Raw genomic sequence first — 243,793 nt, forward strand, 5'->3', positions numbered from 1 at the left:
AGGTTTATTCCTAGGTATTTTATTTTTTTTGATGCAATTGTGAATGGAGTTGTTTTCCTGATTTCTCTTTCTGTTGGTTCATTGTTGGTATATAGGAAAGCCACAGATTTCTGTGTGTTGATTTTGTATCCTGCAACTTTGCTGTATTCCGATATCAGTTCTAGTAGTTCTGGGGTGGAGTCTTTAGGGTTTTTTATGTACAGTATCATGTCATCTGCAAATAGTGACAGTTTGACTTCTTCTTTGCCAATCTGGATTCCTTGTATTTTTTTGTTTTGTCTGATTGCCGTGGCTAGGACCTCTAGTACAATGTTAAATAACAGTGGGGAGAGTGGGCATCCCTGTCTAGTTCCCGATCTCAGCAGAAATGCTTTCAGCTTCTCGCTATTCAATATAATGTTGGCTGTGGGTTTTTCATAGATGGCCTTTATTATGTTGAGGTACTTGCCCTCTATTCCCATTTTGCTGAGAGTTTTTATCATGAATGGATGTTGAACTTTGTCAAATGCTTTTTCAGCATCTATGGAGATGATCATGTGGTTTTTGTCTTTCTTTTTGTTGATGTGGTGGATGATATTGATGGACTTTCGAATGTTGTGCCATCCTTGCATCCCTGGGATGAATCCCACTTGGTCATGGTGTACGATGGTTTTGATGTATTTTTGAATTCGGTTTGCTAAAATTTTGTTGAGTATTTTTGCGTCTACGTTCATCAGGGATATTGGTCTGTAGTTTTCTTTTTTGGTGGTGTCTTTGCCTGGTTTTGGTATTAGGGTGATGTTAGCTTCATAGAATGAGTTTGGGAGTATCCCCTCCTCCTCTATTTTTTGGAAAACTCTAAGGAGAATGGGTATTATGTCTTCCCTGTATGTCTGATAAAATTCCGAGGTAAATCCATCTGGCCCGGGGGTTTTGTTCTTTGGTAGTTTTTTGATTACCGCTTCAATTTCGTTGCTGGTAATTGGTCTGTTTAGATTTTCTGTTTCTTTTTGGGTCAGTCTTGGAAGGTTGTATTTTTCTAGGAAGTTGTCCATTTCTCCTAGGTTTCCCAGCTTGTTAGCATATAGGTTTTCATAGTAGTCTCTAATAATTCTTTGTATTTCTGCAGGATCTGTTGTGATTTTTCCTTTCTCATTTCTGATACTGTTGATTTGTGTTGACTCTCTTTTCCTCTTAATAAGTCTGGCTAGAGGCTAATCTATTTTGTTTATTTTCTCGAAGAACCAGCTCTTGGTTTCATTGATTTTTGCTATTGTTTTATTCTTCTCAATTTTATTTATTTCTTCTCTGATCTTTATTATGTCCCTCCTTCTGCTGACCTTAGGCCTCATTTGTTCTTCTTTTTCCAATTTTGATAGTTGTGACATTAGACCGTTCATTTGGGATTGCTCTTCCTTTTTTAAATATGCTTGGAGTGCTATATACTTTCCTCTTAAGACTGCTTTTGCTGCGTCCCACAGAAGTTGGAGCTTAGTGTTGTTGTTGTCATTTGTTTCCATATATTGCTGGATCTCCATTTTGATTTGGTCATTGATCCATTGATTATTTAGGAGCGTGTTGTTTAGCCTCCATGTGTTTGTGAGCCTTTTTGCTTTCTTTGAACAGTTTATTTCTAGTTTAATGCCTTTGTGGTCTGAAAAGTTGGTTGGTAGGATTTCAATCTTTTGGAATTTACTGAGGCTCTTTTTGTGTCCTAGTATGTGGTCTATTCTGGAGAATGTTCCATGTGCACTTGAGAAGAACGTGTATCCTGTTGCTTTTGGATGTAGAGTTCTGTAGATGTCTATTAGGTCCATCTCTTCTAGTGTGTTGTTCAGTGCCTCTGTGTCCTTACTTATTTTCTGTCTGGTGGATCTGTCCTTTGGAGTGAGTGGTGTGTTGAAGTCTCCTAGAATGAATGCATTGCATTCTATTTCCTCCTTTAGTTCTGTTAATATTTGTTTCAGGTATGTTGGTGCTCCTGTATTGGGTGCATATATGTTTATAATGGTTATATCCTCTTGATGGACTGAGCCCTTTATCATTATGTAATGTCCTTCTTTGTCTTTTGTTACTTTCTTTATTTTGAAGTCTGTTTTGTCTGATACCAGAATTGCAACACCTGCTTTCTTCTCTCTGTTGTTTGCTTGAAATATCTTTTTCCATCCCTTGACTTTAAGTCTGTGCGCGTCTTTGGGTTTGAGGTGAGTCTCTTGTAAGCAGCATATGGATGGATCTTGCTTTTTTATCCATTCTATTACTCTGTGTCTTTTGATTGGTGCATTCAGTCCATTTACATTTAGGGTGATTATTGAAAGGTATGAATTTATTGCCATTGCAGGCTTTAAGTTTGTGGTTACCAAAGGTTTAGGGTTAGCTTCTTTACTGTCTTACTGTCTAACTTAACTCGCTTGTTGAGCTATTATAAACACAATCTGATGATTCTTTATTTCTCTCCCTTCTTATTCCTCCTCCTCCCTTCTTCATATGTTGGGTGTTTTGTTGTGTGCTCTTTTTAGGAGTGCTCCCATCTAGAGCAGTCCCTGTAGGATGCCCTGTAGAGGTGGTTTGTGGGAGGCAAATTCCCTCAACTTTTGCTTGTCTGGGAATTGTTCAATCCCTCCTTCATATTTAAATGATATTCGTGCTGGATACAGTAGTCTTGGTTCGAGGCCCTTCTGTTTCATTGCATTAAGTATATCATGCCATTCTCTTCTGGCCTGTAGGGTTTCTGTTGAGAAGTCTGATGATAGCCTGATGGGTTTTCCTTTGTAGGTAACCTTTTTTTTTTCTCTGGCTGCTTGTAATACTTTGTCCTTGTCTTTGATCTTTGCCATTTTAATTATTATGTGTCTTGGTGTTGCCCTCCTTGGATCCCTTGTCATGGGAGTTCTGTGTACCTCTGTGGTCTGAGAGGCCATTTCTTCCCCTAGTTTGGGGAAATTTTCAGCAATTATTTCTTCAAAGACATTTTCTATCCCCTTTTCTCTCTCTACTTCTTCTGGAATGCCTATGATTCTTATATTATTCCTTTTAGATTGATCACTCAGCTCTCTTAAAATTCTTTCATTCCTGGAGATCCTTTTATCTCTCTCTGCATCAGCTTCTCTGCGTTCCTGTTCTCTGTTTTCTAGTCCATTAATGGTCTCTTGCATCTCGTCCATTCTGTTTTGAAGTCCTTCCAGAGCTTGTTTTATTTCTGAATTCTCCTTCCTTAGTTCTTGCATATTTCTCTGCAAGTCCATCAGCATGGTTATGACTTTTGTTTTGAATTCTTTTTCAGGTAGACTGGCTAAATCTATCTCCCCAGATTCCTTCTCAGGGGAAGATGTAGCAGATGCTGAAGCTGTCTGGGTTAGTCTTGTCTGGATCATATTTTTTTGCCTTTTCATGTTGACAGGTGCTATTGACTGTCAGCTGGGAGGGCCAAAATTTTCACTTGCTACTGGCCTTTCTTTACTGGGGCAACTGCGACCCCTAGTGGCTTGTGTTGGGTAATTGCGTGTAGACTGGGTCTTTGTGTCTTGCCTGGCCGGGAGGGAGAAATTTCCCTTTCTGTGGGCGGAATTTGTCTCAGGCTGCTTCTCTGCTTTCGCAGCGCCCGGTGGGGTAATGGATGGGGGGGCTGCTTGACTGTTTGCCTCCGTGAGGGGTCTCAGAGCTGTTGCCCAGGTGGTTAGTGCACCCGGTTTTCCCTGTAATTTCCAGCTGCTGTACTGTGACCTGGGTTGTTTCCGTCAAGCTGTTAAGTCCCTGTCCCTTTAAGACTTTCAAAAAGCCCCCGCTTTTCTTTGTCACAGGGGCATCAGCTTCGGCACCCGCTCAGAGGTCTTACTCCCTGTTCCCCCAGTATCCAGGGCCCCCTGGGCATGTACTGTGTCTGCGCTCTGGCCCGGATGGCTGGGGCTGGGTGTTCGGCAGTCCTGGGCTCCGTCTCCCTCCCGCTCTGCCTATTCTTCTCCCGCCGGGAGCTGGGGGGAGGGGCGCTCGGGTCCCGCAGTCCGGGGCTTGTATCTCACCCCTTTCACCAGTCGCTGGGTTCTCGCTGGTGTAGCTGCAGTCTGGCCACTGTCCTGCGTCTTCTGGTCTCTCTTTTAGGGCTAGTTGTGTTTGTTGTATTTTCAAAAGTATATATGTTTTTGGGAGGAGATTCCCACTGTCCTACTCACGCCGCCATGTTGGCTCCGCCTCCAAAAGCTCCACCCTTGTGTTTATACTTGTCTAATCTCACCATAAGGTTTTAGTGCCGCATTCCATTCTAAAGCACAGACTGGCCCACCAGGCGGCAGGAGCCCTCAGTGTGCACTTCGGGAGTTACACTCGGGAACCTGGCGCCTCTGCTCACCCATCAAACCCAGCAGTCACAATTCCTTTCTTTCAGTGAGCTGGTTGTAGTTGGTTGAGCACTTACAATGATTTCATAAAGGCCAGGGGAGAAGTCATTCATTCCCCTCATTTTACAGATGAGAAAACTATTTCACTTAACACGCAAAGAACATTTGCAAAAAGATGCACTGCTGATTAGTGGCAGGGCTCAGATGAGTATCTGTGTCTCCTGAGCACCAGGGGCTCTCTTGACTACATTGCACCTGTGCACAGAGCATCTGAGGCCAGTCTAGTGAGTATGGGAGTGATTTACAAATGGCTGGGAATCTCTGACTACATTCCAAAAACAAATGGGACTGGTTCTTGGGTTGTCCAAGGAAACCTTCTCATTCTGGCCAAAGTACAACATAGCTATGTTCACTAGTCGATCACCACACTCCGCCTCCCCAAGGGCCCAGTTATCTACATCCCTTTGCCTACTACACACCAGAGAGCTGGTTCTTGGCCCTCCAGTCAAAGCTGCTTAAAGAAATTAGCATTTGACCCCAAAGAAGGGAAAAGAAGAGAACAAATATTTGAGCTTCAAAACATTGGAGATTGAACCTAAGGAAAGGTGATATACCATAATTGTTTAGGACATGAGCTTTGGGACAAATGTTGGATTTGACTCCTGGCTCTTGTACCTGCCTAGCTCTGTGACCCTGGGCTAGTTACTAACCTCTCTGAGCCTTCACTTCTACATCTGTAAAAAAGAAATACTACTATTATGTCAGAAGGTTGTTGAGAGGATTCGACGATATAAAATATATCAGACACTTGTCTTAGGCTGAGTTCCCCAGAAATAGAGCCTGAGATGGTCTTCTGAGATGGGGAGAGCTCTCCAGAGGAGGAGGGAAGCAGAATAGGACGAGGGCAGAAAGAAAACCAAGGATGTGGTCTCAACCCAAGACTGCCATCAAGCCTGGTCCACAGTGAGCTCTAGTCCCAAATTAGTCCCAAATGGAGACAAGGGGCCCACCCTGGGTCAGTCAGTCTGTGGCTGCTTGGCAGAGGAAGGTGAGATGGCTCCCCTTCAGCCAGGAAGGTGGGTGCTATTCAGCCAAGGGGCGGCTGTGAGCTGTGAGCAGTCAGCACCTACAGCAGGTGGTAGGTAGGTGTGCAGACAGCGGAGGGATTCTTGGCAAAGCACCAGAGCATCCATTACAAAACAGAGCTTGGCAAATGTAAGTATTCATTTGATGACAGTTATCACAGTTTTTTTAAATTGTCCTCACATTTTTCAAGCTCAGCCAGTTTCTTGTCCCATAGCAAAAGCCATTACACATCTTAGGTATCCATTTTTGGCCCCATGACCTGAAGCAGTAGAGACTGGGTCTGAAGTGATAACATAATGACAGGAAGAAAATTTCCCTCCTCTGATGTGGACACCAAATGCCCTGAATTGTCCAACATCAGAAACCTCCAAAAACTCTAAACAGGATGTTTTGACATATATAGTTCAGGCTTCAGACAACTGCTTCCCAGTGGAAATAGGAACTGTGTAAAAATTTTTTAAAAGGCAAGGTTTAGGAAGTCGAAATGACACGACACATCAACTTGAAAAGCTTAACATGTAAAGCTTGGTATGCAGAGAGATTATGTGGAAATGATGGTTTTTCAAAGCAAATTTTCCTCACCCTTCTGGGGCTTCAGGAAACTGGGGTGTTCTCCCAGATTCCCTAGGAAAAGAGCCTTGTGTCATCTGCCCCTATCCTATCTGGGGCGGAGACTTCAGCAAACAAATAGCTGCAAACGCAGGGCCAGCCATAGGCAGGCAAGAAGAGAAGACCTAAGCTTGTGCCCTACACTGTCTCATGTCCACCTAGCACCATCTCTACGCTGGTGACTCCTGTGTTAAAACCCTGCTTTGGACTCCTCACTGGGATTTCTGCAACAGCCTCCCCTCAGGTCTCCCTGCACCTGCCCCTGATCCCTTGAGTCTTCCCAACACAACGGCCGCAGGGATGCTTTAAACTCTAAGTTGATCATGTCACTCCTCTGCCCAAAGTCCTTCAGTGGCTCCCCATCTCATTCAGAGTAAAAACTAAACTCCTCACCATGTCCCCCAGCATCACATTGTCCCCTCATTTCCTCTCTAATCCTGTCATCTACTGCTCTCTGCCTTGCACCTGCCACTCCAAATACAGTGGGCTCCGTGCTCTTCCTTGACCATGCCAGGCATGGTCTAGCTTCTGAGCTTCTGTCCTTGCCATTCCCTGTGCCAGGAATACTGTTTCTCAGAGACTAGTGTGGCTAGTTCTCTTGGTCTTCCCCCTATGCCACCTTCATGAGGCATTCCTGCCCACCCTACAGTGTGCCCCCCACCCCACTTCCAATCCTTTTCTGCTGTTACTTATTCTATAGGACTTGTCATCACCTCAAATACTTTCTAATTTACTATTTACTTTGTTTTCTGCCTTCCCTATTACATTGCAAGCTCCATGAAGACCTGGACCTCCACCTACTATGTTCACTGCTGTGTCCCCAGCACCCACAACAGTGCCTAGAGAACAGTCAACACTCAATAAATATTTCCTAAATAAATGAATGAACTCAAACATTTCTTGGTAAACTGATTCCTGTTTAACATAAGTAAATTCATTTTTAAAAGAAATGTGTATCTAGACTACAAAGGAACACACATCAACAGTCATATAGAGAAATTATCCAGAAAAAGAAATACAATGAAAATAATAATGCTATTATATCTAGCTGGTTATTATTAACAGCTCAAGTCTCTAAGCCTGAAGTTTAATCTCTCTTTTCTAAGAAAGATCAGCAAGTGTTTAAAGACATACCAGCACCAAACTGAGACTGTTTTTTTAACTAATCAAAAGAGTCAATAAAGAATTGAAAGATAAATAGCTTTCTAACTCTTTGATTCTATGTTAACTTGTCTTAGGTCTGTGTATCATCTCCTCTACCACCCATAAATATTGAGCAGCCCACACTTCTGGAAGCAATGAAATAGATATTAATGACCTCCGGTTTTCTGAGCATCAATTCCTCCCACAATTTCCCACATCTCTACACAGGACAACTCAATTTTCTCAGCTGCTCAGGTCAAAAACAACATCATCGTCTCCCTTATTCTTTTACACAGTACATATCCAATCTGTCAGCAAATTCCATCCCACCACCTTCAGAATATACTCAGAATCCGTCTGCCTATTACTATGGGCAATACCCCTTTTCTAAGTTGATTGGTGGGGAGGCACTGAGTGGTTGCACATGGATTCTGCCCTGAAGAAATCCACAGTGTGGTTGGGAGATACAGCATGAGTGCAATTGACACGCACCTAATAGAGAATGGAAAACTGTAAACTGCACAAGGGAAGCATGGATCATGTGCTATGGAACCTGTGACTCATTAGATTAATGGTCAGCAAATAGTCATTTACACACATACATGCACATTCCACATGAGAAGAATATGTTTCCTTGCACACTGATATGAGGGGCTTAGACGTGTGACTTGCTTTGTCCAATAAAACATGAGTGGAACTAAGTTTATGAATTCAGAGTCAAGGCCTTCAGAAATGCTGTATACCTCTGCTCTCCTTCTGGAAGCATCCAACTTCTTTCTAGAGAGGAGCATGTCTCAGCTATCCACTGCCCTTCCAGCCTTGTACAGGAGGAGCAGAACTGCTCCCACTAACCAGCAGATACCTGGGGAAGAAACAAATGGTTGTTTTTATATGCTGCTGAGTTTGAGGGTTGTTTGTTAAGTGGCATTACTGTGGTGAGTGCTGACTGAGATAGAAACTGACAGGAAGAAGAGGTGACTTTGATGGAAATCAATCAGGGATATTTCCTAACTGGGGAAGACACTGCAGGTACATTTCACACCACACATACCGTGTGCCCAGCAATCTTATCAGGTTGCAAACTAATAGGGTCTGAGGAGAAAATATCCCAGAAAAGGCTATGCCAGGGATGTGAACATGCCTCTCAAAACTGCTTATGACCTCACAGCCCTTAGAGGATAAGGGGCCAGAAAGAAGGAAGAGGAGAAGATGGATGAGGCTTTTATTTCCTAAGAACCTGGTTGGTGGTGTTTGCTCTTGGGTGATTTATTAATTTGTGGGTTTTTAGGAAAACTCCCCTTTCCTCCTCTGCCTGCCCTTTACACATGAGTGTGGCCTCCTAGTTCTCATGCTCCCCATTCTTTCTGGGCGACCAGCTGCTGCCCTGGTCAGAGCATGTGTGACCCTTTTGGAGATGACAGGAGTCTGTCCTGACTTGGGTTCCCACAGGTAGGGCCTGAGGCAAGGACTCAAGTGCAGGGAGCTTCAGAGGTTTATCTGAGAAGCAGGAGTGAGGGGAGGGTGGAGAGGAAGGCCTGGTGAATGTGCACTGGAGAGCAGGCGACTGTCACAGGCAACAGGACCCAGTCCCACTGAGGGTCCTCTGAGGGACCCTGCAGAATGTCCCTTGGAACTGTCCCCCCAGAGAATGGGTAGGCTGAGAGCTACCCACCACCTCTGCTGCCCCTTGGGTTGCGGGTCTCCGCAGCGATATTCACCCCACCTCTCCCGGTTGCACCTACCCCAAGCTGAGGGGCCTCCCACTGAAGCTGCAAAGAGATACAGCAGCACAGGCTTGGTGCAGGACCCAGGCATGGCACGTGTCCACCCCGAGTGCCGAAATCACATGTGCCAGGGGATGCTCTCAGGGTGTCATGTGTGTCTGCTACAAGCCGGACCAGGGTGGGACAGGGAGGGGTGTTTTCAGTGGAGGCCTTTTCCTGAGTGACACATGCCCCCCTGGTTCAACATGTCCCAAGCTATGTCATCATCCCCTCCCTCGCACCCTGCTCTTTCCCCCAAATTCCTCAGCTCAGTGGATGACTGGCTCACCATCGACCCCAGCTGTGAGATGTCAGAGGTATCATCCATTTCTCCCTCTCCCTCACCAATCAGATCAAAATAGAGATTTGGGGTCAGAACCAGGCTTTTCCGTGGCCACCCTCAGCCTGGTTCACCCCGTGCTGGAATGGCACCTGGTGCATGGTTTGTGCTCAGTAAGCATGAAGTCTAAGTCTGAACCAACCCCCTGGACTGGGACGAAGGCTGCAGAGACTGGAAGGAAACCATTCTGGGCAGAGCATCCAAGTCTTTGTGAAAAAGTCTTTGGAATCATTTATGTGAAATACATCCCTTGTTGTTTCCTTTTTTTTTTCCATCTGTGCAATTTTGCATTTCAAGGGACTGGCAGGAGAGTGTCCAAACTTCAGCAATCCTAACTCCCTGCCCTGCCCTGATCCCTGCCCACCTCCTCCCAGAGCTGCCGGCTCCTGGCCTCTCCACCCGCTTCTCAAGGACGCTCACCATCAGTCCTGGGCCCAAGGGAACGTTTCTCTTGCTGCTGCAGCCGGAATTTCCTCCCTGAGAGGAGAACATAAAGATTAACTAGGTGAGGAAATTTTTCCCTTGGCTCTGAAGCTCGGGACATTTGTCTGATCCAGCACATATTCTCCAGGAGACAGGCTAAATTAAAATACTAATGGACTGCTGTATTTAAAATATATTTACCAATGACTAACAGCTCAGTAGTTGAGATATGTTTCAATAATTTCTTATTATAACATGGGGAAACCTCAATAAATATTCTCAGGGTAATTAGCGGGTGTTTATTTAACACTCAGATATGTTTTCCTGCGCACCCAGAAGGGTGTCGCTGTGCCAGCCGGGCCCCTCTTGCATCCAGAGAGGGACCCAGCCCAGTGCTGGCACCAGCCTTGACTTCTCAGCAGGGCGGAGGGCCCAGCCCTTGGGAAACAGTCCTCCTACAGATGTTTTTTTCAGCCACAGTACTGTTGAGTAGGTTTGAGGTGATTCATGGCTAGCATTTAAAAAGAGTACACATTAAAGTTTTGACTGGCTGCTTCCCTGACATTTCTTTAAATCTGACAACACCAAGCTTTCCCCGAGAGCCACCCTGAGTGGGACGCCCTCGTGGAACGGCCTAGAACGGAGCCCAGGAGCCAGCAGAGGGAAGGCCATCTCCAGGATGGGAGAATTACCCAATTCACCCAGCCGTATCCCTGGGACCCAAGTCTCCAATATCCCTGAAAAATCAGGCCTCAGAAGATTTCTTTTTTTAAAAGAATTTGATGAATGGGACTGTAGAGATTTTTCAAGTGAACCTTGCTCAAAGAATGCCTTTGTATTTGTAGAGACCCTGGACTCAGAAGTTAACTCAAGGGGCAAAACACCAAAGGAGCTCGGCTTCCCTTTGACTGCCCTGGTCTCAGGGAGGGGACAGAGCTTTGGGCCATCTGCAAGCAAGAAGGGCTGTCAAAGAAGAAGTTGAGACCCGAGCAGAGAAAGAAGGGGGCCCTGTGAAGAGCAGCGGGTCCCGGCCCAGCTAGTCACATGAGAGGAGGTTCGGCTCTAGAAGGAGGCATGCTCTAGCCGGCTGGGGGCTCCGACCTCACGAATGAGAAGCTGGGCCTTTCTTTTCTGGAGATGCTCAGGAGTCTTTGAAGGTGTCACAACATCCTCTTGTCCTGATGAAGACAAGATCCCTCCAGACCTTGCCTCCCAAAGGAAGTGAACCCCAAGCTCTACCAGACCCATCCCATGTCTCCCATCTCCTCCAGCCCCCATTTTCAGGGCCCAGGAGGGGTCAGGAGGGGCCAGAAACCCGAGGCCGCTAAGGCCTGGCCTGGCCTGTGGCAGCCACTGTTTTTTGCCCTCTGTGTCTGATGTATGGAAAGGGCAGAGCCTCCAAAGCCAGACAGGGTCAGGGATCCCAGCTCGGGGACTTCCTGGCTAAGTGACACATCAATTTCCCCATCTTTAAAGACGATGTTTCTAGCCCACAGGTTGTCACAAGGACCACACAAGGAAATAAATATTTGCAATCAGCAAATGCATATGTAAACCACCTTGACATCAGAGGTTCTCAATAAATACCAGCTCCCAGCTCCATCCCTCTCCATGGGCATTCTCCCTGGAGTCTGTCTCTGCATCTGTTCCCATTTCCATGCCTCTCTGCTGCCCCTCTCTGCCCTGAGCCGCCTTCTGCTTGTCTCTGGATCATTCTTTCATTTCCATGTCACCTCCTTGTCTTCTCAGCTTGCCAGATAATTTTCTTTCTCTCTAGTTTTGTCTTGACCCCTAGAAAAGGGTCTCTTCATCTGTCTGTCTTCCTCTCTCTCCCTGTATCTCTGTCTCTCAGTCTCTCTCCCTCTCTGTCTTTGTCTCCGTCTGTCTCTCCCTAGCTCCTAGCTCTCCAAAATCCTTCCAACTCTGTCCTCCTCTCTGTGGGACTCCCCCACCCCGCCCCGCCCCGGGTGCCCTTCCTCAGTCCCATCTCCATGTCTGCACGCCTTTGAATATCGCGGTCTCACTGGATCTCTGCCCTACCCCCACCCATGCTCTATCCTTCCTCCCTCATCCCTCAAAATCCCACTTCTGGGTGGAGTGGGAGGAGCCCAGCAGGATGAGAAGCCCGAGCAGAAGGCAGTGTTTTATTTCTCTGCAGAAGGGCTGTAAATTCCTCCGCTGCTCTCTGTAGGACGAGACCTGCCTTATTGGGTCTTAGCAGCTAGGGATGAGGAATTACAGGACAAGAGGGCACAGACCTGAGCACACAGGGGCCCTGAGCCAGGGCTGGGCTGGAGGAAAGGGGCTGCAGGCTGAGAGGCCCCTCCAGCTCTGTTCACATCAAAACCACGTGTCTCCTTCCCAGCAACTTCTGCTCAGCCTAGGCCAGCCACCAGTAAACAGTGTCCGTGGTGCCTGTGGGACACTGAGGCATACATAGGTCAAATCATGAACCTCCCGCAAAAGGACCCCAGCTGTCAATTTCAATTACAACTATTGTCTGGATTTCCGCCCACATTTCTCAGTCTCCGATGGTCTCAAGCATATTCATTAGCAAGGCAACGTGCAAATCGAAGCTCACTTCTATTGTCTGTCTCTGACCCTTGATAGTTGATGGATTTCTCTTCTAGGCCTCTCATTCGGTTCTTTTTTCCCCACTGCTCCACCCCACCGCAAAACAGCTGACAACCTCTTCTCACCATTTCTTGGGCCTCCTTCTCCAGTTAGAGGCAAGAGTGATGTTGGGCGGGTGTGCTGGGACCAGGATTTGCCCAAGGGCAGCAGTTAAATCACAGCACTGCCTCTCTCCCAGCTCAGTAGGAGGACAGTGGCCCCCAGGGAAATGAGATCAACTGGCGAGGCCAGCCATCCACTCAGAGAAATGGAGCAACACTACAAGCAAAGAGGTAGGTCACTGGTCAGCCACAAGTCAGATGTGGCCAACCAACATGCTCTTCCAGGCTGCACAGCATTTTTTAAATCTTAATCTTTTCAATTAGCCAACTTCTTAAAAATTGGAAAATTCCATATTAAAATATACCTTTTAGGATTCTGCTTCAGTGTAGTCAGCCAAAAATAGGGAGTCTCAAACTCTAAAAAAGAGAAAACTCCAAATAATCTACAAAATTATAATTTTGCTTGAACCCATCAGAGAGTGAAGGTTGCCTGGCATCCGAGCGGCTTGAAATCTGAGGGAAGAGAGGCCACACTCCAAGGAGAATCGGGGCAGGAAGTCAGAACAAGAGACCTGGCTCGAGGGGTAGCCCCCATCCCAGCGAGAGAGAAAGATTCAGCTCAGTGTAAAGAACCGCCAGGGCCACATGTGGGCTCCTGGCCCTCAGAACTCCCCGGGGGCCCCGATCCGGGAGAGCTTTCCCCACAAATACGCAGGAAGGACAGCAGCCAAGGTGGAAACCAGAGAATGCGGTCACACCCTGGGCAGCACAGGCCTGGGGAGGGCACCCACTGCTCCACAAGGAAGGCTAGCAGCCCACCCCCACACCCCCACACCACCAGCAGTTCAGCCCTCTTCTCGCTTGGAGCAAAATCACAAAGGCAGAGGGAGAGGGACAGCGAACGCTGCTGCCCACTGGGCTCAGGTGAGGAACCGCTGTCCTCTGCTGGGAGGGCAGCAAATAGGCCCCCCACCTCAGAGGGACCGGCAGGAAGCACTACGCTGCCAGCCACTCAGGCCACAGCAAGACCTCTGGAGGCACAAGCCCTCTCCAGACCCGGCGCCTAATCCCACCCCATACCACACCCCTGTCACAGCATCTCTCAAACCCTCAAAGTTCCACTTTTCCTGTGCTAATCACAGAAATACTTGTGAACTGCTCTAAATAATAAATACTGCTAAAATATCAAGGAGTTAACACAACCAAATGTCTGTTTCTCCCTCCTATCACAGTCTGATGTGGGCAAAGTAACTTGTTCAAAGTGAAACAGCCAGTAAGTGGCCGAGCTGGGACCAACCCAAACAGCCTGGCCCAGAGCTCCTGCCTGTAATTGCCAAACTGGGATCAAGTACTAGGGAGGTCTGGTTTGGAGTGGGCAACCAGCTCTGCCAACCACACACGACAGGGACACCCAGTGGTCTCTCAAATGGATGTGTATCAGGAGCCCGGGGCATCCCTACCCCAGGGCAAGGAAATGTCCTGTTTGCCCTCAAGCTTTCCAGCCACGGACACAAGTAACAATTTACCAAAGACTTGAGAAATAACAACATTTGGACAAGGGTTTTGATCAGAGGAACATGCCAAAGACCATGTGCAAAAGTCTCAGCTGTGAGTATATTAAAAACTGTCTCAGCCCAGGAGATCAGGGCCCTGGGGGGTGCTGTCAGGGGGCTACATTACCCCCTCCGGGAAGGTCCTGTCTCTCTATTCTCTCCTTCAGTGGACAATTACTTTTTAGTGGCTAAGCCAATAGACTTGTTAGCCAAGCGCACAGTAAGTGCTCAGTAAACTTGGGGGGGAAAAGTAGTAAATAAATGAATAAAGGAACAAATGGCTCGTATATAGAATCCATAATCTACCTTTTCTCCTCTGTACACTGGCTCTGGAGCTAGGCTGCATGTGTCTCCAGTGCCAGATAAAGCCTTGTTGGCCCCAACAATCTGTTTCTAGAACACCTTTACTCCATTGGCACACATAGGTGGTCTGTTAAGAGTTCTAATGAATTCATCAAATCGGATTGACATGAGTGACAGGCCAGCAGCTCTGACAATCAAAGAACAGACAATGACAGGGCAGAAGAACATTTTCAGTTGGTTTGCATAGGACTGCAAATTCAGGAACCGAATGCTTGAGTGTGAATCCAAAATAAGAGCAAGCTACACTCCATTTTTCCATTTCCTCTGTGGCAAGTATTGAGTCAATATTAAATGTGAGTTAAATGTTTGGAATGGGACCTGGCACAGAAAAAGTTCTGCAGAAGTGTTTTTCTCCTACCATTATTGAGTGACTGTTTTACACCAGGCACATCACCTAGGGTTATTTCTCAGAAACCAATCCATTTCCTGAATCCCAACGTTCAGGAAGCCTTATCAAAGATCTGACATCAGAAAGCCTCAAGGAGAACAACCATTTCTTTCTGTTTGGCAGTGAGACACTATTTGCACACCCAGTGCCATAAAATGCTTCAGCTTCTGCCACATGCCCTGCTTTGAGAAGCCAAGGAGAGCCATCAGAGAGCACAGAAATAGGCGGTGATGTACCAGCCCCCAAGTGCCAACTCCTAGGTAGTCTGAACAAACATCTTAGTCTTACTGGCCTAGGAATCCGCTTCCTGTCTTCATTCCAACAGGCAAAAACGTCCAGTTCTGAGCCCTTCTGCAGCAGCCCTTAAATAGCAGACAGACTTCAAGGGTGTTCCAGGACCTCCAAGAAAACGGCCTTAACAATATCAAGTACTGAGATTGATGCCTTTTAGGAGCCCCTGGGGAGAGTGTTCTGGGGTCCCCAGGAGCTCAGTGCCTCTTTCCATCCACCAAGGCAGTCTCCTCCCCCACCACATGCATCCTCCATTAACCCAGAGCCCTGAATGAGTTAACCAGCTGCAGTTCCTGCAAAACTCAGAGCTACAGAGGCCATTCATCGGCTGCATGGGGCGGAGAATCTGAGAGAAGCAAATGTCAGGCAAGATCAATAAAGCTCTGGATGCACTGGACAAATGAGGTTTGAGCCTTAGAGTACATGCTTAGCCAAAGCACCAGAGACCACAGTGAATAACAGGTGATGAATGCCAGAGTCAGCAAATATGGCAGCCCCCGGCAAGAAGGCAGGGAAGCCAGGCCAAGAGGGAGCAGCTGGAAGGGCGCAAAGGACCTTGGACTGGGAGAAACAAAGCCTGGTTTCCAGTCTGAGGCCACCACTAATCCTCCGTACAGGGAGCTGTGCTTCTGACAGCATAAATAAAGAGTTCAGGGTCTGGACCCAAAGTTCTAGGTTCAAATCCCCACTGTATCTCTTACCCGCAATATAACATTGGGAAAATTACTTAATCTCTCTGATTTTAAATTCCTTTGTCTGAAAAGTGGGGTTAATAATAGTGATCATTTCATGCAATTGTTTATAAGGTTAAATAAATCAGCACTGGAAAGCTTTTGTAAGTGTTAGATGCATAGCAAGTACTCAATAAGCATTAGCCAATGTTACTAAAAACAAAAAGAAAGTATTGAAGACTCCCCAAGAGAGATGGCCAGCACTGTGGAAGACCATCCCTGTGCATTTTACTTCTGTGGATATAGAATGGCTCCAACTTGCAGACTATTTCCTTCCTCCAGTACTCAACAAAGAAATAGTCATGTTACCAAAGTTCGGTGAAAAACTGGCTTTGTACTCATTGAGGAAAAGCACACTGTACACAGAGTAAAAGGCACTGTACTTCATAAGCAATTCAATTTTCTCCTTACATGCTGCTTTGGAACCTCATCTCCACATGGAAAGCAACTGTCCAGGTTCTCCTCCCCTGCCAGCTCTGGTATGTCAACTACCTGGAACACGAGGTGAAGGGCGATTTAAGGTGAGCAGCTCTGAGATCAACTCAGTGACTCAGTGAGGAGGAGCTCTGAGATCAACTAGCAGGGTCTGCCACGGGCCATGGAAGAACAGGTGCTAGGCTATGCCACCCCTGGTCAAGTTAACCTTCAAGGAGCTTCCTTTTCCCAAAACGTAGGAGCTTGTGAAACTCAAGAGTGGGATAAAGGAGAAGCAGAGAAACAGCAAACTAAGGGCCCATTTTAAGTAGCAAAGCCCGTCAGATAGAGCCATCTCCATGCCCTGTATCTGGTGCATCCTCCCACAGCCAGATCATCTAAGCATAGAGAAAGGAGGTGAGGGGTTCTGTCACTAACATGCTGTGTGATTCTGAGCAAGTTCCTTCCTCCCTGAGCCTCAGTTTCCCCATCTATAAAATGAGGTGGGTAGAACTTAAAATTTAGGGAAAGGGCCAGATATTTATACTATTATGTATGCTTAATGTTACTTCCAACAAAACAGGAAAATGGGGCCAGATTGGGGCAACACTTCCCTGAAATAGGAGCCACATGTGTACAGGGGGGACATGAGGAAAGGGAACATCACCATCAGCCCCATGGCTGTATTTGGCATAGATGGGTTCAGGCTCTAGATTTGAATGTCCAGTTACCTATTTGAATTTCTTGGATTTCTCAGAGGCATCTGCAATATGTCCAAAATGAAGTTCATATTCACAAAATCTCTGCCAAAATTACTCCTACCACATATTAGCAAAGGTACGCATCTTACACCAAGATGTTCAGTCCAAAACCTTCAAGCCCTCACAGCCCAAAAGCAAACCCTCTCGGGCCTGCGTCCAAGCATACCCTGAAGCCTTCCACTTTGCTCCCTCTCTGCTACCACCTCCCTGAGTCAAGCCTTTGTCATCTCTCCTAACTGGTCTCCTGGCTTCTCTCTTACTTCTCTTCCTACTATCAGTTTTCCTCACAGCATCTGGAATGATCTTACCCAGATCAGGCCATCCCCATTTAAAATCCTCCAGGGAATTCAATTATACTCAGAATAAAATTTAAATCTCTTACTGTGGACCACCGTATATGAGCTGGTCCCCACCCACCCTTCTGCCCTCACCTTGTTCCCTGTCCCCAGGAATTCTCCAAGCTCCAGCACCACTGATCTTTGCTGTCTGAACAGCTGTGACAGACTACTATATGGGCGGCTCCCCACGAACCACACCTCCCAGTATCCAGGCCCTTTGGTGTGGTATCCCCTCCTTACCCTGATGCTGAGCTTGGCCATGCAACTTGTTTTGGCCAGTGGGACAATGGGATTTTGGCAAATCTAAAGTTTAATGACTGCACGCAGGGCTTGAGCTCATGGAACATTTCCTCTTGGAAACTGTTCACCATGTCAGTAAGAAGCCAGTGCAGACCACCGGAGGAAAAGATGACACGAGTAAGAGACGAGATGCCAACAGCCAGCCTCCACCTCCAACATGTGAGCAAAGCCCTCTTGGACGGTCCAGCCCTGCCCAGGTTCCCAGGTGAATGTAACTTTGTGAGCAGCCTCAGACAGCACCACATGGAGTGAAAGAGTAGCCCAACCGAGTCCTGCCCGAAACAATGACCCATAGAAACATGAGGAATAATAAAGTATTTTTGTTTTTAACCACTCGGTTTAACTGAAGCACAGTCTGAGCAAGACCACGTCTGTGGGCCTCTGCATTTGCAGTTCCTTGTGCCCAGAATACTATGCCCACAAGTCTCTCCTGCCTTATTCCTCATTCCATTGGTCCTAGCTGAAATGTCACCTCCTCAGAGAGGCGTTCCCTGATCACACGATTTAAAGGAGCTCCACATACAAGGCTTCATTGCACCCTGTGTTCATGTCTTCAAAATACTGATTGCTCTCTAAAAGTCTTGTTCATTGCCTACCTTCTGACCTCCAAACTCAGATGGTGGGTCTATGAAAGCAGGAATATTTGGGCCTTGTCCATTACAATCAACAAATGTTTGTTGAACAAATAAATGTGACAGGTCCCAGAGCACCCATGTAGGGTCAGATAATGTATTCTTGCTGATCCCAAGAAGTAACAAAATTCCCCTTTTTCAGGCTAAAATCAGGGTATAGTCCAGGACTGCTCAGATAAGCTCACCTGGACTTGGGGTCCAGCGAGAGCATCTTGCTTCAATGGGCTGATGCACTATTAGCTGGCTGGCTTCACAGAGAAGGAGTCAGGACCTCACCAGCAGCTAGGGACAGGTAGGAACAGACAGCTCCAGCCTAGAAATCTGTCTTGAGTCCCACTCTTTTTGGGCAACAGAATTCTGCAGTGGTAGAGGGCTGAAAGCCCTCCAAACTCACTGATACTTTAGCCCTGACACCTTTTTTTTCATCTTCACCTGAAGAACTTCTACCTATAACTTCATGACCCAGCACATGGCTGCCTCCTCTGGGGTAGAGCCAAAGCTTCCATGAGGTCCAAAGTGGTTCCCAAGTGTGGTCCCCAGACCAGCAACAGGGATGGCCCAGGGATGACAGAAATGCAAATTCTCAGGCCCCACCCCAGACCTACATCAGAAACCCTGGGGGTGCAGCCCAGAGATCTGTATTTGATCAAGCTTCCAGGAGATTTTCAGACAGGCTGAAGTTTGAGAATTGTTGCTGTAAAAGAAGCACATTGGAAATGGACCCTGGCCTGGGTTCAATTATTATCAGCTGTGAGACTTCAGGCACACGGCTTAACCTCCTGAGCCCCACTTCCTTCATCTGTATACGAGGATCACATCCACATCCTGGTAACTCCTCCATGACTTCTCTGTCTATAATATAAAGTCCCTCAGAGCGTCAGGTACCACATTCCAAAAATGATTGCAATTTTATATTTCTGTATATGATTATTTATTTAACCTCTGCCTCCCCCACTGGATTGCAGAGTTTGAATCTTTGCTCACCGGCAGCCTCCTCTGCATCTGGCTGAGTTCCTAGCAGGTGCTTAATGAGTACTTGTTTAATTAATCAATTAATTAATATGCAGATTCTATACTCACTGCATTAATCTACTTTCAGTTCCACCAAAGTCCTGGAACGCACTCCTTCCTACCATGACCTTTTCCTCACTAATACCCACTCAAGCCCCTCTAAGAAGCTTCACAGAACAGCATTTAAAAATGTGGACTCTTGATCCAGACTTCTTATCCAGTTCTGCCACTTACTAGTTCCATGCCCTTGGCCACATGTATGACTTCACTATGCCTTAGTTTCTCCATCAGTAAAATGGGGTTGATAATACCAATAGCAGTGCCTTCCCTATAAGGCTGTGGTTCAGAGAATTCCATGAATAAATACAGGTATAGCACTGGTCCTCACACTTGGCCACATGTTGGAAACATTGGGAAGTTTTTTATGAAGACCAATGTCTGAATCCCATGCCCAGAGATCCTGATTTAGTTGGTCTGGGGCCACGTCCAGCCACTGGGATTTTTTAACTCTCTCCAGGTGATAGTAATGTGCAGCAAAGCTTGAGACCCACTAATATGGATTGCCTGACACAGTACCTGGCACTTGGAAAGCATGAGGTGAACATCAGCTACTTGTATATTCCAGGCAACAACATGCATTTCCTTTCCTGCAGGAGGTCTTGTCTGAGAGCCAGAACCAAGCTGGGCACGTCTCCTGTGCTTCCTCCATAACCACATCATCACACTGGACAGGGATTTTCTGGCCTCAATCTTAGTCAATTTTTGTCAATCTTGTCTGTCTTCCACACTAGACCATGAGCTGTGTCCCAACACATACAACCAGGCTGGGCATAGAATAATTCTTAGTAAGTTTGGCTGAACAAATCCCCTGACTCCCTTGCTTATCTCAGCCAGTCCGGTCTCGGTCTACACTGTCGGCACGCCTAACATCCCCAGCCCTTCCAGTGAACTCTGACCCCAGTACTTGCTGCCTGCCCAGCACTGCCATGTGGCTGCTCAGTGGTATCTCAAAATGAGCATGTCCCAAACCAAACTCTGTGTTTCCTTCTCCAACCCTGACTTCCCCTCTCAGTCTTCCCATCCCAATTAACTGGCACCTCCACTTGATCAGTTTCTCAAACCAAAAATCTTGGAGTTATCCAGAACTCTCATTCTCACATACCCTACATCCGATCCATGAGCAAATCACATCCGTCTGCCTACAAGCGGTACCTGGATCCAACCGCCCCACCTCCACCCTAAGCTGCGGCCCTAGCCAATGTTCTCTCTCACCCAAAAGGGCCACATTCCTGTCTCCACTCTCTCCTCCAACAGTCCATGACAGTGTGGCAGCCAGAACAACCGTGCTACACAGCACAAATAAGACCTGGTAATCCCTCTGCTCAAAATTCTCCAGTGTCTTTGTCTTGCCTGAGAGTTTCAACCCCAGGCTAGTTCACCGTGGATTCAGTGAGACCAAGGAATAACAATGGAACGTTCTTGGGGTGAAACGGTTTATACCTGGCTTTATCCTCTTGGCAATAGGTCGAGCACTAGAATCATGTCTGCTCCCAACAGTTTGCAGGTCTGTAACCCGCCTCCATCTCTGCTTCCACCCTGAGCACTGGGCAGAGCTCTTTATATAGTGACTTAGTCAATAATAGCTTACAGTTGTGGAAGCAGTAGCCTAGCAGCAGGCCAGTCACATCATCAAGTAGTTTAGGGTCAGGTGAATATCCTGGCCATAGGAACTTCTATTTTCCCACAGGCTCCCAATCTCACTCAATTAAAAACTGAAGTTGCACCCAAGGCTAGCATCCCCGCATAATGAGCCGCCACCACCTCTCTGACCTCCTCTCCCACCTTCCCATTCACTCACTCTGAAATGGCCACACTGGCTCTCCTGCTGCCATTCAAATACCCAGAACTACTCATGGGTAGAACTACTTGGGGCCTTTGCACATGCTGCTCCCTCTGCCTGTAACCCTCTTTCTCAAATACCTGCTTGGCTCCTTCCCTCATTCCCTTTCTGCCTTTGCTCGAAAGTTACAAGGAGGGCTTTGCTAACCATCCTGTCCAAAGCTTCCAACCCTAATCCTTGCTTTCCCCTGCTCTGCTGTACTTTGTTTTGTGGCACTTATCACTGTCTGGAAAAACATCTGTTCTTTATTATCTGCTTCCCTATGTGCCCCCACACAAAAAAAGTAATCTCTATGAGAATAAGAACATTGTTGAATGGATCCACTGCTGTGCTCCTAGTGCTTGACACAATGGCTGGCACATAGTAGGTGCTCAATAAACATTGAATGTGATGTCATCTTCTTGTGAGCCTGGTCAGCCTACATCAATTGGATGGAAGTACACCCAGCTAGAGGGAGAATCACTTAGGCATAGCCAACACCTTAGAAATAGCACTTTGGTGCTAACTTCCCACCTCACTGAGCTGTGTTTAGCTTCTAGAAGAAAAAACATTTCTCAGAAGATAAATAGTATCTCTATGGAAGGCAGAAAGGCCTGGCATTTTGTGGCTTTTTCAAAATATTTTCAATAGCAATTTGAAGGCTGTTTGCTCATCTGACATTTATCTTCATTTGGCATGGGAAATGGCTGAAAGACATAGAGGGGAGGCATCACTTATAAATGTTGGGTGGTGCCACAAGAAACCTCTTACACAAATCTATCACAAAGAGCAGCCATGGCTGCTGGGCTCTGTGAAATCTGCCCCCATCTGCTTTGATTTATTCAGCCAGGGTGCCCCCTGATAGCTTGATTCATTTGAAGAATAATTATTCACTGTGTTATAAATACTGCTCCTTTGTCCCTGGGAAGTCAGTGTCAGGGAGGTTAGACTAGTGACAAGTGATAAAGTATGTCTGATCGTTTTTCACACCCTGCGAGGGGTGGCCAGCTGGAGTCAGGTCACTGGGACCTGGGATGCGAGTAGGGGTCACCAATGCCTGTGTGTGTATTACTGATGGTGGTGCTGCTCCTGGGTCCGGCATCTCCGAGGTGCAGACTGCTTTTCCAGTGTACACCTCTCTGAAGTGACATCTTCAAGGGCTGTGCCCAAGTCAGCACTTGGAGCATAAGCCCATCTGGGTGCAGCAGCTCACTGTCACAGGGGTTATGCCCAATGTTTTCTGTCCTTCCAGATTCACTCCACCTTCTCTGTGGCCCGGAGGCTAACTTCTGGAGTTTGCATCACTTAATCCCCTTGAACTCTAGCTTCAGGTTGAGTTTGGGTTGTAAGAGGTGCCAACCAAGGATCACAGAGCAAGAGAGAGAGGTCAGAGTATTTATTCTCCTTGTTGGGCCATGGGTTGGAGTGGCTGCCCTTCTTCTAATGCAAACCACAGGTCCTATGGCGTGGGCCCCTCCCTTGCCTACAGCCCCCTCTGGATTCTGGTAACCCTCCTCTACCCCTCCCTTTCAGGTCTAGGGGTGGTAATAGCTCCCCATTATTGCTACTCCTGGAGAACATCACCATCTCTTGCTGGGTGCCCCTAACCTTGCCGAGGCTCCTGTCCACAGTCCCAGCAATACACTGCCCTCACACATCCCTTGCAGTGTCCCATGTTATTCTTGCCAGAACTCTGAATAATATTGGGCTGTGCCTTTAACACCTGTGAATTCTTGGCACAAGAATACAGGATGATCAAACTTGGAATAAGACATTCTTCCAACAAATCTTTCCTGAGCCGTTCCACATAGCCGGACTGCTGGGACCTAACCATAAATAAAGCAAACCACAGAGAGCTCCTTGTCTGAGAGGGAGACAGTTGAGGAACCAAAAACCAGGGGATGCATGGGAAGACAACTCTGGGAGTAGGAAAAAGTTCCTCGGGAACTTGTCTGCTGGGTGAAAGCTGAAGGACAAACTGGAGTTGGCTGGGGAAATGAAAAAAAGGAAAAGTTCTTGGTGGAGGGAAGGCACAGGTGACCCTAGTTGGTGACAGCATATGGTCTGTCTGGAAATCTGAAAGTCAGTTGAGCTGCAGGGTGAGATTGCAAATAGCCTTTCCAGACCCCTGGATTCAAGTGATGGTCACTGTATCTGAACTAGTTTAAACTGAAAGGGGAAAATTTTGGGTTTGTGCAACTGGAAAGTTCAGCACAGTACTGTCTTCAGGCATAGCTGAATCCAGGGCTTCAGATGAAACTGTTCCCTCTCTCAGCCCCATCTCTATCCTTTGGACTCCTTCTTTATGCCTGGTGTTGATTTATTCTGGATTTATTATCTCCTACTATGTAGAGTTTCCATCATTTGGAAGAGAGAGTGCTAATACATCCCCTCAACTCCAAGACTCACAAGGCAAGGCGCCACCTCCACCTCCTCCTGCTACAAACATGAAAATTTCCAAAGAAGGGCTATAATTGGTCAATCTTAGGTCAGATGCTGATTCTTGAGCCAATCCCTATAACCAGATTAGAGAGGGATTAAAATTGGCTGAGCCAGGTCAAGTGACTGCCCCTGTGGGGATGGGGGCAGGACATTCAGAGTGGCAGCCCATTAGAGTCACATCAAAATCGATGTCCCTCAAAGGACAGTTCTGCAGGAATAAAAACCACAGGTGTACTTTATAGCCGGATATGAATTTAGAGGGTTCAGAGGAAATGCTCAGGAGTCCTGCTCCTTGGGGCCTGGCTGACAGGTGTCAACTGGCACTCCCCTCCCACCACGCTCACACATGCCCCGCATAGCCCTCCTCCTGGGTTGGTGGCCATGCTCTTTGTGCACATTCCAACTGTTCTTTAGCTTCATGGACTAACCTCTGCCGGCTTCCAGCTTCTAATGCTGCCGTGCCCTTGCCTGGGTTCCCATCCTGGCTCTATCTGCTTGAAACAGGGACCTGACCTTGGAACCTGGATTAAAACACTACCTCCTCTCCACTGTGAAGGTGTCATCAAGGTCTGAGGTCAGGAGAAACAGGAGGTCAGCTCTGCCTAAAGCTGCCTGTGGTGGCAGGGCCTCAGGCGTGAGTACGGATCAAGGAGCCAAGGCCTGGAAGGACAGTAAAGACAGGCAGAAGGGGAGATAAGCTCCAAGCAGCCATCACCCGACATGACAAGTCCTAGGCACTGTGGGAGTCTTGGAGTTGTGGTTCACATTCTGGCCCCAATGCTTACTTGCACTGTGACCTTGAATATGTCACTTAACCTCTCTCTGATCCTGCTCCCCATAAATATAAATCCCACAGAAATGTTGGGATGGTTAAATGAGATGACAAATGTTGAGCTCCTGGCACAATGACAGGCTCACAATAAGTCAAGTGACTGCTGCAAATACCGTGGTGTCAGTCAAGGCAAAGCTAGATGCTATAACAGAGACGCCACAAACGCTCAGAGAAGTAGCACAGGAGTTTCTCTCTCTCTCTCTCACGGGCCACCCAGTGTGGTGCTCCTGGTCAGGCACGCTTCCACAGGGTCATGCTGGGACCCGGGCTCCTTTGGGTCTTCCCTCCTCTAGAATGCCTCCATACTATGGGAGACACGGAAAGACTGGAGATAGCACATACTGTGATCCTGAAGTGACATGCCTCACTTCTGCTCACATTCCACTGGCCAGGACTCACCCATGGACCCCTTAGATGCACAGGAGGAGGGAAAATTGAGCCTGTGGCCTCTTTTCAGCAATAATCCTGCACTGCGCAGGGAAGGGAACTTAATTCTTTGGTCAGATATCTACCTCTGCATAACTGTTGCTGCTTTCCCTTTTTTCTCTCCTTCCCCAGTAATATTGATTCAGCTCCAGAAAAGGGCTAAGGCCAGGGGCTGGGGAGAGTTCAAAGCCTTAGGTGGGACTGACAAGGAGATGGTAGCTGACCCAGATGGTCCATTCTCCCACCACAGAGACACTGACGAGGAACAGAAAGGATGGCGCCGAGGGTAAGGCCTCCACCGACCCCTGCTGATGAGCTCAGCAAGCCCCCACCAGGACCCCACGCAGATGCTGTGTTTATGGGGCTTCCGCGGCCAGGCCTCCTGAGCTGTAGAACAATTAAGATAAGCAGTTCCCAGTTATTGTTAAATACTGTCTTTAAAAATGAAACCAAGTGGACACTCTGACATGGAAGAAATTGGGGAGACAGTTCTATGTACTCAAAGCTCACTTAACCGTCTACTGCTTCTTGCAGTGGGTCAGAGTGATTCCCGGTGAGTGGGTGCCCTTCCCTCCCAGTCAGCAGTGTCCCCCGGGGGACTGGGGGTCAGGCGGCTCCGATTTCAGGACCCAGCTCCACCACTTAAGAGCTGCCTGGCCTTAGGTGAGTCATTTCACCCCTCTAGGGGCCTGTTTCTCACCTGGCCATTGAGAAACTACTTCTCAAGGCCGTTGGAAAGAGTAAGACTTAGTCCAGTGCCTCACATATGGTAGGAGAATGATGAGTGGTATCTCTTCTTGTTTATCATACTTAAAGCCACTGAGCCCCAGGTTTACATCCTAAGGCCATCTCACTGCTGAGTTGGATGGCACTCTGGTTAGGAACAGGGACTCTAGCATCCAACCAACCCGGGTGATAGCCCAGCTCTGACAGTAAACAGCTGTGCAACCTTAGGCAAGTGCTTCAGACTCTCTGAGCTTTAGTCTCCTCATCGGTGGAATGGCAATGACAATAGGACCAAGGGTCCACAGCTTGCTGGGAGAATGATGTGCAGAAAGCACCTGGCACTGAGCCTGTTAACACTAGTCATTGCTGCCTCTGCTGGTGGTGTTTAGAGGAGTACTGAGGCTCTAACACCCAGTCCCCCTCCTACCACATCAGTGGAATTCTGATCCTTGTTCCTTCACTGAAACTGTTGGTTAGCAGGCTGCGAAGGTGGGGTTGGAAGGAGATACTTATTCAAACCACTGATTTTCAACCCTGATGGCACACTGGTATCACCCAGAGAGCTTTTTAAATACCCGGGCTGCAGCCCCAGCCAGTAAAATCAGAACCTCTGGAAGTGGGACCCAAACCTCTGAGTCTGAATCCATGAGGTGCTCCAGTGCACAGCTGGAAATTGCTCAGAAAGCACTGTTTCAGGCCGGCTTATTTGCATATATGGCTCATCAAACCCTCCAATTAATTTTGGAGATAGATGTGAATTTCCCCCATTTATTCTAGGAGGAAATTAAGACACAAGGCAGCGAGGGATATAAGTAGTAGGGTTAGTTACCATCATCCCCATCCTGGAAACAAGGAAACTGATGCCCTGAACAGTCCCAGCACACCACGAGGTGGTGCCACATCATGGCATCTGTGCACGAGTCACACGGTGGCCACCATCCAGGTGGCTAGTGGCTTCACACTGTTGGCAGTGGCTTCAGTGAAGGAACATGGCATCCCAAAAGCTCCCCGGGGCTTCTCATGTGCAGCCCTGGGAGGACAACAAAGAGAGAGGGTTTTAGATCTGCCTTTGCATGGGAACCTAAGCCAGGCTCTTCTGCCTCTGCACCTTGGTTTTGAAATTCAGCAAGTAAAAGAGTAGTGCAAAGTGGAATTACAGAATTACAGAAAAAAAACAATGGGGAAACTGGTGAAATCTAAACAAAATCTGTAGTTTAGTTCATGGTGCTGTCCCAATGTTAATGTCTTAGTTTTGATAAATGCACCATGCTTAGGCAAGACAGTAACCTCAGAAGAAGTGGGATGAAGCTCTCTGCACTATTTTTGCAACTCTCCTGTATAAGTTTAATAAACACTTAAGTGGACACCCTGGCATTCCAGGCCTATCCCTTTGTAGGACATCCCCAGAAATCACGCTAACCTGGATTTCAAGTCTTTCCAGACACAAAGCTCTCCCACCGCTGTGACACACCCAGGAGAGACAGAAGGAGTCTCACACCCAGACCCACACGGCTCTGCTTCAGGTTGGGAGCAGTCCATCACGTCGTGTGAGGAAGGCACTGGGGAAGCCCAAAGACCCTGCTTTTCTGGGATTTATCTGGAGCATCCAGCATTCCCCACCTGTGGACTGTCCAGCAGCTGCTCTGAAATGGCATTCTGGAAGACAAGCTGGGGACCACAGCTAGGGAAGGGGGTGGCCCTTCTTTATGGGCTGTTGTGTCCCCACCACCACCACCACCAAAAAATTTATTTGCTGAAGTCCCAATTTCCAGCACCTTAGAATGTGACTGGATTTGGGGATAGGCCCTTTAAAGAGAGAGGTAATTAAAATAAAATGAGGCCATATGGGTGGACCCTAATCCAAGAGACAGTATTTGGAGATAAGGCCTTCAAACAGGTAATGCAGTTAAACTGAGGCTGTTAGGGTGGCCCCTAATCCAATCCAATCTGACTGGCATCCTTCTAAGGGGAGAATAGGGCACAGGGAGAGACATCACAGATGTGCACAACAGAGAAGAGCTGGATGAAGGCACAACCAGAGGGCAGCTGTCTGCAAGCCAAGGAGAGAGGCCTCAGGAGAAACCAAACCTGCACCTTGATTATGGATTCCAGCTCCAGGACTGTGAAAGAATAAATCTCTGTTGTTTAAGCCACTGTCTGTGGTACCATGTTCTGGCAGTCCAGGCAGATGAATAGCACTCCCTGGAAATACTTCTGCCTGTGGAAGGAGGAGAAAAAGAAGAGAAAGAGAGGAGGAAGAGGAAGGAGGGAAGAAGCAGAGCAGGACATGAGGGCAATGAAATAGAAGGTTCCAGAAGAAAAGGGAGATGAGAATTGAGTCTGTGTCCACACAAGACTAGCTGTACAGGGAGTTACTGTACAGGAGTATTGACAACCTTCCCTAAGAGTTGGCAAACAGCTGCCCCAACTCGCCAGAGTGGCCCCCAGCCAGGCTGTCCCGGCCTGAGACCTCCCAGGTCCCTCCAGCCCAAGGGGCTCCAGACCCTGCCCCAGCCTTCCAGCTGTCATTGTCCTGATAGGGCAGGGATGTCTGTTTCACTTATGTTGGTGCTCTCACCTGGTCTGAGCCTCAGCCCTGACCCCTGATTCCCTGTGCAGCCTGAGGTGGCCTTACTTCCTGCTCCCCCGTGTCCTCGTCTGTAGAATCCTGGAGTGCTGAGTGTTTAGAGATCTTACAAAGGGGCAGGCCTCCATACAGGGTCCCAGGGGTCCCACCCCTTGGGCCTTCTGTCAGCATTAATGCTGTGGTGGTTGGTCACAGTTGAGGTTACCAGGGAGCTGTTGCAGATGGTGACAGCCAGGCTGTGCCTCCTGGCTGCTGAGGTACTAATGCTTACACCAGTATAGCCAGGAGGAGCTGGGGGAAGGGAGTGGTCCCTTGGCTTGCTGAAGCAGCCCTGCAGCATGCCTGGACCCCCAAGGGCATATCCACTGACCCCACCCACTGCCCACAAAGTCTAGGGACCTCAGCTCCAGCGAGGCTCACCACAAGGGCCTGATGATCTCATGGGGACTAGCCCTGAGTCACAGAGATGAATCTGGGGGTCTGAGGTCAAGTCAGAATTAGAAATGCCAGCCAGAAAACCAGAGACAGTATCCAAGGTTGGAGAGGCCGATGGAGAGAATGCAAACATAGAATGTTGGGTAGAGGGCAACTGGAGCTCCCCAGCTCCTCGGGATACGCATCCAGGCCAGCCCTTCCTCATGACCACAACACACCTACTAGGTGCCGTGCCAGTTGTTCTGTATTTACACATAACAAACCCATCTCAGCTGGTTCTTGCCAGAGCTGTAAATGGAAGCCCATTTTACAGATGCAGAAAATTGGAGACATAGGGTAAAGAGTAACTTTTCCAAGGCCAAATGGAATAAATGATGCAATCCAAGTAAAGTAGTAAAATTCAATAAATGTTTAGCTACCATCTAAAACAAAAACAATAAAGGCCACTTGGAGGAGCCAGGCTGGAAACCCATGCCTCTCTGACTCCTAAACCCAAGCTGCCCCATAAAATCCTAACATCTTCCCTAGCTAGTCTGATTCAGGGTGTGGGTGGCCTGGCGAGTAGCTGGGCAGGGCCCGGCAAGGTAGAGCTGATGTCCCTGACGTCTGTCCTGGCAACTTGAGGCTGAATGTCCACTTTTCCAAGCTCCTGAGACCAGGTGGTAGGGAGTGAGGGGAAGGGGCAGGGGAGAAAGAGCAGGTGACCCCATGTGGAGTGTTGGCCCCTGGTGACAAGTGGGGTAACAAATGCAATGACATTGTGACAATGTCGACAGTAATTGCTTCTGCCACACTGTGTTCTGGGCCTCGACGTGACGAACAGGGCTGCAGATGGCATGACAAGTTGGGAAATTAAGATCGAAAGGCCGGGTGGAGGGGGCAACAGTGTGGTGAGGGATTATTGTCCCCCTTGGGAGTAGTGAGAGAAGTCACGCCCACGTGCCGGGAACCCAGAGAGGCCCCATCGGCTTCCTGCCCCTCCTCCTCCTCATCTCGCTGGTACCACATAAACCTTGGGGGTCTGAGCCCCTGCCATTCTTTGAGGCTCTCGACACATTAAAAAATGAAGGAATGCCCAAAAAATCTCACAGGAGCCATGGCACAGCTCTGGTGAGCATATTCACATTCTAACACCTTCAGGAAAAAAAGGCAAAGGAATATAATTACACTTTTCATAAGATAATTATGGAAGGTCTAAAATATTATAAATTCTGTGTTCCCTATGGGCAGTGAGGTCCAGTATGGAGCATAAATTTAAAGTTTGAAAATAAATGACTTCTTTCAAACCCACTGGTGGATCTCTCTATATAATGGTGTATAAATCTTACTTGGATGTGATGTCAGAAACTTACATTGTATTTCTTTAACAAGAATGTGTGTATGTACATATGTGTGTGTCTATCCACATACATATCAGCATTTATTATACACACCACACTCTGGTTAGAGGTCTGTGCACTCAGCATCTTTCGGTAGAGCACCCAATAGAGCTTGTAAACAGTGATGCATTTAAATCTCATAACAATCTTATGACTAGGTATGGTCATCATCCCCATTTCCAGATGAGGAAGCCAAGGGAGAAAGGGACTAAATGACTCACCCGAGGTCACACAGCCACTGATTGGCAGAGCTGGGATTTGAACTCAGAGCATCTGGTGATACAGTGTGAGTGTGTAACTGCCATGATGGGTGCATCTTTAAGTCTTCTGGGAAGATAAGGTCTGGGCCACACGGACCTCCTCATCTCCCCATTCCACCAATAATAAGACATAGGCCCTGCAGGCCCTTATGTCACAAATAACACATAACTCCTGCCAAGAATGGCTGCATCATTTTGGCATCTCCATCCTGAAATAGCCCCTTGCCTCCCAGGTTGAGCACTGTCTAACCCCCAGCCCTTGGGGGAGCACATCTCTAGCTGCTCCCAGGGGAGCTCATTGTCAGGCTGCCCCACCCTCCTAAGAGCTCCTGGCTATTGGTGAGTCAAGCTGGACCTTCCTGTTCACCCAGGGATGGGCCCTTTGACATTAACACTGATAAGAACTAATTAGAGCTATGACAGCCCCCAGCTTAGGGCCCATCCAGAGGGTCACCCCTGGCTTCCACTGCATCCTTCAAATACTTAGCTCAAATATCCTCCCAGAGGGCACTTTCTATCCTGGTCACGATCATCATATAACCCTATTTTATTTTCTTTATAACACTTATTGGAAATCTAAAATTCCCCAATCTATTTAATTAGCTGTTTGTATATTCATTGTCTGTCTCTGTCCATCAGAATTTAAGCCCCACCCCCTGTCCCCCAAAAAGCCACATCCCCTAGAACCTAGAGGCTGGTACATAGTAGGTACTCAATAAATATTTCTTGAATGAATGAATGCTGAGTTTCCAGCATCAGTGATATTTCTGGCAAAAAGGAGGGATGGTTGTTCTATAAATTCATTGTCCAAAAAAGTCATGTTTCCAACAAGTTTTAAGTTACTACATTGCTACAGTGATTAAGACTGTGGTGAAAAGATCTTAGAGAAATCCACATGGAAACAAGAGTGGGTCTGTTTAACACAGGACTGAACTACAAGTGGTCAGACCATGAGAAAGAAGTCAAACAGAATAAACCATGCAGTTTGCTTCCTTCCCACCAAATTATAGCCTAGGCCCTGGTCTCCTGGCCTCCCCACACACGTCGCCTCAGGCTGGCCCAGGCTAGACTTCTGCGCACATACCCGGCTGCTGGAGGTCACCAAAGAGCAGAGGGAAGGCATGAGCTGCATTTATGCTGGCTTGGAAGGAGGTGGGGGAAGGGCCTTCTCTCCCCTGGACACCTACGGTGTGCCAGGCTCTGGTTTTGAGGTCTGTGCCTTTGATATCTTGGGTATTCATCTCCATAACAATTATAGTCCCCACTGAACCCACGATTCATCCACTGCACACAGCAAATGAGGTGGGGACTCAGGGCCCCCTGGTGTCCCCAAACGTCACCACACTGACACTGTAGGAACAGAGGGTAGACACCCTTCCTGCTACAGGACTGTGTTCATTTCTATCCCCACTGTAATACTGTAATGCTTACCACAAACATCACGGCTTAAAATGACATAATTTTGATAGTTTATAGTTCTGGAGGTCAGAAGTTCTAAAATGAAGGTGCCTGCATTTCCATAGAAGGTTCTGGGAGAGAATCAGTTTCATGCCTTTTTTAGCTTCCATAGGCTGCCTACCTCCCTTGGTCCCCTGGCTCGTGGTCTCTGCCTTCACCTTCAAGGGCAGCAATGTAACTTTGAATCTCAGTCTCTCTCTCTGCTTTTGTTGTCACACCTCCTTCTCTAAATCTGACTCTCCTGTGTCCCTCTTACAAGTCCCTGTGATTATGTCAGGCCCACCAGATGATCTCCCATTTTGAGATCCTTAACTCAATCTCATCCACAAAGTCCTTTTTGCCCATAAGGTAACATATTCACAGGTGCCCAGGAAAGGATGTGCACATCTTTGGAGGGCCATTTTCCTTTCTCCAAAACGACTTTGAACATCTATTGTTAGGCTGCAGGTATCAGGGGAAGGGGTGAGCATGACGGACAAGCTCAGGCCTCACCAAACGAGTTGAAGAGACCAACAGGTTCCAGTTTGACAACATTGCAGAGCCTGATTGGATAACCCTCCCAACTAGAGCCCTTCCCCAAAGCTAAAGGATTAGTGGTAACTTACTTTCCCGTACCTGGCTAAAGGCCAATGAGGGACCCCCACGTACCCTAGACAAGCCAATCCTCGTGCCAATGTACACCTTTGCTCTCCCTCCCCCTGCCTTCTTTAAAAACTTGCTGCCTGCCCTGCTGGGTGTGACTTCCCTGGCCTGTGTTTCAGACCACGGAACATCACCCGGGGGTGGCATTCAATTAAACTACCTGGCCCTTTGTTGCCTCTCTTCGCCTGCTTACTTCGGTCAAAATTTACTGGAATTTATCTTACATCTATCACCCTGATCCCCGTCACAGAGGGGAGGCAAGACATGGGGGTAAATATTGGTCCCACAATATCAGAAAAATTATTAATGCCAAAGTGGGTCAGCTGAAGTATTAACATGGGAGCTAGGGAGGAACCCAAATAACAACAGTGGCCCTTACACAGTGCATGCAGCGTGCAAGGTGCTGTTCTAAGCTCTCTCCATACTGAACTGTCAAAACAACTCTGCCAGGTAGGTACTGTTATTATCCCACTTTACAGATGAGGAAACTGAGGCACAAAGCAACCAAGGAGCTCAGCCAACCGAGCTGTAATGGTGGGGTTGGGATTGGAACCCAGGCCCAGAGTCTTAACCACTCTGCTTTGGAGCCAGACCCGCACACAAGTATCAACCCTCACCTAGATAAAACATTTATTTTTATGAAGCCTTTCTTGACATAACTCAGCTTCCATTTATTCAGAGGTCACCACGTGCTGGGCTGTGGGGCCTTGCTAAATCCTCTGTGTGTTGTGCTGTTCCACTTATCTTCCCCACAGTCCTGATGCTGCAACTCCCTTGCTTTGGTGTAATGAGATAACAGAGGAGGACCAGAGGGCCAAAATAAGCCATAAAGATAAAATTGAACCCTGGGAATAAAACTGAATCCAGGCTGTTATGACCACAGCCCCCTGCAACTGGGTGGGTTGCCAAGCATTGAGACAGCCCCCACCCCCCACCCCCATCTGGCCGGTCTGCCAAGTCATCCACCTCCCTCCACAGAGCCCACTTTGCCCTTCAGCAGTGGTCCGGGGGCGGAGAAGACAGCGTCAATAATTGACATCCACGAGATAAAGCGCATTGGTAAATGCTGCTGGCAGAAGCTCATCAACTGTGCAAGGGGGTTTTATGTTTCCCAGCTTGGATGAAGGCAGTTCCTGCCTTGCCTGGGGCCAGCATAAAGATGTGACCTGCAAAGGTCACATTTCTCTCCAGAGAGAGCCCCCTACCCAGCTGATGCAGCCAGGAGTGCCACAGTGACATGTAAGCCTCGTTCCCCCACTTCCCCTTCCTACGCAAGACCTACTCATCTCCTGTCAGTTTCCCATTCTGGGTCCTACCTTCCTGCTGATAGGCTTTAGCTTCTGGGACAGAGCCCCATAGCTTTGTAGCTCTGTATTTGGGGATCCCTGCAGGGGCTAGCACTAAAACCCCTGGCCTTTCAGAATGAGGGTCCTAACCCAGGCCTACCTGTATTCATTCATGCAACAGAAATGCACTGGGCACCTGCTTGGTGCTAGACCCTGCTCTAGGCACTGGTGAGGAATGGTAATCAAGACAAAGACCTTCTCTTAGAGAACATTCCAGAGACAAGATACACAGCACAAAGATCTGCATGCCATTTTCAAGATGAGGACATTTAGGGGCAGAGATGGGCATCCCTGTCCAAGGTCACACAGTTTATGAATCAGAGTTCAAAACCAAGTTAGCCCTGTGTGTCTTTTTCCAACCATCTTTTTCTTTTAAAGGTCACTGACTTGAAACCTGTGTAATGGATGAGAGTCAAGTTTGGAAATCAGAAAATGCCTTTTAAATAAATCTCAGGAAGCAATTCTATGTGAAGGGAAAATCTGAACTAAGCCCAAGTCCCAGCACATAGTAGGTACTCAAAAAAATGTCTCTGGAAGGTAGGTGTAAGTGAGGAGGGAGGGAAGGGTAGTGGGAGGGAGGACGGAGGCTTCATTTCAGAGGCGATCATGTTTCCCACTGAAAGAGACAGTGAAGCTGACAGTTTTATTGTCCAATTGTTTCATATGGATTTTGAATAAAAAATAAATTGGCTTCTTTTAAAGAGGACAATCCTGAAAGCCTGAGAGACTGGTGGGTAATCATGCGTGACGCCCCCGCTCTCTTCCTCACTGTGGGAACTCAGCAGCAGGGACTTAGACCCCCAGGGGTGGGAATGACCTTCTGCTCACAGGACAATCAGGGTACTGCTGCGGATCGGTGGTCAGCAATGGCAGCGGCGTCCCAGGAGCCTCTGCAGCCCCAGCGGCAGTGGGGAGGCTTGCTTGGCCCAGACTCAGCCCCACCACTGCCTACTTTCCTTTCATTCCCCAGCCCCACGCAGCACCAGATCCTATCCCGGGGATCCAAGCCTGCCCCCATTCCCCGTCCACGTGCGGAGATCTGACCAACCTTCCAATCTGCGCCTTGAACACAAGCTCCCCATTGCCCCATGAGCTGGTGGTCAGCATACACTGAAAGGGTATCTCGCCGCGACCCTCCTTACCCCAGAACGACTCAGGAGACACGGGCCCATGCAAAAGATTTTATTATCCGAAAGAGAAAGTGGCTGCCCCCAGAGAGAGGGAGCAGCAGCTCGCGGGTGAGGAAGCGCGATTTTAAGAAGTAGGGGTAGGGTGTGTTCTGCGTTGGTGATTGGGTCTTAAGGGGTGGGCGACCATCTGGTCGGTGGTGATCATAGTGCGCCAGAATTTGCCTTCATACACTAACCCATTGTCACCCTGTCCCCAGCAGTCACCTTAGGCCCTCCGGCCTCCCCCGCCCAGCCATGGGTGAACTTCTTCCCCGAAGCTCTTCTTTGCCTTTCTCCTTGTAACTCCAGGGAGGGGAAATCCCAGGGCAAAAGGCCTTTGAAACTGAAATCAGTCAAAGAGAGAAATAAAGTTTAAAACCCGTTTTTTGCTTACAAGGAGTCATCCCATGTCTCTCTCTCTCCCCTGCTGCAGCAGAAGGGAGGGAAACCTGCCCCCAACCTCTCAGATCCAGATAAGCCATCAGTGGCCCAAGTAATTACGCATGGATATGGAGATGGCAACTTCTCTCCACCCCTTGGAAACACCTGTTGATATGGAGATGCCCTAAAGCCAGGTGAGCTATTCTGGAAATACTGCAATTCTACCCACACTCTTCCACTGCAGACTCCTGCTGGTTCCTCTGACTTGACGATGTTCGATGTTCCACCTCAGCATTCTCTGAATCATGACCTGGACTCACCCCTTGTGGCATTTCCTGACCACTTGGGAAATCATTTCTCCCAGACATGCCCTGAGACCACAGGTCTATGGGACCCGCCCCCGAAGAAGGATTGCCTGCCCTCCCTCTCTCCGTGCCCCCTCCCCAGATAACAGAAAAGGCAAATATTGGTCTCTACTCCAGGGTTCTGGCACTGAGCTCCTAGAACACTTGGAATTTTCAGTGATAAAGGTGATAAGGTGTCCTTTGTTATGTTAATCAGGTGGCTTTTGGCCGCCACTGAGGATGGGGACTGGTTGCCAGGGACCCAACCCTGTGATTGGAGGGTTGGAACTTCAGTCCCACCCCATGCCAATAATTTAATCAATTTTGTCTGTATAATGAAGCCCCCAGGAAAACCCAAAGGACAGGTTTGGGGTTCGCCAACACATGAAGACGTTGGGAGGGTGGTTTGCTCAGAGAGGGCCCAGGAGCTCCAAGCCCCTTCCCACACACCTTGCCCAATGCTTCCATCTAGCTGTTTCCAAGTTATAAGCTTTTATAACAAACTGGTGGTCTAGTAAGTAAAATGTTAACCAAACCTGAGGAGGGGGTCCTGGGAAGCTTTGATTTATAGTCAGTTGGTCAGAAGTACAGGAGACAATTACTTGGGCTTATGACTGGTGTCTGAAATTGGAAGTGTGAGAAACACACTCACTGGTCCCGACTCAATAAGTGGACCGGAGACAAAGAGAACAGTGGAGCAAGGCTTTAATGATGGTCTTGCAAGATCCAGTGTCTGGTGAGCAGACACCCCTGAGGCAGTTGGCACAAGTAGTTTATTCCCTAGCACTCAAGTCCCTCCCCTAGTTCCTCACTGGCTGAATACTATAGGGCTTACATCTCCCCACCCCCAATGTCGCCAAAGCAAGTTTTATCTGTATTAGGCTTTCCCTTACATTTGTCTCAATTTTATTGGTAGGTTTAAAACTTCTTTTCCCAAACAGGTACAGCCCAGTCCTTATCAATTACCCCCCAACCCCCACTCTCAACCTGAGCAGCTTCCTGGCATATTTCTCACCACGTGGCCCTTTGTTAATGCTTTGTTAAAACGTTTAAACCTCCTGGTGGGAATAAATCACATTTAGGTTTTATGCTTTTTCTAACAGAAGAGTTGGAGAGGGGAGAGTTAAAGGACTGAATTGTTAACCTGGGAACTCTATCTGGTGCTATCTCTCGATAGACCATGTCAATTGAATTGTAAGACACCCAGCTGGTGCCCCCAGAATTGCTTGTTAGAGATATGGGGAACCCCCCCCACCCCACATTGAAATTAGGTGCTCAGAACCTATTTAGCCCCTGGTGACCAGAATTAGTTCTGGACGGGGCACCAGAAGCAGCCCTGCAGAGCGAACTCCAAGTCATTACTTTGACCTTTTCCATTTGCCACTTGAAAGATCTTCACCCAGTTACAGAAATGTTTTCTGATAGGCTTATTAGAGTAATGCTAGCTGATGTAATGAATAAACCCCAAAACTTCAGTGGCTCACTACAACAGAACTTAATTTCTTCCACATTTAACAGCCTGGTGTGGGTGTTCCCGGCCATTGGTGACATGGCACTCAGGGGGTCAGCAACCCTGACTCCTTCCACCTTGTGGCTCCACCCATTTTGTGGCTCTACCATAACCTAGGTCCTCAGAGTCTTCCACAGCCCACTAGACATGAGAAAGGTAAAAGACAGAGCTCAGCCTCCTTCTTATAGGTGCCAACCCCAAGGTGACCTTTATCAGGAACACATTCCATTGATGAATCTAGTCACATGGCCATACCTGGGCACAAGGGAGACTGGGAAATGAAGAGGCTGCTTCCCAGTGACAATTCCCCACTATGCAAATGCAAAAGGGACACACAGTTCTGAAAACTAACAGGCTATCTTATCATTTTATCATTAGTCACTAACCACAGGTAAATTGCTTTTTAAACTGATTTATGCTGTGCAGTCTCCATGTATTAACATCTACCTTTCAGTTCCGGTTATGATCACTATGTTAACCAACTGTGTGTGGCCTGCAGCAAACCAGAGCATTGCCAAGTTCCAACTGGTTGACTCCCTGGGGTTCTGAGTGGTTGGATCCGGAGGCATATCCACAGAAAAGAATTCTTGCAGTGAAGCTGGGTCACCAGGGCCTTATATTTTACATGGCACACAGAGGCTTCATTTGACAGACATGAATTTCTAAAGTATCCCTCTCAAATTGAGATTAAAACCCCCCAAACCCAGTCTCCTCCTTAGAAAGTGTAGTAAAAAGCAGCACTTTGAGTGTATAATCTATAGGGACTACACTCTGGGGCAGACGCAAGAGCATGTCCACATGCAGTGATCACACAGTGCCATGTCTCACAGGCATCTGAAATGTGTAAGGCAGTGGAAATTGAGGCATGTTCTGGCCAAGCTTTGGGTGGTCACCTGGCAGAGCAGCAGGAGGACACAGGTTAAGAAGTCAGGTTCTGAGTTCCCAGATCTCCCTCTTACTCAGTCCAGGACCTTAAGCGCCTTACTTAACCTTGCTAAGCTTCAGGTTCTTCATCTGAAAAATTAGAATAATAATATTACCTACCTCCTGAGAGTGTTATGATTATCCAATACCTTTAAAGGACTTAGCACAGTGCCTGGCACATAGCAAGCATTCAGTAAATATTTGCTGTTATTATTATTAAGGGTTCACCTTATGAAAAAGTCATGTCTACTGATTTATATTGGCCAGCTTCAGAACATGTTGCTTCAGAGCCTGTTAAAGGATGCAGCCTTGGAGATCACTGGGAAACTCACTTTGAGGTCTTGGAATATGAAAGGCCAAGGAGCAGAGGGGGCTGGCTGCATTATTCTGAGGAGTCCAAATACCTAGCTATAGGGAGTGGGAATTCTGAGTGCAATGAGGTCAGAAGCAGCCTTTGTGTAAGGACAGGGCAGGGACAATACCTTTCAGGACCCCAAATTAAACACTGAGCCAATAGGTCAAATAGGAGAGGAACTATGAGTTACATATGCACCTCAGGCATAACTTATGTAGCTTCTTCTGACCACACACACAAGTGTGCAGATGCACAGACACATACACACTGTGAGCACTATTATTGCAGTTCAAATTCTGGGAATTTTTGCACTGGAAATCACTGAATTGGTGTACAAATATTTATGAACAGGGAGAGTTACAGTGATAGAAAACTAGAGACAACCTAGATATCCAAAATGTAATGTGCTCAAGGTCAAAGACTGAGTAAGAGGTAGAGCTGGGAACTCAGAACTTGGCTTCTTAACCCCTGTGTCCTCTGGCTGCTGTGCCAGGTGACCCTCCAAAGTTCAGGCCAGAACAAAGACCTCAATCTCCACTGGCTTACACATTTCAGGGATGCTTGTGAGACATGGCACTGGATCCATTAATAATGGGAAGCCCATAGCATTATGTCACCATTAAAAATGACGATGTAGATTTCTAGTTAATGATATCGAAGAACATTCCTGACTCAGCATTCAGTGGAAAATCAAACTGAAATAAGCTTCTCAAATAAGAAAGCACATATATAGGCATATACCATGTATCAACAGCTATACCAAGGACTTCATGTATATTAACTGAATTTAATCCTCACACTAACCCCATGACTCAGAAGCCACACACAATAATGCCATGAAAGTGAAAAGCAGAGTGTGGATCCCTGATGGCAGTTTTCAGCTATGTACTAGGCCAGTAATGCCTATACTTTCTTCTTATTTACAAACAAATCATTAACAAACAAATAAACCTGAATTTCTTTCAGCCAGTGTTACTGAAGTTTTCTGTTCTTTGCAGCCCTATACAATCCTAATTCATACAGTTTGTAAATGGCAAGGATGAGGTCTAACCATCCCTGCAAATGTGGCAGCGAAGAGCCAAACATGTGGAAGGAGATGTAGGAAATGAAGACTTTTCTCTGGGCTGTATTGGTCCAGTGCATTCTCCCACTGTCCCCAAATCTCTGTTCTCCTCCTTGGCTAGCACAAACACTTGTCATTGCCATCTCTTGTTCTAATTGTGCCAGCTAGCCGACCCCCAGGACGGGACCCAGGAGTCTGGGGAAGCCAGGACACTCCACAGAGTCATTCCTCCCTGAGCACATGGCTCAGTCAGGTTCATTGCCAGAAAGGCACTTTGCATCTCCTCTGCTCATTGCAATTCAGTCACGTCAAAGCAGCCCACAGGATCTGAATGCAATTTTCTCATTGAATTATGCTGAATCCTTCAGGGAAGGAGGTGAAATTATTTAAAACCTATAAAAACTAAAGCAACATTCTGGCTCTATATTTTAACTTTCTGATCATTATTTAGAGTTAACCTTTTCTGCCGCTAAATCACAAACCCATTTTGCTGTATATCAGCCACCATGGGCCATAAGGCATAGGGGAAAAATACCCAGGCAGAGAGGAGGCCTAGGGATTGCTCCTTGGGCTCAGGCAGATAATAGAAATCAAGGTGGCATTTTGCTCTGAGAAGTCAAAAGTATCAGGAGGTGATTCATTGGTACAGCAGAAAAATGAATCGTAGATGCATTGTTATAAATATTAGAGCAATAGATTAGGGGTGAGGTGTGTTTCCATGGAATAATGCATGGACTGGATGAGAACTGACGGGTCAAGCAGATGAGGGATTGAATCCTGTGCCTGGAATCTCAGGAAATTATTTACTCCCTCTGAGTCTCTATACCCCCATATATAAAATGAAAAATAATAATAATAACTCACTCAATTAGGAGGCAAATGTTATTACATGTTGTCATTTTTTAAGTGAAGAAAATGAGGCACAGAGAAGTCCAGTGACTTGCCTCTGCAGTCAGAAATGGCAAAGCTAAGGTCTGATTTCAGGTCAGTAGCTTCACACAGGTTTGCACTGCTTAGTCAACAAGACAATGAATATGAATTGTTAAGTCAGTGCTTGGCATATAGTAGGCATTCAATAAATGCTGGATAAAAAATTTGTATGAATACTCAAATACATATAGTTTGTATGCAAATAAGTTGTATCAAAAATCTCATCAATACTACCAGCCTAATTCCTGTTTATCATTTTTCCAGAACAGCCTACACTAAAACCCAGTCAGAAAACTTTTAGACAGTAACTATGCTACTGCAGCCAGACACTACCAAAAAAAGAAACCTGTGACGCACCCCACCCCCAGCCACACCAACAAATACCACGTGGAGAGCCTATTATCTGCAGCCCTGTGAAGTCATAACAAGCTACCTGCAGCCCCACACTGGGGTGACAGCAGACAAGTGAGCAGAGGCTACTTAGTCTCTGAAATATTACCGTGAAAGTCAACACACTCTTCAAGCATAACACTTGTGCCTAAATGAAAACTGCTGCAATATAAGGAAGGTACCTCTGCCTGAAAAAAGAAATCTGTTACCGAACAGCAGATAGTAAGAGAGTAAAAGAACTCAGGGATCCTGACCAGGGGCTTTGGCAGGATAAACAAATAAAAGGCAGACTGCTTTGTCATTTCAGAAAATAAAAACAAAGGGAATAGGTAAGGAAGGGAAAGCAGATAAAGCTGGAGGTGTTTAGAGAAAGGTTTTCATGAAAGCCATAGTCCAGTTCTAGAGAGAACACGTGTGCAGTTATTGGAGGCTGTTACCATGGGCTCAATTAGGGCCCACACCCTAAATAGTGGGCACCAAGGAGGCAGGATCTCAGCTGCCATGTCCCCAGTGCCTTGCAAGGTGCCTGGAAACATGAAGAGTACTCAATAAATATGTGTGTATTGAGGAACCAGACGCGACCAGGACAGAAGCCTGTGGACATAACACATCTTGTCATCAGCGTTAAGCAAATGTCAGCTACCACAAGGCAAGGGCTTTCATGTTTGTGATCTCGTTTAATCATCACAACTCTGTTGTGAAGGACCAGAGAGGTATGTTCACTTGCCAGAGGTCACACAGCAAGCAGGAAGCAGGTGCAGGATAGGAAAGCAGATCTTCCTCATTTGAACTCTTCATTCATTCACTCGTTCATTCATTCATTCTTCTAGTAGTCACTTAGCCAGGCTTTGTGTTGGGCTCGGAGAACAAAATACTGAACAAAGAGTATTTCTCTGTGATCTGAAATGAGGGAGGTGTTTGAAGAATTGGAAATATGTAGAGTGACAGAGAATTTCACAGACAGACTTGATGGGATTTGGAGATAGATTGCATATGTAGGGGGATATGTATGTGGTAAAAATGGAGAGGGGGAAATTTGAGTTGGCATTATTAGTTTTATTAGCAAATATATGCTTACTCTGTTTCAGGTGTTGTTCTGGGTTAATTCATTTCCTCAGTTTATCTGCTCACAGTAAGTTACAAGGCACATACCATTGTTATGACAATATACAGATGAGAAAACTATGGTGGATGAGGCTGAATAACTGTCCATGGTCACAGAGCTTCTAAGGGCTGCCACTGCAGAGCCTGCCTACTTAGCTGCTGTGCCACATGGCCACGGATGAAGCTACACCTGGAGAACTTTTGCTTTGCCAAGTCTGGATTCCCACCTACCCAACACAGGTTGAGAACAAAGAGAAAGGAAGGCAGGCTGACAGGAACTGCCATTTCTTGTTTTCTCTGCTCCTGAAAAATGCCTGAGAAGTCCCAGGGCCCAGGAGATCTGCAGTTGACCTTGATGTGGCCAGGATTACAGATAGCCACAGGGGAGATCGGAGCCCAAAATCTGATCTGCTTATGGTGATGGCTGGTTCTGGTCGGGGCAAGGAAGATCCTTGGGATTAACACACTTAAGTCCTTGGGGAAGCTCCAAGGAGCTAACCTACTTTCCTGAGACTAAAATTGTGGTCAAAAGTTGCAGACAGAAGCCATCACTTTTATTTATTTCCAGCACTGCTTTCTCCAACCAACACCACTCATACCAACACTCACTCAAAGTATGGTCCCCAGATCTTATTAGAAACGCAGAACCTCAGGCCCCACCCCACACCTACTCAAGCAGAATTTGCATTTTCAACAAGGTTGTGCATCAGAGGTTGAGAAGTACTGGCCTAGGCCACAATTTAGACCTCAGGACCCACCCAGGGGTTTGACACCATTCAAAGAGAGATCCCGTCTTATTATCCATTAACCTCATTACACTTGAATATTCAAACTATTTCTCCAATACACCATTCAAATTACTTGGCTGAATTGCAAACAAAGTATTTTACAATAATCAAGGCCACTAGTGGCCTCTCTACACTCTACCTTGTAGTAGTTCAGCAGTTCTCTATTTCCTATTGGGAGCACCAAAGGACTCCCTATATTTTCCAGGAAAAGACTTCAGAACAAGGGAGTGTCTTTCACTACTTTGAAACAAAGCACCAATGAATGCTGAACAATGAACACTGGATTTTTTTTTAACTGAAGTATAGTTGACTTAATATTATGATAGTTTCAGGCATACAATATAGTGATTCAACATTTATATACATTTACAAAATGCTCGCCACAGTTAAGTGTAGTTGCCCTCTGTCACCATACCAACTTATTAAAGAATAATTGACTATATACCCTACGTTGTGCTTTTCATCCCATGACTTGTTTATTCTATAACTGGACATTTGTACCCCTTGATCCCCTTTACCTGTTTCACCACTGGAAATTTCAACAGAGAGTCACTAATGATCTTTGGAAGAGAAACAGGATGGTGGAGGCAAGAGAAAGAGAAGCCAGAGTGGAAACAAAAAGGAGAGAATGGAGAGACCTCTCCAGAAGTGTAAGTGACAGCAAAGGTGTCGGGAGGAGGGGAGATGGAGAAGTTTGAGGTCTTTTGTTACTGCTGTTTAAGTCTTTGTGGGAGGTTTTCAAGATCGAGAGAGCGGAGCATGTCTGAGAGGCGACTGAATAACCCCTGTGGAGACCTGTGTGGCTCTATCCAGAAACACTGTAAGTGCACGTGCCCAGCAGCTAAGCAATTCTTCTTCTGGGAATTTATGCCACAGATGTACTTACACTTGTGAGAAATGATGTGTGTGCCCCAGGGGCCTCTGAATTTGTAAAAGATTGGACAACCCAAATGTCCCGCAGTAGGGGACTGGTCACATCAACCAAGGTAAACCCACCCAATGCCATGCCATATAGCCATAAAATGGTAAAGAAGATCTTTGAGTGTTGATGTAAAATGATGTCCAAGATACCCAGGGGAGAAGAAAAGAAAGGTACCCAATAGTGTGTAATGTGACCACATACATATGAAATTGCTTGTATGCATAAGATTTCCTGGAGCCACACACACACAGGAACCAGCAACTTTGCAGTTGCCTGGAGAGAAACTGGGTTGCAATGACAGCGTAAGAGAGAGGCTCACAGTTTTGAATCTTCTGATTATATCACTGTTTCAGTCAACTATTGCTGTAAAGCCAAAGACCACAAAATCCCCAGCCAGACTTAGCCGAGCTTGCTGCAGGCTACAAGTTGGATCTGGGTGGGCAGCAGGGTCTGCCCCACGTGCTTCTGTCTCCTTGGCTCCCTGGGGTATGGCGATAGCCAAAGAGCAAAAGGAACAGGTAGAACATGCAGATACTCTGGAGACCTGTACTCAGAGCTGGCATGCTGTCACTTCTGCCAAAGAAAGTCCCAAAGTCAAAGGGCAGAGGCACACCGTTCATCCCCAGGAGGAGCATCTATGGCATCTGGAAAAGGGCATGGATGTAGGAAGATGTGAAGAATCGGGGCAATTATTCAACCCAGCAGAGGTAATCCAGGAATATGCTATCTGCCTAAAACCACATTATTTAAATGTAAACAAATAACACGTAGGCAAATGGTGCACATACATACATACTCTGATAACTAATGAAGAGGAACCAATAGAGAGGTGGGAGAGACTGTGAACAGCCAAGAAGAGATCAGCCAGAGGCAGCGTCCTGTGGAGGCAGGTGGGGATACATCCAGAGCCCCATTAGCAGGCATGGGACAGGTCAAAGGACACCTGTTCTATCACGAGAGGGAGAAAGGATGAAAGAGTGGGTACAGGTAACTCATTCTCCACACAGTAGCCAGAGTGCCCTTGTAACAAGTATGATATAGATCATTGACTTCCCTGCTCAAAACCTCCCAGTGGCTTCCCACTGCCCTTAGAGAAAACCCAAAGTCCCTACTACAGCCCACTGATAAATAAATAAAGAAGTACAAATGAATGAAAGGAGGTAGGTAGTTGATACTCATTATTAATTAAATAATAAAATTATTTGGCATAAAAGGGTAGAGAAGGTAATTTATATTCTCTACGAACTAAGAGATAAAGATCATTTGCTAAGAATGAGGGAGGAAATAGTGGGGTCGGAGTTAAGGGGGGCGGTGAGACCTGTTAGGGGAAATGGGAGAGTAAAGGGCTGATTAAGGGTTTCTACAGGAAACACTGAGGATGCAAATGAGGAAACACTGGGAGGCCGTGAAGTTGCAGCAGCACCATTCCAGGAGCTCCGCTGGGATCCCTTTCTGCCTGCCTGTATGATGGCAAATAGGAGGGAAAGCTGGAGGCCCATGCCTGGGGTTCCCAGGAGGCCACGTGGACAACTAATAGCTGTAACGGCTCCCGTTACCCCTGCCTCCCTTTGGCAGTGACATCCCACCTAACTCTGGGGTTGGCCATTGAGCTCGCTTTGGCCAACAGATTGCAGCAAACTTGACACAAGCTGAGGCTGTTAAAATGCTTGTACATTTCTAGTTCCTCTTGCTTCTCTGCTTCTGCCATGAGAACACGCCCAGGCATCCCAAACACTAAAGCCATCCTAGACCAGCCAGCCCCGAGCTGATCCACCAGCTCACTGCAGATGCACGAGCAGCCAAGCCACCCAGCTGACCCACGGATTCATGAGAAATCATAAAGGCTTGTTTCATGTCACCAACTGTGGGCTGGCTTGTGCAGCACTGTAATGACCATAGATAATGGTTTATTATACAACATAAGGACAAGGACATGAAGTAACAGAGGCTATTGGCAAGTGAGTGGACGGCTATAAGTAGTTTTCTTTCTACCACATCACTCACAAGTCAGCCCCAAGTGTTCTCAGCTGGTGGAAACGTGAATATTCACTTTAGTTCTGGGAGCTTTCCCCAAGTTTTATCCACAAGCCCCCAGGTGTTTGGCTGGCAGGAGAGCAAATAGTGAAGCCTGGAGAATGTGACACTTGGGGAGAGTTGGAACACCATCTCTTCTAAGTCAGGCAGGGACCCCAGGAGGTGGACGTTTTATCCTCATTGCACAGAAGAGGAAACGGAGGCTCATACGAATGTAGTGCTTGCCTGGAGTTGCACAGCTAGTGTGGGAGGGCAGGCATTGGTCTGCCCAGGTCAGCCTCACGGCAAAGCCCCAGCTGCTCCCACCACACAGGTTCCTGAGAGCGAGGGTCCGTGCAGCAGGCTGCCCCAACCTTGTCCCCTCTCCATGCCACTGCCTGGGGCCCAGTGCCATTCCTCCTTGCCCTAATTGGCCTGCTTAGTGTTCAACCTGCTGGACCATCCTCTTTGTTTAAAATCTCTTCAGTAGATGGAAGGAAACTTGGCAGTTAGCTCTGCACACAGCTTTAAGTACACATATTGGCCAATCTTTACAGATTTAATTGTCTATAAAATTACTCTGTGTGCAATTCCCATATGGATCTTAGTGCCTCGCAAGCTTCCTAGCAGTGCTCTCTCTCAGGCTGGGGCACAGCTCCTGACTGCGTGCCATCAGCCCTGCAGTCTGCTGGGTTCAACACAAAATGAGGCTACTTGCCAGGTGTGTGACATTGAGTGGGTGACTAACCTCATTCTCCTCATCCGTAAATGGGAATAATCATAGTAACTTGTCGCAAGGTTGGGAAAATTAAATTCAAACAATGCAAGTAAAACTGTTAGGACTGTGCCTGGCACATGCGTAGTGTGGTAGCTAATATTTTGACATCTTAACCCATGTTTTTCCCTTCAATTTCCTGGAACCCTTTGTTTCCCCTCCCAAACTCTCAGCACTGCTATTTAGTCATGCTCTTATCCACCGAAGAGACAGGGGATGCAGAGGAAGCCATGAGCTGCAAGGAAGAATGCTTTAAAGCTTCAAAACACTGCGCCCTGAAGAGTTCAAGGCAAAAAGTTCACACATAAGGAATAGACTGGTGACAGAACAGAAGACAGAGCCTGTGTATGAGGCTAGGAACCACAGCCAGCAGGCAACAGAAAACCCGACTCAGACGAGCTGAACCGGGAATAGGACCTCATTGGTTCATGTGATTGATAGGGCCAGAGGGAGAGCAACTCTGGAGGGGTTTGACCCAGGAGCTCAACAGTGTCACCCCAGGGAGTCCACCTGCCCTCCCTGCCTACAACAGAGGCTGCTCCAAACCAAGGCTGGATTCATTCATGGACACAGGATGGTGGCGGGATGCTCCCCGGGGCTTCCTCTTAGAAGCAGGAGGCGGGCATGTGTCTTCAGGTACCTCCTCCCAGAAACCTCCAGCTAACATCATCTCTCCTCTCACTGGCCCAGAATGAGTCCCATGCTCCTCTCGGGACCAGTCACTGGAGGAAGGGTTGAGCAAATTGGGAAAATCCCACCAGAGCTCTTGCTGGGGGCAGCAGGTCTCTCCCCTCCAATCGCTGAGGGGCTACTGGCAGTAAAAGGGAGCTGCTTAATATTCCAGGCAAAATGCTCATACCACAGTTGGGCTGGAAAGAGAATAAGTGAGGAGCTTACTAAAAATTATATAGTCTTATGAAATTACCCCTTCTCTGAGCAATTTTTGTGGGATACACTTTATTTATTCAATAATTATTTATTGATAAGCTCTTGTGGGGCTTGCATGATCAAGGCAGCTGTCAGGATCTCTCTTAGAACATGGCACCCAGAAGGCAACACAGCTCTCAAGGAGATCTGCCAGCACAGAGCATCAGGAGGTGGTCACCCCCATGCTGCTGATGATAGTAACTAACATGTACTGAGGAGTTACGGTCTGCCAAGCATTTCATGAATTAACACTTTTAATCCTCATAAGGTGGCTCTGAAACTAAGTCCTGTTATCATCCCATATTACAGATGATGAAACAGAGGCACAGAGATTACAAGTGACTTGCCCAAGATCACACAGTTCACCAGTGGAAGACTGCCTTTGAATCCAGGCAGGCTTTCTCAAGCTTCTGTGCTCTACTGCTTCCCCTTCTGTGGTGCCATGGAAGTTCACAGGAGACTTTTGATAGGAGTGGTCATTCACTAGGCAAACAAGTATTGACTGTGGTATGCCAGACAATCTATGAGACATTTAAAATTCATTAATTCATTTCTTCAACAAGTATTTTTGAATGCCTGCTCTGTACCAAACATTGTATTTGGTGCCAGAGGACACAGTGATGAATAGTCCTGACATAGCCCCCACTTTCATGAAGTGCACAATCTGCATTTCCTTGCTAGTTGTGCTGAGCACACAGACAGCTAAAAGCTCAGGGCTGTCATATACAGTTGTATGGTGTGCACACTGCACAATGGCACCTAACAGATGGGGAGAGTGAGGGCTGAACCCCAGCTCCCACTCCCATCATCAGATCCTGTGTTCTTGCAGTTAGCTGAATCTGTCCAAGACATCTTTTCTATAGCAGAGTTGCATTTGATACACCAAGCCATGTGCTAGCAGTCTGCACCCACCCAGCAGGTGTACTTGCTCTAATTGACACCAAGTCACCATATAGAATAATCGTGACCCTGTAAAAGCTGCTCTCACTCCCACTCCTATCTTACAGTCAAGGTTTCAGCTGTTGGTTGCTTGGTTTCCAGAAGAGCTGCTACTAAACTATGCCTCTTGGTTCTATTGTCTGTCAAGTCAAGTGTTTCTGACTTGAGCCCAGGACTTACGCCTGCTGCATTTCTTCTCCAAAGAGCTGGTCCTCTTGCAGAGTGCTGGTTGTCGAGCTCTTCTTCATGACGGTTTGCATCCTAAGATATAAATCACTCAGCCAGGAGCCTCAGGGGGAACCAGGGCACCGATTCTACGGAGGTAAGAAACTCCTCCCCAGGGACTAGAGTCAAGCATCCTTCAACCAAGGGAATCCCAGTTTTGTCTGCCTCCACCCCAATCCTAAGTAGAGTTGAAGTGCAGAGACCCGGTGTTGACACTGGATGCAAGCATCACCCAGGGACCCGTGCAGACTCGGTCACCACCCCCTACAGCATGTCCCCTCAGTCCCCTTGAAAATTCACCAGCTGCCAATGTACTTTCATCCCAACAAGCCAGCTCCCACACTTCTTTGCTCCAGGACTGCCTGCAGGCTGCTAGGACCCACTTCGCCTGTGCTCAGGAAGAGCCTGAGGTGGCCTGGGGATCTAAATCCCCACCCCTTGGAATCTCTTAACTGATCTGATGATGGTTGCAGGGAAATAAATACTCTATTGCCTGTCCCCAGGCCTGGTCCAGTGAGGAGCTGTCACCTGCACTGTCTCCAGGATTCCCCTGTGGAACTGAGCCCAAGGTTCACTCCATGGCCCCTTGCCTGAAGTCACTCTTGCCTGGCTCTCTTCCCTGCCATCTCACTTCTTTACTTCCCTAGCGACTTTCCCTAGGACTGCTTCCCAGTAAAAATCTCTATACATAAAACTTTGTCTAAGGGCCTCATTCAGGGAGATTGAAGCTAGAATGGGAACTAAAGTAAATGGGCCAGTCCATGCATGCTGTGTATCCTCCTGCCCCTGCCCCTTCGAAGTCTCCTCCATAATTTCAGAAGACATATGCCACATGCCATGTGAGGCCAGCCTGAGCCATTTAACGCAATCCACTGGCTCCCTATGGAATGGATAATTCACATTTTTTTCACAGACCTCCCTGAAAAATTATTTGCAAAGTCCTCTCTCTCTCTTTCCCATTCTCCCTCTCTCTGGTTAAACTTGGGTGATGGTGTTCAAGAACTCCCCAAGATGGTTCTCTAACTGACAGCTTTATGGGGCAATAGCTGCTGATGTTATATGTGTCCTCAGATAGGCAGGTCTTTTTTTACTGTGTGTGTCCCCATAAAAATGATTGGTTTTAAGTTGTTATTCTAATATTGCTGTGATTGTAACATTGGAGCTGACAGTCTCCAAAGGAGATGAGTATCGGAGCCTGATGAATAGAAACAGGGAGCTTCCATCCAGCTGCATGGCAGACAGACGAGGCTGGTGGGCCACTGTCTGCTAGCAGGTAGGGGCTCAGAGCCCATTGTTTTTATGTTATTATAAAGATAGTGATTAATAAGTGATAGCGTTATAAATAATCAAAACTGCCTCCCTGATCGGATAAAACCAGAAGCAGCTCATTGTGCCCTGAGAAGAGGTGGGGTGATACAGATAGAAAAACACAGATACACATGGGAGATACAGAGGGGTGTAAGCTCGGGGAGGGGATGGAATGGAGCAATAGGCTCAAATGACAGGGACACAGACTCATGTGACAGACAGGCAGCAGTAGGAATAAGAAGACAGAGACAGAGAGACCCAGAGCCAAAGCTTAAGGCCAACACCCAGAGACAGAGAGAGTCACAGACACACACCGATCCAGAGACACAGGCAGACATTGAAACAAAGAGCAGATTAGACCGTCGGAAAGACAGAGGGAGAGGAGGTGCGAGCAGCACAGGAGAGTGACCAGCAGGGGCAGACACACTGAGGACAGTACACAGGCCAGAGCCAACATCAGGGGCAAAGAGAGAACACAGTGGGGAGACGAGCAGAGAGGCAGAAGTGGGCGGAACACCCCAGAGGAGCAGGAGGAAGAGAGGAAAGAGAATGAGGCCAAATCAGCTTGCAGGCAGGGGAAGTCTGCAGACGGAGTGGGGAAGTCTGGGGGTTCCAAGCGGGGACTTGGGAGCTGGATGGCCGGGTCCTGCCACTTGCCAGGAGCTGAGTGACCTCGGGCATGTTGCTTGGCCTTTCTGTGCCTCAGTTTCCCTATCTACAACACACCCAGCCGCTCATCTGTGGCTCCTAGCACCTTGGCATGCCTCTGGGAATGAGAAGCCCCTGTGATGGCTCTCAGTGTCCCCCACCACCTGGTGTCCATGCCCTCACACGACACCCTGAGTGTAGGCCAGGCCTAACGACCAGTTTCTGACAAATGGGATATGGCAAACATGATGGCATGTCATTTCTCAGATTAGGCTACGTGTTTGCTAGCTCTGTTTCCATCGCTGGAGCTTGGCCAAGGAGAGAAAGTTGTCATGCTGCCGTGGGCTGTCCTAAGGAGAGGTCCAAGTGGCAAAGAACTGAGGCCTCCAGCCAACAGCCCCCAGAGTGAGCTCACAAGAGGATCCTTGAGGTGTAGCCAGAGAACCCAGCTCAGCTGCAGCCTGATTCCTGACCCACAAACCACAATAGCATGTGTTGTTTTAAGCCTCCGTGTTTGGGGCAATCTGTCATGCAGCTCTCAATCCCTGAAGCCGACCCTGGTGCCTGGAAGTGGGTTACTGCTGCAACAACTGCATGGAAATGTGGGAGAGGCTCTGGAAGCACACGAAGGGGTGTGCTGGTGTGGGAGAATGCCTAAATTGCCTTGCACAGACTGCTGCTGAAGTCTGGTCTGTGAGGATGCTGGCACAGGGGTTCCAAAGGAGATGCGCATGTTTTGAGAAGGGGGATTCTTGTTATGTGGTGACAAAGTTCGGCAACATTCTCACCTCCTGGAACACGGAAAGTAACACATGCGCTACCAACTGGGCAGTGGGCAAGTGCTACAAGGTATCTCCTGGCTTCCTCTTGCTGCTCCTAGGAAAATGGCAGAGGCCCTTCCAGTGCCCTCTTTGTGTTTCCCAGCACAAGGGACCTATGGTTATTTTAGTGTCCAATTGCTGTTAACAATGTACCACAAACTAAGTGACTTAAATCAATGCAAAGGCATTTTCTTCAGTTCTGGAGGTCAGAGCCTGACTGGGCTAATATCAAGGTATCAGCCAGCCTGCATTCTCTGAGAGGCCCTGAGGCAGAATCCAGGGCCCAGCCTTTTTCAGCTGTTACAGGCCGTCTGCATTCCCTGCCTCGTGGCCCACCGACCGTCTTCAAAGACAGCCACGTAGCTGCTTCCAGCATCTCTCACTGACCCCTGCTTCTGTCGTCATAGCTCCTCCTTAACTCTGCCTCTGACCATCTTGCATCCCTCCTGTGGGGACCCTTGTGATTGCTTTGTGCCCACCTGGATAATCCACCCCCACATCTCAAGGTCCTTTGCTGAATCACACCTGCCTTCTTACCATACAAGGACATATGCCCAGGTTCCAGGGACTGGAACATAGATGTCCTGGGGAGCCACAAGTCCATCTCCCACACCAGTCTTCTAGCATTTACTTCCCACCGGCTGTACTTGATGTTCTTGATTACCTCTGTTTCTGAGCAGGCTGTGAGCTCAAGGAGGGCATCTATGCAGCGGCTCAGAGGTCCTGCCCAGAGTCGGGTTTGAGAGACATCTGCACCCAAGGCTTGACACTGCCTCTTCCAAATGACACGTCACCTTTCCAAACCTCAGCTGGCTCATCCAGAGGCTAGACCACCAGCCTCCACAGGCTCTGCGTTTTGTCTGCTGCTCACCACTTCACAACCAGCACCTGCAAGGGGCTGACTCAGGCCAGAGGCCTAGCAAACATTCACCAAAGGAATAAAAACAGTACCTACTTCATAAGGCCATGATGAGGGCTTAAAGATTACACAGTGCATGGTCCAACCCGGAGTGAGCCTTCCACCTATCAGCTGTTGTCGGGGAGATGGGGAGACACAGTAAGAGAGCTGCTGAGTCTGGATATAGAGACAGGTGGCAACAGCGATCCAGGAAGAGAAGCAGAGGGACAGAGGTGAGGACCAACTCACTTTATATCTCAGATCCATTCAACCCCAGCATTCCGAGGTGCCTACCTGGAGGAAGAGTCAGGGAGAGGGCAGTTCTTGCAAGACCCCATCGTACAGCCAGTAAGGGCAAACAGATCCCCAGCTGGGTTTGAGACAGGAAGAGAAAAGCTGGAAGAGAGATGTTTCCTGGGTCCTAGATTGTCAATTCTGAATGACCAAGTGATTTGTGAGCACTTACCCTGTGTGGGTACTGTGCAATGTGCCATACATATCAAATCTTCTTCATTCCTCTCAGCAACCCTATGCGGGAGGTAGTATTCTTAGCATTGCCCATTTACAGATGAGGAAATGGAGGCACAGAGATGCTAAGTAACTTAGCCAAGGTCACACAGCTAGTAAGTGGTGGATAGAAGCTGAATCTTAGGCAGATTGGCTCCAAACACCTTGCTTAGAGTCATAATGCTATTCCTCATGAAGAACAGAACTTCTTAACCCACAGTCCATGGAAAGCTTTCAAGAGGTCCACACCTCTCACAGTTATATATAAAGTTGCAGTGACCCACAGTATGTCATACCCAGGCTATGGCCCATACCTTGAATCAGATTCTCTTATGGGTCTGTTGCTCAAAGAAAAGTCACAGACCGATCTGGTGCAGCTCACTCCTCCTCATACCCATTTGATTGAAGAAGAAACTGATCTCCAAAGAGATAATGCCTGGCCAAAGATCACTCAGCAGATGAGCCTTGGCACTCCTGGCTCTGCCCAGGACTGCCTCCTGAATGAGCAAATGCCCCTCCCCCTGAGTTCCCCAGAGGAGGGGAGGCGACCTCCTGGGCCAAGCTTACCATTCTGCGTTGATAGGTGCCCAGAACACCATTATCCAAAGCTGAGTCCCTCCCTACGCAGCCCATGACCATCAGGACAGAACCCCTAGGCTCCTCCCACTGGAGAATCCCCAGGCGGAGGGAGTCAGGGGCAGGACTTAAGAGTTGCCTGAGTACTGAAATAAAAGGGGTGGGGACCCCTGGGTGCAGCCTGCCCTCTGCATAATGTGAAGAAACCAGCTCAGGGAAGGAAGATGAGTTGATCACAAACTGTCAGCCTTAACCTCTTAAGTGACCAGCTGATCCCACTCAGAAAAATACCACCAGGACCTTCCCTGTCCTGGGGCTACTCCTCCTTGGTCAGCCAGTATTCGTAAGCAGCAGTGTTGCAGAGCAGTAGAAGGAAATGAGGTCTTGGAGTCAGTCACAGGCCAAATCATATGGGGTCCTGTCCCACAGTAAGGAGTTTGGATTTTACTCTAAGCACCGTGGCAAGCCATCGGAGGAACATCCACCAAGGAGTGTGCTGATTTGACTTATGTTTTAAAAGGCTCACTTTCTGTTGGATAGTAAATAGGCTGGAGGGGCACAGGTGGTACCAGGGAAATTCATTAGAAGGCCTTTGCAGCAACCCACAGGAACCAAGAACATGAGGGGGTAGCCCACCCAAAAGATGCTGAGAGACAAGATCACATATCCACTAACCTTGTCTTCTATGTATCCATTAATCAGAGGCTTAAAACAACCACCACTTCTCCATTCACAGGGCTGCAAGCTGGCTGGGGTGGCTCTGCTCCACAAGTCTCATGTTGGGGCCCAGACTTAAGGGTCAGTGACATTTGGGGAAAGACTTTCCTGCGGCATAGTTAGATGCTCCCAGAGCAGCCAGCAGAAATGCAGGCTCAGAACTCCCACGTACCTTCAGCTTACATTCTATTGGCCAAAACAAGTTCATGACCAAGTCTGACATCAAAGGATGGGATGTGAATATTATCTGAACAACTGAACACACCACAGTCCCTGGATGTTTACCTCTCTCCTGCTCCTCACCTTTCTCCGCCCGGTGGTCCCTTCCTGAGCCAACAAGTCCCTCCTGTTCAGGGTACGAAAAGTTAACACTTTGTAAGCGGTTACCACCTGTTAAGTGCTTTATATACACTATCTCCTTTAATCCTCACAACAATTCTGGGAGGAAAGCATGTTACTTTTCTCCACTTTGTAGATGAGAAAACTGGTTCAGAGAGGTGACACAGTTTATCCAAGATCCTCCAGGTAGCATCAGAGTCGGGATTTGAACCCTGAAGGGACAATTCTAGAGTGTGGGATTGTAACGAGCTTCTCCAGACCTAATGCATGGTTTGGGGCATAGCATGCTCCGCTAAGGATTCTGATCCTCTACACTCCAGAGTGAAGCTAGGAAAGAGCATAGGCTACAGCTGGGTGAGTTTAGGCAAATTACTTCTCTTCTCTGCACCTCAGTTTCCTCATCTGTGAAACAGATGCTAACCCTTTCCTTACACAAACATTGTGAAGATCAGACATAATGCAGACCACACATCCGGCGTGTGGTATGCTCTCAACAGTGAGCAGCTGGCATCACTAAGGACAGACGGCGATCCACAGGGAGGCTGCAGCAAGGAGGATGCCCTCTCTCCAGGGCGGTCACGCATGTCAGCTCCACACCCTGCTCTCCATGGCCCACCTCTCCAAAAAAACACTGTTGATCCACAGCCAGAGATGATTGTGTCCACAGTCAACAGCGTTCATTTTCTGAATACTGTCATCCATTATGTTGACAGAGAAACAGCCTGTAGAGTGTTTCAAGCCCATTTGGCAAATGCAATTAATTTCTGCAACATTAAATTGTCTTTTCCTAATTGTCCATACGGACACCCAGGCAGAAGGAGAAAGGGACAGAATGAAAGGCAATTAATGGCACTTCTGTGCCAGCGATGGGGTGTTCTGATGGTGGACTAAAAGCTGTCTGGCCACTGCACTAGAAGACAGACTGGGGTCTACCAAGGTGCCACTCAAGCTGAGGAAGTTGCCCAGGCCTCTCAGATGGTTGGGTATGTCCACTGTGGTGTGGTGGGAGGCAGTGGCTTACCTGATAAGTGTTTTCTGAGCCTCTTGCTGCATCTGTGGGGAGGTGTTGGACCCCAGGGGTATGGAGTGCCCCTCTAAGTCTCAGGTCTTCAAACTGCAGGCAAACGCCCAGTCGATGCCTTAAGCTAGGCCTGCCCACACTGGCAGTGTCATCTCAGCAGTGGACAGAGCTAGAATGAGTCTTGATGCACCAGGCTGAGTATCACATATGCCTGCAGGAGGCCTTGATGGTTTATTTCTGCAGGGCCCCTGCCCCTGCAGACCCTAGCCTGGCCCACCCAGCCATGCTTCTCTCTGCAGAGCTGCCTTGGCTTTCCTTTTGCCACATCCCTGACTATTTTCTGACCTCGAAAGTCTCAACATTGCTGTGCCCTGAGCTGCTAATAGTCCCCCAAATCAACAAGCCTAGCCCAGCCGGCAAACCTCCCCTCTGAAAACCACCTCTCTGCCCATGGCCACATTGTACTACATGACCCTGATATGCACACCCACAAGCCAACCCAGGTGGGTCTGTGCACTCATATGGGCTCCTGACTGCAAAAAAGATAGACCTCCTATTCAAACTGGCTGAAGAAAAATGGGAATGTATAAGCTCTTACCAATGAAAATTGTAAGAGGGAAGAGTTCCCAGGTTAGCTGGATCCAGATGTTAACAAAAAAAAAAAAAAAGCACCTTATTGAGACTCTGTCCTGACTCTGCTTCCATCTCTGTTGGCTTTACTCTTCAGTGGCACACACACCTCCAACAGTTCTAGGCTAACATCCTACCACCTTTACAACTCAGCGCAGAGATAGTACCTCTCTCCCAAAAGTGGCAGGAAAAAGCCCCAAGGAGAGGACCTTACCGAGCTCATGTGGCCATCCTTGAAAAAAATCACAGGTCCAAGGGCTGAAATATGCTGACTGGCCCCAGCTGAATCACAGGTTCATTTCTGGAGCTGGGGGCTGGTTGCGGTGGGGAGGGGAACTCCTGCCTCACTCACATGAATTCAGTGGCAGGGAGCAGGGATGGCATTCCCCAAAAGACCAAGGAGCTGGTATTAGAAGAAGGTGGATAGGTGCTGGAGAGACCCTAAAAGACATTCTGCAAGTCTCTTAGGAATCAGGACTCTACACTTATCAACGTGGACTCATGGACAGAAATATGGGGTTGGAATCTGCAAGGCAATGATGTATGCAGAGAGACAGGGAAAGCCTGTCTGCAAAGAGCATGAGAAATAAAATAGAATGCACAAAGAGACAAACAGCAAGGACTTTCCCAGATCCCTGAATAGCCTCAACTTCCAGTCCCTTCTGAGGCCAGACTCTGATGACATTCTCATTAACTCCAGGAGGGAAGAGATTGTGTCTTCGTCAGCATGTGTTTTCTTCAGGGACCAACATCCCCATTTCCCTTTGTGGAACTACTTCCTCTTCTCCCAGTTCATGCGGTTCACTGAGGCTGACCCCACTCCTCCCTACCAAATCCAGAGTGAGGGCGCGTGACCCAGGCCTGGCCGATCAGCTTGTTCCATGCCTCTCCTGGCTAGTGACTGGTTCGGAGACAGGCATATGAGCAAAGTCAGGCCAATAAGACTGGATTTCTAGGGCCTTTATTCAACCTCTGGGAAAAAGACCATCTCTTTCCACAGGACTGTTGCAATTCGAGCTGATGTCCCCCCAGAGTTGCTGAATGCCAGGAGAGAGACTAAGGAAGAAGCCAACATAGAGGGAAGCAGAGATGACAGATGGAAACATGTTCTGAAGATATTATTTGGGTGTCTGGATCCAGCTGTGCCTGAAGGCATACTCTATCCCCTGGGGCTTTCAGTTAGGCAAGGCAATACGTACCCTTTTTTCACGTAAGTAAGCTAAAGTCAGACTTTCTGTCACTTGTAATCCAGAGAGGCCTGATTAATAGACTCTCTGTCAAGCCATTTTCCTCCCATCAGTTCCTACCCACTGCTCAGTCACCCATGAGGAAGCAGATTGAACTCAGATGATGAGGAGAGAGCCAGGTCCCAAACGCCACCAGCTCTCTGCGAGCTTCAACCTCCTCCATCAGAGCCAAGCCTGCCTGAGGCGCATCATGACCCAGAATGTCTGCCCAGCCATCTGGTGGTCTTGGAGTTAAATATCCTATCCAGGTCCTGGGACAAAGCCGTACACCCAGGCCTTCTACACTACCAATAACACCATGAATGAGAATTCAGTCAAGCCCTAGGACACAGCCTGATTCCGCCTGTGTCTTTGTGGAGGGGTTAGATAAGGATTTGGGTCCCAGGTCATCTTCCTGCTGATGTTCGTGCTACTTTATAGATGGTACAAGCCAGGTAATGTTCTGCCCCATTCAAGGGTGTTTAAATACTTGAATAAAATTACCAACATTTAAAAATCAGAAAATCTCACATCACAATTGCTTAGCAATTTGAAGATCTGGATTCATGTGACCAGATAATAGCAGCCCCTTTTGACTGGCATGGGCTCCTATTTTCCACAGTCTCCACCAGCCCGGCCACTTCAGGCATTTGGGTATAGGACTTCCCACATATTAATAATACATCCCAGCATACAGATTAGAAAGAAAGAAATCAAATTCTCCCTATTTACAGATTACATGATTATCTATGTAGAAAATTCCAAGGAAACTATATACACACACAAACTCCTAGAACTAATAAGTGAATTCAGCAACGTTATTTCTATATACTGGCAATGAACAAGTAGAAACCGAAATTAAATACCATTTACAATTGCTCAGAAAAAATGAAATACTTAGGAATAAATTCAGCAAAATATTACAGGGATTCTATGCTGAAAACTGCAAAATATTGATGAAAGAAATCAAAGATGATCTAAATAAATGGAGAAATATACCATGTTCACAGATTGGAAAATTCAACACAGTAAAGATACCAATTCTCTCCAAATTGATATACAGGTTTAGTGCAATTCCTATCAAAATCCCAGCAAGACTTCTTTTTCTAATAGATACAGCAAGCTTATTCTAGAATATATATGGAAAACCAAAGAAACTAGAATTTGAAAAAGAAGAATAAAGTGAGAGAAATCACACTACCCACTTTGAAGACTTATTCTAGAGCTACGGTAATCAAGACAGAGGGGCAGACACATAGATCAACAGGACAAAATAGAAAACCCATAAATAGCCACACACAAAGCTGTATAAACAGTTCAATGGAGGAAGGGTAGTCTTTTCAGAAAATGGCACTGGAGTACTTGAACAGCTATAGGAAAACAATTAATAAATTCTATGAGAGAAGTGATGTGACTGTTTCACTCATCGCTCTACCCCAGGCACCTACAACAGTAACTGGCACATAAGTGCTTAATATCTGTTGAATGTCGAGTAGTTATAAAAGCTACTTTTTATTTTAACACAGTGTTATCATTATCCCTGATGGATAGAAGGGAAATTTGAAGCACAAGGAGGTCAGAAGACTTGCCCAGTATCTCACAGCATATAAGAGGCAGAGCCAATATAGGAATACAGATCTAATTGAATCCTCTCATTGATCAATTTCTGCCCTCTTTCTGCAGGATGAAGAAACTCAAGTTCAGAGAGACTGCATGAATTTGCGAGACCCCACAGCCAGCAGGTGAGAGAGCCGGATTCAATCAAGCATCTGTCTGAGCCCAGGATCTCTCTGCCACGGCTCTCCAAAGTCATGCTCCCTGCGGGTTCTCAGACTACTTCACCAGGCCACGCTGCCCCTCTCACCAAGCTCTCGCCTTTCCCCACATCTGCTCAGAACCTGTTGGCACATGTGGCTTAAACACTAGGGCTCCCAGCAGGGCACAGCTCACTGAGCCAGCTCATTTATTCATTAATTTGTTTTCCATATTTCCAAACAGAAAGTGGCCGTTCCAGGCAAGACAAATCAATATTGTGCAATTCATCTTCATTCCCACCACATCTGCACACTATCCCCGGTGCTCCTCACCGAGGCTCCTCCTAATGGGTTCCTGGACGCTGATGGGTAGGATTCGCTGAGGCAGCCACACCATGTTGGCAGATTAAATCATTAATATCTATCTGCATCAGTCATTTTTATGAGCCTCCCTTATCCCAAACTCCTCACCACCCTCATGTTGAGTACACTGGTAGTGATGCTGGCGGACACGGTAAAGGTGAAATTGCCACTTCTGAGATTTCGTTGACTGCAACCTCGGAGATACTAATTTTCTTGCTTTTCTGAGGTTGGGTATCCCACCCAGAGTTGCAGAAATTATGGAGATGGGCACTGAATGTGGACTTGCTGGTTCCTCCCTCTCCGTTTGCCAGAGGGTTTTCTTGTTTTCCTAGGAAGAGGAGAAAGGTGGTTTACTCACATGCATTTTGTAGTTACAGTCTACAACAGAGCTCTTACTATATGTCAACCACTGTTAAGCATTGTACAACCATGCTCATTGTGACCTCCCAGCAACCCAGGCAGGTGGGAATTACCATTAGGAAACTGATGTTCTGAGATTTCCCCCAGATTACAGGGAACTTGAACTCAGGTGTGCCTAACTAACTCCAGACACTGTGCTCTTGACCAACACCTACCTTGCCACCACCCATTAGCTCCAAGAGAGGACACAGTTAGAAAGAAAACAGATGTTAGGTGCTATGGATGGAATGTCCCCCCAACCCTTGTATGTTAAAGCTCTAACCCCTAATGTGATGGTATTGTGAGATGGGGTTTTTGGGGGATATCAGGCTTAGATGAGGTCATGTAGATGGGGCCCCCATGATGAGAAAGTTTCCTTTTAAGAAGAGGCAGAGGCCAGAGCATGCGTGTCTGCACCATGTGAGGACACCATGAGAAGGTGGCCGTCTGCAAGCCAGGGAAAGAGTCTCACCAGGAACCGGACCATGCTGGCATTCCGATTTTGGACTATCAAGCTTCCAAAACTATGAAAAACCAATACCTGTTGTTTAAGCCACCCAGTCTGTGGCACTCTGTTGGGGCAGCCTAGGCAGACTAAGACATCACAAACATCGCCATGTCCTGGAGCAGGGTTGCAGGTCAGCCCAGGGAGGCAGGGGTGAGCAGACGCTGGAACCTGGAGAGCACTGTGGATTGGCATGCATTTACACCTCCTTTGCCCGCTCACAGTTTCACAAACCTGAACTTCCCCACCCTTCAAAGCAGGAGAGAATTGGATGTATTTTGTCTTAAGCTCCAGAAGGTTTAACTTTATCTCTAAAGGAGCAAATAATAAATATTGAAGGCTTTGTGAACCATACATTCTCTGTCACAACTCTGTCATTGTAGCACAGAAACAGCCATGGATGATAGATAGATGGATGGGTATTGCTGCAGCTCAATAAAATTTTATTTACAAAAACAGGCAGGGGACCAGAGTTGGCCTACAGGCCATAACCTCCTGTCCTGGAGGATGCAGCTTTAGGAACAACTGTTTGTGATTTCTGGACCAGTGACATAGACCTGTCCTGCACAACTCAGTGTGGCTGAGATGTAGGGAGTTTTGGCACCAGTAGGGGAGAAGCAAAGTCCATGTCAACATGGCCAGACTGAGGCAAAACCTCTTTCATGGAGTGGAAACCAAACTGGAATAAGCCAGGAAAACATGGCAGAAAATAAGTCTAATGATAATAAAAGTAAAAGGCAAAATGCTGGAAGAGAAGACCACATGGAACACAGACAAACTGTGCCCGGTGAGGCCATCCTAGACCAGCCCCTGGCCAGTCTGCCAGCTGACCATGAAGGAGTCCAGTCAGGGTCAGTCACACTTGTTCCAGATCAGCAGAACAACACAACCAAACTGTAGACTCACAAGAAATAATAAGTCTTTGCATTTTGAGTCACTTCGTTTTGGAGTTCTTCCTTACGCAGCAACAGATAACTGACACAGGAGGCTGTACCACCAACACGCCACATGACTAATAGGAATGTTTGCTCTGGCTGGTCTCCAAGTTCCTCAAAAAAATAAGAGAATCATAAAAATGTTACTCCTTCTACCTGATCTCTCAGCAGTATTCTGCACTGTGGCTCACTCTCTCCTTCTGAAACTCTTTCTGTTTGTACCACCCCAAATATGTGGTGGCCATCCTGGGGAGGCATCTCTCCCAGGGCTTAGCCCAGTGGCTCCCTCATTAGTCAAAGCAATACATGTTTGTTGAGTGAGTGAATGAATGAATGGTCAGTCCCCATTCCCTTCTGGCCATCAGGATAGGAAACTTTTTGTCCCTTCACTGCTCCCTCCTCCCCTACTAGTTTGATGCCAGTGCACATAGTAGGTGCTCAATAAATATTTTTGTTGAGTAAATTAATAAATACATGACATAAAAGATGAGCATCTGCCCCATCCTCACTTTTATGGGAGAGCTCTGGAGAGTAGACACAAAATCAAATTGCACTTTCTACAGTTTTGCTAAAACAGAATTTGCCAAAGACATTCTGAAAAATGGATTTAATTAGGCCTGTTAATAGGGGAGTCATTGGTGGCTAAGATTTAAAGCTGAGGCTAGAAAAGGTATGGATGATTTTACCATTTTAAATTATAATAGGAGGTTATTTCTCACTCCCACCTTAATTTTAAGAATGCATCTCAATGAAACCTCAGCTTTGGAGGGAAACAAAGCCAAAGGTAGAGGTCAGATCTGATGTCTCATTGAAATGCAGCACCTGAGATACCACAGCAGAACTTGAACTGGCTCAGCCCAGGTGTGCTCGATATGGGAGAAGGGGTTTAGTGGCACTGCACAGCCAGATCTCATTACACTAACCATTGTCAGTACAACTCAGTGTGGCTTCTAATTGCAAGAAGCATCCAGAGAGGGAAAGGGGCAGCCGTCTCTAATGATGGAGTGAAATGCCATGTGGGTTTTCAGAGCTCCGTGGATTTCTTGCATTCCATTCTCTCATTAGGCACTTTCAGAGATCTGAGTTCTAATTGGTTCCATAATCAGACCCCAGAAGGAGGACGCCCTTATTCTTTAGCTCACCACTCTCAGAAATACTCAGCTGTCCCCAAATTCTGAAGCCAAGTAAAGGAAGCGCAGCTTGGGATTCTAACTTATCTTCAGATACAAGGAGCCTGGAATCCCCAGTGGAAGACTTCTCCGGGGACTCAGGAAATGAGTCCTGATACAGAATAGAGCATCACTCATTCTACAAATTTTTACTGAATGGAAATAAGTGACAGGCACCATTCTTTGCAGAGCTGGGACTATGGTGAGGCAAGTGAGGCACTCATTTCAAGGGCAAACTTTAAGGGAGTGATAACTCAGGAATCCAGACAATGTATTTTTATACCTTATTATTAAAAAAAGTAATGTGCAAATATCTGTGTTGAGCAAAATATCAAAATTTTAATTACAGACAGGACCTAAGCCTCACTCAGCCCCAGCCCTGGCTCCAGGTCCTGGGGATTCAGCAGTGACCTAGTCAAAGCCCCTCTATCCATAATCCTAGGGCGGGTGGAAGACTATGAACAAAATCACTGAGTCAAATCAAATATATGGGGCTGGTGATGAGTGTTACAGGGAGAAATAAAGCAGGGAAGGATGTAATTCCATAATAAACATCTCCAAATCCCTCCCCAGGCCATACTGAGTGTAGCAGAAAGAACAGGGACTCAGGTCAGTCCATGGGACAGATCCCTGCACCACCGCCCACTTGCACTTGGTCTCAGGGCAGGTGACTGGCTTTCCGGTTTCAGTCTCGCACTCTATCTGAGGAATGGAACACGAAGTTCATAGTGACACGTGGAGCCCTGTGATCGGACCATTATGCTCACTCCCTCATTGACCCTTACCACCGTGCAGTGACCCTGCGTATTTCCACCATATTGGAAACTGCCACCTGAGTTTGAGCAGCCTGCCCAAAGGAGACTGAGGCTTTGAGGTTCTTCAGGCCAAGTCCCTGGCTGTACGCTCAGCACCTCCAACCAAAGCAGGGTTCTGTGTCTAGGTGACCTTGAGCGAGCCTCTGGATCTTTCTGAGTCTTGTTGTCCTCATCTGCAAAATGGGGATAATAACACGGCTCCCCCTTGCCGGACAGATGGAGCCGGGTGTCTGGCAGATGGTGGGGCCCCGTAAGTGTGAGTGCCTCTCCTCCCTCTGCGGTGCCCTGGGCCACAGTACCAGTCTCCACGGCAACAGGACAAATCAATGGGTGAAGTTCAAACGCGGCCCATTTCCTATTTTCCTGACAGCTTATTTCATGGATCACAGAGACCCAAGTACAGCTGCTTATTCAACAGAGGAAAGAATGAATTCATTTTCATTCCTTAATACCCAGTGTGACCTATTCTCTGTTGATCTGTCCTTCCAAGGCTGCAGCCCTTCCCATGGACGTTCAATTTGGCCAGAAAGAGAAAATGCGCGGTAATGACATAATGTCCTGCCCAGAGAATGCTGGGAGCGGAGCCACTGCCATGTTGGTAATAAGCCCAAATGAAAGATATTATGTCACCTCGTTTGAATTAAACAGATGAACTATAGTCCTAGACCATTAAAAATGAACCAGTCCGCTGGACAGCTTCCAAGTGCTTGCACTCAGCACCCCTCAAAGGTGCTCGGCTCCAGCGGAGTTTTATATTCTCATTTTCTGCCAATAATTCCTCCTCTCTGTGAACATGGAGGAATAATTTGATGAAAAGGCCACTGGCCCTTCAATGGTGGCACCTTTTCACGGGTGGTCCCGGCTTTGCTAACTCAGGGCCACCCGAGCCCTTGCTGGTCACTGCCATGGCTCATGCGGACAGCCAGGAGGGGGTGAGGGGGGGAGGGGGTGTAGTTGAGAATCACCAGGCAGCCACAGGGCAGGCAACCAGGGCTGGCCTGTGGACTGAGTGATGGTTAAGTACCCCCTGGCAATGGTTTCTCCTCCAGGAGTTCAGAGATCTCCCACACACAGCCCAAAAGTCCAGGGAGGGAGGCAGGTTGACAGAACCGTATTCCTTTACAAACAGGGAAACTGAGGCAGCTCCAGGGCACTTGGGACCATGCGTCCTGCATGCCCCGGTGTGAGGGCTGCTGGGGCCCCTGCGGTCCTCCTTCTGCCTTGCTCCCATGCCCTGTCTCTGAGCACCCTGCTCCTACACACTTTCTACCCCGCCCTTCCATGACACAGTGGCCTCTTCCTCAAGCTCTGCCACCCACTTGCTTGGTGGCCCAGGCAGGGCTTCCCCTCTCTGAGAATCTCTGTCCCCACCTGTAAACCTGTAATTCCCAGGTGCCTCTCAGAGTAGGACTAGCCTGAGGGTAAGGAGGCCCAGGTTGAATCCCAGCTCTGCTGCTTGCAAGCCATGCAACTTTGGGAAATCTGTCTGCTTACTGAGCCTCAGTTTCCTCATCTGTAACCTGGGACTTAAGAAGGGTTGTTCTCCAAAGGTTTCTCTGCCCTGACACCCTGCCCCAACACCCCAATCCCATCCAATGTGCATTTAACATCCTTCTAGCTTTAGGACTCAGCACTTGAGTTAGAAATTACTCTCATTTAATCCACCCCCAAAATGAACACATCTACTTGCAAGGCCTTATATTGACGATAAAGAGGCTTTATATCAAAACAGTAATTAATAATAATAGTAATTAAACCTACGGGACTTTCCAAGCATCAATCATTGCTCTACGTGTAAAGCGAAACCTTACGGAACACTAGAGCCTTTTCTAGGCACTGGGGATTCAGCAGTGGCAGAACACACTCCCTGACCTCAAGGAGCTCAGAATAAGTGTTTTACTAGCTCTGTTTCTTAGAGGAGGAAGCTGAGCTGAGAGGGTTTGGCTAACTTGGCCAGGTGGCACAGCTGGTGGGAGGCAGGGCCTGGGTATAACCCATGTCTGTCTGACCCCGGAGTCTGTATCACAGAGCCTGGCTAAGGCCTCACCCAGGAGCCACCACAGAGAACTTGCCAACAGTTTAGAGCCCAAGGACTGGCATGCTAAGGGCATCCAGGAGCAGGCTTCCATGACCTTTGGTCTAACCAGATGGTTCTCAGGCTTGAATGTGCCTAACAATGTCCGAGGAGGGATCTTATCAAAAAACTATGGGCCTGAGAGATGAAGTAGATTTTCAGGGGTCATTTTGCCTATTTATGACTTCAGCTCAGGTTAGAATGACCAGTTCATCCCAGTTTGCTCAGCCCTGTTCAGTTTTAAAACAGAAAGATCCCCGTCCTGGAAACCCCTCAGTCACATGCTGGAGACCTTACCTGCCACCTAGTGGTCACCGACCTGTGAGTTCCGTGCTCAGCGCCCTCTGCTGGCGAGAAAACTACCCCCCACCCCCGCCACTGGAACCCCTCTAGGGATCTCCTGAGGCCCACCCTGGTGGTGCTTGTGCCCTGCCTGAGGCAAGCAAGGCTAAGGGCTGCGTGGTGTCCGGCTCAGGGGTGCTTGCCTGCAGTTTGAAGCCCCCTGGAGTGAGACAGGCTGTTTTCTGAAGGCCTTCGATTCAGGTCCAAACCATGGCCCTGCTATCTGGGAGTTTTATAGCCAGGGTCTATTTCACATCATCTCCAAGCTCCCATTTCTTCAAGGAGGTCCTACCTCAACCTTGGGGGAGCACAAGGCAGGCTCATGGAACTTAGCATTTATTGAGTAGTTACTGTATGCCAGGCCCAGCCTCGTGAAATCCTCACTACAACATAGAACAATCACTTTGCAGTGGAGGCAACTCTGGCAGGCTCCACCCATGTCCCCTTGATCCTCAGGAACAGATAGGTGCTGACTGATGGCTTCTCCCCAAGCACTGCGTCTGCCACCCTCCTCCCTCCTCTGCCTCAGGCTTTCTCTGGACCACAGAGGCTCACTCAGTGAGCCCAGTGGAACAGGAAGGACAGCAGGTGCCCGTCAGGTGCCGGAGCCAGTGGCTAAAACTCCAAGCCTCTGAGGTGCGTTCCACACGGCCTTGGAGAGGCCCCAGAGGCAGACTCCGAGCCGACCCGCCACTATGCCGCCTTTGTTAGCTTCCCTTTCGTCCCTCTGGCCCAGCTCTTCACAGGGCTTCACTGGCTTAAGGCTGCTTTTGAGGGAACCCAAACTGGGACAGAAAGGTTAGGTGACGTGCTCGAGTTCACACAGTGGGTAAGCCGCAGACCTTGGGTTTCAACACAGACATATGACTTCATACACTGAGTACTCGAGTGCTCACTGAGCCTCAGTTTCCTCATCTGTAACTGTGCAGTTCTCATGCTTCCTCTAGGGATCTGCGCATGCCCCTCCCCACTCCTCAGTCAGCAACTTCTTCCTCCCTTCCCATCCTCATCCTTCACATGGACTCACAATGAAGAGCACAAGATAATTATTTGGCCACAGATACAGGAAGCTGAGTGACAAGCCCTGAGCAGGAGTGGGTGCAACCATGGTGGCACTCAGTCCTCAGCCCCTTTCCGTCCCCCAGCCTCCTCCCAGGTCCCGCTGCGCCCATCCCTCACCCCACCCAGGTGGTTCAACTCTGTGACCTCATCTTCAGCTAAAGCAGAACGTTCTGGAATGGCCATGTTTTATGGCTGAATAATGTAGGCAACATGTATCCCTGTGATTCATCCTGCCCTTATGCTAAACCTCATGGAAACATTCAGATACAAGATGAGGCCCCAAAGGATGGGGGGCAGTATCTGCTCTATATGTTATGTGCAGTTAAAACAAGTTGAAGGCTTCACAGTCTGTTGGGGAGGAACCTTCTCAGAAATCCTCATGGGAAATTTTATGTGAAAGAAACACTTAAAGAAATGTTTACTGCAGGGAGAAAAGGAAATTAACCTAAATGTTCATCAATAGAATGGATGAATTATGACAGACATCAATAGGATATTATATGGTAGTGAAAATGAACTTGAGCTACACATATAAGCACAGATTAATCTCACAAACATATTGAACACACACAAGCTGTAAAAGGATATATAAAGAACATCATTTACATCAGGATTAATAGCAGGCAAAACCATTCCATGTTGGATGGGGATACATCCTCTTATACTTCAAGTATAAAGATGTGCATCTGATTCACTGATGAGCATCAGGCACAGGATCGCCGTGGGGAGGTGCAAGCAGGAAGAGCAAATGGGTTTGGGGTGGGGTGCATCAGTAATATTTCTTGAATTGAGTGATGAGCACATGGATGTTCATTTATCCATTTTTTAATTTCTGTATGTCTTAAATTATTTAAAAAGTGGAGGTAAAATCAATCATGTGGCACCCTGAGTTAGAATTACCCTTCTCCCTGGATGGATGTCCACTCCAGGCCATGGCTGAGCTGGTTCTCTTTGTCTTGCTCCCTGGAGAAGGTATAGAGGCCCAGGTCCCACTGCCAAGGACCAGGGTCTGTCCCTAGCGTCCACCTGTTCAAGCTCCGATGTCAAGTGCATGGGAGTAGGAAGGCACACAGGAGCACCTCACACTGCCCCCATGACCCGGCAGTCAGGAGCTGGCCTTCGGGGCAGCAGAGGATGAAATGAGGTTAAGTGGGATATTGCAAACTAGGGCCTGGCACAGACCTGACAGGCAGCGGGCCCTTTCTTTACACCCCTGTGTGGCTCCAGCACCTGTGCAGGGGGCTCCAGGTGCTCCCCTGGCATGTGCAGGGCTCTGTCTCTTAGTGGAGCACTCACTGACTGCCCAGTGAGCACACAGTAGGTGCTCAGGGACACACTAAAGTCAAGAATGCCGGTCCTTGCCCAGGTGGGGCCAGGTGATGGGGCCTCCTGGAAAGAGATAAAGGTGCCATCAGAGGCTCACAGGGAAAACTCCCGGGTAAGCGTGCTCTGCATGGAGAAACTCGGGGGAGAGTGAATGCCCCAGAAGGGGATGCTGAGGGCCAGAGGGCTTTGTGGTTAAAAAAAAAAAGTGTGTATATGTGTATATACACTTACATCTCTTTTCATGTAGATGTACATATGTGTTTACTATATGCATATAGGTATCTATTCTTAGATGAGTATGCACACACACACATACACTTACATATTCACATACATATTTATGTATGTATTCATGTATATATACATATGTACTCATGTATTATTTAATGTATTTTTTCATACATATACATATATTTTGTCTTAAGATGGAAGGTCCCATGAGGGTAGGGCAGCACCACCCCAAGCGGCGCCTCGGAGGCAGGCCCTGCCCGGGTGTCTCCTGTCAGTCCACACCCCGTGCGGGAAATGCTGCTGCCAGTGCTGCTCCTTCTCCCAGGGCAAGGAGCCGAGCACCCGGAGGTTAAGGTGGTCACACAATCTCACCGGGATGGCAGACACGGGATTTGAACTGCAGCACACCAGAGTCTGAAGCCCTTTCTCCGCCAGAGCACCAGGATGGAGAGGGACAGTTGTGCTGTCGCCCTCCCCTTATTCCCCGACCCATTTTCTTTTCCCTGAAGCCCTTCTCACTGACTGAAATGTGTCTGCGTCTCTCCACTCTCAACTGTGAGATCCACAAAGGAGGACTTGTCTGTCTTCTAATGTCTAGAAGCCCACCTCTCACACTTACTCATTCTCAGCATTTGTGGAGCATTTAGTCCTCCCCACCCACTTGTGTGTCATTAAGCATGGTTCCAAAGTGGGGAAGCTGAGGCTCGAGTGCACATTGGTCTGACTGCCTGACCACTAGGCCCTGCCCTCTTCTCACCCCCCACGTGCTTGAAGGGGAAGTGTGCCATCTCTAGGAGGCCATCTAGCCTCTGACCCTTGGCTCCTGAGCCCCACAGCTGGCTCTGCTGTGTCTTCAGCAAACCCTGAGCTCTGCCTTCAGAACAGAGCCGGAATCCGACCACTGCTCTCCAGGCCCACTGCCACCCCCAGTTCAGGTATCCCCCTTGTCCCCCACACTATGGTGGTGACCCCAGCTAGCTCCCTGCTCCCTCCCTGCCCCCTCCTGACTGCTCTCCACACTCCGGCCTGTTCACACCCTCGTCCACTCACAATGTCTCTCCTCTGCTGTAGAGGCCCTGGTGGCTCCCAAATCACTCAGTAAAATCCAAAGCACTGACCAGGGCTCCCAAGATGCCAGCTCTCTGTGCCCCCTCTATGACCTCTTCTCCTGGAGCTAGCTCGCTTGGACTGAGGGACAGCGGCCCAGTGTTCGTGCTCATGTACACACACGGCACATGGGCACACACGCACCCTCATTCTCTGAGGTGCCCCTGCCCTGCTTCATTGTCCTCTTCACATTTATTATGACACTACAGATATGTGCTTGCATCTTTCTTATTTGTTTTACATCTCTGAGGTCAGGGGCTACCCACTGCCTGACACAGAGCAGGTACTCAGTAAGCACTGGTGAAAGGAAAGTCCTGTGAGTACCAGTCACGTGTATGAAGAAATCGAAATACATGAGGGAAAGGGAATCTGGAGAAAGAAGCTGAAATGCATGTTTCAGATGGAGAGGTGTCCCAAGGGGCAAACAGCAACAGAGACTGGAAACTCAGAAGGCAGTCTGGCACACAGCTGCCAGCATGAGAAAGGAGCTGCAGGGAGAAAACACCCTTGGTGCTGGGACTGTGAACTCAGAAGGGTCCTGCTCCATTTGGCCCTGAGCACCTGCATCTCTGGAGGGTGCCAGAAAGCAGCACCTGGGCAGGGCCGCTGTGGGCTGACCCCCAGGGTGAGCAGGGACGAGGCAAGGGCACCGCTCTCAGGGGGCTTCTCAGGAATGAGGAGGCTGGGCCCAAAGAACAGGAGCTCACATGGGACACGAAGACCTCTAGAGTGAACAAGAGAGACTTTCAGAGGGAGGGTGCTGAACTGAGTCACACCTATTCATGTGGCTTCACTGGATTCACACACAGGCTGCTGATCCTGGTGTTATGTGGGCTGGGGAGGAAGGGGCCTCTGGTCACTGTGTGATCTGCCATTTATTCTGGACGAGCCCCAGGTGTTTGTCCCAGTCCTCACAGTGCACTGTGCCTGGGGCAGGTGGGATGGGAAGTGGAGGGAAATGTGTCCAATAGGTTCACCTTTCATCTCCAGCAATGGGGCACCTGTCAGCCAGTCCTGACGCCCAGCCTACCTGCCTTGTGCTGACCCTGCCTCTCTCCCGCCAGTCCCCTAAGGCTAGACTTTGTCCCTGCTTCCCCCAATAGGTGGGCCCTGACACACCCCTCCCTCTGGCATCACCACAAAGCCATTATATCCGTCCCTTCCCTTCCACTCCCTAGAGTGGAATGTAGGGAAGAGACAGGGGTCAGGCAGCTATGAGATGCCCCTCTACACCCCAGAAGGATCAGAATTTCTAGAGCAAAGGAGATGCCTCCGTGTACAGCAGAGGGAAGCTAAATGACCCCAGGCTCTGGGAAGGAAATTCACAATAAAGACGACAGTGATAATTAGCACTGACACTGCTGATGGCTGCCAAGGGCTCAGTGACTCACTCTCCAAGGAGTGCCTTCCCTCTCCCCACCCCCTACATCCCAAGCAGAGTCAGCCAACCCTCTCAGTACCCATTACATTCAGGCTAAGCGAGGGGGCCATCCATCTCCCAAATACTAAGGCAAGAGTTGACTTGAATCTTTATGCTTCTTGATCTTTTGAGGACCATGAATACCCTTAAGCATTTGATGAAAGCCCTACTATGACTCCTTCTCTAGAGGGAAAAAATCACGTATTGTAGCTCACCACAAATTTGGCTTACAACTTTGATGGCTTCTCAAAGCCATTAAACCCTACCTACCTATGAACTCTTTAGAGGTCAGTGACGTTTTTCATTCATTCAGTCATTCAGTGGACATCTGTGTAGTGTGGACTAATACGTGCCAAGCCGGGAGTTTTCATCTACAGTACTCCTTCGTCAGAGCTGCGCACAGAACCACGTTCAAGGAAGCCCACCGAGCTGGGCTTCCCCTGCTAGCATGGCAACTCCCAGTGCTGGCTGCACATTGGAATCACCTGGAGAGCTTTTTAAAATTCTGATGCTAAAGCCTTATCCCAGAACAATTAATTCAGAACCTCTGGGAGTGGACCCAGGCTTTCCCAGGCAATTCTGCTGTGCAGCCAAGGGAGACAGCCACTGTCCTAGAAAAGCTAAACATGGTTTTAAAAGCTCCCTAGATGGCTGAGATGCACACCCAGAGCAGTTCATTTATTCACTCTCAGTAAATGTCTAATGAGCATCTACTATGTACTGGGCAGAAAGCTGGGCACTGGGGACATAGCAGAGAATAAGGAATCAGAATCTCTGCCCTCACCAGGTTTGACGTTCCAGCAGAGGGAGTCAGCAATAGGTAACCAATACATAAAAATAAACTATAAATTGAACTTAATTCCACAAGGCACATAAATTAGGAAGTGACACAGAGAAAAATAAAGGGACCTTCTTGGGGAGGCCAGGGAAGGCTTCCGGAGGACACTGGAGCTGAAGCCTGAAGGCCGCAGGGCCCAGGGAAGAGCAGTCCAGGTGGTGGGAACAGCCAGCACAGAGAGCTTGAGTACGAGTGAGAAAGTGGCCAGTGTGACTCGGCCTCGAGGTGAGGTGTGACCTGGGGCCAGGCTGAGAGAGAGGAGCCAGACCAGGCAGCCTCAGCAATCTGGCAAGTACTTACCAGTACTCCTGTGACATTCCCTCCATCCTCACACCTGCCCCCACAGGAGCTAGAGGTGCAGAGGACGGAGTGACACCCTGAGGAAACGCAGCTCCCGAGGGGCTGGGCTGGGCTGCACAGACAGGTCTCCTGATGAGGCACAGCAGAGGCCACAGGCCCCTCGGAAAGTGGTTCCGAACTGGCCCGAATCCCCATCTCCGCCCAACTCAGTCTGGGAAGGACGCTGATGTACCTGGTGCCAGGACAGCACTGTTCTCCCACCCACCCTCACCCCACTGACCGCACAGACCCTATCACCATGGGAACCGGGCCAGCCGATCAGAACACTCCACTTTAAAAAGGAGCCTTATAAATTGAGCCTCCTCTCTCCAGACAAGCCACACCAACATTCAGACGCCTCCCAGAGCCCTCTCCACCTGGATAAACCAATTCAGTTGCCCCCCATTTCCCTCCAGGATAGAAAAGGAGACCCTTCTGCCTGGAATGCTCAGGGCCAAGATCCAAGCCTAGAGCCACCCAGTTTAGAGCCCCAGTCATCCTCGTGGGTGCCCCATGACACAGGGGCGACCCAAGAACCCCTGAGAGTTTCCAGTGGTAACCTGGGCGACACCTGGAGCAGCAAGAGCGATGTTAAGAGCACACGGCAGTCCAGCCTGGGCAAGTGCAGTGACCTCAGCAGGCTGAGCAGCGGGTATGTGGGAGATGAAAACAGCAAGGTCAGCTTGCTGGGCAGCGGTAGAATCGTGAGGTTGAGTAAAAGGCTCCCCACTAAGGCAAGCAGCTCCAGGAGCAGCCAGCTGTGTGTCAGGTACTCTCCCAGCCAGTTAAGGAGCCAGCCAAGCAGCCAAGCTGACACCACCAAGCAGACTGGAGAAGAAAAGTGAGCCCAGCCTGCCGGGCAGCAATGCCAGCAGCCTGACCAGCATCAGTTTCTTCAACCTGAGCAGCAGTGCCATCAACTACCAGGGGAGCAGCCTTCCCTGCAGCCAGGCTGGCAGCTGCCAGAGCCTCAGGGTGTATGACAATGTGCAAAGTGGGCTGACGAGCAGCACCAGCCTTCAGGAGAACAAGGCCGGGGGCAGTGTGGAAGCTAGTGACCAGGTCGCCAAGGCTGAGCAGCCTGCCCAGGTGTGCATACCCTTATGAGAAGATTTGCAGGCTGCCAGGCTATCATAAATTCCAGCTGTGAGGACCCAGCAAACACAGACTTTACCCAGAGTGCTTATTGCCAAGACAAGTAGGAAAGGCCTTGATTTTAGAAGTACACACTGTGTTGTACTATCAATGACTAGCTCCATCTGTAATAGCAAGCATAGGAGGTAACGTAGCAAGAATTATTGATGATGAGCAACATCTACACTGAGCTTCAGCAATCAATGATGAGGCCACATACATGAAGCAGCAGAGTTGGGAAGGACAGCTGTATCAAGCTCCATCCATGCTGGGGCCACCTCTGACAAAACTGCCAGTGGCAGTAACATCAGCCCTGTGAACCCCAGCAATGAGCCAGCCCTAACAGGATCCATCAATGGCCAGGCAGTCTGTACTGAGAACCATCATGGCGGGATTATCTGTGCCCAGACTCATCAGTGAGGGCAGCTTACCAGTGGCAAGCTCCAACTCTACGGAGAACCATCTGCACTTAGCACCATTCATAAAGAAACGGTCCGAAGTATCAACTGCAACCATGAGGAGTTCAGGAGAAAGCGGCCCCTGGCTGGGTCCGCCCATGGCGAGAGTGCACTGGAGTGAGCGGCTGCCGTGTGGAGCCAGGGCCCTGGGGAGCTCAGTGCAGACCAGGCTCTGAAACATGCTGCCCATGAGAGCCAGCAGCGTCTGGGGGACACTCATGACAACTGTGTCAGGGGAGCCCCATCCCTGAAGGCATCACCCAAGGGACCTTTACACTTTCATTTTGAGCACTGCTTCCCAGTCGCTTCAGCCCAGAATCTTCCCAGGAGCAAATGCCCTGGGATGCCCCGCTTGAATCTCTCTGGAGATTGCAGAGGAGGCAGAGACAGGAAAGGAGGCTGGAAATCATCTTCTGTTGAGATAGTTGGGGCAGAGCCTCTGATGGCAGGACAGTGCCATGCTAATTGCTTAATGGTGACCTAGACCAGCCCGGCCAAGAATGGTGGGCATGAGACAGCTCTGGGCCACTCAGTGAATGTCCTTCAGGTGGGTGGGAGGGCTGAGGTCTCTGCCTGACCCTTGTCAGGACAATAAAGCCCTTCCCTGGACTGACTACGCAGACTTGGGGGGTCAGTGTGTCCACTGAGCGGCAGAGGTCAGAAGAGTCGTGAAGACATCCACTAGGGACTAGAAGGAAAGCTGAGGGGCCAGCAAAAACAATAAAAGGTGTCTGGAGAGGCTAGAAGGGTGTGAGTCTGTGTGCATTCCTGGCCGAGGGGACAGTGACAGTGGGCCATGAACACACTGAAGAACCACGTTGAGAGGAGAAGTTAGCACCAGCTCTGCTACCTCTAAGCTGGTGACCTGGGGCAAAATACTTTCAACTCAGTTTCCTCGCCTGGAAAATGGGAATACCTCTATTTCATACATAGATAGGATAGTTATGTGGATTACATGAAAATGTGTTATTAAGTACCTGGCAGGTAAAAGGTACTAAATGTTTGTCTCCTCCCCTCTCCTTACGTCTCTGGAAAATGGGCACAGTGGTTTCTGCTTTGCTCCACTCACAGGCACGGGAAGGATAGTGGCTGCAAATACAGAGAAAAGCATTCTTGACAAAAGAAAAAGGATGGGGCTGTAGCATCTGCTTAGGGGTCAAGAAGGTTCAGCAGATGTTTTTGATGGGTTTGGGGAGGGGTGAGTGGTTTTGAGATGGACTGGTGTCTGGATTGGTGGGCCCTCTTCTCCAGCGTGAGTGCCCTGAGTACATTCTCCCCAACTTTCCACCGAGCAAAGTTGCTCAGCAGGGTCTGAGCCCCTATCCCTGCCCGACTGAGCCCCTGTCTGCCGGTGGGCTCTGGGGAAGCCTCATCCCAACCCCCATCACTGCAATGCTCTCCCCTTAGGATGTCTCCCTGCTTTCCTATCTCAGAGGAGAATGGAGGGCACGCAGAGGCCAGGTTGTAGGCTCAGCAAAGTTAGACAACACGCTGGAATCCTCAGCCACAAACTCCTCGGACACAGCTCACCACCTTCCCCTGACCACCTACTCCCGCGTGCCTTCTCAGCAGCTGGCATCATCTCGCCCCGCTGTCCAAGCCCAGACCTTTCACATCACATTGGAATCTGTCTCTGCCTTAGCTCCATGTCCCATTGGTCCCTAAACATCTCCCCACCCCCACTGCCGACCCCCTAACCCTGGCCGTCATACCCCCACCCCACCCAGACAGTGGTTCCTGGCCCCGGCTGCACATCAGAATCACCTGGGGGACATCCCAAACAGAGAGATGCCCAGGCCATCCCCAGGGACTTGCACTGGGCATCCGTAGTGTTTAAAGTTCTCCAGGTGGTCCTGTTCAGCCAAAACTGGGAAAGGCCACTGCCCTTGATCTCTCCCTCCTCTAACCCACTTTCAACCTGGCTCAGCTGCAGGGGCTGGTAAGGTCAGGTGAGGGTGTGGAGGAGAAGGTGGATCACCATCTACGGAGGAGCCACAAATCCAGGGTTTTATGTAAAATCTGAGTTTTAAATGTTGACCATAAATTCAAATTCCTTTTTTTAACAAATAGGGTGTAGAAGTCCATGAAAATAGTTCTGAAGGCAGGTTCAGGCCCATATACTCAGTGGCTTCTGCTTCTAAACGGAGAACAGAGTAATCTTTCTGGAACAAAACTCTGCTTATATTCTTTGCTTTTAAGATCTTTTGAATTTTGTCCAGAGGATTTGACATGGCATTCAAGGCTCTTCACAAACTGACCTAAATGTGTTTTCCCTACCTGAGCATCTACTACTTCCTCCTAAACCTCTTTATACCATCTCAAACCTGGTTTCAAGCCTCTGGGCCTTTGCATGTGCTGTTCCTTCCACCTGGCAAAATTCACATGCACCCTTTCCAGTGTACAGACCTGGTTTTGATATACATATATAAACATAAATAGTCATGTACCCACCACTACACCCAGAATACCAAATAGTTCCTGCAACCCAAAATCCCCTCATGCCCCTTGGTAGTCAGCCCCCCAACCCCACACCACCAAGTACTTGGCTCTCCCTACGGTTTCCCAGAATCCCAAGGCCTCACACAGTACATGAAGCCTTTGAGGAGGGCTGCTTCCACCTAGCAGAAAGTGTCTGTGCTGCATGCATGCTGTTCATGTCACTGCTAAGTATGGTCTACAGTTTATCTCTTCTTTCCTTGAGAGGACTTTGGGTTTGTTTTAGGCTTGGAGAGATTATGAAGCCATTAATAAACATTTATGTACAGGTTTTTGTATGAATATAAGTTTTTCATTTAGCTTGGATAAACACCTAGGAGTGGGTTTTTTGCGTGGTATGTAAGTGTGTTTAACTCTGTAGGAAACTGCCAAGTCACTTTCTAAAGGCAGCTTTACAGCTGCCAGTACTCCCTGTTTGTCAGACTCTGGGGTTTTTGTTTTAATGAACTCCCTGTTCATTATCTCAACAACATGAGGGAGTTTGTATCAGTCTCCCACTATTAACTCCATTTTACATATGGGAAAACTAAGGCACAACGAGGATAACTCCACAAAAATTAGTGACAGTGCTGGGATTTGAGCCCAGGCAGTCTGGCCACAGAGTCCGTGATCTTCGCCTTTAGTCCCTGTACCGTCCCATCTCTGCTTCAGACACTCAGGGTCCCTGGCATGTGCACGCAACAGGCCGCAGCCACACACAAAGCTGCCAGCCACTGTTTGCCATCTTGAGCCCTCAAGTGTAATGTTCCCCACTGTATGCATATATCTTCCTGAGGTTGGTGCCTCTCCCCACTCCTTCTGCATCCTTGGTGATGCCCACTCCCATGTCAGTGGCATCAGTGACTGACAAGTGAATGCATGAATGAATGAATGAGTGAGCATGCAAGTGAGTGAAGGATGAATAGCTGAACCAGAGTAAGACAGCTGGGTCCCCCAAGGCCCGCACTCCAGGGACTACAAACCACTGTCCAAAAACAAATGTGTCTCAGGATCCAAAAGTTAAATAGTACTCACTGCGCATGCTGGAGCCCCCAGGACAGCTCCACGCTCCTCCCTCCGTCTGCCCAGCAGATATGTCTTGGCCCGGGCTCTCTCCCACCCCAGCTCTGGGGACACAGCAAGCACCTGAAGTGAGGATCATTTTTCAAGCAGGCACAGTGAGTTTTTTCTCTCCTGTCCACTAACTTGGCATTCAGGGTGCAGGGGTTTGGAATGACGGGCTGGCTGCAGGCACCAGCTCCTGAATTATTAACTGGGCTGGAGAGAGAGTTGCTTACAAATGCTGTGCATCCAGCACACCGTGGCGGCCCACAGACTTCAAACAGGCCCGGGGCAGGGAGGCCTGTGTGACCAAATCCGAGGCTTCTGCTCCCAGGCACTCCCTCGGCCTCCCTCCGCCAGCCCAGGAGGAAGCCATCTTTCATGCTTTCTTCACACCATAGTGCCTGTTCAGTTGGATTCAGGCAACTGACCTCTCCTCTTCTGCCCACTCAGAAACCAGTGGGAAAAATGGATTGAGTCTGATAATTACAGTTCTTTCTGAGCCAGGAGCTTGCTGGGTAAACCAAACTTCTGGCTTGTGGCTCTTCATGGGCAGGGAGGGGTCTAGAGTGTCCGAGGTTAGGGAAGGGGCTGGACACTGGCCTCAGGCTGATTCCATGGGGAGCTCTGAAATGTTAACTGCCACTCAGACCCAGTCCCACCATATATCAGAAGGGGCAGGTCCTTTGTGCCCCACACCCTGGGTAAACATAACCTCCTGGGTGGAATAACTCCTATCCAAGTGAGTCACTAGTGGAAACACTGGACAGGTAATCTAGGCTGGGATGGTGGGTCCACAGAATTAGCAAGAACCTAGCTCCTTCCATACCTCCACTCTACAGTCCTTAGGATAAGGGTCCCATCTTCATGGTCCAAGGTAACTGCTCAGGCTCCATCCAACACATCTCCATCCAACACATCAAACAGAGCAGGGGGAGGAAGGAGAGAAGAAAGGTTTGACCCTTCTTTTGTAAGGAGGCTGTATAATAAAGTCCTACACAACATAGCTACATACAGTTATAAGGGAGGTAAAGAAACCTAGTCTTCATTCTAGGAAGCAATGTGCAGGAATAAAAATCAGCCTTCTGATGCTAATAAAGGAGGAAGGAATGGATACTGACTAGACCATTCTCCCCTCAGAAGCTAAAGGAACCTTTCAACCCTCTGATAAAATCACTCTTTTACTTAAACCCTTTTCAATAGTTGGTGAAAACGGCCCCATTACTTAGCAGCTCCTCTCCATAAGAAGAGGAGTTGGTTTCTCCGCACCAGGAGCCTGGGCCGAACTTGTGATTCACTTTGAGCGAAGAAGTGATGCTCTGCCATTCTGAGCCTAGGCCTTAAGGGGCTTGCGGCTTCACACACTCCTCACCCTGCAGCCACCACAGAACGAGACTGGACTAACTCGTTCCATCTGCTGAGAGTCCCCAGGCGCCCCCAGCCGTGCCTGTCAAGCCATCATAAGCCAGTCAGCACCCCCCACCCCGTGACCCACAGGCACAGGAACAAGCCAGCTGACATCAGCGGGGCCTCACCCACACCAGACAGCCACCAACTGAGCTCCTGAGCTAACTAGGAGGTGGTTATTTCAGCCATTAGCTTTGGGGACAGTTTGTTACACCCCAAAGCTAACTGATAAAGCTCTGGTGCCTTTCCCTTGCTCTCAGGATAAAGAAAAAAACCGTCACCATGGCTGCCAAGGGCCTGGACTTGGCTGACCACTGTGGCCTCCTCACAAACCTTGCTCCTCCCTGGGGTGCCTTCGCTCCGGGAGACCCACTCACCCAGATACTTGGCCCCACGGTCCCCTTACTGAGCACGTGCAGCGCCCCTTCACTGGTTGCTGCCTACTCCTCCTCCAGAGCTCAGCTGGCATCACTTCCCTGAGGAGGGCTGTCCTGGCCTGCTTACCAGGTCCAGGGCCCGGGGCCCTACCCTCAGGCCACCATGCCCTCTCTTGCACAGTACTTAATGCTGGTTGTGACTCTATGATTCTTGGGTGATTCTTAGATTAGAATCTGCCTCACGAGTCTAACTCTCCAAGGGCAGGGACTGGGTCTATTTTACTCGTTGTTGTGTCCCCGGAGCCTAGAACACAGTAGGTGTGCCACTGTGCCCCAGCGTCTAGAACCATGCCTTGCACACAGTAGGTGCTCATTCCCTACTTTTGAATGAGTGAGTTGAATCTCAGTGTTTTAAAGGCAATGCAGTGGAAACTAGTCAAGCTTCAACTGTAACGTTAGTTATTAAAATATGAAAGGTAACAAAATGAGAGCCTACAGAGGTTGAAAGTGCCACACACACACAGACCACACACTCTCACACACATGTGCACACATACACACACTCACCAAGTTTGCCAAGGATAGAAGTGACTATTGATGGACTTCTCTCTTGGACTTATATGAGTCCTGAGGGCTACCCACTCTCCTCAAGGTACTGTCAGTTTGTAGTTTATGAAAACTTGCCTAAAATCCCTTTGTTTCTGAGAAAAATTCTTAAGTTACATATCACATTGACCAGTGCAAGCAGAGGACAATGTCATCCCAATCTTAGAGTTCACAGTGATACAGGATGAACATGGTTCACAGCCCTGGGCACAGGTCTCAGCTCCACCACGCACTAGCTGCGTGCCCTGGAACACGTGCCTCATCCTGTCTAATACCTTGCCACCATCTGTACAGTGGGGATGAAAACAGCACCTCCTCATGTCATGAGGCATAAACGGGGTCACTGCATAAAGCACATTTGGCTCAGTGTGCATGGTAGGCCCACAGTGAGTGGTGGCTGTGGTCCCAACAGCCCCTGCAGCTGGCCTGACTCCTCAGAGGCAGCACACGATTCAGGTCATGCCCTCACTAGTGTGCTTGTCTTTCTACCCCCCAGGCCAGCCCAGCCCAGCCCGACCCAGGTCCTAAGCTCAGGGCCTCCCACAATGTGGATGGAGGTGTGTGAAGAAACGAGGACCTGAAGAGGAATGAATGAATTAAACTCATTCACTCATTCCACATTCACTGGGTGCTAAGCCCATGCTTGACCCTAGATAGCAGAGAAGCAAATCAGAAAAAGACACCATGTCTGCCTTCAAGTTGCTCGTAGCCTGGGCCAGAAGCTGGAAAGCATCAATCCTTAGGGAATTTCACTCAAACACCCAAACTGCCAGCTACCTGAGTTCTGGCAACTCGGGGCCCCGCTCCTGCCCGGCAACAGGCAGTTGGAGCTGGATTCCTTCTGCTCCAAATTCATTTTTTTTGTTTGGCCTATAGGCCATTGAGTTTGCAAACCTGGGCCAGAGGGACAGGTAGACAGGTAAACAGAGCAGCAAAGGAGATGATGGAGCCAGGCACTGGGCAGGGTGTGCTGGCAGGAAGGAGGAAGGGGAGGGGACAGGCTCTGTTCCCACATGGGGTCATGCAGGTGACAATGGATACGTGGCCCCTTCCCTGGTTTTTGTTTACCCCAGAGATACATGAAAAGGCTCTAGCAGATCAGTGGTTTATATGCATCTTTTAAAGGCACTTGAAACCATTCTCCTCCCCCCCACCCCAAATGAATGTAGACACATGAAGACAGAAGTAGAGCTCGCCTGGGAGAAGACCCAGGAGCAGGGCAGGGACTGAGCCCATCAGACCCCATCCCCACACCTGTCCCCTTCACGGAGCCCCAGCCACAGGGATCTGGGAAGAACAGTAGAATTAATGGTTCTGACACCTGAGACTCTGAAACTCCATCTCATCAGTCCTCTGAGGTTCAAACCCAGGGGCTGCAAACCCGTAAGTGCCAAGCCCAGGCAGGTAAAAAGAATGAGTGCCCATGTGAACCAGACTGACCAGCCAAAGCCTCTTAGACCACATGCTTTCAACCCAGATGCATTTGGGTCACATATCAAGTAATGATTTTTTTTATTCCCATCAAGAAATATGTGCTCTCCCATTTGTCTTGAAATATGTGGCCCTCTTGGTCTTTCACTTTTCTGCTTTTGATAGAGATGTGGATATCAAGAAATAGTCACTTTCTTTCTTGCTTCATTGAAGAAAAATGGTATTGCAAAGATGACGACAGACAGAAGCTGCTGCCACCAGGACAGGGAGGTGACAGGGAATAGTGGGGACTGTGGTGAGCTGCAGCATGTAGGCCCTGTCTAAAGCGCAGCTACGACTAAGCACCAACCAATAGTTGCCTTGCAGGAAGGTGGTGCCCACATATTGTCATGTTTGCTATTTCCAGAAAATCAGAAACCCAGACTTTGAATGAAAAATCTCCTGATTTTAAAATATTATTTCTAATTTTTTTCCAGATCAAACACTATTCCAACAAAACATATCCATAGATCCAGATTTATGCCAGGAGCCACCAGTTTGAGACTTTTTCTCTACGTCTGGCCTATGAAGCTGGCTTTCCTTGAAAACGGGCTGCCTTCCAAATTTGGCAGGATCATGTTTGAGCTGACAACTCAGCAAAAGAGAGGGGTGGGATGTCCTTCTTGGGAATCCCATACAAAGTCCTTCCTGCCCCCTGTGGAGAGTAGATGTAATGTATAAGCTGAAACAAGTAAGCAGTTTGAGAATGGGTGGGATTTAGAAACACGAAGAATGATTTTTTTTTTTAAAAGGATGGCAGGCAGCCAGTTTGACCAGACTGAGAAGGGTTTAAACCAACACTCTGAGGGTTTATACCAGAAAACATAAACTACAACAGTCCCTGGATTTTTCTAAAACAAATCCAGTGTGTTCCCAGCACCCAACTTATACCTTCAGTGGCTCCCCATTGCCCTCAGGGTAAAGTCCAGATGTAAATGTCTTAACTTGAATTCAATGCCTCCCAGGATCCAGCCTCTTATCTTATCGATACCACACATGTTCCAATCTCCTTGCAATACCCACAATAGTACTTTTCCTTCTCTCTTTTCTGGGGCTTTTTACAAATTTCCTCTCTACCTGGAACATCCTCCCTCTTCCCTTCTTCTCCTACCCCAGTTTCACCGTAAAACTCAATTCAGGTGTCCCCTCCACCAGGAAGTCTTCCCTGATCACACCTCAGGATGAACTTAGGTATCCATTCTCTGGACTCTCACTACCTTCTGCTTGGCTCCATCTTTGTCTCAGTCACTTGGACTGCAACCGTCCATTTCCGTGACAGTTTTCTCCTCTAGCAGGACAATATCCCAGTGCTTAACACAGAGTAGGCACTCAGTAAATGTGTGCTCAGGAAAGGAGGCGTGAAATGGAATAAAGCCCCATCCTACAAACGCTGTAGGGTATACAGTTCCCTGAAAATGGGGGCCTCAGTGGGGCTCAAAGTCCCTTCCATCACTTGGACCTCAAAGAATCACAGTCATTTCAAAGATGGTAGGACTGCTACTCAGAGAAGGACAGAATTTATCAATGGTTACACAGCAACATGCAGATGAAATCCTGATGGAAATTCACATCAGCACTCTGCCCCGCCAAGGGGCCAGGAGAAGCCAAGGGGACAGGGCTGCTGCTGGCGGTGGAACAGACAGACACAGAAGGTATTTGCGCTTCTATGCCTTCGTGGGCATTGCCCCCATCAATTATTCATCAGGAAATCTGCTTGAGGTAGTGTCTTAGTCTTAATTTTCAATTCCCCTAATGCTGGCCAATTTTCTGCCAAAAACCTCTCAATTATTAATGTTTCTAAAACAATATTTGTTTTCTCTGCATCTTGCAACAAGCCAAAGCCTCAGAGCTAGTGATCCTGCCCTGAAATTCCCAGGGAGACTCCTGACTTGCTGATGAAGCACTTCAAAGGGGTCAGGGGTATGTTAAGCTGCACCAGTGGCCAGTCTGAGACCATTAAGCCCATGCAGCGACAGGTACTTATAGGGGTCCCTGCAATCAGGAACTCCCTAGACAAAAGAAACTATAATAATAGCAAAAAAAAATTACCATGTATTAGTCTCTTAGGTGCTGAGTATAGGGCTAAACACTTTACTTTTACTTAACTTTTTTTTTAATTCAAATGACTTTTATTTAAATTGAAAACAATTCTTAAAACTACATTTAGAGTCAACACCTATGTTTTATAAAAATCACACAGGAGTATTTATAGGTAGGGCAGAAGTATTTTAAATTTATTAAGACAAGATTTGACTTTGGATTTGTTTCTTTAAACAAATTTGTAGAGAATGGAGAAAAATACGTTATTTATAGAAAACAATCTATCTGCATATGTATTCAGAGGGACAAATTTGGTTGAAGAAAAGACTTAAGTATACACTGGTATCTCAGAAGCAGTTCTCAAAGAGTTAGTTTTATTTTCTTGGATTTTAAGAATGTCTAATATCCTTCTTCATCCTCCATCTTGGGAGCCAAATATTATGTTAAATGTCCCATATCAGTAATTTTATACTCTACACAAAGGAGGACATCTGGTAACACATTGAATGTTACTGCAGGAGAGGACAGAGTGGCTTTTGTAAAGAAATTCAGGGACCACAGTGCAAGTTAGCCAAACTGGCTCGTTCATCTTCAGGGTAAGAGCTTCTTCTTCTTTATCGACATTACTTGTTTGCAGCACCTTAATATTTCCATTTCCAAGTTCTTCATTTGCAGAAAATTTCACATGGTCTTTTGCACAGGAAATTATGAGAGCCATCTTCAATATGACAGATCTTGGTGTGCACCTGCAAACCCACCAGAAGCTACTTTACTGCACAACCTCCTGTTCTGGAATTCTGAGTGGTTCACCATCTAAATTCTTTAACTTCATTTCATAGTATGAAACCTTTTCTTGATTAGATGCTTGGAATACTAGTGCCAAGGTATCCACATTTTCTCTAGCCCTTAGTCCAATGATGTCTTCACTGCCAGCTCATTTTAGTACTTTGGATGTGCTGGTGGGATTCACGCCTGTGGCCAAGTATCAGTCACAGTGGTACATGTCAAAGCCTTCAGAGCTCAGGGTGAGCCACATCAGGGAGACGTGGGACAACTGCATGCTCTGCTAGGTCACTGCACTCAAGCTGATGTCCCAGCAGGCTGCACAGATGAGGTTCTTAAGCACGTCCAGCACCTTCTTCAGGAAGGAGGTCTGGATCAGGTGTGTCTCAACATGGTGGCGGACCCACAACAATGTGGCTTAAGGCAGAGGAAGAAGGAAGGTGTCACTGGCTTAGACACCACAGGATGAGGGCAGGCAGGTGAATGCAGAGGCAGAGCCTGAGACCAAAGTCACAACCTACTTATTTAACCTTTATAAAACCTCCATGGGTAAGATTTATTATTCCCGTTTTACAGATGAGAATACAGACTAAGGGAGGCCCAATCTTTGCTCTCAGTTCCACAGCAAATCAATGAAGAGAATGGGATTTGGACACAAATCTATATGGCCCAATGGCCAGTACATTCTCAACCTTGACACAATAGTGCCACCTGGCATTTCAGTTACAGACGAGGAAGAACTTTCTGGAAGCATATTATATTCCCCTCAAAAAACATTTTGAACAAGCCATTGCTGGAAGGGAGATATGAATGAGAGGAAAGGCTGGAGGTGGCGATCTTGCAAGTCCCTGGAAGGGGCTGCTCTCCTAAATTGTAACACAACCCAGACCAGCTTGGTCTTGTCAGTGGAAGGAGGGTATGAGACAATCTCCCTAAGCAGTTGCAAAGGGCATCTGTGTGCCAACTTTAACACTCAAACTCAGTCATGGGAACAGAGCATGGTGGTGAGACTGGAGCCTAGCAGAATAGAGGACCCAGGTTTCAGAGTAAGACCAGCCTAGGAGGGTGTCCCCAGCTAAACCACCTATCCATGCCTCACTTTGCCACATCCACAAATTGCAGTAATGCCAGCCTCCCTCACAGGGGCATCTGAGATAATGCCTATTAAAACCCTGCCACCTAGTGAGAGACCAACCAATGCCAGCCTCTCTTTCCCTTCCCCTCAGATAAGCAAGGCTGACATTTTCAAAAAGACTTGCTTAAAAAAAGAGGGGAAGAACAGAAAGGAAACAAACAGAAAATGTAATTTATTTTTCAAGGCCCTTTAGTTGCAAGGGAAAAAAATCCACTCGAAAGAGGTGAAGTAAAAGGAAAAAGTGATGGAGAAAAGGAACAGCTTAGTGAGGACAGAGCCATCCTCCACAGGACATGGGACACAGTAGGGTCCTGCAGAGCCTCACAGGTGAGGAAGCCCACCCCAGAAGAGGACTGCTTTCTCTTGGGAACTCCAGTTTCTTGTTTTCCAGCCCCTACCTGTGCCTGCTTCCCTCTCCTCCCTCTGCCAACTTTCCCAGCCTCTCTGCAGAGGGAAGGGGGCACCTCATGGCTCCCTGGTTTTTGAGCCTACTTTGAAGTGCTCAGCAGCCTGAGCCACATCTTTTAAGCCTCATTTCCAAAGTCTGATTGGCCCAGCTTACTGTCAGGTATATATCCAGGGCCAATCAGATGGGGTAGAGGGGGTTACTCCATATAAACATTGCTCTGGAGCCTTTGTCATTGAGGAAATACAATGTAAAACCACACTAAGAATCCACTCCTCACACACACACCCCTGCCAGACTAGAAGGGCTGCAATTCAAGGCCCAACAAAGACCACACCAGTGGCAAGGCTGTATGGCAATGGGGATGTCCAAACCCTGTGAGTGGGAGTGTGAAACAGTACGTCCACCTTGGAATATTTGTTTGGCAGAACCTGCCAAAGCTAAATACACCCCTACCAATTCCACTCCTGAATATATACCCAAGAGAAATGATTGCTTATGTCCACCACTGTCCATGGCAACCCCAAACTTGAAACAACCCAGATATTCACCAACACTTAAGTGGATGTTGTGTATATTCATACAGTGGAATTTCACACAGTATCAGGAAAAGGATGAACTACTGCCACATGTAACACAGATGAACTGAGCAGAAGAAGCCATGATTCCCAAAATGTATCAGTAGTGACGGAAACCATAACATAGGTTATCTTTGAGGAGTATCGACTGGGAAAGGGCACAAGGGAGCCTTCTTGGGTATTCTAAATGTTCTCCATCTTTATTCTTGGTGGTAGTTGTACAAAAAATCATCAAGCTGAACCCTTAAGATTTGTGCCCTTTACCATATGTAATACCTCAATTAAAAAAAAGTGTATTGCCATAATACATAGAAATATAGAATCAACTACACAACATACAATCACCTGTTTGAAACAGATAAGAATGAAAGGAGTTAAGCCTAAGATATACATACATACATATATATTTTTACATATTATATATATGCATGTATATTATATACTTATATTTACATGAAAAAAGAGAGAAAGAGAAGAAATCTGAACTGTATTTTAGGAACCATTGTTGTCTTCCCCAACAACCCCATGGGATGGAGATTTGTGTCTTTTGTTCAGTGAATAGAATGCTACCTTGTACTTAAAAGGAGAGTTCAGTATTTGTTGATTATGGGAATTAAGAAATGAATAACAGATCATGCTCTCAGCCCTTACTCAGTTCAGGCTGTCATAACATAATACCATAGCCTTGAGGGGAATTAAACAGCAGAAATTTACTTTCTCATGGTCCTGGAGGCTAGCAGTCCAAGGTCAGAGTGCCGACATGATCAAGTCCTCCTGCGAGCTCTCTCCCGGCTTGTAGGTGGCCACCTTCTCACTGGTGCTCATCTGGCCTTTTCTTGGTGCATGCTCATGGTACTCTGCCTCTTCTTCAGATTTGGTAAGACTGACCTATCAATTTTATGACCTCATTTTACACCCAAAAGCCCTATCTCCAATTACAGTCACACTGGGTGTTAGAGCTTCAACATATGAATTTTAAGGGGATGCAGTTCAGTCCATAGCAGCTCTAATCTCTTTTCTCCTCATATCAGCCCTCAGAGGTGGGTATTATCATCCCCACTTTATAGATAAGAAAACTGAGGCTCCAAGAAGCCATATGACTGGGTCAAAGGCACATAGCCCAGAAGAGGCAGAGAAAGAATTCAAACCAGATTTGGCTTCCCTGCACCCTGCACCATTCACCTGTACCTGCTGCTTCCTCTGCTGGGAGTGCTCTTCCATGGCCAGCCCCATCTCTAGCTCGATTGTCTCCTCCTCAAAGGGGGCTTCCCTGACCTCACGCCCTATAACAGACACCTCCTGCTTCTCAGTTACTATTACCCTGTTCCCTTCATGTCCTTTGCAACCCATGGAACATTCTAAAATTACCTCCTGCCCACCTGTCCAGATGCAGGCAAAATGATGGAGGCTCAGGAAGGCTGTTGTTTGGGAGGCAGGGAAGTCCCTGGAAATGACTTCAGCCTCAAAGTAACAATGACTTCTAAAGGGATGATCACAAATGCATAGAAAATCAATTTGCCAAGTAACCAATTCACCCAAAAGTACTATTGTAGCCAGAGGGAAAGGATATCCCTACACCAGCCCACTGATGACTTTGCCCTCAAAACAACTGAGAATGTGCTGCTGAGGCCTCCTTTCCTAAAGCTGCTATGGCCACAGCCCTGGGACAGGGCACTGGAAGGGACCAGCCCCCTGACCAGCTCTCAGGCAGCTGGACTCATCACAAACACATGCTCCCCAGCCAAAGAGCCACTGCCATGCCAGTCTGTGCGAATCAGAACCAGGACTAGAGTGAGGCAACTGAGGCATCTGCTTTGTATATAATTAGAGGGCTCACAAAAACTCCAAAACACAGAAAAACATTTTAATGCAGTATTTCTAAAAATCAAAATTAATGCAAACATTCCATGAGAAACAAAATAAAAACATTTTAAATTAAGACAAGGCAAGTAACAGTGCTGTGGCAAGCCATACTGGAGCATAACGTAAAAGGAAAGGTCAATAATACTGATCCTGTCTTTATTTAAAATGTTTGAACTTTGTTCATCCTGGATATTTTTTGCATCAACTTTGATTTTTAAAAATATTGCACTGAAATATTACGTATTGACATATGCTTCCTAGAAGATAAAGCAGGTGCTCTTTTCCCTATTCTCCCTACTTAGCACAACTAAAAAATCTGGTCATTGTATATAAAACAATCATGAGGCTCTGAAATGTAGAGAATAGGCAGAATAGCTAAGGACACTAGTACCCAAGGCACAACATGAGAGTGAGTTCCCTGGGTTTTATTTTTGCCTCATATATCCCAGACTTAGAGATAAAGAAGCCAGCAAACGATCCACAAATATCATCAGGCACAGACAAAAGCCCCAACAAGTTGGTTCTTTCTAGCCACAGAAACAGGAAAGAAAAACAAGGCAGAAAGTGTTTAGATAATAACCACTCTACTCCAGCCAAACACCATCACTCAGCCCTGCCCACACCCATGCCAGCAAGGCTGAGTGGGTAGCCTATACTATCACACTCCTCAGGCTGAAACAGGTCACCCAATCTCTCCCAGGGTCAAGTAAAGAACTTTATCTGCAAGGAGTAGTAAAGAGCTCCCATCATACACAAAATCAATGAAGACCACATGGATAAACTGAACTTCCATCAGACACTAATAGAGCTCCTTTCACTTTCCCCAAGCTAGAAGTTTCACCACTGTCCACCGATAATGACTTCATGGTGTCAGTGAAGGTCAAGTGGGCATCAAAAGTAAGACAGTTCTAGGCTTCTCTATCCATGGAGATATCAGTGGAGGCCTAATGAAGAAGTGGACTCCTAGCAATATCCAGCAGTAAGAAGGAGCCTCCCCACTTAGGTGTCAACAGAGGTCAAGTGGGGAGCCTGGGCTTCTATCCCCACATGGCAGTAATGAGTTTAGGACCCTCTGACCCCCTGTTGGAGAGTCAGAGGAAGCCAACTGAAACAAAAGGTTTAAATAAAATTCAGAGTCTCATAATACAAAAATATCCAGGTTTCAATTGAAAATCACTCATCATACCAACAACCACGAAGATATCAACTTGAATGAAAAAAGACAATCAACAGGTGCCTACAATGATATCACAGAGATATTATAATTATCTAACAAAGATTTTAGAGCAGCAATCATAGAAATGCTTGCAAGAGCAATTATTTTAAGTAGAGTCACTTAAAACAAATGAATACATAGAAAGTGTCAACAAAGAAATAAAACATCTTAGCAAAGATACAGAAGATATGGGGAACAAACTGGAAAGTACAGAATTGAAAAGTTACAGTAAATGAAATAAAAGAACTCAATGGATAGGCTCAACTGCAGAAAAGAGGAAACAGAGAGAAGAATTGGTGAACATGAAGATAGGACAATAGAAATTACCCAATCTGAATAAATGGAGAGAAAACAGACTTTAAAAAAGCAGAGCCTCCAGGACCTCTGGGGCTGTAACAAAAGGTCTAACACTGGAGTCCCAGAAGAGGAGAGAGAGGGTGGGGCTGAAAAAGTAATTAGAGATATAAAGGCAGAAAACTTCCCAAAGTTGGCAAAAGATGTAAACATACAGGTTCAAGAAGCTCAAATCCCAAACAGACTAAAACCAGCCAAAGAAATCCACATCAAAATATATCATATTCAACTCTGAAAACTAAAGAAAATGAAAAAAAATATTGAAAGCAGTGAGAAAAACAATAGTTTACCTTTGGGGAAAAATAATTCAAATGACTGTAATTTCTCATCAGGAGCTACAAAGTCTAGAAGGAAGTAATACATTTTTTAACGTGCTGTAAGAAAAGAATGGTCAACCCAAAATTCTATGTCCAGCAAAAATATCCTTCAGAAACAAAAAAAAATCAAGACATTCTTAGATAAAGGAAAATTAAATAAATTGTTACTGCAGACCTACTTTAGAAGAATGGCTAAAGGAAATTCTGTAAACAGAAAGGAAATGATAAAAGTAGGAAACTTGAAACATCAAGATGGAAAAAAGAGCAATAAAAGAGTAAAATACATGCAAATGGAATGTTTTATTTTCCTCTTAAATTTTCTACATCATGTTTGATGGTTGATTCAAAATGACAACACTATGTAATGAGTTTCTAAATGTATGTAGAAGAAATATTTAAGAAAGTTATAAAGAGGGTGGGTAAGAAAGTTTCTGCAATATGACTGCCCTTGCACTGTTCACCATGTAAGAACTTGTTCGTTATGCTTCAGAAGATTGGAGACTGTTGAGAATTAGGCTTGGGGTTGATTAATGATTGTGCATTGAGTCCCCTATACAGAATTTTATTGTTGTTAACAACCATTTGATCAATAAATATGAGAGATGCCCTCTCAAAAATAAATAAATAAATAAAATAAAAATAAAAAATAAAATAAAAAGGCAACTTAAGTCCTAACATACCAGTAATTATATAAATATAGGTAGGCTAAATACATCAATTAGAAAACAGAGATCAGCTGAGTGACTTAATTACATACTATCTACAAGAAATTACCTTCAGATATAACAACATAGGAAGGCTAAAAGTAAAAAGATACAAATACATGTATCCTCCTGAGAACCTTATCCAAAAAATCAAGATACATTAATATCAGATAAAGTAGACCCTTCAGAGCAAAAATAATTACCAGAGACAGAAAGGAACACTTATACCAAGATCAGAATCCATCTACCAAGAAGACAGCAATCCTGAATGTACATGTACCAAGAGCTAAAAAATACGTGCCCCAAAAACTGACTGAAAGGAGAAACAAATACAAAATCACAGCTGGAGACTTCAACACCCCATCTTAACAACTGATGACAAAACTAGTCAGATAATCAGCAAATAAATAAAAAAAAACAACAATATCATCAACCAGTAGATTGTAGTTGACATTTATAGAACATTCAAGCCAACATTAGCATAATACATATTCTTTTCAAGGGCCCACAGAACATACACCCAAATAAACCATATCCTAGGCTATAAAACAAACATCAGAAGGATAAAAATATAGGAATTCTACAAACAACACACAGTCTATAACACAAATTTTAAAAGAACTTAAATCATATAGAATGTGTCCTATGACTGTAGTGGAATCAAACTAGAAATCAGTAACAGAAAGAAAACAGTAAAATCTCCAAACATTTGGAGACCAAACAACACAATTCTAAATAATCCTTGTGCCAAAGGAGAAGTCTCAAGGGAAATTTAAAAAATACATTTAATTACAATGAAAGTACAATACAACAAAACTTGGACACCAATCAGGAAATGTTGAAAGAGAATTTATAGCACTAAATGTTTATGTGAAAAAAGGAAAACTCTCAAACAATAATCTTAGCTACCATCACAAGAACTTAGAAAAAAAGAGCAAGTGCTGGAAGAAAAGCACAAAACAGAAGAAAGATAAAAACAGAAATCAAGAAAACTGAAAACAGAAAAACAGAAAAAATCAATGAAACAGAAAACCTCTGAAAAATATCAATAAAACTGACAAACATCTAGGAAGACTGACAAAAACAAGAACAGGGAAGAAATACATTCCCAATATCAGGAATAAAACAGAAGTATTAAGAGAGCCTGCAAACATCAAAAGGATAATAATAAAGGAATACTATAAACAACACACACAGTCTACATCACAAATTTGATAAATGAAATGAATGAATTCCTTGAAAAGCACAAACAACCAAAACTCACCCAAATTGGAATAGGTAATTTGAATAGCTGTTTAACTATTTTTTAAAAAGTGAATAAGTAATTTTAAATCTCCCCAAAAAAGTTTCCAGACACAGATAGTTTCACTGGAGAATTCTGTCAAACATTTAAAGAAAAAAATAATAACAATTCTATACAATCTTTTCCAGAAAAAAGAGGAAGGTGGAGGAAGAAAAGATGGCAGCGTGAGTAGGATGGCAGAATTCTCCTCCCAAAACCATATATATTTTGAAATACAGCAGATACAACTATGCCTAAAAGAGTGACAAGAAGATACAGTATACCAGCCAGCCTACATCTGCGAGAACCCAGTATCTCACAGAAAAGGGTAAGATACAAAGCCATGACCCAGCAGGACCTGAGCACTCCTCCCACCCCAGCTCATGGCGGGAGGAAAAGAATCAGAGTGGGGAAGGAATGGAAGCACAGGACTGCTACATAACCAGCCCTAGTAATCTGTCCCAGGAGCACAGAAACATATTGCATGGTGCTCTGGATATTAGAGGAACAGAAAAGCAAAATCTAAGACTAAGACTGCAAACAGGTTCCCACAGCCAGCTGCCATTGGACAAAAGAAAAGCAGGTGCTTTAAAAGTCTTAAAGGGAAAAGGGTTAAACAGGTGGACAAAACTGTCCTGGCACACTCAGCCCAGCAGGCTGGAAAATTTAAGGAACTTCAGGTGCCCTAACCCCATAGTTGGCAATGCACCTCCAAGGCCCCACATGGTAATAAGCACCCTGCCATTCCTTCCCCCTGGCCAGCACTGCAAGCAAACCAGCTGACCCACCATTGCTGCAGAACAGCTGGGAAGCAGCCCCACCTACAGCAACCACACAGCTTAACACATAGGCTTCTGCCTGCACATGGCTAACTGGCCCAGACCCAGAGGCTGCTCCCTGCACATGCTTGACTGGCACAGACAGTGGAGATGGGCGCAGAGGCTGGAAGGTAAGAAGGGGCTTGTTCTCACAGCAAAACACATGCCGCTCACCTGCAAACCCCACTAGTGCTGTAGGCCATCCTGAGGGCCACCCCACCCATGACAGCTTAGGAGATTAACCCAGAGGCTGCTCCCTGTGTGCTGTTGACAGGCACAGAGAGAGTAGATGGACAAAGAGACCAGGAGGCATGAAGGGGCCTTGTCCTTGCAGCAGACACATGCGTTGCTGGCCTGTGACCCCTGCCAGAGCCCCAGGCCATCCTGAAGGCCACCCCACCCAAAATAGATTAGGGGATTAACCCAGAGGCTGCTCCCTGCATGCAGTTGACAAGCACAGACAGAGGAGACAGACAAGGAGACCAGGAGGCATGAAGGGGCCTTGTCCTTGTGGCAGATACATGGGTTGCTGGCCTGTGACCCCCGCCAGTGCCCCAGACCATCCCGAGGGCATCCCCACCCACAGCAGCCTAGAAAATTAACCCAGAGGCTGCTCCGTGTGCACGGTTGACAGGCACAGACATAGGAAATGGACAAGGAGACCGAGAGGCATGAAGGGGCCTTGTCCTTGTGGCAGACACATGTGTTGCTGGGCTGCAACCCCCGCCAGTGCCCCAGGCCATTCCGAGGGCCAACCCACCCACAGAAGCTCAGAGGATTAATCAAGAGACTGCTCCCTGTGTGCAGTTAACCAGCACAGACAGCGAAGACAGGCAAGGTGACTGGCAAGCAGGAATGGACTTTGTTCTCCCAGCTGACACATGCGCCACTTGCCGGTGACCATACTCATTGCCATGAAAAGGCAGAAGAACCTTTTTCAGTCCAAAATCCCCCAAACACCAGAGAGAGGGCTTGGTGAGACTTAAATCACCAATCTTCCTGAAAAAGAATTCAAAATTAAAGTCATAAGCATGCTAATGGAGCTACTGAGAAATATTCAAGAGCTACAGGATGAATTCAGGAGGGAGATAACAGAAATGAAACAAACAATGGAAGGATTTAAGAGCAGAATGGATGAGTTGGAAGAGACTGTTAATAGAACAGAAATCAGAGAACAGGAATACAGAGAAGCTGAGGCAGAGAGAGATAAAAGGATCTCTAGGAATGAAAGATTATTAAGAGAACTGTGTGATCAACCCAAACAGAACAATATGCACATTAGAGGGGTAGCAGAAGAAGAAGAGAAAGAAAAAGGGATAGAAAATATCTTTGAAGAAATAATTCTCAAAAACTTCCCCAATCTGGGGAAGGAAATAGTCTCTCATACCATAGAAGGCCACAGATATCCCAACACACGGGACCCAAGGAGGACAACACCAAGACATATGATAATTAAAATGGCAAAGATCAAAGGCAAGGACAGAGTATTAAAAGCAGCCAGAGAGAGAAAAAAGATCACCTACAAAGGAATACCCATCAGGCTATCGTCAGACTTCTCAGCAGAAACCCTACAGGCCAGAGGGAATGGCATGATATATTCAATGCAATGCAAGGAAACAGAAGGTTCTCAAACCAAGAATACTGTATCCAGCAAGATTATCATTTAAATTTGAAAGCCGGTTTAAACAATTACAAGATAAGCAAAAGCTGAGGGACTTTACCTCCCACAAACCATCTCTACAATGTATTTTTAAAGGGACTGCTCTAGATGGAAGTATGCCTAAGGCTAAATAGCTGCCACCAGAGAAAATAAAACCACAGCAAAGAAAGTAGACCAACCAAATACTAACTAAATGCAAAATAAAATCAGCTATCCACAAAATCAGTCAAGGGAAACACAGACTACAGAATGAAACACTTAACATATAAAGAGTGAAGGAGAAAGAAAAACAAGGGAGAGAAAAAATCATCAGACTGTGTTTATAATAGCATAATAAGTGACTTAAGTTAGACAGTTAGTAAAGAAGATGCCCTTGAACCTTTGGTAAGCTTTGTATTCGTATACAAAGCCTGCAATGGCAGTAAGTACATATCTATCGATAATCACCCTAAATGTAAATGGACTGAATGCACCAATCAAAAGACACAGAGTAATAGAATGGATAAAAAAGCAAGACCCATCTATATGCTACCTAAAAGAGACTCACTTCAAACCCAAAGACATATACAGACTAAAAGTGAAGGGATGGAAAAAGATATTTCATGCAAACAGGGAGAAAAAAGTAGGTGTTGCAGTACTTGTATCAGACAATAGACTTCAAAACAAAGCAACAAGAGATAAGAAGGACATTACATAATGATAAAGGGGTCAGTCCAACAATAGGATATAACCATTATAAATATCTATGCACCCAACACAGGAGCACCTACATATGTGAAAGAAATACTAAAAGAATTAAAAGAGGAAATAGAATGCAATGCATTCATTTTAGGAGACTTCAACACACCACTCACTCCAAAGGATAGATCAACAAGACAGAAAATAAGTAAGAACACAGAGGAACTGAACAACACACTATAACAGATGGACCTAATGACATCTACAGAACTCTACACCCAAAAGCAGCAGGATACACATTCTTCTCAAGTGCACATAGAACATTTTCCAGAATAGACCACATACTAGGCCACAAAAAGAGCCTCAGTAAATTCAAAAAGATTGAAATTCTACCAACCAATTTCTCAGATCACAAAGGTATAAAACTAGAAATAAACTGTACAAAGAGAACAAAAAGGCTCACAAACACATGGAGGCTTAACAACAGGCTCCTAAATAATCAATGGATCAATGACCAAATCAAAATAGAGATAAAGCAGTATATGGAGACAAATGAAAACAACAGCACAATGCCCCAACTTCTGTGGGATGCAGATAAGGCAGTTCTAAGAGGAAAGTATATAGCAATTCAGGCCTATTTAAAGAAGGAGGAACAATCCCAAATGAATAGCTTAAATTCACAATTACTGAAACTGGAAAAAGAAGAACAAATGACACCCAAAGCCACTAGAAGGAGGGACATAATAAAGATCAGAGAAGAAATAAATAAAATTGAGAAGAATGAAACAATAGAAAAAAAATTAATGAAACTAAGAGCTGGTTCTTTGAGAAAATAAACAAAATAGGTAAACCCCTAGCCAGACTTATTAAGAGAAAAAGAGAATTTACACACATAAACAGAATCAGAAATGAAAAGGAAAAATCATGATGAACACCACAGAAATACAAAGCATTATTAGATAATATTATGAAAATCTATATGCTAACAAACTGGATAACCTAGAAAAAAATGGACAACTTTCTAGAAAAATATAACCTTCCAAGACTGACCAAGGAAGAAACAGAAAACCTAAACAGACCAATTACTAGCAATGAAATTGAATTGGTAATCAAAAACTACCCAAGAGCAAAACCCCTGGGCCAGATGGATTTACCACAGAATTTTATCAGACATTTAGAGAAGACATAATACCTATTCTCCTTAAAGTTTTCCAAAAAATAGAAGAGGAGGGAATACTTCCAAACTCATTGTATGTAGCCAGCATCACTGTAATACCAAAATCAGGCAAAGATACCACAAAAAAAGAAAACTACAGGCCAATATCCCTGATGAACATAGATGCAAAAATACTCAACAAAATATTAGCAAACCGAATTCAAAAATACATCTAGATGATCATACACCATGACCAAGTGGGATTCATCCCAGGGATGCAAGGATGGTACAATATTCAAAAATCCATCAACATCATCCACCACATCAACAAAAGAAGGACAAAAATCATATGATCATCTCCATAGATACTGAAAAAGCATTTGACAAAATTCAACATCCATTCATGATAAAAACTCTCAACAAAATGATTATAGAGGGCAAGTACCTCAATATAATAAAGGCCCTATATGACAAACTCACAGCCAACATCATACTTAATAGCAAGAAGCTGAACACTTTTCCTCTAAGATCAGGAACAAGACAAGGATGCCCACTCTCCCCACTTTCATTCAACATAGTGCTGGAGGTCCTAGCCACAGCAATCAGACAATACAAAGAAATGAAAGACATCCAGATTGGTAAGGAAGAAGTTAAACTGTCCCTGTTTCCAGAAGACATGATATTGTACATAAAAAATCCTAAAGACTCCACTCCAAAACTACTAGAACTAATATCTGAATTCAGCAAAGTTGCAGGATACAAAATTAATACACAGAAATCTGTTGCATTCCTATACACTAATGATGAAGTACCAGAAAGAGAAATCAGGACAATTCCATTCACAATTGCATCAAAAAGAATAAAATACCTAGGAATAAACCTAACCAAGGAAGTGAAAGATCTATACCCTAAAAACTACAAGACACTCTTATGAGAAATTAAAGAGGACACTAATAAATGGAAATTCATTCTATGCTCTTGGGTAGGAAGAATTAATATTGTCAAAATGGCCATCTTTCCTAAAGCAATCTACAGATTCAGTGCAATCCCTATCAAAATACAGACAGCATTCTTCAATGAACTGGAACAAATAGTTTTAAAATTCATATGGAACCACAAAAGACCCCAAGTAGCCAAAGCAATCCTGAAAAGGAAGAATAAAGCAGGGGGGATCTTGCTTCCCAACTTCAAACTCCACTACAAAGCCACAGTAATCAAGACAATTTGGTACTGGCACAAGAACAGACCCATAGACTAGTGGAACAGGACATAGAGTCCAGATATTAACCCAAACATATATGGTCAATTAATATACAATAAAGGAGCCATGGACATTCAATGGGGAAATGACAGCCTCTTCAACAGCTGGTGTTGGCAAAACTAGACAGCTACATGTAAGAGAATGAAACTGGATTACTGTCTAACTCCATACACAAAAGTAAACTTGAAATGGATCAAAGACCTGAATGTAAGTCATGAAGTCATAAAACTCTTAGAAGAAAACAGGCAAAACTCTCTTGAATATAAACATGAACAACTTCTTCATGAATATATCTCCCCGGGCAAGGGAAACAAAAGCAAAAATGAACAAGTGGGACTATATCAAACTAAAAAGTTTCTGTACAGCAAAGGACACCATCAGTAGAACAAAAGACATCCTACAGTATCAGAGAATATATTCATAAATACCATATCCAATAAGGGGTTGACACCCAAAATATACAAAGAGTTCACGCACCTCAACAAACAAAAAGCAAATAATCCAATTAAAAAATGGGCAGAGGATCTGAACAGACACGTCTCCAAAGAAGAAATTCAGATGGCCAACAGGCACATGAAAAGATGCTCCACATCACTAATCATCAGAGAAATGCAAATTAAAACCACAATGATATATCACCTCACACCAAAAGAGAAACAACAACAAATGTTGGCAAGGATGTGGAGAAAGGGGAACCCTTCTATACTGCTGGTGGGAATGTAAATTAGTTCAACCATTGTGGAAAGCAGTATGGAGGTTCCTCAAAAAACTAAAAATAGAAATACCATTTGACCCAGGAATTCCACTCCTAGGAATTTACCCTAAGAATGCAGGAGCCCAGTTTGAAAAAGACATATGCTCCCCTATGTTTATCACAGTACTATTTACAATAACCAATAAATGGAAGCAACCTAAGTGTCCATCAGTAGATGAATGGATAAAGAAGAGGTGGTACATATACACAATGGAATATTATTCAGCCATAAGAAGTAAACAAATCCTACCATTTGCAACAACATGGATGGAGCTAGAGGGTATTATGCCCAGTGAAATAAGCCAGGCGGAGAAGGACAAGTACCAAATGATTTCACTCTTCTGTGGATATAAGAACAAAGAAAAAAAACTGAAGGAACAAAACAGCAGCAGACACACAGAACCCAAGAATGGACTAACAGTTACCAAAGGGAAAGGGACTGGGGATGGTGGGTGGGAAGGGAGGGAGAAGGGGAGTAAGGGGCATTATGATCAGCACACATAATGTAGGGGGTGGGGCACGGGGAAGGCAGTATATAACACAGAGAAGACAAGTAGTGATTCTATAGCATCTTACTCTGCTAATGAACAGTGACTTCAATGGGGTATGTGGTGGGGACTTGATAATGGGGGGAATCTAGTAACCACAATGTTGCTCATGGAACTGAATATTAATGACACCAAAATAAAAAAAATAACAATATAGAAAAGAAGAGGAAGGTGCTTCCAATTCAGTTTTGAAAGGTAGTATTTCACTGGTACCAGCATCAGAAGAAGACACTACAACCAAAAGAAAACTATAGGTCAGTATTCCTCATGAAAACAGAGACAAAAATTCTTAATAAAATATTAGCAAACAGAAATCAGTGATATATACAAATGGGACACAACCTGACCAAGTATGGTTTATTCCAGAGATGCAAGCCTGATTCAACATTTAAAAATCTATCAGTATAACTCACCATATTAACATGCTAACAAAGAAAAATCATATGATCATACCAGATGATAAGGAAAAAGCATTTGACAAAATCCAACATTCAATGTAATTTTTTAAAAACCTCTCAGAAAACTAGGAATAGAGAACTTCGTCAACTTGATAAAGGGCATCTTCTAAAACCATAGAGTGACTATTATGCTTAATGGTGTAAGCCTGATACCTTCTCCCTAAGATCTGCAAAAAGCCAGGAATGTCCACTCTCATGACTTTTGTTCAACCTCCTACTAAAATTGGTAACAAATGCAGTTAATCAATAAAAGGAAATAAAAGGCATAAAGATCAGAAAAGAAGGAATAAAACAGTCCTTATTCTCAGATGAATTGACTATCTACATAGAAAATCCCAAGGAATCTACCAAAAACATCCTAGAACTAATAACTAAGTTTAGGTAGCTTGCCGGCCACAAGATAAACACAAAAATCAAGTGCATTTCCATATACATGGACACAGACATTAAAGGTATAATAATATTTACAACTGCCTCTGCCCCCCAAAAATGAAATACACTTAGGTGTAAACCTAACAAAATACATAGAGGATTTCTATGCTGAAAACTACAAAATGCTGGTGAAAAAAACCAAAGTGAATCTAAGGAAATGGAGAGTTTTCCAAAGGTTGGAGAAACTCAGTGTAGAAATGACGTCATTCTTACCAATTTCATAAACAGGTTTAACATAGTTCTTATCAATATTCTAGAAAATATTTTTTGTAGATATAAACAAGATTATTCCAAAATTTATATGAAAAGGCAAAAGAACTAAAATAGTTCTAATTTTGAAAAAGAATAATAGAATGGAAGGAATAAGTCTACCTGATTTCAAGCCTTATTATACAGCTACAGAAATCAAGGCGATATGGTACTGATGGAGGAAAGGTGGCCTTTTCACCAAATGGTGCTGGAACCATTAGACATTCATAGGCAAAAATAAATTTAAAAATAACTCTGATGTGAACCTCACATGTTCTACAAAAATTAACCCAAAGTAGATCACAGACTTAAATGTAAAACATATAACTATTAAAATTTTAGAGGATAATATAGGACAAAATCTTCAGGTTCTAAGTCAAGGCAAAGAGTTCTTAGATTTTACACCAAAAGCACAACCATGAAAAGGAAACAAGGATAAATTGGACTTCATAAAAATTTACATATTTTTATTTGTGAAAGATGCTGTTAGAGGATGAAAAGACAAGCTACAGATTGTGAGAAAATAACTGCAAACCACATAAGCAACAAGGGACTAGTATCTAGAATATATAAAGGATTATCAAACTCAACAATAAAATAACAAACAATCCAATTAGAAAATGGGCAAAAGACTTGAACAGATATTCCACCAAACAGGATATACAGATGGCAAATAAGCACATGAAAAGAAATTCAACACCATTAGCCATTAGGAAAATGCAAATTAAACCTGCAAGACTATATTCTTATCTGAATAGCTAAAATAAAAATTAGTGACAAGACCAAATGCTGGTTAGGATGTGGAGAAACTGGATCACTCACATGTTGCTGGTGGGATTGTAAAATAGAATAGCCACCCTGGTACACAGTTCCACAGTTGCTTACAAAAATAGATATGCAACTACCAGATGACCCAGCAATTGTACTCCTGGGCATTTATCCTAGAGAAGTGAAAACTCATACTCCTACAAAAGCCTGCACACAAATGCTCATAGCAGCTTTATTCATAATAAATAGCCAAACAGCTTAGATGACTTTCAAAAGGTAATGGTTAACAAACAGTGGCACATCCATACCATGGAACACTACTCAGCAACAAAAAAGAAAAGTATTGTTGATAGACATAGCAACTGGAATGACTCTCCAGAGAATTATGTTGAGTGAAAAAAAAAAATTCCAAAAGGTTACATTATGTATGGTTCCATTTATATAACATGCTTGAAATCAAGGATAATAGAAATGGAGAACAGATTAGTGGTAGCCAAGCCAGTAGGCAATACAAGAGATCCTTGTGGTGGTGGAAATGTTCCATATCTTGACCATATCAATGTCAGTACTCTGATTGTGACTTATACTACAGTCAAGGGAGATATTACCATTGGAGGAACCTGTATAAGGGTATGTATGCATGGGATCTGTTTTATTTCTTTAAACAGCTTCATGTGAATCTACAATTATCTCAAAATAACAGGTTAATTTAATTTTTTAAAAAAAACCTCTAAACTCCCACACACACCCTAGTTCTGGCCCTGTGGTGAACTGTCCTATAAACTCAATTTAAGATCTTTTCTTCATGACTTTGGCAAACTGACTGTTAGATGGATAACCTATTTTTGGTGAATTGTTTTTGATGACTTGGCTCTGGATAAGCTGACCTACCCTTGAGTTGCTTGGGGTAGGAGAGAGAGGCTGGGGATGCAAGTTAGGCCTGGATATTAGCAGACTTCAGACACCATTTTAAGGAATCTGAGCAGTGTCTTTGGGGCAAGGAGGAGTGTATTAGCTTGAGCTGCCATAACAAAGTGCCACAGATTGGGCAGTTTAAACAACAGAAATTCATTTTCTTACAGTTCTGGAGGCTAGAGTCCAAGATCAAGGTATCAGCAGGGCTGGTTTCTTCTGGGGCTTTCTCTTTGGCTTATAGAGGGCCATCTTCTTCCTCCCTTCTCCCATCCTCACATGTTCTTCCCTCTGCAAATCTGTGTCCTGATCTACTCTTAAAGGATAGCAGCCATATTGGGTTAGGATCCACCCCTATGACCTTATTTTAACTTAATTACTTCTTTAAAGACTGTTATCTCCAAATATAGTCACATTCTGAGGTACTGGGGGTTAGGACTTCAATATATGCTTTTAGAGGGGACACAAGTCAGCCCATAACAAGAAGTTATTAGAGGACTGAAGCATGGAGCTGCTGAGGTGGTTCATATTTGTGCTGTTTGTATTGTCCTCTGGCTTCAATGTGGAAAACTGGCCAGAGGTAAGAGGAGAGGCAGGAAGACCGGGTTAGGAGGCTGCCACTGTCATCCAGATAAAAGAAGATGGGGGTCGGCACTGAAGTAGAAGAAACCAAGCGAGAGAGAAATTTACAAATTCTTTCCTGGTGTCTAAGTCAGGGCCTCCTTAAAAGTAAGATCATGAGGTAAGGACCTGGATATAGGAAATTTGTTGGGGAGGTGATCCCAGGAAGACCCATGTGGACATGGGGAAAGGGAGACAGGAAAGGGAGGTGAACCAATAAAGTATATGGCAAGGAGCAAATGACCCTTGTGAGCACCTGGAGCTCAGTTCAACTGGGGACCATGTGAGGAACCTGGTATTACCGCCCCCTGGAGACAGAACCGGCCCACTGGAGGACAGGGAGTCTGGGAACTCCCACCCCCCTTGGCAGGAGGGAAGCCTGGGCTGTTAGCTCCCCCAACCACCTGCATAGAATCTACAGACAGCTGAGTGAGCTTTGGGGCTTTGGAGCAATACCGTCTAATGGAACTTCCTCTGATGATAGAGATACTCTGCATTTGTGGTGTCTAATAGGGTAGCCACTTGTCACACATGACTACTCAGCACTTGACATGTGGCAGTGTGGCTGAGGAATTGAATTTCTGATTCTGCTTAATTTTAATGATCTCAAGATTATATAGTTATATGTTGGCAGTGGCTGTCATATTGCACAGCAGTGCTTGGGAGAAAGCAAAGCAGAGACCTCACAGTACTCTCACTACATGGGTGCTGGCAGGAGCAGAGAACTGGTCACTGCTGTGTGTCTGTGCTGAATCAGGTGAGCTGAGGGTAACAGAGGGAGACTCAACAGGACTTGGTTTTTAACTAGATATGGGACTGAGCAGCTCCAAGTAGGATGTGTTAGAGATGGCCTAAGGTTATACAGATGATGCTCCCAGGGGCTGAGCTGACCAGAGCTACTGGGTACACTGGGCCCATATGTCTACTGTTAGGAAGGGTGCAGAGAAGCAATAAATGGTCCCCTCCCTGCTCTTCCAAGTAAGACCAAGCCTCCATATGAAAGACAGAGCAATCAATTCTGTAGGAGGCAGTGAGGGGAGAAATATTAGTGTCTTTTGGGTCTTTCATTTATTTCATGGATCTCTAAACATGAACATAATTAAAAGCATCATTTCTTTCAGAAAAGAAAAGAACAAGGTCCCCACCCAAAGAAAGTGACTTGGGTAGACTCCAACGATGATAGACTAGGCACTACTTTAACAGTGCCTACATCCTGACACATCACCATTTTTTCTTGGTAGTTAGACATACTCTGCTTTATTCAACTCTGAATAACAACCTCTGAAACTGCTGCCAATAGTCCAATTAGATAGTTAGCTAAATATATTAGTGGCACATGGCTGTGTATTTGGCCTTAATGAGATTTATAGGAAGTGCATTTCCCGGGCCGCAAGGGATCCAAAGGTGGGACTGGCTGGTGGCTGGGTTCTCCTTGGCCACAGCCACCGGCCCTAGGCCAGCCATCCCTGAGGGAGGGCCTCTTGACAGTCCAAGATGCCAGAGCCACAGCAAGGAGTTGGGTGTCAGCCTCAGGCTGCCCAATGGAAATTACCTACTCCAGCTGCTGTAACGGGATTCCACAGACTGGGCGGCCTAAACACAGAAAATACCAAGAAATGTACTTTCTCACAGTTCTTACAGCTAGAAATCCAAGATCGAAGTGTTGAAAATAAATTGGGTTTCTGGTGGGAGCTTTCACCTTGTCCTGTAGATGGCCACCTTCTCACTGCACTCGCACAGGGCCCTTCTCTGCGGCGCATGGAAAGAGAACGGGCTCCGGTGTCTCTTCCTCTTCTCGTAAGAACATCAGTCCTATCTGATGAGGCCCTGATGTCACTTAACTTTAATTATCCCCTTAAAGGCCCCATCCTCAAATACAGTCACATTGGGTGTCAAGAGTTTCAACACACGAATTTGAGAGGTACACAATTCAGTCCCTCACAGAGTGGCTGAAGATAAATGGTTCAGAGATGTCCCCAAGTGGAACAAGCAAAAGAGCAAAAGGGATCTTGGTCACCTCAGCTTAAAAGGATGATACCCTATGGACATGGTGGTCGGACATCCTGTGCTCATACAACCAATGTTTATTGAGCACCTAGCATATCCCAGAATCTGAGCTAGGTGCTGCAGCTAATGTGGTGAGCAAGAGGTGCTTCCTTCTCTTGCAGTCAAGAATGTCCAGGAGAAAGTGCAGGACACCATGAGAACACACCGCAGCATTTCCAGTCCTTCCCTGAAGAACCCCAGAAGGCTTCTCTGAGGAAGAAGCATTTAAGCTGAGACTCAGTAAATGATAATCATTTTCCCAGGCTAAGGCAGTATGGGTGGCAGTAAAGAGGTATTCCCAGCTGTGGGGACAAAAATCTGTGCAAAGACCTTGAGACAAGGAGCATGGCACATCAGAACAGAAAGGTCAACGTGTCTGGAGGAAACCCCTTTCTTCCCAGCCCGCAGCAGCAGCAGGGCATCACGGGCACCCGCCCCGTAGGTCAGGCGCTAGATGTTACTGATATTTTCACTAGCCAAGATTCAGGCTTTACTTTCTAAAATACTCTCAGGCCCTGAAAGGCTAAGACAACTAGAGTGAGAAGCATCCTCTCACCTCTGGGAGGTCGGCAGAATCTTCCCAGACAGGACCTTGCTACCTGGACCTGGGGAGGTGGCATCTTGAAGCTCCCAAAGTGACTCCCAAAACACCTGCTTTGAAAGGCCAGATGTGGTCAGGTGATTGGCTCTTAGAAAGGCAGGTACAGCGGCCTGACCACACCTTCAGTGGCATCCCAGAACTCCAGGACACAGCTCCCAAGTCATAGATACATGTTTTTATACATAAATAGTACAATGAATAAAAACAGGGACACTGGAGGCAGAAATACCAAGACCTGAGTCCTGCTTCTGCCTCTTCTGGCAGTGTGACCTCGGGAAAGTTGCCCACCTTGCTAAGCCTCAGTCTCCCCATCTACAAAATGGGAATTCATTCCACAAATATTAAGCTGCCTTTTGTGTGGCAGGTGCTGTGCTAGATGCCCATAATACAGTAACTAACCCAACAGAAATGGGCCACTTTCAGTCCAGCAAGAGAGGACACCATAACATGTGATCAGAACAATGATGGAAACACACAGGATGGAGAGAACAGGGTAGGGGTGGAGGCCCATATTCACAGGGTACCAGGGAAAGCTTCTCTGTGGAGGTGACATTTAAGCCAAGATCAAAAGATGAATAACTCCCAGGGTGTTTGTGAGAACTAAATAAAATAATGTCCATAAAGCACCAACCACAGTGCCTGGCATATAGGCAGAGCTCAAAAAGTACCAACTTTATCATCAGCCACTAAAACAAGCTCCTTCATAGTAAGAAGCAGATCTGTGCTGTTTGCCGAAATTGTGCCTGGCACATACAGAGTTGACTAAATTAATGAATTTCATGTCTTCTTATGTTGTCATGTTGCTGGTAAGGTATCACTCATTCATTTCTGAAGGACAGTTTTATCAGGTATCATACCTATAGTCAACAAAAATATATTGTATACTTAAATCTGTTAGGAGGATAGATCTCGTGGTAAGTGTTCTTATCATAATAAAAGAGCTTACTAAATTCATTTACAATAGTAATGGTAATAGTAGTAGTAATGAGAGTAATATTGGTTAATAGTATTAGTCATAGGAGTAGTAATTGTAGCAGAAGTAATAATAGGGGTAGGAATATCAGCAACTCCTGATACTGCTGACCCTCTCAGCAGAGGTGCTGTGTCGCAATGGAAAGAATGTGAATATCAGGCAGAGCCACACTTGACACCTGGCCCAGCTACATGGTTTCTGTAAAGGAAATGAACTCAGTTTCCTCATCCGTACAGCTGTGTAACAATGTATCTCACAGGGCTGCTGTAGGAATCAGGAGTCATCTGTATGGTGACTCAGGCAGTGTAGGTCCACGACACATAGTGGTTCTCAAGATGGCAACATCCATCCCTGATAACTGAGACTGAGCTCCGGGCATCTGACACTCAACTACCTTCTCTGGGGAGAGACTGGGAAGCCACACGGGTATGTGTGGGTCAGGTTTGCAGCTTCCAACAGCTAATGCTCATCAGGCAGCCACTGCCTATCTGGGTTGGGGTAGCTCAGTTCACTTATCACACTCAGACTTCTGTGGTCTAGGAAATAGACCTCCTGGAAAATTACTGGATTGAACTAAATGAGGTAAAAGTTTTTGACTGAAATCCCAGTGGGCAAGAAATGGTTCTGACATATTTAACTTGAAAAAAATTCACATCAATCAATAAGAAAAAGTGAAACAGCTCAGTTGTGAAATGGGCAGTCTATAAAAGGCAACTTATACACAAGAGTAAGGAGCAGCTAACATGAAAACCCAGCAACCATCATGAGACCAGAATTTAAAGCAATGAGAAACCCTTTCAGATTCAAAGTATCCAGGGTGAGGCAGAGTGTGGAGAAATGGGTACATACATATACTGTTCCTGGAAATTAAAAATGGTAGCTTTAGGAAGGGCAATTTGACAGCATCTATTAAAATTTGAAATGAGGATATTATTTTTGCCACAGCTGAGTATCCTAGAGAAATATTTTTATGCAGGGCCAACAAGGCATAAATAGGTATAGTCACTGAAAACATCATTTATAATAGAGAAAATATGGGAACAACCTAAATGTCTATAGTTACAGGAATGACTAAATTAAAATAACAATCTATTATGGAATACTATGGAGCAGATAAAAAGAATGAGCTAGATCTAGATGAATGATCATAGACAGAAGATGTCTGAGACATCATACTAAGTGAAATAAGAGTATTGTAAAACAATATGCACAGTATGATCCCATTTGTTTTGGAACAAACAAAATAAAACAAGTATTTCTACAAGAATGTGTGAATGTACATGCATGCATATGCTCATATACATGTGCATGTGTGTGTGCAAATACATAGAGAATGATTGAAAGAAAACATGTTTATCTGATAATAATTGTTACATCTGGGGAGAAAAAGGAATGGATTGAGAGGGATTTCAAGTGGAACTTTATTATTAGTCATGTAAGAGAAGACACAGTATATAAAATAAATAACAGGATTGTTATTCAAATTATATTAAGATTTCCTCTGAGCTGATAAAAAGACAAAGCCCTCTAGAAAAAAAAATGATGAAAAACATGAACAAGAATTTCACAGGAGAAAATTCGAACAACAAATAAACATATAAAAGATGCTCAACTTCATTTGTAATCATAAAAATGCAAATTAAAATCACAGTGAGATATCAATTCCTACCAGATGGACCAAAATTTTAAAGCAAAACATTAGCAAAGGCTAGCAAGAATGTATAATAACAGGAGTTCTCATACACTGTTGGTGGGGTATAAATTGGTACAACCACTTTTGAAAACAGGCTGTATTTATCTCTCAAGTTTTATATAAGAAAATCCCATGAGCCAGCAGTCATACTCCCAAGCACATCCCTAGATAAATCCTTGAACAAGTGTTCTGGGAGAAATAAATAAGAATGTTCATAGTCCCCCAAAGTCTGGAAACCCATCCCCAACAGAATGGATAAATAATCTAGCCAGTTCGTACAATACTACACCAGACAGCAGTAAAATTAACAGAACATTATCACAAAATTCAGGATGGTGCTAATTTTGGAAAAGGAAGAAAATTGTAATTGAGGAGGAGAACCTAGGAAGTTCTGAAGAACCTGGGTGTTTATTTTGTTATTTTTTTAAGTTCTGTGCATGCGCTCTATACACTAGTTTAATTTGTGTGGTTAAAAATAAGAAAAAATGATGAAGGAAGAAAAAGAAGAGAGAATCCTCAGTCCAGTGGTTCCATATGCTTCTCTGCACCCAGGAGAGGTCATGGGGTTTCCCGACTCACCTAAGGATCCTACAGAGAGGCCCTCAGGTTGGCCAACTACTCCGGGAGTCAGTGTGATGACGGTGGCAGGAGCGAGCAGAGGACAGGCCGGCGGGGAGCCTCCTCTGGTCTCCTCCTCTAAGACTTCGGCTGCTGTGGTTTCACAGTGAAGAAGGAAGCCCATTCTCTTCACCACTAGAAAGGCCTTCACACGTATGTGATCCAACCTCTTTGCCTCATAGAGACCTGAGAGAATGTGTCAATACAGCTGGCTAGTCTAGACCAATGGTTCTCAACCTTCCTGCCCAACCATGACCCACACAGCAAATGATATCCACATGAGCATCTTGATATGGACACATATGGTCTATGGTCAGAGCAGCACATACAAGACAGACGGTGGGTTATGTGCAACCCCTACAGGGAAGATTAAAGGTCAGCAATGGGACAAGAACCCACATCTCCTGACAGAAGCCAGTCTTGTTCACAGAACAAGCTCCTGACACACAGAGTTGAGGCTCAGTAAATACTCACTGAATTAATTTTTATTCCATCTAACTTATTTCAACAAACTCCCTCTGCCTTTAAACTGAAGGAGAAAAAGAAATGCTTAAATCCACAGTAAGTGTGGAAAGTATTCCAGAGTTCCAGAAAGTGCTGTTGCTGAGGATGAAATGGGGAAGCAGCTGGCAGGCAGCCACAGCCCATCCGGAAGCTGCTCACCTTTAGAAAGTCACTCCTTTGTGGCATCTTTAGTCTTACGCAGCTGCCCAGACCTCCTCTCTCTACTGCCTGACTTCCTCAGTGTCCAAAATGGCTGCTCCAACCCTGAATCTATGTGACATTCAAGTTCAACCGCCACCACCAACTGGGAATTTTTCTGACTCTCAGTTCAAATTCCACAAGCGAAGCTAATTGTCCAAACCCATCCAAGCCACACGAGTGATAGGTGGTGGGCCAGACTATACATTGGCTGTCCCTGGGTCACATGGCCACTTTTAGTCCAATCAGCCATGGCAGGGAAGAGAAGGGGCGGGGTCATCTACTACAAATGATGATAGTTTATGGTGACAGGAGCTGTGCAGAGCAAAGTTGCCTGCAGAAAAGGTTTGAATGGCAGGTGGTAATTAACATCTCCACTCCTTTAAACTAGGATCCCTGAAGAATGAAATGTTCTCTCTCAGGGAACCTTTCTAGGATCTGAGCAAGAGGATTGGAAATGTGGTTGGCATGAGTGTCATTTAGAACACAAATCTCAAGCTAGAAGAAGGAAGGGGACAAGAACTGAGAGTAAGGCTATAGAACCAAGGCAGACAGCAGTCAATCCCCAGCTCTGCCACTTACTGTGTGTCCTTGAGCAAGTTACTAATATCTCTGAGCTTCATTTCCTCAATGTAATCAATCACAGAACCTACCTCATAGAATTGTGAGGATTAAATGTGATGGGAGATGATGTAGTGTTAACAAAGTAACCAGAACAAAGTAAATACTTAATAAATGTCAGTTTGTTCTTCAGACAGAGAAACCTCATCAACAGACACCTGGCCACAACTTTTGAGCACCTGGATGCAGGAGTTCCTGAAGTCATTTGCCCTGGCCTTTTTAGATAAATAAACAAATAAACTCCCTTGTGTTTGCACAAGCCTGTTTGAACTGGTTCCATTCCACTTACAGCCAGAAAGTGTTCTGATTAAAAACACTATAAAAACGTTACTCTCACTCACTTGCTTTCAGATCATCTTCCTTGCAGAGAAAGCAAGCCATGGATGCACAGCCAGTCACGGGATTACACATAACCCAGAGTCTGTCTTGTCTGTGCTATGATCATAGGCTGGCTATGTCCCTAACAAGGTATTCATGTGGGTGCCATTTGCCTTGTGGGTCATGGTGCAGGCAGGGAGACTGAGAACCTCTGGTCTACACTGACCTGGTGACACCTCTCCCAGGAATGACATGACATATTAGGTTCACCAACCCAAATCTGCCTCCTCTCAGCCAGGCCCCAGCCCAGCCCTTAAGGGTGTGTCTGAAGTACTGGGGTCTACACACACACACACAACACACACACACACACTCCCAAGACCACTGGGCATTTCTGACAACACCAATCTAAGGGCAGAGCCTGGGGTCCCAACTCAGGCCATCTGGACACCACAGGATCATGCTATTGCTCATTTAATTACCCATTCTTCTTCCAAACGCACATCTCCTCTTTGTGCCAGGCATAGGGGGCACAGAATGAATGCCCACCATCCATGGAATGAGAACTCACAGCCTAGCAGAGCAAGCAGCCAGGAAAATAAGCAGCATTATGTGATATGGTAGGTGCCAGAAGAGAAGAACAGACACAGGTCTACATTTTCAGAAGCAATGCCAGGACTCCTGGCCTCCTAACCAGAGCATCGCTCATGGAGACACGATCAGGAATGTGGAGACTGTGGAGACTGAGAGGGACCGAGAGTGGCCAGCAAGGAGAATAGTTACAGACAAGGGCATGGCTAGAAACAGGATGTGGTCAAGGATGGGAATGGGGGTCAATGTGGACGTCATCAGTGTTTTGCAGAAACACTCCATTTCTCTACCTTCTGGTCATGTGGTAGGATTGCATTTCCTTTCATATTAGTTGTGGCCTTTTGACTTGCATTAGCCACGATGTGTGGACAAAAGTGACAAATGTCACTTCTGAGCGGGCATCTTGAGATATTCCAGATGGTGGGGCCTCTGTGCACCAGGGATCCTGAGTAAGAAGGAACCTGTGAAAGACATAGAGCATGAGGGAGAAAGAAACCTTTGTGGTTATGAGCCCAAGACTGAGATGTGGGGGAGTTGGTTACTGCAGCGTTACACAGAATGCCTTGATCATACAGTCAGGGAGAGTACTGAGGGTGGGGACAGCACTGATCATGGATGAGAAAGGGAAGGACTGGGATCATCCTTCCCAGGTCTGCCCCTCTTCTTTTCACCCCTCCAAGTCTAGCCCCATAGTGTTGCTGCCTGAGCCACAGCCATAGTCCAGGCCCCTGACACTAAAGCAGACAGACAGAAAAGACACCAGCTCTTTGCATCTCCATTCCAGGAATTTCACTTGATTTCCCTGGTAGGGGTCTGAGGAGAGCTCTCTCATTCTCTTTATTACATTTGGATGATTCCTCATCCCCTCCAAGGAGTTGCATTTATCCTGAACTCTATCAGCTCTACTGAGCACACATAAGCCAGGAGCTTCAGAAAGAGACTCTGCAGAGAAGAAAGTCAAAGTTAGGTTCCTTGGGCACAGAAGGGGTCTCTGGGAATGGAGCCCCCAGGATGGTATCCTCCAAATCAACAGGCTGTGCAGGGGATCCAGGCTCCCTGCAGTTAACTCACAGCATTGGTAATTCTGCCTCCTGGGATCCACAGGGACTATTTTTCAGCAAATCTAAGATGCCATCGATTGTACAATACATGTTTATGTACCATTAAGAAAGAAAAAACATTGCCAATTAAATCAGGACATGAGGCTTTATTATCACTTAGAATTTTTATTTTATATGTATTGAAAGGACTTATTTAGACATAGATTTTTATCATATATCACTATTGTGCACATATAAAATGAAAACAATCAACAAAATAAATCGGTCAGGTTATATTAAAACATCTTCACATCCTTTGAATCTCTTTTTGATTCAGAGTCATTGATTTTTGGGTTTTCACACAGTATCATCTTCTGGGACATCAAAAGTGTAGGTGATGTAACATTTCTTGAAAGACCATTCCACCCTGTCCCAGAGATTTTATTTCAGCATTCATTCTTCAAGTTTTGATGCTGGCACTTCTTTTTTTTTAATCTTTCCAGAAGGTATCAGGTAATGACAACTGTGTCACAGTGCCACCAGGCAACAAAGAATGTGAGATGCCACTGATTATAAGATAAAACCTGATTTCAGAAATGTTAAGAGTGTGGAGGGGGAGATATGTGTCTTTGAATCAGTGGAATCTGCACCAGCCTTCCCTGATTCTGTTTCTTTGGTCAGAAAGGTGTTGGTTCAAATCACACCACTCCACCTCCTATTGTGTGATGTATTAATCAAGGTAGCCAGGGGTCTGCTGCAGTAACAAACAATCCCCAAATCTCAGTGGCTTAATACAATAAAAGTCTGTTTGCTGCAAATCTACTCAAGGTCAGGATGACACGGCAGGACAGCTATCTTTCTTGTGCTGACTGTTAAGAACTTGTGGGTCCCCCACCTCAGCAAGGCCTCTGCACTTCCACCTGGATTGGGGGTGGGGGCACAGAGAGACTGTAATTATGGCAGGACTTCCACCTTCTTGGAAGTGACATCCATCTCTTCCACCCACATTGCCTTGGCTGGTACTAGTCATGTGACCCCGCCTAACTCCAAGGGGCTGGGAAATGGATTTTTCTGGGTACTCAGGAAGGAGAAAGAAACAAAGTATTCATGCCGATTCTACAGTCAGCACAGTGGCCCTAGGCGGCTTACTAAACCTCTCTCTCTGAGCCTTCCTTTCTGGTCCAAAGGAGGGTCATGAAGGTGCCTGTTTCTTTGGGCTGCTGGGAAGGATGACACATAGGACACACTCTGCACTGTGCCTGGCACATGGCAAGCACTCTGTGAATACAGCTGTGATGCATCACAGACTCCCAAAATCATACAGGACACCCCTCCCCCCGGAAATGACTATTCTTGCCCCCTCACACTTCTCTCGGGGGAGGAGTCTAGCACCCTCTTCTCCTTCTCATGACCTTCAGGCCCCTCTTCATTCAGGTCTCTCCCCAGAAGAGACCCTCATAAGAACTAATCAATCCTCCTCCATGTCTCTGCTACCTGACAGCCCTGAGTTCTGATCCCAACACCTCCAAATACTTGCTGTGTGACCTCTGCCAAGGGCACAGCCCTCTCTGGGCCTCGGCTTCTTCATCCATAAAATAGTCACAGCAGAGTTCCCCACCTTGAATGTACCTTAGGCCAGGAGGTAACACCAGTGAGGGACCAGGACCAGAAAGAGTCTGTGAGAATGTGGGGGCACACACCCTAGGAGGATCACTTCTCACTCCAGCCCTCTGGTACCAGGCATGGGGTTGAGGAGGGGAGGGGGAAAGGGGAGGATATTGCCAGAGCTCTCTGTTTTTCAAGAAAAGGTAAAAATCGCATTTTTGTGTGAAATCTGCCAGCTTTTTAACATTGACAACTACTTCTTAGAGAAAAAAATTAATTCTATGCCTCCCAAACAAAACTTGTCCATGGAGGCGGTTTGGCAAATTCACAAGCTCTAACTCTACCTTGGGTCTGTGAGAAGCTGGAGGTAGGATATTTTCCCTTTTAATAAATGTTCCTGGGCCCAAAGACCTTGCTATTTGCTGTCTAAGGAGAGGAGATGCTACACCCAGGAAGCAGTCTCTCCCGGAGGGCCCCGGGACAGCTGGAGTGGCTGATCCTGGCGGGGAGCAGTGGGGGGAGCTGGACTTGGTGAGTTTGTCAGCTAATTTGATCAAAAACGACTCAACATCAGCGAATAAACCTCTATCAGGGTCAGCACCAGGCCCGGCTTGGGACACACAGAGGAATCAGGTCCAAGCCTTGCCCTCGGGAAGCTCTCCCACACCTGAGACAAACAGGAAATCAGGCCACTCAACAGCTGACGCGGGGTGCAGGGGAGGGGATGGCTCCTGCCCAGGGGGTGTGGCCAGGAAATGCTGCCTAGAAAAGGGCATCAGCCCAGGTGCTAAGATATTGTCCAGGCAGGCACCTGTGAAACACCCCAAGCAGGGAGGGCTGTGCAAGCAAAGCCTGGAGTTGTGAGTGTGTGCAGTTCCTTGAAGGAAGGATGAGCAAGCACTGCAGGGAGGCGGGGGTGCTCCAGGGGGGCGCTGGGGGGAGCTAGGTCCCCAGACCCGGGTCCTAGGGTTTGTCTGGCACAGAGTCGGCGCTAGGTGGCATCAGTCTTCTTGGGGGCAGTCCTCCCTCCTGTTGCCCGTTAGACTCACCCACAGAGCTTTCAGAAATTACCAGTGCGCACTGCACGCACACTCGATGCCAAGACTTGTGCAAGATTCCCCCATGGCTCATACTCCGTCCTCAAAGCAGCCTCTGAGGCTGATCGGTGTCCTCATTGCCCAGATGCCAAGGGGCGAGGCAGAAAGTTCAAAACTTGCCCAAAGACAGTTGGCTGTGGGAGGACTTTAAAGTTAGTTCGCCTCAAGAATCCGGAAGGAAGGGGGAGAGGGAGGGCTTTGGAGAGAATAATGGATGCCTGGCTGGGAGGAATGGACAGCTGATGGACGGGTGGGCAGAATGGATGGGTGGTGGGCGAGCGGCTGGGAAGAAGAGGTAAGAGGAAGGAAAGGAGGAAGGAAGGGGGGAAGGTAGAAGAGAAGGCAGGGGAGGAGGAAAGGGAGTGCGCGGCGGGTGACAGAAGAGGCGGACAGGGCGGGAGGATTCAGGAACTACTCGAGAGATGGAAGGGGACGAAGCGGGTTTGAGCGGCCGCCTCGGGCGAGCTCGGGTCCCAGGGCGCCGGCACCAGGCGAGCGCAGGGTCAGCGGAGGTGGGTTTCAGGCCGAAGCCTTCCAGCCCCTCCCACCCCGTGCCGCGCCCGGGGCGCCGCCCTGGCACCCGCTCTCGCAGCCTGCAGCGGGGGGCGGGAAGTGGTCCGCCTACGACGCTGAACTGGCTGCCGCTTCCGCGGGGCCTTGCTGCCCCCTAGCGGCGGCGTGCGGCACTGCAGCGCAGGACGCGGCGGGACCGGCGCGAGCCCCGCACCCTCCCCTCCCGGGGCCGCGGGCGCGCCCCCGCCCAGCCCCCGCCGCGGCGTGTTCCTTAGCAACCTGCGCGAAAGCCACGTCCCTCGCGCCGCGGTCGCGCGCCCGCTACAAACTTTAGCATCTCGTTTGGCATCCGCTGGAGGGAGAGAAGCGTCTCTCGTGACTTTTTCCTGAAAAGGTTTCTCTCTTCTCGTCACCGTGAAAAAGGATAACGAGTTGGGGATGGGAGAAGGAAATGGTTTAAGTTAATTTAAACTGTCTGCCGCAGGCAACAATCCAGGAAAGCATTTTCTGTTTTGGAAAGTCACGTTTGAAGCTTGAGGGAAGCTCTTTGCTGCAGCCCAGCGGCCACTGCTAGACCTTGGAAGGTCGAGGTGGTGGCGCTGCTCAGAGAGGGTCCCATCAAGAAGCAGGACCCAGGCCTGGCCCTGGAGAGGTCACTGGACTTGGCCCGCATGGCTAATATTGACTGAGGGCTTCTTTCTCTTCGCCAGGCCCGTTTCATATGTGAGTTCATTTCATCTGCCGGAAGCCATGAGGTCAGTAATATCATCCCCGCTTTCCAGCTAGGAAACTGAGGCCTGGAGGAGTTAGGGACTCAGAGTCAGGCAGTGGCAACGCCTGGGTTTTGAGTCAGGAAGGCCCATTAGAGCTCACAGACTAAAAGGCCCTGCCAGACTGTGAAGGTGCATGCTCTGACCTTTCCTATCCTACAAATAAAGACACAGGCCTCCGGAGGATCTTTCAGGGCCCCTTATCTACAGTCTGCTGCCCAGACCCTGCATCCCACCCTCACACCTGAAATTCTCCCTTCAACTCCAGGAGCTGACTTCAAACGTTTACAGAGCTACTGGGGTGGCAGCCTCCAAAGTGGCCCAAAGCTCTAGTGCCTGCCAGCATCCTTGATGACACAGGCTATGTGCAGGAGGTTGGGGTGCTCAGGGGCTGAACCCCCACAATCACCCCACCTGTTTCCTCCCTCCCTCCCTCCTCTGTGTGCAGAGGCACAGCACTGACACATGGGGCTTCATTTTAGCCAACAACTCATTCAGAAATTCAACCAGCATTTACTGAGTGTCTACTGACAGGCACTGTGCCGGACAGTAAGGGGACAGCGGTGGACAGGATACTTAGTGGTGAAGACAGGCAACAAACAAGTCAACCAATGAATGCACAGATGATTTGGGATACTAATCAGTGCTGAGAAATAAATGAAACAACATGATGCAGTAAAAAGGGGTCAGGCAGGTCCACTGTTACCATTGCTCTCACCCAAACCCACCTTTACAACTGCACCAGCTGCATTCTGATTTGCATGCCTGCCTCTACTACACCTTCTCCCCCACCAGGCGTGACAGCTCAAAGGCAGAGCCTGCCCTCCCATCCCTGTGTTCCTGCCCCCACACTGAGCAGCATCTCAGGGAAGGAAACAGAGCTGACCTGGTACTTGCTCAGCAAGGGAGCCCACAGACGGCTGAGGAACCTCCCCCAGGGTACTGGAGCTTGATGTTGGTTTGGAGAAAGGACATCACAGTGATGGTCAAGGTGCTCAGAGCCCTTGTTCTGCTCCGTCATTTGTGTGCCTCATCTCCATCAATCCTTGCAACAGCCTTTTAGAGAGATACCCCATTTTACAGATGTGGAAACCAAGGTGTCTTGCCTGAGGGTTTCCTCCCCAGGAAAGTTCACTATGGATTCAGTGAGACCGAGGAATGACAATGGAACGTTCTTGGGGTGAAAGGGTTTATACCCAGCTTTATTTACCTGCAATAGGTTGAGCGCTAGAATCATATCTGCATCCAACAGTCTGCAGGCCTGTAATCCACCTCCGTCTCTGCATCCACCCAGAGCACTGGGCAGAGCTCCTTATATAGTGACTCATTGCCTATGGGTGTGAAAGCAGTAGCTTAGCAGTAGGCCAGTTACTTCATCAACTGGTTTAGGGTCAGGTGAGGATCCTGGCCATAGGAACTTCCATTTTCCCCACGCAAGGTCACACCTCTATTGGAGGAAAGCCAAGATCTAAAGGAAGACAGCCTGGTTTTAGCACCATGCTTCCAACCCCTGCACAGTACAGCCTGCCATCCCACAGGCCTTACACTCAGTGGGAGATGCACTATGGAAGACAGAGGGGATGGTGTGTTACCTTGAGCAAGTCACTTCCCCTCTCTGAGCCTTCATTTCCTCAGGTCTGCAAAACAGTGGTGAAGCAGGGTGCCCACCTTGGCTGGGTTGTTCATTTGGGGGATTAAATGAGGTAATACAAGTAACCCACCCAGCAGACGCCAGAATTCAGGCACAGGTTTTTGAATTAAAGAATGAAGGAAGGAAGGAGGGAAGGAAGGAGCCTTATAAATGTTAGTTTCCTTCCTTGTTCCCCAACTCTGTAGTAATAAAAAAAAACACCTAAATAACCTCTGCCAGGGCTGCTGCTCTGCCCAAATTCCTGCATGCCACAGCCATTGTTGTATTCCTCTCAGGAAGCCCCAACAATGTGCACGTGTTGCTGGTGTGCTTACAGCCTGTCTCTAGGGCAGATCTCAGGGGCAACACAACCTCCAGTTTGTGCCAAAGTGTAAGGTGAGAGACCCCATCTGAGTCCTGCATAGGGGGTTCTTGAATCAAACACCAGGGTTCAAATCCCCATCTGCACCTACTTGCTGGGTGACTGGTTCTTAACCTCTCTAATGTCTGAATTCTTCACTTGCTAAGAAGACAACTGCCACATAGTGGTGTCCTAAGGATGTCCAAATCACTTTCCTCTGTAAAGAGGACAAATGCAGAGGGTAAAGGTTCCACACACACTGAGGTGTGTACTTCTGAGACCAGGCAGTCCATTATTCTCTCCCCCACGATCCTTTCTCATGTGGCCTTCCTCCTCTCCACTTCCAATCCACCAGCAATTCCTGTCAGTTCCACCTCAAAATAAAACTCTGAGCCCATGCTCTTCTCCCCACCCCCACTGCTCCCTTCTTCAGATGGGTTTGGCCACTAGCAGGTGCCAGGCGGTCAGGGGGTGGGAGGGGAGAGAGGTGGGGACATTCTCCCCGGCTTTCTCTCTGCTTGCCCTGGGCTGGCACTGGCAGGTCCCTCTGAGGAAAGCTGCAGGGGTTCTTCTACAGCCACCGCTCTTTCTGGATTCTGCTAACTGCCCCTCCCTGACCCCGTCAGAATAAGGGGTGGCAGCCAGGACCCCACTGCCCATGATCCCAAGATGCTTCATCTCTCTCAACCCCACCCACACCTCCATAAATAGTTCCTTCATTAAATTCTCATCAGTCATCCCCCTGAGTGAGCCAACCGTCTCCTGCCTGGAGGGCAACTGGTGCTAAGACCCTCCTAATCTGGCCCCTGCCTCCAACACACCAAGCTTGTGGCTTCCTCAGGGCCACTGCACTTGCTCTTCCATCCAGCCTGAGACACTGTTCCCAGCTTTTTCCACAGCTGGTCTCAGCCCAGATGTCACTCTTCAGGGAGGCTTTCCCTTAACCACCTGCCACACATGCTCTAAACTGTTTTTCACTCCAGACACTCTGGACACCAGCATTCCAGGGATGATCCCCATCCTGACGTGTAGGGTTTCTTCCACATCAGTGACTGAGTCTCCAGCTCTCCATACACCAACCAGGTGTCCTACAATTCAATTCAGTTATGACACTAACCACCCAGGTTTAGCACAGACCCTGCAGGTTCAGGGGCCAGTCCCACAAGACCACCCCACTTCAGATGCCAGTCCCAAGTTCCAGGCCTCCTGTACTTCTGAGAGATGGGCTATAAATAAGGGGTTCCCACCAGCCCCTCCTCAGGTTTGATATTTGCTAGAATGACTCATGGAACTCAGGAAAACAGTTCACTTACTTTTACTGTAAAGGATACAACTCAGGAGCAGCCAAATGAAACAGATGCATAGGGCTGTGTGTTTGTGGGAAAGGGGTACATGGAGCTCCCTGGTCTCTCCAGGTGCCCCGTCCCAGCACCTTGACATGTTCACCAACCTGGAAGCTCTCCAAACCCTGTGGTTTAGGGTTTTTATGGCGGTTCCATCATCAGTCATTGGTGATTAAGTCAGTCTCCCAAGGTTTACCTGAGAATGGGGGTGGTGGGGAGAAGGAGGCCTAAAAGTCCTAACCCTGGAATCATGGTCCCCATCCTGAGGCTGGCTAGGAACCCAGCTCCAATCATTCATTAACACAAAAAAGACACTCATCACTCCACATATCCCAAGGGTCTTAGAGGCTCCACCAAATATTGTAACAAAAAGGGCTCCTATCACCCCCAACACCCAGTAAATTATAAAAGTTTTAAGAGCTCTTAAGACCAAATATGTATATATATATATATATTTATATATTATATATTTATAAGTATATTTCTTATTAATATCACAGTATCACAACCATTTTTTTCACTGACTTTGTACCTGTCCAAAATCAGTCCCTTCATTTATTTGTTGGTCTCAGTTTTTGTCTGTCTCCACCTGTAAAAATGTGAGTTTCACAAGGGCAGTCTTTTTGTTCACTGCTGCAGCCCCAGTGCCTCATTCCATGCCTGGAACACAGGAGGGACTCAGTAAATATTAACAGAATTAACACAAAAGCTGTGTGTTCACTTAGAAGGAGAGACTGAGGACACATGCTCTGGAGCCTTGAAGGCAGAGTATCTTTCCCAGCATGGCTTTGTTGCCCCAAACCTCTTCACAGAGCCTCTCAGGGCCTAGAACTTTCAAAGTTCAGTAACATTTCTAGCTGTGTTTCCTGAGAAGTAGCTGGAAGAAAATTTTTGCCAATTATGTATGTATCTGACTTATAGTGAGAATATACAAAAAACTGCTACAAGTCAGTAATAAAAACACAAATAACTCTATTTTAAAATGGGCAAAGAATATCTATTCAGATAGACATTTCCCCAAAGAAGATACACAAATGGCCAATAAGCATGTGAGAAGATACTCAACAACACTACCCATCAGGGAAATGCAAATGAAAAGCACAATGAGATACCACTTCACACCTACCAGGAACACTATGATCAAAAAGGTAGGCAATAGCAAGGGTTGCTGAGGACATGGGAAAATAGGACCCCTCTTACACTGCTGGTGGGAAGGCAAATTGGTGCAGTCACTTTGGAAAACAGTCTGGCAGGTCCTCAAAATGTTAAACATAGAGTTACCATGTGACCCAGCAATTCCCCTCATAGATATATACCCAAGAGGCATGACAACATACGTCCACACAAAGGCTTATACAGGAATGTTTATAGTGACACTGTTCACAATAGCCAAGAAGTCAAAACAACCCAAATTTCCATCAGCTGATGAATGCATAAATAAAATGTGACATAGACATATAATGGAATATTATTCAGCAATGAAAAGAAACAAAGTACTGATACATCCTAAAATAAGGATGAACCTTGAAACATGCTCAGTGAAAGAAGCCAAGCACAAAAAACCACATATTATATGATTCCATTCATGTGAAAAGTTCAGAAGAGGCAAATTTATAGAAAGAAAAAGTACATTACTGGTTGCCTATGGGCAGGGAGGGGGCTATGGGTAGATGAGGGGGATTGAAAAGTGAAAGCTAAGGGGGGCATATCTTGGGGTAATGAAAATGCTTTTAAATTGATGGTGGTAAACCTTTTTTCTTTTCTTTTTATCTATTTAAAGTGATGAATGTTAACTAAATTTATTATCATTTCACAACATATATAAGTCAAATCATTATGCCATACACCTTAAACTTATATAGTGCTGTTTGTCAATTACATTTCAATAAAACAAAGAAAAAATTGTTGACAGTGATGGAGCACAGCTCTGACTATACTAAAAGGCACTGAATTGTTAAAAGAGAGAGAAGGATAGAGGAAGGGAGGGAAGAAGGGAAACGCTGAGGTCTAGGCACTGCTCCAGGAGTGTCACCTTTACCTGGACTGGAAGGTGGCCTGGACATCAGTTTCACAAGGTCCTGAGTGACAGTGCAGCTTGCTGAGAGCCACTGGCCTAGAGAATGAGGATTGAAGAGTGGCCATACATGTTCCCAACCACTTCACCTGAAAGTCTACGTACAGTGAATTGGCACTTCACTTTGAAATTACACATCTGTCTCATCTTGGTGCCTAATTGAAACCTGTTTTAACATCCTGTTACAAAAGACTGTTGTGCAAATAACAAGACTGAATAATATTCATTACCATACCATGAGCCTAATTATGCTAAGCCAGTAACATTCATTATCACATTTTATTACAGCAGATCTTAGAGACAAGTCATTATGGTTATGATCCCCAGTTAACAGATGAAGAAACTGAGGCCTGGTGAGGTAACTGACTTTGGTCAAAGGCACACACTGGGAAGTCACGGAATAGGGAATGGAACCCATGCAGGCTGGTGCCGAAGCCCAGGAGCTAAGGCATGAAGCCCTTCCTATCCTGAAGCTCTTCAGTAGCAGCTTCAGGAGACTTCAGGGACTACCTGCCAATTAGCAGCGGTAGTGATGAAACCACAACTGGTACCAGGTCCTTGTCACCACAGCTGGCACCTACACTGCCTCCACATCTGTGAGACACCCAGTACATAGTAAGAACATGATAAGGCCGGCACCCCCTTCCATCCTCAGGGACATTACCTGGTTTATTGACCTGGTGGCTCTCCTTCCAAGAAGCCCCCATTTCTCTGGAAGATCCAGCAGGTATATCCATGGATTTTTAGGATTTACATACTCCACCCTCCCTATTTTCATGACCGTCCCTTAAGAATTCCCTCTATTTCATGCCTCACTATCCTGGGAAAGACCTATTCCTGCCTCCCCTCCTCCCAATACTCAACACTGCTGTCCTCTCTTGGCACTCACTCCTGACGTATTATTTGTGGTGAACTCATTTGTCCCAAACGCAGATGTAAGATGTAATTCCCCAAGAATTCAAATGTAATTTAAAGTTATTTTCCAATATCTAATTTGCCTTTTATTTATTTAGGGCAATAATTCAGCAGGAGCCTCCCAGCCAAAGTGGCAGGGTTTGTTTGCAGTGCCAGGCCCAGCAACGGTGGGAAGCCACACACACCAGACACAGACATTCCCAATTAGAAAAGTAATTACAACATTGAACACAGCTTTAAATAAAAACGAAAATGCAGGAGACAGGAGGGGAAGCAAAAACATAAACTGGGAACAATGCCGTTTTCCCCAGACATTTTGCAGTATTTGCAGCCTGCCTTGTTCTGGCACCCTGCCCTGGCTACATCAGACACAAGTGAGGCAACCAGCAGGGAGGGATGGGGTAGCTCTGCCTTGTAAAGAGATGGAAAGAAGTTCATAATTATCAGACATCATTGGTCTGCCTGTTTGCCTGTCTGTCTTTTCCTTTAATCTCTTAATCTTTAGTGAGAACCCTCTCACATTGGTTCTCAGGTGATAAATTAGTATACTACATAGTGACAAGTAACCAAAACTCAACCCAACTCAAACTGACTTAAAGAGAAAATGGGTATGTTCTGGCTCATGAAAGGCCATCAGCAGTGTTAGCTTCAGGCACAGTTGGATCCAGGTGCTCAGACTTTTCAAGAATCTGTCCCTCTCTCAGCTCTGTTCTCTGCACAGTTGATGTCATTCTCAGTTAGGCTTTCTCCACCTGGTGGTTAAGACAAAATCCCAGCAGCTTCAAGTTTACACCTTCAGAGCTTAGCATTCCCAGTGGAAAAAAAGTAGTTCTCTTTTCACAGTTCTAGCTAAAATCTCAGGTTGGGCTTTAACGGGTCCTGCCTGGGTCATGTGCTGCTCATTGAACCAGTCACTGTAGCCAGGAAAATTCAGTCCTTTGATGGGCCAGGCCTGGGTCAGAACCCACCTCTTAGAACAGAGGTAGGACCAGTTCTTGCCAAACCCTGGGACTGAGAGTGCAGAAGGGGTGTTTCCCAAATGGAAAACTCATGTTCTATGAGAGCTGAAGGAGCAATGGGACATGAGACAGGCAAACAAAACTGATTTCCACCACAGATATGAAAGATTTCTGTTTCTAATACCTGTGCTCTCCTTTACATTATCTCTAGACTTCATTTTCAGACTTGGGAGTACTGCAGGGTACTCCACGGTCCCTTGCTGTACAGTGGGCTTCTCCTATAGAATATCAAACTTGTGGATTTCTCCCTAAAATTTACTTTTAAAAGCCGTCAATTATAGCACAGCATGATGAGGGACAGATGACACCGCAATCACTGAGGGTAGCCTGTATTATAAGGACAAGTATGAAGCAAGTGGCCCTTCAAGTGAGTTTCCTTGTAACAAAAGCTTTGAGGTTCGACTGAGTCAAACAACTGCCATCTAACTGTCCAACACTTCAGGCACAGGGGAGGCAGGAGGTAACAGTTAACATTTCAAGCACTCCTGGGTTCAGCTTATACCCAGGGAGTGACTGTGTATATGAACTGACAGGTGACCACAGAGATGTAACCCAGGGGCCAAATCTGTGTAACTCTTGGCTGAGCACCGAGGGCGTGGGTCATCCTGTCTCAAGAGCTAGTCACAAACAGGATCTAGCAGAGCTGCAGAACCAGGTACCTGCATGGCTGTGCAGAACTTGGCTTCAACAGCTGCTGTGGCCACAAAAAGCAGCTGTACCTGTGGACAGACCAGACTCCTATTCTTGCCACATCTACACTGGAGGCAGACAGACTCCCTTTCGAACTAAAAATTCCTCTGGGTTTCAGAGATTATTTGGGGGTGAGGGGCAGGCAGGGAAAGAACCTTAAGATAGAGATGATGAACAGCCTACTAATAAGACAGGGGAGAGTGTGAAGCATCTGACTGGAAAAGTGAGCACACTCAGCCTTCTGTACGCCCCAGGCTGGGGGAGAGGTTCTTAGTGAGGACACAAGAGTCAGTGAGAGACTAGATCTAAGTTACCCTTCCTGGTACAGAGTAAATGCTACTATTGTTGCTTGCCAGGTACCCTGATCAACCTTCACATAAATACTAACTTGTTCCATACAATCCACAGAAATTCTGTGAGGCAGAAAGCTTTATTATTATTATTATTCATCCTTGCATTATAGAAAAGAAAATGGAGGTTCAGAGAAAGGAGATAATCTGCCCAAAGTCACTTCATGGTGGAACAAGGACTCAAACCCAGATTCCTTACTTTCCCCTCTAGCATTTTCACTAACAAAAGGCTTTTTGCTTTTGAAGGCGGTGGGTGAAAGGAGATGGGAGTTCATGCTTGCTGGGCACTCTGGCGGCATGGTGCTCAGCACTTCACACATTAGTGCATTTTGTCTTTCCCCACAGTCCTGCGAGGCCACTGGTATTTTTGCCCGATTTAACTAATGGAAATTGCAGGCTCCAAGAGGTGAAGTACCTTTTTCGGCATCATTTTACCAATTAGGTCTCTGAAGGGCTTCAGTATCTATAAGAAGAAACCCAGACATTCTCCAGAGAGGGAGACCCTGCTCACCGGAGCTGGCAGACACTCCCCCGATCCCTTCCTCACCAGGACATCACTGGGCTGCCCTGTGCTTCCCGGGAAAGTAAGCCTATGCACACTCCAGGGCCCTCAGAGGGACCGCCGCTCTGCTAGAACGCTAATGGGCTAACCTTGTGATGCTGGGGATTCCGAGGTAAAGAGAGACAAAGAGACAGAGCCTGAGAGAACTAAGAGAGACCCTGGAAGGACAGAGAGAAGGAGACAGAAGAGAAAAGACACAGAGATAGGAGAAGACGACTGAAGAGCACAGAATGGCAAAGGCAGTAGCAGAGGGGGAGGGAATGGGGAGGAGTTTGGGTGTAAGCATACATAACTTTTGTAATTAAGGAAAAATTAAAGTCCTTTGTTTGATATATTAAGTTCCTAATTGTACCCATTTCTGGATTAAGCATTGCAAAGATAAGGCCCTCACTCTTAAGTGTGTAGAGAACAATTATAAAGTGAGGCATCATCAGTGCATTGACATGGAGGAACCAGATTCCCCGAACTCAGATAAGTCTTCCCTGAGCCGCAGGTGGGGTGCCAAGAGCACAGAACAATTTTCACTGTGGACAAGGGGAGGAAAGGCCTTCCAGACAAAGGGAACAGCATCTGCAAAGCCCCAGGCACGTAAAGAGCACATGGAGTCTTGGACTGTCACAGAGCTGGTTAAGGCTGAAGCAGAAGATGGGCCAGAGCCAGAGATGCAGCAGGGCTCGGTCACACTAGACATGGAAATGCATCTCAAAGACGAGTGTCTAAAACAATCATTAAAGGATTCCTGAGAGTTTTCTGATTTACACTTAGGGGTTACGAGCGTTCAGTGAGACCAGTTTAGAAGCTCTTGGCATATTCACCAAGTACTAGCACATTCTGGGTCATCTTGTTGACAGCTAGCATGGAATGCCCGTGATCATGAGATGTTTTTGTCCACGATTGCTTTGGGGTCTAGTAATAATGTTTTCATTGTCCCAGGACAAAGAGAAGAGAAAAGAGGAAGATTGCTTGTGCCAGATAAAGGCCAACTGATGGCTTGCTGCGACAATCAAGTTCCGCTGGAGAAAAGGGTAGGAAAATTGAGTGTTCACACCACCCAAAGTAATAAACGTAGTCAAATTCAAAAGAACTTGTGCTAGAACAGCAATTAATTTTTAATAAGTGGCAGTTTAATTTCAGTAAAACATCATCTATCATGTTAAGTAATTAACATTAATTTGAATTTTATCACTTTCATTTGTACTTAGTTTCTCATTTGTTTTAGTCTTATTTATGAACTTCTTTTCTCATTGATTCTAAAACATCATTTTTGTCACATTTTCACTCTAATTGCGATGTATCTTAAAATCTATAGCCTCTTACGATGATCAGCATTTTTTCCTCTTAATGCTGTGTAAAATAATAATGCATCTTACAACTGATGGCATTCCAGATATGATGAATGTAGCATATGCAGAATGAGTTGATACCTAGTTTTATTTGTAAGAAACTGAGTAACATTAAAATAAAAAAAAGTTTAAGTCAATATGAGGTCCATAGACTGCTTTCTATAAAAGCAATTTATACAGTACTCAAATTAGAGTATCACTGAGGATGATGAGAAAAAGTTCTAATCACAGAACTCAGATCTCCAAGTTAGAAAGATACTCCAGCACTACATCAGATAGAAATGTGATGCCCAGTTTTGAAGTAGATCAGCTGAGAAAATAGGAGGACCTGAACCAAGGAAACAAAGGGAAATGAGGATGTAGCATGAAGAGAAACATAGGAGGTGCAATCAACAGGGTCAGTGAGCAATAGGTGTGTAAGGGTGGGGATATGGGAAGGGAGAGAAAGGGAGGTTGGCCCACGGGTGACGGTGGGGCTATGGATGGGGTGAAGCAGCATCCCCAAGGTGCAGGATGGTGAAGAAGGCTGAGGCGGTGTGGCTGTGGCCTAATGACGGTGACAGCAACAGTGATCCTGAAGGCTGCAGTGATGGTGTGGTGACAATGGGGGAGATGGAGATGATGGAAGTGGCGATGGCAGAGGTGAGGGTAGCTGGGGTGACGGCATGATGGGTAAAATTGGCTCAAGTCATAATGATGGTGATGGTGGTGGTGCTGGTGATAATGATTACTACAGTAGAATTGTAATTATAATGTTATAACAGGAGGCCTAGAAGTAAAAATGGTTGCATTGGAGATTGGCCCTCCAGCTGCCCCACCTTGACACCAAGCATTGGGGGAGATGCTATCTTCTCCAGGCCTCATCCATGGAATGAAAATCACACCTCTCTCCTCCTAACATGACAGTAGGTATCACTCTTAGTCTCTAAGCACTCGAGGGGAAATAAAATATAAGTGAACACTGGAACCAAGGGATTCCCCCCACAGCAGGGAACAACCACTGTTTACCCATAAAAATATTTCAAGGGTTATTAGCATGTAAACTGTGATTAATTAAATTCACAAAAATTGTTTCTGATGCATGCAAATGAGGTGGCTCCTGCTGGGTGAAATAGGTTTCACTCTCTCTCAGCTGCTGGAAGAGACAACTGGAGGGAAGTGGCTCAAATCATCCCCCCTACTCCAGAGATTTCAGGAAAACCAGAACTATAAAGTCCATCTCAAATATAGTTCTCCCCTGAGCTCCTCCAGGGTCATCCTTCCTTCTAGGTCAGGTCTATCCAATTACAGAGGTAAATTTGGATGCCAATTTCCCTATCTGGGAATTAACTAACATCCAAGAGTGCTGAAGGGGCCACAGGTCATGGAGCTTGAAGGAACTAGAAGGGAAAAAATCATCTATCTTTTAGTTACTTCGAACTCTGAGTGAGGAAACGGCAAGACTAGCTCAAGGTACACCCACTCCCTTCCAGGGCTTTCCGTATGCCCCTAGGGAGCTTCCATATGCCTTACAGGGTTTTCATGAGGTCAGCAAGACCCTGGATTGCACACCTAAAGGCCACTCTCAGAATACTTCCTTAATTTCTGAGGGCAGCCTGGCACCTGACGGCTAATCCTTGAATACTCTGCACCATTTCTCCCAGAGGCCTGTGAGACTTCTGACTGAGGCAGCCCGGAGATGCAACTCCCCGGAAGAATGACGGGAGGGGGGCCTTCCTAAGGGAATGGAGCCTCGGGCAGGATCAGAAGGGAGACACAGGAAGACCTGGCAAGGTTGGGGCAAAGGAGTCAGGGAGGGCAGATCCAGCCCAGAAAGGGCTGCTCATGGAAACCTCACCGTCCCTGAGGCCTGGAGCAGCAAGCAAGCCCAACTCAGCTCAGGCCCCAGCAGGCCTGAAGACCAGCGCATCCAGACACCAGGACACAGCAGACACCAGGTGCCACGGAACCCACGGGGACAGCATCCAGACGGCCACAGGGTCTGGGAAGGGGGTAAACGGGCTAAGGTCACTGTGGCCTAATAACCACAGGGAGCCCTGATCACTACAGAACCAGAAGAAACAAGGCAGAACAACAGCAGGAATGCTCCCAAATCAACTTTGTGTCTAAACCACTCCCTGACGCCCTCTCCATGCAGAATGAGCCCGAGTAGTCCTGCACCTGCTGTCACGTTCCTTTTGTCCTTTTGCTGTGCAACCAATCTCTGTGAAAGACTCTCCCTCTGCTGTTCCCTAATAATTCCGGTCCATGGGGTGGTCCTCCTATGGGAACCCAGCCCCAATGCCTCATAAATAACTTTTAGAAAACCTGGGGTCATCACAAGTTCAGTGTTGCCACTGTGCTGATTGGGCTCGTGTCATGGATGATGGTGGCAGTTCCAAAACCTGGTGGGGCATCCAAATGACCTGGGGATATTTTTTCTCTGTGATTAGGATATATGTAAGCATTATATATGATAGTAAGTTGAAGCAGTATCAGAGGACACAGGGTCAAAAGGTAATTTTCCCACCTAACCCAGTCACCCTGCCCCCATTTCCAAACCCTACAGGTGACTGCTGTGACAATTTTAGGGGTGTCCTTTCTAGAGAGTCATCTGAACACAAGCATCATGGGTATTTCCCACATTTCTCCCTCCTTCAAATAGACACACACCATAAATACTTTCAGCATCTTGCTTTTTACACTTAATATTTATTGGAGAGTATGCCATAACAATATCTGTAAATCTGTCTCATAATTTTGAACAGCTATGGCTAACCATAATTTATTTAATGGGCCCCTTCCTGAGGGGTCTTTAATAAGTTATTAAATGTGTAGCGTTTACTTCTCACAACCACTCCGAGCCACACATGTCATTCCTATTGACAGTTCAATGCAATTCAAAGGCCAAATCCTTGTGCCACCTAAAATTTCTAGAATAGGAGTCCTGTGATATTGTGATTTATAGTAAGGAATAAATATTTGTTCTTCACCCCCCCTTTCTGGCTCAGAGTTCCTAAAACCTTGGAATTTCCTAAATGGTAAGAGCAATAGCAATGTCTTGATATTGGGAACAAACCCCTTTCACACAAACCTGAATTTATGTCAGTGAGGTGACTTCTGGAAAGCACCTGAGGATGGGGCTGGCTGCCCGGGGAACCAACCATGTTATTGGAGGGTTGGAGGTTTCAGTCCCACCCCAAAATGGGCTGAGGTTGAATCAATCACCACTGGCCTATGATTTCATCAATGATGCCTATGTAACAAAGCCTCCATAAAAAGCCCAAAGGAGACGTTTAGGAGAGCTTGCAGGCTGGGGAGATGCAGAGAGACTGGTGCCTGGTGAGGGCTTGGAAGATGCAGAAAACTGATGTCTGCTGAGGGCTGCACTCTTTCCCCATACTATGCGTCTCTTCCAATTGGCTGTTTACATACTTTTATAATAAGCCAGTGATCTAGGATGTAAAATGTTTTTCTTAGTTCTGTGAGCTGCTCTAGCAAATTAAACCCAAGGATGGCTTGGTGGGAACCTCCAATTTATAGCCAGCTGGTCAGAAGCACAGGTGACAACCTGGACTTGCAATTGGCCTCTGCAGTGGGGACAGTTCTTATGGGCTGAGCCCTTAACCTGTGGGCTCTGAAGCTGTCTCCAAGTATGGAGTTGAATTGCAGGAAACCCAGCTGGTGTTGGAGGATTGCTTGGCATAGGGGAAAAACCCATACATTGCAACTGGTGCCTGAATTGTAAATCCTCACTCCTGGCCACTCTGTATAATTACCTGGGGAGCTGACCCTCAGAAGTTCTAGTCTAAGGGGCCTCTCCCCACCCCCTCTCTAGCCTCAGCTGCTAGAGCCTATGTAAGACCTGACCAGGCTTTGCAGTGATCAGTCCATCCATTTTTATTTTGTATTACAGTTGCCCTTCCTGCCTGATGCTGTTGCCTCCAGGCTACTTGTCAGGACATCAACCTTTATGGCCCTCCTGTGTCACTGTTCCTCAGGGTGGCTTTTGACTCCACTCAGGATACCTGGGAACAACATAGCAGCTGCAGCGACAGTAACCAGGCAGTTAATACCCCAAAGGGCTGCCCTTCACAGTTGAGACTGGTAGCCTTTGGTTCAGAGCCCTAGATTGGGACTTGGGGCCAGACACAAAGGCAAAGACAAAGACATGAAGAGAGGCAGAGAGCTGTGTCCTCATCCCCAACTAAACAAATATGACTTGAATGAATTGGCTCAAGAGCATTTTCAATCAGATAATAAATCAATCATTTATTAGGACACTGCTTCAATAAAAAGAGTTACTATTACTGAGTGCTTACTGGATGCCAAAGGCAATGGAAGCATCATCTCTGGCTCTCTCTGAAATGCTACAAGGCGGTTTTAGTGTGAAAAAACTGGAGCCCAGAGAATTGAGTGCTTTTTGCCCAAGTGTATCAGTCAGTATTGGCTAGGTTATGCTGTGATAATAAACAATCCCCCAAATCCTCATGGTGTAAAACAAGAGAGAAGATCAACTCTTGCTCAAGCTACTTGTCCATCAAGGGTCAGCAAAGACTGCTCCACATCACCTTCTTTCATGGACACTGTACTCCATCATCAAGATAGCTCCATCAACGGTGAAGGACCTATTGCCCAGGAATGTGCCAGTAAATATTTAGTAACAGTTCTCCAGGGAAAATGAATTTTAAGAATCAAAAAATTTTGCTGATATATAGGATGGGTAGTGCACAATTATATATAATAACAAAACATATAATACTCTATCATAAATTCACGTAGCCAAATAATTCTTACAGAATGCTTTGTTGGTTTTTACTCAACTCTTATATCCACAGCCCCCTAAAGTTGCAATTCAACTATGATTTAATAATTCTTTTTGCTATTCATAATGTAGCAACTACCAATATGACATTTTTTAGTTTAATCTGCTTTTTTCCCATCAATTTCTCAAGTCTAGACTATCAACAAAGAATGAAAAAAGCCCTGATTGGTAGCATTTGCCAATTTCTGTGGTATGAACACATATACTGTGGCTGATTCAAGCTACCAAGATCACTGAATGCAGAGCTGGAGATGTGTGATAAACACCACTGTGTTGTATTTCCACCATACAGACACAACAGACATAAATAAGACCAAGAATGTAGGTAAAAGTAAAATGTAGTAAGACAATTAGGAAGTAATGCATTTTGAGTACTTATTACCTTTTTTTTAATAAAATGTATTTCACTCTACATTTATATACTTTAACTTTTAATGACTGTATTTAATAACTAGATCACAACATTCTTGAACATTTAATAATTTGCTCTTGCCAACTGACAGAAGCCAGCTCCAGCATATCACTGCTACTTCCCAGCTGCTGGGAGCTCTGCCCTCAGCCCTTAGTTGTCAGCCCTCTCCAGGAATTGCTCTCAGCTGAATTAGCTCCATCTCACCTGAGATCACATCCCCTTCCCAAGGGGAAACTCACGTCCAATGAGTGGTTGACATGGGGGTCAGATCACTGCCCCAACTTGGGGCAACTCTGAAGGGCCAACTTAGCCTCAGAGCTCTCTGTGAAGCCCAACTGCTCCATCCACCAACCCTCTTCTTTCCCTTACCCCTGAGAGAAGATTCTCAGAGCACTGCCTGGTAAACTCCACAAGTGCTGATCTCCATCCCAGAGTCTGCTCCCCAGGGAACCCAGCCTTTGCTCTGGCATCCAGGTTGGCGGAGTAACACCTTCAGGAACATTTTTGGTGGTCATCATGGCAAAAGGAAAGAGAGGTTCTCTGAAGGGTCTCAATTCTGCTCACAATGCATTGGTCAGAGCTAGTCACATGAGCCTACCTAGCTCCCCAAAACCAGGATATCAAGAATACTGGGCAAACGGCACTAGTGATCACCACTGCATAGTCATGCAGCTGGGGTACAGCAGCTCTGGGATGGCACCCCAGGTCCCTCTGACCATGGAGTCTGCCCTCTTTCCTCCAGGCCCTTTGAGGATTGAGATTCCCTGATAGGTCCTGAGAATATGAAGATGAATAATATTCATTCCCCACCCTGAGCTCCATTCCAAAGCACCCACACTAAAGCTAGTACATAGGTTATCTGGTCAGAAATCCACATGCTCACAGAATCTTAATATTCCCAGGAGAAACCTAAAAGACCACAAGTCTGGGTCAGCAAACACACTCCATCCCTCTATCTCACATACATTGCAGACATCACTAATTCATAATGACAGTTCTTCCTGATGAGCCTGGATGTGACAAGATCTCCACTCATGACTCCAGATAAACATTACCAAGCAATCACATGAAATGTGTCATTTAAAACTATGTGCCACTGAAACCATCCATTTTAAATACAAGGACACCGGGGCCAGAGAAGAGAAGTTCACAAGCTGCATACCTGGTACATCGGTCTGGCCACACTGACACTGAAGCAAGGACATATGTTCAGGGAAAACAGAGGCCCATCTGCCAAAAGCACCCAGAGTGCTCACTGTGAGGAGGTGGAAAGCTAGCCTCAGCCCAGAGCTTTCTTAGTAATCCACCTTGATTGGTTGATAACACTAATAGCAAACACTGTATTTGCCAGTTCTAGGGCACATTCCATGTGTGAGGCCCCATGTCAAGTCCTTAAAATACATTTATCATTTCTCATCCTTATACCATCTTGAGGTGGTTGTTAGTAACAGGTGGCATGGTGTCTGTCTATATCAAAGGCCGAGAAAATGAGAGTCAGAGAGCAAAGACACTAAGTCTCTGAGTGAATGTTGATTATGTAGCAGGGCCTAGCTCTTTTGATCTTCATGACAGTTCTTTGAATGGGATAGTATCACCCTAATTTATAGATAAGAGACTTGGGGTATAGATTGTGTGCACTGGGCTAAGGTCAAAGAGGTGGAACAAGAATCCAGGTATTTTGCTTATGATGTCATCCATGCTCATGATAGTAAATAGTGGTAAATAGAAAAGTTAGGATTTAAACCCCCAGTAAGCCTGATACCCTCAACCACTAAGCTTTCCTGGCAGTGTCCACTGCCCATCTCAGGATGGTGCTGAGGAAAGACTTGGAGCTGGGTCTGGGATGCAGAGTCCATGAAGTCTGCAGAAAAGGGCAGGGAAAGAGAATAGGGTGGCCCACCCCAGGCAAGAGGTGGCCAGCCGGCAGAAAGCGTGATCAGCAGGGCTATACATCCCCTTGGCCAAGTACAATGCCTGGCATAGATCAGGCACATGAAAAACTTGTCAAGTGATTGTTTCAGTTCACTTTTAATGCATAGCAAAACATCCTCAAACAGTTCGAAACAACAGTCACTTTATTTACCTCATGATTCAGCAGATTTGCTGGGCTGGCTCACTGGGTTGGACGGCCAAGGGGTTCCTCACATGCCAGCCAGCTGGTTCTGGGAGTACCTGCTGGGCCAGGCCTCTTGTCATCCAGCAGACTGGCCCAGGCTTCTTCACGTGGATGTCTCAGTGCAGCAAGAGGGGGGACTAATGTCACTGTGCAAGTGCTGCTGGCATCACGTCTGCTCATGCGCCCTTAGCTAAAGGCCATCACACAGAAAGCTGAAATCTGAGATTCAGAGACCTAGACTTCATTCCCTAATGGGAATAGGAGAAGTACATTATAAAGAGACCCCCAACAGAGGGAGGAAGAATGTGTGCCTATTTCTCTTACAGTCTACTACAGTGATTGAGTAAATGAAGAGATGGATAAATACAAAGGCAGAAAGGGACTATTAAAAAGGTTATGTCTGACTGAGTCTCTGAACACTGTCCAACCTCAGAACTCCTATGTGCCTGTGTCCATGGCAAGGAGTGGGGGTTGTAGCAAAGCCCTCAGATGAGATTAAGTGACTGGGAAGAAGACAGCAGGAGCTAGGAGCTGAGCAGGTCCATGTGCTCAGCTGAACCTGGGCCTCTAGCTAACTCCCCTCCCCTCAGCCAGCCTCAAGAAGGACAGACACACTGGTGGGGGTGGCAGGTCTCTGTGCCCCATCTTACCACCCTTCCTCAAATCTGCATGCCTGCCTCTTGTTCCAGCCATCCCTCTGCCCACCTGAGCATTCTTCCAAATCCCCTCTGAGCCCCTTGTGACACATGGCGCCAGGCAATGTAATTGCTGTAGTGATTACTTACAGCCATTACATTAAGTTTTAAAATGCTCCCTTCAAATTGAACAATGTTTCTTCAAAGTCAACAGCTGGTTCACAGCTTGAGTGCAACCGTTAGGATAAATTAAATAAAAAGGGTAATAAAATCACAGTTGAAATTTTATTTCTTTAGAGTGCATAGGCTCAAAAACAAAATAAAGCATTTCAAAAAATGCCTTTAAAATATGGCCAGAAAAGCAGAAGTTAATCACTCCCTGATTATGTTAGCTAATGGGCACACTGGAGCAATTAACTACATAATTGCTCTGGTGTGGACAAAGCCCAGCACTCACTCCTGAGGCTCTGCTGTGGAGCCCACAGGGTCCGCACCGGAAGGGCTTATCAGACAGGTGGCTTATGTGTGTTGACGCTGCCACCAACAGGCTCAGGAAAGAGCCCAAACCCTTGAAGCAAAATAACAATGAAGATGATGTCCAAGGCAGCCTCCATCCCAACATGGACCTTTCTGTTAGCCACAGCTACCTGGAGCTACCTGTCATTACCTGGTAGGATGGCTGGAGCATCTTTGCAGTTGGTATACAGGTTGCAAAATTCAGTCACCGAAACCCTTCGTCTCTGAAGGGTAGCAAGACATATGCCATCCAAAAATATGCCACTTTGGCATAAGAATTATTTTGAGCTAAAGCCCACTGAGAAAAAATAGGTACAGAGAAAGCTTTCTGCCCTCCTCCTATCTGCATAAAAGTAGGGCACACATTTGTAAAGGTGTCCCCCCACCCCTCTCTGCCAGGAAAGAAGTTAATTGCCCTGGACAACTCTAGACTTATCAGCCCAGAAGTGGTACCAGAGGACTCAATATAACAAACCTACTAACTAGCCTTTATCTTCCATTAGTTCCCCATATAGTTACCTTCCCACAGTTTGCTGCTCTGGAAACTCAAAAGTCCTTTTCCCTTGCTGGTCACATCTGCAGCAATGTATCGTTCTTCTGTTAAGATGCTATATAAGTCCAAGTTCTAACCAACCTTTGAGTTGCTCAAGACTGTAAATGTTAATAAACTTGTTTTTCTCTTAATCTGGCCTTTGTCAGGCTAATTCACAGGAACCCATTCAGTGAATCTAAGATGGAAAGAGGGAAAAAGAACGTTTTTCCTCCCCTACACCTCAAAGGCAACTTACCTTGTGACCCACCTAAAAAGACCTGTCCAGCACTTCCCCCAGACCAAGGCCTACATTCCCAGCTTTGGGGTCAGCCGGTACCTGCATCTGCCATATGGCCTTGGATAGTGATTGGCTCATTTTGTAGAACCTCAATTTTCTCTTCATTCCTTCATACAATCAATTAATATGTACTAAGCACCTAGTCTGAGCCAGGCCCATCACAGGCACGTGAGTCAGGGGACAGAAATCCCTGCCTCAAGGAGCACATATCCTAGTGGGTGAGATAATGAACACAGTCAGGAAGCATAGGTATAGAGTGGGAGTACAGTTTGTATTTTAGGGAAAATTAAATAGGGGAAGGAGGCAGGAGGTGTTGTAATTTTAAATAAACTGTTTTGGAGAGGTCTCGCTAAGAGGGAGCAATTGAAGAAAAGGCCTGAAAGAGATGAGGGAGCCAGCCACATGGATACTGAGTGAGGAATGTCCAGGCACAGGGAACATACACGCAAAAGCCCTCAGGCAGAAGTGTGTGTGCCTGGAGTGGTCAGAACAGCAAGGAGGCCAGTGTGCCTGGAGCAGAGTGAGCTGGGAGAGCGGTAGGAGATGAATTCAGAGCTAATGGGAATAAGATCCAATTCAAAGGGCTAATTCATTCATTCAACCAGTATTTACTGACAGTTTAACACACACATTAGACAGAAGGGTTGCTGTGAAGATAACATCAGATGAAGTGCAGGTGGTTCCTGGTGCATGAAGTTCTCCGTAAATGCTAACTACTCCCACGGCAGAGAGGTGGGCCCCCGCATCCTGGGAAGGGTGGGGTGGAGACTCTGTTCAGGAAAGCCTGGGGAGACTTTCTCCCTGGGGTGAGGATGGAGCCTCACTGTTAGTGAGGCTGGTTCCAACACCACTGGAACCTGAAGGTGTAAACTGCCCTTTATCAGAGTAGAGTGCCCATGTGGCGAGGGGCATTTCTTCCTGGCTGTCAGTACAGGCATGTACGGTCTGCGTCGCAGCAAGAACTCCACTGGCCTCTCTGCTCTTGAAGGACAGTAGCTGCACAGAGAAGGGCCCAGGAAGTGGTCCCCATGGAGGAAACAGGATGGGGGACAGGGAGCACATAACAAATAAAGAGAATGTGCCCCTGTTCTGGGGACCCACCTGGTACAGCCTCCGGCTGAAGAACTCACAGAAAGGTGTGCACACGCATGTGCACATACACGGTGTACACAAGCAAGGTCTCTTCCCTCCAACTCTGTAGTCCACCTGCACTATTAAAACTGTTTACTCCTTTGTCCATTGTTACCCCCAGCCTGGGCACCCCTTTCATTCACTACTCAAGTTGGCCACAAGAGGGCACACAATGTCCCCCTTTCCCTCCCTCCTCCCATCAAAGTATCAGACCAAGATTGCATGCCTCCTACACACACACACACACACACACACACACACACACACAGAGAGAGAGAGAGAGACGTGCACGCGCGCTTGTATGCAGGCTCTCTCTCTCTCTCTTCATCCTCTCCTCCTCCATCCTCTATCAATTCTCACTCTTGAAAGTCCTTGTCCTGGGACTGGTATAGTAAGAGGCAACCTGGGGTCTGCTCTTGCTTTTTAAGGACATTCCATCAATTCTACCTCAGCACTGGGGAAAATGCTTTCTTTTCCCACTACTGCACAGTGTACTGGTCTTGCCTCACCTGAGCGACAAGAACTTAAACAGAGAGAAGCATGTGCTTCCTACCTTTAAGACTGGAAATGGGGCAGGTGAATACTCCACTGTGCTCTGGTCCTCTGCCTTAGGCTGTGGCATAGGGAAGATTGTTAGAAGAAGCATCTCAAATGCTTTGGTGCACATAAACCACCTGGGAATCTTGTTACCATGCAGACCTGCTAGACTTAGTCATTCTGGGATGGTACCTGAGGGTCGGCATTTCTAATGAGCTCCTGGACATGCTGAGTCAGCTGGTCCAAGACCACAGAGTGGAAGGGTAGGGCTTGTGTGCAGTCTCCACCCTAGTGGCTGCCACGATTCCCCCTTTTCTCTCCTTTTCATGGCAGACATCAGGGATTCACTGAAGCACCATTTATAAAAACAGAATATTTGAAACAACTCAAGTATCCATGGTTAGGAGACTGGTTAACTAAACCTGAGTATAGTTATACAAGGGATGGAGTACTACAAGTGCTTAACAACCAGCTCCCTGAGAAGGGAAGTCCTGATTTATAGAGTTGGCCCATTTCTGTTTACAAATGTTTCCACTGTGCCAATTTCAAGCTACCAACATGACTGGCAACCAGCTCACAAATTTCTTACAGTTTAACCATCAGTTCTTCAGAGCCAGTACAAGCTGATTTCAGTATTCCCTACAAGCAGTGGTAAAAAATATATATTAGTAATAATTAGGAAGCTCTCTGCATACTGATATGCAAAGAGCTCCAAAATATACTAGTAAGTGGAAAAAAGCAAGATATAGAACAGTGGATCTTAGAAGTATCTCAGGGTTGGCCCAAAATAATTAGAAAGGATTCAGTTTTCACTTTGTGTGGTCACCATCCTCACAGTTGCTGCCTGTGGCTGCAGAGCACAGGGACCAAGAATAGATTCTACAGCTTACTACCTGCATTTACAAACCGGCTCTGCCTTTCACGGGCTAGGTGAGCTTAGGCAACTTGCTAAACCTCTCTGTGCCTTGTGTCCTCATCTGTAACATGAGGGTAATGATAAGACCTATGGCTTAGTGTATTTAAACAGTGAGACCAGTGCCTGTAATGAATGATTAATAAATGTTTGCCACTGACATCATCACTGTCATGCACAACAGCCCTGCCAACAACTGCCCTTTAGGATGGGAGGCAGTGTCAGCTCCACTGCCGCAGTCCGGTTTCGGGCACCACAGACAACAGGCTCAAGCCTGCAGGACTGAGTCCAGCATTCACAGTCCTTACAGAGCCATCCTCACCAAGGACCTGACCTTCAAGGGCCCCTGTGAGGGGCCCACCCACCCCACCCCACCTTCAGAACCTATAACATCTTCCTGCTAGTCCCAGAGGCCTAAATACCCCCTTCCTCTTCCAGCACCAACTCCCTTCACCTCGGTCTCCCAGATGAGCCAGCTAAGTTCCCCTCCAGAGACCTCAAACCCCCAACGTTCTTACCACCCACATCAGAGTCTCCTGAAGTGCCTGGTAAAAATGTAGAGTCCTGGGTCCACCTCTGAACTGAGGTGAAGGACGCAGGAGTCTGTATTTTCAGCCAGCATCCTGCACTCTGCCCTTCTGTGCTCTGGGATGTGAATACCTCTACATTTATAGCAAGGTCCTGGGGAAATGGGAGAAGAGTCTCCCATTCCCTCTGATGAGCCTAAAGCTGTGAGAAAAGAGGGAAAAAGACACCAATTAATTTTTCAGTAACTCACACTGCTCCCTAGGAATAACTCTGAATCAGTTCTAATTTTGTTAAAGTAAATCATGCCTCGACATCAGTATTTTAATGACATTTAATATCAGGCGATTATGACCAAACCTCACCTCTGATTACAGCACCCCACCACAAATCTGGAAGGCCAGTAGCAGGATTATGAACTTTTTAACCCTCAAAAAGCTTTCTGCCCACCAAATCTTGTCCAGAACCCTGAAACAGTACATCACATCTTATGCAAATCTGCATTATGTGACTTGGAAATTGGGTGATTTAAAAATATTAAAACAGACTTGCCGTACGCTCAGATTTTGAAATAATGCAGATCTTGCTTTACATTTATCCCTCTGGGAAACTTACTCTTGAATAATGCATAGCTTCAGAAATGAATCCCTTGCATAAATCTGGTAATAGCTGATCTGCTCTGATGGGTGAGGGGAGAGAGGGGGGTGGAATCCCACCATTTAACCCTTTCTTCCCCTCCCACCGCCTCCCCACAGGAACTTGTGGACTGGGTACTGCTCAGGTGTTCTCTTAGCTTTTTAGCTAAGATTTCCTGAATGAGTCACTCTCTGAGACCTGCATACTCATCACCCAATGAAAATTTGTGAAGCACCTATTATGTGCCATCCTGTCACGTGGATGCATCACAGTGAGCAAGACGGTAAGACTCCCACCCTCATGCAGTTTATTCTTCCCTGTGAACTAGCCCTCCCAGCAGCCTGAGAGGCTAGGACTACTGCTGTTCCTGTTACAAGATGAGGAAACTGAGGCTCAGCCAGAGGTCACATAAGTTATGCAGAAGCCACATCTGAATGCAGTTTATCTGATTCCAAAATAATTTTTCCATCTGTTTGGTTGAGGAGGAGGATATTTGGGAATCCCAGATCCTGGCCAGGTACCATCTCATCTCAACTAGAGTCTGCTGGGAGCCCTGGCCAGAGGAGAGATGCCTAGGTCCCCGGACCACCTCGCTGGAAGGGAGGTGCGGAAGGCATTCGGTGAGCACCTTGTTGACTCCCCCCAAATATATATATATACTAGAGTTCTGACACCAGAAGGAGGAAGATATTGGGTAGGCACACCATTGTGTCTACCACAGAGAGGAAGCCTGGGGAGGGGTCTGGAAGAATGACAGGGCTGTTCCCGTTGGACTTGGGCTGGAGAGAGGGAAAGGCTCAGCACAGTTGGGCATTCAGAGGAGGAGAAGGCACCTGTTGTCTTTGGAGACCCAGATGGAACTGGGGGAACCAGGGGCAGAGAACAGGACAGTGGATACAGCTGTGGGCAGCTGCCACAAGGAAAATGCTCCTGATTCTGCCATTCTCAGCAGGCAGGACCCCCTACAGGAGGGAGAGGGACCTGTGCTTCTCTTCACAGAGGTACAGACTTAGCACATGGGTGGGCGTCCCCATGTGGGTGTGTTTTGAGCGACCTGTGAGTTTAAGCCTGTTACTCATAAGGGCATGAAATTTTCTCCCTCAGAATTCTAGAGTCTATGAGATGTTACATTTCACTTTGCTTCTGTACAGCAGACTGAAAGGCTTTCTTGTTCTTCTCATTCTGAATTCTGCATATATTTAGAACTCAGTACAATACTGTGGGTAGAGAAAGACAGCAAGTCATACTGGGATCCTGGTGCACAGGACAGTGGGGCATTTCCTTTCTGGCCTGGCACAGGGCAGGTGCTGAATAAAAGATCCTGTAGCCTGTGGTTCCCCAAACCCACTTGGCTGATTAGCAACAGTGACTCATATTTACCAGGAACTTTTGGTCTCAAGACTCCTATCTTCCCATCAGCAGTATTTATGGGATCACCCAAAGGATGCTCATGTATACTCACAAATACATCTGAGCCCACTGTGAGTAGCTACACCAGGCACCCAGGTCCCCACTGCCCCAGGCCTCCAGATGTCACTGCTGTGTGTTCTTTGGAGGGGAGGGAGGTGCAAGGGAGGAAACAAAAATTTGTTTTAAGTTACTGTTACAACAGCTTCACATCAGAGCCACCTGGGCCCAGTGTGTTCCAGAAAGAAACAGCTCTTTCTGCTCTGACTTATAGGCATCTCCAACTCTGGACTGAGACAGACACCCACAGAAGGGTGGGGTCACCAAAAAGGTCTGAGTGACCTCTTGAGCTTCAGCCATAGAACTTTTCTTGATTATGGTAGATCCTTGGGGATAGCTGCCCAGCTCACAGTGAAGTCTCCTTCCTGAGAATTGCCAAAGGGAGGGGATCCAGCAAAATACATGTTTGTGCCATGTAACTCCACTCCCTGGACACGGCAACAGGACAGCTGAGCCAATCAGATGTACTTGGCACAAGAATTTGGTGCTGGCACCCAAACATGGGGTCTACTTCTGGAAGGGCTTGGACCTGTAACCATGGCTCCCACATGAACAAAAAACCTGAGAAACCTTATCTATGCACATGGACAGAGAGAAACAGAAGTGAGAGGTAGGAGGAAAGAGCACACTGATGCCTTTCCACACCCCAGCTCCAGGCCTGTCCCACCGTGCCATCCATGAGGTGCCTCTGCATCACTCACACTAGTCAGGGTTCTTAGTTGCGCACAACAGGCTCCATGACAGCCAGAGCAGTAACACAGGTGTTTACCAGGTGATGTTCACAAAGTCTTCAGAAGAGCCAGAGTCAAGCTTGGAGGCCACAAAGCCAATAGTCCCAATGACAATGCAAGAATATTATAGCAAAGACCCTAACCTTATGGTCACCACTTTTACCACCAGGGCTGGGCCCACGGCACTTCTGCCAGGACCTCCCTCCCACTGTCCTGAGAGCATGGTGTGCACCCCAGCTGCCGGGGAGACTGCCAAAAAGCACTCCTGGCCTCTGTCTTGGCAAGGCAGGGCTTCTAAGGAAGACTATTTCCCAAGATGTTCAAAAGAAACCAGAGAGCATGACAAATGACGGCTCCATCACCGTGGTATTGTCTTTCTCTTCTCTCCCATTGTTAGCTGCTACATGGTCTAATGATGAAACTCTGTGCTCAGCAGTCTCACCCCACTCTGACCACTGGAGCAGGTGGACAAGTCTGGCTTCTTACCAGGGTTGGGACAGGTCAGGCAAGCCAGGTGCTCAGTGCTCTGGAAGCAAATTCTAAGGAAGTGCCCACTTTCAGGCTCATGGGGGCACCTGAGGGTGAGGGCTCCTTAAAGGGTGTGTCCTGAGTGTCCGCTGCCTCACTCTCTCCAGGACCCGAGTCTTTGCTGCTCCTGAGGGGTTTGCTCTCCAGATGTTTCTCAGCCATGCAAACACGGACAGGTGATGCACTGCCACTGGAGCTCCTGGCACAGCTCAACATGTCTGAGTACACTTAGAACCCGCTGGAAACCCTGATTCATTTGTTTGGTTGACTGACTTATTAGTAACTGTAACAGAATACACTGCATACTGACTTTGTACCAAGCACCTTAGTGGTTAATCAGCACCCTGTTTTACAACTGTTGAGACACAGAGTAGTTAAGGAACTTCTGAAGGTCACACAGGTAGTAAGTAGCAGAGTCAGGATTTTGACCCAAACCTCCCCAGCGCCTCTGTCACACCCTCTTTAAGGAAAGCAGCTTGACTGGGAGAGCCACAGGAACAGTGGGAGTGACTGTTTTCAACTGGCTCCCAGTGTGTTAGTATGGCCAAGGGGATATTGAATGATCAGCCCCTAAACCCAGTAGTTATTAGCATAATTAGCAGCATTCATGTCAGCGCTAACGCTTACTATTTCCATGACCATGACTACCGAGCTATGGCTCGGCACCGGCCCTGGTGGGTGATCCCTGTGCCCTCTATGAAAGCAGAAGTACAAGCAGAAGTAGTGTTATTCCTACTTTACAGGTGGGGAAATCAAGGCACTACAAAGTCAAGTAAGTTACCCACAAGCGCACAGCAAGAAATCAGCAGGGACGCCAGAATACGGTAAGGGTGGCATCATAAGGGGCTGGTTAAATGCACCAAGCCTGTCTGGTCCACCAACCACAGGCTCTTGAAATGGATTGAAATCTGTCCCCTCTGACGGGTCATTTGGAGCCAGACCAGTCATTTTGGTACCTCTTCCCTCTCTGTGACCCGATTCAAAGGAAGGATCATTTTCCTCAGAAGCCCTATGCAGTCCCCAAAAGACAATGGCCTTCCAGAGGTCTGCACAGTCTTGATGATGGGATGCAGATTTCTCCCATCTTATGCTTCCTGCCAAGTGACATTTAATTAAAGCTTGTAAAACCCACATAACATGTGATAATAATTATATCACCATATTGGGGCTGGGAAGCATTAAAGTTCAGTGTCAAGTTGGTCACAAGCATGAAGAGGCCTGGCAAAGGATAGGAGATGAGGGAGAGATTCCCTCTGGTGACCCCCAGGCAAAGCCAACAAGAAATCTGAGTGTTGGACCAGGCTGGGGGATGATGGGAGGGTGAGCAGAAGCCGGGCTCTGAGACACATTCTGGTATTGGATGAGCTCAGAAATTTTACATGTTATTCTGTTCAAAGCAATTGTTTAGGCAGGGAGAGCGATTTGTATGCCATTAGTGGTGATAGTGGTGGTGCTGGTGGTGGTCGTCATGGTGGAGGATGTGATGGTGGTAATGGTGGTGGTGGTGGTGGTGGTCGTGACAAGGATGGTTGAGTGGTGATGACAGCAGTGGAGTGTGGTGAATAATAATGGTGAAGAGGCTCACCAAATACAGGTGATGGTGAGGGCAGTGTTGGTGGGATTGATAATGGTGATGGTAGTGATGACCATGTCATAAGGACAGATAAGGTAGGCCTGATAGTTTGATGATGGAGGCAATGGCTTGGTGGTGGCAGTACATGGTAGTCGTGGTGGAGGATATGGTCGTGGTAATGGTAAATGGTGGTGGTGGTGTACGGTGGTTGGGTGAAGGATATGGTGGTGGTAATGGTGGTGGTGGCAGTGCGTGGTGGTCATGGTGGAGGTTTTGGTGGTGGTAATGGTAGTAATGGTGGTGGTGTTCCATGGTGGTCGTGGTGGATATGGTGGTGGTAATGGTGGTCGTGGTGGAGGATATGGTTGTGTTAATGGTAGTGGTGGTGGCGGTGCATGGTGGTCGTGGTGGAGGATATGGTGGTGGTAATGGTAGTGGTGGTGGTGGTCATGGTGGATATGGTGGTGGTAATGGTAGTAGTGGTGGTGGTGTTGCATGGTGGTCGTGGTGGAGGATATGGTGTTAATGGTGGTGGTGGCAGTGCATGGTGGTCGTGGTGGAGGATACGGTGGTGGTAATGGTAGTCGTGGTGGTGGTTGTGGTGGAGGATATGGCCTTGGTAATGATAATGGTGGTGGTGGTCATGGTGGATGTGGTGGTGGCAATGGTAGTGGTGGTGGTGCATGGTGATCGTGGTGGAGGATATTGTGTTGGTAATGATAGTAGTGGTGGTGGTGGTGTGTAGTGGTCGTGGTGGAGGATATGGTGGTAATGGTAGTAATGGTGGTGGTGGTGCGTGGTGGTTGTGGTGGAGGATATGGTGGTGGTAACGGTAGAGTGGTGGTGGCACTGCATAGTGGTTGTGGTGGAGGATATGGTGGTGGTAATGGTAGTAATGGTGGTGGTCTTGGTGGAGGATATGGTATGGTAATGGTAGTGGCGGTGCATGGTGGTCGTGGTGAATATGGTGGTGGTAATGGTAGTGGTGGTGGTTGTGGTGGAGGATATGGCCTTGGTAATGATAATGGTGGTGGTGGTCATGGTGGAGGATTTGGTGGTGGCAATGGTAGTGGTGGCAGTGCATGGTGGTCGTGGTGGAGGATATTGTGTTGGTAATGATAGTAGTGGTGGTGGTGGTACGTAGTGGTCATGGTGGAGGATATGGTGGTAATGGTAGTAATGGTGGTGGCACTGCATAGTGGTCGTGGTGGAGGATATGGTGGTGGTAATGGTAGTAGTGGTGGTGGCACTGCATAGTGGTCGTGGTGGAGGATATGGTGGTGGTAATGGTAGTAGTGGTGGTGCGTGGTGGTCGTGGTGGAAGATATTGTGTTGGTAATGATAGTAGTGGTGGTGGTGGTGCGTAGTGGTCGTGGTGGAGGATATGGTGGTAATGGTAGTAGTGGTGGTGGCACTGCATAGTGGTCGTGGTGGAGGATATGGTGGTGGTAATGGTAGTGGTGGTGGTGCGTGGTGGTCGTGGTGGAAGATATTGTGTTGGTAATGATAGTAGTGGTGGTGGTGGTGCGTAGTGGTCGTGGTGGAGGATATGGTGGTAATGGTAGTAGTGGTGGTGGCACTGCATAGTGGTCGTGGTGGAGGATATGGTGGTGGTAATGGTAGTGGTGGTGGTGCGTGGTGGTCGTGGTGGAAGATATTGTGTTGGTAATGATAGTAGTGGTGGTGGTGGTGCGTAGTGGTCGTGGTGGAGGATATGGTGGTAATGGTAGTAGTGGTGGTGGCACTGCATAGTGGTCGTGGTGGAGGATATGGTGGTGGTAATGGTAGTGGTGGTGGTGCGTGGTGGTCGTGGTGGAAGATATTGTGTTGGTAATGATAGTAGTGGTGGTGGTGGTGCGTAGTGGTCGTGGTGGAGGATATGGTGGTAATGGTAGTAATGGTGGTGGCGGTGCGTGGTGGTTGTGGTGGAAGATATGGTGGTGGTAATGGTAGTAGTGGTGGTGGTCATGGTGGATATGGTGGTGGTAATGGTAGTAATGGTGGTGGTGTTGCATGGTGGTCGTGGTGGAGGATACGATTGTGTTAATGGTAGTGGTGGTGGCGGTGCATGGTGGTCATGGTGGAGGATATGGTGGTGGTAATGGTAGTGGTGGTGGTGGTATTGGTGGAGGACATGGTGTGGTAATGGTAGTGGTGGTGGCGGTGCATGGTGGTCATGGTGGAGGATATGGTGGTGGTAATGGTAGTGGTGGTGGTGGTATTGGTGGAGGACATGGTGTGGTAATGGTAGTGGTGGTGGCGGTGCATGGTGGTCATGGTGAATATGGTGGTGGTAATGGTAGTGGTGGTGGTTGTGGTGGAGGATATGGTGGTGGTAATGGTAGTAGTGGTGGTGGCACTGCAGTGTTCGTGGTGGAGGATATAGTGGTGGTAATGGTAGTAGTGGTGGTGCGTGGTGGTCATGGTGGAAGATATGGTGGTGGTAATGGTAGTAGTGGTGGTGGTCGTGCTGGAGGATATGATGGTGGTAACGGTAGTAATCGTGGTGGTGGTGCATGGTGGTCATGGTGGAGGATATGGTGGTAATGGTAGTGGTGGTGGCAGTGGTGCGTGGTGGTAGTGGTGGAGGATATGGTGGTGGTAATGGTAGTGGTGGTGGTGGTCGTGGTGGAGGATATGGTGGTAGCAATGGTAGTAATGATGGCAGTGGTGCATGGTGGTCATGGTGGAGGATTATGGTGGTGGTAATGGCAGTGGTGGTGGTGGCAGTGTGTGGTTACAGAGGGAGTATGACAGCTGATGGTTATCACCACGGTCATAACACCAAGGACAGCGGGCCGGTGTTGACCATGGTGGCTATGATAGGGTGGTGGTGGTAATGGAGGCTGTGACAACAGTAAACAAAGAAGACAAAGGTGGATGGAGGACTGAAGGGAGGGACAAAGAATCCTAGAGCACTGCTGGCATCAGCCTTGTTGACTGGAGCTTAGTTCCATTTCCTACCCTTTGTCACTGGAGTTCATTGTCCCCAGGCTAGGGAGCCCTGCACCCCCAGTGCTTTGGCTGGAATGTATAACCATGACATGTGCTCAGGGAGAAGATTGGCCTGGACAGGGTTTCATGAACGCAGATGCCCTCTCCACTCCCATTGCTTACATCACCAAGCAGGTTCTCAGGAGAGTAAAGACAGCAGGATGACGTGGCAGTTAAAAACCTGGGCTCTGAAGTTCACTTGGATTTGAATCCTCAGTTGTGCTGCGTGACCTCGGATAACTTATTTAACCTCTTTGAAACTCAGTTCCTTCATATGTAAAATGAAGCTCATAACAGCACCTACCTCCCAGGGTTGTTGTTAAGGTGATGGGAGGATGATGCTATAAACCACATGTCCTGGGGCTCAGTGACCCATGGGGATTTAATGATGTTAGTTAACATCATTACTATCTACCACTGTTATTAGACAAATAAAAGGGGCTGCAAAAACGGTCTGTTCCCAGGATTCTGTGCGATAGGGGTTGGCATCTCTCCAGTGCCGGCTGTCTGTGGAACGCACCCAACAGGACAGGAGAGGCATCCCAATTTCCAAGCAGCTGCTGCAGAGGTTATGAAGGGAACCCCACATAGATGCCTCTGGCTGGGGATGGCAGGGACAGGGTCTCCACTAGAGCAGTCTGCTGGTATCATTTAAGTTTTCCTCCTGCATGTATAGCTTCCAAGTCTGATGGTAGCCCTCTGGAAATTCTGTGATGTGATCTATTGAAACATTTTTTATTCCTCTTCTACCCAAAACTGCTAAAGTGGCTTCTGTGGTTTGCAACAGAGAGGCTGGCTAGATACAGCTGGGTCCCATGGCTTACAGCCAATCTCCTCTGACACTGCCCTTGCTCAGGCTACACAGCTCTGCCTTAGTCCCCAACCCTCTTCAGGGCACTGCTAGGCCTGGAAAGCCTGCACCCTAAGCCCCAGAGAACTGGGCACTAGCCACCATTTCACACATTCACCCAACACAGTTTATCAAGAGCCTATTATGCATCACATACCTCAGTCCACTGTGTCATCACCAGGTAAGCATGGGACCCATGCTGGCATGTGAGCAGTGATGAAAATGGTGGCAATACTATCATCTAACATTCATCTACTGTTCATTCATTCAGCTCTTTCCAGGCAGCAGATACGTTCCTAAACACTTTAATTCACTGAATTCCAAACAACAGTAAGAGACAGATACTATTACTTCCACTTTACAGATGAAGAAATTGAGACACAGACAGGTTCAGCTACTTGTTCAGTTTAATGGCTTATAAGAGGCAGGCCAGGACTTGAAGCCAAGCAGCCTAACCCGAGTTCATCTCTTAACCACTCTACTATACTGTCTCTCTAAGACTGTTTAGGAGCATGTTAACACAGGCACAGAACAGAGGAGGGAGGCAAGGTTGCCTGAAAGCAGTGATGGCTGCCTTGAGGCCTGAAAGATGAGTAGGAGACAGTGAAGAAATGCAGAATGAATGTTCTTGGCAGAACAGTTAGGAACAGCTTTGTGCAGAGACCAAATCATTTTTCAGCTATTCCAAACTTAACAGTATCTGGCGAGGGTAAAAATATGGAGAATGGGAAAAAACACTGGGAAAGAGTGAGAAAGGTCTTGGCGGGGGGGTGGGAACAGGTCTGGTTTGGAAGCGACAACATGGCTCATGCCTACATTCCAGCAGCCACAACTCAGTCACATGGCCACCTTCAACAGCAGTGGGACTGGGAAATGCAGGCTATGCACCCAGAGGAAAAAAGAAAGGGATTTGGGTGTATGTATAGCTGACTCTGCCACTTGCACTTTACATGCTATGTGGCGGGTAGGTAAGAAGAAGGTATCAGTGGTCCCAACATACAGCTGGGTATACTGAGGCTCAAAGAGGGCTAGAAACTGGTTGAAGTCAGAGTCAGTGGCAAAGGCCTGTGTTCATAAACCTCCAAAAGCAGAGTCTTGAGGGAGGAGGGAAAGGGGCAAGGAACTCAGCCTCAGGGGAGGGAAGCATTAAAAAAAAGGTGTCACAAAAAGAATGAGTTTGGGCTATAATTTGCTTAAGCCAAAACTCTAGGTGCCATCCTGATTTCTCCCTTTCCCTAAGCAACTACAGTTCCCAGATCCAGGCAAGAGGGGCCTCACACCTTAGAGGACACTGCCCCAGTCTCCCCCGGCCACTGAGCATAGTACCCTAAAGAGTCACAGAAGTTCTAAAGCAAACCTGCTCTCCCAGGTCCCTACAAAGAAATATTCCCCAGATCAGGAGGGAAGAATGTCACATTTTGTAGTGGTGTTAGCTTGACTTCTAAATATTAGACATGGTATGTGGGTGTCCATTTGAGCTCCTGCCCCACCCTGCCAACAGCAGGGGGACCTCTCCTCACTACTTGCACACCCACTTCTTAGCCATGGCAAATTCCATCACTCTATGCCTAAAATACTCCCCAAACTTCACTCCAACTCCAAGGCTCCCACCCTGGTCCACATCAGCTTTGCCTCTGCCTGGACTAAGGTGGTAAATGTCCTGACGGGCCTCCACTTCCCCTCCAACCCTTCACTGTGCTTTCTCCACACAGAAGCCAAGCCATTACTGCAAAACGCAGCTCAAATCCAGTTATTCTTCTGCTTAGTCTCCTCCAGCGGTGGCCCACTGTACTTAATACATCATCCAGAGTCACAGCCACCACTCTCGTCCATCTCCTGCTTATTCCCTGCTACTCCTCAAGCTGCCGCTGCCCCTTCAGCAGCCAAGCCTGTTCCTACTTCAGGGCCTTTGCACTTGCCATCCATGCTGCTGGACGATTCTTCCCCTGGACGTCCACATCTTGTTACTTCAAATGCCACCTGCCCAAGGATGCCCACCCTAACTCTATCTGAAGATGTCTGTCACCTCATTCTCTTCAAAGCACTGTCACAACCTGAAAGGACCCAGTGTATTTACTTGTCTAGTTGCTTATTGTCATTCTCCCCCCAAGGACACATCGGCCCCAAGAATGCAGGGGCCATATTTGTCCTCTGTATCCTCCAACAAGGCCCCTGAATATTTCATTTATAGGGTTGAGAAAACCTACAAATAGCAGGTGCAGGAAGGAGGTGAGTAGGGGGCTTCCATCACCATCAATAACATCTTCCATCTCCAACAGCACTTCAAGAAGCATGCCAGCTGGAATAACCAACTGCCCCAGGATGGACCCAGTTTTAACCCAAAGTCCTGTGTTCATCCTGGGACAGACCTCAGGCCCAGGAAAGCCAAGACAGCTTGTCACCCTGAGCACAGGGCAGTGGTTAAAAGCACAAAGGCTGAAGCCAGGCCACTGCACCAACTGCATCCCAGCTCTGACTTGGCACAGTTTCCCCACTTGTAAAATGAAGATAATAATAGTACCAACCTCATAGGATTGCAGTGGGGGTTCACTGAGTTAATACTGCAAAGCCTTATGTGAAGCAACATGAAAAGTACAATGTGCTTGGCACACAGTAAAGGTTCTGTTGAATAAAAAACCTGATGCTGCAGGCCCCAACCTCTCCCCTCATCTCGAGGGAAACACCAAATGAATAACCAAAGTCATGAGTGTGTAGCTATTCGTCTCTCTCTGAGAGTAATGGCCGCAAGGTGGCACTTGCTGTCTCTTGCCGGTCCTGCATAGCGACCTTTCAAATGCCAATTGCAGCATGTCACCTTCGCGGGAGAAAAGTTGTTCTACCTGGTAATAGCCCAGAAATTATGACATTTTGCTGTTCTACATGGAAATGTAGGCCTGGGCTATTTGTAAGTTTTGGCACCTGCTGCTTGCGCCCGAGCAGATGGTAGAGAAAAAACCCAGGGCCAGAAGCAGGCTGGTGAAGAGCCGGGCTTGGTCCCACAGGGACTTTCCAGGGCTGCTCCTCAACCAAGATGTCAATGAAACGCAGCAGGCTTTTCCTGCTCCAGGCTTGCCTGTCCACTCTGCTGAGGGTCTCAAGGTTGACCCCAGCCAAACCCTAAGGCTTCTGCCCATTAGAGACCATGGATCCCTTGACTTCTTAAGTAAGGAGGAGATACTAATTGGTCCAATCTGACTGAAAGTCTGCGTCACAGAAGGTGGTTCTCAAGCACCACTGTACATTAAAATGACCTGGGAGATTCTAGAAAATATATATGTACTGATCTCACCCCATACAAACAAATCAGAACCTCTTAGGGTACAAACCTGGCAATGGGCATTTAAACCAGTTCCCTAGGTAATTCAAATGTGCAGTAATGGGTGAGAACCCCAGAGGTTCTGGTTTTAATTCAGAGAGAATTAGCTCAAATTGAGGGCCCGTCCAGGATGGCTGTGTTACCTTATGTTACCCTCACAAATAATCTGGCAAGTAAGTGTCATCATGCTGGTATGACAATAAACTAATAAGGCTCAGAGAGAAGTGAGTTGCTCAATACCACAGAGCCAAAAATGGCAACAAAGTTCTTAAAGTACCACCTAAGGGCTCCAAGCCCTCCCTCCACTCAGTCCCTCCAATGCAGCTTCCCATTCCTGAATTACAGGGCCCGGTTGACAACATTCACCTCCCTGTTCTTAGGCTTCCACATCCTGCTTTTCTTCCTCCTTCCACGGGAGGCCAGGTACCACAGTGCTTAGGAGCCCAGAGACCCAGGACTGAACACAGGCCAGCTGCTGTGTGACTCTGTTAATAATGTCTCCTTCTGGGGTTTAAATGCCATTAACGCATGAAGGACCTGAAAGAGCCTGCCTCAAAATCAACAAATTCCATTTCTGGTTCCCCTGTGCAGAAAGAGAGACTACATCTCCCAGCTCCTCTTGCAGCTAGGTGTGATCATGTGACTGAGCTTTGGCCAGGGAACAAGAGCAGAAGCAATGTCATCTCTTCCAGATCCCATCCAGTAAAGCCTCCCAGGTGAGCACACGCTCTTCCCCAGCCTGCTGAAAAGGAGTGGACCCAGTTTCCTCATCTGTACAATGTGGGTGATGAGGATCACAGCACATACTTCAACAGGCTACTGTGAGGACTGGAGCAGTTGATATATGTAAGTGCTTAGGACAATGCACGGCATGTGGGGAGCACTATACAACTGCAGCTATTACAGTAGCTCCCCCTTATCTTCAGAGGATACGTCCCAAGACCCCCAATGGGTACCTGAAACAGCAGACGGTACCAAACTCTTTATATACTATGTTTCTTCCTATACACACCTACCTATGATGAAGTTTAATTTATAAATTATGCATAGTAAGAGATTTAAAAAATAAAAACAGAATAATTATAATAATACACTGTAATAAAAGTTACATGAATGTGGTTGTGGTCTCTCTCAAAATATATCACATTATTCTGCACTCACCCTTCTTGTGATGACGTGAGATGACAGAATACGGTGGGATGAAGTGCAGTGAGCAATGCAGGCATTGGGACACAGGACTGAACTTCTGAGGATCCATCAGGAGGAGGATCATCTGCCTCCTGACTAAGTGACCGTGGGTCACTGAAACCACAGAAGGTGAAAGTGTGGATTGGGGGGACTGCTGTAATGTTATTCTCTCCACCCAAGGGAGGAATCGGGGTAGGACTCCCACCTTCACCTCTCTCACCCCATCCCCCCCAAATATGTCTCCTCTGCAGGACCAGGAATGCTTGTGCTTGTGGCCCAGCCAGCTTCCTGGGAAAGGCAAAGGGAGTGGGCAGTGGTTAGGGGCTCAGGCCAGCAGACCTAGGCCCAAACTCCAGCTCTGACCCTCAGGGCTCTATGACATAAACAAGTTAACCTCTTTTCTTTTTCTTCTTTAAAAAGATGATAGATTCTGCCTAGCAAGAGTGTGAGAACTAATTACGGTGGTTCTGTAAGTGAGTGCTTCCCACAGCAGGGTCCCAGACCAGCAACGCCAGCAACCCCTGGGAACCTGTCAGACAGAGTGTAGGGCCCTCTCCATGCCTGCTGAATCAGACACTCTGAGGCTGGGCCCAGCAGTCTGTGTTTTAACAGGCCTTCCAGGTGATTCTGAGCAGCTCAAGTTAAGGATACAAAGGGCTCACTACTCTGCCTGTCCTGTGACAAAGCCCTCCTAAGAAAGGACATTTCTGTCTTGGGGGGATGAACAGGACCCTGAAGAATGAGTAATGGGTAGCAGCAGCCTTGCATCTCACCCACAAACTGGGCTGCTCAAGGAATGTTTGTTTTTAGAAATTTTCTGTAACCCACCGACTCTCTGCCTCTGCTGAGACAGCACAAAAGCTGACTTCTGTAAACCGTCCTTCTGGACCTCCCTCCTCACTGGGGCTGGGCCTCGGTTCCCAGGTTTCACCAGTGCTGCCCTGTGGCAGTCAGTCTCCGAGGGCATCTGTCCCTGTGGGCTACACTGAGCTGCCCATCCTTCCTGTGCACATGACCCATGGGCCCTCAGAAGCAGAAGCTATTTGTTGCTTTCAGAAGCTTTCAGAACATGCTTGGAACCCCAGAAACTTCACCAAAGCTGCCCCTGGCACCATCATCCAGAGTTTTGAGAACTCAGATGTCCATGGGGACCTGGTGAGTCAGGGAAAATCGGCCGCCTGTGACTAGCAGCAAGAGGAGCAAGCTGTGGGAAAGCAGCCAGCTCATGCAGGGACCTTGGGGCTGCCTCATGGGAGAGCGGAGCCAGGGCAGCCAGATCTCTTTTCCAATACAAACTGCAAGTCGGATCTGAATTTTCAAGAGAAATCTGAAATATCCATTCTCTTAAATGTTGGCAACAGATTTTTAAAAAATTAAAACAATGCATGGGCCAAACAAAGCACAGCTGTGGGCAGGATGCAGTCCAAGGGGGGCTTAATTGGGGGTCTCCAGCCTTAGAGGCAGCCTCCTCTCTGGGGTCTTGCTGCCTCATATGGAGATGCAGGAAGTAGAGCCCAGGTCCTACCACTCAGACCCCAGCCCCACACTGCGCCCCAGCCAAGGGAAGTCTCTCTGCAGCCTGGGGCGGGGGTCCCATTCTCCCCATCTTGGTTCTGATGCCAGGGTTCTTGTTCGTGGAGTTGAAGAATGAACTTCGCAAACACCCAAGATAGGCAAGCAAGGGAGAGGCTTTATTTAGAGATAAAGTAAGAGGAGAAAGCTCCTGGTGCAAGGCAGGAGGGGACAAGAGAGTCCGTGGCTGGGCGTTGTCTAGGGGTTTATATCTTTAGGTTTAACTGCAATGTTTAGTTATTATTGTCCCAGCCTGAATGCTGCCTTTTTGTTTTAGCTAATCCCACTGAAAACTGCCTATATTCCTTCAATTTGGTATTTCCATCCTAAAGAATTTGTATGACTCTGACTTTGCTTAATGTTTAACACAGAATTTCCATAGGAGTTTCTCTGCACATTGTTACATTGTTCTGACCGTAATTACCTGTTTTGCTCCTTCCGGAGGCCCTCACCCTACTCTGTCTAAACCTATGGTCCCTGTCTCACCTCCACTTTAGTGGTAACTCAAATTCCCTGCAGCCTCTCAATTCTCCTAAAAGAAAGGAAGAGCCCAGAAGACTGACAGGCTATTTCTTCCTCCCCTTCTGCTATGTCCCCTCCAGAGGCAACAGCTGCTTGCTTTGATGAGAAGGAAAGGGAGGAACTGGAGAAAGGAGGAACAACAAACAAGATAAAGTAATATATCAAAATATGATCCTGCTTCGTGTACAAAACCAGATGAGCGCAGGCAGGGGAAGGGGTGGGACAGAGCGGAGTGAGGTCCCCAGGATCCACGTGGGATTCAAGCTATTCCTCTCTGTGGGGTGGAAGATGAACTAGGTGACTCTTTAGCTGGCATGGTCAGGGACGGCCTCTTGGAAGAGGTGACATTTGAGCTGAGGCCTGAAGGATAAAGGACCCAGACTGGATCCTACCAGGAGAGGGCATCTGTGGAAGAGGGAATAGCAGTGCAAAGGTTCCAAGGGACGTGCAAAGAAAGCTAGGAGGCCAGTTCAGCCAGGCTCAGTGGAGGAGGGCAGGTGAGGGAGGGCAGGTGAGCACAGGTTCTGGCGGGTGGTGAACAGAAGGGCATGATCTGATTGACAGTTTCATAAGGTCACTTTGGCTGCAATGCTGAGAACTGTAGGGGGTGCAAGAGTAGCAGCCCAGAAGGGCTAGTCGCTACTGTAGTTTGGGTGGGAGGTGGTGGACCTCCGACCCAGATACTCATGGCAGAACTTGAGGGGGCGTGCTTGCAGGCAAGGTGTGTCTCAGAGCGACTGCTGGTCAGACTCACTGGTGTTGAGCAAGGAAATGAAAGAACCTGGATGATGACTTGCTTTTTGCCTTGAGCAGTGTTGAGTGTCAACAATTAAATCATCCCTTTATTCAACAACTATTTATTGAACACCTACTATGTGCCTATGGGCTAGGACCTGGGGAGCTACAGAGATCAAGAACCCAGGGTTGGTGTATCCAGGAAGTCACCCTAAGTGACCTGGAATTTCTGTGACCCACCCTCGCCTGCCAGCCCACTTTGCAGAGAGGGAAAGTAAAAGGGGCAATGTGTCCCCAAATGAAAAACCCTTTCACTGAGTCAGCAAATGTTTTCTGGCACCTACTATGTGCCAAGCACAGTTCAGCAGTGAGCAAGACAGACAAGGCCCCTGCCATCATGAAGCTTCTATGGAGCAGACACAAAACAAACATTTTTTTTTTTTTTAAATGTCAGAAAGGTTGCCAGTGTTCGGGAGAAAATCAGACAAGAGTTAAGGAATGCTGGAGTAACAGTGTTAACTACCAGGTTCTGAGACGTGGCGCACAGCACAGCTTTTGGAAGAGGTGAAGAGCAAGCCCTGCAGAGAGGAGATGGGAGAAGGAGAGCTGCAGGCAGGGAAAGCGGGAGTCTCGGAAGCCTGAGAAAGGGGGGCACCCGTCATGTTCTAGGAGCAGCAAGGAGCCGGGGGGGCTGGAGCAGACGAGAGAGGCAGAAGGCAGGGAGGGCAGAGGAGTGACGGACCCACACTGCATCCACAGGGCCCTGTGGGCCATGGGGATGACTTTGGGTTTCACCCTGGGTGAAAAGGGGAGTCACCAGAGGGTCCTCCTCACCAGGGTCCCCTCTCCATGGCTACTCCCCTGCCCTCCCACACACAGTCCGGGGAAGGCCGGACACAGTCACCCACAGTCAGGGGCTTCTCCAGCTCACCCAGCTCAGCGGCCTCTCTCTGGGCCTGCAGTGCATGTGGTTTACAAGTCCCTCCCCAGAACTACATGTTTGGGGGCATCCGTCCCATCCTTACTGCCTCCGGCCAGAGCTAGACACTCCTTCACAGATCGAATCACCCCCTCCTTTCCCTGCTATCGAACAGCTGGTTACCGCTCACCAACTCCCCTGCTCTAATTGCCAAGGGAAGAATTATAAATAAATGTGTACAAGCAAGCAGATGCTGTCATTTAAAAACTCGATCCATCTAGCAAAAATGCCCCACTCAGGACTGAAGTGGCATACCGCAGAGCATGTGTCTTGGTGGCAATTTTAATGAAATCCGAAAAACAGTGGTGGAGCTCACTAACAGATTCCACAGGAGCAAATGGCCAAGGACAGAGGGAGGGAAGATGGGGTGTGGACCCACTCTGTGGCTCCAGCACCCAGGACCCAGAGCCAGAGGAGAGACGCAGGGCTCCGCTCCACGCTGTGCCATACCTGCTTCTCCTTCTCCTTCCTCCAACCTTCCCCTGCCTCTTTAACTGGTTATGGCATCAAGTCAGACTCATTCATTACTATTTTGTCAGCCTCAGAAGCGGTTGGTGACCCTCACTTTGTGGTTTCTAGGACCCTCAATCCAGGGTGAGGTATGGAACTCTCTGCTAGGTGCATAGCTAGACCATTCCCCAGCCTTCCTTGTGGTCAGGTTTGTATTGAGAGGCCACAGGAATGAGAACAGAAGTGGCCATTATCAAAAATCTCCCCCCATGAGATGAGCCACCATCTTCCCCATCCATGGCTGAAGGAAAGACTTTGACGCCCCTGCAGAGGGTGGGGGCCTTGGCAGGAGGGAGTGTGGGTCCCTGAATGACTGCATGGAACAGAACCTCTCACCCATCTACACTGCCATGTGATGAGAGGGAGGAGTAAACCTAGTATGTCAGGTCAAAATTTGGGGATAGTTTGTTACTGTAGGGATCTTACCCTAGCTATGACACAATAATCCCAGAACTCATTCATTCACTCATGCACCATTCACTCAGCACATAGTAAAAGTAAGATCTATCTCCTTCAGACATCACAACAGTCTCGTGCAAGGAATGGCATGAGCTGAGTTTTCAGACAGAGAAACTGAGGTTCAGAAAGATTAGTAATCTGCTGAAAGACCCACAGCTGATAATAATAGCCACCACTTACTGCACATTTACCATGTGCAAACTTGAGCTATACAGCCCACATGCAGAATCTCTACATTTCTCATAAAAATTTTTATGAGGTAGGTATTGTTATTATCCCTATTTTACAGATGAGGAAACTGAGGTTAAGAGATTAACCAACTCACTCAACAGAGGGAAAGAGAGTGAAACGAGGGAAGGAAAAAGGAAGGAAGGAATAAATGAAAGCAGTAGGGTTCAATCTAGAAAGCTGATACTGCCTGTTTTTTCAATCTCGGTAAGGAGTTCCTAACAATAAGGTAATCGCATTGCATCTTTAAATACCAGCTTACATCAAATCAGCTCAGTCCCAGAGAAATGGAGAGCTACACACACACACACACAACCATAAAGGTTAAAACCATTACATTAAAAATAAAACATATGGCCACCCAAATCTGCATTTATTACATCTAATTGGGAGAGACACAGTAAAGTACATGAATATTTTAGCAGTTTCCAACATGCAAATCACCGTGCCAAGACCCAATTAGTCGCTAATCGGCACATGCCCGGCTTTTGGTGAGTTGGGTTGGAACAACCCTCCACCCTTTCCCTCCTGGCTGCAGGGTTTGGGTGGTCTTTCATTTCAAGTCAGTTATCATCTGCTTCTGCCTTTAAGGAGCACCTCACGAACAGGAAGACCTGAAGAGCTCCCTCTCAGCACGTTTATACCCCTGATTAGTGTCTGGGGAACACTGTAGGCAAAAGCAAGCTATCTGTCTCTAAAATCAAATAGAAAATTCAGAACTTTTCATGTAATCTCTGACTAATCAGCTTTAATGAAGAGATTTTGGTGATTGTTGTTTAAGCCATAGAACATACAGGGAACAAATGGGACTTAACAGAGATTTACTTGCTGGCCAATTCCAATAAAAGCCAGAGTTTCCAAGCTGAGGGCAAGATGAGAACATGGTGGCAGTAATTTCCCAAATGCTGCTCACCTGAATCTTTGCTTTAAGGCTCTGTACCATGTCTGAATATCACCTAGCAAATTATTCACCTATTTTTCTTTGAACCAACTCATATTTTCTTGTAAATTCTGCATCATTATGTAAATGAAAATCCAGTATCCCCTGCCTTACTTAAAAGGGGTATTAGTCAGCAAAGGTTAGGCAAAGCAGCATTAACAGTTGATCCCAAGAGTTCAAAGGTTAAATATGACAGATGTTGCATACCCAGTGTGGGCTGACAGAGGGCTTGCTTAGGCCCTGCGAGTCTCCGGCAGAGGGAGGCAATGCCATCTTAAAACAGGAGATGAGAAAGCTGGAGGGTTGCTTGTGGGCTTTTAAATCTTTCACGTACTGCCCACCAGCCACAGAGTCACATGGTTCTGCCTAACTGCAAGGACTGGGAAAGTGGGGGGTCACATGCATACTGGTAAGCAGGAAATGTCTCTGCTGTGGAGGGTAACTGACAAAGTAAATTAAACAGTACAATAAAATTCTACCTAGAAGGCTGTGCTGTAAGAATGCCGTGGGCCAGAACATTAAAAAAGAAATTAGCAAGTTTTATAAATGTGTTTAAAGACATTTATAGCACCAAACTGAGATATTCCCCTTGATTCCAACAAAAGAACTAGGAGAGAATTGTGAAGGCAATGATTGTCTCACAATGTGACTCAAGGTGATTTAATGTGTGTTCCTCTATCAACTGAAACCATCTTCAAGAAGAACCAAACCATGGAATGAGTTTCTCTGAAGCAAAATAGAAACCAGACAGGGATGAAAGATGTTTTAAGTAAAACAAGAATCCATGAGGGTGCAACAGCATTACTGATGTGACAGGTGGTGCTTTCCAAAGATGATGACACCAATATATCCCATCTCCTAAGCTCTTACAACGTGACAATGACAGACAGCCACCAAGAGGTAGAGAAGTGTATGTTCTCCCCCCTTGACTGAGGGGGCCTGTGACTATAGCAGAAGTGGACTCCATGATTTCCAATGGCAGGTAAAAAAGGTGATACATTCCAGCAGCAATGAGCACAACTACCACCCAGACCTTGGTTGCTAATACCATTCTCCAATAAAAGGATCCAGGGCTCTTTGGAGAAATGGCTGATTCTAGACTGGGGAAGGAAATAAACATGATGAGCCTGGAGCATCGTGTCAAAAGGCAAGGAAGTGCTCATGCGCACACACACACAAAGAGCACAAAACCAACCTGAAAGAGCTCTCAATGAGCAAAGCAGAGACAATTCCAACCAACAAAATAAGTAACACACTTTTGCTTTATAACTCAAAAATAAAGTAAACTGTGAGTCAATACTAATATAAATCAATGACTGCATAAATAAATAAATGGGGGAGAAGAGACAATCTCCCATGCAGAAGAATTCCAAATAATTTATGTAGGTAACTCTGCTCTCAAGGAGGTGGTACATAACTCCCCACTCCTTAGGTGTTAGTGACTTCCTTCCAAAAACCACAATATGAAAGAGAGAGGAAACGATGATTTTACAGTGGAGAAGCCTAACAAACACCACCTCAGCTACATGACCAAGAGTTACATCAGCAGTGATCAGCTGATGGTATGTATCCCTCACTGGATGTGATGAAAAGACACTTCAGCTTTGTGATATTCCTCCCCTCAACCCATAACCCCAGCCTAAACGTGAGAAAAACATCAGAAAGATCCCAGCTGAGGGACAGTCTACAAAAGCCTCACTAGCACTCCTCAAAATTGTCAAGGTCACCAAAAACAAGGGAACTATAAGAAACTGTCAGAGCCAAGAGGCACTTAAGGCGACATAATGATCAAATGGATCAAATGTAGTATCCCGGATGCAAACCTAGGACAGATAAAGGACATTAGGGAAAAACTAAGGAAATCCAAATAAAGTATGGGCTTTCATTATAAAAATGATCAATACTGGTTTATTCATTGTGACAAATGGACACACTAACCTAGGATGATAGGGAAAACTGGATGTGGCTGACCTGGGAACTCTCTATCTCATCTTGGAAAATTCTCCATAAAACTATTCTAAAATCAAGTTCATATTTTTAAAAAAATGATACAGCTTCCTCCTGGTACTCTCCTTCTTGGGGCGTACACCTTAGGTGCCCTGTGCTAACATAACAAAGTCCAGGTCCTGTTGAAGAACCCACGAAGAGACAGAGATGCCCGAGGAGCCCCAGCTGTTCCAGCCCTCTGCGGCCTCGGTCTTCCCAGCCCAGGGGTCAGGCATGTGTGAGGGAGCCTTCCAGATGGCTCCAGCCCCTGGTCTTCTAGCTGCCTCAAGTGACACCAAGTGGAACATAGATAAGCTGTCACCACGAAGCGCCACACAAACTGGAGACTCTTGAACAAAATAGATGCTATTGTTTTAAGTTATTAAATACCATGGTTGTCTGTTATGCAGCATGAGCTAAATGTAACAACTGGTCTGCAAAAATGACCTTGGTAATTGACTGAGGTTGAGTTTTGCTGCACTTCTGTTGACCTCTGCTAAGTGCTGGCAGTAGAAACCAGAGATTGGCAAGACATGGACCCTGCTCTTGAGGAACTCTTATTTGGGTGGAAAAAATTGAGCCCCACAAGGGTAAAAACAAATGAAGGCAATACCAGAACTGAGCAAAGAGATAGAAGCAGCATTTTAGAGACACAGGCAACAGAGTGAATGACTCTGGGGGACTCTGGGGATATGAGAAAAGAAGAGAAAGAAAGAACAAGCATTCATTGAGCACCTAACATGTGACACTGCTCTTAATGTGTTACCACGCTTTTGGGAATTAATCCTTCCAATGAACCCTGTGCTGTCATCATTACAACCATTTCAGAGGCAAGGAAAGCGAGGCACAGAGAAGGGAAGAGATTGCTCCAGGTCTTCCAAGTGGCACAGATGGGGTTTGAAGGTTCTCAGTTTTACCACCTGTAAAATGAGGGGATTGGATAAAATACATGACAAGGCTCTTTCTGCTTCTGAGATTTGTGTTATGCATGAGTTTTGCCTGCCCAGCCTCTGCTCCCCTTCTTCCAGTAACAACACCCCAATTTTTTGTGAGCAGAACCGCCCAACCTCCACTCTCAATTAAGGAGGAACCCATATGCAGTCTTAGTGAGGCACAGTTATCACAGCACCCTGCACAGTGACTGAGGGAGGGCCACTTGGGACTCAAGCCAGTCCCGAGAGTCTTCTCTGGCACTTTTGCTGGAACTCAATTTGCTAGCCACTCTATTTCCCCTGGATTGCTAGGCCTAGGAAGTAAACATGTAACTGCCAGGGGCAACCATAAGCTGCCAGGGCACAGAAATAAAACCAGTCCAGAGAAAAAGGAAGGCCAAGATATGATGCAACATCATTTGAGCACCTAGGTCCAGCCTTCTGAATGCCAGCCCCTGGGATTTTCAGTCATAGGACTCGGTAAAGGTGTTTCTCTGAGTTGGATTTCTGTAGTTCATAACTAAAAGATGTCTAATACAATTCAATGATGATACGTGTCAGGGTTTGTGTCCTTATTTTTACTCTATTGATTGTAAGTTCCCCAAAGATATAAAATGTGCCTTTTTCACCTTTATAGCTTCACCCCATCCCCACCAGAGTGTAACAGTGCCAGGCACATAGGACAGCCAGGAAAACATTGGGGGAACTGCACTGAAGGGCATCAGTGACCACTTTCACTCCAAGCTCCTCTGGCCCCTTCGCTAGATACAAGCCCTCTGAAGGTCAGAGGTACCTGAGCTCTGGTCTGATTATTAAGGAACATTAGACTCACAGCAATAGAACTAGCTCCCTTTAGTTTCTTCAACCACCCAGGGCTAGAGGATTGGGGCTTGGACATGACAGCACGTGGACGCAATAGTTTTGAGTGCATGGGTTTTGAAATCGGACTTATCTGGGGCCCTGTCTCTTCCCATATCTCACCAGCTGTGTGATCACAGTCAGGTTACTGCTGAAGCTTCTGTCTTATCTTTAAAACAGAGTTATAGTATCAACATCCCCAAGGCCACACACAAAGTAAAATGTGATAATGTATATATAGAGCATCCAGCTCCTGATTAATCCTCGAGAAATGGCACCTATTTTAATTTGTTGGAAAATATCCTAATCCTAATCCTAATGACAGTGATGGTTGTAAAGGTCCCTTACAGTCTCCACAGAAAATCAGCTAAACGTTTTATCTATATTCGCCCCCTTACTGACGACAGCCTCTCCTGATGGACACAGGGCGAGGACAGGACATACCATTCCACTCTTCCTCCTGCTTCATCCTGAGGCATTAACACACCAAGCCAGGTGCAGTTCCCAGAAGCCCCCTGCAGCTGGGGGACCACAGGGCTGACAGGCAGCAGGGCCGACAGGCAGACATGTCTTTGTGGTGGGGGACTGGCACACGCTGAGGAGCAGCCCCTGCTCTTCCTTCTCAGACAGCCCAGAGTCTTGAGCTTCCTTCCTGCCCTGCTTTCAGTCTGGCCTGAAATCCTAGAAGAAGACACAGCAGCGGAGGCTGTAAGATCCCAGGCCTGTTCAGGTTTTCAGAAGGAGCCTGGGGCATCCTGGAGATGTGAAAAAGCACAGGGCTGGGCACAGAGTCAGTAAACCCGGGTTCTAGTGCTTTCTGGCTGTTTGCAAGGATGACCAGAAAGCCATCCAGCCACCATCCTGGCCTCTTGCTGCATGCCCTCCCCTAACCCATGCAACTGTGAGTTCCCCCAGGCATCTCTTTCTATGACCCAGCCCCAGAAGTTCCTAGCGTCATTCCTGCCATATTCAATCAGCCAGGAAAGTCACAAGCCTGCCAGACTCAAGGGGAGGGGCACACTCGGCACCTCTCAATGGAAAGAGTGCCAAGGATCTAAGGCTATTTTTTAAAACTGTCACAATCCTCATCTTTCATCTGAACCATGGCATTATGCTTCACCTACCACTCCTCAGTTACTACTCTTCATTACTCCTTTATTTTTCTGGCTTCTCCTCTAGACTGTGATCAACTAAAACCTCGCTCAGATCATGTCAGTCCTCTGCCCAAAACCCTTCAAGGACTCCCATTTCACTCACAGTAAAAACCTAAGTTCAAATGGCAGCCGGCAAGCCCTACACAACTTGGCCCCAACTCATCTCTCTGCCTGTTTCTATTCCCACTCCCCACTTCACTCCCCCACGCCAGCCACACCAGCCTCTGTGCTGTTCCTTCCGCCTTGGAGCTCTCTTCCTGCTATGACCACATGACTTAGTCTCTCACCTCCCTCCAGCATCTGCTCAGATGTCACCTTGTCAGAGAAGGGTTCACTGTGTAAAACAGTAACTCCTTTCCCACACACATCTGGCACCATGGTTCTCCTAGCTCCCCCTCCTCTGCTGTATTTATAAATTATACACACGCACACAAGCCTCTTGCAGGACAACTTAAAGAGTTCCTCTCACCAGGTGGTGGATTCTCTTTCCTTACCTACCTTGTGACCAGCCTTACAACTCACTTTGCCAACAGAATGAGATGAACTAGTCAACTGAAGTGAAGCGTGCCGCTTAGGACTATAGGCCTCAGGAGGATTGCAGCTCCCATTTCCTCTGCGGGAATCATGTGAACAAGCCCAGGCTAGCCTGCTGGGTGACAAGACTACTAGGCTAGCTGCCTCCAGTGCCCTGGTGAACAACCAGCTGACCACCAGACATGTGAGTGAGGCCATCTTCACATGAGTGAGCTCCACCAAGATCAACTGCGTCAGACCCAGATGGGCAAACCACCCAGCTGATCTGCAGTCTTACTGTTTTAAGCTATTGAGTTTGGGGATGGTTTGTGACACAGGTTTTTGTGGCAACAGATAACTGATACAAGCACTTAGCCTAATGCATACATGAAATAAGTGCTTAATAAGTATTTGCAGTGCAAATGAATCAACAAATGAAAAAAGGAAAATGTTTGACTTATTGGTCAGTATTACTTGAACACCAAGCACCATTAAATGAATGAGTGAAGGGTGACAGATCCTTTTATGAAGCAGAGCAACCAAACGAGACCCTTGTATTTCAAGGGCTTAAAAGAAAAGCCTCCTGGGGCACAGGGAGGGAGGGAGGGTAGTAAGTAGCAATTAGTTTGTAAAGGAGCTACTGCTCCAGCCTGTCTTGACCAGGATCTTTGGGTTGACTATGGCCTGGGCAGTGGCTCAGTGTAAGAATGCAAGGAAATCCTGCTAGAAGAGAGTCTTTGCAATAGTAGGAGAGAGGACCCAGCCCAGACATAAGGCTCTGGGCCTGAATCTCAGGTCAGCTTTATGCAGCTTCCAGAACCCTCTGCCCACATATCTGTAGGCCCCAAGGTTGCCTTTCTCAAAATGTATTTACCATCTGCCTCCAGTTTTCTGAAAAGCTAATGAAAATGCAGAATCCCGGGCCTGACTCCAGAACTACTGGGTGGAAATTTCCAGAGGTAGAGGCCAAGCACCTCTATTTCAAGAAGTTCCCCACTGCCTTAATAAGGTCCCTCAGACACACAACAGGAAGGGGACCCTGTGCCAATAGTTTGGAACATACTGATTCTGGAACAGACAGGAGAATAGTAGGTATAGTGGAAATGTATAGCTTTCTTATCAATTTTTACCACCACCTTAGGACATAAGTTCTCATACCTATCTCACAGAAGGAACACTAAGGCTCAGAGAGGGAAGTAAGCATCCCAGGCTGACTTCAACTCCAGCACTTTTTGCTTCCACCCCAGTGGAATCCACTCAACTAAATAGTTCATTTTTTTTTATCTTCCCAGCCTTTAAAAGTCATTTTAGGCTCAACAGCTCCTTGCTCAGGTGGTGAAAGTCACATGCTGAAGTGGAATGAAAGCAAAAAACAGGGAAGTGACCAGTCCGAGGTCCCCCAGTGAATCAGTGGAAGAGCCAGTATATACATTTTCACATCATATTTAAGCAATTGTCAATTAAACATCTCTTCCATGGCCAAGCAAAATGTTGTTTTCCAGTTTGGAGTTTCGTTTGTATGCACATATTTTAAATAAATTTGATAATGAAGCCACAAATGTTCCCAGAACACTTGGATATATTTAAATTACAGGCTGCTGATCAAACAGAGAAAATTCACCAACATGTGTATAAATGATGTCTTTAGTTTGTTCAGAGCCTTTCCACAGCACTCAAATGGATCTGTCAGCTTGATGGCCAATTCCTAGGCTGCTGAGAATGACGGGAGGTGGGGTGGGGGGTTGGCAATGAGACTAGGAAATGAAATCCCATGGTGAAAGATTGTGGGTCTTTTCTTTTATGAAAACATTTCATCTGTGCCTGTAATTCATCTCAACAAGCCAGTTCTGAGAACAAACAAGCTGGCAAAAGACGTGTTTGTCTCTGCCTAGCTGGCAGCACTCCCTACTCACTGTTAAGGGCCAGAGCCCTGTTCCGATCACTGTGGAAGAGAATCAGGGGGGGTCTGACATTTGAATTTCCTTTGGCCCTCACTGTGCCAGTCTAGGCTCCTAGAGGCTGAGTGCCCATCCTACTATAGTCTCTGCTCATCCACAGTCAATAAAAAATAAAACTGCACTTAGGAGAAATTTTTTTTTATTAGGATGATTACAAGTAGGGAAAGGAACTACTGTAGTTAAACGCTTTGACTCTAAGTCTGCAAGTGTCAAGGGTTAGGCAAAAGGATTTTTTAATTATTATATGCAGGAGAAAACAAGGTTAGAAAGAACTGGAACATGGAATGAAAGGGTGGCATGATGGGACAGTTGGTTAGGGAATGTTTTTCCTGAGGCCAGCCAGTTCTCAGGAGGATCTGTCTGCTGACTCAAGCTGAGGGTGGGCCAAAGTTCAGGGGCTTGGAAGGAGAGAATTTAACTAAAGTTTGGTGAACAAGCATTTTGCTCCTATTTGTCAATAGAGACAAGCAGTTCACCTAATCACTTATGAGGCAAAGAATGGGAATTTGGAGGATCTGTGTCTGGCTCTGTCATAGGTAAACAAGGCAGGTATCTATGAGTCTTCCCTAAATCATACAGGGAAGGATGGTTGTTTGCAGCAAGCTGTTTTCTGTAACACGAAAGAGTGAAGGAAATTTGTTTAACCTTTGCTGTTTCCCAGGAGCACAGGACTCGGGTAAAATTCAACCTTGTCACCACTCAACAGGGGACGACAATTATTATAATAGTTATTTATAATTTTAATATTTTTAAAGTACTTTGAAAGTTCCAGATGTGTACTAAATGCTCAAAAAATATTTGTCAATCTAACTTACCTGTGAGATTCTTGAGGGCAGGGGTTGAGTTTAGTGTGCTTTCTTTGGTGTTATTACCTAGAATCCACTGATGTGCTGAATTGGCCTTGAGCAAGTCTCAGCCTCCTCATCTGTAAAATAAGACATAATAATATCCACCTCACAGGGTTGTTGAGAGAATTAAATACTGAGGAGTCTAAAGGCTCCAGACAATGCTTGACACATGCCCTGTGACCTGTGACAAAGACTCTCTCCTTGACCAAACTCTAGTCAGGATCTCCTAAGCCCTCTTTCTGCCTAAACCTTGCCCAGGCTCTGCCCTTGGCCTGCTTAGCCCAGTTTTAGCAAGAATCCTTCTGAGTCAATTTAGCGAAAAAAAAAAAAAAATTCCCCACCGTTGATATCCTACCAAATTCCTCATCCCTCACCCTTGATTATCTTACCACCCCAGCCTACCTTCCTCAAAAATTCTGTGAAGTTGGCTTAGAATTCCCCTTGCTCCCACGTTTTCTCTTGATAATTTTCCATCCCCAGATCCACTGGTCCTTGTATTCAGAGGTGAACACCACCTGTCTCCCCCATCACAACCTCCATTGCAGTAAACCCCTGAATAGTCTGCCTTACCGTCTTCATTAAGTGTTATGAATAATTTTTGCTTTAACACCAGTGAATGAATTCCCTCCTCTTTCCTACTTGGGATTCCAAACCCAGTTTGAGCAGAACTGCCCCTATGGCCTCTGTTCATTGTTTCAAAAGGCCTGCGGCCTTGGTGGCCAAAACTCCCAGAGGCGCCCACACCACTTAACATCTGGCAGGAGTGAGGCCTCTGCGCTTTGCTTTAAAACCCTGGCCCTTTTTACTCCCTCAGGCCACGGATGCTGCACTTGGGGGCTCCAATTTAGGATCTATGCCTTCCCCAAAACACACATATTTGGCCACTTCAGTTCACTGAGCCCCGGTTTACCTCTCTGTAAAAGAGGAGGACTAATAACCCGGGATGGATTAGACAAAACGGTGGATGAGCAGCTGCCTTGTGCACGCAGTACCGTTGCAGGGCAAATCGCAGGCGCTACCACGTGGAGGGGGAAGCTCGGCCCTCCCGCGGCGCCTCCTCCTCCCGCCTTTAAAACGCTATGGCTGGACTGGGCCGCGCATCGATCACTCGGCGCTCCGCTAGGCACTCTGTTGATCAGACGAGCTCTGAGTGACCGATCATCCCCGCGCAAACCTGGCTACCAGGAAACGGGGAGAGCCGTAGTGTTGGGACCGACAGGAACAAGTCGTCGCCACCCGCGAGCGACTTGACACCGTCCAGTCGAGACAGGTTAGTTTGAGCTGCTCCAGAGGGTAGGTACCTCCGGCTCCTGAGAGGCGGAGAGAACTGCACAGGCGTTGTGTTGAAAGCGAACGCAAGACAGGACCGCCTCACGCGTGCTCCTTGGCAAGCAAAGCACAGCGGCGGTGCTTCAAAGAAGCGAAACTTGGGGTCGGGGGAGCGAGGGAGCAAGAGGAGAGCCAGGCGTGCGCTCTTGGGTGCTCCAACTCTCCAGCGCTGCCGCGGGTAGCATGAGGGCCCCGCGCGCGTACTGCTCTTCTACGCCCGTAATTTCCTTTGCGCATGAGTGAAGCCAGGCTGCTCTGCGCCTGCGCAGTTTTTGCTGCAGCCTCTACGCGACCGCGGCGCTTGGTTCTGCTTTGGTTGCGCCGGCAGGTGGCTGCTGGGTGCAGTTCTTGGGCCCGTCGTTTTTGTCGTTGGCCAGGAGCTAAGGCCGACTGGAAACCCTTGAGCCATCAGACCCCAAATATGGACCGCGAGAAATGAAGCCCCAGCGGAGGCGCCGAACGGGAAGGGTGTGAGTGCTCGGGTGAAGGGTTGTGTCGGGTACGGGGAGCCCCCCAGGCCCCCACGTCTTCAGGACCCGGAGGGGCCTGTGCGTTGGCCGCCTGAAAGAAAGGGTTTTCTAACTCGGTAGGAGTTAGCTCTGAGCTTCGGTATCTCGTTGTAACCCTCAGGACCCAGCAAAGGTAAGCCAGCGTGCTCAGCGGGTTATGGGAAGCCCAAGGTCAGGAAGCAGGTGTTTGGTCCTTGCCCGCAACCCAAACCCGAGTGCCGGTGAATAAAGGTATCAGGGAACTTTTACAAACATCTCTGGAAAGTTTCACAGAGCTCTTTTAGAAAGCTCTTGTTTTTGTAGAATACTGCCACAATAAAATTAAAGAAGTTGCAAACCTAACAGGGAAGCCTGTTTCCAGAAAGCCAGATTCAGACTGTTTATCCTGGAAGCCACTGTGGAGAGCTGCTCATGACCAGCGTGCTGCTGTCAGAATGGATGTTTCAGGAGGTCAGCCAGAGACCTCTGTGGGGCTTTCCAGATGGATTTTGCATTAGACCAACCTGAGACCCTCTGACAATGGTGGTGAAATTCCTGCTAGCAGAAATGAAAGTTCCAAGCAATGAAAAACAAACGTTGGAGAAACTGACAAGAATAAAAAATTTTACAATATAAAAGTAAATATGCTCAACCAAGCAAAAAGGAAAAAAAAAAACTATATACCCCCACGGTTTGTTTGTTAAATTCTATAGTTAATCTGCCTTGTCCTGACCACCAGAAGGCTGTTTATGTAATCTGCCTGTGCCCTTTTGTGTGGAACTCTGGGAGGCCAATTTAAAGACCAGACTATAGTACTACTCTGAAAGGTAGTTTAACACAGTTTATTCTTGACTCCCTCCTCTGGAAGGCTGTTTGTTTAATACAGCCTTTTCTAAAAGGCAGTTTAGTGAAGAACTTTTGGAAGCCAACCAATAACACCAAGACACAAAGCTATGACTGATGCCTTCTCTGAAAAAACCACTTGATATTATCAAGAAGGCTTTTTATCAGACTAGTACATGAGAATCCTGGAAGACTGATTTGTAAAGCCAGGACATGAGGCTATTTAGAGAAGCAGTTTCACATACCCTGTACCTGACCTTCACTGGATAACCAAATCAAATGGTTGGTGTGTGAAAACTGCTGCTTAAAACACATGAGGCCAGCTTTTCTGGAATATTGTTTCAAATAGCCAACAAGGTGTTTCATCCTGCCAGCAAAGGCCCTTTCTCCTATATGGCCATTTCACATAGCTAACAGGAACAAAGGAGCTGCTCCCTGAAGAGTTGGTTGACAGAACACACAGAACATTTTGCTGGCACTATAAAGAAACCATGGAAGATTGGCATGTTAAACTAGGACAAAGTCTGGACTTTAACTGGCCCTCGGGCAGAGGCCCAACATGTAAGGAAACCCCTTTTTGAAACAGGTCATAAGGCCACAATGGAAGACTATTTCATATAGTAGGATGTGGCTTCTCCCCGGTCTTGCCAGTGGGTCTCAATCCCGAGCAAGTTCACTGCAGATTCAGTGAAACCAAGGAATGAGAATGGAATGTTCTTGGGTAAAAGGGTTTATTACCTGGCTTGTTTTCCCGGCGATAGGTCAAGCACTAGAATTACATCCGCATCCAACAGTCTTTAGGTCTATAATTCTCCTGCATCTCTGCCTCCACCCAGAGCACTGGACAGAGCTCTTTATGTAGTGATTTAGTCAATAATAGCTTATTGCCTATGGGTGTGGAAGCAGTAGCCTAGCAGCAGGCCAGTTACATCATCTACTGGTTTAGGTTCAGGTGAGGATCCTGGCCATAGGCACCTCAACTTTCCCCACATCCCCCAAAGGCTGATTGATAAGGCAACTGTTTAAAAGGCCAACTCATGAATGGTTCTGGGAAGCCTTTGGAATGAGGCCATAAGATTACTCAGCTGGATAATGGCTAGCATGCCTCCTCACCAAGGAAAGTCTCTTCATACTGCCAATATAAGGCCCTCTAGGAGGCTAATATTTTAAGGTCAGTCATGTATCCCTTTGGGAGGTTATTTCAAGTAGCTAGTCTAGAGTTGATCTGAAAAACCGTTTTTAAAATGAACTCACAGCTATCCTAAAGCTCCTGCCTTTAGAAGACTGTGTGATGCAGTGTTAACAAGTATCTCTGAGGCCTTTTTGTAAGGCCATTCACTGAGGAACCCTGAAACAAAAATAAATTGTCAAGGCTATTTTATGTGGCCAAGAGGAGACTGCATTATACAGTCAACTGGAGGCCCTCTTTCCCAGAAGGCTGGTTCGTGTTGCCATCTACATGAGGCAATCTGCAAGGCCAAGTTGCAAAACAGTATATGAGGCCACCGTTGGAGGCTGGCTTTGTAAGGCCTTTGGGAGTTATGCGAGGGGTTATTTTGAAGAGGCCAGTTTACAAAGTCCATAGTCTCCATTCCAGGAAGCTAGTTTATAGCCTGTTTAAAATCCTCTGGAAAGCTGTTTTATAAGGCCACCAAGAGACCAATTTATAAAGCTGGTACATAAAGTCCCAGTGGAAGCCATTTTTATAGTAATGCAAGTAGTCTAATGGGAGGCCTTCTTACAGACCTTCATGAGAAGCTGGTATGCAAGGCCTCTGAGGTCTTGGGTTGCTCAAGATGAAACTTCTTGAGTTTGCTTTATAAGATATGTGAGACACTTGAGGGCATGAGCTAGAAGCCACTTAGGGAGGCCTGGTGATGGGTACACATGCTACTCTGTGTGTGGTTAGTGAGTGAGACCACACTGGAAGGTCAGTGTAGAGAAAATGGAAGTTCCATGGCCAGGCTTCTCACCTGACCCTGGTCTGCTTGCCCACTGCACATGTGCAGTGCTCACAGGCACAGGCTTGCACTGTGAGCAATAAGTCGTTTTTGACTCTACATAAAAGAGCTCCACATAGTGTTTGGGGCTGAGAGGCCTAGAGGCTTGTTGCATACAGACTTGCCCTGAGGACTGGATTCTAGCGCTGGCCTGCCTCTATGAGAATAAAGCTGAGTATAATCCTCTCACCCCCACTGTTCATTGTCATATTTTGGTCTTGGTCGAATCCAGAGTGAACTTTCCCAGGACCAAAACCCTCAGGTGAGGCAGTTGGACTGTGAGGCTCTCCAAGAAGACTATTGGTGAGGCCAACACAAGACATTTACTAATCTTCTAAGAGGCTATTGATAGAATCCCTACTGGTGGACTAACGCCAGGCCACTCAGGCTCTCTAAGTCCCATCATTCACTGAGCCCACTGAGAAGCTTACCCTCTCTGAACTGAGGACTGACAGGATACAAAGTCCAAAAGCTGATGCAGTCCTCACTCCTGAAGCCTAAGAGTGTTCTGGGTAGACACTGACCCTTGCTGTGTAGTTTGGGGCAAATTACTTAATCTCTGCAATCTTCATTCATCTGTAAAACCTCTCATCATAGGACTGTGAGGGATATGTTAATGTACATAAAACATGGCATGTAGGAAAGGGCACTGAGGGTCAGAATTTAAGTCCTGTTTCTTCATAAATGGTTAACCATAGGACTTAAGCAACTCACTTAATCTTTTCTGGACTTTGGCTTCTTTATCAGCAAAATAGAGTGGGATTGTAGGGAAAATCACCACATACATCCCTATCCACCCCAGTATTGTGAGAAATAAATAAAGGGTGAGGCCTGGCTGGGAACCATGATACAGACTACAGAGCAGAGAACAACAATAACTACTGCTGTCACTTCAGGATAGGCCCAGAAAGAGGCACTTCAGAAATAATGGTGATGGATGTCTCAACAGGGCTGCATTTTTTCCTGGGAGCGCTAGGGGAGAATCCATTTGTTTGCCTTTTCCAGCTTCTAGAGGCTGCCCACATTCCTTGGCTCCCTTCCTCCTCCAAAGCCAGCAGTACTGCATTTCTCTGACCATTCTTCTATAAACACAACTCGCTCTGATTCTGACTTCAGCCAGTAACGATGCTTTCAAGGACCCATGTATTAGGTCAGGCCCACCCAGATACTTCAGGATAATCTTTCCATCTCAAGGTCCTCACTCTTCATCACATCTGCAAAGTCCTTTTTGCTGTGTTAGGTAACATTCACAGATTAGAATGTGTATGTCTTTGGAAACCATCATTCTGCCAACCACTCAAGTCATAGGTCCTGCCCATACTCAAAGGGATTAGGTGAGGGTGTAACAGGAAGCAGGGAACACTGGCTGTCCAGTCCACCATAGGGGACTGTGGCTTCCATCCCCTCGCAGGAAGTGAGGCATCTGATGTGGCTTTGCCAAGGCAGGTCTTCATTCGTGCCTTCACCATCTACCAGTGGAACTTGAGTGTCAATTACTTTTACGGGTCAAGTACAGTTCTTGCACTATTAGGTACTATTAGCCACAGAAACCAACTCTGGCTGAATAAATAAAAAGAAATTTCTAGGAAGGCCACTGGGACCCGCAGAATCAGTGGAAATTGGAGAAATGGACTTGGAAAAGAACAAGCACCAAAGTGACTCTGTAACCTAGGATTGGGGACAATAATTGCAGGACCTGAGCAAGAACAGTCTGGTCCAGAAACTGCCAGTAGGTCAGAATGAAATGTTAACTATCTCCAGGTCAGGTGATCTACTTAAAGTTCAAATTCAAGGGAGGCAACTTAGGCTTGTCTGGCTTGGGTCACATACCCACCCACAATATTCCACCAGACTGGTCTCAGTGGTAAGACAGAATTCCTCACAAGGAAGTGGAGGTATGTTAAGAAAGAGAAGGATTCTGAGCCACTGGAACTCAAATATCTTCTACACACTCTGCGCCTGTTTCTGTAACAACAGAAGTTACTATATTAGGGCAAGCTGACTTGTACTGAGCATCATCAACACATTAGTGGCTAAACAATACAAGTTTATTTTTTGCTCATGAAGCATTCCAGCATGAATATTCCTGCTTGGGTGACTGTCTTGGGGCTCTGCGATCCACTAGAGCCTCAAGAGTCCTTCACTTCCTACCAGCAGATAAGGAAATGGTGGAGAATTATACAGGAGGTGTTTATGGGCCAGGCCTGTAAGTGACAATCATTTCCATTGATATTCACATTAGCTAGAACTCAGTGGCATGACATCTAATTGCAAGCAAGACCAAGAAATGTAGTCTTTGTGCACAGGAAGAGGATGAAATAGGTTTTGGTGAGCTTAAAGCAGTAGTTTGTTTTGCAAATAGTTTTATAGGAACTCAGTCATGCTCATTTGTTTATGTACTCCATAAGGCTGCCTTCACCCTATAATGGCAGTGACTGTGTGGTCTGCAAAGCCTTATTTACTATCTGGCCCTTTGTCGAAAAAGTATATTGACCCCTAGCATAGAACAGTCTCTAACAAGTATAATGGCCCCTATTTCCTATCAAATGAGGTTAGTGTATATAACAACTGTTGATATACTACCTAACATTGTAGCACAAATGAGAAGGTGTAATTGTGAGCAATAGAACCTACTCACAAATGAGTACTTAGGCCTAAGAACTGGCCTGCCATCCATATTTAATGCCCAGGCTAATGGCACCAAAGGCACCATGTTTTTCCTTTCTGTATAGGTTTTATATGTTTCTAGTTTTCTTCTTGAGAAGTTACAGTCTCACTCGTCAGTAGCCTTAATTGAGTGCCTGCTGTGAGCCAGACTCTGCTTATAGGTGATGTGAGTCCTTGCCCTGGAGCAGGTCACAAGCTAGTATTGGAGGACAGACATGTAAGCAGGTATTTGTAATACTTGTGACAAGTGATATAAAAGAAGCTCAAGGGCTGTCTGATTCAAGTGCTGTCAGACAGTCTTGGCAGGCTTCACCTAGGGGATCATTTAAAGTGGACCTTAAAGGTTGGATAGGAGTTTGCCAGAGAGGAAGGGTGTTGGAGACATTCTAGATATGTCAATACATGTTCCTTTCCAAACAAATATTTATCTGGTACCCACCACATGCCTGGGATTGTGCCGGGCCCTGGAGATAAAGTGATGACCCCACAAATCTGGGGGCCCTGCCATCACAGAGCTTATGCCTAGCAGAGATGACCATTGTTGAAGAATCATCACAGGTGAGGTATGTGTTATGAAGGACACGTATGGGAAGCTTTGGGAACCTATAGGGGACCAAGTCTGGGCATGGTCTCATTTTTTAGGAAAATACTTAATATATTTTAAATCTCAGTGGTTGACATTTTGGCCACTGGATGTCATCACAGATCTAACATTTTTTTCCCCCAGTTCGATTTTATTGTAGATAAATGTTGGTGTAAAATATATTGTGTGGCGGTAACTTTGATTTCTTCTCCCACAGGCACTTACCAGACTGAGCTGGCAGTGGGCCTGATGGCAGAAGACATCAACCGAGACCCGCTGGCGGGGAGAGGCACTGTCTGGGAGGCCCTCTGGGCGCTCCTGCCCCCCAGTAAAGATGACCTGACACTGGGGCTCAGTGAGAGAGTGGAGAGGAGCATGGTGATGCTCCTGCAGCGAGCCTCCGACCTCTTGTACAGGGGCAGAGGGCATGAGTGTCTGCAGACCAGCGAGGTAATCCTCGACTACTCCTGGGAGAAACTCAACACAGGGGCGTGGCAGGATGTGGACAAAGACTGGCGTCAGGTTTATGCCTTTGGTTGCCTTCTGAAAGCCGTGTGTCTGTGTGAGGCCTCCAGCGACAGGACTACTGTGGCCGCAGCCCTGAAAGTCTGCGACATGGGCCTGCTGATGGGGGCCGCCATCCTTGGGGACATCCTCATTAAAGTCGCTGCCGTCCTCCAGAGGCACCTTCTTTCTGGAAAAAGGCCTGCCCAAGGCCCAACCCAGGAGCAGCCCAACATAAAGGTGTGTGAGCGGGGTTGTTACTGACCACACCTAACATAATCCAAATGCCCTGTTCCTAGAAGTAGCAAGAGCTCTCCCCTGGGGTGAGGCTTCATGGCACACTGACTGCTCAGGCTGAAAATAGTGTCTCCACCGATTTGGAAATGGAAGAGCGTGGTCTATTTTCTCAAGTGGTTTTTTTTTCCCCCAGTTTTTGTAAAAGCAGTGCCCTTTCTGGCGAGGTTGGGGGGAAGCTCTGGTTCCTCGAGAAGCAGCTCACTGGGATGGTGTGGGTGAGAGCCGTGGCCCAGCTCCTCCAGCTTATTCTGGTCAGCTGGCTGAAGAGTCACTCCCCATTCGGCTGCCTCTGTGCCTGTGCTGCTGAGTTTGGGCAAGAATCTACAACTGGCTACCTTCAGTTCACATGTGTGGTCAATCCTGTCCTTTAGACCCTTGTGTTATTACTGGAATCACAGTGCCTGTCCCCAAAATACTACAGACACTGAGAAGACTTCCGAGCCCAGTGCTGACCTGCGGCCCTCACTTACAGTAGCTCTGGACAAGTCTGTTCACAAGGAGGAAGTAGATCTATCAAACTAGCATATGGGAAAAAGTTTGGCCTCACCTCTGCTTAAAAAAAACAAAACGCAAAAACAGGCACCCATTTTTGGCTGTGCAGTTACCACTCCAGGTTTTATGCAATGCCCAGCATTGCCAAGGGTGCCATGGGGCTAAGGACATGGTATGTTGATTGACCCCTCAGAGGGCAGGGCACACATGCAAATCAAGGGACAAATACCTGTCCCTTTCGACCCAGGGGTTGCACTGCCCTTTCCCACCCCAAGTCTGTCCCAAGGAATACAGAGGTGGCTTCATGCCAAGGCGGTGCTTATGATGTGGGTGGTGTTGGGCAGTGTAGTGCTAAGGGGGAGACCTCGGGTTCTGGTGTCAGCCTGCCTGGGCTCAGATTCCCACGCCATCACCCACTGCTGTGAGGCAGGCAAGTGCCCCCTCCGTCCCCCTCACTTGCCTGTAAGGGGTTTGCTCTGCGGCCTTACTGAGTACCAGCCATGGTCCAGATGTGCTGGATGCTGAGGTGATGGTACAGAAGGGCCTGGCCCTGTCCTCTGGAGTTCACATCCCAGTGAGGCTGTAAAACGGTGTCTTCTCTCTGGTGGTGAGCAAAGTAGGGGAGGTAACTTCACACAGGGCAGTCAGGGAGGGCCTCTGATGAGGAAATGTGTAAAAGTGAAAACTCCCATAGCGGCTGTGACAACGAAAAGACAAGCACAGGGTCTGGCGGGGAATGTTAGCCGCCAGTGGGGAGAGCTGCGGTGGGGGGCAGAGGGAGCTGACACTTCACATATGAGGTTTGTCCCCAGTGGTTTAACAGCTTAGAAAACTGAGGCCCAGAGATAGTGACTTGTGTCGGTGCCTCAGCTGGGAGGTGGTTGAGTATGTGATGGGACATTGCAGGGACTCAGTGGCAACATGGAGACTGCTTTAGGTGAACTATTGGGAAGAAGAGGCAGAGTTGTTTATTCATCATGAATATTGCTGCCAGTGGATCAGAGATGTGCACGTGTGAACAGAGGAGAGGGAACATCCAGGAATGAAAAGGGCACTTTTCTGTTAGATGGTCACGTTTGGGATGGTAAGTTTTCCTCAATTGCAAAATTTCTGCAAAAGCAGTATATAACTTTCATAGTGGAACAAACATTGTAAATGAACTGATAAAGAGAAAAACATCCTGATACATGAAGTACCTAGTAGTAGCAGCAGTGATAATGATGATTAATGTTAACTCTTATCACTGTAGTTACTGACACCTAAGCTGTCCTACCGTTGATGCAGATTCCCAGTACAATGCCACAAATGTTTACTTTCTGCAGCTGTTTTCTTTTGTTTTGATTTTAAACAGAAAGCAAGGAATGACCATGTTTCGATTCCAGATGTGAAGTCAGAAGGAACAGTCCCCCGGCTCTACTGTCCATCCCTCCAGTATTTCAGGAAGCATTTTTTGGTTCCCCAGAGGCCTGTGATCTTGGAAGGCGTAGCTGACCATTGGCCCTGCATGAAGAAGTGGAGGTGGGTCACTGCCGAGGGCAGTGAGGTTCCTCTTCCATGTCAGCATCCCCACAGACTCCCTCAGTTTTTCCTCCCATCATCCTCAAGTAACTAGAGCCTCACAGACACTTCAATAGCAGCCCCTGGGCTGGACTGCAAGGGGTTAATCACGAAAAGCACCATGCTCTGGATTGATGTCTGAGCTTGTAAGTCCCTTCCTTCTCCAGCTTACCTGCCCTAAGTAGTTTTTTAGTGAGTGCTGAAGTGGCTCCAGTGTTAAGTCTGTTAGGAAGTTTTGTAAGATCTCAGGAATTCGTGGACCCTCTCAGGGGCCCTCTAGGCCTAAGAGTAGAAATAAGACCCCAGGAGACAGCTGTTCACCTCAGTGGGCTCCAGGTCTCTTGTGTTCATTCCCTCCCTTGTCTGCTGGTCCATCCTCAGAGGTGGGGTGGAGAAATCAGCTCAGGCAGGTGGCTAGTGGCTGTAATGCCACAGCTGTGGAAGTGAGGGGTTGTCTGTAGGGAAGATTGATCCATCAGCTTGTCTTGTTTTGTGGAGGAAGCAGTTCCCACTGACACTTGTGTGAAGAGGACTCTGATTGCCAGAGCCTTCATCCCACAGACATTCATTGTGTTTTACTGCGTACCAGGTGCCAAGACAGGCACCAGCCCTGGTTTCTCTTCCTTCATCCTCCCTGGTTCCATGGGACAGGCTCTCTCATAACCCCCATTTTACAAGTGGGGCACAAGGGTACAGAGAGGTTAAGTAACTTGCCAGAGGACCTCTGCTCTGTACCCAGGGAGTCCGTGCCAGGTCACTGGAGTTCAGAACCCCAGCACTCCACCACCCCTGCACCCAGAGGTTTCTCCACTTAGTGACAAGGTGAGCAAAGAGAAGATGGAAGGCCCTCGGCAAAGGGGGATGGAGCCTCCCAGCAGGATGGTCGGCAAACCAGCTCCAGGGCATCTGTCTGTGAAGCCGCAGAGCTCTGCAGGCCGGCAGCCTGCCCTTGTGCCTGACTGCCCTCCACAGGGAAGCGGGGGTGGGTGGTCCCTGCCTCATGAGGTTCTGTGGAGACAACAGGAGGCCCGTGTAAAGCACATTAAACAGAGTGCCCAGCAAGTCTCAGCAAAAATGACTATAATGACAAGATGTTTTCCTAACAGTTTGGAGTATATCCAAGAAATTGCTGGCTGCCGAACTGTCCCAGTGGAAGTGGGCTCCAGGTACACTGACGAGGAATGGTCCCAGACCCTCATGACCGTCAGTGAGTTCATCAGCAGATACATCGTGAATGAGGTAGGTCGTTTTGCCTGCTTTCCCTGAATACTCACAAGGGAGAGAACGCATTACATTTGGGCAGATAACCTCCCTGTGTTGCAGTGTGTTTACCAGCCTCTGGTCAGTAACCTGGCCAGAGTGAGGAGGGCAGGCTGGTGGGCAGGCAGAACTTGAAGTACTCATTTTAGGTTCCCCTCTCCCCCCACTTTGTTTTCAGTACAATTCAGTAGTTTTTTAGTGGATTCATAAGATTGTGTGGCCATCACTGCTAATTCCAGAACATTCTCATCACCCCAAGAAACCCCGAATTCATTAGAAGCCACTCCCAGTACTCCCCTAGACGCCAGCACCAATCAACCTCTAATCTGCATTCTCTGTCTGTGGATTTGCCAGTTCTGGACTTTTCATGTAAATGAAATCATACAATACGTGACCCTCTATGTCTGGCTTCTTTGACTTAGCACGATGTTTTCAAGGTGCATCCATGCTGTGGCACGTTATCAGTACCAAACTCCATTCCTTGTATGGCAAAATGATAGTCTGTGGTGTGGAGATGCCACATTTTTTATCCATCAGTTGATGGCCATTTGAGTTGTATCCACTTCTTGGCTGGTATGAAAAATACTGCTGTGGACATTCATATATAAATTTTTGTATAGATAAGTTTTTATTTCTCTTAGGTATATACTATAGTAGATATAAATATATATATATATATATTAGGGATGGAATTGCTGGGTCATATGGTAGCTCTGTGCTGCACCTTTTAAGGACCTGCCAGAATGTTTCCAAAGCAGCCACACTATTTTATCAATTCAGAAACATAACAGTGAGGCAGTGGTGGCTTCCTCTTCCCCAAACCTGGCAGAAAATGTAGATTGTCTGCCTTAGAATGCTTGAACCTTTGCTGTGGGCTGAGAACAAGGGAAGCCTAAGCCTGTAAGTGGGTACACTTCCCCTTAAAGGAAGGGGATGTCCCCCCAGCATCTGGGGTCCCAGCTACCTTTCCTAGCCCAGAAACCAGTCCCTTCACAAAGTGTGAGAATTTAGCATCATTTATTCTCACACCGTCCCAAGACCCCACACCCCTAGGCAGCAACAGGCCCCGCTGTACAGTTCTGATTGGATTCAGTCACAGATACTGCAGTCAGAGGGCCAGGTTGGTGACCATGCAGGCAGACAATGTTTTCCCTTGGCCTTCTCTGCCTTGTACCTGAGCTCCTGAGGCACCACCCAGACCCGTGCCCCGGCCCCATCAAATTCACTCCTAAACTTGCAGCCTTCTGCACAGGCACTGGATGCAGGCCTCTGGGCTCACAGTGACTTTTGGTACCTGCCCTCCTGCACTCCTCCCCCACCCCCACTTCCATCCAGCTCACTGTCACACAGAGGCCTGGAAAAGGGAGTGTGGATCAGAGACATACCATGTTGCCATGTCCACCTGTGCTTATAGGAATAAACTCGGCTGGAGAGGCATGTCTCCCCCTCTGCTGAGAAGAAGCTGGTTCCTAGAACAGAGGCATAACCCAGGGGTAGTTCTCAGAGTGAGCAAGAGGGTGGGCTTCAGATTCAGGCAGAACAGCCTTGAATCCAGCTCTGTCCCTTGCTGGCTGTGTGGCCTGGTGGTTCCTTAACCTGTCGGATCCTCAGTGCCCTGACTTTGGATTAGTTAGGGTTAATTAAGGTTAGTTAGTCAGAGGTTACTAACGAGAACACTTAAAAGTCCCAGACCAGCATAATCAGGGCTCAGTTAAGGTATACAGTGACCTCCAAGCCAGAATACATGAGAGGGCAGAGATCACATCAGATCCAGTGATGACCACCACTTAGCACTGAGTCTGGCATATTGTAAACGCTTCTTAACATTAGGCAGAAAGGAGAGAGATGGAAAGACATATTCTTGAGGAACCCAAGGGAGGAGCCTTCATCTGCTTCCACCTTAGACCAGAGCCAGTGCCACTCTGGCTGCAGTTGGGATGAGTGGCCAGCATCCTGCCTGACCTGTGCCATCTGACCCTTACAGAGGCCCTCAGGCATCTTCAGAGAACCCTTCCAGCATTGTGGAGCCCAGTCTGTAAAGCACTATGCCTTTAACAATTGGCAGGAATTTTCACAAAATAATCACCTCCAGTGCAGGCAAGGATGCCCCAAAACAGCAGTCATAGTAATTGCTGGGAAGAGTGTAAATGATTTAACTTTGGGGAAAATAACCTCACCAAAGCTATTAGAATTTAAAATGCACATACTTCTTCATTCAGTTGTTCTACTTTTGGAAGCACATAAATACAAGGAGCAGAACATCAGGCTGTCTATTGAAACACTGGCCAAACCACCTGAATGTCCACCAGTAGTGGGATGGTTGAATTCATGATGATAGATCCTGTCTGTAAAACACCCATCAAAAGAATGAGTCAGATATGTATGTGTGTGCCTAAAGAAACATTCATGATGTGTCATTAAGCGAAAGAAGCAGATTTCAAAGTAATAGATTTGCATGATTCCATTTTTATGTTTTAAAGTCCTCACATGTGTGCAGCCCCTTCATTTTTCCATTGAGGAGATTGAGCCCTGGGCACAGGGTGACTTACTCAGGGAGCCTCAGTAGAGGCAGCACTGAATCCCAAGTCTTGCCCATCACAGGGCTGCTCGGGAGGGAGCCTGTCACACAGGGCCCTGGTCGGAGGAGGGAGACCAAGCAGGATGTGGTGGAAGGCCTGGGTGGCTTCTAGGTCTGGGGGCAGGAGCACCCCAGGGGCTGAGAGTCAGCTGAACAGTAGTACCAGAGGGTGTCTGTCCCGACTGACTGGTTTTCTCTGTCGCCTCTGCTTTTTCTCCTGTGGATTAGCCAAGGGACATTGGATACCTTGCTCAGCACCAGCTCTTTGACCAGGTAAGTCTAAGACCTCACTCCTCTGTCCTTCACACTCTCACCTTCCCCCATTGCCCCACTGGGTGAGGAAGGATGGTTTTCTTAATTGCAGGAAGGGGCAGAGCATCCTTGTTGACTACCCACTGGCACTGCTTCCTGCAGGGAGGCACCCTTTGTGTCACCCTGTTCCCTCCTCACCAGCAGGACTGCAGGCGAGGCCACCCTGGTCTCAGGACAGGAAGCGGGGCACCAAGAAGGCCATAAGCTCCAGGATGTCCCTGGAGGTAGAGCCAGAATTCCAGGTGTGGCCAGAACTGAGAAGCAAACAGGTCCTGGGGAGCCAGGTGAGAGCAGCAGGCTCTGGACTCACTCAGGAAGAACGAGCTGTTGCCTTTCTTGACTCAGGAGTTCCCTGGGTGGGCCCAGGTGCCATCCTCACCACATCTCAAGTGTCTGCCTAGGAAGCTGTTTCCCCAGTGCCTGGGCCTGTGTGCTCCTGGAGGACCAGGTTCAATTCGTCAGGGTCTCCAGCCCTGGCTGGCCAGATTGAAGACCCTCAGGACAGACTGGATTGAAGCCTGAAACAGGAGGGAACTCAGGCTGAGAAGAGCAGAGCTCAGCGAGGCTGAAGGCAGAGGGGACATTCCCAGGGAGAGTTGCCTCATGAACCAAGGGGCAGCAGGGCACAGGGGAACGGGCCCCACATGCTGGGGACATGGACCTGCCGGGGAGGGTTTGCTCAGAAGAGTAGAGCAAGGAGAAGGCCACGGGGGAGGCGGGGGCCTTGAAGGCCAGGCCAAGAACTCAGATTCATCTGGAAGGAAGTGGGGAGCCCCGGGAGATTTGTGCACATGAAAGTCCCCAGTAAGAGGTGGTGGTCCAAGAGAATCCAGCAGGAGAACCAGGGGAGCTCTGAGGGAGGGTGCCTGGGGGCAGGCAGAGGGACAGCGCTGCGCATCAGCTGTGCCAGCCCTTTCTCCCTCAGGAGCCAGCTGCCCAGAAGAGGCCTTCAAGCACGGCCTGGCCAGCAGGGGCATCGCCAGGAGCTTTTCACAGGGGGCCTGGCTCACAGAGCAGTGGGGGCCACGGGCACTGCCTGGCCAATGGGAATGGGAAATCAGGGCGTGTGGTGATTATAGCCAGAGTGATCTTAGCTCTGTTGGAAAAGGACAGAAAGAAATGCCAGAAAAGATGACTGCGACTGTGGGTGGTGAGGTGGCAAGTGGTTTTTCCTTCTCTTTTCTGCAGTTTCCAGTTTTATCTATGGTGAGTATGTACAATCATCATCATGAGAAAAAATAGACTTTGTTTTTAAAATGCAAACAAAATGAGAACAAAGTGAACTGTGGCAGGAATCAGATTGCATTTGGCCTTCTCAGCTGTCTGGCTAGGATGCTGAAACAGTCCAAGCAGGGCTCACCCTGGGGAGATACCTGAATGGTTTGGCTTTTTGCCCACCCCTTTCCCTGTCCCCCACCCCTCACTCTGTCCTTGGGACAGTGGAGACGGCTGGGGCCCTGACCACAGTGCACAGCGTGACTGCCACCCCACCCGCCCACCGCCCCCATGTGGGCTTGTCCTGGGGAACAGGGATAATGCAGGAGTTGCTCCTTTCCCAGACTGAAGACCAAACACATCCAAGGACAGAAAGAGGCAGCCTGCTGAAGGTGGCCAGGCAGGAAAGATGGCTCTTTACATCCACTGCTCCAGGAAGGTGTCTCCAGGAGTCAGCGTTTGGTGGTCGGGAAGAGGAGCAGTACCCAGCCATGTGGCAGATATGTTGCCCATTTTTTGTTGGGTTGTCTGTCATCTTAGGAGTTCTTTATATATGTTCTGGATACAAGCTAACTAGAGAGGATTTTATCCCAGTTATTAACTTTCCATTTTGTTTTCTTCTCTTGTCTCAAAGGAGATGAGAAGGGGCATGCCAGCCAGGAGAACAACAGGAGAGAACTTTGACCTTCACGGGGCAGGGAAGTTCAGCATGGCCAGAGTCAAGTGCATGACAGGGTGGGACAGAGCAAGTGGGACCTGAGGGGGTTGGGACTGGGTGAGGAAGGATGGTTTTCTTAATGTGATGGCAAAACGAGAGGGTTCTAAGTGTTCCCGGGATGGCTGTGGCCACTTTCTGGAGAGGAATTGAAGGTGTGGAAGCAGGGAGAACACTGGGAGGCTATTACAGTGGCCCTGGGAGAGCTGTGCCCTGAAAGTGGAGAGGCTCAAGGTCTGTGTGCACTGCTGGCACCTGCACATGGGCAGCTGGGCGGTGGTGGAGGGAAAGTTTGCAGTCAAGGAAGGCTCCCAAACTGGGACCTGAACAACTGGCAGAATGGAGCTGAGGAATCCAGGAGGGGCTTTGCTGGTGTGGCCTTGGCCAGGCCACAGACACGCGTTGTGGGTGCCCAGCTAGGGCAGCACTCGCCAGGAGGCAAGGACAGCGGCTGAGTCATGCCCTGAATGGGGAAGACTGGTGTCAGGACCGTAGCCAGGGGGAGCTGGGGCCCCAATGTCTGCCAAGTCTGCTTACCTACTGCTGAGGCTGGGGCCCCCTCACCACCTGTAACAGGCACCCCCTGGAGCCTGCGTGCCCAGAGTTGAAGGGCCCGGGGCAGATGGAGGTTGGGTGAGCTGTGGTCTCTTTCACAGGCCTGTGTGTATTGAGACTTGTAGATCCTGCATCCTGTCTTCTCTTGCTGAGTGAAGAAAAGGGGGGCTCTAAGTGATTAGGCTCCCACTGTATGATCCCAAAAGAGCTGCCTATGCTCTGACCTATCATACTGGGACCCAGCCTCCACGGGGAACCCTAAAAGCTGCAGGTAAACTTCGTTCCATGTCCCTAGAACAAGAGCAGCCATTTTTCCATTTCCCTAGAACAAGAGAAAGAAGCAGTTTTAGGAATAGAAGGCAAAGGGCAGGATTCAGCCAAAGATTCCCAAGGTATGTTGTCTGGTGGAGGGCCACCTGGGTCTTTATCTCAAGCGCCCAGAGGTGTGTTTTCACCTCTGCTGTTCGGAGTGCCTCAGGGGGAAAGTCTGAGCACCCCTGAACCCTGGAGCCATCATGCAGGGCACAGAGGGACACCAGGCAGGCCTCTGCACCGTCTTCTGGGTCCTTCTCTACCTATTTGAAGCTCAGTGCCTAAAACCTCTTACCCAAAAACCCCTGACTGACTTCCCTCCCAGAGGCCCTGTGCTTTAGATTTTGTCTACCATGCTAGGCCTGCCTTCAGTCGCATCATAGGAGAATTTCTTGTCAGGGTCTGAGTTCTTGGCCAGTGGCTCTGATTACACCATCTGGTCAACCAGTCACCTTTCAGAATCCTGATGATGTCATCAGGAACCAGTCAGCTTCTCAGCATTCCACAGGGCTAGGGTCTTGTATAATCCCAGCTGGAAGCAACGGTGGGGTGTGACAGCCTTTCCACAGGCCTTCAGAATGTTGCACACAGCTTGAGGACCCCCACAGGCGGGACTGGGAGAGATTGAATGTCTGTGTTAGCCCAAAGCAGCAGACACAGCAGCGTTTCTGCATTTCTGTTGAGGCTGTTTGAGGCAGACTCCCCAAGCTCCCTGCAGGTAGAACATGCCAGCTGCTTGCTGCGATCATTGGTTTCTTAATCAGCAACATGAACTTAGAGTAGCTTCTACCCGAGGATTGGCAGAGTCTCCCTGAGGCACCCCGTTAGGCCAGGGAGCGCTTACTCTGAAAATAGCTGCGCAGAGGAGCAGAGTGGGTCCCCCTTGCGACCTTTCAGGGACCAGACTTAGGGTTCCATTTAACTTCCCAAAGCCTCTGAGCCATTTGCCAGCACAGCAGGCAATCTTGGGGGTAGGGGGCTGGGTGGGGCTGCGGTGTGGTCTGGCTGTGGTGGTGGGAAAGAGCCAGCGTCTCCCAGTGAAGAAGCCACTCACCCTGACTGAAACCACTTCCTGAGCGGACCATCAGAAGGTGACTCCAGGGCTGAAACCCCCAGGGCCGGCCTCCAGCCTGCTCTCTCAGGGTGCCTTGCATCCTCATAAGGCCCACTGTCTTGGTTTCAGCCCTGGAGCTACCTTCTGAAGGCCTGGTAAGGAAGTGGGGAGGCTGAGGGGCATAGGGACACTACGGGGGCATGATGCTTGCGGTTTTAAAGTTCATCTTGTCAGACACTCACCAGTGGTGCCAGGGGTAGGTGAGTGCCAGCACCTGCATCTCGGGCAGCCCTCGTCTGTGCCTGTGAGCCCTACGTCACAGCCTCCTGGGGATCTCCGACACCTCCCCCTGGAGGAGCCCAGCATGAGCTCACTCTCAACTGGATCAAGGACTGTGAATGGTTTTACTCCTTCTACAATTACATCATACACAGTTTTACCCCTGATGCCATCCCTAGCCTGCCTGAGGGTGCCTCCCCACCACTGGGTGTCATCCGTTTTCATCTCTGCTGATCTGCTTAGCGGGAAATGGTGACATGTCATGTGGATTCCTTTGCTAATGGGACTGAAACCCTTCCTTATATCTAATTCATTTTTATATATTACCTGGGTTTTGTCCTTTGGTTATTTGTGTAATTTATGTATTGGGGTCCTTATTGTTTTTCCTTATCATTTTGTATAAACTCTACATTATCCTTCATTTACCATAGTTCAGGTAAATTTCCTACTTTATTGGCCTTTATTATTAACTTATTTAAAGTGTACTAATTGTGATTGCTTTACTATTAGTACATTTTGGAAAATTTTTCCCACCAGAGATTTGATAAATATTCAATCCCTTTTTGTTTTTCTTTAATTTGATTTTCTCAAATATTGAACTCTTTAGAATATTACAAGCTGGTTTATTTTTTAAGTTCAAAGCAGTGGTGTCAGGTTTTTAAAAAAGAAAACAAATATAAAGTATACATGATGTGGAAACAAATTTGAAAATAAAGGCATAACTCTTCCCTAGTGACTATATATTTTTTAACTGATGTTTAAATTCCTGTACAGTAAAATACGGATACAGTTATGTTATCGCCAAAGAAGACAGTGCATATTTGGCCCTTCTGTAAAGTAGTCAGTAGACTTGGCTGCTGTGTCCCATAGGCCAGGCCTCAACCTTCCACGTCTGCTCTGATCCCCACAGATCCCAGAGCTGAAACAGGACATCAGCATCCCCGATTACTGCTGCCTGGGTGTTGGGGAAGAAGACGAGATCACTATTAATGCCTGGTTTGGTCCCCAGGGAACCGTCTCCCCCCTTCATCAGGATCCCCAGCAAAACTTCCTCACCCAGGTTAGAGTTGCTCCAGAATATGAGCCTTTTCCCCCTTCCTGGCCCAGCCATGTATGGCCTGGCCTTATTATCCATGTTCAAAATGAACCACTGACAGGAGGGACAGGACAACAACGAAAATGGAGAAGTGGGACCAGGCCTTGGAGTGAGGCCCTCTGTCTGATCAGGGCTGCTTCCAAGAGCAGTTCCTTTGGGATCCTGGCCACCTCATTTGGGCAGAGCATGTGTGGCACTTTTCTGGATGGAGTGAGTGCCCTCAAGACTGCCTCTTTCTCTGTCCTTCCACTGCCTGCCATCCACCAGAACCAGGCTAGCTTCTCCCTGCCAGAACCTCCTCTCCAGTAAGAAATGGCTTCTCAGCCCTTGGATGGTTTTTCCTGAGACCCAGACAGAAAAGTGTATGTGTTTGTTGAAAGGGGAGGGTCATCTGTTGTAAAACCACCTTATTTTTCATAGAGAGGTTTAACAAATGAGAACATTCTTCCAACCAAGTTGACTGGCCTACAGAAGCAATAGACAAGCTGCAAGCAGGGACTCAGGAGACAGACTGCTTGGCATGAACACCAGCTGTGTCACCCATCAGCTTTGTGAGCTTGGGCAACTCACCCCTCTATGCCGTTTCCTCATCTGTGAAATGGAGTGGTGATGAGCCATCTCAGGGTTGTGAGGATGAAACAAATTAATATACATGAAGCACCTGAGAGTGGGTGGCACAATCAAGAGCTTAGTTATTGGCTACAGTCATGAAGCTATTGATTCATAATATAGTTGGAGGGAAAACATGTGCTCAGAACTCTAAGCATGTGTGGTGGAGACAGGTGTAGGGAACAGCATGTGGAACAGAGGGGCAGGAAGATGTTGGGTACAGAGCCCTGCAGTAGGGTGTAGGCAGCAGTGAGGTGGAGACACCACTGACAGGGTCGCTTTCTTTCCAGGTGATCGGGAGGAAATACATCCGGCTGTATTCCCCACAGGAGTCAGAGGCTTTATATCCTCATGATACACACCTTCTTCATAACACAAGCCAGGTGGGTACTTGGGGGCCGGTGTGACATTGCAGATTCTCCCTGACCCAGTCTCAGACCAGGCAGATGACTTCTTGTGTTGTCTGCAGGTTGATGTGGAGAATCCTGACTTGGAGAAGTTCCCCAGGTTTGCCAAGGCTCCGTTCCTGTCCTGCATCCTGTGTCCTGGAGAGATCCTGTTTATCCCCGTTAAATACTGGCATTATGTGCAGGCTCTAGACTTGAGCTTCTCTGTCAGCTTCTGGTGGTCATAGGCAGGATTAGAGGAAGGAAGGGCCTGAAATGCCAATAACACTTGTGGATTCCCTCGGCACTGCCCTGTGCCAGCCGGGTACTGGGGCCTGCAATTGGAAATCAGCTAACCCGAGCCTGTGCCCTCAAGAAGCCTTTGCTGGGGGCTGATCTGGGGCACTGGGCAGACACAGGGTGAAAAGTAACCAGGCAGGGGCCTGCACCAGGCCAGGTGTACACAGCAGAAGCCAGCCAGCAAGACCCCAGAAGGACCTTCCAGGCTGACTGCCCACATGGGGACTCATGGGTGGGCTTCATGAAGCCCAGAGTATTTAGGAAATGGGCAAGCAGTTTGCAGTGTTAGAGCGTGAACGCTGAGGTTGGCTTCAACCTGAGGTTGGGCCTGGATTCAAACACAGCCCTACGTGACGGTGTCTGCCATCGAAGTCGAACAGTCTGAAAGGGAGGTGTGGAGCTGAATAAATGTACGACTCACTCTGAGAGGACACCCAGTCACGCCGGAGCGTAACATATTGCCTTTATTCTCCTCTTTTTATACACACTCAGGAAGGGCAGGTTAACCAGGGATCAAGAAACATGTGCTTGAGTATTGACATACTTTTTTACAAAACAAGCATACTCTGTCCTCAGGATAGATCCTATCTCAGCACACTCAGACTCAACATCTAGGACTTATTATTGTTCTTAGTGAACTCCCTTATCCCTGCCCGTTCTTTCACCCCAGTCTCTCAGCTGTCCTCTCTCAGTTCCCTTTGGGTTTCATCTGTCTCCAATACCTACAGCTTAATTGCCATGTGATCTGGGGCAAGTTACTTCAGTGTGTGGGTGTGTCCATCTGGAAAACAGGGCAGTGCTAGTCCTCACCATAGAGGGTTCAAGAGGTGGTGTGTGTGGAGCCCCTGCTGGTCCATGAACGTTAGCTGTTGTCTCTAATCTTAATAAGTATTATGATTGTCACATGCCTTTTTGTCATGACTGGGTCAGCAGAGTCTGGAGAGAGGTGGCCCTGGACACAAGGAAGGATCCTCATCAGCTTGTTGAGCTCAGAGCAGGCAATGGGAGGTTGGAGGAGGTTTCTGTTGTTACTGAAATAAACAAGCTTCCTTCAGAGAGGTGTGAGGGTGTTCTAGATGAATTTCCAACTGGTCACCCTCCCAGTAGCTGGTTCCTGAATAAGAACCAGCACCAGTGCCCAGAAGACCCCTCCTTCCCCTGTAGCCTCCACCACACAGGGGTCTCTACTGTCAGGGGACTCTGGCCTTTCCCCTTTGCAGATACCCTTGTTCCCGGGGGAGAAGATGCCCTGGCAGGTCAACTCCATATCCTTCCAGCACCATGACCCATAGACTTAGAAACCCCAGGGAAGATTCTGGCAGCCCTGGCACCTAAGCACAACCAGGGACTATTCTGTAGCCTGGGAATGGCAGCTCTGTTTGACCAGGCGTGGCTCCCCCACACCTCCACCCCCAGTAATGAGGAGAAAGGGGATTTGAAAGCAGTAGTACCAGGCCAAGGAATTTGAAACTTCATGAAGTAGCTCTTTGGGCTTCAGAGTTTTGAGCCAAGAGACCATCAGATTATGGATCTGTGCAGGCTGACTGTTAGCCGGCAAGAAGACAGCCGACCGTGACACCTGCAGGAAAGTGGTGGAATTGATCCCACGGGTGACCTTGGGTGGGGCAGTGGGCATGGAGAACGGGCAAATATGAGAGCTATTTAAGAAAATGGAATCCACGGCTCTGTGAGATTTATTCCCCAATCTAACATTATTAATAGTTAATTTACCTAATTTTTCAGATGAAGAAACTACCAAATATCAATGCCACTGAAGGTAGTGAGGCATAAAATAGGAATGCCACTGTGCCTTGCACAGCCGCCATTGATGAGGAATGGTGGCTGCCAGGAGCCGTAACTCAAGAGGCCTGCCTGCATAACACACCCCTTCCCAGCCCAGGAACGGCTGCGTCACCCCAGCTTCCACCAGCGGCCCAGCCTGTACAATCCCATCTGTCCCAGATGTCAGGTCCCGCCTGCTGTGAGCTGTGGTTGAAGAGAAGCAATTTATCGTAATGCAGTGATTCTATAGTTAGGGACTAAAGAAAACATTCACTGAAACGTGGTATCAAGGCCTGGCCACCTCAAGTAAACGTCCCTTGTCAGACAGGAAGATAGCAAAAGGTGAAATCTCTATATGCCCCTTAAGGCAAGGTGCCAATGTTGCTGGTAATCCTGGCCAGTTAGAGGCTGGCTTTGGCTCTTAAGAAATTTGGACTGAATTCAGCTGGACTAAAAGTACCAACCAGCTGTTAAGAGCCAAGGAGAGGTGCAAACACCAGGACCCTGGCCACCCACTGGTCGGGGATGTAGAGCAGCCTGTGCAGTATACAGTGACCTGTGTCAGATAATGACAGCAAGACATCAGGCCGGAGGACTGCCCTCATGAGCAGAGACCAACAATAAAATAAGGTGGTGCAGATAGTGGTAAGTGTGAAGGCAACAGAACAAAGTAGTAACAGGTTAGAATACAGCAACGGAATGGGTTGGGGAAGACATGTCTTGATATATAGCATTTGAACAAGAAGCCTGAATGGCCAGGAATCCAGCATTGGCCGCAAGCTTCACAAAGTAGCTCCTAGAAGCAGATGCCACCGCCCTGGGGAAGGAGAGTGTTGGCCTCGGGAGAGAGGAAGGAGCCAGTGTGGCTGGAGTAGAGGGAGCTGGGAGAATGGGGAGGGGCAGGTGGGCTGGGCGGTGGGAGAGACACTCTTTGCTGCTGTGTAACAAGGACCCAGATGGGGGAAGACTGGAAACCAGGGGAGCCAGGAGCATCACTGGCCCTGACTAGTTCCTGGAATTACTTAAGTGGGAGAGCAGAGCAGTGGAAACTGGTTGGCCTGGGCCAGATCACAAGGGCCTGGAGTGCCAGATAGGGTCTTTGGAATTCTGTGTAGGGATTTTGGTCGGGCCATGCCAAAGCATCCTCAGGAAGCTCACATTGCTATCAGTACAGGGAGACTGGCAAGAGGGCTGGTGTCCCCAGGGGCAAGGTGCTCAGTGCTCACTGCATCTCAACTGGGCCTTGCCTGCATGGTATGACCCTGCCTTTCCTTGACCACCAAAACTACTCAGCCAGGCAAGCAGGAAGCCAACTGTCAGGAACTGCCCTGCCCTCCCCATGGCAGTATGTTTGCTTTTAGCCCCTTGGCATCCATGCTCCCTTCTTTCGGAACATTTTGGAGAATGACCTTTCCCCAGGGAATGCAGTCTGGCAGGGCACATAAATCTGGGCCATGCCCTAGAACTGCATCTTGGGCCATTAGGAGGGCAAGTCAAAAGGCTGCAGCTGATGGAGGAGGCAGCAGTGCCTGTGTGACTGAGCAGTGGGTCTCGACGTCCAGAACCCTGGTCCTCCTGTCTAGACTGGTTCTCTGCCGTCCTGTCATCTCTGCAAGCCTCCTCGTGCACTTCCAGGACTCCCTTGTCTGGTTCAGCCAGATGGGGAAGGCTGCTGTTGCCTGCCCTGACACACTCCTGAACTCCCCAGTTCAGGACACCCACAGGGCTCTATGATTGGGCAGGTACTTGCCTCTGGAGGACTCCAGTTAAAAGCCTCCTCCCTGCCTGGGAGGTGGGCCTGAGGTCTCAGGAGACGGAAACTGATGCCTGGAGGGGGAACTTCTCCCCAGCAGGTTGTCATTTGTTCATTTTTGGAGGTAACCTTGGCACAGCATCCCTTCCTGCAACCTGCCCGGGTGGTGCCCACAGCCCATGCCACTGCTGCGTGGTAACACTGTCTTCCACTTGCTTAGGAGGAAGCCCCTCCTCACTCAGCCAGGCAGCTTGGGAGGGGCCGACCTGCCCACAGCTCAGAAGTAAGTCCTGATTTGCCAATGCCAGCTGGACCTCCGTGAGGTCCCCTCCTCATCCCATCCCCACCTCGAGTTTCCAAATTGGAGCTTAAGCTATCAGGACGTTTGCTGGGTTGGCGGAGCCACTAAACAAGGCCTGCCCTCTTCCTCCTGACACAGGGGCATTGGTGTGTGAGGCCTGGAAGCATGGTAGCTGTTTTGCTACCGAAAAAGGTAGCTGGATATTCTGGCAGACCATCTTATAGGCCTTGAGCATGAGGCCAGCTCAGTGAAAATAGAGCAAAGACAAATATGGATGCTTGGTGACATCATTTAAACCACCAGGTTAAACCTCTCCCGAATGACCCCTTCTGACCAGGTCTTGTTCAAGCTAGCTTAAGTTAGGTTTTCCTCACAGCTGAAAGGGTCCTGACATTAGGGTGGCAGGGGGAGAGGCAGACAGTGCATTAAAGCAGTGTGGCAAGTGTGTGATGACCAAGGAAGTACAGGGAGTGGGGAGACTGAGGGCTGGAAGTGGTGACAGCCTAACACGGGTCCAAGGGTGGCCAGGTGTTAACGGCAGAGGCAGAGAATGGGAAAGAGTATGCGGGCAGAGGAGGACACAGTGCATGCAGAAGCTCAGGTGAGGAGCAGAACATCTTGTTCAGAATCTGAAGGAAATGCTGTGCTGCTGAGAAGTGGGGAAGGGAGAGGTAGTGAGATGAGAAGGGCCTCGGCATCCAGCCTGGTGAGTCTAAACCCAGCACTTGGGTGATGGGAGCTATCAGGATCTCCAGCAGGGGCGCCCATGCTGACTGGCATTGTGGGAAGATCACTCTGGTGGAAAAAATGAGCAAGTAGGCAGTCAGAGCCAGAAGCAGTGGGGAGATGTGGCGGGGAGCAGGGGAGTGCAGGGACCTGCCTAGGGCAGCAGCTGAGGGGATGAGGGCCAGCTGGTGGGTGGGCTGGACAGGATTTGGTGACTGGTTTGATGCAGGAGGGCCAGGGAGGAGGAAGCATCTAGGCTGTCTCCTGGGTCCTGGCTGAAGCAGCTGATGGCAGGGCTGCCAGTCACCAAGGGGGTGCAGAAGGGCACAGTGAGGAGAGCACACTTCCAGCCCAGCCTGCCGGCCTCACGCCCATTCAGGCTAACTGCATCTTAGGCTACAGAAGGGCCCAAACTGAGGCCAAGAACCCACAAGTCCAGGGCAGGCTGGCCAGTGTTGATGGGACAAGTGACTAAAGCTGGGGATTGAAGGCAAAGCTGCCCAGGGCCCATGCTATGGAGAAGGAGGTCCGCCAACTTCACCTGCTGGAACTCAAACCAGGGGGTCCCTGGGTGGGAAGCTCGAGGGGAAAAGGAGAGGCCCCAGCAGGAAACCTCCCCAAAAGGGCATACAATGATGCTCTGAGGCTGCAGCGACTCCTTAGTAAGGTTTATTCCAAACATAAAGCATAAAATGGAGAGTCATGTGAGATGCTGGTGTCTCTCTCCAAACAGGGCTGCATCGCCCGTCCCCCTGAAGGCAGCAAGCCCCGCAGCAGTGCGCGAGCTAGTGCTGCCTGGACCGCGAGGACTTCTTGTTCGCACCGGAGATACCAGGCTCCATCTCCTTCTCAGGGTCGAAGACTTCTGTACACAGAAAACGTCGGGAAGATACTGTGAATGGCAGGGACTGAGTGCACCCCTACAATAGTTCATGCACAGCTACGTGTCATGTGCCAAGGACTCTGGCCTATGTCAGTAACATTGTTCACCACCATCTTTGTCCCCACCGTGCCTGGAAGGTAGAATGAGCCCTTTCACAGACAAAGGAACCCAGGGAGCTGTGGTCACCGCTTTCACTCTCCCCTCCTGAGACAGCTACCAGGGAGAGGGGCGAGACCAGACCCTCACATGCCCTGGAATCTCTAGTGGGTTCCAGGGGGCCATGAGGAAGTGCACACAAGCCTGCCTCCACTTACTGCAGGTGCAACCGGTGCTGCCAGTGTGGACCTGCATGCGTGGAACCCTCGTCTGAGGCACTTGCCCGTCTCCACGTCCCCTCAGGGCCAGCCACCGCTATGTGTGTTCAGTCCTGCCAGCCCAGCCCCTCCCAGAGGCCAGAAGGAAAGCCCTCAAGTGCCTCGGGCCCACAAACCTGGTATCTCATGGGGCCAGTAGTCATTGCAGTGGGGGCAGCGCGGCTCTGAATTTGACTGGAAGTACTTGGCTACGCAAGGTAAATGCATCCTGATCCCACAGGTCTCGCAGCTTTGACCCTGAAACAAGAAAGGCGATGGCCCGGGAGTCTTGTATACTTCTGTATTCACAAACCTTCAGGAAACTGAGAGGAAAATGTCCAGCAGGCTCTAATACTTTTGTCTTCTACGCTCCAGATTAGTAACAACAATCCCAAAGTCCTCGGTACAGTGGGTTTTATAAAGGATTTGACAACTGAATGTAGGTGGAAGAAGCTCCAAACTCTAAAGGCCAGTGTGGTGGCAGCAGGCCAGGCCAACCAGAGCAGCCTGGAACTCGGGCACCCAGAATATGTGGGCCATCAGATCTTGCAGGTAGGCATGTGGATCAAAAGCTTTAAAAAGAAAAAACATACACTCTGTTCCAGACATGTCACTTCCAGGAATTCAACCCAAGGAAACAATTTACCAAGTGCTCGAGGATATATCTACAAAGAGGCTCATCAGAGCTTAGCTGACAACTGCCAAAAGAGAAAGGTTAAAAAGAAAACATAAAAGTTTAGCACTGGCCCAACCGCTGTAAAGCCTTGCAAAGTGTGCATGTAAAACATGAGGAACAATGGTCAACACAGAAAGGTTCTCAACAAATAAGTGTCCAGATAACGGGGGCTATACAAGGGCTTCTGAGAACTTCCTGGAGAAAAGGAGCTTTCCTGGACTAAAACAGAGGGACTGGGGAGAAGACAGGTGGGCATTTGGGTGGCCATCCCCAGACACTTCGGAGGAGATGCCCTGTTGTCTGCACACTGGAGGAAGGAGTGGCGATGCGAGAGGCCCAGGCCCAGAAGGGGAGCGGTACCTGGATGAGGAGGCTGTGGCAGATGTCGCACACCTTCATGGCATCGGGGTACGTCTCCCGGATGTACTGCTCCATCTCCAGGATGGCCCGGCTGTGCAGGGTGAACTCCCCTTCCTTCTGCAGGGACAGAACAGGAGGTGGCCATCTCCCTCTCAAGCTGCCGGCACACCAGATCCTTTCCCGGCTCAGCACGTTCCCTCTGCAGTCCTGTAGCCCAAGGCCCAGGAAGGCACAAAGGTGGACGCCCCACACACTGCCAGTTTTCACCAACCCAGCCACTGGGCAACCACGCTGGCCCCTTGGCAGAGCCTCAAGCAGGGAAAACTTAGGCAAAGACCTAAAAGGAACTCAAGGCGAGGTCCACCTGCCCCCACATGCCCTCAGCACCTTTCTTGTGCCCTCACAAATGTAAATCTGGTATCTGCATGGCAGCCCTCCTACTTGAGGACCCTGAGATGGGAGTGAACTCCAGACAACCCCTACCTTCTCAACCCAAGTACTGCCTCTTTCCACCAGCCCTGCCCGCCCCTCAGGAAATCAGCTTATCACATGTCACCCAGCACTGCCGCCCAGAGCCTCTGTGGGCTCCATCCCAGATCACTCTCAGCCAGGTCACTTTACAGATAAAGCTGGAAATGGTCCAGAGAAGGCAGGGACCACCCCCAGCTCACACCTCAGGTGGTGTGGGTGGGAGGGCCTCCAATAGAAGCCAGGACTCCTGGTTCCCGCCACCAGTCACAGTCCACATGCCCTTTGACCAGAGAACCAAAGCAGAGCCAAGAAGCATGTAAACACTACAAGTAACTGGGCTGCAGCGGCCTACGCTGCAGGCCAGTACAAAGGCAGGCTAAGAGAAACCTGGAGGGAGGTAAATGTTTATTCTCTTTCATCATCAACTCAAGAATTGGGATTGACCCTGTGAACTATCTTTGTTCCGTCTGATCTCCTCCCATTGTGGGGAGGGGGAGGTGGCAGTGGGGGTCCTCGGCAGGGCAGCACGAGATCCTGGGGGCCTCACAGACTGAGCCTGCTGAGTGACCTCCAAGGCCTCTTCACTTCTCTGCAATCTCCTAGTTTTTACAACAAGCAAGAGCTGTTTGTCGCTTTCTGACAGGCACATCCCCCATCTCCCCGTGTTCCTGCTTCCATCACCACGGGGAGTGTTGAGGCAGTTTGTGTGCTTGTGTAACCAAGGCAAGGAAATGTGTTCACTCTGGGCCACCAATGGTTGGGACAGAGGACCAGCAGAGGGACAGATGGGGCCACTGGGTGCAGAGGCCTGGAGAGCTGACTACAGGGAGCAGAGGGCAGGTGGAAGGCAGCTGAGGAATCTCAGAAGCATAGGGAAGCTGGTGAATGACACACTAGTGTCCTGCACCAGGGCTGTTGGGCCACCAGGAAAGGGACGGGCTTGGCGCCCCTCATGCTGTAGGCAGAGCCCTCGGTCCGTGGCTGTTACCTTCTCAGTGGCCCCCAAATCCATGATGGCGCTCCATCTCTATGGCAGCCACCCTAATCCACCTTCACCTCATACCAGTGCTCTAAGCCCTCTTTCCCCTCTGTAACCCTCTCCAAGCAACCTGATCTCTCCAAGGCAAGCCAGCCTGATCCTCTGCCTAAACCCCTCAGGGCTTCCCACCATTTTGGGGCTGAGGAACCACACTGATGTGCCATCTCCCAGCTCACCCTGTCCCACTCTCCCCACAAGTCCTGTGCTCAGAAGGCCCTGGCCTCAGCTCCTTGAGCACACCACGCCCCCTCTGGGCACAAGCCCTTTGCACAGGCTGCTGCTCCTGTCTTGAATAATCTTCCTCATCCACAACTCCATTGTCTCCACAGCCTTCAGTTCAAGTGTCACTTCCTCAGTAGAGGGCAGGTTCCTTTGCTAAAGCTGTTATAAAATCATGTTTCCCTTTCTATCCTTTACTTCAGTAAAGGATACCTACTTGACTCTGGTTTGCTCATTCTTATGTCGGCAGCACCTGTGGGGCCCAGCACCTGGCAGTCCCATGACAAACATCTGAGGGAAGATTCAGTAGACCCTGCAATGATCCCATGGAGGAATGCCCAAGCCCCAGTGAACAAATTCAAATTCACAGATAGGCTTGAGCTGCATTTATTAAACATCTACAGACCTGACACTGTGCCTGGTGCTTACTGTTTATGATTCTACTACTCAGTCCTCTGGGGGCCCTGTCCAAGGAAGGGGTGTGTAGAGTGCCCTGGCCTTCCAAGGAAGACCAAGACTCAAGTGACCTCCCAGGCCTTGCAACAATACTTTGAGCTCAACCTGGCATCAGGGTGTGCGGTGTGCAGACATACGGCAGTCAACAGACGCCCAAGCCCTGAGGACCTCTGCTTTCTCTGAGGCCTTCCTGGGGCTCCCCCACGGACCCTGACTTCCCACCTCTCCAAGGCCTTCTGCAGGACCACACAGCTACCCCAGCACCTCCATGCCAGGATGGCCCGGCACAGGAGCAGGGCTCCCCAGGCACCGGAGAGTCTCCCTTCATAATGAAAGAAGTACCGCTGGGGCAGGGCACCTACACAGTACGACTTCTGAGGAAAGTCCCATTTCTAGGGGCCGAGGATCAGGTAAGATCCCCTCCACCAAGGTGCTGCTCTCAGGAAGGCAGGTCAGAGGACCAGCCACCACATACCCCACAGTCCCTCAGGTGTTCCTCCAAAGTGCCACAGAACTCATGCAGCCCTCACCCACCGGGTGGCTCAGAAAGCATTCAGTCCTCATGAAACAGTCCCTTAGAGCAATCAGTATTCTCATTCCCCAGGTGCGAAACAGACCCCGAGACCAGAAGCTACTTGCCAGAGGTGGAGGCATGCAGCAAGGCCAGAGGAGGCATCTGGAGGTGTCTCACTGCCATGCCGCGCCCCGCCCTGCCCCAGGTTTGTTCTTTGGTCCCTGAGAGGCTGGAGAGGATCGGTCCACAAGAGGACTCCCGCAAGGGCTCCGTGGCCACAGAAGGCAGCCCGCTCCTTCCTGAAGCACGCATGCCCTTGACAGCTCACAGAATCTCTGATCTGCCCTCTCACTGGAGCTCAGAGCCCACCCCTGAAGAAAGTGTCACCAGCGTCTCCATTTTAGTGAGGAAGAAGCAGAGGACAGAAGCCTGGACCAAGTACAACAGACTTCAGAGGCGTGTCCCTTCCCCTCTATCGCCCCCACCCCTCAGGGTAGCAAAAAGCTGGGGCAAAGGGAAAGCTTGATGATAAAGGCAGATACACATCCCTGCAGCCCCGCAGCCTGAACACATTATAGCAGCACATACCAGGCATGTGTAACTCGTGGGCGAGAGGAGGTGCACAGGGGATACGGGAATGGCAGAGTAGCTGGCTCTGTGCGTAGAGTAACAGCTGACCTCAGTGTGTTTATGAAGACTGACATTTTCTAATCTTCTTATGAGGAGCAAGTATTTCTTCATCATTTTTCATACATTTTAAATAAATTCTGTTCATCTGCTTGGTCATCCACCTCACCTGCCCTGTCATCCACACAGTAAGCCCTTACTGAGTGCTGAGGTACAACAATGAAGACTTTGTAGCCCCTACCCTTAAAAAGCCTTGGCCTGAGGAGAGAGTGCAGTCGGTTCAAGAACCAAACCGCCCAAGAACGTTCCCGATTGCCCAATCCACCCCAGAGAGGAAGAAACACTGCAACACAGCAACTGACAGGGTGCTGCAGTCACCCAAACCAGGCTGAACACGGCTCGGCCGCTTGCTGGGCGTGGGCACCACCCAGGCGGTGGAGCTGCAGTTTGTTCAGCTGAGACCAGAGCTAAGGGCTCCCTGTCGAGGGGCGGCTGGGAAGACCCAAGGACACAATGTGCACAGAAGTGCCCAGAGATCCTGGCACTCCCTAGGGGCTCCCCACCACCCCTGCCCTCCCCCCGTGACCTCTCCAGCTCCTTTCCTCCTGGCCAGGAAGTACACCAGAACTAAATAGTTTTGGTCAGGTTGCCAGGGATGGCCCACCTCCTTAGATTTCACTAACTCAAACACTGTAACTCTGACTACCAGACGCAAGCTCTCCCTGAAGTGCAAGTGAAGAGTCAAGTCATGTCAGCCACCAGCCCTGGAAGGCTGACCACCAAGTGCAGAAGTTAAGGGCCAATTTGATCACATCCTGCACAGATACAGGCACTCGGAGGGGAGAGGGTAGTAAATTGGGCAAGAGTTGAGTCTGCTGCCTTGGGTTTCTTGGAAACAGTGGTGCCCTTTGGGGAAAATGAACTGAAACATCTGTTTTGCCCCGGTCAGCAGAACTAGACACAGGATGTCTAGAAACATGAACCTGAAGTCTGGTCCTTTCACAGATTTCCACAGCTCCTCTCCAAGTGTGTTCACATGTCCTCCTTAAGAGTGACCATCTAAGTGAAAGAAGCCAAAGGCACTGGCCTTGAATAACATAATGTTGAAAATAATAACCATAATAATGACAGCAATTCCTCTGGGAGCCAGCCCCAGGCCCCTGGCACACACCACCTCATTTCCACTCCGCATACCCCCTAGGTACTCCCCTTTTACAGACAAGGAACTCAAGGCCACTGGGACCAGGATTCAGGTCAGGTGCTAGAACCACACCCTGAACCACTGTACTACACCGCCTCCCAGTTCAGGGACCAGTGGCTAGAATCCTGGAGCACACAGACCTGCGTGCAATCCCTGGCTCTGCCACCTCCTGCTGTGGCCCCCTGGACCCTTCATGAGAGTGAACTGGAGGTTCCAAATCCTCCTCAAAGGATCACTGTGGACATTAAAAAGCAGGTAAGGAACCTGACAGGGCCTGGCTCAAAGGACAATTGGATACAATATGGTTTTGGAGGGAAAAAAACCCTTTGTAACCTCATCCCAAAGTACCTCAATCAGCCATTTGTTTTGTACAAACTTTTGCAGCACTTGCTCAGCTTCTTTCTTCCTCATCTTCTTGCCTTTAAGTTGATCAACCAGGTTCAAAATATTTGTGGAAGATGCAAAGCCACTTTCTGAGTCAATAATCAGTTCCAACTAGAAGAAATAGAAGGTTTCAATTCATTTATTAAATTGGCAAAAACTTTTAAGCAATAATATCAGTCCTGGCAGGGGTGCAGTAAAACTACTCGTATCATAGGCAGCACTGAACCCTGGTTCCATCTCCCAGGAAACAATATAATAATAAGCATCAAAAGCCAGAAACATGTTCAGTCCTTTTGACTCAGGGTCACTTCTGTAATATCCCCCAATGAATGATTTAATGCCCTAAAAGCAAGAATCCTCTCTCTTGTCACTGCCTCCTTAAAGGCAGAAAACCTGAGAAATGTATAAATGCATAAATGAGGAAGCACCCTCCCACTCAAAGGTGGGCAGGACATCACGGGTGGCCTAAGTGGCAAACTGGAGCCAGAAAGGGCAAGAGAGCAGAGCTGGGTTGGGCCACACCGGGCCTCCTGGTACCCCCTGAGCCACAGGCCTTTTGGACAAGCCCTATTACTTGGTGTAGATGTCTCCCATGCAAAAAACAAAGTAAGTAAGCTTGGAAGCCACAGAAGCGCTGGGCACCCAGGGACAGGAGAGGCTGAAAGGCAAACTCCCCTAAAACTTCCTCCCACAGAAGTTCTTCCACTGGGAAGACAGGCTTCCCACGCACACAGGTGTGTCCGGCATCTTAAAGCCTGGTTCTCAACCTTGGCTGCTAATTGTCTCCAGAGGAGGCTTAGAAAGGAATGATTTCTAGAACTTCATCAGAGGCTTGGATTTGACAGACCTGGAGTGAGGCTGGACTATCTGAATTATTTTTCCTTCCACATTTATTGTAATGGAGATCCAAGTTTGAGAACCTCTGTCTTAGGCAGGTGCTCATCCAAGTGAGTGACAAGAGAGCTAAGTGAATAGCTCAAGCCGGGTAGGCAGCAAAATGCCTCTCAAATGTGAACGTGAACAGTTCTGAGACACCCTGTTAGGATACAGAATCAGACCTGCATTTAATAGCTGGGTGGGGCCTGGGATTTGGCCTTTCTAGCAAGCGTGCAGGCAGTGCTGTTGCCGGTCCAGACTGCACTGTGAGCACCACGCAGTAACACTTCCTCACCCACACTGTACGCCCATGAGGCCGACTGATTAACCGTTTGGGCTTCAACCAGGACAGGCCCTTCTTTCATAGGTAGCCGTGGCAACCTCCCCAGCAATCACCTGGCAGCTGTGAATTCCAGGGAAGGCTCTCAGTGACATCCCCTGCAAAGGGCTTTCTCAGGCAGCAATGGTGACCCTGTAAGACTGCAGTTCCCATTGTGTCCTATAAGAAGCCGAGACAATGTGCAGTGGGAGTTACTATACTTACAGCCTTTCTAAACAGATCCAGTTCATTCTCTGCAAAATCTGAGGCCATTTTGGAAATGGAAGTTGTTGCAAGATTCACCTAAAAATTAAGTCAATATGATGGTCAGGCCGTGCCCTCCACTAGTCAGTCAGTTCACTTGTTGACTCTCCCTCCCACCGCCCACCAGTCAGGGAGCACCTGGCCACAGGCATGGATTTGTAACCCGTCATATACTACAGTCTGAAATCTTTAGCTTGGTCAACATGTCTGATTCTCAGAGGTTTTAAAACTCCAAAAGCTGTGCAGTATTCCCCAAACTCAGATAAATTTGGGAAATGTGAGTGCACGCTAATAGAGCTTCAGATGCAGCAGGACTGAGAAGTCTGGCAGTAAAGGAATCTGAATTTCCAGTTATTTGACTCTACAACTCTTTTCTCCCTGGAACACAGTTTGGGAAATCTTGGGCCAGAGCCCCTCTCTGTGTAAGCCTAGTTGGTAGGAGCTTGATCTCCTTGGATCTGCCTAAGATGTCAGCTTCTCCTCACATGTCACCTCATTTCCTAGTGAGGAGGGGAAATCTGGAAATAACAGGAGGTTCCAAATAGGGCTCAATCCTTAGTGCCCTCACAGTTTTTCTTTTCACAGTTTCTGTGTTCCAAACGAAGGACCATTTTCTCCCTTGAATCCTAAGAGTCCACACATTTGGGATAACTTCTTGCAGAGAACGGTTAACAAACAAAATAAGCCAAGTGCATGCTGCCATGCCTTGGGCTCAGTGTGGGGCAGTGAGGCCAGCACCGAGGTGAGAGCCCCTGGCCCTGGCAACGTTACAGACCACGTGGCTGGATTGGGGAGGCAGGGCCAAGCTGTGTGTCTTCCACCTCAGAGCCAATAGAGGCAGGATGCACCTTCACTCTTTACAAACAGGGTCCTAGGCAAATGCTCTCTGTCCCAGCTCCTCACAAACGCCATGAGAGGGCTCTGTTGTGCACGTACCAGCGCATAAATGGGCCTCCCATCATCTTCTGTGACTCCTTTCTTTATCTCAATATACAAGGACTCTAAGACACTGTTTATGTTGTTGATGAAGTCCTCCAACTTTTCTACAGTAGCATTGCCTGGAAATAGGCAAAAACAGAGAGATGGGGCTTCAGCAAAAAAGCATAGCTGTTACAATCATTCCATTGACCTGAATGTGGGGCACCAAAGCCAGAAATGGGCGAAGGCCCTCTTAGGTAGATGCCAATACTGTGTAACTTCTTTCCTCCTAGAGAATTCAGAGACAGAGGGTGCTGTGAGGGAGAAAGTCATAGAAAATGGTATCTGAACCTGCTGTGGCCTTCCTGTCCTTGCTGGCAGCCCCCAGCCTGGGCTTCCCCCTTCACAGCTCCCTGCCACCGATTACCATCCCCTGTCCCCAACTCCGCACCTTGGGTGCACTGCATGTGCTCAGAACCTGCCATGAACTTTCTCAGCCCAACTCCTCCCCCTTCCCCATGGGAGCCTCTATCCCTGCACATCCTCACACATCTATCAGGTCTGTCTTTATTCCCTCCTTCCTTTATTAGACATCCTGAATACTCACATGCCAGGCCCTGTGTGCTGGGCTTAGGGCTGTAACAGTGCATATAACAACCACCAGGGTAAACAGAGCAGCTCACACTGAGCACTCACCATGGGAGGTCCTGTCCTGAACCCTTCTCGCGCAGGAATTGATCAGTCATGCCAACGGTCCGCCAAGGCAGGCAACTAGCATCCTCCTCCTAGCTCAGTAAGGAGGCTAAGATGCAGAGAACAGGTCTGACTGGCCCAGCATTACACCATGAGGCACAGTGAGCCCCGACAGCAGGGTGGGAGCACCTGCACTCTCACTTGTACGCTACCCACCTTCAGCTGCCCTATGACAGGAGGCACGCTGCCCAGAGAAGCACAAGGGGGCCAGCTGCCATCAATCCATCAGAGGCTAGGTGCGTACAGAGCCCGAGTTGGGGCCACACAACCCACAATGCACAACCCATGCACGGCACACTCGGCAAGGAGGCAAGCAGGGCCTGGAGGACCAATGAAGCTGCAGCAGGAAGCAGGAGCCAGGACACACAGGGCCCTGCAGGCCTTTCTCCTGGGAGCAATGGGGAGCCTTTCAGAGTTGCAAACAGAGGAGGGACATGGTCAACTTTGTGTCTTGGGATTGCCCTTTTGTACACTGATACTTTTTTAAAATAGGAGTATGTATTACTGTTTTCACTTACTAAAATAATTTCAAAATAACTTCATTTATTAAAATAATTTTTATTTTTATTTATCACATGATCTATACCTTAGAAAATCACTCTGAAGAAAGGACGGCAGGAAAACAGATAATATGGTACCATTTATGTTAAAAACAATAATAAAACCAATGAAACAACACTACAGGAAAAAGCCTGGAAGGTCACCCACCAAGCTGATGACCAAGGCCATGGCTGGGCAGGGGACTGACATGAGGGCGCCATCCCAGGACACGTGAATCTTATCTGTGTTTGTCTTCTTACCGAGAAAGGTATTCCTCAAGCTCCTTGTATACTTCAAGATTATTAAAGTTAAAAAAACATGCTGGTGGCAGTGGAAGTCCCGGCCATGTAGGCCTTGTGAAGAGTTACAGGCATGGGGCATAATAGGGGGCCCAGAAAAGTTAATGACAAAGACCAGGACAGTAATACTAACATGCAAATCACACACGGATCTAAGCTTCCTTTTTAAGCAAGGTCGTTTAAGTTAAAAAAAAAAAATCCATTAAAAAAAAGTAGTAATAATGGATATGTCAAAAACTGTAACGTTAGCATGACAATGAAATCTGGCTACAGCTGCTGAAAATCTGAGGGGAGTGAGAGGCATTTCCTGCCTCCAGGCCTCTGCTCCCCCACCCTTCCTTTCTGAAATGCCTTTCCTCCTCACTTCCACTTCTGAAAATTAAAATGGCACTTTTTTCCATGAAATGTTCTCTGCTACCCCCATATAAAGTGCTTTTGCGTTTTCTTCCTCCTCCACACCATGCAAAATGTCTCTTTCCAGACACTGGCTGTTCTGTACAAGTGTATGCCCTTGGCTTACCAGAATCCCTTCTCTACCTGCAAAGCAACCAGCCTGGGAAACCTGGCCACCTGGTAATCAGGCACTCAAGAACCATCTCTGAGTGAGTGAGTGACAGGATTCTTTGTGGGCAGGAACTACCCCTGTCCACACAGTATGACACAGGGGCAAGTCCCACCTCTCTCTGAAAGTGGTAATTCACATTTTCCACTGAAAAGGCCTCTCCTGAGTGCCATTCAGAAAACTCTGTAGGCAGATCAAAAGCAGTCTAAGACACTGGACTTTCCACACCCCTCATCTGCATGGAGATGAGCTAAGAGCTGCTCTGTGCTCTCCCCTCTCCCACCACCTCTGGGTTGTTGTCCAGCCTCATTTTTCAGAAACATAAATGTTTTCACTGCATAATCGCTTAAGGAAAAAAAAAAAAACCACTTCTGCTGTCCTTGCTGCAGACACCAGCCATCTGCTCCGTTCTCTCAGTCTCTCAGTTTTTACCCTCCCCTGCACCAGCTTCCAAGGTCGGGCACACCCATGCCCTCTCCGATGCTGATACTGTACATGCTTCCTACAGACACCCTCCGCTATATTATCTCTTTCTTAATCGTTACCTGAGAATAAACTTCTCATGTTCAGTAACACCCCCCACTTGACTTCTTTGGGGGCAACTGAGGCAGCATGGTGCCAGGAGGCCAGCCTGCTCCTGCCCCCCTCCCAGTAGGACCCCATCTCATCTTGGAAGGCCACCCAGTGCCTCACCCCCAACCTCACAGGTGTCTATAACACTCCGCTATGAGCTCCCCTCTACCAACAACCTCGCTCCAACTACCAGCCACTGAGCCTCCGGCGTCCTGGACATGACCCCCTCCCATACAGGCCTTCCCTGACCAGCCTAGACAAAGTTTCCAGGCTCTGTCATCCCACGGTTCTCAAGCATTGCCTTCCCCACCACATTTCATTCCAGTTACCAACTCTGGCCACCCCACTACTGGAGCTATCTGGGAAATGTCTAGCTGCCTAGCAGCCTTTTCTAGCCCTAACCAGACACTAGCTTTTTTTTTTTGGTCTTTCTTCTATATGTGTGACTTTAGTAGGAGAATAATTATATGTACCCACATCCAGAGAACCAGAGGGCAGGAAGCTGAGGGGGCCAGACCTTAGGTCACGAAGAGTGGGCCCAGAACCCTGTGCTCAGCCTCATGCTCTCTCTCAATCCGAGGAAGGGACGGGATGGCTGGATGTGGTTCCAGCCCAGCTGCTACCGAGGGATGGTGCCTTTGGCCAGGAGGTGCTGTTATGCCTCCTTCATCCTCGTGCCCCCTGGTTCTGGCCTCTACTTATCAATCAGTCCTGTGTGTCCCTTTCCCAAGAGACTCCCATCATTTCCTTTTTAAGTTGGCCAGAATTGGGATCTTTTGCTTGCTACCATGATCCCTGGCATGCCCATAAAGTGTCAAGGTTACATTAGATTGGTGCTACCCAATCTCAAGTCTTGAGATCACTGCTCCGCCCCTACTCCCTCCCGTTTCTGAAGTCCATGGTAAAGAAGCTACAGTTTGCAAATATGTAGGAACACACTGGACCAAAGGAGTGTCTGACGATCTTTCTGGCCCTAATAGCCTCAGTCCATGGTCATGATAAGGTGCATGACATAAAAGACTGTAATAGGATTCTGAGGCAACTGTTTCCAGTCTTGATTCTACCACTTTGAGGGGCTTGAGAGAACTCTTAACATCATTCCTCCTGAACCAACTGAGAAAAAAAAAAAGACTTCAGGTAAGTGTCAAAATATCAGTGTTTTTGCGAACAAAGCTGGATCTGCTAGGCCCTCACACCACTGGCTTGCAGCCAACACCACGGGATGACCAGCTGCAAGGAGTGAGGAACAAGGCTCGGGACATCCCACAGCTGCCTCTTCCCAGAGAGCAAGAAGATACCCTGACCAGAATACTTGCACCAAGTCTGAACCAAACAAGCGTCCCAGATCCTAAGTGGTACCTGTGTTCTCCCTACTTGTAAGTAGGGTGTACCTGTGCATTTCATGTGGGCTGTGGTAAAGCTGCTACTGTTAGGCTTCAAACAATGGGCCTGTAGATGTGTGGCTGTAATTTACCTTTGTACGTGCCAATTCACCATTCATTAGCTTGGTTCACTTTATGACTGCAAGAACAACTCCCTAAGGTGAGTAATTAATATCACCTTTATATCACAAGTGGACTGGAGCAGTAATAACTTGTCCAGGATTCCCACAGCCTGGATATGGAGGCCAGACCTGCCTGACTCCAGATCCCGAGCTCCCAGGCACCAAGCTACATAGCCTCTGTAGACTGGAGTGCATGTTCTCTGAGAAAATTCCCCTATACTAGATGCCACCAAAGTCACATCTATATCCCTCCTGAACCTGGCACTGTGACTTCAAGTTCACAAAGAGGGACTCAGCCAATCCGGGAAGCTGAGAACTGTCTGGGTAGTGCCCAGTAAAGATGCCAGTGTGTGCTGAAGATAGAGCTGTGCTCAGAGGACACATCTGGGTAAGTGGGCCCAGCCAGTACCCACCAGCCCTTGGCGAAGGACGTCCAGCCCTGATCACTTGGCCAAGTCACAGAGGTCAGCACACACTGCTGCAGGAGGAGCTGAACTACAAGCCAAAGACCCAGGAGAAGACCGGACAGCTCTTTCTTTAGTGGGAAATGCCTTTCCACTGGGGCATTTAAAAACTGAGATTTAGGGAAGTCAGCAGGCTGGGCCAGCACTGAACAGAATGGGACACTTTCTAAGTACAGTGGTTGGTTCAATTCATTCTGAGAGATGATTTTTTTCTGGCCACCTATGTACATGTTTAAAATGTGAAATCAAACTTAAAGGTAAATTCTTTAAAATTAAAGTTTAACCAACAAACCTCTTCTTGCTAATCAGGGTTCCTGCTTCCCAGCAGGCTACTAGAACTTACAGCTCACTGCACACTTGGGCAACAGGCAGTCAGGAAGTCTGCAGCCCTAACTTCTGAACAACAAATAGTTTTGATCCAAACTAGGCACTACAGAGAGAAAGTGCTATTTTTAGGCAGAGGAAATAACAGCAAAAAATAAGAGCCCAGGGGACCAAACCACTTGTGAGCTAACTTGCCCTGTGACAGCCCTGTCAACTAACAGGGCTGGCTGGTCCTCCTGAATGCCATGCTGGGGATGGGAAGCCCAGGCCCTGGATCCAAGCAGGCAGTTGGGCACATTGGCCGAGGGAGCAGGCCTCTGGGCTGGGAAAGGCTGCCAGGCAGGAGCACTGGACCAGAGGCAAGGGGCTGGGGGGAATCACATCTCAGCCTTCAGTCTGCACACCAATTGCCTGGGGAAAATGAATTCTCTCAACACTCAGCTATTTGAGTGAAGATGGCAACAGACAATGGCACATCCAAACCATGCTAGTGAGCAGTGTTGGGAAGAGCAGGGACAGAAAGAGTTGTCTTTTAATCAGCAAATATATTAGACAAATAATTCTCTACATCTGCATGTCAATATACTATAGTTTTGCTCCCTCAGGATCCCATCAGAGCCTTGTGAACAACCACTGAGATGAGTGAGCCAGGATGCAGTTCAGTCTGTTTTTCTAAAAAAGGACACCAGAGATCACAGAGCCTAAGAACTTACCCAAGATCACAGGGCCAGTAAGTGACAAAATGCAGACCAGAAATCAGACATTTGGCCTTTAGTTTGGTGAGGTAACAGAAGGGCTTGAGCAGCCATTGAAAGAAAAAAAATTCTTACTTAGATGAGAATTACTTCAAAATAATACAGGGGAAAGGAGGTAAGAGTATAGATAAAACAAGATAATACTAAATGAGTTACCATTTTAACTGGGCAAATAGGTACATGAGGTTTCACTGTATTATTCTACTTTTCTGACATTTTTTCCGTAATACAAAGGTTAAAAAAATATTCTATGCTCAAATACAATATAACTTGACACCTTAACTCCCAGGAGTTTGAATCAAAAAAGAGAAAAATGACAAACTCCTGTGACATGGCAGATTAGCTCAGGACTCTGATGCTACAGGGGGAATAGGCTTTTAATAGTGGACTGTTTTTAAATCTATTATTTAGAAAGAGATCTAAGTATCCGGAGATTTTTTATTTTTTAATCAAGAGTTTATTTCAGTTACAAAGTCTACTCTTTGGCCTTACTTCAAATGAGAGTGCATAAACTTACGTTACAGAACTTGGCACAGTTCCCGCCTCTTGGCCATGTGCATTAATTCACTGAAACCCATGACATCACTGCTGGAGTGGTGACAGAGACATAGGCCTACTGTCCCTATATGTGTGATAAGCCCACCTATCGGCCGTTCCCCTCACCAGAGGTCTATTGATCAGTAACTCCAATAAGCCTCAGAGCAGCACACACTCTTCATCCTGATGGTACTGAGGGAGGGCAAAGTCCTGAATCACAGTGTGAGTCATCACAGAAAACTGAACCACTTTCAGCAGAACTCTACTGTTGATACTATTAATGTGCATTTCATTCTCCTCTCACCCCTTGAAAACAGGTGGTCCATCTATAGCTGAGATAAGTGGTGGCCCCCACTCCCACTGACCTCAGGGAACCTCAGGGAGGTATGAAGGAGCTCTGCAGGGAATGGCCACCCGGCCTGCTGACACCACAGCAGCTCTACTTTGTCCGTGCATGTAAACTCCCCCTCCTCAGATTTCAGGCAAAGCTCACTGCCCCTGACAAGTCAGATGCCACAGAGGCCAGGCAGAAGCACAGACACAGACAAGAGTGGGCACAGTAATTCTAGTGGAGAGCACATGTCCCATCAAAAGAAGTATGGCTTTTCTGCTCCAGCCATGTGCTCAATCTTCAGGTTTTCATGGGAAATCTCCTAACTGGTCTTTTTTAACATGGCAATTCATTTTAAAAAATTAGAAAACAGTGCAGAGCACACTGTGCCAGTAAGCCAGATACCACTGACATTCTACCAGTTTCAAGTTCTGATGTGGGCTGGAACCCACACAGTGACTAATTAGGCCACTCTTCCCTGACCTGCCAGATAAGAAGTTGTGGTTTCCCACACAGGCTGGAATGTGAACAACTCAGAAGAACAGACTGACACACTCTTCTTCTGAGAGATGAATATGCAAACAGACAATGGGCACCTCACACAGCTGATAATCTGCAGCAACGAGCACAGGGAAGCACCCCATTATCCACAGTAAGCAGCTCGGGGAGCCAGCCTGCTACCTGTAAGTCAGCCTTGTAGGAAGTCAGCCTCTAGCAACTGGTCCAGGAAGCCAAACAATAACCCCTGTGATAATCTGCTCAAAATGACCCAGACTTGATTAATAACTGATAGCTTTCCTAATTTTCATTCAAGCTTCAAATTTAGGACCAACCAGAGAAAGCCAAATACACTCCCCTAACCAATCACAAGATGCCTGCTGCCAGTCAGCCCGCCTCCAGCTTCCCCAAGTCGTACTCCAGGCAGGGCACACCTGAAGCCTTCCATCTTCCGCACTCCTCTCCCTGCCACTGGGTCTCTGCCAAACCACAAGGGACGGTAGCTGACTCCCTGGCTGGAGCAAGTTCTGAATAAATAGACTTGGTTCTCGTTTGGTTGGTTTTGCTTATTTCCATGTGCAGGACTTTGCTCAGCACCAGTCCCAACAGGGATTAGGAAGGCTGCTGAATGGTGTGCATGGGCCTGTGGTGCTGAGAGAGGTGACTCTGGCCACTTTGCTCCAGTTCACCACCGCACTCTCTTGAACCCCCACCACCTCATCCCTGGAGGGTGGTGCTCTCCCAGACTCTACTCTAGCCCCCAACACCTGTCCTCCACATGCAGCCAGAACGGGGCCAGATCCCCGCACTCCCCACCCGGGGCCATGGTGGCTCCCATCACCCTCAGCCACACTCCTGTGTAGTTCCTGCTAAGCATTCCCCTTGCTGCACACTCCAATCACGCTGGCCTTCTTTCTGTTGCTCACACACACAGCTCCTCCCCATCTCAGCATCTGCACTTGTCATTTCCTTCCAAAAGGAAATGGTGACCCCAATTTCTGGATTTTCTGAGAAAATACCAGCATCAGAAGTTTAGCCCTATAGTCTACATAATAATTCCTAGCACATGATTTGCCAACATTATGGATCTCCAGAGAGTCACTATATCCCACCATATCCCTGCGATCTGGGGTTAGATGACACAGAGACGACCAGAAGGAAGGAAGGGTCGGCAAGTAGCACGTCCTAGACATGTTCTAGGAAGGACTCTGTGCCAAGCACTGAAGTTCCCTTGTTTAATCCTTACAACTTTTCCATGAGGTAGACAAGATTTCCTTTAGAAAACAGAAAGCTGAGACTCAGAAAGTAAAAGAACTACCCCAAGTTCTTGATTTGAAACTGTGTCTTCAAAAAATAGTTTCACTGTTCCTGCCAGCAGTGTTTGTGGTGATCCTGTTGAAGAATCCATTCCCAGTTCTCTCCCTACCTACACATCACCTCCCTCCTGCCTGGGATCCAGGACAAAATGAATTCCAAAACAGATGATGTCCGTTTGGGGAGAGTGAAATACACACAAGTCCCATCTCAACAAATCCATACTGGCCTGAAAGGACTCTGATCCGTCCCACCCTGGCTGCCTGCACTGCACAACAACACCTAGTCCTCAAGACCCAGAGACGTGAAAGCAACATTAGTTTTCTTGTGGTTACAGATCTTCCTGAACCCAAAGACTCTTGTCTAAGTTCATAACAACTGCCTGTTACAAAATTCTGTATGTAGAAAGAATCTGTCACGTCACATTTTAGATGGTACTTTCCACGCTAATTTTACTCCAACCTTCAGTTATGATCACAGACCTAATTCCCCTTAAGTGGAAAGGCAAGTGGGTTCTGACAGTTGTAAGCTTATTAACTGTTTATCACAGCAAAAGGGGAGAGATGTACAAGGAAATCATTAAAAATAGGAAGAAACTTTATTTGAAACCAGCTTCTAATTATCACCAAGTCCTTCTTGGAAAGAGAAGGTGCTTACAAATATGACTGCTGATGCAAGATGGAATCCCGAGTCACAATGTCAGCTCCATCATGGTGACTCCGCACTGAGGCACACCACCTAGTGATGTGCACGGGCCCCCAGATATGCACCCCCGGCAACAAAGCAAACATAGTCATGTAAATCAGCATGAGAAAAACACACCAGGATGAAGGCAGACAAAAGGTTAGACAGAAATGGAAAATATCCATCAAACCCCAATGTTCCTCTGGTACTGGGTTCACTAATCTATTTTTGGTAAATGCATTTCAGTTAACTGGCTTTTTGCCTGAACATTGTATTACTTATTCTGCTCACCGAAATAATGTCAGATCTTAATTTTTTAATCTAAAACTTTATTTTACCTAATTTGTCTTTAGGACAATAGGTAATTTTAAAACCCACTAAGATTAACACAAAACATAACAATAAAGCAAATTAAATACAAAATGTTAGTGCTTGAGAGTGTAGAACACCATCCCACAGCACAATTTGGCAACTATTAAAGAATGAATGAATTTAGGGAAGAAATACTAATGGATGCTATGTCTAAGTGGATAAAAGTGGGATATTTACCTTGTCTTAAAGTACCTCCAGCAAAATACTTATTAATCACACAGGAAACAGAGTAACTGTACAGTGGAGAAACCTAAAAGACACCATCTTAATCAACATCATATGCCAGAACACACACCATTTCTATATTATTTCTGCAAAAGCAAAAAGTATAACCTGAATCTAATTAGGAGGAAGCATCAGACAAACCTATGCTGAGTGACATTCCACAATCCTGCTGTCCGATACAGCAATCAACACACATGACAGCTGAGCACTTGGAGTGGGGCTAGTCCAAATTAAGATACATTTCAAGAATAAAATACATTCTGGATTTCAAAGATGTAACATAAAAAATGTAAAAATATCTTATTAGTAACTTTTTATATTGATTACATGTTGAAAAGATAGTATTTGAGATATTAATTCTACCTGTTTCTACCTTTTTAAATGTCCTAAGAGAAAACTTTAATTACAGATATGGTTCACATTATATATCTATCAACAATGTCCTGTAATAATAAGCCTATAATCTTCAAAAATATCAAGGTCATAAAAGTCAAGGAAAGACTGAGGAATTATTCCCAATTGAAGGAGCCTAGAAAGATGTATGTAACAACTAAATGCAACACATGACCTTGGGGAGGATCCTTTGCTAAAAAAAGATAATATTGGAACAACTGGAGAAACTCCATGGGGTGTGTGGACTAGATGGTAGTGATGTATCAATGTTAATATCCTGATTTTAATGGTTATCCTGTAGTTATTTAGGAGAATGTCCTTACTAAGAAGAAACATGCTATTTAGGGGTGACGGAGCTTCAAATTGGTAACTTACTCTCTCAAATGATTCAGAGGGGAAAAGCTTGTATTCTTACAACTTTCCTGTGAGTTTGGAATTATTTCCAAACAAAAAGTAAATTTAAAAAGCAACCCTTCAGGCAAGGAAGTCCCTCAATGAATCTGGCACTAATTTGGAATGTACATTTGGCAGTAATGGGGCTGGAGCCAGTGTGAGAAGTGGCTGGGCAAACTCCTATGGGTCTCTGCTTCTTGGTTTGTAAGAAGAGGAGGCTGGGCCCAATGAGTCTCTAAAAACCCAGCTTGTTTAACCAAAAAACTGAAAGACTAGCCCCAAAACATTTTAACAAGGCAAACAACTTTGAGGAAATTGCTGCCATGCAACTGTGGGCTGTGGAAATTTTCTGCTTCTGTTCAGTAAAGCCACAGGATAAATCAAATAGCAGTTCTGAGCAAGAGTCAGGCTCAGGTTTGGGGTACCCTCAAGCCCTCTGCTAGGCAACAGCATTCCATGACAGTCTCACCAGGCTTAGGCACCTACTCCCCATGGAGCCTTGAGGCACTTGGACACTTCAGGCTTCCATGTTTGTTGTTTTTAGGAAATTAACTAAAGAGACTTTCCATAACTACTTACCAACTTCCTTGTGAGTCAGACATCAAGAAAGGTGCTTCTCCAAGTAAGCCCTGCATACAGGATAGGAGGAATACATTTCCTGGATGCTGCATCTATTTTCTCAGAGTCCCACAAAGATGACACAGGGCCTTACCGGACCAAGAGAATAAGCTATATATTTTTAAAATATGATTAGACCCTTACATTTCACTGTTTACTGGGCACTTACAGACTTTCAGCACATGCCACACATTACATTTGTAATCTTTACAAATAAATCTGACAGGTATCTCCAGCCCCACTTTACAGCTAAGAAAATGAGAGCTCTGAGGCTTAGTGACTTGATCAAGGTTATATAGCTACCAAATAGCAAAGTGGGTTTAAGTTCAGATATATTTTAAAAACAGTTTTGTTGAGATATAACTGACATACAATGAACTATACACACCTGAAGTGCACAATTTAATAAGTTTTGACATATGCATACACCCTTGAAACCAACACCATAATCAAGATAATAAACATATCTATCACCCCCCAAAAGTTTCCTCATACCTCTTTGTAATCTCTCTCTACCCCACCCTCACAACCTTCCCTTATGCCATACCCAGACAACCACTGAACTTTCTGTCACTATAGCCAAGAACACATTGTCTAGAATTGTATGTAAATGGATTCACAGAGTATATACTCTGTTTTGCCTGGCTCCTTCCACTCAGCAAAATCATTTTGAGAGTCATTCACACTGTAGCATGTAGCAACAGTTCATTCCTTTTTATTGCTAAGTAGTAGTCAATTAGATGATAGATAATACCAAAATCCAATTATCAATTCATCTACTGATAGACAATCAGGTGTTTCCAACTTGGGAGCCATTACAAGTAAACCTACTCTGAATATTTATGTACAAGCCTTTGTGTGGACAAGTATCTTCACTTCTCTGTAGTCTAAAAACAAATACATGAAAGAGAAATGTCTGTCATGAAACTGCCACACTGTTTTTCAAAATGGCTACACCATTTTACATTCCCAACAGTAATGAGAGTTCCAGTTCCTCCATTTTCTCCCAATACTAGGTATGCAGTCTTTTACATTTTAGCCATTCTGATAGGTATGTAGTGTCATCTCACTGTGGTTTTAGTTTGCATTTCCCTAATGCCTCATAATATTGAGCATCTTTTCATGTGCTTATTTGCCATCCAGATAACTTCTTTCGTGAAGTGTCTGTTCAAGTCTTTTGCCCATTTTTTTTTGGTTGTATGTTCTCTAATTGTTGAGTTTTGAGAGTTCTCTTTATATTCTTGATAGAAGTCCTTTATCAGATGTATGATTTTCAGATATTTTTTCCCAGAATTTGGCTTGTCTTTTCATTCTCTAGACAGTATATTTTAAAGAGAAGTTTTCAATTTTGAAGTCCAGTTTATCAATTTGTTCTCAGATCATACTTTTGGTTTTATAGCTAAGAAATCTTTGCCTAACCCAAGGTCACAAAGGTTTTCTCCTATATTCTCTTCTAGAAGTTTTATAGCTATAGGTCTTATGTTTAGGTCTACGATTCCTTTGGGGTTAATTTTTGTATATGGTGCAAAGGATGGCTCAAGGTTCACTTTTTTTAATAAAGATATCCAATTACTTCAGCATCACTTTCTGAAAAGACTATGTCCACTGAATTGCCTTTACATTTCTTCAAAAAGCAGCTATCAGTCTATGTATGGGTCTGCTTCTAGGTTCTATTCTATTCCATTGATATGTATGTTTATCTTTATACCAATATCACAGTATCTTGATAAAGTAACTATGTAAATCTTAAAATCAGATAGATAATCATAATTAACTTAAATCAGTGTTAATCCTCCAAGTTTGGTGGTTGTTTTTTTTTTCCAAAGTAGTTTTTGGCTCTTCTAGGTCCTTTACATTCCTATGTAAACTCTAGAATCATGTCAATTTCTACAAAAATCCCTGATGGGATTTGATTGGAACTGAGTTGAAACTATAGATGAATTTGAGAGAACTGTTATTTTAGCAATATTGAGTTTTCCAGCCCATGAACACAGTACGTCTCCCTATTTATTTGGATCGTCTTTGATTTCTCTCAGCAATGTTTTGTATTTTTCAGTGTACAGGGCTTACAGATTTTTGTCAGATTTGTTCCTAAGTATTTCAATGTTTTGATGCTATTATAAATGGTGCTTTATTCAAATCTAATTTCTGAAGGTTGACTGCTAGCATGTAGAAATACAACTGATTTTTAGATTCTGCAACTTTACCAAACCCATTCTTTAATTCTAATAGATTTTTTGAAGATTTTGAAGATTTTCTGATTGATAATCATGTCTGTGAACAGACAGTCTTACTTCTTCCTTCCAATCTGGATGGCTTTTTTTTCTCTCTTGCCTGAGTGCACTGGCTGGACCAGAAATAATTAAAATGGACATTCTTGTCTCACTCCTGACATTAGGAGAAAAGTATTCGGTCTTTCAGTCAAGTATGATACTAGCTGTTTGTTTTACATCAATCCCCTTAATTGGGTTAAGGGAGTTCCCTTATTTTCCAACTTTGCTGAGGACCTCTGTAAGGAATAGATGTTGGATTCTTTAACTCTGCAGGTAGTCCTCTCTCCTGCTCTAAGTCCTGAGGTCTTGTTTATCTTGCTTATACCCTGCTCCTTAAGACCCCTTTAGTTTTCCGTGGGAAACTTCTGCTGCATCATGCCAGGGTAAATATTATAGTTCATCAAGAGTGTTTTCTGAACCAATTAAGATGATCGCTGGGATACAGCAAAAGGAGTCTTAAGAGGAAAGTATATAGCAATCCAGGCATATTTAAAGAAGGAAGAACAATCCCAAATGAATGGTCTAATGTCACAATTATCGAAATTGGAAAAAGAAGAACAAAAGAGGCCTAAGGTCAGCAGAAGGAGGGACATAAAAAAGATCAGAGAAGAAATAAATAAAATTGAGAAGAATAAAACAATAGAAAAAATCAATGAAACCAAGAGCTGGTTCTTTGAGAAAATTAACAAAATAGATAAGCCTCTAGCCAGACTTATTAAGAGGAAAAGAGAGTCAACACAAATCAACAGAATCAGAAACGAGAAAGGAAAAATCACAATGGACCCCACAGAAATACAAAGAATTATTAGAGAGTACTATGAAAACCTATATGCTAACAAGCTGGGAAACCTAGGAGAAATGGACAACTTCCTAGAAAAATACAACCTTCCAAGACTGACCCAGAAAGAAACAGAAAATCTACACAGACCAATTACCAGCAACGAAATTGAGCGGTAACCAAAAAACTACCAAAGAACAAAATCCCCGGGCCAGATGGATTTACCTCGGAATTTTATCAGACATACAGAAAAGACATAATACCCATTCTCCTTAAAGTTTTCCAAAAAATAGAGGAGGAGGGAATACTCCCAAACTCATCCTATGAAGCCAACATCACCCTAATACCAAAACCAGGTAAAGACCCCACCAAAAAAGAAAACTACAGACCAATATCCCTGATGAACGTAGATGCAAAACTACTCAAAAAAATATTAGCAAACCGAATTCAAAAATACATCAAAAGGATCGTACACCATGACCAAGTGGGATTCATCCCAGGGATACAAGGATGGTACAACATTCGAAAATCCATCAACATCATCCACCACATCAACAAAAAGACAAAAACCACATGATCATCTCCAAAGATGCTGAAAAAGCATTCGATAAAATTCAACATCCATTCATGATAAAAACTCTCAACAAAATGGGTATAGAGGGCAAGTACCTCAACATAATAAAAGCCATATATGATAAACCCACAGCCAACATCATACTGAACAGCAAGAAGCTGAAAGCTTTTCCTCTGCGATTGGGAACAAGACAGGGATGCCCACTCTCCCCACTGTTATTCAACATAGTACTGGAGGTCCTAGCCATGGCAATTAGACAAAACAAAGAAATACAAGGAATCCAGATTGGTAAAGAAGAAGTTAAACTGTCACTATTTGCAGATGACATGATATTGTACATAAAACGCCCTAAAGACTCCACTCCGAAACTACTAGAGCTAATATCGGAATACAGCAAAGTTGCAGGATCCAAAATTAACACACAGAAATCTGTGGCTTTCCTATACACTAACAATAAACTAATAGAAAGAGAAATCAGGAAGACAATTCCATTCACAATAGCATAAAAATAAAAAAAAACCTAGAAATAAACCTAACCAAGGAAGTGAAAGACCTATACCCTGAAAACTATAAGACACTCTTAAGAGAAATTAAAGAGGTCACTAACAAATGGAAACACATCCCATGCTCTTGGCTAGCAAGAATTAATATCGTCAAAATGGCCATCCTGCCCAAAGCAATATACAGATTCGATGCAATCCCTATCAAATTACCAACAGCTTTCTTCAATGAACTGGAACAAATAGTTCAAAAATTCATATGGAAACACCAAAGACCCCGAATAGCTAAAGCAATCCTGAGAAGGAAGAATAAAGTGGGGGGTATCTTGCTCCCCAACCTTCAAGCTCTACTACAAAGCCACAGTAATCAAGACAATTTGGTACTGGCACAAGAACAGAGTCAAAGACCAATGGAACAGAATAGAGACTCCAAACATTAACCCAAACATATATGGTCAACTAATATTCGATAAAGGGGCCATGGACATACAATGGGGAAATGACAGTCTCTTCAACAGATGGTGCTGGCAAAACTGGACAGCTACATGTAAGAGAATGAAACTGGATCACTGTCGAACCCCATACACAAAAGTAAATTCGAAATGGATCAAGACTTGAATGTAAGTCATGAAACCATAAAACTCTTAGAAAAAAACATAGGCAAAAATCTCATGGACATAAACATTAGTGACCTCTTCTTGAACATATCTCCCCGGGCAAGGGAAACAAAAGCAAAAATGAACAAATGGGACTATATCAAGCTGAAAAGCTTCTGTACAGCAAAGGACACCATCAATAGAACAAAAAGGTATCCTACAGTATGGGAGAATATATTCGAAAATGACAGATCCGATAAAGGCTTGACATCCAAAATATATAAAGAGCTCATACACCTCAGCAAACAAAAAGCAAATAATCCTCTTAAAAAATGGGCAGAGGAGCTGAATAGACAGTTCTCTAAAGAAGAAATTCAGATGGCCAACAGACACATGAAAAGATGCTCCACATCATTAGTTGTCAGATAAATGAAAATTAAAACCACAATGAGATATCACCTCACACCAGTAAGGATGGCTACCATCCAAAAGACAAACAACAACAAATGTTGGCGAGGTTGTGGAGAAAGGGGAACCCTCCTCCCCTGCTGGTGGGAATGTAAATTAGTTCAACCATTGTGGAAAGCAGTATGGAGGTTCCTCAAAATGCTCAAAATAGAAATACCATTTGACCCAGGAATTCCACTTCTAGGAATTTACCCTAAGAATGCAGCACTCCAGTTTGAAAAAGACAGATGCACCCCTATGTTTATCACTGCACTATTTACAATAGCCAAGATATGGAAGCAACCTAAGTGTCCATCAGTAGATGAATGGATAAAGAAGAGGTGGTACATATACACAATGGAATATTACTCAGAAATAAGGAAAAAACAGATCCTACCATTTGCAACAACATGGATGGAGCTAGAGGGTATTATGCTCAGTGAAATAAGCCAAGTGGAGAAAGACAAGTACCAAATTATTTCACTCATATGTGGAGTATAAGAAAAAAGGAAAACTGAAGGAACAGAACAGCAGCAGAATAACAGAACCCAAGAATGGACTAATAGTTACCAAAGGGAAAGGGACTGGGGAGGATGGGTGGGAAGGGAGGGATAAGGGCAGGGAAAAAGAAAGGGGGCATTATGATTAGCATGTATAGTGTGTAGCGTGGGGGGGACATTGGGAGGGCTGTGCAACACAGAGAAGACAAGTAGTGATTTTACAGCATTTTACTATACTGATGGACAGTGACTGTGAAGGGGTATGTGGGGGGGACTTGGTGAAGGGAGGATCCTAGTTAACATAATGTCTTTCATGTAATTGTAGATTAATGATACCAAAATAAAAATTTTTTTTTAAATGGGCAGAGGAGCTGAACAGACAGTTCTCCAAAGAAGAAATTCAGATGGCCAACAGACACATGAAAAGATGCTCCACATCACTAGTTGTCAGAGAAATGCAAATTAAAACCACAATGAGGGCGAGAGGGGCGGAAGATGGCGGCGTGAGTAGAGCAGCGGAAATCTCCCAAAACAACATATATCTATGAAAATATAACAAAGACAACCCTTCCTAGAATAAAGACCAGAGGACACAGGACAATATCCAGACCACATCCGCACCTGAGAGAACCCAGCGCCTGGCGAAGGGGGTAAGATACAAGCCCGGGCCCCGCGGGAGCCGAGCGCCCCTCCCCCCAGCTCCCGGCGGGAGAAGAGCAGGCAGAGCGGGAGGGAGACGGAGCACAGGACTGCCGAACACCCAGCCCCCGCCATCCGGGCCAGAGTGCAGGGCGCTCGATACTAGGAAAAGAGGGCAGCAAGAACAGTGAGCAGGCACTGGAGGCTGGGCCACAGAGGACATAAGAAAAGCGCGCAACCTTTTTTTTTTTGCTTTTTTGCTGTTTTGTTTTGGCGAGCGCTTTTTGGAAGTCTTAAAGAGATAGGGACCCCAATACTAGGGAAACAGGGCAGAAAGACCAACCGGTGAGCAGAGGCCTGAGGCTGGCACCGGAGAATAAAGAAAAACGAACGACCACCTTTTTTTTTAATTAAAAACTTTTTTTTTTTTTTTTAATTAAAAAAATTTTTTTTTCTTTTTTTTTGGTGGGCGTTGTTTTGTTTTGGCGGATGCTTTTTGGAAGTCTTAAAGGGGCAGGGCGGGTCACTTAATCCAGAGGTAGGGAATCCGGGATCTCTGGGCACCCTAACCACTGGGCTGCAGGGAGCAGGGAGGCCCCTTACGGAGATAAATAGCCTCCCAGCAGCTCCTGCTCCAACGCGACTCCACCATTTTGGAGTAGCTGCCCGAGCTAGGCCACGCCCACAGCAATAGCGGAGATTAACTCCATAGCAGCCGGGCAGGAAGCAGAAGCCCTGTCTACGTGCAGCTGCGTAGCACAAGCCACTAGAGGTCGCTGTTCTCCCAGGAGAGGAGGGCCACAAACCAACAAGAAAGGAAGTCCTTCCAGCCGTCACTCGTCCCAGTTCTGCAGTCTATTCCTATCATCATGAAAAGGCAAAGCTACAGGCAGACAAAGATCACAGAGACAACACCAGAGAAGGAGACAGACCTAACCAGTCTTCCTGAAAAAGAATTCAAAATAAGAATCATAAACATGCTGACAGAGATGCAGAGAAATACGCAAGAGAAATGGGATGAAGTCCGGAAGGAGATCACAGATGCCAGAAAGGAGATCGCAGAAATGAAACAAACTCTGGAAGGGTTTATAAGCAGAATGGATAGAATGCAAGAGGACATTGATGGAATTGAAATCAGAGAACAGGAACGCATAGAAGCTGACATAGAGAGAGACAAAAGGATCTCCAGGAATGAAACAATATTAAGAGAACTGTGTGACCAATCCAAAAGGAACAATATCCGTATTATAGGGGTCCCAGAAGAAGAAGAGAGAGGAAAAGAGATGGAAAGTATCTTAGAAGAAATAATTGCTGAAAACTTCCCCACACTGGGGGAGGAAGTAATCGAACAGACCACGGAAATACACAGAACCCCCAACAGAAAGGATCCAAGAAGGGCAACACCAAGACACATAATAATTAAAATGGCAAAGATCAAGGACAAGGAAAGAGTGTTAAAGGCAGCTAGAGAGAAAAAGGTCACCTATAAAGGGAAACCCATCAGGCTAACGTCAGATTTCTCAACAGAAACCCTACAGGCCAGAAGAGAATGGCATGATATATTTAATACAATGAAACAGAAGGGCCTTGAACCAAGGATACTGTATCCAGCACGACTATCATTCAAATATGACGGTGGGATTAAACAATTCCCAGACAAACAAAAGCTGAGGGAATTTGCTTTCCACAAACCACCTCTACAGAACATCTTACAGGGACTGCTCTAGATGGGAGCACTCCTAGAAAGAGCACAGCACAAAACACCCAACATATGAAGAATCGAGGAGGAGGAACAAGAAGGGAGAGAAGAAAAGAATCTCCAGACAGTGTATATAACAGCTCAATAAGCGAGCTAAGTTAGGCAGTAAGATACTAAAGAGGCTAACCTTGAACCTTTGGTAACCACGAATTTAAAGCCTGCAATGGCAATAAGTACATATCTTTCAATAGTCACCCTAAATGTTAATGGATTGAATGCACCAATCAAAAGACACAGAGTAACAGAATGGATAAAAAAGCAAGACCCATCTATATGCTGCTTACAAGAAACTCACCTCAAACCCAAAGACATGTACAGACTAAAAGTCAAGGGATGGAAAAACATATTTCAAGCAAACAACAGTGAGAAGAAAGCAGGGGTTGCAGTACTAATATCAGACAAAATAGACTTCAAAACAAAGAAAGTAACAAGAGATAAAGAAGGACACTACATAATGATAAAGGGCTCAGTCAAACAAGAGGATATAACCATTCTAAATATATATGCACCCAACACAGGAGCACCAGCATATGTGAAACAAATACTAACAGAACTAAAGGGGGATATAGACTGCAATGCATTCATTCTAGGAGACTTCAACACACCACTCACCCCAAAGGATAGATCCACTGGGCAGAAAATAAGTAAGGACACGGAAGCACTGAACAACACAGTAGAGCAGATGGACCTAATAGACATCTATAGAACTCTACATCCAAAAGCAGCGGGATACACATTCTTCTCAAGTGCACATGGAACATTCTCCAGAATAGACCACATACTAGGCCACAAAAAGAGCCTCAGAAAATTCCAAAAGATTGAAATCCTACCAACCAACTTTTCAGACCACAAAGGCATAAAACTAGAAATAAACTGTACAAAGAAAGCAAAGAGGCTCACGAACACATGGAGGCTTAACAACACGCTCCTAAATAATCAATGGATCAATGACCAAATCAAAATGGAGATCCAGCAATATATGGAAACAAATGACAACAACAACACTAAGCCCCAACTTCTGTGGGACACAGCAAAAGCAGTCTTAAGAGGAAAGTATATAGCAATCCAAGCATATTTAAAAAAGGAAGAGCAATCCCAAATGAATGGTCTAATGTCACAATTATCGAAATTGGAAAAAGAAGAACAGATGAGGCCTAAGGTCAGCAGAAGGAGGGACATAATTAAGATCAGAGAAGAAATAAATAAAATTGAGAAGAATAAAACAATAGCAAAAATCAATGAAACCAAGAGCTGGTTCTTCGAGAAAATAAACAAAATAGATAAGCCTCTAGCCAGACTTATTAAGAAGAAAAGAGGGTCAACACAAATCAACAGTATCAGAAATGAGAAAGGAAAAATCACGACGGACCCCACGGAAATGCAAAGAATTATTGGAGAATACTATGAAAACCTATATGCTAACAAGCTGGGAAACCTAGGAGAAATGGACAACTTCCTAGAAAAATATAACCTTCCAAGATTGACCCAGAAAGAAACAGAAAATCTAAACAGACCAATTACCAGCAACGAAATTGAAGCGGTAATCCAAAAACTACCAAAGAACAAAACCCCCGGGCCAGATGGATTTACCTCGGAATTTTATCAGACATACAGGGAAGACATAATACCCATTCTCCTTAAAGTTTTCCAAAAAATAGAGGAGGAGGGGATACTCCCAAACTCATTCTATGAAGCTAACATCACCCTAATACCAAAACCAGGCAAAGACCCCACCAAAAAAGAAAACTACAGACCAATATCCCTGATGAACGTAGATGCAAAAATACTCAATAAAATATTAGCAAACTGAATTCAAAAATACATCAAAAGGATCATACACCATGACCAAGTGGGATTCATCCCAGGGATGCAAGGATGGTACAACATTCGAAAGTCCATCAACATCATCCACCACATCAACAAAAAGAAAGACAAAAACCACATGATCATCTCCATAGATGCTGAAAAAGCATTTGACAAAGTTCAACATCCATTCATGTTAAAAACTCTCAGCAAAATGGGAATAGAGGGCAAGTACCTCAACATAATAAAGGCCATCTATGATAAACCCACAGCCAACATTATATTGAACAGCGAGAAGCTGAAAGCATTTCCGCTGAGATCGGGAACTAGACAGGGATGCCCATTCTCTCCACTGTTATTTAACATAGTACTGGAGGTCCTAGCCACGGCAATCAGACAAAATAAAGAAATACAAGGAATCCAGATTGGTAAAGAAGAAGTTAAACTGTCACTATTTGCAGATGACATGATACTGTACATAAAAAACCCTAAAGACTCCACCCCAAAACTACTAGAACTGATATCGGAATACAGCAAAGTTGCAGGATACAAAATCAACACACAGAAATCTGTGGCTTTCCTATATACTAATAATGAACCAACAGAAAGAGAAATCAGGAAAACAACTCCATTCACAATTGCATCAAAAAAAATAAAATACCTAGGAATAAACCTAACCAAAGAAGTGAAAGACTTATACTCTGAAAACTACAAGTCACTCTTAAGAGAAATTAAAGGGGACACTAACAGATGGAAACTCATCCCATGCTCGTGGCTAGGAAGAATTAATATCGTTAAAATGGCCATCCTGCCCAAAGCAATATACAGATTTGATGCAATCCCTATGAAATTACCAGCAACATTCTTCAATGAACTGGAACAAATAATTCAAAAATTCATATGGAAACACCAAAGACCCCGAATAGCGAAAGCAATCCTGAGAAAGAAGAATAAAGTAGGGGGGATCTCACTCCCCAACTTCAAGCTCTACTATAAAGCCATAGTAATCAAGACAATTTGGTACTGGCACAAGAGCAGAGCCACAGACCAATGGAACAGACTAGAGAATCCAGACATTAACCCAGACATATATGGTCAATTAATATTTGATAAAGGAGCCATGGACATACAATGGCGAAATGACAGTCTCTTCAACAGGTGGTGCTGGCAAAACTGGACAGCTACATGTAGGAGAATGAAATTGGACCATTGTCTAACCCCATATACAAAAGTAAACTCAAAATGGATCAAAGACCTGAATGTAAGCCATGAAACCATTAAACTCTTGGAAGAAAACATAGGCGAAAACCTCTTAGACATAAACATGAGTGACCTCTTCTTGAACATATCTCCCCGGGCAAGGAAAACAACAGCAAAAATGAGTAAGTGGGACTATATTAAGCTGAAAAGCTTCTGTACAGCAAAAGACACCATCAATAGAACAAGAAGGATCCCTACAGTATGGGAGAATATATTTGAAAATGACACATGCGATAAAGGCTTGACGTCCAGAATATATAAGGAGCTCTCACGCCTCAACAAACAAAAAACAAATAACCCAATTAAAAAATGGGCAGAGGAACTGAACAGACAGTTCTCCAAAAAAGAAATACAGATGGCCAACAGACACATGAAAAGATGCTCCACATCGCTAATTATCAGAGAAATGCAAATTAAAACTACAATGAGGTATCACCTCACACCAGTAAGGATGGCTGCCATCCAAAAGACAAACAACAACAAATGTTGGCGAGGCTGTGGAGAAAGGGGAACCCTCCTACACTGCTGGTGGGAATGTAAACTAGTTCAACCATTGTGGAAAGCAGTATGGAGGTATATCAAAATGCTCAAAACAGACTTACCATTTGACCCAGGAATTGCACTCCTAGGAATTTACCCTAAGAACACAGCAATCAAGTTTGAGAAAGACAGATGCACCCCTATGTTTATTGCAGCACTATTTACAATAGCCAAGAATTGGAAGCAACCTAAATGTCCATCAATAGATGAATGGATAAAGAAGATGTGGTACATATACACAATGGAATACTACTCAGCCATAAGAAAAGGGCAAATCCAATCATTTGCAGCAACATGGATGGAGCTGGAGGGTATTATGCTCAGTGAAACAAGCCAAGCGGAGAAAGAGAAATACCAAATGATTTCACTTATCTGTGGAATATAAGAGCAAAGGAAAAACTGAAGGAACAAAACAGCACCAGAATCACAGAACTCAACAATGGACTAACAGGTACCAAAGGGAAAGGGACTGGGGAGGATGGGTGGGTAGGGAGGGATAAGGGGGGGAGAAGTAGGGGGGTATTAAGATTAACATGCATGGGGGGGTAGGAGAAAAGGGAGGGCTGTACAACACAGAGAAGGCAAGTAGTGATTCTACAACATTTTACTATGCTGATGGACAGTGACTGTAAAGGGGTTTATAGGGGAGACCTGGTATAGGGGAGAGCCTAGTAAACATAATATTCGTCATGTAAGTGTAGATTAGTGATACCAAAAACAAAGCAAAAAAAAAAAAAAAAGGGCAGTTCCTGTGTGGTAACCTCCAACGAGTTCTACACAAGGGTATAAAGGGCATATAAAAGTGTAGGCAAAGGGTCTGTTTGTGTTTATACAGAGGATCAAAGCCTAATTGGGCTACCCCGAAAATGAACTAAGATACGATATGAAAAAGAACTTCCAACATCTGCACTCTCTGGAAGACTCATGCCAGAAGATGATCATCAAAAAACCCCAACAAAGATCCACGCACTGCTACAGCTGTAGATGCACTCATCCCACCAGCTCCTGGACTTGCCATGGGAATGAAGGAGATATCTAAGCTGGCCTGTGCATACAGTAAAACAACAAATTTGACTGGATCTATACTGTTGGAACTCAACCAAGAATTAGGAGAAGTGCAAATTGTAGCGCTCCAAAATCTTACAACTACAGACTATTTACTGTTAAAAGAACATATGGCATGTGAACAGTGCCCAGGAATGGGTTGTTTTAATTTGTCTGATTTTTCTCAAACTATTCAAATTCAGTTAGATAATAACCATCATATCATTGATAAGTTTTCACAAATGCCTAGGGTGCCTAACTGGTTTTCTTGGTTTCACTGGAGATGGCTGGTAATTACAGGTATGCTTTGGTTATGTAACTATACTCCTATTATGTTAATGTGTGTGCGCAATTTAAGTAGTAGCTTAAAATATATACATGCTGAAGTTACTCTACAAGAAGATATGTCAAAGAAATAATCAATCTTCCCATGTTTTCTCCCGCCTGCTACTTCTATAGCTTTTCTTCTTCCTTCCTAATTACAACAAATTCTTAAATAGAATTCGTGCCTCATATCAAATTTACCGAGTATCATAACTCCTCCAAGTGGTAAAGATACCTCAAGACAAATGCTGGGCATAGAAGCCACAGGGCATAAATATGCAAAGAATTAAAAAGCTAACCTTTTCAAACAATAAGGCTTCCCTCTCACTTACCAACTTCACATTTCCCTGTATGGCCCCGGAAGATGACTGGTTAGCCAGAGACGGGTAAGATTCCTCAAGGGAGGGACAACCTAAGACAGGCACAGTCGCAGGGGGGCCATCAGGTGAGAAATTGGGGATCAACAGAGGTGAGGCTTAGAACCTCACCCCCCCTGTTCTGAGAGAAATCTTCTGCATATGTGGATGTTTTATTGCCCTGGTCTAGCTTGGATTAACACATAGTCTACAGGCACACACCTGATCATCTACATTTGCTCTCTTACAACACTAAACTATGTTTTCTACCTTTATCTTGCATCTACCTACCACTTCAGCATTTTATTAAAAATAATAATAATAAAGAGAGAAATGTGGTATCCACATATAAATCAAGTATAAAAACCAAATGAGTATTCATATTTGAACTGATTGTTTAGAGTTTATAATGCATGAGCAAAACCGAAAGTTTCTGTGATGACTGCCCTTGTACTGTTCACTATGTAACTTATTCATTATGTAAGAATTTGTTCTCCATGTAAGAACTTGTTTGTTATGCCTCAGAAGATTGGAGACTGACGAAAATTAGGCTTGGGGTGGATTAATGATTGTGCATTGAGCACTGACTCCCCTGTACAGAATTTTATTGTCGTTAACAACCATTTGATCAATAAATATGAGAGATGCCCTCACAAAAAAAAAAAAAAAAAAAAAAAAAAAAGGACAGACTTCCAATGGTAAAATAAATAAGTAACCGGGATGTAATGTATAGCATAAGGAATATAGTCAAGATATTGTAACAGCTTGGTAGGGTGATAGCTGGAACCTAGAATTATGTATATAAATGTTCTACCACTGTGTTGTACACTTGAAACTAATGTAATGTAATACTGTGCGTCAACTACCCTTCAATAAAAAATAATTATTAAAAAAAAATAAAACCACAATGAGATATCACCTCTTACCAGTAAGGATGGCTACCATCCAAAAGACAAACAACAACAAATGTTGGTGAGGTTGTAGAGAAAGGGGAACCCTCCTACACTGCTGGTGGGAATGTAAATTAGTTCAACCATTGTGGAAAGCAATATGGAGGTTCCTCAAAATGCTCAAAATAGACTTACCATTTGACCAAGGAATTCCATGCCTAGGAATTTACCCTAAGGATGCAGCACTCCAGTTTATAAAAGACAGATGCACCCCTATGTTCATCGCAGCACTATTTGCAATAGCCAAGAAATGGAAGCAACCTAAGTGTCCATCAGTAGATGAATGGATAAAGAAGATGTGGTACATATACACAATGGAATATTATTCAGCCATGAGAAGAAAACAAATCCTACCATTTGCAACAACATGGATGGAGCTAGAGGGTATTATGCTTAGTGAAATAAGCCGGGCGGAGAAAGACAAGTACCAAATGATTTCACTCATATGTGGAGTATAAGAACAAAAGAAAACTGTAGGAACAAAACAGCAGCAGAAGCACAGAACCCAAGAATGGACTAATAGTTACCAAAGGGAAAGGCACTGGGGAGGATGGGAGGGAAGGGAGGGATAAGGGCAGGAAGAAAAGAAAGGGGGCATTACGATTAGCATGTATAGTGTTGGGGGGGTACGGGGAGGGCTGTGCAACACAGAGAAGATAAGTAGTGATTTTACAGCATCTTACTATGTTGAAGGACAGTGACTGTGAACTTGGTGACAAGTAGTGATTTTTACAGCATCTTACTATGTTGATGAACAGTGACTGTGAATGGGGATGTGGGGGGGACTTGGTGAAGGGGGGAGCCTAGTAAACATAATGTCCTTCATGTAATTGTAGATTAATGATACCAAAAAAAAAAAAAAAAAAGATGATCGCATAGTTTTTCTCTTTTAGTTTGTTAATATGGTGAATTATACCAATTGATTTTCAAGCATAAACCACCCTGCATTCTTGGGATGAACCCCACTTGGTCATACTGTATCAATCTTTTATATATTGCTAGAATAGATTTGCTAAAACTATGTTTAGAATTTAGCACCTATATTCATGTAGCATCTTGGTCTTTAGTTTTTCTCTCCTTGCTCTGCCTTTGGTTTTGGTATCAAGAAAAATTAGTTTCTAGTCACAAAATGAGTTGGGAAGTGATCCCTTCTCTTCAATTTTCTGGAAGAATATGGGTGAGAATGGTATTACTTTCTCCTTAAATGTTTGGTAGAATTCACCAGTAAAGCCATCTGGCCCTGGGACAGGCACTATTGACAGCCCTGTGTGAACATTCCGCATTGTTTCTCTCTAATCCTCTCGACTGGTCCTTTCCCTAGCTTCTCAGATAGTTCCTTTGGTGATCAGTTTTTAGTGCTCACCACATTTCTACTGGTGGTACAAGAAAGATACTTGGTCTTTACACCAGTTCCTGGCACAGAGTTCCTAAAACCCTTGGGATTTTCTGAATCTGAATGATAGTGTGATAGGAGTGTTTTTTGTTCTAATAAGGCAACTCTTGGCAGGTCCCTAAATAACTTCAGGATGGGGGGTGATTGCCAGAAAGACCAAGCCTTGATTAGAAGCTTGTAACTTGCAGTCCCATCCCCCAACTCTGGGGAGAGGAAAGGGGCTAGAGATTGAGCTAATCACCAATGACCAGTGATTTAATCAATTGTGCATATGTAATGAAATCTTCCAAATATCACCCAAATGATGGGACCTAGAGAGCTTCCAGGATGGTGAACATATCAAGGTGCTGGCAGAGAATGGAAGTTCCACATATATCCTACCCTATTCATACCTTCCATGTGGCTGTTCCTGAGCTGTATCCTTTACAGTAAGCCAGCAAATGTAAGTAAAGTGTTTTCATAAGTTCTGGAGCCAATCTAGCAAATTACTGAACCTCAGGAGGGAGGTCTCAGGGACCCCTGATTTATAGCCATTAGGTCAAAAGTAGGACTTGTGACTGGCACCTGAAATGGAATCAGTCTTGTCGGACATGAGCCCCTTTAATTGTGGGATCTGACACTGACTCCAGGTAGTATCAGAATAAATTGAGTTACTGAACACCCGGGTGGTATCCAGAGAACTGGAGAGGTCGTGTTGGAAAAGACAACACAAATTTGGTGTCAAGAGGGGAAAAAAACCCTCATTGCTTATCTCATAAGAGATGATGTCATTCACTGACTAATGTCCAATGTTTCATATATGTTGCCCATTTTTAATTGTTTCAGACAGAAGGGTAAATTGCTCCATTAGTCTAACTTGTTCAGAAGTAGAAATCCTCAAATCCAAGTCTTCTTAACTATCACTCCCTAGGCCTCCTGTACCTACTTCCATCAAGGGGGTTTATACTGGAATCATCTGATTCAGTATCTGTATGATTCACAAGACCCAAGGCAAAGTTAAGCTTTACCTCTGTGTCACCAGGCCATAGAAGAGAGGCCTGGCTCACATAAGATTCTCAGGAAGTTGTGTTGGACAATGCATGTATGCAAGCTCTGGCTCAAATCTAAGGTGCTCTGAGAACACAGTTCCCCAAATACCATTCAGAAAAGCCAGATGCAAGGCTTTACACCAGGACATCAGCACAAAATATAAACTTTTCACTAGCCAGAACAATGGGGGAATTTATTTTCACCCTAATGACAATAAGAAGAGAGCTCAAACCAAAGCCAAAAATGGGAAGTGCTTTGATAAACTGTATGAACACAGAGAGAAACTATAATAAGAATAACGGGCAGTTTCAATTATTCCTTTGTTTCATAACTGTCTTAGGAACTAAATATTTTTCCAGTTGGTAAAAGGGGACTTTCATCTCTTCAAAAGATAAGGAGATTAATAATATTAGGGCTTATAAGTATCTACTTCATTTGAGATCACTTCTTTCCATCATTCCCTGTTTTAAATCAATCTCTCAAATAACAGTAACATTTGAGAACAAGCTTTTTCCTTTTCAATGAAGAAAACAAACTATAGTTCTATCCTCACTGCCGTTGCTGTAACCATACCTTGATACACAGAAATGGCATATAAAGTGTGAAGAATAAATCAATTCCTAGACACATTCTACAGGACTTTCCTAAATTAGGTCACAACAACATTAAAGGTCAAATAAAGGCAAAAACACTTTCATTCTTGGTACTAAATCATCATATGGCTCCTTGCACTAAGCTATGAAACTTCCCCATCAACATTAAACCTCACATTCAGGACTTACGAAACTAAAAGGGAAAAGGAATGAATTGTCATATAAATAAAGATTTAAAAAGCATTATTATTGAAAGATAGGTTTAAAGTCCTGTTGTGCGTTGAAACAGCAAGAGAAGCTAGCTTGACAGATTAACACTGCTTTTCCATAAAGAGGCTCTCACCTCCTACCTACCACAGTGCAGGCAATAAGAGCAGATATGTTTTTGCTGAGGGACAGTTCTCAAACATAGCACTAATTATGTCACTTCCCTGCTTCAAATCCTTCTAAAGGTCCATATTAACCATGGAACTAAACTTAAAAAAAAAACATTACTATGGTGTACATAGGCTCTTCACAATCTGTAAACCTACATATGAAAAGAGCTTATTATCTTCCCACACATCATACATTCTTTTTTAGGGTTTCCCAAGGTATGTTATTTATAAGTTAATTAAGTTTAGACACACAGGATTGAACAAAGCTAAACAGGTTTCCTTACTATAGAACCCCTCCAAGCACTTAATTTGTTAGTGCGCATTATCGAGCTCCCAGAATTTCCCATGGAACACCTCAATGAACCAGTCACTTAAAACCCTGCCTCTTCCTGAACATGCCACCCTCTTTGATCTTCCTTCTTCTGCACATCATGAAAGAATATTCTTTCTATATTCACTGTGTCTCTCCCGTCCTGACTCCCATACACCCCTGAACACTCTCGGATCTGATTTTGGCTCTATCTGCAGTTCTCTAAACATCACCGTTTCTCATTTCCCTTCACTCTGTGCCTCTCCCATACCTTTCTTCACCTCTCTTGGCTTGGCTTGCTTGTTTCTCCACTATTCCTTTGAAAATTAAAAATACAGAGATAGATATTCCCATTAATCACAAGTGACAACTATTAGACTACCCTAATAATGCCATGCTTGTTTCAAGTCTTTATTTTTTTTTAGTAAAAGAAAATACAGTTGACTCTTGAACAATGCAAGGAGTAGGGGCACCCATATCCTGTGCAGCTGAAAATCTGCATATAATTTTTAACTCTCCCAAAAACTTACCTACTAATAGCCTATTGTATATAAAATGGGTCGACTAACTTCAGATGCAACAAAGAGCAGAAAAGAAGAAAAGAAATAGGGTTGTGGAGTCCAACACAGAGCAAGTAGAGGGCGAACTAATTGCTCTACTGGCCCCTGCAAGGATTGACACCTGCCTGCATGTGGATCAAGCCCTGGATGGGAGGAGCGTACTTGGAAAAGGCAAAGGTTACCCACCTCCTTCCTCTGAATTGCCTAACCCAGGCTTCAGCTCCTCTGCTCCTCTCAGGCCTTTGTGTTTCTCTCTGATCCAGATAGCCACTGGTCAGCTCAGTTGATTAGAGAATAGTGTAAGTAACACCAAGCTTGCAGGTTCAATCCCCATACAGGCCACTATGCGTGTACAACATTTTTCCTTTTCCACACCACCCATGAAATCTGCTGCCTCACATCTAGTTACAGATACTGTATATTTACTGGAAAAAATCCACGTGTAAGTGGATTCACGCAGTTCAAAATCATGTTGTTCAAGAGCCAACTGTAGGATAAAGATGAAGCATCTTCTGATTCGTAGTGACAAACCGATCCCACTCCTCTTCTTCCCAAAGGTAAACACCTCATGAGTGTGTTGCAATCCTTCCAGTATGCTTCTGCATTTTTACATGCAGATATATGTACTCATGAACCACAAAAACTGTTATTTTACAAAAAAACATAATGACATCATACAGTAAGTTTAATTTGTCAACTTTCTTTTTCACTCAACAAGACCTACTCATACTGACACTCAACTCAGGAAGACCTAACACTAACTACACCAACCTATCAACATTGCTCCTCTTGCTTCTACTGCCACCGCCAGTTACTGAAAATTTAGCATGCACCTGGGTCCTATGTCTGAATGCTATCTGTACTCCCAACAACCCACTGAGAAGATGCTCCAAATGCCCACAGCTGGCACAGGGCAGGGATGGCACTTCTCCAACTATGCCAAACTCTAAGGCTGTGCTAAGTGGACCTCTTACTACCAATAGCCAACTGAGCAGTTTCCCTGTGCTGGGTGTTTTATATATATAATGTTTCTTAAGCCTCTGAACCACCCTACGTATCAAGTACAATTAATCATCCTCATTTTTGAGAAGGATAAACTCAGGCTGGAGAGGGTGCTGGAGCCTTAGTGTAAACCACAACTATATAGCTTCAGAGTCCAAGTTCTTATCCACTGGGCTAAATGTCAGACTTACTTTAAAAAACTAAAGAGTCGAAGATGAGATGAGACAGATGGGCTGGCATGAGATTGTGAGAGACTTGAATGCCCAGGTCAGGAGTACAGGTTGACTGGGTCCGTGGTATTATACCACTGCCACCAGTCCCTGATCATACAGTACCAGAGCATCCTGGGACAGGGAAATGGAACTCACGGTCATGGACTTTATAGCAGTGCTTCTGCAAGCGCCTAACGTCCCATTCCTCCAGCACTCCATGAGTCATCAACAACTGGAGGAATCGCCGGTGGACATCAGTCATGATGCCCATTCTTCTTGTACTGCCCTGCATGTATGAAGGAGCTAAAAGAGAAGCAAATGAAATCTAGTCACCTTGAAGCACACCAAAAGCAATGCTCTAGGTTTTGTACTAATTTACATTAACAAATAGAAGTTTATTATAGTTTTAAAAATCAATTTAAGCATGGTGAATAGTACAAAAATGAAAAGGACAAAAGTTAGGGTCTAGGCAAATTAGTTTCGGCAGTGGTGAGAGGTGTGGATGCTGAAGCCCAACAATGCCTGTATTCACAGCCTGCTCCCCATCTTAGGTGTAGGAAATGGGGAAACCTGATCTCTATGTGCTTCAGTTTCTGATCTGTAAAGTGAGAACAATGACAGAAACATCCTCCACAGAATTACTAAATTATGCACTAAATGAATTAATACACAGAAAAACCTGGGAACAGACTAAGCACTAAAAAAGTGTTAGCTATTTTTACTGCTAGACAATTCTGGGTCTGAAACTTGGCTCAGCCATTTATCAGATCTACGGCCTTGGATACATTTAGCTGAGGCCCCACTTTCTTGCTATAAAATTAGAATACTGTTCATTGCTTAGAGAACTGCTCGTAAATATTTAATAAATTCTAGTTTTCTTCTCATTTCCCAAACCAGTAACAAAACAACTGTTATGGCACAATTGCAGGGTATTTTTTAAATCTCCTGCTTTCTACTAAAATGCTGTCTTTCCACAAACCACAAAGATCAGAGTTGAAAAAGCATTACACAAGCCCTGATCAAAAAGCCTGCTCCTACCACAGAGAAGGTTCGCAGTGTGGGGGCTAAGAGTCTGTGGGCTTATAACTAGACAGGTGGTGTTGAGAAGAGTGCTTGTCAGGCCTGCCGGATGTTAAGAATCATCCAACTTGCATATGAAAAACACAGATCCCCAGGCTCCTTTCCTGGAGGTTCTGACTGCAGAGGGGCCTGGAACTGTGAGGTTTTAACAGTCACTTCAGGTGATGCCATGATATGACAAGAAATTCACTGTTACCTTAGGCAAATACAGCACAGAAACATTTTTAGCTAACGTGCTTAAAAGTCTCAGTCGTTTCATCTATCAATAGGGATAATAGTAATAACGATCTTTAAGGCATAAGATGGAGTTTAAATGAGATATGAGTACCCAAGGTTTGCCAAGGACCTGGCACATAGGAGACACACAAAAACGCTAGTTATTGTTCTTTTTAATCCGCATAATAAACTGGACCTCAGAGCTGAGAAGATGCACTATCTCATGACCAGTTTCTCTGACTGCCTATTAGGTATCTGTGAGAATATCTCACTAGCACCTCAACTTCAACAAATCCTAAATTGGACTCATCTTCTCCTTCCACAATCCTCAACCCTTTTCCTCCTGAGTCTTTCACGAATCATCGGTTTGGATGGTACCATCCACACAGTCATACAAATACTGCAGACCTGAGCACCCACCTCTGATCCTCCTCTCTCTCAGCCTCAGATGCGACCAACCCTCAAGTCCTGCCAAGTTTACTTCCTATCACTAGGACCATTTTGCTCATCCACTGCATTTTATGTACCTTATTTGCCAGTGGTTGTTCTAGGCACGACAGAATGTGCAGGGCTAAGAAATTCAGACTTTCATCCTAGAAATTTTGGATACTTGGGCTACCCAAAGAAACGGTCTTTAAGCAGATGACATAGCCAGGCTGTTAGACCAAAGAGATAAAAAACTTATCAAGTTGAGTAGTAAATAAAATCTAGCTATATTATTATAAGAGCTACTTTGAAAACATAAGAATGTCAAAAAATTAAAAGTAAAAGGATAGAAAAATATGTACTCTGTGAGCTAACCAAGAGAAAGTTGGTGTGGCTGAATTAATAGGACACAAAATAGATGCTCAGGCAGAAAGTATTACTAGAGATAAAGACAGTCACCACAAACTAATAAAAAAGGTTCAATTCCCAAGAAGACAGAACAATTTAAAATATTTAGGCACCTAATAACAGAATCTCAAAACCAAGTAAAGCAAAAATGATCAGAACTATAAACCTACCAATCCATAACCATAGTGGGAGATTTTAACATATCCCTCTCAATAACTGATGAAATGAACAAAAAAATCAATAAGGTGAGAAAAGATTTGCACAATTGCACAACTGTGCTGGGTGTGCTTGTAGTCCTTCAGAACACAATAAATTTGGAAACCAGAAACAAAAAGATAACTACAAAATCCTGCTTAGAATTTAAGAAACACACTTCTAAATAATCCATTATCAAAAGAATTATTAACGGAAATTAGAAAATATTTTGAACTGAAAACAACAAAATATTATACATAAATACTGGCAGGAGGCAATTAAAGCACAAGAGGGAAATTAATAGCCTTAAATGTTTATCTTTTTTAAAAAAGGGAAGCATGAAAATTAATCAGTTAGGCATCCATCTTAAGAAGCTGTAAGAACAAATTGAACCCAGAGAAAATAAATGAAGAGTGGAAATTAATGAAATAGAAAATAAACGTGCACCTGAGATCAACAAAACCAAAATTATTCTTTGAAAAAAATGTAATGAAAGTGATAAAACTCTGATGAGATTTTCTAAGAGAAAAAACTTAAAAATAAACAAGTTTGGACTCAAAAAGGGAAACTAATTGCAGATGTAAACATATAGAAAGGATATTATAAACAACTTATAACAATCCTAAGTTTTAAATATGTGCGAACTCACAGCAAATTCATTCAAAACCAACTAAAGAATGAGTCAAAAACCTATTAAGTTTTATAACCATTGAAGACGTTTTATGGAAAATCCATCTTCCCACAAAAAAAGCATCAGGTCCCAACAGATTTATCGGGGAGTTCTATCAAACATTCTAGGAACAACTAATTTCAAATGTTACACAAACTATCTCAAAGCCAAAAGAAGAGCAAGCCCTCCCCAAATCATCTGATAAGGCTGACAAAAGTTGGGCACTAAAACCTAACAAGGACTTCAAAAGAAAGGAAAATGAAAAGCCAGTATCTTTCACAAACATAGCTGCAATAGGCCAAAGCAAAATGTTAAAACAGAATTTAGCAATGTAAAAAAGGATGATACACCATGACCAATCTGAGTTTATCCCAGTAACGGTTTAACATTTTGAAATCAACATTGAAAATAAACCCAATGTTATGTCAATAATATGGCAATGAAGCTGGGGAGGAAAAGAAAATCAACGTATGTCATCATATTAACAGAATAGAGGGGAAAAAGCACATGATTATCTTAACAGATACAGAAATACAATTGATAAAATTCGACTTACTCATACCTAAAAACTCTTAACGAACTTGGAAGAAAAAGAAACTTCCTTTATCTACTAAATGACGTCCACAAAACCTACAGCAAACATATCACTTAAGAATGAAATACTGAAAGCAATCACTTTAAAATCCAAATAGATCCAATGAAACTGAATCAATGCAATTCCATTCAAAACCCCAACATGTTTTGTGTGTCTGTGTATGATTTAACAAGATGATTCTAAAATTTAAATACGGAAAATGTGTAAGTAAAACAGCAAAAACATTCTTGGAGTAAAGGAAAGTAGGAGGACTTATCCTACCAGGTACGAACTTACTATAAAGCTAGAGCAATGAAAAAGTGTGATAATGATATACAAATGGACAAATAAGAAATGGAACAGAATAGAGAATTCAGAAATGCATACATATATGGATACTTAACACTAGAGAAATGGAACTTCAGATCAAAGCAAACTTTTCAATAAAAGGTGCCAGAGCAATTGATTATCCATAAGTGAAAAAAATACAACTAGACCTTTAGCTCACACTATGCACAAAAATCTATTCTTGAGGATTAAGGTCATAAGAAAGGAAAGACTATAAAGCTTTTGGACAACAATATAGGGAAGTATCTTTATGACTCAAAGGTAGGGAAGGACTTCTTTACGAGACAGAAACAGTACAAACCATAAAGGAATATAGGATAAATTAGACTGTTACAATTAAGAACCTCTGCTCACCAAAAACACCAGAGTGGGACAGAGAAAAGACATATATGGTATACGTCTTCTGGAAGGTATACGAAACACACATAAGCCACAAAAATTCATATTCAGAATATAAAAAGAACTCCTACAAATCAATAAGGGGAAGACAACCATAAGAGAAAAATAAGCAAGAGAAACATTACAAAGAAGATGTACAAATGATTAATAAACACATGAAAAGATACTCAAAATCAATGTCACCAGGCAAATGAGTATTAAAACTTCAGTGATTAACGTCTTGCCTATCACCAGATAGGCAAAAATTCTTAAGAAACTTGTATTGTAACCACTTCAGACAATAACTTGCTATTACTAGTAAATTTGGATAGCCCCAGAAACCCACTGTTAGATATGTAACTTACAGAAGTTCTTCCACATTTGCCCCAAGAAATGTTTATAAAAGCACCACATAATAGCAAAAACCTGGCAACAGTACAAATGGCAGTCAATGGACAAATATCTATATAAAGCATTTATAACCATACCATGGAATTCAAAACAGCAATGAAGATAAAGTAAAGCTACTAACTTCAACATCTAAGTATGTCATATATATAATGTTAAGTGCAAAACTCAAGTCACACATATTATAGTAGGATCCCATTTGTATAAAATTCAAAACCTAGCAAAACCATCCCTTGCATTCATTCGATACACATACAGCAAAAACTCCAAAGAAAAACAAGGCAATGAATAACACGATATTCAGGGCATATTGGCTGTCTTTGGCAAGGGGAAAAAAGGATTCAATGGGAGCCTTTAAGGATATGATAATGTTCTCTTTAACTTGGTGGTGAGTGTATGGGTGCTCATCTTTATTCTTTAACCTTGTATTTTCACACATTGTTATGGGTGTCTTAATACATATCTTAATACAAAATTATGTAAATATGTTGACAGCTAAAATACATGTTAAGAAGAGGTAGAGAATGGTACAGAAGACTATAAATTGGGGGAAAAGGGAGGAAAATGGGAGTGAAAGATAAAGATAGGCTTGTTCATGCACAGAAATCAGTTGTTTCTGGGTAGGGAGGTTAACCATGGACATTACCTACCCTAACAATTTTAACAGATATGTTTGTGGAGTAAGCAAACCTCCATCATAATGCATTTGAGCCACAGGCTAACAAATAGTGTTAGTGCTCCATATGCACAGCTCCATGTAACCCTCCTAGACCTTAGAAGGGGAGCACTACTAACCCCATTTTACAGATGAGGAAACTGAGACTTGAGATGACATGAGACTGAGATGGCACAAGGTGACATGCAGAGTCAGTGATGAAGATGGGGGTGGTGAAATAAATGCAGAGTTCAGGAACTGTGGCACCCCAGTCCAGGTAAGTGAGAAATATGAGTGAACAATAAAATTACCATCCAGGTCCTTCATCTGCGATTCTCAAATCTAAAAACTTCTGAAAAACAGATCTTTTAAGTTTGAAAACATGATCTCACCTTAGGTGAGGCTATGTATGGTTGTTCTTTATCCCCTTTACTATAAAATGCACATATTTGGCTGTGTAAATATTAATGTATTTGATTACAAGACGCTGCTCCAGACCCCGATGAAGGTATGACATAACACACAATCTATGCACGTTTAACCTGTCAGATATCTGAGAATTCGGGATTCTGAACACATCTAGTCTTAAGGCCTTAAAATAAGGGGCTGTGGACGTGTACAAAATGATAAGTTCTGTACACAAAACAGAGGGTAGACAGAGGACAGAGAGAGTATCTGAGGCTGGTCAGCGAAGTCCGTATCTTACGTATTCAGTTTAGACAAAATTTTGTTTTTTGCTTTTTTCACCTAATATTACGACTGAAACTATTTTTTCACATAAAACCACGACGGAGAAATGTCTGCGTGTGAGAGAGGGGCTAAGGTCCAGCCTATTCGCCCCCTCTGGCCCTCTCTGGGCCTGTTCCCTCATCAGAAAACGAGAAGCCCGCAGCCCCCGGGTCCCGAGCGCCACACTCCTGCACAGCACGCGGGTCGACGCCGGGGCCTGACCCCCATCTTTCGTCCTCCCGTCGCCTTTAGGGACGGCCTGCTGCCTTCCCCGTCAGCCCCACGCCCCCGCGCCCGGATTACCCACCGCCGTACCAGAGCGAAGCCCACCCAGCCGGCGGCAAAGGCAGAATGGCACACTCCGCTCCTCCTTCGGGGCGGGGCGAACGCAGACGCGGCGCTCCCACTGGTGGATGTCGCCGATTCATCCCGCCCACTGGATGACGCACTTCCCGTGCTCACGCCCACGCCGTGGCCTTGATGCCGCGAGAGCATTCGGTTCTGTCGGTAGTTAAGTGCTTCCCATGCGGTTCTTGGTACCCTAAGGAGGGCTGCCCCTTGCCGCCCTCCGCCTCCCGCCCCGCAATGGCACCGCGCGGCCCAAGAGGAGGAAGAGCAGTAGTGCAGCGCCTCCTCCCCACCCATTCCGAGCCTCAGTTTCCCCATCTATAGAACTGCCAGTGTGGCCTCTGGTCAAGAATGAGAGTTGGCATGTAGCCCGAGCTAGAACACTGACTCTGCCGCTTACTAGTTGCTGAATTTTGAGCAAGTCACTGAGCTGCGCTGAGCCTCAGTCTCTTATTCTGTTAAATGGAGATAATAATAATAATAATAATAATATTATAATAATGAAAGAGATGTGAAAGGGAGAACTCACAGGCAAGCGCTGATGAAATGTCAGCTGCCATCTTACCTAAGGATTGTTGTGGGAAGTAAATGAAGTTATTAATAGACGTGAATGAACTGTTCTGAGCCCCCAGAGCACTCATTTTACAAACGTTTGTATTCCAGTCCTTAGTCTGAGGCCTAGGGACACGGTCTAGCAGAGGAAACAGGTAACTCATTATCAGAACAATAGAAAGTGCAAGTACTGATATCTGTGGTGATAGCTTTAAATCTCCACTTAGTCGGTTACCACTCCTGTGACCTTGGGCAACATTCTCTGGACCTCAGTTTTCTCCTCTTGCTCAGTGGGGAAAGCAGAGTGTAGTGGTTAAAAGCTTGAGCTTGGGAGGAAGCTGGACTGCCTGAATTTGAATTCTGGCTCTTAAACTCAGTATCTCTGAGACCCAGGACAGATTACTGAAGCTCTCCATCTCAGCTTGCTCATCTATAAAGCAGGGATAATAATAGCATATTGTTGACAGGACTGTTGTGAAGATTAAATGAGTTCATACATGCAAACCACTTAAAAGAGTGTCTGGCACATAGGAAGCTCTCAAGTAAGTGTGAACTACCCATTCCTAATAAAGTACTTTAAAAATGTTTTAGGGGCAGTCACATTTTAAGAAAACAGCCCTAAAGAGAACCACCCATGTTTTGTTTGCCCTGCCCAGTTTCATAAAATTTTGAATTAATTGTCAATATTTAAAGTCAAGGCATTTTACATAAACCCCTAGGTTATCTGACAGCTGTTGAGAAATGAGACAATCTATCAACAATAGGCCTGCATTCTCCCATGGCGGCACTTGTTTAGAGCTTGGTAGAGACTATGCTCCTTTGTAATGAAAGATATGCTCTCCTGGAGTGTAGAGAAATGAAAACTGAGGACCACCAATAGAAAATACTGGAAACACTGACTTTTCAGGATCAAAGGGCCAAGAAAGAAGGTAGGAAGAGAAGAAAGTGATTTCAGACTGAGTGGTACCAGAGGCAAATAGGTGGGAGAGAGTATTGACAAGCAGGTGTCATCTTAAGTGTCAGGTCTCTGGAGACAAGAAGAAAGATGTGCCACTAATTTAGAATAAGATGGCCAATAAGAGCCCATAGAGGCAGAGGGGCAGCTTGATCTGCCTCCGAGAGGAGTGAATACACAGAAGCTGAAGGAGTACTGACTACTTCTAGGAAGGATGGTTTTGGGAGGGGAGACGTGATGACTTGGGAGCAGAGGGAATAATCAATGGAATAAAGATGGGAGACAGGAGAGAATGGGGTCAATGGTATATGGGGACAGGGTTACTCTTACCCTAAAGAGGAAGAGAGACAATTCTGAAACAGGAGGGAGAAAAGGTAAAATGGCTGGATAAAGCCTCACTCCTGACGTTTTCTATTTCCTCCATAAAGTGGCAAATCATCATTCTGTTGAATGAAAGGACTGGGAAGATGCTAGGAGATTTGAGGGGAGTCAAAAGGTCTGGAACAGATGCCAAAGGGAAGCAAAAGGGAGACTCCAGCTATAGCTGAAGCCATAAATGCATAAAGAGGACAATCATTTACCTGCCCCCAGCCCCTCAACCTCCCATCCTCATGCCACAGGGCCTCAGAGCAGATGCTCGGTGTGGGTTCATCCTGGGTGGCTCTTGGTTGGGCATATGCAGGTGACTAGAAGGCAAAGCAACTGGAGATCCCTGAAGGAGAGTCTTTGAAGTGGTCCACCCTAGTATAGGCAAGCAGAGACAGGAAGGAGGGGCAGAGCAACCAGAGGTCTCTGTGAGGTGAACTGGCTTCTGGAGGAGCAAGCAGTGAGTAAGGATTGAGTTGGTGATGAGTGAGTGACTCACCACAGGTGACCCTCCTGCCTCAGCGGGACTCCACCCCCAGAAGAGCCCACATTCTCTAGTTGATCCAGTGAGTATCTACTAGGACTTTTGATCTCCAGACATTAGACTCTGCTACAGGACAACTCTAGCAGTTCAAATGTTCTTCTGAAAGTTGACCCTAAAAGGTACAAGAGCTACATAAATGTGAATTTGTTGTACATAAGGGAGGTGGCCGAGGCCTTGCCTAAAAAGGAATGTTGGGGCCAAATCATAGGCTAAGGTGGTAAATCGTTCACCTGAAGACTGTAGAAGCTATCAGAGAAGAAGTCATGAGATCAGGTTTCTATTTGAGAAAAAGGACATGAGCACATCTGTTCTTTTCAAACATACTTGGAAAATTTACAGAAATTAACTAGGTATTGGCCATAAAGGAAGCCTCAGTAAATTCCAGAGGATCTACAGACAACATTTACAAATCACAGTGAAGTAAAACTAAAAGTCAACAACAAAACAAGAGCCAAAAAGAAACCCATACACCTTAAATTATAATTAAATTCATAGAGTACACCTTAAATTAGTATCTGCAGTTGCTTCTGAGGTGAGGCCAGGGAGACAGGACGATTTGTTCCTTACCATGTATATCGATCACTTATGAAAAATAAAGTGAAAATTTATAAGCATACATTCGAGTTTTATTTCTTAAGCTGGGTGTTTGTTATATCAATTTTTATGTCTGCGTACATTGAAAGATTTTATACATCTTTTAAAGAAAAAGAACTTATATTTAGAAACTAAAAAAACATGGATCAAAAAGAAAACCAATGTGGAAATTCCAAATATTTGCAAATGAATGTCAATAAAACCCTGACATAATAAAACTTATGGGATCCAACAAAAACAATACTTAAGAGAGGAATTTATAGCCTTAAAGGTACTTACCACAAAACAAGAAAACAAAATTTAATTGAAGTGCTCATTTAAGAGGGAGAAAAGTAACAACCAAATAAACCCAGAGAAAACAGAAGGAAGGAAATAATAATGCCAAAAGGAGAAATGAGTAAAATAACAGAAAATGAAGTTGATTATGGAAGCCAAAAACTGGTGTTCAAAGACTAATAGACAGACTTCTTGTAAGATTGATCAAGAAAAGGGTGCAAATAAGCAATATTATAAATGGCAAAGGGGACATACCAGATAGAGTAACAACTTTAGAAAGCATAATAGCACACTATGAGTAACTTTATGCCATCACATTTGAAAACCAAAACTTGGCTCTAGAAGAGAAGTAGACCAATTATCATCAATGAAATTGAAAAGTTAGTAGATCTGCTCCAACTCATGAAATGCCTAAGTCAAGATAGTTTTGAAATTAACAAAACAAAACTATATTATGTAAACAGCACCAAAATATGAACAAGAAGAGAAGTCTGGCCAACACATTCTATGTGGCTAATCTAATCTTGATACCAAAGCAAGAAGAGCAGAATTAAAGACAATGTCAGGTCCATGAGTATTACAAACCAATATAAAACTTTCCAGAAGACAAAATTCAAATGGCTAAAAAACATTGGAAAAATTACCAAGCTTATTATTAGTTGGAAATAAAAACAACAAAAAGATGCCAATTTTTCCCAATAAGTATGACAAAATGTTGCCAAGGGGAGGGCCTCAAGAGTACAAGGGAGGTTTTCTCCAGTTAAATTCACATTAAAAGGGATGAATTAACTCACAAGTATCTATGTACATGGATAAATCTTAAAAGCACAGACTGGAGTGGGGGGAAAAAGCAAGCTACAAAGTGATGCAAAGATTATGCAAAATTCGTGAAATGCAAAATGGCAATATTTAATATTTCCAATAGATAAATGCATGTATATAAAAGCATTTTGTTTATAAGAATTAGGAGTATTGTCACAAAACTGAAACAAGACTTCTAAGAAATAGGAAGGAGGGTTGGGATGGGGGTAGGGCATAGAGAACTCTTAAGATTTATCTGTAATGTTTTCCTTTTAAGTTAAAATACTAAAACTCTATATCCATTAGTGTTTGTCTAATTTTCCAAATATTAACTTTAAAAATGGGAAAGAGACAAGTATGCCAAAATGTTAACAGTGGTTAATGTTGGGTTGTGGGAAAATGGATGACTGTCATTTCTTTCACTTTCACCTTTCTGTATTTTTTAAGTTTCTAAAAGAAGAGTACAAATACAAAAAAGAATGAAAAGCGTATTTTTTACTTTCTTAAAGTGCATGGCAATTAGTGAAGAGAACAGAAAGGGGGGGGAATTGGAGATCAGGTTTTGCATTTTATGTATGATCCAGTGGAGGTGATGGGTATACATTGGCAGAGCAGAAAGGGAAAGTGACTCCCCTATTCATCCCTCATCTTAGAGGGTTAACCATAAAAACGAGTCCTGTTTAAAGTCTGGGGAAGTCTTGGACACTGGATTGAGAAATATGCACACTGCTGGAGGCAGTGAAAGACTGTTCAATCTTCCTAAAGGGTAATTTGGCTGTGCTCATCAGGCACCTAGACATACTATGTTCTTTGACCTCATAATTCTATTTCTGGGAATCTATCTGAGGAAATAATCAGAGATGCACACAAGGCTAATGTTCAAAGAAGTGCATCATAGCCTTAATTCTATCAGGAAAACTGGCAACAACTTAAATGTCTCCAAATAGCTAACAAGGAGAATGGTTGGAATAAGTAAAAATTCTGAAGAATATTATGTAGCCTAAGAATCATGTTCTCAAAGAATACTGAGGTCAGAAAAAAACAACACAATGCAAAATATTTTAAGAGAGAAAGAAAACTAGAAGAATATATATTAAAATATTTTTGGTGGATATCCCTAATGGGGGAGATTATGATAAAAAAATTTTTCTTGTCACTTTCTTATATTTTCCAACTTTTCTCCCTTCATATAAATCTTTTTCAAAGTAGAGTCTATATGATCATAAATATTTTAATATAATGAAGTGATACTATATAAAATTGGGACATACAGCCATATTTATCCAACATCATCAGAGAACTGTTTTACACAAGCCAATTTTCCCTATAACTAGAGTATCCATTTAAAGCACATTTTTAAAAGTTTTTGTATTTTCTGTATTAATAATTCTAAAATATATACTTATCTGACATTTTTTTTTCAGGTTAAACAGGCAACATTTTATTCAGTGTCTTTTAAGACTGCAGCCCAGGTGATGCAGATTCAAGGGGCACTTGAACTGCATTCCACCAGACTACAAAGTGGAGGTTGCTTATAGGCAAAAACGGTAAGGTTAAAGAAAATCACATAAAGTGTTAAAAATTATGATTGGTGCTGGACAGAGGTGAGGGTCTTTTTTAAGTAAGGATTGATAAGAGGAAATCTTAGAACTACAAAGTTAGAGTTTGCAGCTGGTATTTTGAAAAACCACAAGGTCACAGCCAGCAGCATGTTGGTTGGTCCTTGAGATA

General features: G+C 46.3%; 3 protein-coding genes, 2 long non-coding RNA genes and 1 pseudogene across 13 annotated transcripts; 3 read left to right on the forward strand and 3 right to left on the reverse strand.

The window, feature by feature from the left end:
• Positions 1-71,200: 71,200 nt before the first annotated feature.
• Positions 71,201-72,570, forward strand: C10H16orf82 (chromosome 10 C16orf82 homolog). The gene is made up of 2 exons (XM_036916861.2): positions 71,201-71,318; positions 72,009-72,570. The coding sequence occupies exons 1-2, from the start codon at positions 71,201-71,203 to the stop codon at positions 72,518-72,520; spliced, it is 630 nt and encodes a 209-aa protein (XP_036772756.1). The 3' UTR covers positions 72,521-72,570.
• A 10,363-nt stretch (positions 72,571-82,933) lies between these two features.
• On the reverse strand, positions 82,934-84,204 carry LOC118928039 (proliferating cell nuclear antigen-like; annotated as a pseudogene).
• Positions 84,205-106,688: 22,484 nt separating this feature from the next.
• Positions 106,689-166,589, reverse strand: LOC118928064 (uncharacterized). 2 transcript variants are annotated; one of them, XR_008992150.1, is made up of 4 exons: positions 166,330-166,589; positions 164,996-165,105; positions 161,000-161,236; positions 158,462-159,685 (listed from the first exon to the last, which is right to left on the reverse strand). It is a non-coding gene; the product is annotated as an uncharacterized LOC118928064 (long non-coding RNA). The 2 variants fall into 2 exon arrangements; XR_008992151.1 differs by lacking the exons at positions 158,462-159,685; positions 161,000-161,236 and adding an exon at positions 106,689-110,281.
• Positions 114,784-138,457, forward strand: LOC130679146 (uncharacterized). Its single transcript, XR_008992152.1, has 3 exons — positions 114,784-114,830; positions 124,723-124,814; positions 138,307-138,457. It is a non-coding gene; the product is annotated as an uncharacterized LOC130679146 (long non-coding RNA).
• Positions 166,065-187,006, forward strand: KDM8 (lysine demethylase 8). 5 transcript variants are annotated; one of them, XM_036916896.2, is made up of 8 exons: positions 166,088-166,298; positions 173,156-173,682; positions 175,583-175,749; positions 176,895-177,027; positions 179,855-179,899; positions 184,979-185,128; positions 186,064-186,156; positions 186,243-187,006. In XM_036916896.2, the coding sequence occupies exons 2-8, from the start codon at positions 173,188-173,190 to the stop codon at positions 186,405-186,407; spliced, it is 1,248 nt and encodes a 415-aa protein (XP_036772791.2). In that variant the 5' UTR covers positions 166,088-166,298; positions 173,156-173,187; the 3' UTR covers positions 186,408-187,006. The 5 variants fall into 5 exon arrangements, with proteins under 5 accessions (XP_036772792.2, XP_036772791.2, XP_036772794.2 ...); XM_057487061.1 differs by lacking the exon at positions 166,088-166,298 and adding an exon at positions 166,631-166,827; XM_057487060.1 differs by lacking the exon at positions 166,088-166,298 and adding an exon at positions 166,839-166,999.
• Positions 187,007-191,674: 4,668 nt separating this feature from the next.
• Positions 191,675-238,081, reverse strand: NSMCE1 (NSE1 homolog, SMC5-SMC6 complex component). Of its 4 annotated transcripts, none has more exons than XM_036916893.2 (8): positions 237,934-238,081; positions 231,696-231,842; positions 200,600-200,721; positions 199,625-199,702; positions 198,169-198,315; positions 193,294-193,407; positions 192,395-192,515; positions 191,675-191,886 (listed from the first exon to the last, which is right to left on the reverse strand). In XM_036916893.2, the coding sequence occupies exons 1-8, from the start codon at positions 238,052-238,054 to the stop codon at positions 191,807-191,809; spliced, it is 930 nt and encodes a 309-aa protein (XP_036772788.2). In that variant the 5' UTR covers positions 238,055-238,081; the 3' UTR covers positions 191,675-191,806. The 4 variants fall into 4 exon arrangements, with proteins under 4 accessions (XP_036772788.2, XP_036772787.2, XP_057343046.1 ...); XM_036916892.2 differs by having other exon boundaries at positions 193,294-193,410; XM_057487063.1 differs by having other exon boundaries at positions 193,294-193,410; positions 237,942-238,021.
• Between the last annotated feature and the right edge of the window lie 5,712 nt (positions 238,082-243,793).

The sequence above is a fragment of the Manis pentadactyla genome, chromosome 10 (assembly GCF_030020395.1).
Source record: "Manis pentadactyla isolate mManPen7 chromosome 10, mManPen7.hap1, whole genome shotgun sequence".
Taxonomy (NCBI): Eukaryota; Metazoa; Chordata; class Mammalia; order Pholidota; family Manidae; genus Manis; species Manis pentadactyla.

What these genes read in the sequence shown, in the direction of transcription:
- KDM8 (XM_036916896.2), top strand. Translation starts at nt 173,188, where the DNA reads ATGGCAGAAGACATCAACCGAGACCCGCTGGCGGGGAGAGGCACTGTC. An exon ending in AGGAGCAGCCCAACATAAAG is followed by an intron (nt 173,683 to 175,582) that starts GTGTGTGAGCGG and finishes GATTTTAAACAG; the next exon opens with AAAGCAAGGAATGACCATGT. An exon ending in TTCTTCATAACACAAGCCAG is followed by an intron (nt 186,157 to 186,242) that starts GTGGGTACTTGG and finishes TGTTGTCTGCAG; the next exon opens with GTTGATGTGGAGAATCCTGA.
- NSMCE1 (XM_036916892.2), bottom strand. Translation starts at nt 238,054, where the DNA reads ATGAATCGGCGACATCCACCAGTGGGAGCGCCGCGTCTGCGTTCGCCC. An exon ending in GGAGGCCCATTTATGCGCTG is followed by an intron (nt 199,703 to 200,599) that starts GTACGTGCACAA and finishes CTTAATTTTTAG; the next exon opens with GTGAATCTTGCAACAACTTC. An exon ending in GCCACAGCCTCCTCATCCAG is followed by an intron (nt 192,516 to 193,293) that starts GTACCGCTCCCC and finishes TTCTTGTTTCAG; the next exon opens with GGTCAAAGCTGCGAGACCTG.
- C10H16orf82 (XM_036916861.2), top strand. Translation starts at nt 71,201, where the DNA reads ATGAGCATCTACTATGTACTGGGCAGAAAGCTGGGCACTGGGGACATA. An exon ending in GCAGAGGGAGTCAGCAATAG is followed by an intron (nt 71,319 to 72,008) that starts GTAACCAATACA and finishes TCCTCTCTCCAG; the next exon opens with ACAAGCCACACCAACATTCA.